The sequence below is a fragment of the Fomitopsis serialis genome (assembly GCF_022376445.1).
Source record: "Fomitopsis serialis strain Sig1Antser10 chromosome Unknown B0H18scaffold_33, whole genome shotgun sequence".
NCBI lineage: Eukaryota > Fungi > Basidiomycota > Agaricomycetes > Polyporales > Fomitopsidaceae > Fomitopsis > Fomitopsis serialis.
Window position 1 is genome coordinate 1 of NW_025954993.1, and position 255,132 is coordinate 255,132.

General features: G+C 56.2%; 79 protein-coding genes across 79 annotated transcripts; 44 read left to right on the forward strand and 35 right to left on the reverse strand.

Moving 5' to 3' along the window:
- On the reverse strand, nt 1-784 carry B0H18DRAFT_876731 (uncharacterized protein; the record flags this gene model as incomplete). The annotated part of the gene is made up of 1 exon (XM_048040506.1): nt 1-784. A coding segment is annotated over one exon (784 nt), but the record flags the coding sequence as incomplete, so codon positions are not given.
- A 3,730-nt stretch (nt 785-4,514) lies between these two features.
- B0H18DRAFT_820983 (uncharacterized protein) lies at nt 4,515-4,748 on the forward strand (the record flags this gene model as incomplete). The annotated part of the gene is made up of 1 exon (XM_048039300.1): nt 4,515-4,748. A coding segment is annotated over one exon (234 nt), but the record flags the coding sequence as incomplete, so codon positions are not given.
- A 327-nt stretch (nt 4,749-5,075) lies between these two features.
- B0H18DRAFT_817936 (uncharacterized protein) lies at nt 5,076-5,483 on the forward strand (the record flags this gene model as incomplete). Its single annotated transcript, XM_048039266.1, has 1 exon — nt 5,076-5,483. A coding segment is annotated over one exon (408 nt), but the record flags the coding sequence as incomplete, so codon positions are not given.
- A 432-nt stretch (nt 5,484-5,915) lies between these two features.
- On the forward strand, nt 5,916-6,846 carry B0H18DRAFT_1007118 (uncharacterized protein; the record flags this gene model as incomplete). The annotated part of the gene is made up of 2 exons (XM_048028712.1): nt 5,916-6,024; nt 6,078-6,846. The coding sequence occupies exon 2, from the start codon at nt 6,199-6,201 to the stop codon at nt 6,844-6,846; it is 648 nt and encodes a 215-aa protein (XP_047893335.1). The 5' UTR covers nt 5,916-6,024; nt 6,078-6,198.
- Nucleotides 6,847-12,089: 5,243 nt separating this feature from the next.
- On the forward strand, nt 12,090-13,398 carry B0H18DRAFT_1007126 (uncharacterized protein). Its single transcript, XM_048028713.1, has one exon. It carries the CDS (start codon nt 12,162-12,164, stop codon nt 13,110-13,112), a length of 951 nt encoding a protein of 316 aa, XP_047893336.1. The 5' UTR covers nt 12,090-12,161; the 3' UTR covers nt 13,113-13,398.
- A 1,508-nt stretch (nt 13,399-14,906) lies between these two features.
- B0H18DRAFT_358415 (ribosomal L38e protein family-domain-containing protein) lies at nt 14,907-15,527 on the forward strand. Its single transcript, XM_048037740.1, has 3 exons — nt 14,907-14,970; nt 15,034-15,094; nt 15,155-15,527. Exons 1-3 carry the CDS (start codon nt 14,968-14,970, stop codon nt 15,427-15,429), a joined length of 339 nt encoding a protein of 112 aa, XP_047893337.1. The 5' UTR covers nt 14,907-14,967; the 3' UTR covers nt 15,430-15,527.
- Nucleotides 15,528-17,181: 1,654 nt separating this feature from the next.
- Nucleotides 17,182-20,319, forward strand: B0H18DRAFT_358460 (uncharacterized protein). The gene is made up of 6 exons (XM_048037741.1): nt 17,182-17,409; nt 17,460-17,745; nt 17,802-18,193; nt 18,244-19,393; nt 19,466-20,034; nt 20,085-20,319. The coding sequence occupies exons 1-6, from the start codon at nt 17,251-17,253 to the stop codon at nt 20,169-20,171; spliced, it is 2,643 nt and encodes an 880-aa protein (XP_047893338.1). The 5' UTR covers nt 17,182-17,250; the 3' UTR covers nt 20,172-20,319.
- Nucleotides 20,260-22,657, reverse strand: B0H18DRAFT_358464 (uncharacterized protein). The gene is made up of 3 exons (XM_048037742.1): nt 22,580-22,657; nt 22,207-22,502; nt 20,260-21,615 (listed from the first exon to the last, which is right to left on the reverse strand). The coding sequence occupies exons 2-3, from the start codon at nt 22,355-22,357 to the stop codon at nt 20,468-20,470; spliced, it is 1,299 nt and encodes a 432-aa protein (XP_047893339.1). The 5' UTR covers nt 22,358-22,502; nt 22,580-22,657; the 3' UTR covers nt 20,260-20,467.
- Nucleotides 22,658-22,882: 225 nt separating this feature from the next.
- On the forward strand, nt 22,883-31,113 carry B0H18DRAFT_1119135 (nonmuscle myosin heavy chain b; the record flags this gene model as incomplete). The annotated part of the gene is made up of 17 exons (XM_048033905.1): nt 22,883-23,059; nt 23,113-23,214; nt 23,962-24,146; nt 24,201-24,688; nt 24,741-24,844; nt 24,894-26,426; nt 26,477-27,096; nt 27,149-27,836; nt 27,901-29,340; nt 29,392-29,542; nt 29,590-29,664; nt 29,718-29,825; nt 29,878-30,138; nt 30,200-30,223; nt 30,277-30,481; nt 30,526-30,787; nt 30,874-31,113. 17 exons carry the CDS (start codon nt 22,883-22,885, stop codon nt 31,111-31,113), a joined length of 6,663 nt encoding a protein of 2,220 aa, XP_047893340.1.
- A 1,623-nt stretch (nt 31,114-32,736) lies between these two features.
- On the forward strand, nt 32,737-35,163 carry B0H18DRAFT_954880 (uncharacterized protein; the record flags this gene model as incomplete). The annotated part of the gene is made up of 7 exons (XM_048042296.1): nt 32,737-32,942; nt 33,001-33,158; nt 33,182-33,352; nt 33,739-33,956; nt 34,088-34,235; nt 34,532-34,596; nt 34,681-35,163. The coding sequence occupies 7 exons, from the start codon at nt 32,737-32,739 to the stop codon at nt 35,161-35,163; spliced, it is 1,449 nt and encodes a 482-aa protein (XP_047893341.1).
- A 78-nt stretch (nt 35,164-35,241) lies between these two features.
- Nucleotides 35,242-36,262, forward strand: B0H18DRAFT_358633 (uncharacterized protein). Its single transcript, XM_048037745.1, has 2 exons — nt 35,242-36,116; nt 36,168-36,262. Exon 1 carries the CDS (start codon nt 35,316-35,318, stop codon nt 35,943-35,945), a length of 630 nt encoding a protein of 209 aa, XP_047893342.1. The 5' UTR covers nt 35,242-35,315; the 3' UTR covers nt 35,946-36,116; nt 36,168-36,262.
- On the forward strand, nt 35,750-37,574 carry B0H18DRAFT_358621 (uncharacterized protein). Its single transcript, XM_048037744.1, has 5 exons — nt 35,750-36,116; nt 36,168-36,290; nt 36,341-36,541; nt 36,593-36,658; nt 36,711-37,574. Exons 1-5 carry the CDS (start codon nt 35,945-35,947, stop codon nt 37,451-37,453), a joined length of 1,305 nt encoding a protein of 434 aa, XP_047893343.1. The 5' UTR covers nt 35,750-35,944; the 3' UTR covers nt 37,454-37,574.
- Nucleotides 37,575-38,604: 1,030 nt separating this feature from the next.
- B0H18DRAFT_1007178 (uncharacterized protein) lies at nt 38,605-39,815 on the forward strand. Its single transcript, XM_048028714.1, has 3 exons — nt 38,605-38,951; nt 39,020-39,199; nt 39,248-39,815. Exons 1-3 carry the CDS (start codon nt 38,823-38,825, stop codon nt 39,374-39,376), a joined length of 438 nt encoding a protein of 145 aa, XP_047893344.1. The 5' UTR covers nt 38,605-38,822; the 3' UTR covers nt 39,377-39,815.
- Nucleotides 39,816-39,833: 18 nt separating this feature from the next.
- On the reverse strand, nt 39,834-40,773 carry B0H18DRAFT_358530 (POZ domain-containing protein). Its single transcript, XM_048037743.1, has 6 exons — nt 40,724-40,773; nt 40,525-40,660; nt 40,420-40,465; nt 40,242-40,361; nt 40,163-40,188; nt 39,834-40,104 (listed from the first exon to the last, which is right to left on the reverse strand). The coding sequence occupies exons 1-6, from the start codon at nt 40,727-40,729 to the stop codon at nt 40,100-40,102; spliced, it is 339 nt and encodes a 112-aa protein (XP_047893345.1). The 5' UTR covers nt 40,730-40,773; the 3' UTR covers nt 39,834-40,099.
- Nucleotides 40,774-41,003: 230 nt separating this feature from the next.
- On the reverse strand, nt 41,004-43,004 carry B0H18DRAFT_1007186 (Alpha/Beta hydrolase protein). The gene is made up of 7 exons (XM_048028715.1): nt 42,847-43,004; nt 42,078-42,205; nt 41,989-42,023; nt 41,856-41,926; nt 41,729-41,794; nt 41,326-41,668; nt 41,004-41,261 (listed from the first exon to the last, which is right to left on the reverse strand). The coding sequence occupies exons 1-7, from the start codon at nt 42,952-42,954 to the stop codon at nt 41,197-41,199; spliced, it is 816 nt and encodes a 271-aa protein (XP_047893346.1). The 5' UTR covers nt 42,955-43,004; the 3' UTR covers nt 41,004-41,196.
- Nucleotides 43,005-44,429: 1,425 nt separating this feature from the next.
- B0H18DRAFT_1007191 (uncharacterized protein) lies at nt 44,430-46,138 on the forward strand (the record flags this gene model as incomplete). The annotated part of the gene is made up of 6 exons (XM_048028716.1): nt 44,430-44,442; nt 44,617-45,123; nt 45,183-45,376; nt 45,427-45,512; nt 45,566-45,726; nt 45,778-46,138. 5 exons carry the CDS (start codon nt 44,430-44,432, stop codon nt 45,723-45,725), a joined length of 960 nt encoding a protein of 319 aa, XP_047893347.1. The 3' UTR covers nt 45,726; nt 45,778-46,138.
- Nucleotides 46,139-48,487: 2,349 nt separating this feature from the next.
- B0H18DRAFT_1007199 (Metallo-dependent phosphatase) lies at nt 48,488-52,475 on the reverse strand. The gene is made up of 10 exons (XM_048028717.1): nt 52,337-52,475; nt 52,071-52,284; nt 50,774-50,799; nt 50,622-50,720; nt 50,311-50,568; nt 50,174-50,257; nt 50,035-50,123; nt 49,912-49,989; nt 49,418-49,855; nt 48,488-49,360 (listed from the first exon to the last, which is right to left on the reverse strand). The coding sequence occupies exons 1-10, from the start codon at nt 52,469-52,471 to the stop codon at nt 48,925-48,927; spliced, it is 1,857 nt and encodes a 618-aa protein (XP_047893348.1). The 5' UTR covers nt 52,472-52,475; the 3' UTR covers nt 48,488-48,924.
- A 620-nt stretch (nt 52,476-53,095) lies between these two features.
- Nucleotides 53,096-53,672, forward strand: B0H18DRAFT_1119140 (uncharacterized protein; the record flags this gene model as incomplete). Its single annotated transcript, XM_048033906.1, has 3 exons — nt 53,096-53,271; nt 53,318-53,376; nt 53,428-53,672. 3 exons carry the CDS (start codon nt 53,096-53,098, stop codon nt 53,670-53,672), a joined length of 480 nt encoding a protein of 159 aa, XP_047893349.1.
- Nucleotides 53,673-54,489: 817 nt separating this feature from the next.
- B0H18DRAFT_1104542 (uncharacterized protein) lies at nt 54,490-56,884 on the forward strand (the record flags this gene model as incomplete). Its single annotated transcript, XM_048032612.1, has 8 exons — nt 54,490-54,593; nt 54,648-54,710; nt 54,762-54,968; nt 55,028-55,114; nt 55,179-55,418; nt 55,470-55,673; nt 55,729-55,890; nt 55,954-56,884. 8 exons carry the CDS (start codon nt 54,490-54,492, stop codon nt 56,624-56,626), a joined length of 1,740 nt encoding a protein of 579 aa, XP_047893350.1. The 3' UTR covers nt 56,627-56,884.
- Nucleotides 56,885-57,344: 460 nt separating this feature from the next.
- B0H18DRAFT_1007208 (ubiquitin-conjugating enzyme) lies at nt 57,345-58,518 on the forward strand. The gene is made up of 5 exons (XM_048028719.1): nt 57,345-57,433; nt 57,584-57,698; nt 57,771-57,869; nt 57,933-57,968; nt 58,048-58,518. Exons 1-5 carry the CDS (start codon nt 57,419-57,421, stop codon nt 58,221-58,223), a joined length of 441 nt encoding a protein of 146 aa, XP_047893351.1. The 5' UTR covers nt 57,345-57,418; the 3' UTR covers nt 58,224-58,518.
- Nucleotides 58,519-58,873: 355 nt separating this feature from the next.
- Nucleotides 58,874-62,789, reverse strand: B0H18DRAFT_1007222 (uncharacterized protein). Its single transcript, XM_048028720.1, has 13 exons — nt 61,957-62,789; nt 61,874-61,915; nt 61,681-61,807; nt 61,574-61,645; nt 61,339-61,420; nt 60,613-61,115; nt 60,411-60,559; nt 60,169-60,362; nt 59,866-60,112; nt 59,608-59,815; nt 59,073-59,554; nt 58,936-58,953; nt 58,874-58,896 (listed from the first exon to the last, which is right to left on the reverse strand). Exons 1-12 carry the CDS (start codon nt 62,398-62,400, stop codon nt 58,936-58,938), a joined length of 2,568 nt encoding a protein of 855 aa, XP_047893352.1. The 5' UTR covers nt 62,401-62,789; the 3' UTR covers nt 58,874-58,896.
- A 3,728-nt stretch (nt 62,790-66,517) lies between these two features.
- B0H18DRAFT_1085153 (uncharacterized protein) lies at nt 66,518-69,580 on the forward strand (the record flags this gene model as incomplete). The annotated part of the gene is made up of 18 exons (XM_048031880.1): nt 66,518-66,721; nt 66,742-66,945; nt 66,993-67,172; nt 67,221-67,298; nt 67,325-67,375; nt 67,499-67,612; nt 67,662-67,786; nt 67,840-67,955; nt 68,007-68,136; nt 68,169-68,205; nt 68,269-68,360; nt 68,491-68,587; nt 68,670-68,885; nt 68,912-68,974; nt 69,004-69,024; nt 69,085-69,222; nt 69,254-69,328; nt 69,377-69,580. The coding sequence occupies 18 exons, from the start codon at nt 66,518-66,520 to the stop codon at nt 69,578-69,580; spliced, it is 2,145 nt and encodes a 714-aa protein (XP_047893353.1).
- A 538-nt stretch (nt 69,581-70,118) lies between these two features.
- B0H18DRAFT_1007236 (uncharacterized protein) lies at nt 70,119-71,276 on the reverse strand. The gene is made up of 6 exons (XM_048028721.1): nt 71,119-71,276; nt 70,970-71,043; nt 70,875-70,912; nt 70,728-70,812; nt 70,390-70,676; nt 70,119-70,328 (listed from the first exon to the last, which is right to left on the reverse strand). The coding sequence occupies exons 1-6, from the start codon at nt 71,186-71,188 to the stop codon at nt 70,286-70,288; spliced, it is 597 nt and encodes a 198-aa protein (XP_047893354.1). The 5' UTR covers nt 71,189-71,276; the 3' UTR covers nt 70,119-70,285.
- Nucleotides 71,277-71,464: 188 nt separating this feature from the next.
- B0H18DRAFT_1007240 (uncharacterized protein) lies at nt 71,465-74,648 on the forward strand. Its single transcript, XM_048028722.1, has 5 exons — nt 71,465-71,728; nt 72,316-72,995; nt 73,046-73,140; nt 73,193-74,536; nt 74,592-74,648. The coding sequence occupies exons 1-4, from the start codon at nt 71,606-71,608 to the stop codon at nt 74,149-74,151; spliced, it is 1,857 nt and encodes a 618-aa protein (XP_047893355.1). The 5' UTR covers nt 71,465-71,605; the 3' UTR covers nt 74,152-74,536; nt 74,592-74,648.
- A 301-nt stretch (nt 74,649-74,949) lies between these two features.
- B0H18DRAFT_908386 (P-loop containing nucleoside triphosphate hydrolase protein) lies at nt 74,950-77,901 on the forward strand. Its single transcript, XM_048041523.1, has 9 exons — nt 74,950-75,280; nt 75,331-75,444; nt 75,532-75,590; nt 75,646-75,767; nt 75,821-76,782; nt 76,835-77,060; nt 77,115-77,237; nt 77,294-77,654; nt 77,704-77,901. The coding sequence occupies exons 1-9, from the start codon at nt 75,152-75,154 to the stop codon at nt 77,870-77,872; spliced, it is 2,265 nt and encodes a 754-aa protein (XP_047893356.1). The 5' UTR covers nt 74,950-75,151; the 3' UTR covers nt 77,873-77,901.
- A 2,395-nt stretch (nt 77,902-80,296) lies between these two features.
- B0H18DRAFT_359011 (uncharacterized protein) lies at nt 80,297-82,353 on the reverse strand. Its single transcript, XM_048037746.1, has 5 exons — nt 81,824-82,353; nt 81,274-81,769; nt 81,056-81,220; nt 80,509-81,000; nt 80,297-80,443 (listed from the first exon to the last, which is right to left on the reverse strand). Exons 1-4 carry the CDS (start codon nt 82,302-82,304, stop codon nt 80,547-80,549), a joined length of 1,596 nt encoding a protein of 531 aa, XP_047893357.1. The 5' UTR covers nt 82,305-82,353; the 3' UTR covers nt 80,297-80,443; nt 80,509-80,546.
- Nucleotides 82,354-82,969: 616 nt separating this feature from the next.
- Nucleotides 82,970-83,971, reverse strand: B0H18DRAFT_876753 (uncharacterized protein; the record flags this gene model as incomplete). The annotated part of the gene is made up of 2 exons (XM_048040510.1): nt 82,970-83,746; nt 83,810-83,971. The coding sequence occupies 2 exons, from the start codon at nt 83,969-83,971 to the stop codon at nt 82,970-82,972; spliced, it is 939 nt and encodes a 312-aa protein (XP_047893358.1).
- A 5,812-nt stretch (nt 83,972-89,783) lies between these two features.
- Nucleotides 89,784-90,181, forward strand: B0H18DRAFT_876695 (uncharacterized protein; the record flags this gene model as incomplete). Its single annotated transcript, XM_048040501.1, has 2 exons — nt 89,784-89,892; nt 89,949-90,181. 2 exons carry the CDS (start codon nt 89,784-89,786, stop codon nt 90,179-90,181), a joined length of 342 nt encoding a protein of 113 aa, XP_047893359.1.
- Nucleotides 90,182-95,655: 5,474 nt separating this feature from the next.
- Nucleotides 95,656-96,443, forward strand: B0H18DRAFT_1007308 (uncharacterized protein). Its single transcript, XM_048028723.1, has 2 exons — nt 95,656-96,008; nt 96,062-96,443. The coding sequence occupies exon 1, from the start codon at nt 95,791-95,793 to the stop codon at nt 95,977-95,979; it is 189 nt and encodes a 62-aa protein (XP_047893360.1). The 5' UTR covers nt 95,656-95,790; the 3' UTR covers nt 95,980-96,008; nt 96,062-96,443.
- A 1,755-nt stretch (nt 96,444-98,198) lies between these two features.
- On the reverse strand, nt 98,199-99,011 carry B0H18DRAFT_876746 (uncharacterized protein; the record flags this gene model as incomplete). Its single annotated transcript, XM_048040509.1, has 2 exons — nt 98,199-98,816; nt 98,889-99,011. Coding segments are annotated over 2 exons (741 nt in total), but the record flags the coding sequence as incomplete, so codon positions are not given.
- On the forward strand, nt 98,784-99,705 carry B0H18DRAFT_1007311 (uncharacterized protein; the record flags this gene model as incomplete). The annotated part of the gene is made up of 4 exons (XM_048028724.1): nt 98,784-98,816; nt 98,889-99,211; nt 99,268-99,523; nt 99,584-99,705. Coding segments are annotated over exons 2-3 (296 nt in total), but the record flags the coding sequence as incomplete, so codon positions are not given.
- Nucleotides 99,706-102,945: 3,240 nt separating this feature from the next.
- Nucleotides 102,946-104,000, reverse strand: B0H18DRAFT_359323 (uncharacterized protein). Its single transcript, XM_048037747.1, has 2 exons — nt 103,932-104,000; nt 102,946-103,876 (listed from the first exon to the last, which is right to left on the reverse strand). The coding sequence occupies exon 2, from the start codon at nt 103,727-103,729 to the stop codon at nt 103,085-103,087; it is 645 nt and encodes a 214-aa protein (XP_047893363.1). The 5' UTR covers nt 103,730-103,876; nt 103,932-104,000; the 3' UTR covers nt 102,946-103,084.
- A 1,128-nt stretch (nt 104,001-105,128) lies between these two features.
- On the forward strand, nt 105,129-106,449 carry B0H18DRAFT_1119154 (uncharacterized protein; the record flags this gene model as incomplete). The annotated part of the gene is made up of 9 exons (XM_048033907.1): nt 105,129-105,321; nt 105,373-105,395; nt 105,436-105,579; nt 105,620-105,747; nt 105,788-105,908; nt 105,964-106,095; nt 106,141-106,217; nt 106,270-106,357; nt 106,411-106,449. The coding sequence occupies 9 exons, from the start codon at nt 105,129-105,131 to the stop codon at nt 106,447-106,449; spliced, it is 945 nt and encodes a 314-aa protein (XP_047893364.1).
- Nucleotides 106,450-110,258: 3,809 nt separating this feature from the next.
- On the forward strand, nt 110,259-111,229 carry B0H18DRAFT_954893 (uncharacterized protein; the record flags this gene model as incomplete). Its single annotated transcript, XM_048042297.1, has 3 exons — nt 110,259-110,320; nt 110,455-110,525; nt 110,694-111,229. The coding sequence occupies 3 exons, from the start codon at nt 110,259-110,261 to the stop codon at nt 111,227-111,229; spliced, it is 669 nt and encodes a 222-aa protein (XP_047893365.1).
- Nucleotides 111,230-117,566: 6,337 nt separating this feature from the next.
- On the forward strand, nt 117,567-118,538 carry B0H18DRAFT_1007328 (uncharacterized protein). Its single transcript, XM_048028725.1, is given in 5 exon segments — nt 117,567-117,710; nt 117,760-117,943; nt 117,996-118,123; nt 118,174-118,396; nt 118,407-118,538. 4 exon segments carry the CDS (start codon nt 117,678-117,680, stop codon nt 118,282-118,284), a joined length of 456 nt encoding a protein of 151 aa, XP_047893366.1. The 5' UTR covers nt 117,567-117,677; the 3' UTR covers nt 118,285-118,396; nt 118,407-118,538.
- A 1,247-nt stretch (nt 118,539-119,785) lies between these two features.
- Nucleotides 119,786-120,039, reverse strand: B0H18DRAFT_1119157 (uncharacterized protein; the record flags this gene model as incomplete). Its single annotated transcript, XM_048033908.1, has 2 exons — nt 119,786-119,835; nt 119,889-120,039. 2 exons carry the CDS (start codon nt 120,037-120,039, stop codon nt 119,786-119,788), a joined length of 201 nt encoding a protein of 66 aa, XP_047893367.1.
- A 1,931-nt stretch (nt 120,040-121,970) lies between these two features.
- B0H18DRAFT_1007340 (uncharacterized protein) lies at nt 121,971-123,266 on the reverse strand (the record flags this gene model as incomplete). The annotated part of the gene is made up of 4 exons (XM_048028726.1): nt 121,971-122,282; nt 122,339-122,832; nt 122,888-123,058; nt 123,106-123,266. 3 exons carry the CDS (start codon nt 123,264-123,266, stop codon nt 122,376-122,378), a joined length of 789 nt encoding a protein of 262 aa, XP_047893368.1. The 3' UTR covers nt 121,971-122,282; nt 122,339-122,375.
- A 54-nt stretch (nt 123,267-123,320) lies between these two features.
- Nucleotides 123,321-124,356, reverse strand: B0H18DRAFT_1007349 (uncharacterized protein). The gene is made up of 2 exons (XM_048028727.1): nt 123,653-124,356; nt 123,321-123,603 (listed from the first exon to the last, which is right to left on the reverse strand). Exons 1-2 carry the CDS (start codon nt 124,314-124,316, stop codon nt 123,599-123,601), a joined length of 669 nt encoding a protein of 222 aa, XP_047893369.1. The 5' UTR covers nt 124,317-124,356; the 3' UTR covers nt 123,321-123,598.
- A 158-nt stretch (nt 124,357-124,514) lies between these two features.
- B0H18DRAFT_818723 (uncharacterized protein) lies at nt 124,515-124,727 on the reverse strand (the record flags this gene model as incomplete). The annotated part of the gene is made up of 1 exon (XM_048039273.1): nt 124,515-124,727. A coding segment is annotated over one exon (213 nt), but the record flags the coding sequence as incomplete, so codon positions are not given.
- A 2,930-nt stretch (nt 124,728-127,657) lies between these two features.
- Nucleotides 127,658-128,288, forward strand: B0H18DRAFT_359520 (uncharacterized protein). The gene is made up of 3 exons (XM_048037748.1): nt 127,658-127,772; nt 127,843-127,970; nt 128,036-128,288. The coding sequence occupies exons 2-3, from the start codon at nt 127,844-127,846 to the stop codon at nt 128,203-128,205; spliced, it is 297 nt and encodes a 98-aa protein (XP_047893371.1). The 5' UTR covers nt 127,658-127,772; nt 127,843; the 3' UTR covers nt 128,206-128,288.
- A 2,255-nt stretch (nt 128,289-130,543) lies between these two features.
- On the reverse strand, nt 130,544-131,415 carry B0H18DRAFT_359560 (uncharacterized protein). The gene is made up of 3 exons (XM_048037749.1): nt 131,327-131,415; nt 131,155-131,269; nt 130,544-131,102 (listed from the first exon to the last, which is right to left on the reverse strand). Exons 2-3 carry the CDS (start codon nt 131,185-131,187, stop codon nt 130,641-130,643), a joined length of 495 nt encoding a protein of 164 aa, XP_047893372.1. The 5' UTR covers nt 131,188-131,269; nt 131,327-131,415; the 3' UTR covers nt 130,544-130,640.
- A 2,027-nt stretch (nt 131,416-133,442) lies between these two features.
- Nucleotides 133,443-134,810, reverse strand: B0H18DRAFT_954896 (uncharacterized protein; the record flags this gene model as incomplete). The annotated part of the gene is made up of 4 exons (XM_048042298.1): nt 133,443-133,926; nt 133,980-134,150; nt 134,210-134,691; nt 134,763-134,810. 4 exons carry the CDS (start codon nt 134,808-134,810, stop codon nt 133,443-133,445), a joined length of 1,185 nt encoding a protein of 394 aa, XP_047893373.1.
- A 1,006-nt stretch (nt 134,811-135,816) lies between these two features.
- On the reverse strand, nt 135,817-136,449 carry B0H18DRAFT_876759 (uncharacterized protein; the record flags this gene model as incomplete). The annotated part of the gene is made up of 2 exons (XM_048040511.1): nt 135,817-136,254; nt 136,327-136,449. Coding segments are annotated over 2 exons (561 nt in total), but the record flags the coding sequence as incomplete, so codon positions are not given.
- A 4,782-nt stretch (nt 136,450-141,231) lies between these two features.
- B0H18DRAFT_359831 (Metallo-dependent phosphatase-like protein) lies at nt 141,232-142,880 on the reverse strand. The gene is made up of 11 exons (XM_048037751.1): nt 142,717-142,880; nt 142,554-142,664; nt 142,423-142,491; nt 142,354-142,363; nt 142,230-142,299; nt 142,108-142,167; nt 141,979-142,047; nt 141,885-141,910; nt 141,662-141,822; nt 141,572-141,600; nt 141,232-141,507 (listed from the first exon to the last, which is right to left on the reverse strand). Exons 2-11 carry the CDS (start codon nt 142,636-142,638, stop codon nt 141,361-141,363), a joined length of 726 nt encoding a protein of 241 aa, XP_047893375.1. The 5' UTR covers nt 142,639-142,664; nt 142,717-142,880; the 3' UTR covers nt 141,232-141,360.
- Nucleotides 142,881-144,007: 1,127 nt separating this feature from the next.
- Nucleotides 144,008-144,311, reverse strand: B0H18DRAFT_1007387 (uncharacterized protein). The gene has a single exon (XM_048028728.1). The coding sequence runs from the start codon at nt 144,199-144,201 to the stop codon at nt 144,037-144,039; it is 165 nt and encodes a 54-aa protein (XP_047893376.1). The 5' UTR covers nt 144,202-144,311; the 3' UTR covers nt 144,008-144,036.
- A 1,943-nt stretch (nt 144,312-146,254) lies between these two features.
- B0H18DRAFT_1211254 (uncharacterized protein) lies at nt 146,255-146,692 on the forward strand (the record flags this gene model as incomplete). Its single annotated transcript, XM_048036410.1, has 2 exons — nt 146,255-146,518; nt 146,569-146,692. Exons 1-2 carry the CDS (start codon nt 146,328-146,330, stop codon nt 146,690-146,692), a joined length of 315 nt encoding a protein of 104 aa, XP_047893377.1. The 5' UTR covers nt 146,255-146,327.
- Nucleotides 146,658-147,288, forward strand: B0H18DRAFT_1007394 (uncharacterized protein). The gene is made up of 2 exons (XM_048028729.1): nt 146,658-147,063; nt 147,117-147,288. Exons 1-2 carry the CDS (start codon nt 146,770-146,772, stop codon nt 147,276-147,278), a joined length of 456 nt encoding a protein of 151 aa, XP_047893378.1. The 5' UTR covers nt 146,658-146,769; the 3' UTR covers nt 147,279-147,288.
- Nucleotides 147,289-148,514: 1,226 nt separating this feature from the next.
- On the reverse strand, nt 148,515-149,455 carry B0H18DRAFT_1119164 (uncharacterized protein; the record flags this gene model as incomplete). The annotated part of the gene is made up of 4 exons (XM_048033909.1): nt 148,515-148,696; nt 148,759-148,870; nt 149,317-149,322; nt 149,381-149,455. The coding sequence occupies 4 exons, from the start codon at nt 149,453-149,455 to the stop codon at nt 148,515-148,517; spliced, it is 375 nt and encodes a 124-aa protein (XP_047893379.1).
- A 4,950-nt stretch (nt 149,456-154,405) lies between these two features.
- B0H18DRAFT_876704 (uncharacterized protein) lies at nt 154,406-155,216 on the forward strand (the record flags this gene model as incomplete). Its single annotated transcript, XM_048040502.1, has 2 exons — nt 154,406-154,528; nt 154,605-155,216. Coding segments are annotated over 2 exons (735 nt in total), but the record flags the coding sequence as incomplete, so codon positions are not given.
- Nucleotides 155,217-156,791: 1,575 nt separating this feature from the next.
- B0H18DRAFT_1007426 (uncharacterized protein) lies at nt 156,792-157,773 on the forward strand. Its single transcript, XM_048028730.1, has 3 exons — nt 156,792-157,331; nt 157,388-157,395; nt 157,450-157,773. Exon 1 carries the CDS (start codon nt 156,895-156,897, stop codon nt 157,291-157,293), a length of 399 nt encoding a protein of 132 aa, XP_047893381.1. The 5' UTR covers nt 156,792-156,894; the 3' UTR covers nt 157,294-157,331; nt 157,388-157,395; nt 157,450-157,773.
- Nucleotides 157,774-157,802: 29 nt separating this feature from the next.
- Nucleotides 157,803-158,384, reverse strand: B0H18DRAFT_1007427 (uncharacterized protein; the record flags this gene model as incomplete). Its single annotated transcript, XM_048028731.1, has 2 exons — nt 157,803-158,211; nt 158,333-158,384. The coding sequence occupies 2 exons, from the start codon at nt 158,382-158,384 to the stop codon at nt 158,048-158,050; spliced, it is 216 nt and encodes a 71-aa protein (XP_047893382.1). The 3' UTR covers nt 157,803-158,047.
- A 290-nt stretch (nt 158,385-158,674) lies between these two features.
- On the reverse strand, nt 158,675-159,740 carry B0H18DRAFT_1007432 (uncharacterized protein; the record flags this gene model as incomplete). Its single annotated transcript, XM_048028732.1, has 5 exons — nt 158,675-158,915; nt 158,954-159,088; nt 159,165-159,274; nt 159,332-159,365; nt 159,735-159,740. The coding sequence occupies 5 exons, from the start codon at nt 159,738-159,740 to the stop codon at nt 158,811-158,813; spliced, it is 390 nt and encodes a 129-aa protein (XP_047893383.1). The 3' UTR covers nt 158,675-158,810.
- A 1,568-nt stretch (nt 159,741-161,308) lies between these two features.
- B0H18DRAFT_359947 (uncharacterized protein) lies at nt 161,309-163,103 on the reverse strand. The gene is made up of 4 exons (XM_048037752.1): nt 162,800-163,103; nt 161,880-162,747; nt 161,397-161,820; nt 161,309-161,339 (listed from the first exon to the last, which is right to left on the reverse strand). The coding sequence occupies exons 1-3, from the start codon at nt 162,817-162,819 to the stop codon at nt 161,632-161,634; spliced, it is 1,077 nt and encodes a 358-aa protein (XP_047893384.1). The 5' UTR covers nt 162,820-163,103; the 3' UTR covers nt 161,309-161,339; nt 161,397-161,631.
- Nucleotides 163,104-168,771: 5,668 nt separating this feature from the next.
- Nucleotides 168,772-169,965, reverse strand: B0H18DRAFT_876813 (uncharacterized protein; the record flags this gene model as incomplete). The annotated part of the gene is made up of 1 exon (XM_048040515.1): nt 168,772-169,965. One exon carries the CDS (start codon nt 169,963-169,965, stop codon nt 168,772-168,774), a length of 1,194 nt encoding a protein of 397 aa, XP_047893385.1.
- Nucleotides 169,966-172,618: 2,653 nt separating this feature from the next.
- B0H18DRAFT_819287 (Endonuclease/exonuclease/phosphatase) lies at nt 172,619-173,560 on the reverse strand (the record flags this gene model as incomplete). The annotated part of the gene is made up of 1 exon (XM_048039283.1): nt 172,619-173,560. A coding segment is annotated over one exon (942 nt), but the record flags the coding sequence as incomplete, so codon positions are not given.
- A 759-nt stretch (nt 173,561-174,319) lies between these two features.
- On the reverse strand, nt 174,320-177,101 carry B0H18DRAFT_1119168 (uncharacterized protein; the record flags this gene model as incomplete). The annotated part of the gene is made up of 4 exons (XM_048033910.1): nt 174,320-174,514; nt 174,615-175,831; nt 175,891-176,634; nt 176,687-177,101. The coding sequence occupies 4 exons, from the start codon at nt 177,099-177,101 to the stop codon at nt 174,320-174,322; spliced, it is 2,571 nt and encodes an 856-aa protein (XP_047893387.1).
- Nucleotides 177,102-178,211: 1,110 nt separating this feature from the next.
- Nucleotides 178,212-178,736, reverse strand: B0H18DRAFT_954902 (uncharacterized protein; the record flags this gene model as incomplete). The annotated part of the gene is made up of 1 exon (XM_048042299.1): nt 178,212-178,736. The coding sequence occupies one exon, from the start codon at nt 178,734-178,736 to the stop codon at nt 178,212-178,214; it is 525 nt and encodes a 174-aa protein (XP_047893388.1).
- Nucleotides 178,737-181,770: 3,034 nt separating this feature from the next.
- B0H18DRAFT_827358 (uncharacterized protein) lies at nt 181,771-182,453 on the forward strand (the record flags this gene model as incomplete). The annotated part of the gene is made up of 2 exons (XM_048039358.1): nt 181,771-181,869; nt 181,926-182,453. Coding segments are annotated over 2 exons (627 nt in total), but the record flags the coding sequence as incomplete, so codon positions are not given.
- Nucleotides 182,454-183,217: 764 nt separating this feature from the next.
- On the forward strand, nt 183,218-184,905 carry B0H18DRAFT_360089 (uncharacterized protein). Its single transcript, XM_048037753.1, has 6 exons — nt 183,218-183,385; nt 183,441-183,471; nt 183,532-184,027; nt 184,081-184,251; nt 184,309-184,800; nt 184,850-184,905. The coding sequence occupies exons 1-5, from the start codon at nt 183,383-183,385 to the stop codon at nt 184,754-184,756; spliced, it is 1,149 nt and encodes a 382-aa protein (XP_047893390.1). The 5' UTR covers nt 183,218-183,382; the 3' UTR covers nt 184,757-184,800; nt 184,850-184,905.
- Nucleotides 184,906-187,691: 2,786 nt separating this feature from the next.
- On the forward strand, nt 187,692-189,689 carry B0H18DRAFT_954904 (uncharacterized protein; the record flags this gene model as incomplete). The annotated part of the gene is made up of 11 exons (XM_048042300.1): nt 187,692-187,812; nt 187,932-188,049; nt 188,159-188,242; nt 188,343-188,549; nt 188,571-188,679; nt 188,756-188,874; nt 188,913-188,981; nt 189,040-189,099; nt 189,226-189,428; nt 189,559-189,615; nt 189,637-189,689. 11 exons carry the CDS (start codon nt 187,692-187,694, stop codon nt 189,687-189,689), a joined length of 1,200 nt encoding a protein of 399 aa, XP_047893391.1.
- Nucleotides 189,690-197,318: 7,629 nt separating this feature from the next.
- On the forward strand, nt 197,319-198,975 carry B0H18DRAFT_1168789 (uncharacterized protein; the record flags this gene model as incomplete). The annotated part of the gene is made up of 5 exons (XM_048035871.1): nt 197,319-197,666; nt 197,738-197,884; nt 197,941-198,021; nt 198,086-198,319; nt 198,386-198,975. Coding segments are annotated over exons 1-5 (1,067 nt in total), but the record flags the coding sequence as incomplete, so codon positions are not given.
- Nucleotides 198,976-200,219: 1,244 nt separating this feature from the next.
- B0H18DRAFT_1007520 (uncharacterized protein) lies at nt 200,220-201,543 on the forward strand. The gene is given in 7 exon segments (XM_048028733.1): nt 200,220-200,409; nt 200,463-200,633; nt 200,657-200,663; nt 200,684-200,685; nt 200,704-201,176; nt 201,233-201,356; nt 201,418-201,543. The coding sequence occupies 5 exon segments, from the start codon at nt 200,246-200,248 to the stop codon at nt 201,137-201,139; spliced, it is 780 nt and encodes a 259-aa protein (XP_047893393.1). The 5' UTR covers nt 200,220-200,245; the 3' UTR covers nt 201,140-201,176; nt 201,233-201,356; nt 201,418-201,543.
- Nucleotides 201,544-202,463: 920 nt separating this feature from the next.
- B0H18DRAFT_1007530 (uncharacterized protein) lies at nt 202,464-203,421 on the reverse strand (the record flags this gene model as incomplete). Its single annotated transcript, XM_048028734.1, has 7 exons — nt 202,464-202,617; nt 202,774-202,846; nt 202,878-202,897; nt 202,957-203,097; nt 203,134-203,184; nt 203,265-203,316; nt 203,379-203,421. Coding segments are annotated over 4 exons (285 nt in total), but the record flags the coding sequence as incomplete, so codon positions are not given.
- Nucleotides 203,422-207,173: 3,752 nt separating this feature from the next.
- Nucleotides 207,174-207,496, reverse strand: B0H18DRAFT_876737 (uncharacterized protein; the record flags this gene model as incomplete). Its single annotated transcript, XM_048040508.1, has 2 exons — nt 207,174-207,406; nt 207,463-207,496. 2 exons carry the CDS (start codon nt 207,494-207,496, stop codon nt 207,174-207,176), a joined length of 267 nt encoding a protein of 88 aa, XP_047893395.1.
- On the reverse strand, nt 207,460-209,312 carry B0H18DRAFT_360350 (uncharacterized protein). Its single transcript, XM_048037754.1, has 8 exons — nt 209,097-209,312; nt 208,823-209,038; nt 208,694-208,761; nt 208,431-208,625; nt 208,081-208,375; nt 207,968-208,022; nt 207,752-207,876; nt 207,460-207,627 (listed from the first exon to the last, which is right to left on the reverse strand). The coding sequence occupies exons 1-7, from the start codon at nt 209,211-209,213 to the stop codon at nt 207,803-207,805; spliced, it is 1,020 nt and encodes a 339-aa protein (XP_047893396.1). The 5' UTR covers nt 209,214-209,312; the 3' UTR covers nt 207,460-207,627; nt 207,752-207,802.
- Nucleotides 209,313-213,735: 4,423 nt separating this feature from the next.
- Nucleotides 213,736-214,593, forward strand: B0H18DRAFT_876773 (uncharacterized protein; the record flags this gene model as incomplete). The annotated part of the gene is made up of 2 exons (XM_048040513.1): nt 213,736-213,879; nt 213,931-214,593. Coding segments are annotated over 2 exons (807 nt in total), but the record flags the coding sequence as incomplete, so codon positions are not given.
- A 4,270-nt stretch (nt 214,594-218,863) lies between these two features.
- On the forward strand, nt 218,864-219,961 carry B0H18DRAFT_360408 (uncharacterized protein). The gene is made up of 2 exons (XM_048037755.1): nt 218,864-219,115; nt 219,165-219,961. Exons 1-2 carry the CDS (start codon nt 218,931-218,933, stop codon nt 219,856-219,858), a joined length of 879 nt encoding a protein of 292 aa, XP_047893398.1. The 5' UTR covers nt 218,864-218,930; the 3' UTR covers nt 219,859-219,961.
- A 6,189-nt stretch (nt 219,962-226,150) lies between these two features.
- Nucleotides 226,151-227,831, forward strand: B0H18DRAFT_908409 (uncharacterized protein; the record flags this gene model as incomplete). The annotated part of the gene is made up of 6 exons (XM_048041524.1): nt 226,151-226,208; nt 226,280-226,426; nt 226,480-226,548; nt 226,604-226,654; nt 226,710-226,964; nt 227,029-227,831. Coding segments are annotated over exons 1-6 (1,338 nt in total), but the record flags the coding sequence as incomplete, so codon positions are not given.
- On the forward strand, nt 227,832-228,848 carry B0H18DRAFT_1007584 (uncharacterized protein). Its single transcript, XM_048028735.1, has 3 exons — nt 227,832-228,516; nt 228,615-228,669; nt 228,739-228,848. The coding sequence occupies exons 1-2, from the start codon at nt 227,857-227,859 to the stop codon at nt 228,633-228,635; spliced, it is 681 nt and encodes a 226-aa protein (XP_047893400.1). The 5' UTR covers nt 227,832-227,856; the 3' UTR covers nt 228,636-228,669; nt 228,739-228,848.
- A 474-nt stretch (nt 228,849-229,322) lies between these two features.
- Nucleotides 229,323-230,123, forward strand: B0H18DRAFT_1007586 (uncharacterized protein). Its single transcript, XM_048028736.1, has 2 exons — nt 229,323-230,019; nt 230,079-230,123. Exon 1 carries the CDS (start codon nt 229,411-229,413, stop codon nt 229,804-229,806), a length of 396 nt encoding a protein of 131 aa, XP_047893401.1. The 5' UTR covers nt 229,323-229,410; the 3' UTR covers nt 229,807-230,019; nt 230,079-230,123.
- On the forward strand, nt 229,982-231,172 carry B0H18DRAFT_1007588 (uncharacterized protein). Its single transcript, XM_048028737.1, has 6 exons — nt 229,982-230,152; nt 230,225-230,256; nt 230,318-230,385; nt 230,438-230,462; nt 230,532-230,794; nt 230,849-231,172. Exons 1-5 carry the CDS (start codon nt 229,987-229,989, stop codon nt 230,673-230,675), a joined length of 435 nt encoding a protein of 144 aa, XP_047893402.1. The 5' UTR covers nt 229,982-229,986; the 3' UTR covers nt 230,676-230,794; nt 230,849-231,172.
- Nucleotides 231,173-231,286: 114 nt separating this feature from the next.
- On the reverse strand, nt 231,287-231,961 carry B0H18DRAFT_1007593 (uncharacterized protein). Its single transcript, XM_048028738.1, has 2 exons — nt 231,449-231,961; nt 231,287-231,359 (listed from the first exon to the last, which is right to left on the reverse strand). The coding sequence occupies exon 1, from the start codon at nt 231,936-231,938 to the stop codon at nt 231,699-231,701; it is 240 nt and encodes a 79-aa protein (XP_047893403.1). The 5' UTR covers nt 231,939-231,961; the 3' UTR covers nt 231,287-231,359; nt 231,449-231,698.
- Nucleotides 231,962-233,331: 1,370 nt separating this feature from the next.
- B0H18DRAFT_876710 (uncharacterized protein) lies at nt 233,332-234,126 on the forward strand (the record flags this gene model as incomplete). The annotated part of the gene is made up of 2 exons (XM_048040503.1): nt 233,332-233,454; nt 233,521-234,126. Coding segments are annotated over 2 exons (729 nt in total), but the record flags the coding sequence as incomplete, so codon positions are not given.
- A 6,854-nt stretch (nt 234,127-240,980) lies between these two features.
- Nucleotides 240,981-243,742, reverse strand: B0H18DRAFT_360518 (uncharacterized protein). Its single transcript, XM_048037756.1, has 21 exons — nt 243,506-243,742; nt 243,110-243,425; nt 242,966-243,047; nt 242,895-242,908; nt 242,803-242,839; nt 242,679-242,740; nt 242,616-242,625; nt 242,543-242,560; nt 242,449-242,474; nt 242,361-242,386; nt 242,249-242,307; nt 242,164-242,188; nt 242,090-242,101; nt 242,010-242,028; nt 241,919-241,961; nt 241,766-241,866; nt 241,652-241,711; nt 241,566-241,593; nt 241,446-241,509; nt 241,367-241,391; nt 240,981-241,302 (listed from the first exon to the last, which is right to left on the reverse strand). Exons 2-21 carry the CDS (start codon nt 243,418-243,420, stop codon nt 241,152-241,154), a joined length of 1,173 nt encoding a protein of 390 aa, XP_047893405.1. The 5' UTR covers nt 243,421-243,425; nt 243,506-243,742; the 3' UTR covers nt 240,981-241,151.
- A 2,217-nt stretch (nt 243,743-245,959) lies between these two features.
- B0H18DRAFT_954913 (uncharacterized protein) lies at nt 245,960-249,438 on the forward strand (the record flags this gene model as incomplete). Its single annotated transcript, XM_048042301.1, has 10 exons — nt 245,960-246,308; nt 246,482-246,624; nt 246,649-246,760; nt 246,892-247,336; nt 247,374-247,421; nt 247,636-248,064; nt 248,331-248,414; nt 248,488-248,824; nt 249,010-249,034; nt 249,260-249,438. 10 exons carry the CDS (start codon nt 245,960-245,962, stop codon nt 249,436-249,438), a joined length of 2,151 nt encoding a protein of 716 aa, XP_047893406.1.
- A 2,053-nt stretch (nt 249,439-251,491) lies between these two features.
- On the forward strand, nt 251,492-252,716 carry B0H18DRAFT_933426 (uncharacterized protein; the record flags this gene model as incomplete). Its single annotated transcript, XM_048041752.1, has 2 exons — nt 251,492-251,614; nt 251,681-252,716. Coding segments are annotated over 2 exons (1,158 nt in total), but the record flags the coding sequence as incomplete, so codon positions are not given.
- Nucleotides 252,717-252,931: 215 nt separating this feature from the next.
- On the reverse strand, nt 252,932-253,371 carry B0H18DRAFT_1007636 (uncharacterized protein). The gene is made up of 2 exons (XM_048028739.1): nt 253,206-253,371; nt 252,932-253,151 (listed from the first exon to the last, which is right to left on the reverse strand). Exons 1-2 carry the CDS (start codon nt 253,300-253,302, stop codon nt 252,952-252,954), a joined length of 297 nt encoding a protein of 98 aa, XP_047893408.1. The 5' UTR covers nt 253,303-253,371; the 3' UTR covers nt 252,932-252,951.
- On the forward strand, nt 253,253-253,687 carry B0H18DRAFT_1007637 (uncharacterized protein). The gene has a single exon (XM_048028740.1). The coding sequence runs from the start codon at nt 253,297-253,299 to the stop codon at nt 253,588-253,590; it is 294 nt and encodes a 97-aa protein (XP_047893409.1). The 5' UTR covers nt 253,253-253,296; the 3' UTR covers nt 253,591-253,687.
- A 217-nt stretch (nt 253,688-253,904) lies between these two features.
- Nucleotides 253,905-254,388, reverse strand: B0H18DRAFT_1007640 (uncharacterized protein). The gene has a single exon (XM_048028741.1). The coding sequence runs from the start codon at nt 254,196-254,198 to the stop codon at nt 253,977-253,979; it is 222 nt and encodes a 73-aa protein (XP_047893410.1). The 5' UTR covers nt 254,199-254,388; the 3' UTR covers nt 253,905-253,976.
- Between the last annotated feature and the right edge of the window lie 744 nt (nt 254,389-255,132).

The window sequence follows — 255,132 nt, forward strand, 5'->3', positions numbered from 1 at the left end:
AGTGCTGATACATGAAGGGAGTGCCGAGTATCAGATCGTAGTTGAGTACGTTCATAACATCAAAGTATCGTGTTTCACTGATGTTCTGGTATTCCAATTTAGCCACACAGCCGAGATTGACCTTCGCACGAGAGCCTTGTACAGCCATCTGCACAGGTAAGGGCTTCTCGAGCTCGTAGGTCTTAAGTCGTAGCTGATGAGCCAGTTTCGTAGATACGAAGTCGGACATTGATCCCGAGTCTATCAAAGCTCGGACCGGGTTTCCATCAATATTTACGACTACCACGGCCGGTTCGGGCATCAAGCGATTCATCGCTTTCGTCTCAGAGGCATTCCTCTGCAGGTATTCCGCTGAGTCATTCTTGCTTACTCCTACTGCGAAGCACTGAACTTCCGGGTGCGAGCGAAGCAACCAGCAAGTGTCGCATTGCCGAGACCTCGTCTCGAGCTTGAACAGCGCTGTGAGCTCGCCCTCCAATTCATCCAAATCAAAGGACGGCAAGCGCAACTCTCGCCTCAGGACTTGAGCGTACCAGTTCGAGAGATCCAGGTGAGGATTCTCCAACACATTGTTTGGCACGAGTAACTCAAAGGCGAGGTACAGATCATGTATTACGACATATCCGTACCTCTGCACTACCTCAAAGCGCGCCCGTTTGGGCCACTCCTCGTCATCGACAGCGGGCGTAGGAATGGCCCTCGCCAGCGCTATTTTGGTCTCACTCGCGAGAGCATGACCCAAAGTGCAGGTCGGGAAGTCCTCGTAATCAAGTTCATTTCCCATGTAACCATCTAGTCTAGAGAAGTACCACCCGGCTACGTCGAAGTTAGAGTTCTTCAACTCGCGCACAGGTAAGTAAAAGGCCGTCTCGAAATAATGAAATACATATTCATCATCCGAGACCCGTACGACGCCTATGTCCAGTTCGTCTTTATCCCTATTAGGATATAACACCGCCATCATACCATTGAGTATTCTGGCAGCGTTGCTAGCATACGCGTCGCCGAAGCGTCGGCTACAGTCCCCTCTACCCTGTATGACAGGTAAGAAAGTGGCCTCGAAAATGCTGTCGTATGGCACCATGTCCTCTTCGAACTGATCATGCTCTGCCTTCCCAGGACCCGTCATCTCCTCGTTTTCAACACAGGAGTAGTATGTGGAGTCCCCCGACTCAGAGACACTCAATTGTGAGTCATCTTCCGAGTCAGACAGGTATGATACTGACTGCAGGTCAGGCATAGTATCTGAATCTGAGTCAGATAGCACCATTGGCCGACTGGACTCGCAGTCCGAAGACTCGGAGTCAGACTGAGTCCGCAGGCTCGGCATCGAGTCGCTACTGGCGTCGGAGTAAGCATCGTCCACAAAGTCGATGTAATGCAAGTTCAGGGTCCCGGTGAGCCCGGTAGACGCCGCAAAATTGCGCAGTTCGGACGCCGAGCCCACAGCGGGCTGTACATTGTATGAAGGTACGCCCGGGGGCTTTCCTTTTCTCTGTGATTTGACCTGTCCTTTCTTAGGACAGTTACGAGTGAAGTGCCCAACCTCGTGGCACTCGAAGCAGCGTCCCTCGGCAATGTAGCGCTCTCGTTCCTCGTCTGAGAGCCGCTTTTTGTTGCTATGAGGTGAGTTCTTCTGTCCACTACCTCCCGACTGAGGAGTGTTCGATGCTTGGGCTCTCGGCGGTGCATTGCCGGAACCTGAGGCATGGGCGTTGCTCGACTGAGCACTGGCATTGCCCCTGTTCCCGCGGAAGTTGCCCTTCCGCCCTTTGTCATATTGTCCGCGTCGACCCGAGTTACCATAGGCTGACTCGTTAGCATTGCTAGGACTAGCGGCTTTGTCGGTGCCCCCGGAAGGGCCCTTCTTGACTCGGCCAAACGTCCCGGATCGAGCGCTGTGTGCAATCTCGATGAGAGTCGCCGCTTTGACGACATCCTTCCATGACGAGGTGAGAGGGCTAAGCTCTCGCATCCAGAGATCGCCCTGTACAGCCGGCTTGAAGCCGTTCCAAAGTCGACTGACTTTCTCTTGTTTAGAGAGTAGGCCCACCATCTGTACAGTTTCCTCGAAATCATGTACATAATCGCGTACCGAGCGATTACCTTGTTCAATAGAACTTAACTTCGCCTGCATGCTGAGTCGATAGTCGACAGGGAAGCAATAATTGAACAGCTCGATGAAGAGCTTGTCGAGAGACCATGACTTGGACTCATTAGACACATTGGTCACGAAGAAACGGTAAGCCTTGTGCTTCATGAAATTGGAAGCAGTCGAGGCATACATGTCCTCGTCGAGACTGTACCCCTGTACATACTCACGTACTTGTCGTACGAACTTATGAAATGCTTCCGCATCCGCCCGACCGTCATAAACTTCGGGATTAATGGGTTTTAAGACAGGCTTCTTAGCCTTCTTCGCCTTTTTCTTTCGCTTCTTACGAAGCTCGCTCAAGTTCTCGCTCTCGGAACTTGCATCCTCTGAGCCGGAGCTCGAGGAAGATGAGCTAGAGCTCGAAGACGAACTACTATCGTCAGACGGAGGGCCTTGCTTCGATAGCAATCTTCCAAGGTAACTGCCACGCTCTAGCTGTGCAGCAGGTTGCAGTTTCGAACTGACAGATTTTCCCTTCTTCTTAGGGTCCTTGCTGACTTTAGCAGACACCGACGGAGCCGTCACAATTTCGCCCTGAGAGGCATTGTCATTCTCGACTACTGGTACAGGTACTGTACTGGGCCTCTCGGCCTCTCGCGCAGTAACAAGCTGCGTTAGCATCGCGACCTGCTGGATGAGCTCATCCATACGAGGATCGCGTATAACCGACGACTCGGCCTCTGGAGGCGGAATGAACGCGTCCGTCTTCTCGGGCTCCTGGTCTATTGTCCAGTCCCAACGTTTGCCAGTTAGGCTCTCGTAATACTTGCCGTACCGCCGGTACTCCGAGTTGGGATAGTACCCGGAGTCTTCGGACCTAGCCACTTCCGGCTCAGCCGTTGCAGGCTCTTCCGCAACGGAAGCGGGAGGCTCGGCGGAGGCTGCGGAGCGGGAGCGAACTTCCTCCCGCCATCCGTCCTCGGCCATCCGACGCAGGACAACTTGGCGTTCGTCCTCGTCACGTTTGGAGAGCTCTTGCAGCTCGTGTTCGTACGCGTCCTTCTGCGATCGAGTCATCTCTCGTTCGGCCTTGTTCTGGGCTGAGGTCATTTCCTCCGAGAGAGGTATGCCTCCCCCAGGCACAGGTGATTTCACCGCCTTCGCGCTTCTGCGAGACGCGTTCGGGCTGTGCCTACCGTCACGTCCGACGGTAGTCCACTGTCCGCCTGAAGCCGGCTCGGTCTTCACAGGTCGGGACAGTTCAGGTTCAAGGTCGACCTTGCTACGCGACTGAGCGCGAGCCATGGTCTCCTTATCCTTGACACGCTGCGCTGTCAACGCAGGGTCCGCCTCTCTGGTGGCCGCCAGAGAGGGATTACGCGGACGTGCAGTGACGCGGTAAGGCGATCGCTGCAGAGGTCCGGGAGCCGAGCAGATGCTGGCTGAGTCGGAAACGACTTCTTCGTGGCGCGAAACATCGCCGCCTTTTCGAGTACCCCTGGTCCGTCGGAACGAGTGAGCTGGAAACCCACCCGGCACCTCAGGGCCAGAACGCAGGTAGTAGCGACGCTCTTGAGCCATCGCGTTTTTCGACGTAATGAGTATTACGTTATCTAGAGCAGAAAGTAATTAGCGAGAGAGATGAAAACTGGGTACGTCACCTGGTGCCGGAGTGTCGAGGAGATCAAGCTCGAGGTGTCCAGGCGTCGGCGACGATATAGAGATAGAAGCTAGTTCAAAGAGATAGAGTCGATGTTGGCTGTTAAAATGTGTAGCGCTCGCGATCCTGAATAGGAAGTCGGTGGCGCAACGAGAGGGAGAGAGCGCGCAACGGGCCGAACAGTTTATAAGACTGATATTGGTCTCCGCAGGTTCGCTGCAGAACTAGTCTAAGGTGCCCGTCTTTTATACTACTAGGTAGAGTAAGTTTTCTTCATTACAAACGAGTCACGATCGGGATCTGCATTCTAGTGGAGCGGATAGAATGTAAAATAGAACGGAGAAGTATTAGGCTGGACGAATAAGGAAAGTGTGAACTAAAACCGGTAACTCTGGAGCGGTCCACGAACCGGACCGCTACAGAAGCTCACGCCACGCAACGGGCAGGGCGGCAGCGCAGGAGATCCGAGATCGTATCCGATCTCAGATGCGCTGACCCCGATGTGCATCCAAATGGGTAGGCTCGCATCGCGCGCCAGTGGTACCGCCCCGCCGGGGCCGAAAACCGGGCTGCCCCGGGGTAGCTGCCATATCAGGTAATGACCGACGGCGCCTCGTTCATACATGACGGCGTCTCGCTCATACATGAGCTAGTGGCAGCTCATGTATGAGAATAGGCCTCGGTAAGTACAGGTGTTTATGTATGATACCTTTGTGCTAACTACAGGGATCTCATACAAGAATATGCCTATATGGCCTGGGCCTCGATGTCGTGATCTTCAGCGTCTTGAAGCGCTATTGGACCGAGGAACGGGACAACTTCGAGCGCCGCACAGGCCAGAAGGTGTCGAAGTCAAATTTTCTGTCGGTGTACGCAGGAGCCCATACACGTACACTGACATCTGAAAACATCATGTCAGCCTTCCGCAAGACGGGTATTGTGCCTGTAGATCGAAACATCATCACGGAAGCCAGTATGGCGCCGAGTCTGGAGACAACAGTCGCAGCTGCTCACCCTTGTGCACCGAGCACCCCAGTGAAAGCCCGTGCCGACCGTTTAATCCATCGCATTGAGGCTTCTCACGCCGATCACGGAGCTGAAGCAGGCCCTTCTTCATTTGTTGGATCCTACAGTGAACGCCGTAGCCCCAGTCCCGCATCGTCGGAGATCGCATTTCATGATCTCGCTACCTCTTCCCTGGGTTATTTGACCCACAACTCACCCTTGCGCTCAGCGCGTACACCTCCTGCCCACACCACCTTCGTAATATCGCCACCCCGAAAGCGGCCCTACTCGAGCCTCCTTGAGGACGAGCCACGGACGCAACAAGAGGCAGACCTGCAAGACGCACTCCGTGAGTCGAATGTACGGAACGAGTCACAGAAGGCTCGCATGTCGGGTATGCAAGCAACAGCTGTGCTGTCAGACATATACCTTCGTGCGTCTCGTTCACAGCTCCAGGCGCAGGAAGAGGCCAAGGGGAAGAAGAAGTCGACGAGGATCTTCTCCGATGGGCTCCCAAGATTGCTGACCGATGACCAGGTCTTCGATACTGTGGTCCAGCATGAGCATGCAGCAGCTAAGAAGAAAACAGACAAGGCGGTTCGCAAGGAGGCGAGGAGTGTCCATGGTGTCGCTATCGCGGGCTGGAAGAAGGCGGAGGAGGCGAGGAAAGCGCGGAACACGGCACGGCGCGAGGTTCACAGGACAGCTGTCAAAGCCTGGGAATTGGAGCGTGACAGGGCCAAGGCGGAGAAGCGGAAGTGTGCTGTGCTCAAGCCCAAGGTTGGTGGCATTGAGAGAGCCATTTCGAGGCCGAAGAAGGCAGTTCAGCAGAGCGATGAGGAGGAGGACACGTCGGGAGATGAGGACGGTGATCAAGGCTCAGCGATGGGGGATTAGATTAGATCATTCCATATCGGGTAAGCGCTGCGTGATGTGACCGCGTCTCAAGGACCGTTCAGAGCCTTGATAACAGGATTTCGCACCGATTTCTGTCGTTTCAGCACTGGACACAACCGATAACAACGATCTTTGCATAGGTGTATAGAGTACATGAGTAGCTATCATATGGTATCAATAGATCTACCTCTCGCAGACGAAAGATACTCGCCCGAAGCAGAATAAGATTTGGGTGTCTCAAGGAGCCGTCGATGACTGTAACGATGCACACGCCAACCACGAGCTCGGTGGGCGAATGCCCAGCGCGCAGGCATGGCCGACAAACGTGTGCACAAGCGAGTGGGCAGGTGGATGAGCACGGGCCCAGGTGAGCATGCTTGATGAGCGGACGAGTGGGAGCACTCACTGGTGGATGTTCAGGAAAACGGAAGATGGGTAGGCAAGCGCGTTGGAGGGCAGAAGGGCAGGCGAGCACACAAACGGGTGATGACGACCCGCGCGACAACCGCGAGCGCGCTGGGCGAATGCCCCGCACGCAGACATGACCAATGAACGTGCTGGTGAGCAGGCGGACGACAGGGCCGCTCGCTCGTGCCTCATACTTGAGCAAAACAGCACTCACCATATCCGGCCAGCCGGGGATATTGCCAGCGACGCCGAAAGGGCGTCACGGAGTCTTCTAGACCAGTACCAAGCAGTGCGAAACCATTGCCCGCTCAGTAGTCGCCTCGCAGTTGCCAGTCCAACCACCGAGGTCGAGAAACCGCAAACTGGCTCTTCGCGCGACGACAAGTCCGACGTTTCAACGTGCGCATTAAGGCCGCAACAGGAGGTCCCACCAACGCGCAGCGTGTCTGCAAGCCCAACAGACAGATCTCCCCGACATGTACCAAGGCAGGCGCAGACGACTCCCTGCAAGATGCGCAGACGGACAGCATATCTCGTGCCCGGCAAGCCACCCCGCCAGATGTGTCGACGCACACGTCATCGCTCGTTGCGCCCCGGTCCGCGCTCGATAAGTCTATGTCCCCGCCACACCTCCACTCGCCTGCGCCCCTCAGGCTGTCGCTGCGCCTCCGTTCCTCGACCACTCTCGGAACCACGTGCGGAGATGACCTCTTGTCCGCTCGCGCTGTCTCACCTCGTAGACCCATTCATCTGTTCGTCCACGTGTCTACCCGTTTACTGACCCGCGGACCCGCAGTACTTCCGTGAGACCCATTGCAGCAGATACAGGTACGGGTAAACCCCCGGGCACCCGGAGGTTTACCTGTGCAGTTCACTGCGACACGTACAGCGGCTGTGGCCATGTGAAACGGGCTGGTGTTTGAACAGGCAGGCAGACGAGCGGGAAAGCTGGCAGGCGGATAAGCGGGAGAGCTGGCAGGCGGGAGCCGCGTAGGTCAAATGTAGGTGCTCCAATATCGTATGGTTTCTCGTGCCCGTTGTACATCGCGCGCGCAAGCGTCGTCCGGAAATTGCATTATAATTGTTATTATTTGGCCGAGGACGAGACGGATACCCGAGCCTCCGGGCAGCAGCTATAGGGCTCGTGGCAGCCGACCTGGCAGTAGGCCTATGTATATGGTATGCTGTTTGATGACTCAGACTTGCCCTGCACGATGGTGAATGTGCAGGGCCAGGCACTCGGACGAGGCAGACATCATCAGAACCACTGGGCAATGACGCGTGCAAGTGCCTACCCAGCCACAGGAGATGACTGAATGGCGTCGGGGCACCTTATAGGTAATGCTAGATCAGCTTGGACGTCGTCAGATTATTGACTGGAGAAGTGTAACGGATATTCCCGTTACGGTATGTATTACAGTATATGTTTGTCTTTGTTTGCTCGAGGACTCGTATGGCGCGCCAGTGCACCTACGAGTCCTCAGCCTTTACCTCGTCACCGCTTTGTATGCACTCTGTAGACAGATCTCCTTGAATAGAGACTGGGTGCAGCGCATACGAGGCACGACGAGTGAGGCGCCCTTACACTTTTTTGCGCTCCAGACAAGCTTCTACTCTGGGGATCTATTCTAGGCAACAACCTCAAAAACTCGACTTCGATATCTACCTACTCGACGTCAACAACTCTATGCTACTCTGATCATCCTCTGGCCAACTCGACAACTCGACAAGATGTCCGAGTCGACCAACACCCCGTCTGCACCTTCCCGAGGCAGCCGCGGGTCCCACAGTGGAACCCGCAGCAAGCTGAAGGCGTTGCGCGCGGAAGTCCGAGCGAAGCTCGCCGCAAGTCAAGAGCGGATCAACAAGGCCCTCGAGGAGTCCAAGCAACTCGAGGCCGAACTGCTGGCAACGGTCGACGCCGCGTTGTCCGAGGCCAGCAGCCGCAGTCGGTCTTCTCGCACGAAGACCACCCGGACTGAGTCCTCTCACCGCGAGGACTCAGCCGGAGCCCTCACAGAGCAGGCGCCGTCCGACCGTGAGGTCGAACAGGCACTGCGCACTGAGCAGCTCGAGCCCAATGTCGAGCCCGCTCAGAGCCGCACGGAGACCGACCCTCCACCTGCTACCACCCTGCCGATGAAGCTCGGCACCACTCGGAGGAGTGGTGAGTGCACCGAGCTCGACGACGTAACCGTAGTCGAGCTCGCGCCCGGGTCGAACGAGCAGTGCAATGAGCTGACTCGTATCAGCACCCGGGAGGGCATAGGCACACAGTACTACAGTAGTACTGTGTGCAGTGGGACCAAGCCCACGCGTGTAGACACGCCCGTCGGGCGCTCAGAGATGAGCCGTGACGCAGAAAATATATATTTGTTGCCGAACGACGTGAGCGCCACGTCGAGCAGCTTGCTCGACGCGACGCACGACACGCTCGACCCTGCGGGCGTCGAGCGCCACGAGACCGTGCCAGTGGTGAGCGCCCCGAGCGTTAGCGCCCACCGCACTGCGCTCGACCGCCACCACCGACCCCTCGTCTTCGACCATTTCCACTCCCTGGGCAGCCAACTCGAGCGCCCGTCTGGCGAACCAGACGCGCGCGCGGCTCCAACGCGAGTGCGAACTCGCGTTCGCGAATGGCTGGCTGACTTACCACCAGTCCAGTCAGTGGCGACCGACGACCTGGTACCTCACGGTACCAGATCGCCAATTCCTCCCTCCCCGGCTCCTCACCTCATCCCTTTCGACTCGCGCCTTGACGCTGGCAACCAATACCGCGGCTCTGGCGACACGCAACCCAGCCGCGCGACCCAGGACTTGAACACCGCGCGTTCAAGCCCAGCGCCGAGCTGCAAGACCGAGCGGACCACGAGGAACGCGGATCGTGGAGGCGGCGAGGAAATCCCGAAGGAACGAGAAGGGTGCGAGGAAGGCACGAAGGGAGAGAGGGAGGAAGGGTGCGGGGCGAGCAGGGAAAGCGAGCAGGAAGGCTCGCAAATCGAAGGTACGCCCATGCTGGACGTACCCACCTCGCCTCCGCCTGTGCCAGTACCCCCGCCAGCGTGCGTATCGATGAACACGGAGTTCGTCGAGCGTACCGCTGGTCACGGAACCAGGTACGACTGCGAAGTCGTACCTTCCGCTCCGCAAGATGGCACGTCTGTGCTGCGGGACGACCTCCAGGTCGTACCCTCCATACCCTCTGTACCTGCGCCAGTAGGCGTACCGACGAACGTGAAGGTCGCCGAGCGCGCGGCTGGCCATGAGGACGGCAGATCCGCGCTGCAGGACGACCTGTTGGTCGTGTCCTCCGATCCGCAAGGCCGCACGCTTGCGTTAGGGGACGACCGCGAGGTCGTACCCTCCAGTTCGCAAGGCTGCGCGATGGAGACGCAGCACTTCTCGCTCGACGTGCTCTGCTCTGGTAACAACGACCACTTCATAGCGTACACACCGAATCTACTACTCGATGTGCACGCTATTGACCGGCACGAAGGGTCGAAAAGTGAAGATACGTCCCGGAGGAACGTACTCACGTCGACACATGCCAGGTCGGCGCCTGCCAGTGCGTCCACACCAGTGAGTGTGACGATGAACAGGGAGCCCGTCGAGAGCATCGCCTGCGACTCGTCGGGCCACCGTCTCTTCATCGCTGCTCCCATGATCACGAGTGACCATGAAGATGGCACGTTCGCATTACGAGACGACCCAAGGGTCGTACCGCCCGCACTGCAAAGTGATGCACATGTAATAGTGGACGACCGCGAGGTCGTACCTTCCATCTCGCAAGGCGGCACAACGGACCAGCAGCGATGCAGGTCCGAGGTGCCCCATTCAAACTCGGCTGTCTGTGACGGGGCGTTCACTGACCCATCGTCGGCCAGTCGCGTAGCGCACCCAACTGCACCTCGAGACAGCCTGCACGTCCTCACGGAAGTGCAGGCCCCCAGCTGCTCTGAGGTAACTGAACCTCCTGAGGTTCAGCTGGCCAGGTCGTGGGACGACCTCGACGACATCGCCAGCAGCGCCCAATCGCGCGTGGCCGACCTCCGAGAAGACGTGCACTTCCAACAGGAAGTGCAATTCCCCGGTCCATTCAAGATAGCTGAACCGTTCGCGGTTCAGTTGGGAAGCCTGCGATACGACCTCGACCTCGGGTTTTTCAGTAACCACCACTTTCTTCGTGACCTCGGTGACCTCGCGAACGCACAGCCCGACGCTTGCGTAGCCCCAGCAAACGCGCGAGCTCGAGATCGCGACCATACTGCTGCACTACCGACAGCGCAGCAGCCGGCGCTTACGGACTCCGACCGACCAGAACGGTCGCTCGACCGTCAAACCGGCGAGAACTTTACAGTTCTCGCCGATGGCTCACTCCTAGGGACCCCCAGCCAACATATTGTCGACCTCCCCGCGCGCCCCAACACCGTTGGAGACTACGACGGGCACAACGAGCCACAGGTCGACTACGCACTCGGGAGGTCGCGCGAAGGGTGGAAGGACGGGCAAGGCAGGGACGGAGAAGACGTGGACGAGGGTGTGAAAGCACGAGAGTCCGACGGGGATGGTCAGGCAGAAGGAGGAGAAGGGGAAGGGTGCGGTGTACGCGAAGGGGTCGAGCATTCAGGCTCGAAAAGCACAGGTACGTCCTTATTGGACGTACCCCTTTCATGGGTACCACCACTCCCTATCCCGAGGTCACCACCCGGGATGACTACGACAACCAGTGCGGTTGTCGTGGCAGTCACTGCGTACGGCAGTGGTACGGTCAGTCCACGAGGTGACCTACAGGTCGCACCTGACACCGCCAGGCACCGCGGTATGATCGACGAGCGAGGCTGCTCGTCCGACGTACCCAACATTGCCACAGCTCACACGCAGGCGACGAGCTATTCGCTCGACGTCTACGCTGAGGAGCCTGGTGGTGACTCGAACAGCGAGTACCTCACGGTACTCGCTCCGCTGTCACCACCCCCCATTCCAAGACCGCCACCACTGGTGACCACGACCACCACATCGGTTGTCGTGGCACTCGCCACAACGGACAGCGGTACCGTCGACTCACGAGGTGAACTGCAGGTCGCGTCCAGCACGCACGTACAGCGCACGCACGACGCACAGAGGTCGAGCCCGATGCTCGAGGAACACACTACTGAGCGCACCGACGACCCGAAGCGCGAGTACCATGCAGTATTCGCTTCACGTCCATCGACACCCGTTCCCGTACCACTGCCCGTGCCGATCGCGACCACCTCGAAGGTCGTCGCAATCGACAGTGGTCCATCCACACCACAGAGCGACATCGTAGTCGCGTCAGTGACCACGCACGGCGGCCTCCATGCCGGGGATCGCGTGCAATCAACCGAGACGCCTACAGCTGCAGACGTACGACAGGTTGCACCCGAGACCGGATGGCGACCATCGGGACGATACATGCCGCCTGCACGACGCGTCCACGGGCAACAAGACCGATGTGAGCCAGCTACGGTCGACGGCGATGTGAGCCAGGCCAAGTACCTCGCGGTACTTGACATCTCCAGCGAGCGAAGTCAGGACCCACCGCGGAGCACGTCCAAGATGGACGTGCTGCCGTATTCCCCGGACCCAGCGCAGTCAAACAAAGGGATGGGGACTGACGAGGTCACGTCGGTACTTCCAGGGCAAGGGAAACTTGGCGAGGACGAATCCTCGTCCTCGTGGATACAATTACCTGGACCGTATGGTGTGGCAGGCACATCCAGATTACCAAGTGATGCACCCGCATCGAATGACGCGACGACCAGGGCGTCGTCGTGTGCCCAAAAGAAGGAACATCCACTGCGAGGGCTGGATTCATCGGACTCAGGTGAACGGCGACGTTCAACGACTACCGATGGTATCGAGACCGAGCCGGCGCGAGCGCAAGGAGGAGGTACCTCCTCTACGAGGGGGGGTACTTTCTTGAGAGGGGAAGGGAGCGGGGTATCGAACGGCCGCCGCTTGTTCCACAACACAACCAGTACATCACACGAAGATGTACTGGCTTCGGACCCGGCAGTGACACGGACGCCAAGCCGTGAGCTTGACGTACGGGCCACCCACGGGAACTCGACGCGAATGCCAGCTACTCACACATTGAGTAGTCGGCGCGAAGTGCAGGATACGGCGCGAGTGGCCAGTACATCATGCAATGATGTATTGGGATTAGATGTAGTCTCGGGCCGTACGTCCAGCGTAGTGCTCGACGTACGAGCTTCACGTCGGACATCGAGACGCGTACCACCTGTACCACGCGCATCGAGTGATCGACTCGAAGCGCAGGATACGGGTGACCGTCGCAGCCACGACACCACGCGGAAAGCCAGTACCTCGCGCCGCGAAGTACTGGGACTGAACCAAGTGTTGATCGCACTGGATCGTCCAGTAACCGTCGACGTGAGTCGATGGCCGAGTGACAAGAGGTCGCGCGAGGAATGTTTCAGCCTCCTCGCGGACCAGCTCGACCACGATTTCGACGAGGCCGAATCCGCGGCAAGTGATGGCGAGTGGGCCATTTGGGCTCACTGCAAGAGATCTGCACTCAGCTGTGGACAGGCCATCGAGGAGATGTCCCCGCGACCGGGGACATATTCTCGTGCTGCTCGACGAGCATGGGACCACTTCCAGAGGGAATTGGAAGTGGTTCCTCTCGAGTTTGATCCTCTGCTCATTGCACCATTACCTATGGAGATGGTGCGATATTGGGCCTACAACAAGCTGGGATGGCTTGTTGTACCACATCGCAGTCAACCTCGGGATGACTCCGACTGGTACAACTCCTCTGATGAGGAGCCTCATACCACCACTCGTGAGGAGTACCCTGACCAGATTGAGTCGGAGTACTTCTCCGAGTCCGAGCACCATAGCTCGTGGTACTCACGAAGTTCAGGGTCTGAAGAGACAAACTTGGTAGTAGTCTCTGACTACTATGAGCAGTCTGAGATGGAGGATACCCAAGGTTCTTTTGCACTATCTGCCGAAGATGAGGGTAACTCGGAAGATGCAGACTACTACTCCGAGTCCGAGTAGTAGTCTACCTTCTGGCCTGCATAACTCTGTCGAGTTATGTATGACAATGATGAATGGTTGTGTCTGCTCACTGACTCGATCTAGCATGTCGTTGTCTACAGTTCAACATCATCTCTGTTTGCCAATCGCTACCACCGTTGGGTTGTTGCGTATGTTTCCTTTCTTTTTCTTTTTTCTTTTTTATCTGTTTCTCTGGTTATCGCTGGGACCCGTAGTCGTGTCCAGTGGGGGAGGGTGTAACGGATATTCCCGTTACGGTATGTATTACAGTATATGTTTGTCTTTGTTTGCTCGAGGACTCGTATGGCGCGCCAGTGCACCTACGAGTCCTCAGCCTTTACCTCGTCACCGCTTTGTATGCACTCTGTAGACAGATCTCCTTGAATAGAGACTGGGTGCAGCGCATACGAGGCACGACGAGTGAGGCGCCCTTACAAGAAGCCCATGTCATAAATGTATGGCATGAGCGTCGAAACCCAGCATGATACGGCTCTATCAAGCTAGATGCCCTATCTATATCCATATATAGCTCACGACTTTTCGCCGATGAGGAGGCGATCATTGCAAGCGCGCTGTAAGTATAAATCCCGTGACCTACCACGCCACACACGCGTTAGATTGAGAAAGCTCAGTGACATGAGACAATCATTAGTGAACTCATGAATACGATATGCACGTAACATCGATTGCATGACTAGTTGGCCTTGAATACTTGCCAAACAACGACACGTATTGGAATAGAGTCCTAGCACCTGATTGATTACACAAACTAGCATAGTACCGTAAGACTATAAGTAGTAAGTACCTCCTCTGAATCGAGAAGACCATCATGAATGTCTACAATATTAGCATAATTGGGAGCCGGCACCCCAATGCATTTCCTAGTAGAAGCTTCATACCAGGGCTCGGGTAATGGAGATCAGATGGTTCTGTACGATCATGACCTGTAAGTTCGAGCCTCGTCATCCTCCCAATACTCGATCTTTGAGTCCCCCAAGCGCGCTCTTTACAATATTAATATTAATGTGTTAGTTACATGGTAATCAGCATCCACCTTGAGGAACGGACATTGTCATCACTGTTACGCGAAGCTAGGCGAGTGGAACACTACAAGCCACAAGCTTGCAAGGCTATTAACTTCGAGGGAAAGTTCTGTGTCTTAGACCTAGGAAGGACGCAAGTCCCTTCGTCCTAGTCGAGTTCCGAAGTGGTAGCGGTATGAGGAAGCTAGCGTCGATTGCTAACCAGGTCGAACTGAAGAGTCCGACCCTTACTGTACAGGTATATATACAAGTAGATGAGTCTGAGTCAAGACGTATTGTAAGCATGAGTCAAAACGTGTCAGCGCTGACGAAGGAAGTGGTAATCATGACGAAGAAACGAGTCAGCAGGGTTCAGCTATCACATGATAGTCCGGGTGCGGTATAGTACATAACCGGTCCTCATGCACGTGAGGTGGTTAGAGATAACAAGTAAAAAGAAATGAAATGTACGTGACTTGGCGACTTGTAACAATCACTGGGTGTACTACCTTGGCAGTTTAGTCTTCAAGTAGTCCCGCCAGGCATAAAGTCACCCTCCAGTGGCAGCAGAATTGTATTAATACAGCTGAAAACAATTCAACAGTAAGCTATCGACAACTTATACGCAACGGTGCAGTAAGTCACGTAACGACACATGGGGTGGAACAGGCGGACGCTCATCCAGCGCCCACAGTTCGGTAGCGATGTGATCTCGGCACGTTCCGAAAGCTATACAGCTCAATGAGCAAGGTTCAGCCACCCGATCCCGCGCCTGCGAGGTACACTAATTCGAGAGGCACAAGCGCCGCCGCCCAGCAAGACATTCGCCCGCCATGGTACGTCCTCGCCGTCGTCGTGCTCGACGCTCTCGGAATCGCTGCTGACGGTGTGTCGGACAGCCCAAAGAAATCCGCGACATCAAGCAGTTCATCGACATCGCCCGGCGAAAGGACGCCTCAGGTGCGTTTGACCCTATAGTGCATTGGACCGGACAGTGCTGACCAGCGACGGGGTGTGCAGCGGCGCGCATCAAGAAGATCGCGCCCCGGGTAGCGGGTGGTAAGACCCGCACAAAGTTCAAGATTCGCTGCACGCGTTACCTGTACACCCTCGCCCTCGACGACCCCGAGAAGGCGGAGAAGCTCAAGGCGAGCTTGCCTCCAGGTGCGTATCTTCTCCCTTGTTCTTACCTTACTCCTTTCCGTTTACACTGCATGGATCTTCGACCTGGAACTGACTTTGCGTCTACAGGCCTGAACATTGTCGAGGTCGATGGCACACCAAAAAAGAAGTAGACGCGCCGTCTCTTCTCTCCACTAGGTGTCCGTCCGGAGGGTGGTGGCCTGAAGATTGGTGTTGGGAGCGGGGAGACAGGCCCTCTTGGACGGGGGCGTCCCTACGAGTCCGCAGCAGGTGCGCGGGCGAACGACTACGACTGCTACTGCTATTGCTATACTGCCAGGCATCATCATATGGATTGTGTATGCTCCTCTACGACGCTTTTACTATGCACATACGCAACCTCTCGTGCTCCTGCCTCCATGGCGCCGCCCTTGGTACTCGGCTGGTGGCGTCTTCCAACTTCCCGCTGACCCGAAGCCTCGAGATATCCGTCACGGCGACACTCTGACGAATTGCCAACCCGACCCTATGGAACTCGCTGCAGCCGCAGTCCATGCATTTTCCCCCTTTTGAGCAACGGGGCTGACATTCACACAACCCGTACAACTTCACAGAGCGGACAGCAGGTATGTCTCAAGGTCCCAAGTGGAGGAATCATCGGATCTACTTGCTATTGGCTCAATTGAGCATGGGCCCACTCTCTCGGCTAGCTCCGTTGAGAAGCCGCATAGAGACAGTTAACGGAGTCACCGCGGGTGAGGGTACCGGTTCGGCCACCACAAGCACGCAAATTATTCATATGTCGAGCGACGAGCTGGCGGTAGAGCAGACGTCACAACGGATTAGTGAACAGCCGCATCCTCCAGCCCATTCTCGTGCAAATAGTTCGCAGACGTCCCAAGGCAAGGGGTTCTCCTCGAGATCGTGGTGCCATACTATGAATCTCTCGCAAGCATTGACAAATCATTGGGAGCACGGGGTGATTGGGACGGCTTCGTGAACAGAGCATACCGCAATCTACTGCACGCAGGATCCTCGACTGTCTAGTGTACGTCTGAACTCCTGGACGCTCGTTGCTCTCAGACTTACTGATGCTTCGTGCCAACGTACAGGACGACAGATGGCACAGTATATGTTTCGAGAGACCTATCATATGATGAATACGACTGGGTAAACTCGGTACGGTTTCCGTTCGATGCAGGCCTTGCACCGTAATTATGCCAGTCAACTTCATATGTTACCGCAACTCAGACATCTCATATTTGACGCCAGGTCGACACACCTAGAATTGGTCCCGCCACGCCGTAGTGACGAGGTCCGAAACAGGGCGATGACACGCAAGTTGTGGTATGTACAACTCATACACTCATATCCTAAGTATGTGAATGATGATTCACAGTGCGACTCAACATGCTGACGGGCGGCTGTAGGCATGAAAATAACTGTAATCTCACCGTTCTAATGTAATTGACAGTTTCACCTCGAATCTTCCCAGTCTGTCATAGTCAGAAGCTGAATGCGAGCAGTGCCGGCTGAGGACAAAGCGCTGAGCCCACACTGGCTGGCAGGAATATTTGTCATTGTCAAAGTCATTCGGTGATTTACACTCAACTTATTAGGCAGTGCGGTTCGAGTAGTCTATTCGTTTCTCGAGAGATTGGGGTTTTCTCGCGCAGTGGTGTGTAGGCCAGCCTCAAGTTTCGACCGTAACCCTTCACCCATTCCTGTTGCACCTATCAAATCGGCATCGCTCTCTATATCTAAGTTCAGGGGTAGGGCTCCTCAGATGGTATAGAAGGAGCTATTGGCGTATCTCGAAAGAGCTCTATGAACTTCATCCGATGAGCAGAAATCGCCAGTCGGTGAAGTAAGCGCCCGGAGTCAGTGGCGAAACCTTGAAAAGGTTATGGGACTCGCCTGGGTCGCCTGACTCGCGAGGGCTCGCCTCTCTCCTCCCTCGACCTCAGCTACTTACACCTCTTCTGCCTATCATCATGTACGCGGTTGGCCGAGCTTCTAGAGCGGTGGTTAGATTTAGTGGGGCGCAGCGGGCAGTCTTCGTCGCAGGGCGACGTCAAGGTGCAGTACAGGCCGTGAAGCGCAAAGCACCCACCCTATCCAGGGCCATACACACTGGTGCTCAAACAGACAGGGTATGTGGCAGCGTAAGGGTGTTATATGATGCATGCTAACAGTTCAATAGGATACTATCACACGCCTTCTCTACTCCATTGGTACCAAGCGCGAAGTCGAGCGATACTTGAGGATTTTCTCTTCTTCGTCGGATACCTCGAACCCCGCGAAGTTCGCGGTCATCAAGATTGGTGGTGCAGTACTCGACCAGATTGACGAACTCGCCCTCAGCTTGAGCTTCCTCTACCGAGTGGGGCTGTACCCGGTAGTTCTGCATGGTGCGGGTCCCCAGCTCAACAGTATCATTGAGGCGGAAGGAGTAGTGCCGGACTACATCGACGGGATTCGGGTCACAGGTGCGTCTGCAGCTATGAGCCTTACGTCTCGCGACTCAAAGCATGGCTGCGTCCAGATGCTAAGACACTACAGATTGCACGGCGTGTCTTCCTGGAGGAGAACCTTAAGCTGGTTGGCGCGCTCGAGAAACTGGGCACTCGTGCACGTCCTATCACTTCCGGCGTGTTTTCGGCGGACTACCTCGACAAGGAGAAGTACGGCTTGGTGGGCAAAATCACCAAGGTCGACAAGCGCCCACTGGAGGCGGCCATTCGAGCTGGTGCACTTCCTATCCTAACAAGCTTGGCCGAGTCCGACGCGGGTCAAATCCTGAATGTCAACGCCGACATTGCTGCTGGTGAGCTCTCAAAGGAGCTCGAACCCTTGAAGATCGTCTTCTTGAATGAGAAGGGTGGTTTGTTCCACGGCGTAACTGGAGAGAAGCTGGACGTGATCAACCTAGACGAGGTGCGTCGTTTGTCTATGATCAGAAGTGTTTCTGACTCCATCACGCATAGGAATATGACGAGCTCATGAGACAGCCATGGGTCAAATACGGCACGAAGCTCAAGCTTCGCGAGTTCAAGGAGTTGCTGGACCACCTGCCGCGCTCGTCATCCGTGGCAGTCATCCGATCAGATATGCTGCAGAGGGAGCTTTTCACCGACAGCGGTGCCGGGACGCTCATCCGCCGTGGCTACAAACTGTTTAGGCACGGCTCCATCGAGTCTGTCGGCGCAGACCGTCTCCGTCAAGTTGTCCACGACCGTGACCCAGATATCCTCTCTGGCGACGACAGCGTCGCGGGTGTCCTGAACCGAATCAAAGAGACGCCATACACGATCTATGGCGACGAGCCGCTAGACGTCGTCGCGATCGTGTCGCACCCGTCCGGTGAGGTACCAGTGCTCACGAAGCTGCTCGCGTCTCGCAATGGCGTCATGAACGGCATCGTCGACAACGTCTTCAATGCGATCAAGAAGGACCACCGCAAGCTCTTCTGGACGGCCCGCGCCGACGACGAGAACCGCGCATGGCACTTCGAACGGGCGGATGGGAGTTTCACGCGCGCCGGAAAGAGTCTGTTCTGGTATGGCGTGCAGGACGTGAAGGAGATTGAGAGGATCGTGAAGGGATACGAGGAGAAGGGCAGGATCGGCCGTTCATACCTACCTGTTGGCCCTTCTGCTCCCCCGCACAGAGGTGTGCCTGGTGGCGCCCGGTCCTATTCCACCTTCGCTAGGAAGCCTGTTCCTGGCTCGTCGAGGGGGTACGCTACTGCTGCTGCCTCTGCCTCGACAGAGCCAAAGCGTCTGGCACTAATCGGCGCGCGGGGCTTTACTGGGCAAACACTGACCACCCTTCTGTCCTCTCATCCCCACCTCAACTTGACCCATGTCTCGTCCCGGCAACTCGCCGGATACTCTCTCGACGGCTACACGAAGGCACAGATCAAGTACTCCGACCTCTCTGCGGAGGACGTCGAACGGATGGAGAAGGACGGCGAAGTGGACGCGTGGGTCACGGCGCTCCCGAACGGCGTGTGCAAGCCCTTCGTGGACGCGATTGACCGCGGTTCGAAGGAGCGGAAAAGCGGGGAGCCCAGCGTGGTCGTGGATCTGAGCGCGGACTACCGGTTCGAGGATGGGTGGACGTACGGGCTTCCGGGTGAGAAGTCTCAGTCAACCTTGTAAGACATCGCTAGAATAATAATCTTCTTTCTCTGTCCTGTCTTGTCAGAGCTGTACGGGCGTGAGGCCATCCGCGGCTCGAAGCGTATCTCCAACCCTGGATGCTACGCAACGTCATCTCAGCTGCTTGTCGCGCCGCTGCTGAAGTACCTGAAGTACGATGCGTGGCCCACCGTCTTTGGTGTTTCGGGGTACAGCGGTGCCGGCACGGTCGCAGGCCCGCTTGCAGCGGACGGTCGGCCGACCACTGCACCGAAGGTCAGTCCGGAGAGCCTCGCGGGCGGCATCAAGCCGTACTCGCTCACAGACCACATCCACGAGCGCGAGGCGGGGCGCCACCTGTCGCGCCTGCTCGCATCCGGGACGAGCCCAATGAAGGTTGCGTTCGTCCCGAACGTCGCGCCGTGGTTCAGCGGCATCATGTCTGTGCTTTCGATGCCGCTGAAGGAAACGGTCACCGCGAAGGAGGTAAAGGAGCTGTACGAGGAGAAGTACAGTGGTGAGAAGCTGGTCACCATCAAAAGGGACGTGCCTGTCCTCCAGGATATCGAAAACAAGCATGGCTGGTCTGTCGGTGGGTTCCAGGTCCATAGCCAGGGTGATAGGGCTGTCGTTGTGGTGAGTACCGCGTATCATTTGCCCGTCTCACACGCTGACGGTGTTCGTAGGGCGGCCTGGATAACTTGCTCAAGGGGGCAGCGACGCAGTGTCTCCAGGTAAGTTGGGTTGTTGATCGCCGACAATCGCAGTGCTAACGGTCATGTAGAACCTCAACCTTGCTCTTGGATACGATGAATACGCAGGCATCCCCGTCTAAATACATCCCTAGACGTTGGATAGACTTAGAAAAGCTGCTCGGGGATGACTCTCCAAGAGATGAGTAGGAGCGCATGTGCGATTGAGCATAAGTACAAGACATACTATCAAATTATCCTATGCCCGGTCAATAACCAATATAGTGATCACTTATCTACAGTACAGCAGTTCAAGACATATGAGTGTGCTCCCAAGTAATAAGTGTGAATCCCATGAATGCATGCGAGTTTTGACTTCATAGCTGATCATACGGCTTCATCGCCTCTTCCAATGCGTCCGCATCGAAAGACTCGAACTCCGTGAAGCTCGAGTCCGCATCCCTCGCCTCGTCCATATCCTCATCCTCCGCAGAGTCCTTGGGACGCGGCGGTGTGTCATCGGGTGTGATGGGCGCCGCATCCCTAGGCAGGCTAGCTCGCGCGGTCATGACCATGGGGGCCTTTGTCACGGACCGCTGTATGGGAGGATGCTTGGACTGCACCGAGGGTGTCTTGAACCCCCTCTGCCGCGTGGGCAAGGTCGGCGAAGGCTGGTACTGCGAAGAGACCCCGCGCCTCATCGACGTCATCCCAAGAGGCGCCGCGAACCGCTGCATGGACTGGTTGGAGGGCTGAGCTGGCCGGGGCGGCCCCGGACGCGCAACGAAAGAAGGGGTGACTGTCGGTGGGGCTGCAGAGCTCTTGCGGTGCGTGGGCGGAGGGTCGTCTGCGGGAGGGGTGATGGGTGAGTGGCGGCGGTGCGAGGTGGATGGCTCTGCAGGAAGCGGCGTAGACGCGACGATCGCTAGGCCAGGAGGAGTGGCTTGAGACTGCCCAGCATCCTGCGTGCGGCGTGAATTCACAGGCTTGGTCGATGTGGTCGCGACCTGCGACGAGCTATTGCCACACTTGTTCGCGTAGAGGAACGAATCTGAGTCGATGTCCATCGCATCCGCACTGTCATCTCTCGTCCGAGATGCTGACTGCGCAGGGCGCGTGTTCCCGTCAAGTCTGCTGCCACGTGCGACCGTACCGTTCTGAGCAGGTAGAACGGTAGTCCGTCGTTTTCCTGTGCTCTTTCCAGAGTGGTGTGTCTTTTGCGGATGACCATCCGTTTGGCGTTTGGAGGCTGCACTCCGTCGTTCCGCTCTAGACAGCGCTTCGGTGGAAGCATTCGCCGCGAGGTCATTCAGTTCTTCAGTGGCTTGATCTAAAACAGGTGTCGACACGTTCTTTGGGCTCCCGGGTGGCGATCCACCATTGAGGCTCGGTGGGATCTTTCGTCGGTCACGGCGCGCACTCGAACGGGTCGCTCGCAAGCGCGGACGGGTGGGTGGTTTGAAGCCTGGGCATGGGTCGTAAAGTTCTAACTCCGAGTCTTGTATTGATTGCCGCGCACGTCTTCCTGCAATATAGGGTGAGTGAATTGCGAGACGGTCAAGTCAATGATACAAGGGTAAAATAAAATGCATTTCCGCAGATTTTCCAGGAGCTGATAAGGTTCGGGCAGACGCCTAACATCACCTAGGGTGCTGGAGTTCGACGAGACAGTAAGTACACGAGATGGGCCGGCAGGCCGGGGACATCTACACAGGAATTTAGGATAGATCGCGCCGCAAATCTCTGCGGGCAGGCATCCACTCGTACACTCGAGCAGGGTAGTCGAACGGCATTCGAGATCCGCAGTGTACGGTGTGTACCATTGATGGTCAAGGCGCACGCATTCCAGCGTTGTCCTGGGCCACGCAGGGGGCGTATGTGGAGCGGAGTTTTGGCTAGCAAGATGGCCGACAGCTGGCGAATTCGCGCACCCGCCATGGCGCACCACCGTTGGCAACAACTTGGCGTCGATATGATCGCACTCACGATGAGCATCGTCCAAAGCCCGGCTCTACATAATCTCCAGCGCAGGCCGGCCTCATGTTTCTACATTGGCATGACATGCACTCCTCGGTGCGATGGGCTGAGTGCACGGGACAAAGAGATATGACTGCACCTGCCACTGCTTCCTCCTCCATCAAGGCCTTCACAACCTGTGGTTGACTCTGTTGCCACCCGACGTGATCACAGATGAATGGTTTGCCCACAGTGTTGAAGGAATAGACACGGCGAGAGATTGGGTCAATCTCCATTGCGTCGTCGTCCATAGCGGGAAGGTCGTTACAGTGTCGCGAAAAGCAGATCAAAAGGAGTAATAGAAATATGGAGTCCGCGAGCAGGAAAAGACCAACATGCGGGAACGACGGTCCCGCAGATGTTGTGTCGCGTCGAGAGTCGAGCCAAAGATCGCTGCTGTGGCGTATCCTCAGTCGCGACGCGTCGAGGCGACGGTCACATGACCTCACATCGCATTTGATGATGGTACTTACATAGGTCATTTCACTTGTTGAGCAATGAGCGCGAAGTACGCGGTCTGATTCTGTATGCACGTAGAATGTCTGGTAGAGAGCGCAGAGCGACGAGGATGAGATCTCAGATCGCCACCAGTGGCCAGTGCCACACACGCGAGGAAGATGCACGTGATGAATGTCAGTGACTACCGGATTTGGATAACCAGGACGCGTCGCTCGTCGACGTTCGAGACGCGGTTGAACAGGGTTGAACTATTCCAGACCATCCCGGGCTTGCTGCTCGACTTCACGACCTCGCCGTGCACTAGCTCGCACGGCACTATGCCTGTTCCACGGCTCTCTCAGAGCGCAGAGGCTGCGCGAGCGGCTGCGCAACAAGCCGAATTCAACGAGAAGAAATGGGTGTGGGTCCCCGATGACAAGGACGGCTATCTTGCGGGATGGGTAGTGAAGGAGGAGGAGGACATGGGCGAGGTCGTAATTGCCTCTGGAGGAGAGGTGCGCGTACTAGTGTTGTTCTTAAGCAGCGATGTCTTGACGTTAGACCGAAGATACGAAGACTGCCATTATATGCCCTCTCGAAGATGAACCCGCCCAAGTTCGACCGCGTCGACGATATTGCGGACCTCACATTCCTCAACGAAGCGAGTGTGGTACATAATCTCCGCCTAAGGTATGGCTCTGGCGCAATTTATGTGAGTGTCTCTGTCACCTGCGTTCGAAGAGTGGTTGGGGCACTCGGTGAGGCTATTGAAGCACCCGCCGTTCTTGTTGAGGAGGGTGTGCTCCCCCGACATGGATGCGGACGGGTGACGAGGATTGGATGAAAGTGTCTGCACGCGGCGAAGCCTTGCCAGATTCACCGGTGGTGCCTCTCGTTCCTATGTTCTGGCTACGAAGGGCCCCTTTGTGGGGAGGCCTGATTCGCAACTGATAGACTTTGCGCGATTGTTCACATGACTCTACTGACCGGTTATACTATGTTCGTTGTCCTAGGGCGATTGGTGTATCCTGCGCGCGTTGAGTAGGATCATCTATCATTGCAGTCCCGGTTCATTGTTGTGAAATACTTTCCACGGGTTGATGATGCAAGCAAGCCGCTACGATTCGTCTGTGCCTATATGCTGCATGGATGGGGCATCCGCGCGGATCACAGCAGAGGTCTGTGAACCACGCACAAGGGCGGAATATATTGGTCAATGTGTGTGGCGCCCACGCTGAGTCTCATATTTGACCAAACGAGGCGCGTCACCCACTCGGAGTCGCACCGGAGACACCCTCTCTTCTGCAGTCCTTGCGGACTTCGGACTATCTGAATGAAAATTACCTGGCAATTCACATCGTTGGGTCCTCTGGTGAAGCGTCTGAGTGTACAAGGAAATGCTGACCTATGTGTATAGACATACTCTGGCTTATTCTTAGTGGCCATCAATCCCTACCAGCACCTTCCGCTCTACTCGGATGCTATCGTTCACCAATACCGCGGGAAGCGGCGAGACGAGAACCCGCCACACATCTTCGCCATTGCTGAGCGGGCATGGATCAACATGGGCGAAGAACGCGAGAATCAGAGTATCCTCATCACGTATGTAGCGTCATACCGAATATTCGGGCAGATGGTCACGTAACTTGCTTGTAGCGGCGAATCAGGCGCAGGTAAGACGGAGAGTACGAAGAAGGTCATCCAATACCTTGCTGCGATCGCGACCGACGCACATCCCCCGCCATCCCACTCACAGTCTCCGTCCCTCACACATTCCAACTCGTTCAACTCCATCATGCCGTCTTCCGGCCTGCCCCGTAGTAGCTCCTTCAAGAAGCACGGCAAGGGCCTCTCGTCGTCCGGATCGGGATTCACTTCGAAGGACCGCCTCGGCCTACTCGAGCGCCAGATTCTGCAAGCCAATCCCATTCTGGAGGCGTTTGGTAACGCACAGACGCAGAGAAATAACAACTCCAGTCGATTCGGCAAGTTCATCCGGATCAGCTTCTCACCAGATGGCAGCATTGCTGGTGCGAACATCGACTGGTACTTGCTCGAGAAGAGCAGAGTGGTAGTACGGAGTGAGGCAGAGCGGAGTTTCCACGTGTTCTACCAGCTGATGGAGGGCGGTGGTAGCCTGAAAGGTTCGCTCGCACGATACCTACTTGTACTGCGAATCTTACTTCTGGCTTCTAGATACGTTACTTCTGGATGGTGGCGTTGAGGACTACGAGTATCTCAACAAGAGCAGGCGAGAAGTCGACGGGATCGACGACAAGGAGGAGTGGGCGCTGCTTAAGGTACGAACAACCTGTCGGCACTGGACTGTGCTGACAGATTTTCCTCCAGAATGCGCTGGAAACCGTCGGTTTCACTGCTGCTGAGCAGCTGGATCTTTTCCGAATCGTCGCTGCTGTTCTCCACATCGGCAATATCACGCTCACCGAGACACGTTCGAACGACGCAGTCATGCCTGACCCATCGCAAGCGGAGCGTGTCTGCCATCTACTCGGGATCCCAGTTGCCGAATTCACGAGGGCCTTGCTCCGTCCCCGCGTCCTAGCAGGGCGTGAGTGGGTCACGCAAGCTCGGACGCAACAACAAGCACTGGACGAGCTCTCGGCCCTGTGCAAGACGCTTTACGAGAAATCGTTCGGCATGCTCGTTGACCGCATCAACCGTGCGCTTGACCGGCCGTCGTCTAAGTCGACGTTCATCGGCGTGCTCGATATCGCGGGTTTCGAGATCTTCGACGTGAACGGCTACGAGCAGCTGCTGATCAATTACACGAACGAGAAGCTGCAGCAGTTCTTCAACTACCACATGTTTACGCTCGAGCAAGAGGAGTACGCGCGTGAAGGCATCGAGTGGGACTACGTCAACTTCGGGCTCGACCTCCAGCCGACGATCGACCTGATCGAGACGAGCGGTACTGCCATCGGTATCTTGAGTCTCCTGGACGAGGAGTGTATCATGCCCAAGGCCACAGATCTGACGTTCACGAACAAGTTGCATGCGCTCTGGGCGAGTGAGCCGTTGCCTGGCGATGAGCCACATCCGGGAAGCTCGAAGTACGAGCCTGCGCGTTTCGAACAGGGCTTCATCGTCAATCACTACGCCGGCCGAGTGGAGTACAGGACAGATGGCTGGCTGGAGAAGAACAAGGACCCGCTCAACGACAACCTCACACGCGTACTTGCAGCGTCTTCGGAGCGCTACGTTGCGTCGCTCTTTGCCGAGTACAGCGAGGCGCCGTCCATCGTAGGCGCATTGACCATGGGCAAGAAGCGGGTCACGAAGAAGGGTGCCTTCAGGACTGTCGGCCAGAGACACAAAGAGCAACTTGCTGGCCTGATGGCTCAGTTGCAGGCCACGCAACCGCACTTCGTTCGTTGTATCGTCCCGAACACGCACAAGAAGCCTGGGCGAGTCGACGTGCCTCTCGTCCTCGACCAACTACGGTGTAATGGTGTCCTCGAAGGTATCCGCATCGCGCGTCTCGGGTATCCCAATCGTCTCCCTTTCGTCGAGTTCCGGCAACGCTACGAGGTGCTCACTCCTGGAGTAATTCCGCGTGGTTATATGGACGGTCGCAAGGCGTGCCTGCGTATGGTCGATGCGCTAGAGCTCGACAAAACCAACTTCCGTATCGGAACTTCGAAGATCTTCTTCAAAGCGGGAGTACTTGCCGAGCTCGAGGAGCGTCGCGATGCTCTATTGTTCGATATCTTCTCGAGGCTGCAAGCAGTAGCACGGAAGTGGACCGCTAGGCGGCAGATGAAGAAGATCCTGAATCGCGCCGTTGCTGTCCGAACCATTCAGCGGAATGCTCGGGTCTACGGGGAACTGCGCGACTGGCCGTGGTGGCAGCTTTACACCAAAGTCAGTTTTCTCACTCATTTGCTGAAGACGGTGTCTGACTTATTGCACAGGTCAGACCTCTTCTGGCTGCGACTCGTAATGACGATGAGTTGCGGAAGAAGGAGGCCGAGCTGGCTCTTGCTAAAGAGCGTGCTGAGCGCGACCAGCGCGAGAAGGAGGCCCTGGAGAGCCTCAAGATGCGCCTAGAGGCTGACAAGCGAAAGGTCGAGGATGACCTTGAAGCGGAGCGTGCTCTTGCGTTGGACAAAGATGCATTGTTGGATCGTAGCAAGAAACGAGAAGCCGAGCTCGAAGAGGAGGTGGCTGCGCTCCAAGCAGATCTTGACATCCTGGACTCCCAACTCGATCGAGCCCTGAAGCTCCAGAAGGAGAGTGAAGAGAAGCACGAAACACTCCGGCAAGCTTTCGACCAAGCAGCGGAGCACCTCGTTCGTCTAGAGAGCGAGCAACAAGACTGGGAGAGCCGAGAGGTTGAACTCAACGAGCAGTTGGATTTCGCTCAGGAAGAGATTGACGCTATCAAAGCTGAGCGTGAAAATCTGGAAAAGCTCAGTGACGAGCTGAAGAACCTTGTTGCGCAAAGAGAAGAGGACTTGGCTCGCACGAAGGAGAGAATGGAGTCGACTCTGTCTGACTTGGGAACCAAACTGACTACGGAGTCGAGGAACAAGTGCGTTCAGATTCCCTCAGCTCACTGAGCCTTACCTCACGAAGGTTCTCAGGGATGCTCTTCGCGAGAAAGCCGACAGCCTCGAGGAAGATTCAAGACATGCCAAGCAACAGCTTGCGGAGCTGGCCCGGACTGCAACCGATTACTCTACCATGATCAAAGCCAAGGAGGAAGAGGCAGACCGTCTGGCAGCTGAACTGGACAAGTCAAAGGTGGAGCGCGGGCGATTGATGAAACAGATCAGTGAACTGCAAGGCAAGGCGGATGCGCTGACCGCAGAACTCCTAGCACAGCGTAGTGATCGGGAACGCGACGCTGCTGTTCAAGCGAAACTCCAAGAGGAACTTGACGAACTACGGAGCGTGCTGGCAGCGAAGACTAGCGAGGAGACACGCCGCTCTGAAGTGGAGAAGAGCAAGGAACAGGAACTCGCTAACTTGCGCGCACAGACCAGCCAGCTGTCTCAAGACCTCGATGACGCGCGCAGATCCGCGGTGGAGGGGCAGACCAGGCTTAAGGTCGACCTGGACACGCTGACTCGGGAACACGCTTCGCTCGAGAAAAGTCATAGATCGTTGTCCGAGCGGGAGCAGTCAGTTCGGAGTGAACTCAAGGTGGCTGAGACGTCCCTCGGAGAGGCTGTCAAAGCTAGGCGTACACTCGAGTCCGACTTGCAAGCTATCCGGACCCGCCAAATTGACACTGACGGCCAGTTGGCTGAAGTGCTCAAGGAGAAGGAGGTACGTTACAATCTGCTTACTGTGTGCTGTGGTTCGGGGTTGACGGTGACGAACAACGTGGTAGCACCTCGAGCGCCAGCTCACCACGATGCAAAGCAAGTTCGAGGATTCTGAAGACGTCGTACTCCAGCTCGAGCGGGAGAAGGGTGCTCATGATCGACAGATGGAGACCGTCAAGAAACAGCTCAATGGCGAGTCGGCGAAACGCAGCCAGCTCGAGAAGTCAGCCTCTTCTCAGAAGCAAGAGATAGCGCGGCTGAAGGACATGAATATCAAACTCGATCGCGAGCTCAACAAGGCGCTGTCTGATCTGAAGGCCCGCGAGTGGGAAGTCAAGCAGCTAGAAGCACGCCAAGACAAGACCATTGTCGAGCATGTTCATGTCCTCGAAGAGGCGAAACGTGTCACCGATCGACAGTTGCAGGAAGCTCAGCAGGAGTTGCAGGCCAGGGAGGCTTATATTCGATCGCTCGAGAAAGCAAGAAGTAAGTTCATGATCGAAGCGGAGGATCTTGTTCGAGACAGGGAAAGCGAACAATTGCAACTTCGTGCCAAGGACAAGAAGATCAAGGCAGAAGAGGACAAGGCTATTCAGGCTCTCGCTGCGCTAGAGAAGGAGCGGCGCGCGAGGGAGGCAGCAGAACTCCACGTCAAGCGGTTACAGAACGATCTCGAGCTCTCGCAGAGTCAGGTCTCGGACGCCGCGCAGCAGCTGGCAAGCGTACAGAAGGCGAAAGACAATCTCGAGCTCGAGCTTACGAGACTTGCTGATGAAGGTGATACCCCCAACTCTACCGCGAAGCTGCAGCGCCAGTACGAGGCGCGCATTGCTCAGCTTGAAGACCAGCTGCAGGACTCGGAGATGTCAAAGACCACAGCGGCTAGGATCAAGGAACAGGTTGACCGTCAACATGCTGAAATACGTCGGCTGATCATGAGTAGTGGTCCGAAGGACGACTCGTTCCGATCCCGCTTGCTCAGAGAACTCGAGCTTGCAGACGAAGAGATGGAGCGAGAGATGTCCGTCCGACGTCATGCCACTGGGTCTGACGTCCGCTCACTCGCTAATTTGACGCCTTCCAAACGTTCTCTCGCCCAGACAAACGGTGTGCCCCGGTCTCGCAAAGACTCACATCCCGATGCGATCCGCGTGCAGGAGAACAGACAAGCTCAAGTCAACGCTCTCAAGCAGCAAGTCCAGATACTCGAAATTCAGATGGCTGCTTCTACACGAGTGAGGCAGTACCTTGAGCAATCGCTGCGGGAGATGACCGCTGAGTTCGAGAACTCGGATGGCTCGAAGCAGTCGCTGGAGCAATATCGCGCACGCCTTGCGAAAGAGAACGCTCGACTCGCCGAGTTGCTTGAGGACGAGGCTGAGGCAAGGCGGGCTGCCGAAGCTGCTCAGTTGAACGGTGTACAAGCAATGTGGGACAAATTCCAAGCTACTATCCAGAACGAAAGGGACAGCTACTCCCGTTTAGAGGAGTCGCGGAAAGCTTTGGTGCGCGAGACATCGCTGACAACTGTACTCTGTTTGACCGCACTCCAACAGGTCGTCCAACAACGTGCCGCTGCCGTCGAGCTTGAGGATCAGCGTCGACAAGTTCAAGAACTGCTGACGGCAAAGAAACAGATGCAGACTGAGATTGCAGACCTCAAAGATCGCTTGGAAGTGGAGATCGTCGCGAAGAACGGGGAGACCAGTGAGTGAGAATGTGCCGTTGGGAGGCACTTACTGACCGCTCCTTAGATGCCAGGCGGGAGCTGCAGTCACGTCTCCAAGAGCTGGAGATCACGTCTTCCACTTCCTCCACTGTCCACTCAGGTAAGCGTGTATTGGTTTGGATCTAGTCGTAGACTTGCTCATGTGCATGGCAGAGTTGCAAGAGGCCGTCGAGACTTACAAAGTCAAAGTCGAATCTTACATCAAGAAGCTCGAAGAAGCGGAGATTTCCAAGGCGAAGATTGCTCGTGCAGAATCGCACTGTACGTTTTGCGAGCTGCGCTGATTCATCCGATAGCTGATATCTGACTATAGCGCGTCGCGCATTGGCTGATGCGGAGAAGGCTCATGCAGATGCAATTGCTGAGAGGAACGCTGCTGAAGAGAGGCTCAAGACTGCAGGAGAGCGTATCCGGGAACTTGAGTCAAGGCTGGACGAAGAAGGCAGGGAATCCTCAGATCTGGAATTACTGCGGCAACGCCTCGCTGAGGAGATGGAGGATGAACGCAAGCATCATCAAGAAGAGCTTTCGGAGCGAGACTTCACGGCAGATCAGACGCGTAAGAAGTATCAGGGTGAGTGGTCTCGTCCACTCGCAATTGAACCAGTCCACTAATTCATCTAATTTATCTACAGCGGAGCTTGCGCAGCTGAGCGAGGGTACGTCTGCCTTCCCTAGACCTTGTCAATTTGCTGAATTTTTGCGGCACCAGAACTGCAATCGCAACGCGACACCATGAGCAGGCTGCGCGAGGAGAGCAGGAAGATCCGGTCACACTACGACGAACTTCAATTGCGTCATGACGAAGAAGTATACAACGGTGGATCCTGGAAGAAGGACAAAGAACGTCTGGAGACCAAGATTCAGGATCTCACCAAGGCATACGATTCTTCGACCGCTGCGCAAGCAGAACAACAGTCGCAAATTGTCTCGCTGCACTCAAGGTCCGCGAGCTTCGCAGTGTGCTCAACGACGCAGAGGCGGACCGTGCCCCTCCAGAAGGCGCGGCGTGCGTTACAGGCGGACTAGAAGCGATCAAATTCGACTCCGTGGACACGACGAAGATGTCCTCCGAGACCGAACTACAGAAGCTCCGGCTGGAGAAGCAAGACTTGGAACGCTCGCTTGAGGAGCAGAACGATAGAGTGGCGATGGCTTTTGAGAGGATGAAGAAGGCTGAGGGCTACGCTACGGAATGCCAGGTCGAGCTGGGCAAGACACGCGTGGAGAACTCGGAGCTCGACAAGTCAACGTAAGTATCGGTACAGCTATCTGTTTGTTCCTACTAACGAACTGGTGCGCTGCACAGGCGAATCTGGAGAAGCAGATCAAGGAGCTCAATCTCCGAATCGTCGACCTCGAGACGAAGTCGCTCAACGTACCAAGGCCATCGTCGACGTCGTCGCGCCGGCTCGAGAGCCGTATCGAGGAGCTGACGAATCAGCTCAACCAGACTTCCAAGGACAGCTCAGCCTCCACGCTCTGCGGACAAGACGCGCGCGACGCGCGCTTCCAGCTCGCGGAGGCGGAGCGACACGCAACGCCTTGAAGAGGAAGTGAGTCGTATGAGGGCAAGATTACGAGCATGAGGCAAGCAATGGACGAATTGGTGAGCGAGAGCTTTCTGACTTTCGTGTCGAAGTTGTGGTGTGCTAATGACTTACCGAGCAGCAAACCTCCGAGACAGCCTGCAGTTGGCGAGCGCCGCGCAGAACGCGAGAATGGAGACCTGCGTCAGCAATCACTGAAGTGAGACTGACTAATTGTATTACTTTCTATGCATGCTGACCATTCATGCTCGAACTCGCAGCCTTGAGAAGGAAGTCGAACGGCTAGGAGTCGTCTCGAGCGTCCGCATATCGGTGATGATGAGCTCACCGGTGAGCTCGCCCCGGAATGAACACACGGACCTTACTGTATAGGCCATTTCTTATTTTCTGTTCTGTTCTGTGTGCGGATGAACATGTATGTCTTGCTATTGCTCGCTCCATTATTTTTTCAACCCTCGATCCTGGTCCTGTATTATCATGGTGCTACTCATGTTGTGATACCTCCCTCGCTGCCCACCGCCCACTGCCGTTTGCGTTACCCTCCTACCACTGTATCCCTCTGATTCCCCAACTACTTACTCAAGGGCTTACGACCGCTCCATGTCACGCATTACGCATATTATTATCGGCTTTGGCAATGAAACCACGTTCTCGTCCGGAGGCAACGCATTGTTCAAATGTTCGGCCAAAAAGTTGAAGACCATGAGGGTAACATTGACTCACGATTAACTTATTACAATCTTCGGCGCGATCACTGACATGATCAATGCGTTATATGTTTTATGATTATTCAGGGTGTACTATGTGAGTAAGTAATGTAGAGTAAGTAGTAAGTAAGTAAGTAAGTAAGAAGTAATAGTAAGTAAGTAATAATAAGTAAGTCAATCAACGCGTTTTGTGAGTTGCCTATTACTGTAGCGGAGTGTATGCTGCCAACCGCCAGACCCAGCGTGACACTCGGACGGGTCCCGACACTAGCAACTGGCCCCCGTTATGCGTGACAGATGTGTGATTAGCAACCAGCTTTAGTGTAGCAACCGTGACATCGCTGTGGCCAGTTATACACGTGATCCTGTAGCCACAATTCAGCTAGTTCGGTTCAGGCTATGTTGACAAAATTCAAACGAGCTACTACTTGACTGCAACACAGAACGACGTAGAGATATGCCATCTACAAAACAACCTGCTCTGTCTAAAGAACTCATTGCTCGCATTAACCATCTTGCTTTGCTCCTTCGCCATCTCCCGACTTCACTGCATCAAACCCGCCCGAATCATCGTACCACTTTGCCCTCGATCCAGACTTTGTGAAAGAAGAGGGCACTTATGCCGCCTTTTCACGAGCCCTTGAGCATGCATTCCAGACCCATAAACCTAGCCATGGTGGACAGATCCTGTTCACGGAGCAAGGTCGCCGATGCGAAGACTTGGTACAGCTCTTCAAGACATCCATGCGCGATATGAGCGACCCCGACCGCGCAATGGTCAAGACTGCATGGCTCGAACGGTTGATAACTGGGGCGAAGGCTTCTGGAGCAAGGGTCCCTAGGAAAAGGTAAGTGTATATAACCCACGACACAGTCTTCGCCTCACTGTTTGATGTCTCTGTCAGGGGACCAATCATGTCGAGTTCCGACTCAGATGAGTCTGAGGCTGAAGGAGCTCAGGCTCGACTTCCCAGCTTCTTCCGGAAGCACCAACCAGTGCGCCGGCGGGAGCCTACAATCAACCTTGTCAGCAGTGAATCAGAGGACGAGAGTAGAGAGACGTCAGCCAATCGCAGGCCTACCTCCGACAAGCACAACCTGTTCCGCACGCAGTACAAAGCGTAAGCGAAGTGCTGATGCAGGATCCGGCAACGAGGCCACAAGCACGGCCCACCGCAGCCTAACAAACAGGCTCGGCTCGGCATGTTTGGTGGAAGCCAATGACGAGGAGGAAGCTCACGAGAAATGGCGGACAGAAGCTGCCGCAACCAAGGAACGGAGCATGAAGCTCGCTCAGCAGGAGGAGGAGCAGCGCGAGCAGAAGGCTGCCCACAGACGTGAGATTGACCGTGTGCGTCAGCAACGGCATCGAGCGAAGAAGGCAGCTTGAAGAAGACTCAACCCGGGCTAGCTAGTGCCAAGGAACGCATCAGGGTTAGAGCTAGCCCGAAGCGGGGTGAGCTGACGAACCTTGCGGAGATATCGCGGCCACATGGCTCGGTATGGAAGAAGAAGCGGAATGGGAAGAAGGGTGGGTCATTCAGCAGCGACACGAAAGGACCAATTGTTCATCCCTTCCTATGGGCTCACATTGATCGCATTGCACCCCAGGTTCACTGGTCGGCGACGTTCATTGCACGGACGTTACAACGCGAGCATCCTGCATGTCTCGCGCTTGACGAAGGGACTGTGCAACGCTGGCTATCAAAGCATGGGAAACGATGGTCCACACGCACCCTTGAAAGTGTCAACAATCGCCGTGTCTTGTCCGCATCGGGTCGTGCTGGGGTCCTTACAAAATATCCCGTTATCGTCGACGAAGCAAAGGCGCGACTGCTTGCCCTGCGCGCATCAGGCATTCCAGTAAATCGCATACTCGGACGATCAATCCTACTCGCCTTGATCAAACGACATCAGCCGGAGCTGCTGGAAACATTCAAATGCCTGAGCGTTTTGTTGGCGACTTCTTCAGCAGTATCTTGGCTGGTCGTGCGGAAAGGAACGCGTGCCGCAGCTCACATCCCGACAACGCGGACGAGCTATGCGAACGTACCTTCTTCCGGATCATACATGCTGTTGTCATGTACGACATCCCGCCATCGCTCATCATTGGCATGGACCAGACGGGAGTCATGGTCTGCCAAACAACAATACGACCTACGAGGAGACGGGCGTACGACAGGTCAATGTTGTGGCGAAGGACGAGAAGCGAGCATACACACTTTGTGTCGCTACGAGTGCCGATGGTGATATCCTTCCCTTCCAGCAAGTGTGGAGCGGGCAGACTGTAAAGTCGCTCCCTGACGTGGATGCGGACGGAATGGATAAAGCGCAGAATGCGCGGATTCGATTTCTCTTCGGCTGCAAGTGCCAAGAAAACAAGTCACTTCAGCACTTTGAAGACGATGAAGGAGGTGTGTTACTCACGGATCGCACATCCCTTCTACTATCTCTAACAGACGTGCTAGTGGATGATTAATATCCTGAAACCGTACATCACGCAGAAGATACTCGACCTGACCTTCCTGCAGACCAGCGGGCAATCCTCATCATTGATTGCTACCCTGTCCACACGAGTGAAGAGTTCCGTGTCTACATCTGGACCGAGTTCCCGAACGTCTTCCTCATCTTCATTCCAGCGAACTGCACGGGCATCTTTCAACCGGCTGACATAGGCCTAAATCGAGTCATCAAACATCGATTGCGTCAGGCCGCTCTGAGTTCCTCGTCAACAGCCATTCGCAGCAGATAGATCAGGGACTCACACCTGAACAGGTCAGATCACTACCTCCATCAAAACACTCCGAAACGCCAGTGTTGCACCGCTAGTCGACGTCTTCGACTTCCTCGACTCTGCAGGCGGAAGGACCGTCATCCGCCGGGCTTGGGAGAAAATGCGCTGTCAAGGAGTGGAATCTGTCAGCCGAATGCATCACCAGCCGACGAGCGAAGGCGGCATGGCGCGAATACTTACGAAAGGACGAGACACTCCGGAACGAGATTGAGGGGAAGATTGGTGAGCTAGGGGATTTGATTGCTGAGGAACCAGACGAAGAAGGCGAGACCAGCACCGAGGAGGCGTATGACGACACGGATGTTTCCTTGCGAGCCGTTGTTCAGCAAGCACTTGGGGTTGATGTACCCGAGGCAGATCAGCAGGGCGAGCCGTTCTGCACTGGCGCGTTTGCAGCGGAAGTTCGAGCTGTAGACCAGACTTTGCAGAGCAGTGGTGATCAGGAGGATGTTGGGCTTTTGACGACGCAGGAGAGCTTTGGGGAGAAGCAGGCGCGGTCGCCGCTGTGCAGGATCGATCGTGACACCCCTAATGTAACTAGCTCTTAGCAACCGATGTACCGTGACGCGTGACATTTCTACGTGTAGATAGCGACTCAGAAGGGCTCCGTGACGCGTGACGGTTGGCAGCATACACTCCGCTACAGTATTCCTCTTTCTCTAGTACTCCCACCACGACGCTGCCGTCGTCGACGACGGCGATGGGGGACAGGTGTCCAAGACTCGAGCTCACTATACCGACAGAAAGCACGTCTTTCAAACGTTCATTTGACGAGCTCGGACTCGACTTGGGCAGTCCCAACGGCGAGCGAGGCAACGGCGGCGAGGGCAGCGGCAGCGGTGGCGAGCGCAATAAACGGGCACGCAGCGAGAGCAATGCTCGCTCACCATCGTTGATACCGTCTTCATCGAACACCCTGGCGAGTGGTTCATCTTCATCCAATGCAGCCTCTTCACCGCGCGGAGCAAGCCATGAGGGCAGCGCGTCGTCCGTCGACCTCATGTCGGACGAGCCTGAAACCCTCGCCGAACCTATGGACGGCGTCGAGCCCTTGCCCCCCATTCGTGGCCTCATGCCGCGTACGTCGCCCCCCACGGAGCAGAACGACCACTTCAGGCTGTCCATGGAACGCTTCAATGCTTTTGACAGTAACATCTCCGTCCTGCGACACTCAGACTCGCCCATGCCAGGCCCTAGTCTCCCTCGCTCAGCCCGTACATCGCTAGGTTCATCGATGGAGACGTCGCCGTTTTGGAGGTACCACCCACGCCGAATCTCAACGTCATATCTCGCTCGAGGCCACCCAGTCCTGTCTCGCCTGGTACCGTGATGTCTCGCCTGAGCTCTGTACCACCTGCTCTACCGCCTGTGCCAACCGTGTCCGGATGGCTCGCCGATTTTAATGGCCAGCTGAGGCCGCTTCCGCATGACCGTGTCGATAATCTGCGGAACCAATGGGACAGCAGACCTGCTCAATCCTCCACTCGCTCACAGCCGTTCAGTGGGTGCTCACTCTACCACGCCTATGGTTCGTCTCTGACCCCCACAGTAGCCGAGCGCCGAAGAGAACATCCTATAGGCCCAGAAGAAGCCCTGCGAAGACTGCGAGAAATACAGCAGTCTCTCGAGGAGTACCTCCAGGGGACATCTACTTCACTTGACGCCCCGTCCGCGAGTGAGCTATCACTGGGCACTGCCATCACCCATTCACTGACATCTCAACAGCGAGCCCCTCGTCTCCGGATCTGACTGGATTGCCGCCACACGCTCACTCACGACATTATCACCGTGATCCAGACCACGGCGACGCCGAGGCAGACCCACTTACGGCAGAGTTGTCGCTCATCCGCGAGGCCGTCCGCCGCCTGCAAGCCAGAGCGCGCCAGATCGAAGCTGTGCAGCGCGCCCGAGGCGACGCTGGTACCGGTGCGCCTAGTGCAGTGCGATCTGCCTGGGTCACTCTGACGGGAAGGCCAGAGAACCATCCGCAGTCTGCCGCCGAGGATAGAGAAGCGCCCTCGTCGAGGCGTTCCTCCACTAACGGTACGTCCTCGTGAGATGCGCGTTCTGCACGGCTCATACTTCTTAGGGTTAGAGGACCTGCTCCCTGTAGATCGCGACGATGCCTTGTTTCCGCTGTCGCTCGTTGCTTCTAACCGGCGTCGTCGGTCCCTTTATGCCACGCGGCCAGGCGCGTCAAACTCACTCATGTCTGAGAACGCCGCAGAGTTCCGGAGCAGGAGGGCTCGCGAACAAATGGAATCGATCTCGGCCGAAGGACTCAGAGCGAGTGTCGGCAGCCACCTCCGCTTCTCGCCCGTTGACTGGAGCTTGCCAGGAGTCGACGACGACGCTCGATCCAACGTTGCAGATGAGCCTCATTTCACCCCTGCAGATTGGTCGCTTCCGAGTTTCCGCGGGTCGACGCGGGCGGACGATCAGGGCAGACCTGATACGCGCAGATCTCAGCCTCAGAGAGCAAGACCAACGCCCATGGAACCCCATCCGTACAATACTCACCAACCCTCAGCCCGTTCACGGACTGAACTGGAACCACCGCGTCTCGGTTCCGTCTCCCCACCTCTGCCGTCCATGAGCGCAAGCGCGGATCAAGGGACATCTCTCGACCACGAGATCGACTTTACTGGTTATTTCTTTGAACCATTCTCGCCCTCAACGCGCGCGCGACCTGCAGATACATCGGCGAGCAGGGGACCTGATCGTTCAACGTTGGACTTGGTAGCGCGGCCCAGTTCTACTTTCGAGTCTTACCGCGAAGCCTTAGACGTGTGGGTACGCGGAGATGGTCCTGACGAGATGCCTACCCTCCTGTGCTGACGGCTGATGATCGTCAGCCGAGACTAACGGAACCACGAGGAACGTGGGGGTCGTGGGCTCATAGACCCGCCCGCGTACCGGACCCCCGTAGACGTCGTCGTGAGCGAGAGGAAGCAGAACGCTTGAGAGCGTCAGATGGTGATCGAAGGTCGACCGTGGACTCATCGTCGACTGCCAATACAGATGACAGCCTTGAGGCAAACAGTCGACGGAGGCTGTCAAGACTCCTCGTCCTTCGAAGCATGCGCGGGGATTCGACGTCCGACGCCGACAACGTTGCACGACCCTCGCCGGCCAGAGCGTTGTCTCCAGAAACCCGCAGAGCGGAGCGTGATTACCGGCTGGACAGACTGCATCGAGATCTCAATGCAAGAGCTGACTTACGAGCATCCATGGTTCCGCCTAGAGTTTTTGACTCTCCGCTTCAGCCAACCTCTCGTGCGGTACACCCAACTGCAAATGCTTCGCGCAGGCCGTCGATCACCAGAGAAACATCAGCAAGGACGGCGCCAACCACGCGCTTCAATCTAGACTCATTCCGCGCGGGCCCCTTCCGCGCGTCGATCCAACGGTCATTGGAATTGCAGCACTCTACAGCTGCTACACACCGTCGAGATCCGCGCTCTCCGAGTCGTGACCTTGAGGCGCCTTCGTTACCGCCTCTACACTTCCAACGCTATCCTGTTCCACGCTTGGTAAGTTGTTATGCGCGTTTGCGCTGATGGAGAGCTGACTATCGCAATAAGCCCCCGTTACAGGGCCTATCTCGTCCTGCTCCCAGCGAGTACGAACTCACTCACCCCTCCAGGTACCACACCCCGAATTCCTTCTCAACAGCGGATATCTTGGATGGGCCTTCCAATCCTCATTGGGACTCATTGCTGCATTGCGCTGTATCGCACGACCAGTCACCCACTGACACCCAGAACCATCCCGAGACCACTACAGAGAACGGACCGGTCTGCCCGGTCCATGGCATTGTCCATGGCAGTGTGGATGACATGATTGATACCCCGGAAGATGATAGAGGAAGGGGGGATGATAGAGGAAGGGAAAGGGGCGACGGGTCAGGATCGCGTGCTGGTCCACGTTGGCGCGTGGCGCGTCCCACATCGTCGTTTGACATGTACGCCGACGTCCCGTCGGCGCTCTCCGCCCCGAACACCCGCCCTCCAATGGCCAGTCTATGGGATGAACCCTCCGTGAGTTGACAACAACTCACCCCATATATCGCATATTGAAGCCTTCGCAGACCTTGTTTCGGGGTGGGCGAAGTGAAGGACTACCAGCTCAGTCTCGCGGTGGAGTAGGCAACTCCCAGTCGTCCACAAGCGCAGCAGACGACCGGGATCCACACGTCCGCAGCCGAATGCCATCGCGCTTACGTGGCACGCGCAGGCGTGAATACGACTTCTTCGGTATGGACTCAGAGTATCCTGACCTGCACCGACGCCTGTCCCAATTCGGCCCCAGAACGAGGCCCTCGGGCGATTATGTGGTCTGTGAATCATCTTCTCCCTTGTATCATAGCTGATGGGCTGTCTCTACATGACGTATCGCAATCAGCAGAGGGATCAGAATCTGGACACCTCATACGAAGCACTCTTGGAACTCACTAGCCTGCTGGGTGAGGGGAGGCCGCGCGGTTTGTCGGAACAGGTTATAGCTTCTCTTCCTGGCGCCACGTACCGGGAATGGGCAACGCCTGGCGAGACGGAAGAGCGTTGCCCCATTTGTCTTGACGATGTATGGTCGAATCCCATTCTGCTTCTACGATGCTAACTGTAATGCTAGTACACCGCTGAAGACGCTGTGTTAAAGGTCCCCGCCTGTTCCCATTGGTTCCACAGAGGTTGCTTGGAGGTATGTGAATATTTAGCTAACATAAATTCTGCTGATGTGAGTGTCCGTAGCAATGGCTGAAGACTGCCCGTACATGTCCAGTATGTCGAGGACGCGTTAGCGGCTCGGAAGCATCACGTAGTGGCCCCCGTCTGTCCGGCTTATCTAACGCTCCTGGACCCACTGCAGGTCCGAGTGGAAGTGTTGGCGGCGCCTTTGCTCGCAGAAGACGCATTAATCCTTTACTACCGAGGGGCGCGCCTCCAGAAGACAGACGCGACGAGAATGGACATGATAGTGATAGTGACATGCCACCATATCCTCCGCCTCCGTGGCGGCTAGGCTGACTGCCGAGCCCTGGTTGGCTCGTGGTATCCTTGGTTTTTCTTGTACTACTTGCACACTCCTATGTACACTGACCGCCTTTCTATTGTTTCTTGGCTCATCGATATGTTGTATGTACTTGGTATATGTCCACTGTAGCACTGCACTGCCCGTTAATTTATCACTTTCCAGTACAGGTTGTAGCCGACCTAGAGCCTAGCTCCTTCGCACGTATTCATAATACAGGTAAGTATGGGTGATCCAGAGTTGCTCAACTTGGCGTCGAGGTCTTCATTGGCCAGGTTGGCCGCGGTACCGCGCGGTTACCAGCACTGACAGTATTGGCATTGCGAACAACAATGAGAGCACTACACATACATACGACTGTACAACCAAGTGTCACTCAAATTGTGTGGTCTCGTCTAATGTTCAACTACCTGCCAGACTGATCTGTGGTCATCGCACTGCAGTGCGATTGAGTCATGCTAGTGCAAATGTGGTCCAGGGTCAATTATAGCAACTACAGGTACTCATAGTACCCACCTTCGTAGTAATCTGCAGCCATCAGCCTAGAGACATGAGTAAGGCTGTGGATCTGAGCAACGTGGTTTGGTTGACTCACAAGTCGAGAGCAATCTCAGGCTGCAGGCGTTCCTGGAAGTCGGGGATCTCCTTCGGCGGAGAGTCCTGGTAGAGGGTCTTGTACGACAAGTATTCACACAGCTTCTCGACAATAATGCCACTGTCATATAAATTCTGTCTGATCAACGTCGATGTATCACTATTGAACGGTTCCCTACCGCTCTTCGATCATACAAGTGTTTGTGGCGGCCTCAGCGAAGTTACCTTCCGGTCGGAGTGAGATGTTCAGCAGCGCAGATACTTCCGTAAAACGGCGTACTCACTTTCTTCACTCAACATATTCTTCAATGTACCGCTATTCATAGCGACTTTCCGAGGAATCAGGAAGGTATAACCGTCTGTACTGACTAGCTTAACCCAGTCCTTGTCCGACGCCGATGCCGCAGCGGTGCCTTGGGCCTACAAGAAGATTGTGATCCTTGGCGTCTCGCACAAAAATACCATAGTGAAGTGATCTCCTACCGCCATGATGTTGTGAGTAAATCTGGTGAGAATACCGGAGAAGACTGAACGGAGCGTTTGAACAAAGGCGTTCTGCGCGCTTCCTAGTGATGAACACCATCAGCGTCTATGCGATACTCGTTTTGGACAGGCTCGGCGCCACAACGCCCTTGCAATCGCCACTCGCCTAGAGCGCAGGCCGAGCTTTACATCGCTCACCACAACATACCGACGGCGCTACCATCGTGTAGCATCTCAAACATGTACGCGTGACTTAGAACCTCTTCGTAACCAATGAACACCGTATCAATGACGACGTCGCAGAAACACCTGGCATACCCCACGACGAAGACCATGATGTTACAAGATGACGGACATCCAAATTACAAGAGAAAAAACAGTGAATGTAAGTGAACGTGGCGCGTGCGACGGGCGATAGTGATAAGGCAGGGGCAGATTCGGGGCGAAAAGCTATGGTATTATGCTCAAATGCATCAATGCAGACCCTCAATGAACTCGGCGATAGTCGACCAGTATCCTTGCTGGACGCACGTATCATCTAGAGAGCCACGCCGCCGCTCAGAACCCATGTCAACGAGTCGAAAGTGAACAGTCACACTCACTATGCGTCCCCCTCTCAAACTCCATAAACTTCGAGTAGCCCCCACGTCCCCACGCCTCGTGCACTCTCATCCCATCGTGCACCTCCTCGCCCCCGGCGCCCTTCCCCGCCAGCGTCCGCTTCTGCACGACCTCCCAGAGGTCCTTCATGTGCTCGTGCGGGACGACCTCGTCGCGCACGCCTGAGAGCATCAAGATAGGGATGTCGCGCGGAATTAGCGGCACCTTCGATGCGGAGTCCCACTTCTGGTGGCAGAGGAACGAGATGGGGCCGAGGACCGGAAACGCGCTCGGCACGAGGCGCGGGAGGGACAGGAAGGTGTTCTCGAGGACGAGTGCGCGGATCTGGTGGGCACATCGATGAGTGAGTCAGCTGGGCGGGGATCCGAGGATTAGGGTACGTACAGCGGCGGGATTGCGGCTTGCTAGATCGATGGCTACGGCGCCGCCTATTGATTGACCGTACAATATCTACAAACGGAATAGCAGATGAGGACGTTCTCGTCTGTAAGTTGACGGGCGCGTTACGTACGACGGGTGACTTCGAGAGGAAGGGGTGGGCGCGGATGAAGTCGAGCGCGCACTGAGCGTCCGTCTGCAATCCTTCACACCAACCGAGTCAGATACAGGTGACGCACTGCCGAATAGCGAAGAGGATCATGCACCTTTCTCCGACGGTGTACCTTCCGAATGGCCGTACCTACATGACCCCTCATCTACATCGATACAGCAGACAAGCACGTTGCAGACGCACCCTCGGTAAGACAGCATGAAGACGTTGCATCGCATTTTGGCGTAGAAGACCTTGGCAAGAGGTATCCGATGCCCGACATTGCCCCCATTCCCGTGGAACATCATCACTACAGGGCGTCTTGACGCGAACTGGGATATCGAGAGGCATAACGATCAGTTATTGCTCCCGCAACAGATGGATAGCGTGAAAAGGAGCGAGGAACGACAAGAATGTCTAATGATGACCATCCGGTATCGGAATAGGCAACACATGAATCGTGCACGCAATCTCAGATAAAATGATCACTGAACGAGGACGTGAAGGTATGAGATACATTTCAGTTCACCGAGGTACGCGAACATGAGGTCATGACTGGAACGAGATGAGACATCTAGTGATTCAGATATCCGGCTCTATGTGAAGGGGCCCAACGAGAGTCAAGTTACGTACTCACGGACCCGGAGATGTGGGCACAATCCACTTCTTGTATACGATACAGGCGAGTCAGAATTGCGCGAGCTCCAATCAGCTGCTCATGTCTTGTACTTAGTCCTCGTGCAGAGCCTGTGTATCAAGATCGACGCGCATATACCCACGCGTATCGATTGTGCAGGTTCCAACACCAGTGGTAAGCCCGATCTGTCGGGGACACCACGCAGACGTGGGTCGTGCAATGTGCAGACCGAACTGTGGACTCCACGCAAGAATTATTGCACAGCATGCGTGATAGCATGCAGAGTTTGAACTATGAAGAGGGTAGGGGATGGCGGACTAGTCGGAGGTCACATACCTCTTCATCCGACTGCTCAGGCATGTCCACCGCAGTCACGCCAAGGGAACTGAGATCCTTCTTCTGCCTCAGAAGGTAGCATCGCAGCTTGAAGCCATCCGGTGTCATCAGTACCGGCTCTTCATACTCGAGACCGTAGTCGATAGGTGTCGGAACCTCTTGGTATGTCTCATGTCAGACATGTTCCGCGACTTCGTGAGGACGAGAAGCCTCACGCACCTGTGCGCGAACCCGGAGGGAATGCAGAAGGATAGATGAGATAGTTTTGGCCAAAAAAGAGCAGCCCCACGCCTGCGAGCATCGCATTTCGTGACGATATCTAAAGACCTTGGGACTTGCACATACCGAAAGTTCCAAGCCCCGCGGCGGTTGCGGCGGTCGCCTACATGGTTCAGTTCAGTCTGCATTGTACAGCAAGCTGAGCTTCATGGCTTACTTTTGCAAAGTTCTCGATAGACGGCAGCAATCCAGACATGGTATGTAGCAGAGAGTCTGAGCTAGCAGGACTTAGAACGACATTGGATCCCCGCCACAGCTGGTGGCGCGGACGGTCGGAATATGCCGAGCTAGCGGGTGGTTGTTTGGACATGTTATGCTGCGGCCTCTACCGTTCCCTTGCGGGAGCGATACCTTTCTCGCCGCCAGCTGCCATCTCGTCGAGCTCTCTGACCTCAAGGTTTCCCCAGTCACCTCACCACGCTCCGCTTTAATGCCAGAGTGTTGTATCGAAAGTGGTAGCATCTCACTTATCCTCTGGCTATGCACGTCAGCCTTCGAAGCTGCTGTATGTATCTCAGAGTGGTCGTAGAGTTGTGCTATGACATATCAACGCGCGGTCTGATGTCGTCCACCATGCGCGAGTCGCCCTTGTTGTACGTCAGGTTTCCCTCCTGCCGCCCCCATCGTCATTGTAGCTAAGTTGTTCCTCTCTCAGGCACTGTAAGTAGTATAGTTTAACTCGGTAGTCCTCACGACCGTCGAGATACGCGCCAGTGGTATCGTTGGGACGCGCCACGGGCCACGGACGGCGAGGCAATTTTGCATTGGGCTCGGCGCTGTCATCACCCCAATCTGCCTTGATGCGGGCGTTTCACGAGAGCGGCGGAAGCCTACTGAAATTGTAATTATCCCGTAGCCGCTGGTGATCTTTAATACCGACTCCTCTCCGCCGCCAGAGCGCCCCGTTTCATGTCTAATGTTTACTTCTTACTGGCTGGCTATATCGGGCTTATAGCAAACCCTGCAACGAATTACTCTGCCGCTTCGAATTATATACGTCAACTTGTCCCTGAATTCGCGTAATGAGCAAAAAAGGTCCCCGCCGGTGCCGCAGCGTCGGTGAGCAATCTCCTTCGTGTGATGCAGTCATTGGCTTACGGCCGTCATGTCGGGGAGTTACCATGGCATCACCAGGTCTCCGAGTCTGCTGTTTAGGCAGCTCCACATAGAGACTTCGCGAAGCAGTGATGCAATCGCACCGGCGACGGTCGTCGGATTCTGTGGTACAAGTCCCGCAACTCTGGTGCGGCAGGGAATCGCTGAAGTTCGTCCTTCCTGCTGCCTCTGTGAAGCCGAGACATACCATGCCTTTGGAACGTGGCGGGAACAGCGCATTTCTGCTCTCGAACGAACGAGGCAGCAGCGAGGCGGGAAACGTTCCCGGTTTTGCTCACCGACCGACAGGTTTTACCGAGTCGATCATTTGGAAGCACCCTACGCGATGCCGCCTAACGCCTGGCCTGCTTCGCTGCGCGCCACGCACTAACCCAGATGATCACGGCCGAGGGTCTGCCATCAGCCACGGCAAGCATTCTCTTCCGGTTGGCCTCTGCAACCTGCGCACGGACGCAGCCGGGGGTACCCCACGGCATAAAAGGCAGCGCGAGAGGTGTCTAACAGCATTGACCCAGTCAAGTTTCCCTCGCCCCCGTACACTCACTCTCTTTTGCTCACGCACTCCCCACATTCTTTTCAAGATGATCTCCTTCGGCCGCCTCTCTGCTTTCGCTGCTCTTGCTTTCGCCACTGTTTCGTCTGCGGCACCCGCCGTCGACGCCAGTGCGATTAGCAGCACCGCTGCCGCCGCTGTCTCCAGTGTGACCGCTGCGGCTGCTGTCTCCAGCGTTTCCGCAATTCCCAGCGCTCCCGCAGTCCCCAGCGTCGCGTCGGTCCCTAGCGTCCCCTCTGCAGATGGCCTCGTGCCTCGCGACCAGAAGAACGTCGTTACGATCATTAACGAGACGACGGCCCAGGTGACCCAGTACACTCTGGAGTTCCGTGAGTAGTCATGTTGTCCTTCGTCATGGCAGACGTGTTCTGATACGTTTACTCTGCAGAATACCTCACGGCCGAGAACGCGACGGTCGAGGTCATTGAGCCTCTCGTCCAGAACATCAAGGGTGTCATCGGTGGTGCTCTGTCTGAGGTCAGCCAGCTCGTTGGCCAGTCGCAGGACATCATCCTCGGTGTTGAGGGCGGTGCTCTGCTCACGGTGACTGAGGTTGCGTCCGCGGTCGTCGGTCTCCTCTCTGTAAGTGCACTCAAGTTGGCGCTTCGAGCATGAGCTGACAATTCCTGTAGCTCGTCCTCGAGGGTGTCTCTGCCGTCCTGGCAGTTGTCTCTTCGGATGCGTCTGAGTGTGTCACCGTGCTCCTCGGCTCGCTTGTGTAAGTGTCTCCGTCAGTTTAACATGGATAGATACTGATCCATCCCCCTACAGCGAGGTGCTTGGCTGCTTGATCTGCGCGATCTTCACGCTCGTCAGCGGTCTCCTCGGTGGCCTGATCCCCGCTGTTGTCGGCCTCCTCGGCGACCTCACGGGTGTCCTCTCGACCCTCAAGGTCACTGTGCTCGTCAGCGTCCTCGGCATCACCCTCTAAGGTAATTCACATCTTGCTTCTCGGTTTCGGGGTGTCTGATCATTGTTGGCAGATGCTATGATTGACGTGTCTTCGCATACCTACTATGATCGTCTCTATACCTTATCAGGAGTGCCAGCATAATAAACATCTGAAATCGGATTGAACTGCGAGATGAGGCCTGATGTTGTTTCAGTGTCGGTTTTGGTGAGGCTGAGATGAGTGAGGTTATAGGTTTCGTTTGGCGGTGGATGGTTGATATGGCGCAACGTTGATGCTTAGTACGTGATCGTACAACGTATGGTGTTGCTCTTTCCCCATTGGATAGTTCTGGCGTCTCCGGACTTATGTCGTGCACGGCGTTGATTTGAACTTGTCGCTTTTAGTCAATTTGTGTAGGTTCTTCGAATGCCACCGCTCAATGTCAACATCAACCGCTTCCCTGCAGTTCCATGCGCGAAGGCGTCGTAGGATTAAGTTGGACCGCACGGTTGTTTTCACCGCTTCCCAGCCAACTCACGTTGCAATTGCCTCGTCGGGCAGAAACAGGTACCGTGCGCGCTTCGGTTTCCTCATTTCCTAGTTGGGAATCTCGGTAATTTCTGTTCTCTGTTCATATTGTCATGGATGCTGTATCTATGAACACATGTGCGTCCTCGCTGCCTGTAGTGTTGCTTCTGCCTTCCCGCCAGTACTCAGTTGGCATGTCCGGAATGTCTTTGTCATGTACTTACGGCCAGCGATGTTGAACATCAAATTCTCGCTCACACGTACATCCACATCCATTCTAGTCATGGAAATTGGAAGACAGAAGAATTGCAAGCCATTGCGCTGAATGTACGTGTCTCAGTTCGCGTGCGAACCATCACATCCACTCATATCTTTTCTTAGAGTCACGATTCCATCTTCTGTCATCTGTCGATGCGGCCGGACATGCGATCATTACGGGGAGACGCGCATCGTGACGCCTATACAACTGCTACTTTTTCGCACTAATGTCATGTCGATGCTCGGCGGCTGACCGTTGTCGGAGATGCGGCGAGAAGAGATCATGATGATGAGCATCCAATCTTACGACCTCGGACGATCCACCCTCAAAGACATCAACATCACAGCCACCCTAGTACGCCGGGGACTTCCCGACTGGGAACACTTCATAGTTGGCTTAGGTATGTGGTTGTAATCCGTGCGAGTGCCAGGATAACCGAATACTACAGGAAATTGCCGTGTACACCAATCATATCCTCTGCAGGGCTCATGCTCTTCGAGCTGCCATTCGTCCTTGGTGGCGCATCGTCTTCTCTGGTGATCCCGTCTCGTGCCAAGCGGCGGTGTATAGCTGAAGTGGCGTTCATCAGCGTTCTCGACTGGTGGCGAGAACACTTACCAGTGATGCTGATCCAAATCTCGATGTCGACCCTCTAAGTACTCGCCTGCCCGATTGCGCCTGTGTGCTGAAGCTCATATGTGAAATCTTTCAGAGAAATGCAGTGGACCTTGGGTTTTCCCGCTGCGAGATCATTGAACAACAAGTCCTTCGTTCGAGATTGCGACAGCGTCGAATGACGGCAGTCTCGAGCATCACACATCCGTATTAGGCTTTTCACGAGACAGCGTCGTTAGCAGTAATGGTAACCTCGTTACCATTCCTCCTAACCACGGCGCCGCGCGAAGACCTGCCCTGGCCAGAATAAACGAAATTCGCTCGGAGAACGTCCGCAGCGGGCCCGACCAGCAGCATCGTTAGCAGTAATGGTAACCTCGTTACCATTCCTCCTAACCATGTCGCCCGCCGGAACCCATCCAGAGCGTTCTGCATTACCTGGCAGACCACCGTCCGCAGAGCGGGCGTCGAGCGGCGGCATCGTTAGTAGTAATGGTAACCTCGTTACCATTCCTCCTAACCACGTCGCCGAACGGCGTCCACAGCCTATATCTCATCTCTGGCCGGTAGAAAGAGATATGGGGGCGTGGTGCGCGGCCGTACCACACCTCCATATCATCTCCGTGTGCGTCAAGGCCCATCCCGCGTTGGCTGGGATAGCCCTCGGTGGGAAGACTTGTTGCTGGTGCCCTCTCGCCGTTCTGAAGCCCTCCTTATATACTGCGTCTGCCCCGCCGCTTTGGGCCACAGCGGTGGCACAGATGTGGCTTTGACGACACGTGGACGCTTTGAGCTATGGCCACGCCTCAGGCCTCAGGGGTGGCCGCGCTTTGACCCGCTTTCTCTCGGTGGTCAAAGCGGCGTCCTGCGTGCATGTGTACAGGGACGCTGGCTTTGACTTTGGTTAGCTCGTGACTCGTGTACCATCGACGGACAAGCGGTGAAAGTGAAGTCGTTTGGCCTAGTTTCTGATCATCGCGATGACGCATGCTAGTTCATAGGATACATCGCTCCAATGTTGAACTCGAGGCGCATTGAAGGGGGCACAAGGACGACAGAAAGCGATCATTCAACAATAGCCACTCATAATAGTACTCGCCACACGGAGAGATGGTCCATGGACAAAGTGGCGTTTCCCGCTACCGACGAGACAAAGAGGCCTTGGTAAATGCGATTCATCATTGGTGCTGGCTTTGTGCTACAACTTCCCCTATCTCGAATCAACAACGACGGTGTGCGGCGAGTACTCTAGGCGTTTGCATCGTTAGTAGTAATGGTAACTTCGTTACCATTCCTCCTAACCATGCCGACGCACAAAGACAAGTCTACGCGAGGTCACCGCGGCGTCGGCGAAGTCCTCAACCATCGACTCCTAGCGATAGGGAACGTCTCACTGGGTGGTCGATGTCAAGCCGGGACGCCTCAGTTGACTTTTTATACACATTCGATGCTGGTGCTTTGTCCTTGCAGATACGCCACTCCGACCAGTACCATTGTGCATGCGCACACGCAAGTGTGGCTTCGCATCGACAATGCTTCCCCCTTTGGTGGCAACCACGAGATCGACCGTAATATTCAGAACGTCCTCGTAGATATATAGTACACATGGAACCGCGTTAGCGATGTATTTGGAAGGCGGGGCAACAATAATCATTATTCCAACAGACACGAGACCGAGAACGCCAGCTATCCGACATGAGGAGATACTTAAGTAACAGACCAATTACAACCAATCCAACGCACTGCTTCGCAAACACTACAGGGAGATACACACAGCAGAGGGTATCCAGTAAAGCACAACTGATACAACAGTTGAAGCAATAACGTTAACTTCCTTCACGGTGCGGTCTCGAAGCGCTTTAATCCCCTTGGCCTACCATTCGGCCTTCGTCCCCGCGCGATCCTTTCCGCAAGGCGTTCCACGACGCCTCCGTCGCTGACACCTTCCTCCTCCAGCGCCCGCCGAATCATCGCCTCCATACTGACCTGTTCCTCGTGACCCTCATCGTTGTGCGCCATCCCAGCTAGCCGCATGCTTGGAACAGGGACAAACGGATTCAAAGCGGGTGCATAGTGCGGTAGTCGTTCGTTCGCGATGTCGGATCGCCGTGCATCGTCGAAGGATCGGATGTACCGTCGCATCTGTGCGGTTTGCACGCCGAGCGCGTCCGGTGCGGGTGTAGGCTGTGCGAAGCCGCCCGGCCAGGCACCAGGAGCTTGCAGCGCACCTGGCATGGTAGGGTTGAGTTCCGTGGCACTTTCCGCTTCTTGTCTGTGACACATCATTGTGAGCCCTCCTGCAGGAGCCGTATACTATAGTTACTCATACCGTAGAAGCTGGAACACCCGCTGCATCTTGCCCACAGCCAAAATCTTATTCTTGATCTCCTGCCTCCTCTCGCTGGGATGCGAGCGATCCTCATCATCTTCCTCGATCTCCGCAAGCGCCCTCGCGCGATCCTCGTCCTCTTCCGACGATGTATGACTTGCCTCTTCGAGCTCATGATCAGAGCACACCGCCAGGATCGCAAGCAGCATCTCCGTGATCTTCGCGCCCACGAACGGGAGGGACCACGTGAACGCGTCCATGAAGTTCGGCAGCCAGTACGGGTGTGACGATGCATTATATTGGCGGATCGTCATGCTCCTATCCTTGTACCGGATGATCGCGCCTCGGTTGTGGTACGCGTCGAGGTAGTTCGGTGCGCTGAACACCGTAATCAGCGATGGGAACTTCTTCGTCGGCGTCTTGCGGTGCATCGTGTACCTAACAGCGGCGAGTTAGCCTATTGCAGGATTCACGACGGGTGAGACATGCAGTACCCCGCGTCCTGTGCCTCGTGCCCTCTGAAGATGCCCAGTAGGTGGTTCCGATCGAGGAATTGACACGCGGCCTCGTAACTGCGGCCTGTCAGCTATGCGGGCGCGCGACGACAAGGGAACCACGTGAAGTAGAAACTGCATCCCCTCGTGTGATTCGGCTCGAACGTTACGCCAGGCGGGAGGCCTTGTGGACGCTCGTATGTAGGTTTGTGCTTGCGCAATCCAATAAGCGACCCACGCAGGACATTGGGGAGTAACTCACCTCTTCGCCATAACCGGGCATGGGGTCAGACCAGAGCAAGTCGCACAGGAGGCCCACAGATGCGGGCTCAACAAACCGATCGATCTGTGGACACATGTCAGCCATCAGCATCGGTCGGTCGAGCTCCCTCCACACACCTTGTCAATATCCGACAGCTTCATCAGCTCCGGCGAGATGCCGCCGTGCACGCAGAAGAACTTCCCGTCCAGGAGCGCCGACACGGGCAGTGCCTGGAACGAGCGTATGCACGCTTCGTACACCGTGGCGGAGTACTTGTGGAGGCACTCACGCTTGAAGGTGAAGTACTCTGTCAGATGTCTGCATTCGTGGTTGCCCCGCAACAGGAAGAGACGATCGGGATACCAAAGCTTCAACGTATAAAGATACAGCAAACACTACGTGGTCGAAGTGAGCGAGGTGGGAGGTGGAATACAATTGGTATGCATACTTCAATTCCAAAATAGCCGCGATCCACATAGTCCCCGAGGAACAAGTAGCTCGTCTCTGCGAACGAGCCACCAACGTCAAATATCTTCATTAGGTCATACTATTCGAGTGGTGTCAGCGGCTGAATAAGCACATAACCCACTTGCAACTTACATATTGTCCGTGTATATCCCCGCAGACTGTACAGCACAAAAGAATCAGTACTTTGAGCGGACAGGGTGCAGCGGGTCGTGCATGCACTCAGTGCGTGGATCGCTGCACATACAGCAAGTCATTATAGGCGAGCGTATCACATGTGAAGAGGTCAGAGAAGCAAGGAACTGTGGATTCGAAACACAGAAGTGCTCCCAATAGTCGACCAACTACGGTCCGTTGGACAGCGATTTCAGGAACGAGGCTTGACACAACAGGGGGTATGCCAGCATGTCATGTTTCGTTATTGCGAACGTGTACTCACAAGGAGCCGAGCGTCCTGACCGGCGCTCGCGGGAATTCCACTTCGCCGAGCTTGCGGATCGTCAGTGGGCGTGCATCAGGACGTCCTCGCATCGGGCGGGCAGCACGCATCGTGCAATACTAATATACACCCCGATCACATATCACAAGCATCTGGCTATGTTGTTCTGCTAAGACCGACACTGCAAAGATATCATGGTTTCCTCGGGCAGAAAAGGCATCGGAAGTGAAAAGGATTCCTCATGGTGTCCCCGCGACATAGATGTGTTTCGCAAAGACGTCGATGGACGTCTTTCCCCGCGGACAAAAGACTTTGAAGCCTTTCCTAGGCCGAGAATGATGTCCTATGGTCCACTTTCCCTGCCCGCGAAGGTATGGGAAAGAGCTTGCATTTCATCGCAACTCTTGTGCGCGGAGGAAATCATGGTTTCTTTGCAGTGCGACCTGATGATTAGACAGGTACGCGCGCAGGCAACCCAGCCAGTGCCCAGGTTTCCCAGATTTAAACGCTCTGGTGCAAGTGGTGCTAATATGCATTGTACGGGGGCAGGGGCGCAACAGTCTCAGCCAGATAACAAACTCGTTCATCGATCTCCATGGGCGAGCGAGCGTAGGCAAGCGCACACACGAACGCAGAGATAACGCCAAGGGGCACAATTGGTGCGCCCATATGCGCTGTAGCCAGCATGGACCACATTATGGGACGCAGACCACAGCCGATGACAGGTGCGTCTGCGTGTCTGTGTGTGACCCCAGCAGACGAGTCGACAGCCTTTCCACGTTCCTGAAGCACTCCTGTCTCCTTGCCTGTCTTTGTTTGTACGACACAGCAGTACCCTGCTGAGGAAAACAGCCTTGGGATAGAGTCAAGCCCATCCGCTTCAGATATACTGGGCCCGCCCGGATGAGGACAGAGTCCTCTGTCCAGACATGGTCATACGGTGATCCACGCACAAGACACCCTCACGAGACGCTAATGGGTATTCCGACTCACCCGTTACTGGCCCGTCAATCTGCAGCATGTTGGGCTCCTGCGTCAGGAGCGTTGTGATTTGTTCGAGTATGAACAAGGCTTGCGGTTCCGTAAGGCGACCCTCGTCGAAGAAATGGTCTCGCAGAAGCCTGACGTTCGGCCTGTGGACGCCCGCTTGTACATCCGGGACGTAGAAGTCCTGATCGCTGGGAGGCTGGGCGGCTGGTGGTTTCACCTGGGTTGGGATGAGTGGTTGTCAAATCGGGCGCGAAGATCGCGACGCGCACATGTTCGACCAGCCGTCCCCGGAGGTTGGGACCATCGCGCGTAGGATCGTGGGCTGTACCGGATTGTTTCTCGCGGATCTTATGGAGAGCAGAAGAGTAGTATCCAGACGTATCGTCCAGGGATGAACGCGACATGGAGGTATGAGGCAAGGCAGTGTAAGTGTGCGGTTCTCCCTGTTCTCCCAGCTCACGTGACATGGATAGAGCGCTTTGGCGCCCATATCTGTACCATAGCTTAAGCGAGTATGGTCTTCAAGCTTCTGCATCTTGTGGTCGCAGGGTTCCTTCAGTCTTATTCGAAGGCCTCGCGTACTGCTCTTGAAGACAGTAGAATACGAGAGATGGTCCAGACATGTCATAGTGCGGTTCATATGGATCTAGCTCGCTGACTCGGATACCGCGCTGACAGAACCCTAATACGCCCTCGCTACTTCAGTGATTACGAACCGATTGCAGGGAGCTATCCATATCCATAGTATATGATGCACTCTGTCTGCAATGACGCACAGTGAACATATTCCGGTGAGTGCTATGAACACAATGACATTGATAACGTTTGGTTAGAACCACGCGTACTTGGCATTAGCGGTACTGCCAGCTGTCGCTGGCGATTGCGGGGAGCATCTTGCTAGCGATTCCACACATATACTGCATCCATCATAGGAAGCACCATTGCGCGGCTCGATGTTTCCACGCCAGTAACCTTCAAAACGCGACGCCTACCGAGATATCCACCATCCCTCCTCTTCCCTATTGAAGATGTGTAACGACAGCAAAGCATCGTCCACTTCTACCCATCCAGTGGAAATATTTTTCAAAGTCGAGAAAAGAGTTGTCTATGCCGATGGATATAAACCGGACGAGTCCTCCGAAATCAAGATATCCGTCGACGACGACTATTCTACATACGGGCCAGGCGCGTTCGCAGAAGCATGGTAAGTAGTTCTTTGCTCGAACGTACAGTCAGCTAACAGTCTGTAGGCCGGGATGCCCAGCAGACCACAGCGGAAAACGCCCTATCGTTGATGATGAAATGAAAGGTTTGTGATGCCTGTCATTGCAACGATGTCGCCTCATATTCGCTCTCGCAGTCGCGCTCCACGAGGGAGACAGCAGTTCTTTCCCAGCTGGCAGGCGTCCGAAGTTGCAACTAGACATCCTCACGCTGGCGCTGCCACAATTCGTCCACGAATGTCACACTGGCTGCAGTTCTGCGTCAACGAGCGAATCTCTCTTGTCGCCCGCTTCCTCTGCCAGTGCGAAGTCCGCCTTCTCCCGCATTTCTGTAGCCTCCAGGAAGCCGTTCGCATGGCTCCAGAGAACGTATCGGCATTGATCGACGTTGACCACTGTCTTGTTCCTTAATACCCTTCACCGAATACCGAAGACTTGTGCTGCATCTCATACGAACTGCTCATCATGGACCGTTCACCACTTCCATCCTTGATTGTATCTTTAGCTTACTGCGCAGTATACTACCACGCATGTTCATGTTCACCGTGATCTGTAGATTATCGCATCATTGCCTTAGTACCTTCCCGTTCATGCGATGCTTCTGCCTGCTAGCGATGAGTTTGTCCGCAAGAGATGTGGGGCAGTGAAGGCTCAGTACGTGGTCACCGTCGCTGTCTATATGCCTGCAGTCACCAATTTCTTTGCCAGGTCCAGCTCAGCGCCGCGGCTATGACTTCCACCACACATGCGGGGTACAGTGGATGGAGTTGATCCTAAAAAGTCAAAGCTACTCGTCTATTGTGACAAAAACGGTCCCTGGCAACGAGTGGCCAAGGGCCCGGGACGAGAAGGCCACAGCCACTGAACTCTCGTAAGCGCACGTTCATTGTCTACTGTGCAATTCTTTGTTTCCAAGGAGCTTAGTCCTGTCGCGTGACGCCATGCTGTGGCCTTTGTGTCTGCTTCTCCCACGAGGCGTACATAGGGACGCTTGTAAGTCCCGCTTTGCGCATGTGGCAGTGTGGCGTTTGGTACAAAGGCAGCCGCACCGCACTCTTTCCTTCTTTCTCGCGCAGCATCTTTACGCGTCCTTCCCCTCCCGCCCTTTTATTTAGATCTCTACCCAGGGTCCACAGCTCGCCGGTGGCCCTGTATCTCACTCGTTCAAACGACTCGACCTCTAGCTTCCCTCCCGCACGATGTCGGACCATCCTGAGCCCTTGTCCAAGCGCGTCCACAATTCGCTGAGCTATCGCACCCTCGTACCTCCAGAATTGCTGCCCGAACCGGGCCCTGAGGATTTGTGAGTGCTCTTTTGGACGAGCAGCCTCAGCTGTATGCTAACACCGTGTCTCAGCGCCCCATTTTTTGAGGTAGACCAGCAAGAATACTACGACAGCATCGTTGTGATGCCATCGCAGTGAGTTCAATGTACACTCGCCGTAGTCATTTTGTTGAACTTCCGATTCAGGCGCACGCTACGTTTGAAACGGTTTTTGAGACGCTACAGACTGCCAGACGAATACTACGAGTCTGGGTCTGCGTATTCCGCAGAGGACCAAGACCATGACGATGAGATCGAGTATGAAGATGACTCGGACTGCGAGGATGAACTTGACGAGGACGAGGACGAACTTGAAGGCGACTCTGAGGAGGACGACGGCCACGATGCAGATGAGTTAGTCGATATGCATCGACCAGAATCCTCTACAAGTCTCAATAATTGTACTCCTCTAGAGAACTGCAAGAAGATGGCAACTCCGATGAGGCCACAGACGGCGTGGACGTGGCGACAACGGCGGCAACAACGACGGAGGCCACCGCGTGAGTGACGCGATCATGTGACTCCCTCTGTATGGGTGATATTGATGTACCTTGGATACACCAGCGTAACTCGACGCGTCAAGCCGTCGGATAACACTGACATAGACTGGTCGACAGACAGTGGGTCTGAGTCAGAAGAGGACGACGAAGACGAGATCATTTGCACGGGCCACAAGCGTCCACATGCAGACGTCGAATGGGAGCGCGAGCCCGTTATCCCCGACTTTGATGACTTCGACGTAGAGAAGCCCTCCGTTGAATCACCAGTCGCGCCGGTTGCATTGACGTCGCGAACGTATCCACGGTATGTCAACTATGCTATTTTGTGAACCATGCTGCTTACATCGCACAAAAGTGACATACGCGACAAGGGCGCGGCGAGGCCACGTTCGAGTCCGCGACCCACAACAGGATCGCCTTCTACGTCTCGGCGATCCCCGCCCTCCCAAGATACTAGATTTGCCTCTCCGCCGCCCTCTTCGCTTGTCCGATTCCGATCCCCTTCAGCGAGCTACGGCAAGACCAAACCTAGTACTCATAGCGCTGCCCATGTACCAACGTCAGTTATATAGCTATCATCTGGTTGGTCTTACACACTGATTCTGTGCATGCAGCGACGTTGTGGCTTCGATGGTATCGGACCACAGAGAGAACTCGCCTGTTGACCATCCGGCTCAGACGGGGCCCCAAGCACCGAAGGTGGCAGATCGGGCCGCTGCAAAGGTTGTTGATCCCGCCGCACGTCTGAGTACTGGACTTGAGCACTCTGGGGAAAAGTACGTGGTCAGCATACCTTTCATCCAACATCTCAAATTGACGTGAGGGCACAAATTGCACAGCGCAATGCCGGCTTCCGTGCCCGTGAAGAAGCGGAAGGGGAAAACGTTAGAAGCACCGGCGCCGTCAAAGCGACCGCGGAGGGGAGCGGCCTCCAAGTTCGTGTCTCCGTCCGACAGCGAAGAAGAGGCCACCCAAGTGGAAATGAAGCTCGAAGCTGCGGACGAGGACTACGTCCCTAAGGCCAGCTCGACATCAGCTCGGCGTCCGCGCAAGCGTCGTTTGTCTCCGGATGTCGGCGACCAGAAGGAGGAGATTCCCCGGGCCTCAAAGCGTCGACGCGTGCAGGTGGCAGACGACACAGGCTCTCCAGCATTGTCGATGCACTGCAAGTGGGCTGGTTGCAATGAGTCCTTTGCTCGTCGGGACCTTCCGCAGCATGTGAAGTCTGCCCACGTCGTCGTGCCCCCGGACTACCAGGGTAAGCCAGGACGGTACGACGTCGTCTGCCTCTGGGAAGACTGTCCGGACAGAATGGACGGAGCCGCGACTCACACCGTGCGGATGGAGAACCTCAAGAAGCACATCCACAGCGCGATGGGCACCCGCTATCTCTGTCCCGCCGAGAACTGCGACAAGTCGTTCTCCCGTGTGTGGCGCCTCAACGACCACATCCGGAGCCATCATCCTGGCCGGGAACATGTCACGTCGGAACAAGCTCTGCAAACAGACTAGTTGTGGTATCACCCGATGTGGATTGTAGCGCACTGTAGCGCACAAGGTCTCAGGAACTGCTGTACTTGCGGGGAGACCTGCGTCGTACGACGCCCGTACTCTGATGGACTCCTTTGTTAGCCGATATGTACTTATTTTTACTGCGTACAGCCTATGCCTATGAATATTATGCAAGTGACAAAGGAAAGAAAGAAACACGAATGCTAGCAGTGTATCGTAAGCAACGGCAGGGACAGCCGCAAACGGGGCAGCCGCAAATAGGATAGCAGCGAGCAAAGAAGTAGCCTGTGCTTCAATTTCGTACGCTTGTCCTGAGCGGTAGTTATCCCGTGGCGCGTGCTTATGAGGCTGGAGGCGGTAGTTTCTCAAGTGATTTGGAAACCTTCATAGGGTGCAATATTGTAGTACACGAATACAAATGTACACAACAGACACTAGTGAGACAGATCGGGGACTCCGACTCGGATGCCTGCAGCGAAGTCGCCGTCATCCGTGTCTTGAGTTTCAGTTTTGTGGACAAGTTGTCCCGACGATTGCATTAATATTGGAGCGGCAGCTTGAGTTTATGGAGGCCTCAGCTGAGTACTGAGTACTGTACTTGAGTGTCAGGACGCGCGAAATTGAATGATTCTCGGAACCACGTCTGGCAGCGGCTCACTTACCATTTTGAAACAACCCTGTAAGTGCCCTTATCGGTACCTAAACCGTGTAATTGGCTCGTAATTGTCTCATTCCGTCGGGTCGCCACTGGCAGTGCTCGCCCGACGTCTCTCCCTCCATCATCCACGCACCATGTCACTGCCCAAGGTCTGTCTTTGCACAAAACAGCCTGACCTGCTGAGGTGGCATGCTCAACTGATCCTTTCGTAGCGCATCATCAAGGTACGCACGTCTCACTTGTGCACCCGGACCTACTGCGTCTCACCACGCTTCAAATCGCGGGTACGACGGAGATAGGAAACCGAGAGGCTTGTCGCAGATCCTGCACCGGGAATTACTGCGCTGCCGCACGACGATAACCTCCGATACTTCGACGTTACGATACAGGGACCCGATGGCAGCCCATTCGCGAGTATGTTGTCCCCACTTCTTGCTGGGTCCATCTATCTATGCCGACGCATTTCTGGCTCATCTCGTTGTATAGGTGGCGTGTTCAGACTGGAGCTTTTTCTGCCGGAGGAGTATCCCATGGCACCGCCGAAGGTGCGCTTCCTGACAAAGATTACCATCCCAATATCGGTGCGTGCGTTGCGCGTTTGCGAGACAAGGGCGCGTAGTGCTGAAACTGTCGGGCGATTGATGACAGACAAACTGGGCCGGATCTGTCTGGATATCCTGAAAGGTGCGGATCCTACCCCTTCTGTGCAGCACCCGGGCTCAGTTCGACCCTTGATTAAACCCTGTCTTTATGACGGATCCAGACAAGTGGTCCCCAGCTCTGCAGATACGAACGGTCCTTCTGTCGATCCAAGCCCTCCTCAGCTCCCCGAACCCCGACGATCCTCTAGCAACAGACGTGGCGAAGCACTATAAGGAGAACGAGAAGGATGCTCAGCGCGTGAGCCGGGAGTGGACGGAGAAGTATGCGTCTGCCTAGTCGTCCCCGGACGATCATGGAGGGCGCGCAGACTACGGAAGATACACGCGGGCGCGTGGGAGTGATAGAAGTGACGAGATGTATTGTTGTAGGATTAGGTGTGTTGAGTGTTCTCTGCGAAGCCACGGCTCGCCGTAGACGAGTTGGTGTAACGAACGTCATGACAAACAGCAGGTAAACATATATGGTGCCTGACGACCCGGTGCGACGCAATTTCAGAGTGGCGAGTCTAGCACCAAGGCCCCTCGTCAGGCAGACCGTGTGCACTACCGGGAAATTGTATGACTATCCGAGTTCCTCCTTCAAAGCTTCAAGCCTGAGCAAATACTTCCATCGTCGACCAACCGTCGACTGAAATCAACGTCCGTTGAGTGAATACCGACGGCCCTCTGTGAGCAGGCACCTCTCTTTGATGCGTCGGGAGGCCAGTGGTTTGGATTTCACGTTTCAGCGTTCGTCGACACAAGGACTTCCGTAGACCGTCGACTACTGACGGCGTCGCGTCGGTGCTTCCGGCGGAGATACTCTTGATTTGAACAACTGCAGGCCCGAACTACTCAGGTCAGACATGGTACCGCCGCATACATCAAATAGTCTCACTCGCTCGCTCTTGACAGAGACAATTTGAGACCGTATGATCACCATATGCTGGCGACACATTCGTCTTGTCAGGGTGAGTCGCAGCTAGTCGCTGTACATTCTCACCATGCTGCTAGCAGTCGTAGACTCGCTGGGATTCAATTAACAAGTGAAGTAACGCTGAGGTGAGATCTAATGATCTTGGGACGCGATGCATTGACACAGTCGTGCTGCGCGATTAGCGTTTGACAAAGTTACATTGCGAATTACCTCTCTACGTTCCCGTGCACCTAACTGGGCTCGCGAGAATACCTTCCTTAAGCCCGCCGGCTTCCTCTTGTCCTTCTCCTTACTATTATCCCCGGTTTGATCCTCTATGCGAGGGCTGGTGGTCTCGCTTCCTGCCACCGGCCGCATATGATCTCGCACGTCTGCACCGTCGGTAGCACTACTCGACCTCCCATGCGAATGGACGCCCACCTCCACTGCTGGTAGCAGTTCCAGACTGCGAACGAAAGGCACCGGTGGTTGTGCCCGCTGAGCGACCGAGTTCTTCCTATCCCTCCACATCGCCGAGCTCTTCTTCACTAGTCTTTGACGCCATTCGCTGGCACGCGTCTGCCAGCTATGTGCAGCCTTCCGACCCGCCTTAACTCCCTTACGGACGTCGTCCTCTGTAGGTAGGGAGACAGCGGAGCAGAACGTGTCACCCATGGCTGGCGATCTGACTCCCTCAGTAGAGGTATCACCATCTGACACGAGACAATCAGTACCACGACCGCTTGACCGATGAATGGAAACCAACTTTCGGTGCCAGTAAGAGACGTCTGGCTGGGCAATGGTACGTCCAGCAAAGCAAGGGCTTCCAGTGGGATGTCTGTCGGCACAGCAATAATATGTCCGAAGAGCGTCCCATTTGCCCTAGTGACTTGGACAACGCGCCAACCGGCTGTGAGCGTCAGCGCAGCCATTTCTCGGAGTGTACGCTCCTGAGAATTAAATGTCACGCGCATCTGTAAAGAACGATCAGCGCGATCCACGTCAAATGATGAACACGATGTACCGTCAAGTCCAACCAGTAAGCATTTGCATTTGCCTTCCCTAGATTCGGGAGCAATGGCGAACCCTCGGGTGCGAGCGTGCGCACAGTGCCTGGGAGAGGTGGAGCCTTCATCTTCTCTTTCATCTCCGCATCTGCCCGAGGTGAACCTGGATCGAGGTCTTCGTCGATACAAGCCAAGGGTAAGACCCAGTCCGCGAGAAGCAACTTTGTATCCGGGCCTGCTGCGCGTCGGAGGTGTAGAAGGATACTATGAGCGAGAACCTTGATCAGGGCACTTCAATTTTACACGAAATGCCAACGCACCGAGTGACATACGGATCCGGCCAGTCGTGGGTGATTACACGCAAGAGGAACACCGCAGGTATGTCCCCGCTAGCCGCCCCTCTGGACGTCTCTCGCAAGACAGAAGGCCACGGTGGCTGCGGCGCAAAGAAATCATGTCCTTGGAATGCGGCACGACCAGTCTCCAGGAACTCAGGACTCCTATCCTGCCAAGCCTTTATAGGGGTTCAATCATAGCTGCACAAGAGCTCGAGATTACTCACAGCCTCCCCCATGATTGCAACCTGCGGACGATCCTGCACCAAAAAACGCAAATGCGGGAACGCGTGCGCAAGCAAGAGCGAGGTAGATCCAATGCCACCACCTACGTCTACCACGACAGAATCTTGGGGTAGCGAATGCCACGGAAACCCTGTGTATTGTTTGGCATCAGGGGTTCCCAATCTATTACCATCGTTGACGCACCGCCAATAATCGCTCCTGGAACTTCCCATGCTCCGGTTCCTGTCATAGCTATACCAAATCGTTTGAGACGAGAGGCATTCTCCTTCGTCTCGAGCCATTCGAAGTATGGTGCGTTTGTACGGAATGCAAGATTGAACGGCGCGTGCATCAGATTCTTTGTAGCGGCTTTCTGTGGTTTCCTTGTCTTCGATACAATCTCCCGTCCACCTAAGGTAGTGGCTGGCGTCGACTGCGGGATAGCGGCTGGCTCTCCAGATTCACGGTTCAAAGACGCGAATTCGTGCTGATCTCCCAATGCAAGGTCAGCAAGGCTGGCGTGGCTAAGGTTGTCATGAGCAGCGTGCTGACGACCCAGACCGCGATCTCTCCCCACTGAGTCTTGCGAACCGCGAGTCGGACGTGCGTCCTGTTCGCTAACTTCCCCTCGATTGGTGGCAGTCGTTGCACTGATGGCTGTATATCGTCTAGAGGAGGTAGGTAGCAATCCGTCAGGTATGCAGCGACTTGAAAACTCGTCTGTGCTGTAGGCAACCGAGTCAAAAGTGAATTCGGAGTCGCGAGACTCGTCACGTACCAAAGTCCAACGAATGCTGCGATGCCATTCGTGCCCTCGTACTTCGCTTCTGACCTGTTTAATGAAAGGTACCAGATAACAATCACCGAACACACCCATACGAACATGCACGTCAGCGACTCAGTCCCCAAACCACAGGCAAGAACGCTCACGCGTGCATCAGTTCGGACAGGTCCCTCCCACTATCCATAGCGCTTGACACGCGATTGTTCGCGAATACGTCGGTCTCACTTCCTTGTGATATGGTGAGTCGCGAGCAAGCGCAGCGCATGACCTGTCGAAGATACATATATATTTTCAGCTCGGCCGTCAGGCTGAAATACCAGAAGAACAGACGACGCACTCAACAAAGCAGGATCCATGTCACTCGTCTCCTCCTGCTATCACCGCTCTCGTGTTCTCCAGGGTCGGTCTGCGTCTCTCCCGATGGTCCGCTCTCGATCTCTCCAGACGAACCCGCTTGCCAGCGATCGAATTCGCAGACTCCTTCCTACCAGCCCGGCGAATCTCGCCCACTCTATGCGCGATCTCCTTGACATGCATCCCCTTCGGTCCCGCCTCGCGCAATATCTCCGGTATATGTGCCGCCTCAAGCAAGCGCAGACACGCAGGGAGGTGATACTATAAGCGCGACGAAAGAAGAGCGCATCAGTACACGCGAAACACCGAGTACGGTGGACCGCTCACCCCCATCGCCGCATCGCACACGGTCAAGAACGGCCTCTGCACCTGGCGCACAACTGACCACACGCCGCCACGAGCCGGCTCACCGCCGCGAGCACCGCCGGGCTCTCAGACAGTCGTTCCGCCACCTCCCTTCTCGCGCGCGCAGCCGCTCCGTCATCCTTCGTGCTTGTGCTCGGAGTCGTCGGAGCGCGGGGTCCACCAGGCGTGTGCGGCGACCCTGAAGCCGCGTTCTTGCTCTCCGTAATACGCTGCCCGTCTTGTTGTGTGACATAATACGCCTCGTCCAGGTTCGGCCAATCGAGCTCTGGAAGGCCTGGTCTCACTGATCCCTGGGCCCTCCCGCTCGGAGGGGGGGTCGGCACCGCGTTCGGTGTCGTGTCCAACTTTCTAGTCGTCGCGTTATGTCCATGCGAGGCGGGCTCCTCCCAAGCCGCCCCGAGCGCAGGCGCACTCTGCTTTGTAGCCCCCGGCGCTACGCTCAGCGGCGTGCTGCCAACCGCAGACAACGACACCTCGCTCGTCGACATAAAACCCGAGCTGCGCCCTGGTGTATGCGCGCTCGTCAGCGTCGGTGACGACGCGGCAAAGAGCGACGCAGGCGTAGGGAGCTGCTGACCATCATCCCTCTCTGTCTGCTCGTCGTTCCCGCAATCCTTGCGGCCGACTAAGCTCTCGTGTGGCCGCGACCTCGTTGGCGTCAGAGCAGGCAGGAGGGCCAGCGGTGTCGGGCGCTTCCTCTCCTTTTCCCTGGGCGTCCTGGGCGAATCCGTCTCCCCGTACTCGGTTTGAGACGCTGGGCTCCGCACGCTCGTAGGTGTCTGAGGCGATACCAGTCCCGAGGGCACGTGCGGGTTGGGCGCAAACTGGATAGGCGAGGGCGTCTCCTTCTCCCCCGCAGCGCGCCCCGGCGACTCCTCACACCACGCCAGCCCAGCTCCGCCTCCTGGGGTGACAGGCGAATCTCGCAGCGACGCCGCCGAGGTACACGCACGCGTCAGCGCAGACACAGACGCGGTGATCGACCCCGTCCGCCTGCGCACCGGCGTCACGGCGCTGATGTACGGTGGGCTCGCCGGTGACGCAAACGCAATCGGAGATAGAGCGTGTTCGGCGGACGCAGAGTCCAGACTAGATCCTCCGCACGGCCTGGGGACACCTTGTGATGGTGTTGAAGTCGGCGTGACGGCGGTGTCGAGCGTAGGAGCGGTCGATACGTCGAGGGACGCGCCTGCGACAGCGATGTTGCCGGACGAACTGCCATGTCGACCAGTGACCCCAAGGAGGTTGGAGACGCGCCGGAAGGCGTTCGAAGCAGAGGTGACAGTGCCCGAGCGCTTGCGTGGTGCGCGCACGGGTGTAGATGCAAGGGCACCAGAAGAGCTGGACGGGACAGATACTGCCAAGTGAGATGAAGTCGACGCAACAGTGAGAATTACGGGGGATACGGGTGGCGTCTTGGTCGCGACAGTAGAATGGGAAGTCCCAACTTTGCCTACCTCCGGCGCGTCGATATCATTTCTGAGTTCGATTCGCGAGGATGCATGCGAAGAGTAGGTGCCAGTCCCTGAATACGACGATAACGAAGACGTTCCGAAGGACGGAGCAGGCGAAGGTGCTCTTGAATCTACGTGTGACTCTCCAGATGAAAGCAGAGTCGGAGTTGGGTACGGTCCTGCGTTTGTAGATGGAGTAGTCAGCAAATACATAGGATCAGTTTCGCGAGCAAAAGGACGAGGGCATCGTGGCAACCTTCAAACACAACATCGATGTCATGATGCTCTTCACCCTGAGGCGACCACGACATGCTATGTCCGGACAATCCAGCAACGGAGGCTTGCATGTCCACACATCTCATCTCGTGATGCCACTCGACCCGAAACATCACAATAAAATCGACTACTCACCTGGGGACTGTGAAACCGACGAAGAGGGCGAATACGGCGAGTAAGGCGAGTACGGCACCGCAGTGTTTGGTGAATACGGAGATAGTGGGGACGGCGAGGGCGAGATAGGCGAACGCAGAACATCGAGTGGGTCGGACGCAGCGGAAGCATCGCGGAAGACGTTCTCGATGTCGTCCAGCGCGTCGCCGATGATGGTGTGGAGGGCGCGGAGGGTCGCGAAGGCCATTGACCTCTGGGCCGGTAATCAAGCGGGTGTATGCGCCCTGGCGAAGGTGGGAGTTGGGGGGAAGAGGCGACCGGCGTGAAGTGAAGAGCAAGACGAGCACGGTACCCGAGCAAAACAGAGTTTGACGTTTACTCGCCGGACCATTTCGATTGAATTAGCGTATTTGCGGAAGGGACACGAACTATGGCGCGCGACAACGTTCAAGTTGACATACGCACAACAGATGCCAGGAGCATGTGGCAACTGCTCCGCACAATCCAGGTAGGCCTTCGTGGTGGTAGTAACCCATCACTGTGAAAACAACCCAAATATGCACCTACGTATCACCGAAGAACACAGGGAGTACCTTGAGGTAGGGATGCCCAACGAAAACAATATGCTGCGGCGGTACCGGTCTGCATCAAGTCGAAGAAGGCAAGTCAATGACAAGTTGATCTCGCGTCTAATCAATCGCACCCCTCACCAGATCCACGTCCCCGATCAACGCCACAAAGGCATCACTATATCCTTCTACGGCCAGCTCTTCGCCTGCTTCCAGATAGTTCATTGCCTCGGGCTTCTGAACGAGGCCATCTTGTCCGCAAATTTCGGCAAGGACTATTAACGCTTCAGCAGACGCCACAATCGAACATAGCGAGTACTGTGTCTCAACTCAGTGTACAGCCTGCCTGCTGTGTCTGCCAGTGAGACATTGCTGCTCGTTTCTTCCACGCAAAATCAGGGAGTCTGCCGGATTGACCCGGGATTACAGCCAGAGGAGCTTGGAACATGCACGATACGGATTGGCTCTAATGATCGCCTCCAGGGCCGTAGTAAGCCCTTCAGGCTGGTGGGTCCTTCAACCTTTTGTATCCTCCGGCATACCCTCAGGCTGAGACCGAGGTGAGACATACCTACCTGCCACGTCGAGGCGGTTCCAGATCTTCTGAGACACGTCGCAATTGCTGCGCTTCATATCCGGATGCCAACTATCGCCCGTGCAAAACCAGGCAAAACCTGCTCCTTCCAGTCCGAGTCCTGCAATGTAAGTATAGGGTCAGCCTACTCCCCGGGTCGGTCGCATGGAACTTGGTGCTTACACGCGGTGCGCCGTTATCCCCGGGATACATATTTAATATTGCTGTCGGGAGCATCCACGGTGTAGATGGTTTCGAATACTGCTGAGGAGTGAATTCATCGCCATCGCAGCGAGGAAATCACGTGGATACCTGTCGCCCTCAAGCGCTCATAGGCGCCTCCTTCCTCCTCAGCTCCTCGACTCTTCCGTGCTGTTAATTGTCATGTCCGCGACTCCCGAAGCCTCAGACCAGTATCTTCAACGTTTGTCCACTCTAGAACAGACATGCACTATCTCCCGCCTCCAATGCTGTGGTGCTGCGACATGACCGCAGGGTAGGATGAGCGCGCAGTGTCCCGCCGTGCCGCCGGGTTGCCTTGCTCTGAGGTGCTACAAGTTGCGTGTGAAGGTGCGTCAGTAGCGTTGCTGGATTCATATCACTATCGGATTACAGTGGCACGTAGAACCACGCACGGAGCTGCAGTTGGCGGGTGCGATGACGGTATGTGCCTCTTTCAGGCATTGGTGCCTTGAAGTGGGCACACTCACTCAGAGTTGCAGGGCGAAGGGCCATACATAGGTACGATCGGAATTGGATCGGAACCGCTGGATGTCTTGAGCTCGCGTATCAGCAAGGGTCAGTGGAGACACGTCCAACAGGCGTCGGTCCAGATGACAACCGGGTTCGACGCCGCCCGGAGCGAGACCCAGCACAGTAAAGGAATAGCCTTTAGAGTCGTTGGCGTATAGTTGCCGCCGTCAGAGGCAGAACATGTGCTGCCGCCGCAGCGACCAGCAGGCGCAATTGGAAGGACTCGAGATTGCGGCGTCGACTGGAGGATACAGTAGGAATGATCGGTCCACTGTGCGGCTCCCTGACTTGCGTCAGAGCAGCCAGTGAACGTGATACTACTGAGGCTGCGTCGCAGAGCACCAGTGGACCTCGCTATGTGGCGCTTGTTCGAGGAACGAGGAGCCACCGCGGTGCCCTAACCATGTTCGGTCCCGAAATTGGCCATGCCAGTGGTGCATATGTACCCTTATATACCGTCTAAGGCAACGCCGGTCAGCAATGGGGCTCGGTAAGTGCAGAGTGTCCGTGCAGATGGAGTCGTAAGGCCAAGTATGAGCAAATCGCAACCCGATCTGTTCATTGACGTTCATAGATCAGATCGCGCTGAGATGCATCGGGGACTTCCAGGAACGGTAGCGCGGCGCGACGCATCGCGCGCCTCTGCTGGGGCGGCGAGTGACATCACACAAGCTAGGGACGGCCTGGCGCACCTGGGCTCTGACGTCGGCGCATCCGCGTCATGGCAAGCGATCGTGCGTATATAAGGGCGGCGGGGGATGGTTCGACTTTCATCTTTCCCCCCTCATCTCACGACTGCTCACGACCACTCGAACTCAAACTTGACTACCGTTCACTTTTGTAACGACTGTAACGACTTTCTAATATGTCTCTCCCGCAAGCATCGAAGGACATCTCCGACCACCCCGCGTCCAACTCGGTCACGCAGCCACACAACAAGCGCGAGCAGGCCGCCGACGTCGACCGCAAGCTCCGCTTCTATGGCGTCATCCAGGCGCTGCGCGACTCGCGCATGCCATCGAACACCCAGATCGACGCGGCGCTCACCTATGCGCTCAGCAACTCGCCCGTCGACCTCAACGCGCTCAGCGCGACGGGCAGAAGCTCATCCAGGACTCGCGCGACATCATCGAGACCGCGCGCCTCATCGTCATGAAGAAGAACGCCGACGAGCTCTTCCAGAACTTCGTCTGGCATACGCGCGCCGTCGACGCCGCGCCCGCGAAGAACATCGCCAACTCCGACAACATCCCCGTCGACCAGCAGAAGGCCAAGCAGGACGGCCAGCAGGCCGTCACCCACCTCCGCACCTGCTCAGCCTCGTCATGACGAACGCCGAGGTCCGCAAGCTCATCGCGGACTTCAGCGTCATCGGCCGGGACCTCCTCGCCCGTGGTGCCGGCAAACTCGCAGAGACCGCCCGCCCCGACGAGGCACGACTTGCGCAAGTCGACGACACGGCCCCACACAACCAGTTTGTCACTGAGGGTGGTCGTGTTGCCGGCCCCGACGAAACTCCAGTGAGTTTACATTCACTCAACTGACCATCGAGCTCACACTGTTTGCAGATTGTCGAGGCACGCATCCCCGGCACGGATACGCGTGTTGCCCAGCACCCCAAGGCAGAGCTTGGCCAGGGTGCCACCGTCAAACAGCGAACGGTGATGTTAAGAGCGGCGATCAGGCTGCTCGCGAGGCCAATGCGAAGAAAGAAGAGCTGAAGGTATGTGTCGAGCACTTAAGTCTTCACCGCTGTTGGTGTCCCTGAGCGGCGCATATATTCATCGAATTCGTCGTCTACTTGCTATATGCGTGGAGTGCTAACATATTTGCATATAGGGCGAAGCCTACCGCAGAAGACGACACGCTCAACACTGTCGGCGGCGATCCCGTCCCCGATGACTCTACGGACGCGGAGGCCAAAAAGAACGGCCTGATGGGCAAAATTCGGGGTGTTCGCGTATGTTCCCGCTATTTGATCTAGGACGTTTCACTGATCTCATAATTAGGACCAACTGAACGAAAAGATCCCGCAGGAGCACAAGGATCGTGCTAACGACCACGTCGATCGCGCGAAGAACTTCCTCAGCGACGAGTACTTCCCGCCCGAGCGTCGGGATCAGTTCATCTACCGGTAAGTACAGCTAGTGTCCACGCGGAATCAGTTCATTAACGTCGCATATGTAGCCTCAAGAAGGTAGTGATCGAATGCCAGAACCACAAGGACTACCAGGAGAGCATCACCTGGCTCCTCGGTTGGCTAGAGGAGTACGCGGGCCACGGCAAGACTGCTGCTGCGAACGGTACGTCATCAAGACATGGCTTCAGAGAAGGAAACCTAACTGGTACCATAGCTAAGGACCACCACGAGAACCTGCAATCGCAGGGTCCGATGCAGCAGGCGCTCGGCGAACTTCGCACACTGCTGGAGCGCTTCGCGAACGGCATGAGCATGGCCGTCGTAGGCAATGCCATCCAGGATCTGTACCAAGATTCGAAGAACGACCCTGAATGAGGCAGTGGTTTACGGACTGCGACGCGTACGTGCGGAAGGTGAGTCGTCATTTTCTTGGTCACATAGCTCGTTGATGTGTTAACACGGGTTCGCGTGTATAGGTCCTACTCGAGGCTGGCTTTGTGTTGGAGCCGCAGTGCAACAGCCAAGGCAATGACTTGCTTGAGCGTGGCCGTGGCTTCTACGAGGGCAAGTACAAGGGCACTTCGACAACCTGCTCGGCACCTTGACGATGGTTACTGCCTTCGGCGATGACCTCTGAACCAACGGTACGTGTTACCTTCTTCGTGGGTGCTAGGTAGCTGACGCGGAATGGAACCTAGCTTCGGAACTGACTGGGCGCGTCTCACCAAGGACCTGCTATTCGATGGCGAGGGCAGCCTGAAGTTCAAGCCCGAGCTGTGGATGGACATCCGCAAGGTCATCTGCCTACTATCATCGATAGGGTACGCAGCGTCAACGGCTCATTAGGTTGATCATACTGACATAAGTTGTATGCTAGGTCGGTTACGTCCCGATTCCGCGCGTCGAGTACACCGACGACGCGCTTGACCTCGTCATCGAGAACCTCGCACTCAGCGGACGTAACCTCTTGCCGAACCTCGTCACCGTCGAGGCGCACAACTTCATGAAGTTCTCGCCGTACAATGCCATCCAAGACGAGGGCCGCCACGAGTTCACGCTCACGTTCGGCCAGATCCAGGCGGACATGCGCGACGTTTCATTCTACTTCCGCAAGAAAAGTGGTTCCCGAAGCTCAGCGACTCGGGCATCGCGGACGTGCTCCTTGGCGGGCATGGTCTTACTGTCACCGCACGGTTGCGAGCTCGGGCAAGGATCGTTCGTCTGTCTTCCACGTACGCCGCACCGTCTCCCATTAGTTCACAGAACCAATCTGACTTACTGGATTACAATAGGTCAAGGACGTGCAAGTCAAGGTTGACACGCTCAAGTTCAGCATTCGCGACAGCAAGCACGACCTTCTGTACAAGACGCTCCGGCCGCTCGCGACCGGTCTTGTGAAGCGGCAGGTGCAGAAGGCGATCGCGGACGCGGTGCGCACGGGCTGGAGTACGTCGAGGCCAGCTCGTGACAGTGCGCGACCGCATGGAGGAGGCGAAGGTGGACGAGAACCAGAGCCGGACACAGGCGCTGCAGGACGTGAGTTGCATCCGTCGTCGGAGGGCGCAGGGCTGACATGTTCCACAGCTGTTCCAGCGTAAGAAGGACGAGGCGTCGAGCGCGGCGTCGAAGGCGGACGCGAAGACGGGCACGTTCAAGTGTGTCGAACGCGACTCGGCGATCCTGCAGGACGTCGGCCGTCCCGAGGGCTGGGCGAACCGCGCGCAGGAGCGGTCGGACAAGGCGACGACGGGCGAGACGTGGCACTCGGAGGCGTTCAAGATCGTTTGAGCGCGGCCTACGCCCATGTCGTGTCCGGATATCTGACTCTGCGTCTTTTCGCTGCATACCCCGACGTCATCTTGAAACCTACTAGTACTAGTGATTCTCCTTCTACCCTATATCCTCTTAGCTTCTGTCTGTCCTGGACCATTGATCGAGACGCGTACCATACCGCACATTCTAGTCCTTCCTCTTTTGTCTTCAAGAACGAACTTTGGTCCTAATGCCTGTATACCTTCCGGCGCCCCCTGCCGGTGTACTGTACACTAGTATAGTTTGTGCATTGCGTAGCCGTTTGTAGCGATTGACCGTATGAATCCTTTCCTTTCGTCTTTCTGCGTGTCCGAGGGCGTGTGTGGTGGGATGGTTAGATTCTTTGTCAAAATGACTTGGAGTGGAAGATGTTCTCCGGCGGGCAGTGAAGCTCTGAGGTATCATTCGGTGGCGTGGCGGCCGACCAAGAGTTTCTCAGCTGCAGGATAGCATACCACGCAGATACAGCCGTTACCTATGTGCACCCATAACCCCCGGTCGGCGTAGTAGTCCGTTGGCGATGCGCGAGGATGATGGTGTTGTCTCATCCCTCATGCGTGGGCTCAAAATCGATTGCGGAACGTAACCAATACAATGCGTAAGTTAGACAATGACGAGCGGAGCTGTGAATACCGGCCACCAAAACCCTCTAGAAACCCTCCGACTGTAACCATGCGTGCGTCATGACGAGGAAGCCTCCTTCGCTTGCTGTGCAAGCAACCGCCTAGAGAGAACAATCGTCAGTCAGAACGTTGATACGACCACGGACAAAACGCGGTACGCACTGCCTGGCGGCAAGGATCATCTGCGCCTTCCTCTCGCGCAAGCTCGCCTCCCGCTTCTCAGCATTCTCCTCCCACACCGCTCGCCCTGCGGCCTCTTCCGGCGTCCGCGCCTCGACGCCGGACGAGAGCGCCACACGGTCTTCGAGGTTGTACCGCTCGATGAGGCTCGAGGACTTGGACTTGCTCGAGGACGACGAGGCGGCTGCTGGAGTGGGTCCCCGACGGGCGGGCGCGGTGTCTGTTGAGTTGAGTGCGCGGGGATAGAGCGTGTAGTACGCGGGTGGTGGCTGTGCAGGCTGTGAGTGCGCGGGAGTCGAGAAGAGCAGGGGCAGACGTACCGCGGGCAGGAAGCCACGCTCGAGGATGGTATTCGTGGTCGTCTGCACGCTTCCGGTGCGTAGGAGGTCGTATCGGATGTTGTCACTGTGCATTCGCACGTACGCCCTCAGCGGCGTGTTCGCGCCTCAGCATCATGGTTAACATACCTTGGGATGTCAGGGAACATAGTATGTACGGTGTCGACCTGCAGACACCCTCCGGGTCATGTTCGTCTCTCGCGCGCGCGACTGTATGCACATACCATGTCTACCGTAACATTCTTCGGTCGGAATCCGAGCACGGTTGATGGAGACGGTCCTGAGGATGTGTCCTTCCCTACGCGACGAGCGGTGGACCGAGGTTGAGCGCGACTCCGAGGCGAGCTACTAGCACGGGGACGACATGACGTACCAGACGTTGCCCACCGGACGATGAAGACAATAACCGCGACCGCAACAACAACGTTCAGAACTTCGCCCATATTGTTGAACTGACTGCTGGGTATGAAGGAAAGAAAGATACTATCTCAATGAAGGCGTGAAGGCGGAGCTGTTCGCGGGTAGAAAGTGGCGTTCAATGGACGATCGCCCGAGTTCCACGTATTTTGTGCCGACAAGAGTTTCTATTGTAGCTTATAGACCACAGCTGGATAGCATACTGTAGCACTTACATTTATAATCCTTATGAAAACTAGCGTGAAGCGCTCACGTGCAGCGCGGTCAAATAGAGCACTCTCGGAGCAGTGCGGCACTTGGCCGACACTCTTCCACAACTCTTCCACACCCCTCAGGCTCTGCTACTGCCTATATAACCTGCTTCACGACGGCCGACACTCGTTGACATTCATCCTAGGTTTTTGTTGAATGAACTTGTGCAAGTATAATCATCTGGTGATATAATGGACGTCGACGCGCTCTCCGCCACGCAGAAGGAAGCCCTGGCTCAGCTCCAGGCTATTATGGACGGCGGTGATGCCGACGTCGCAATTGGCGTGTTGGAAAGTGTCGACTGGGACGTACAGGTGAGTGGTACGTTCTCGTTTATTCTTCAGTCGTCCGCGTTCGAAGCCCGGGTTAGGCATGTACATCTGTCTGCTGAGACAAACCGTGGCCGCTTGCAATCCCTGTAGTCTGCGTTACTCATGCTTGCAGTGTGGATGTGGCCTATCAGGTCGAGTGACTCACGCTGGGGGCTCATGCAGATGCCCCCCGTCGCCGAACGGCTGTGCGCACGAGTTGAACCGCCATGCCTTGTGCGGTGTGTCCGCCCGACTCGCACGCACGCGGGCCTGCTGTCACCTACTGCAGATGATGCAGTCGTGGTGTGGATACAGTTGCCGTGCTGGTACTTCACAACCACGTACGTATGCCCTGCTGAATGTTTGGGCCTTCATGCGGGCCGCTCCAGCACTGTCTTATGCCAGTATGTGGCTGAAACTTGAACGTTGCTCATCCAGTCGTGGCGATAGATTTAATGCTTCTTATGACTTGTCTTCGTGCCGGAAAAAGGGAGTGACATACAATCACCTATCGTCTATTCCTCCTTTTCCTCATCATTTTCTGACCGCAGCGTTATGGATATATCTGATCATGTTCTCTGTCTGGACAGCGTGCCGCTAACCTAATATTCGAGAACGGAATCCCACCCACCAAGCCGCGCTCCCCGTCACCCGTCTCGCACATCGAAGAATTCGACATCGACGACTCTTCCCAAGGCCTCCTAGGCAACAATTCCCGCGGCGGACGCGAGTTCCGGCGCGTGCACCCGTCGTCATCCGGAGCACTGAGCGCACGACCTCTGCGCGCGATCCTCGCCGTCCTCACGCTCCCGCTGCGCCTTCTCACGTCCGTGCTCCGTTTCATCTTCCGCATCCTGCGTATTCCATTCCCGCAATTCGTGCCCTTTACGTGGTCAAGCCTACAATACCGCCCGCTTGGCCCTGGTTCGGGTGGTGATGGACGCGCGCTGGACCCGAGGGCGCAGGCGGAGCGGTGGGTGCGCGCACTCGAGGAGGAGACGGGTGCGGTCTGTGTAGGGCGCGCGGGAGCGAGGAGGGCGGAGGCGAAGGCCGGGAGCGTAGCGAGCGGTGCGGACGTAGCGGGCCCGTCAAGCTTGACATCGCGAGCGGGCGCGTATGAGGAGGATGGGGGCGAGGGCGTGACGAAGTTCCTGCCGGACTTCTTCCTGGGGAGCTATGAGGAGTTTGTGAGAACGTGCGAGCGGGGTGCGAAGATTGGGTGCGTGGTGCTCGTCAGCGAGGAGCATGATGATGTGCCAGAGTTCAAGAGGTTCGTGTTGAATCTGTGTCGTAGTTCTGACTGAGTCCAATTGTTTGCAGGGGCACCTTGACGGACCCGACACTGATCAAGCTCATCCAGGACAACGATATCTTAGTCTGGGGCGGTGATATCCGGGACAGAGAGGCATGGAGTGGTGCGCCGAATAACGATTCCATACGAGTACCGTCTAACAGACCCGATTACAGCCGCACAGAAGCTGCAGGCGACGACGTACCCCTCCGTCGCTTTCATCGCGCTCCAGCAGCGCCGGCTGGGAGGCTCCGGCTCGTCGTCAGCACCCGTCCTGACCGTCCTCTCGCGGCAGCAAGGACCGTCTGTCCCATCAACATCTGCCCCCACTGCTGCGCAGAGCCTCGTCACGCACCTCACCGAGCAGCTGCTCCCGCGCGTCACACCCTTCCTCGCCAAGATCCGTGCCCAAGCAGCGGAGCGCGAGCGCGAGCGGCAGCTGCGCGCAGAGCAAGATCGCGCATTCGAGGAGAGCAGGCAGAAGGACAAGGAGCGCATCGAGCAGCGCCAGAGCGAGGAGCGGCGCGCCCAGCAAGAGCAGCGACGCCAAATTGAGGCAGAGGCGCGTGCTCGAGACGAAGCTCGCGCGAAGGAGGAAGCACGGCACGCATGGGAGGCGCACCGCATGGAATGGCGCAAGTACCTCCGGCGCGGGCTCGTTATGCGCGAGCCAAGGCCGGGCGAAACTGGGCGGGGGAAGACGATGCGGATCGGGCTGCGGATGCCGGACGGGCGGCGGTCGGTGAGGTTCTTTGGCGAGGGCGACACATTGACGGCGCTCTATGCGTACGTGGACTCGATGTTCGTGCCCAAGGAGGTCCCTGACAAGGGGGACCCGCTGGGACCCCCGGAGAACGGTGAACCGGGCGAAGCGGGGCTGGTCAAGGAGATCGAGCGCTCCGGGCGCGCTCCGGAGAAGTGGTGGGCCTTCAAGCTGTGGCTGGCGTACCCGCGGAAGGAGGTCGTGTGGGAGCCCGCGAGGCGGCTCGGCGACGTCGAGGCCCTGCGAGGAGGTGGGCAGTTGGTTGTGGAGTTGGGTGCGGGTGCGGAGAGCGCGAAGGCGAAGGGAAAGCAACGTGCGTCGGACGTATTGGCTGGTGGTGAGGACGACGACGGGTACGAGACGGAGGAGTGAGCGGTGGGCTCGGGATATTTGAGACACGATGTGTCACCGCAGTAGACTTGATTTGGACGGACTTGTCGCTACACTCGCTATCGTACGTTTCTCTAGTCATAGACAGCTTCCTAGTATCCTTGATCAATCCTCTGAACATGCACTGGCTGCGAAACCATAGTCACAGTCAAGGGCCGGAGCTCGAGGCCCTTCTCGTCCATGTTGGCTTGATGCTTGGTAGTCCACCCGGCTCGTTGATTTCCAGGAACCTTTAGTTCGCACTATCATATATGAGTACCTTACTGCGAGAGCTCCTAGCTATAGCCGTTGTTGACTCATCGTACTCCATTCTTTACGCCGATACTTGCTATGTCCGGCCGGGACCTCCGCCGGGTTATGTTGCTCGGTAAGTCCAGTACTACGGACTCAAATCCTGGGCTAAATGGTAAGTGGATAAGCAGGTAGCTATAAACTATAGGGGTCAACCGATCAAGTGGTACCGCCTCGAAGGTGGCACCAATCCCCTCCTCCTCCTCCTCCTCCTCCTCCTCCTCCTTCGGCCAGGCGCCCAGGCATGAATTCCAGAGAAGACGGGAGGGCTCCGAATCGCACAGTGGGAGGCTCGTAAGAGCAGTGGGGGGGGGGGGGGGCGGTCGGCGAACACAATTGAATGGTAACGTACACACCCAGTAAGGCCATATGTATCCAAACTCCGAGATCATAGCTTACAAAAGCATCGCAAACACTGGCAGCTCCAACAAGAACAAGACTATCCTAGTCTCCCCAGGCAGACGTAGACAATTCCTTCAACCTTCGTGCCTCACTTGAGCAAGAGACAGTAAAGAGCGCCGACTCAGAGGCGCGGGCGCGGCAGCCAATCAGGAGCGCGAGAACGCGTCAGTGGCTGCGTGCGGCGCCACCCCGCACACCTTCCACACCTTCTCCCTCCTTCTCCCTCTCGTGGCCTCTCCCGGATCCCCTTTGCGATATTCTTCTGGTTTGTGGCATCTACGTGGCGAACATGGCGAACCCCTACACGAGAGCACCATCACTGGCAGGCCTCGGCTCGTCGAAATCTCTTCATGATAAAGATCCTTTCTATGGATGGCTACCTAGGCATGTTATCGCGAAGCAGGTGACAAAAGCAATGGTCAGTACCTAGTCTTCATCTGGGCTGATCTGCAACTGAGAGATGGCCAGCAAGGGGATGTCAATCCGTTTACGAAGCAGCCGCACTCCGCCCAATACAAGAAACTTCTCGAGACGCGCAAAAAGCTGCCAGTGTTCACGCAGATGCACGAGTTTCTGAACATGGTGGGTCAATGATGGTTTCCAATTATTGTGGAGGGAGGTCAGATTCTGCGGTGCAGAGGAATGTAACTGATGACCGTAGCCCCAAAGTTCAGCACAAACCAAATCATAGTTGTGGTGGGCGAGACCGGTTCGGGAAAGACGACACAGTAAGGACTCCATAGACTCGCGTCGGAACTGCCATTTACTGACTGACACGCTTAGGATTCCGCAGTTCGTTTGCTACTCCGACTTGCCTCACACCAAGGGCAAGCTCGTGGCGTGTACGCAGCCTCGTCGAGCCGCCGCTATGTTCGTAGAAAAGCGAGTGGCAGATGAGATGGACGGTGGGTTGCCTCACCATGATGTTAATGCTGCGAATCATCTGACAATACCCTAGTACCATTGGGGAAGCAGGTCGGATACGCGATTCAATTTGAAGACATGACAGAGCCAGGAACGACCTTCTTGAAGTACATGTCGGATGACCTGCTGCTCCGGGAGGCGATGAACGACCCAGAACTAACGCAATACTCCACCATCATCCTGGACGAGGCCCATGAACGCACCATTGCAACGGATATTCTCATGGGTTTGCTGAAGGCGCTGGCAAAACGCCGCACCGATCTGAAGATCATAGTCATGTCTGCGACCCTTGACGCCCTCAAGTTCCAGAAGTACTTCTCTGTGAACAAGGACGGCGAACCGGCACCCTTGTTCAAGATTCACGGCCGAACGCACCCTGTCGAGGTTCTCTATACGCAGGACCCGGAGCCAGACTACGTCGAGGCCGCGATACGTACCGTGCTCATGATCCACCGCGCAGAGGAGCCAGGCGACATCCTCCTGTTCCTGACAGGCGAGGAAGAGATCGAAGATTCGTGCAAGAAGATCAAGCTCGAGGCGGACGACCTGCTCAACCAGGACCCTGATAGCGTCGGCCCGCTCATCTGTATCCCCCTCTATTCCTCCCTCCCACCACAGCAGCAGAAACGCATCTTCGACCCGCCGCCTTCGCCGCGTACACCGGGCGGCCGTCCTGGACGGAAGGTCGTCGTGTCGACCAACATTGCAGAGACGTCGCTGAAGATCGACGGGATCGTCTATGTCGTCGACCCTGGGTTCTCCCGGCAGAATGTGTACAACCCGCGGATACGTGTCGACTCGTTGCTTGTGAGTCCGATCTCCAAGGCCTCGGCGCAGCAAAGGGCGGGTCGTGCGGGACGAACCCGGCCAGGCAAATGCTTCAGATTGTACACCGAGCGAGACTACATGGAGGAGCTGGAGGAACAATCACATCCAGAGATCCTGCGGAGCAACTTGGGCAACACGGTGCTGCAATTGATCAAGCTGGGTATCAGGGTACGTCCCGCATCATACCCATATGCTCATCGATTCATATGACGTTCTGTAGGATCTTGTCAGGTTCGACTATATCGACACCCCAGCACCGGAGGCTCTCATGCGTGCTCTGGAACTGCTCAACTACTTGGCTGCGCTCGATGACGAAGGCGGCCTGACGCCACTGGGCCACATGATGGCAGACTTCCCACTCGACCCGCAAATGGCTAAGATGCTTATTGTCAGCCCTGAATTCAGATGCAGCAATGAGATCCTCACCATTGTTGCGATGCTTTCAGGTACGGCTCAGTACTCTTTCATGTCATCACTCAGTACTAATCCGTATGCTACAGTGCCCAGTATCTGGGAGCAGCCGCCAAATCAACGCAGAGAGGCTGACGCTGCCAAGGCCTTGTTGACGGTCCCTGACGGAGACCATCTGACGCTGATGAACGTTTACAATAACTACCAGCAGAGTGAGCCCCGTTGCTTCGTTGCTTAGGATCTCTTTTCTCATCGCATCCTTCGTCAGACTCGCACGACAGAAACTGGGCGTGGAAGAACTACCTCTCCCAACGTGCACTTCAACAAGCGGATAATGTGCGGGCGCAGCTGCAGAGAAACATGGAGCGCTTCGACATCGATATCGTCACGACAACCGACCCCAAGCGGTTGCACATGAACGTGCGGCAGGCGCTCGTGTGCGGGTTTTTCATGCAGGTTGCACACAAGGAGGGAGAGAAGGGCGCGTACATAACGGTGAAAGACAACCAGGTCGTTAATCTACATCCATCGTGCGGGCTGGACAACCAGCCGGAGTGGGTAATCTTCAACGAATTTGTGCTCACGACCAAGCCATACATCCGAACGGTGACGGATCTTCGGCCTGAATGGTGAGCTCATTCCATCATCTTTCCTGTACGCGAGCTGACAAGTGTGCAGGTTGTTGAAGTACGCTCCCAACTACTACGACCTCTCCAGCTTCCCAGATGGCGAGGTGAAGCGCACATTGCAGCGAGTTGCCAACAAACGGTCCCGCAAAGCGATGGGCCCGGAGAGCGCTGCTTCGAACGGTAAGAGTGATCGCCCATTGAGGAGGATGAAGAAATAATTTTGCTGTAGCTCGCTGGTAGCGATCGTTTTGTATGTACGATGGCCTCTGTAGATTTTGGGTGAGGCGTTGTGTGCTAGTACTTGAGTGCCATGACTGTAATGGCAACACGAGGATGTCAAGGTCGTTCTTCGGTGCGCCTTAGTCTCATACCAAAGACACTCCGCACGGGTGAGGGGTTCAACTTCTCGCAGGCTCACCCAATGCGCCGCGGGCAGCATCGTCGAAGTCGAGTTCTTATCCGTGAGTACTCATACCTGTTTCTTGTACGATAATGTCGAGAAGCTACTGCGTTATCAAGCCTGCTCTTACTTATAGTAGAGGAGCAGACGTCACCACGTCTAGTGGCATGCTACCGGCGATCAACGCCTCTTCGAATACCGGCGCTCTCTTGACTTCGGTACGCATGGGTTGTTTCGAATTGCGGCTGAGCTCGTACTTACAAGGCATGCAGAGTAGGCGCGATCCTGAAGCTGTTTCGCTCATTGACGGTGGTTCGCCCACCTGATAATATACCCGTGATGCGCCAACAACTGACTTCAAGATATTCCAATGCTATCTTTGGATCCCGTACGACTTCATGCTGACTCTCCGCTGTTTTAAGTACTTGACTCAGACACTACAAGCAGGCGGCAATCTCGGCGAGACCCTTGAAGATGGCCTCATCAAGGTATGCTATAGTCATCTCTTGTCGTCCGGTGCCTGGACACCAATGCTTCGTGCTCATGTCCTATTACCGTCAGTCCGGAGGGTATCAGACGCTCAGGATATAAAATAGGGTGTGCATGCTCCCGACGCCTTAGCGGGTCCGCACTTTGAGTCTGTGACCGACTGCCAGTGTCAGGTTGATATTAGCAACGCTTCGCTACATACCCAAGACGAACCGGCCACGGCGTTGTCAGGTGCGCTGGTGCTGTCTCGTCTCTCCGTTTCCTCTCACGCTGACGTTCTATCAGTCCGAACAGGATGCGCTCCTGTCAGATGTCAAGGCATGCGCGATCCCGGCGGCTGGCAACTTAGAAACGCGCCCTTTCAATGTCGTGTATCGCTACGAAATTATGCGATCACTTACATCTCACAGTGACTGGCATGTGGCATCGACGTTGGTGGCACAGAGGTGGCGAGATGGGGATGGCGAGAGGGGTGAGCGATCCCAGAGCAATAGAGGGGCGTTGGGTGTGTTGATATGAAGTGGGAGACGGGGACGTAGCTGGCAAGCGATCAGACAGGGTCGTGCGTGAGTACTCGAGACCCAGTTATTCAATAGCCTAAACGGTGCCACGCGTGTCCTCACGAATCCCGTCCGTGCGCGTCCCAGCGTCCTCGACGAGCTCAATTGGCGCCGGGCAACATTTCTACTAATAACTTAGTTTCCACTCCCCGCGACCCTCAATCGACATCGCAACTTCAGCTGCACACGCATCGCTCTGGTCGCACGCAGGAACACGCCACTGCTACAAGAACGGGCGCATGACGCGCGGGACGCTAGGCTCAGCTGACGTCACACTTAACGCCGCGGGATCGTCCTGGACAACGCATGCCTCCCCGCCTTCGTGCGCATACACACCGGTGGAACCCCTAGTCTAGGTGGTCCAAGTCGAGGAGTCGGATGACGTCGCTTGAGCTCCCACCTCCAGTGACTCCGAGGCCTCCTGCAGGCGGTACGTTCTGTCTCGTTCGTCTACAGTTCGTGTTTCCCTGCCTCATTACAAATCCCTTTCGTTGTATGGATTCGCTTCTTTATCCTTCAATGTCAACTCATCCGCGAGCGCCGCCCAGCATCCGCCTCCTCGGCTGAACCGGCTGCACGCTCGACAGTTGCGTCAAGTGGTCCCGCGTCGAAGGCGGCGCCCTGAGTCCGCCAGGTGTCCAGGCACGGGTGCATGAGTTCCAGAGGAGACAGGAAGGCTGCGAGTCGCCGCATGCGAGGCTCGTGAGAGCGGGAGGTGGCAAGTGACCGAGGGACGAGACTACGGTATGCTTATATTATAGCTTCATGCCTGTCTACGCAGATGCTGGTGCAGCAGTGACCGACGCACGTCCGTCAGCCCGACGCGACGTACGATCATTGCTATCTCATGGGTAGCATACAAGACTGCGGATATTGTCTAGTGGACGCGGCGGCACAGATTGTAACGGCTCCGCGAAGTATGTTCGTCACTCACAATATGATTCCTGCTCATTTATATCCGCACTCGCTTGTCGCACACTGCTCGACGGAACACGGCGCGTTATATTGATATGCGAGAGTCCAACAGCAAATCCAAGGCAGACGTATGGGAGGTGAATCGTACCGAGCACGCAACACGATACAAACAATGGACAGCAACACCCCGCTCGTGGAAACCCCAGGCAATCCAGTCGGCGAACACAAGCGTACCGTAGAATATTCAGTAAGCCATATGAATCAAGACCTCCGAGTCCATAGCCGACACAAGCCTATCACGAACAGCCGTAACGAAAGAGGAACATACGAGACATCAGCCCGTCGCGATCCAAGAAGCTGTTCGTGCACCGAAAGATCCGTCTATCACCGTCACGGTTCGTCAAAAATCGACTCACACTGCCCGCCTGCGATGAACATCGACGTCAGCATTCGACGACGAACATTGTCTATCCAGCAGCACACGACGTACACGTCCGTTGTCGATACCACAATCATCCCTCCTCCTCATCAGCCGCTGTTTGCGTTCTGGCTGGCCGACTCGAAATGCGACTCGGACGGTTGCGTAGGTGTGTCGCCCGGTGCAGCTAGTCCCTCCTGACTCGGACCCGCGTCGCCGCCTTGATGTTCATCTGCGTGTTCGGTCGCGCCTACAAGTCCGCCCTGACAACCCTCGTCCGCGTCCGCGCCGTGCTCAGCTACTCCGCGTGCGGCACCCGAGTCGTCTGCGTGCGGGTCTTCGTAGTCTAGAGACTGCACTGACCCAGTCTGGGCCGCGTCCTGCCCTTGCGGCGGTTCGTCGACCGTTGTCGCGGTCACCGGCGGGGCCCCGCTGACGGCTGGCGGTGCGGCGTCCGTAGCACCGGGTGCATCTTGTGTTGCGTTCGTATCAGCCCCAGCGGCCCCCTTCTCAGCGTCCGGTTCCTGCGCTGCAGTCCCTCTGAGCTTCCGCCAGACGTCACGGCTAGAGAGATGATCAGCGACGATTGAACGAGTGGAGTGCAAAGTTCATCGCTTACATGATCTGCATTATAGGTCGCTTCGGACTGTTCATTCGCGACTCCGGTGGGTCCTGCTCGTCCCCAGCTTCCGATGTAGGCCCTAGGACTGCCGCCTGCAGGGAGTCGACACGTCGATCGTCTTCACTCTGGGGCTCATCTGGAGCGCATTCGAGCCATCCTTCCCTGTTGTAAGTGTCAGTGTGTCTTGGACATTCTGAGCGTCGAAGATGACTGACCAGTTTTTCCGGTCTAGCCCATGATCTTGTTCTAGGCGCCCTTGTGTCCTACCCACGTACACTCGCAAGAAAACGCAGAACCCTTGGACCGTCCATGGCGGCGTCCATACATCGCATCCCAGCAGCCACTGGAGTCGCCGCGCGATGTGATTGGTCGACATCATGGCATCCCGGCGAATCTCGGTCGTGCTCAAGGGTCCATAGATGTCGTCGTCGGTCATGCGATTCAACACCCAATCGAGTCTGTATACGGCCGCAGGAGGGAGGCGTTGCACAGCGTCCTTCAGCTCCTTGCGGCGGAGGGTAGCCAAGTGCTCGTCGAATTGGCGGAGCATGTCGGCCAGGTAAGCTCCCCTCGACTCCTCGGCTGGCAATGTGTGTATGTTTTGGACGGACAACCTGCATATGGCCAGAACAGTTGTCGTTATTTGAATGATGGATACAGGGTCGCGGTATGCGTATACCGCCGTGAGTGCAGTCTGCACGCATTCCCAGTCTATGCTGAACTTCAGCTTGTGCCCCTTGTGGATGAAGTGGATGGTTGACTTACTTTGAACGTCGCGCAGCCGATATAGCTCGGTGTGCCGCGCATAGTCATACGTTCTCGCCTGCCCAATCTCGGAATGCCAGAACTCGTGCCCACTGTCCTCCGCGAGGAAGTCGACCGGCATGTAAATGTTCTGTACAACATCCAATGTGGCCCTTCGTTGTTCCGGGGACAGTTGATTGCGTAAATGCTGAAACAGAGTCATGCAGGCCTTGGTTCCATCGGCGAGAAGCATAGCACGGATAAGTCCAGCTAAGCACTGACGGTTTGAGTCCCGGTCAAGAGGGCTGTTATCAAGTTCTTTAAACGTGCGAGTGAACGTGTTCAGCACCATGCGACCTATCGAGGTGATTGCGGTCCTGAGCGAGTCGTCATGTTGCATTGAATTACCGGATGCTGGAGATGAGGGCCCACTGGCAGACGCGCGTGGATCGAAGTACTGTCCATTTGACAAGATCGTGAACAGAACTTCGCCCATTGCCATCACACTTTGATCGCGCAGGCGCCGGAGAGAGGAGGCGGAGGGGGAGAAGAACTCCAAGAGGTCAATGTGCGACTCTGTGTCATCCCGGCTCAAAACCTGAAACAGCAACATGCACACCTCGATCCCGTCGGCGAAAGGTATGGCGGGGGTAATTGTAATGAAGGCGCAACAGATTGGGTCCAAGTTGGGAGGCTTGTTGCCAAGTTTTGTCAGTGCTCGAGTGAACGTGTCCGCCACCATGCGGCCTATCACGCCGGTAGCGGTGCTGTTCAAATCGTCAGATAGCAATTGATTACCAGGAACTGGACGAGAGGGCCCAGACGCTCGTGAATGTGAATCCTCTCGTTTCGACAAGGCGGTAGCAACAGTTTGACCTATATCCGTCACGTTCTTGACTGCTTGGGCGATAGGCATCGCTCGCACGCAGGTTGCCATCGCGCGAAGGACGTCTGTGTCCTGTGCAATGTGATAGATGTCCGAGAAAAGGGACTTTTCTTCCTTGGGGGTATCACCGGGCCTGGTACGCAGATATAACTGTTCATGCGCCAGCCAGTTGGATGTCGACATGAGACTTCGTACAAAAACAAGATCACTCTGGAGGATATCTAATGGCGTTATCAGTCACCACTGCAACCTCCGGATCTTCCGCAGTCACAGTGCAGGTCTCACTCACCGCGAAGATGCTCCCGGCTGGTCAACCCTTTCAGAGACAGGATGGTCTTGCTCGTGGCAATCTTCCACTGGCAAAGCACTCCCCAGGATCTGGACATGAAAGAGCCCGTGCATTGCCAAAACTCTGCAAAACAGCTAATAGGGGATAGGCACAGCTGGAGCAGCTGGCCAAGGAGCCACCGCGCCCGTCTGCAGGCCTCACATATCCACCATGCTTGGGGCGACTTGTAAGGACTGTAGTGAACCAATGCGGGAGCAACGGAAGTGAATACCAGAAAGACTAGCAAGATGCCGACGAGGACCGTGCTCAGGACGGCGATGTCGGGTCCGAGCACCCACAGATAGCCCACAATCCCAACGAGGAATAAGATGAGAGCCACCTGCAACAGGCAGGGGAGGAGGCTGACGATGCCCTCCACCCCCCACCGTGTGAGGGCATCCCGACGGAGTTGCCAGGTCCGAACCTTCTGTTGCGTAGTTCGCAATCCCGATTGCTCCGCGTGGAAGTTCAGCCATTGGTTGACAGCCAGAGCGACTGAGGCCGAACCGAGGCTGAGGACCAGAGAAGCGAACCACAGGGTAGCGATCCATCGAGGTGCAGGGGGTGCAGAAGGGAAGGTGCTCGCAGGTGCAACATCGGGGTTGCTAGACGTATTGCCGAGCTGCTCTGAAATGCGCTCGAGGATGACCGTGTTGAAGTCAGGCGGTGGCAGCAGAATGGCGTAGTATGCTCCAACAAAGGCAGTGAGGACGGCGGAGAACAGACCCGCCTACAGGTAGATCAGCATCGACTCGTCACATTGCACATTGATAAATACATGGACACGACTTACGAAGACGAGAAGTGTACTGATTTCGTTCCGCCATCGTTCTATACGCTCCTTTTCGTAGGACCAGACCTCTTTCGCTAGCACCGGCCACGCGTCTTCTTGCTTTTGCGGGTCCAGCGGCTTCAGGTACTTCTCGAATACTTTCTCCAAGGCAGTTTCATCCATCACGGCCGGCGGTGTTTGCGGCTCCCGTGCCGTCATGAACCTCTCGAATACGTTATTCATAATAGTCTCCATTTCCGACGCCGTTATCGGATCCTTCGCCGAGTGGTCTGCCGACTGAGACGAATGCTTCGTTCCACTGGCATCCGACCGCTCATTCAAACCGTTCTGACGATGTATGTCAGACCTTGACACGCAGTTGAATGGTCGCTTAATCACGCTCACCTCATTTGTACCTGCAGGCATGGTGTCGTGGGGCGACGAGGAGGCTCCCGCAGTGCCCGCGCCGACCGGGTTGGATGCCTGTGTAGACAGGTAAGGGATCCTGTTCGCCGTTCGATTGTGCTGATACTCACTGGAAACTCAGTGTCAGGGCCGCCGTTTTTGCCAGAGCTCGTTCGACGCATGTTGTTATTCGGTGACGACGTCGCATTGAGGTCGGGAATGTTAGCGTATCCTCCGGGAACTGAGTGCACCAACGAATCCTACGTTCCACGAACACAGCAGACTCAATCAGCTTTCATATTGTACCAGTGACTAAAGACGATGCGCACCTTGGTTGCGCTCATGACAGCGTCGGATGGTGATCAGTCCAGTGCAAAGAGATGGAAGTGGGCGGAGAGAGCGAGCGGACGAGGCAGAGCGCAAGAGGGCTAGCTACATATGGCGAAGGAGGACGCGCAACCTCATGTAGCTAAGGGTGGGGGACACGCATTGAACGACTCGGAGCTGTCCACAGAAGCGCACCGAGGACTGCACGTTGACGACGCGAGGACGCACGCCACCGAGTCCGAGCCAATGCACCGTTCAGTGTCGAGCCCGCAAGGATCCGGACGCTCACTGTGATATGAGAGGGAAGGGTACATGCCATTTACGCGATAACATGGTGACGCTGTTACGGATTATATGGTTCCGGCGGCGACCAATGTACCTACAGGGAAACAACGAGTGGACAATGGCCTATGCGTGGTCCTCATGAACGCGGAACAAACGGTGAGGGGCTGTATGCGTACCATGTGTCCGTGAAATTGACAATAAACATCAATGGGAGCTTGCTGGAGTCGTCTCATTTAGCGTCAGCAAGGGGTTCCCGTCGAGACGGAGGTATAGAAGCTGTCAGGTGTGGTCGTAAGCATGTTCGCCTCGCAAGTGTGCAAGAGACCATGTGTTCCCAATGAGGCACATTGGAACACTGGTAAGTATTCGGAGCCTACATAGCGCGACAGCACTGATTTCGCGCCGACTGGTCCACCACACATCGCTAGTCACTCACCAGTCATATTCGCAGCCAATATGATGTCGGGCAGCAGTAGGCTTGTGCGGCGGGGGATCACTGGCCCATCGGCCGGGAATGAGACAACCGCGCGCCTGTCGGGACATTTGTATCAGTGTTCCCTCATAGTGACAGTTATGCGCACGGCGCTGGAAGAAAGCTCGTAAGTAATCAATGCTGGTTCGACGCGGCATTAATGACAGTAGTGTTCGAAAGAGCGCACCGCCGCCGCTGCGGCCGTCGCTTCAATCTGTTCGGCGAGCGGATGGCATATTCTGGCATGAACCTTATCGTGGGGCTTCCATGGTGCGTGTCGCCTTGGACATTCGTCGCCATATAGCGAGTGTTCCCGAATACATCAGACTACGCGCCACTGGGGCCCTGACGTGTAGAAGGTACTAGTTAGATAGTTCCTTGAATAGAAGCTTTTACCGGGCTAACCTCGTACGTAGGTGTCCCGTGTAACTTATGAAGTGCGGCTGCTCAATTGCTTGCTGAGGATCGCAAACGTGAGCAGGAAGTCAGCAATGTGTCGGGGACCACTCACGCCGAACAAAGAAACCCGTGCCCCTGCTGCTGTTGCCAAAGCCTCGAGTGTGTGGCTCGGAAGTCGTGTCAAAGGTCCAAGGTGACATCCACCTATGGAGTCTGTAAGTAGTAATTGGTTGGTACTTGGGAGGGTGAAATGAGCGGCGACAAGCTCCGGGCGTTCGATGTCCCGCCCGCATGCCTACTTACGCGAGACTTCGGAGGAGGCTTGAAGCGGGGTGTGTACCCTGGTCCCTATGCGCGTGTTGTGCGTGTTCAGAGAAATTGTACGTACCGCGAGGCAAGCGGGGAGACCGCCCCCCTCTGTCGCGGTCAGAGAGGGGCCTGTCTCAGACGCAGTGGCGGCAGTCCGAGTCACGGTGGCTGTCATGATTGCTGTCATGTCCGATGAGTAATCAGCATCCGCGGGGCGCCTAAGATCACATCTTCACCAGTCGCTGCCAGTGCGCGTGTCTCTGCTGCTGCTGCTCCTCGACTGCTCATCGCTACTCCGCAGTAGAGAGTTTTGGAAACAACTGTTGAAGTTGAATTGAACGGTGGAGGTGGAGCTGAGGTCTGGTGGTGGTGGGGCTCCGTGGGGCTGGTCGAGAGTGTGACGCCGAGTGATGTCACAACTTTCTTTCCGGGTTTCTAATGCGCGGAAATTGAAATGGCAATGCTATCTTTCCACGTAAATTCCAATAGCATTTCAATGCAAAATGCATCCAAAAGCTGCCATGCAATGCTATCTAATCACCGCCGGCTGATCCGAATGGCATTCCAATGACATTACAATGCGTATTTCAATGAGTTTCGCGTTGATTACCACACATTAAAACGTGTCCAGGAAAATGTGGATTGTATTGCATTATAACCCCTGCAAGAAAGTTGCGACAGACGGGCCGTGACACTCCTACTATTCATGGCAATTCGCTCACGGATGACGCTCGGGAGGGCGGGCTGGCCGGTAACGCCCGTGTCACGCCCACCGCAGATCTGACAGAGATCGGTGGTGTCGGAGCTGTGGTCTGGTGGTGGCGTGAACTTTCACAGTTGCTGCCAAAACTCTCTAGTACACCCTCAAGCCACGGATGAGGAACGCAGGGATCATGGCGCGCCGCGCATCAGCGGTCGTGTTGGAATGACGACATGTGGGGGAGATGGCCGTTGAGTAGGCCGGGAAACGCAGGGGAATTCGGGACTCGGATTGGACGAGGAGGGCTGGACTTCGGTGAGTAGAGTAGCACGCGGTGATGCGAGTCACCTTTCTCACCCTCCTTGCGATGTGCTCATAGATCTATGCCAAAAGTGACTGGCGGCTCCTGGAGGCGCGGTCGCGAGCTTGACCGTGGCCATTGGACGGCCTGTCGCCGGCTTCCATAGGCGCATACATACGGCCGCCCAGTCTGGCGGACAGCGCCGTGCGTACGTGACGTGCGCTATGCATTTTGTTTTGTCAATTCTTGCTTTAGCAGGCCGATGGGAGCTCCCCCGCTGGAGACTTTGTATACACGAGGAAGGCGACGGTAACACAGTCAGCGTTCATCATACCTCGAAGGGTACCGCTGGCGTGGACGGGGTCATATTCGAGACTGTCGCGACGTAAATTAACGAGAATCTTTGCTGTAGCAGGAGAGTGCCGGTCGCGGCGCGTAGTGGACGCATCCTGGTACGCTACGCAACACACCATATCTCATTTCTCGTCCCGCTTATCTTTCCACCCTCACAGTAACAACACAACACCGACGTTCTTCAATATGCCTCTGCTCTCAGCCTCGCAGTCCACTGTCCTTCGGTCCTACAGTTACATTGGTTTCCACCGAGGAAAAACGTCTCGGCCCCGACTCTTCGACCAGCCAACGATCGTCGGCGACAAGGCGGGGTTCTTCTTCGACCATGTTCGCTTGAAACTCATCCAGGTTCGTCATATCGATCTCCTTTGTCCAACAGATTTCTGAGATCATGCGCAGCGGGGTTGAAAATACATTGACGGAACCTTGTTTATTCCCGTTATTATCACTGAGGGCTAGGTGCCGCCCTATGTAGACATTAAAGTGTCGTCCGCCAACTTCTGTTCCTCCCGTTTCGCCGTGTAGCATAACTTTCGACAGTAGCCTCGGGCAGTCGGCAGAACCTGTCAGTGGTTCTCTCATAGACGGTACGGCCTTTAATCGCTGCCTTCGCATACGGTTCCAGGTTCGTCCTTCGCGCTCACTGTCGGCGGCGCAAGCGATGATGAGCAGTCGACTTCTAGGCATTCCGGGACTCGTTTCCTTGCCATTTGAGCACTTCAGCGTGGCCCGGACTCGCCCTTGTCTCCTGGAGCAACGTCCGCGGATCTTTCAAGCAGACCCGTTGTTCGCAGTCGAACTCTCTCTTGATATGATGCTCCACGCGCAGTACGCGGTCACGCTCGCGTGCAGGCTGTTGGACGGCTTCCAAACTCACCGTCGGCTCGGCATCACCTGGGCATGTGGTGTAGCCTATACTAGAACCTCTGGTGCGTCCACCTTACCCTGCACTATGCACACTGACAGGTCGCTGAAGCATCTTCCGTAGGTATTTGTGACCTCGCCGCAGGGATCTCCGATCGGCGGGGCCGTCGAACGGACGGCGGTTGCTTGTCGAGCAACCTGTCTTCTGCCTGACCATCGCAAGGCTCGGTCGAACACAGGTACCTGCTCACGAATAGCCCGAAATCCTTCCAATCTTGGGAACTACACCTCAGACCCGCATCCGACACTGTCGCCTTCTCGTCGCCATCCAAGACAAGTGCGTCCGAGTCTACCGTGTCTCGTTTTCACCGCCAGACCACGCGTTCGCGCTCCTTCAGCGCGGTGACGGGGATGGGTGGGCCCACACCTTCCAGCGGAGCTCGCCATGGCTTCGAACGTCGACGAGGTATGTTCCATCCTGTTGTCGTGCACCTGAGACGTCCGACTCGACGCTTATGTCGTTTATCGCCCTAGGAAGTGTCCACGACGTCGGCGAGCCACGTCAAACGCCTCGTACGCCGCAACGCGGAAACCTGTCTCCCCGTGGCAACTACACGTTCGGCTCCGTGTGCATGAGGACGGAACCGGGGAGGCTATCGCCTTTTGCTCCTCCCGGGAGCTCCAGACGAATTGCGGGGACGCGTGGCTTTCGGAGAGTAGTCGCAGGTGCGTATTCACGGTGTGAGCTACGTAAGGTCCCACGCTGATGCGAGGGTTGCATCATCCCACCTTCGCCGACACTCGAAGTTCTTTCAGCCGACCACGCACGTACTGCAGGCGTCATCTCCGTGTCCTCGATTCGCAGACACAGCCCCCGGTCCCTGCTCCGCCCGCCACTCCTCATTTAGCAAGACCACGCCGTAGTGGTTTCGAACGTTTGATCCTCGAAGACCGCGTTACGCTTCCGTGTACAGGCGTCAGCGTCGGAGTCGAGCTCGTGGCTTAGGAGGGCAGCGCGGAGAAGCGTTGGGTGTGCCTGCGGGAAAACAAGACGCAGATGGACCTGGCTGAAAGGCGGTACGTGGCATCTCACCTCGTGTATTCCGTCTTTGCTGACAACGTATTCCTTTGCTAGCCCCATATTTGTATGACCAGCCAGTGGAAGGATGCCAGCTGTCGTGACACGGGAGGTGAGTATGATCGCTTCGCGGACGGGTCGTAGTCGGTGCTCACCTCTCCATCCGTCGCTCGTCGTCCTCTGATGCACACGGCGTACCCCAGATAAGGTTTCAAGCTCGGGCGTGGTACACCCGTTGTCGCTCACTTGCAGTGCTTCAGTCCAACAACTCTCGTGAATTGTATACGCGGCACCCATCAAGTCATGCGCGGTGGACCTGTTCTGATATGTTCGCACACTCCGTTCTCAACGCTGAACGACGTCCACTCTACCCAATTGCGCGAATAGGCAGTTGGGTCGTAAGCGCCATGCTCACCAGTATAGAAACGTGCGCTGATGAAGTTGCATCGCAGAATGATGCAGAGGCTACTGCCATCGTCGTGGTCGCGAGAAAATTTCATGATGAAGGGAAGACATACCGCATCATCACGACGCAATGTCCTGGAGCAAAAGCTTAAAAATGCAAAACTCGCTTGGGAGAACAAGTGCTTCAACGTCGACTCATTCCAAGGTGAGAAACAGGCTGTGCTTAGCGGACGCTCGGTTGACACGTCAACGTACGGTCAGGCAACGAGCAAGCATACATCCTCATCTCCATCCATCGTGCGGACAAACTTGGCTTCCTCGCCAACTTGCGACGATTAAATGTCATGCTCTCGCGCTGCAAACGCGGCATGGTCATCTGCACAAGCCGGGCATTCATGGAGGGCAAGGCCAGATCCTCGCTCGTGGGCCAACTCGCGAAGGAATGGGAGGACGGACGGGTTTCCTGGCGGGACACGTTGCGGGGCAGGTTCTAACGGGTGCTCTACTTGACCTTGTTGCCTTCAATTCTCACATTTTGCTTGCTCTCATTATACGATACCGTCTAAGTAGGAATGTGCTATCATTCTGCCGCTGTGCGCACGACGACAAGGCCCTTCCGTTCTGACGCATTGTCGGCCACGCACAACCACAAGACAGCTATGCTCGCCACTCATGTCACAACAACGCACCCTCTCCTGAGCAACGCCATTAACGATTTACATCGCGAGAGTGCATATCACGTCCCGGTATATCTGTGCCTTCCGCTCATATGCTTTCCTACGGCGTCATCCTATACCGTCCATAAGACACGGCCGAGTACCTCGCAACAGGCCCAGGCCTGTCAAATTGTACGGATTCTCTCGTCGTCCACTGACTCACATTGTCGTAGTACGTCCCAGGTGCCGCATCCTCAGTTCAACATCGGTAAGTTTATTGCATTCGGTCATTCACAATTCTTCTCAAGAAATATATAGGGCGGGGGACGTGCACGGTTACAGGAGGACTCGAGTATGTACTAGTACATGCAGTACTGTCGTTTGTAGTCAGTCGACAATGCGCCCACGCACGCTCGATACTCGAGTAATAAGCAGCGAGGTCGGATCAGCCTGATAGTCGTTCGCCGGGAAAATGCCATGGCAGGGTACATGTGGAGCTCGTCTCGATTGCGGACGCCGAGTCAAGGTATGATGGGAGCCTCGCACCTCAGCCGCCGCCTTTCCCCGGTAGACCGGCGCAATTCGTTGCACGAACCAGCACGGCACGCGCATGAGGAGACCCGGGAATCCGCGGATACATTCTGGGAGACCCGGGTCACCATGTAAATCGCTCGGTCGAGCGAGCCCAGAGAGCCGGTTCGATGCGAACGGCCAACCTGGACGCCGACGTCTGAGGACGTTGCGCGTCCTGCACCTCTATGCTGATGAGAGGCAGATGCCGTCTGGGTAGCACCGCGCCGTATGACCTGACGAACCTACCGACCGTTGCGCGCGACGGCGCGTGTCCCAGTACGCGGTGGGCCTCGCCGCGTGTGACAGCTCAGGACGCAGGCGAGATGGCTCGTCAGCCTCGGTGCACTCACGGGCAGAGACCACTCACCGTGCCACCTAGCGTGGATTGGTCCCCACCACGCGTCCCCACCACGCGTCGGAGAGTGTAGGTAACTGAGTGGTGGAAGCCGCCTCATCCACCGGCCAGCATCAACCACGAAACGGGCGTCCAACAGGACTCGGTCGTGGTGCGTGCGGATGTCTTCAAGACGTCCGTCGGTCCGTGTTTCTGTCGTTCGTGAGGCCGTGGACAAGGAGATAACCTGTGTTCGCACGTTTCTCTGCTCGTTATTTCCCTCCTCCGTCTTGCCTCCCATCCTCGTCTCCCGCGCAACGCGCACCCAGCTTTCCAACTCCGGCCACGTCCTTCCTCCGTCTGAGTCCGTCGTTGATAACCTTTCTCATCCCAGGTCGCCCGGCGTACGTCGCAGTACGGCGAGTGGATCCCGACGCGTCGGTGTGCGCGTCCACCCTTCAGCGAGGTGCGTCCGTGCGTGCGCTGATGCTCGTACTGTCTGACGCGTCCGCCAGCTCCCGTGTCCGTTCTCCACGTCTCGTCTAGTCCAACCCGTCCGCCCTGCTCGTGTCCCCGATACGTACGTCGCGTCCTCATCTTGACATCGTGCTTACTGACGTAGCTCGCCCGTCGTCAGTGAAGATCGCGGCACACGAGACACGGACACGTACCGCCACTCAACCCTCTCCAGCGCCGCCAGCTCAGGAGGCCATTCTGCGGGCTGCAGAGCAGTCAACCAAGTCGCGCATACCGAGCTGGAAAGCGTGAAACGCGTATCGTAGGCTATGCGTTCACGAACACTGGTCGTACAGCAGCCCACGGGTGCTAGACGCGACTGTGGTCCGCATCGACGTGGGCGGCGCGTAGAGGCGGCGAGATTGGGAGAGCGAGAGTGGTGAGCGACCGAGGACGACAGGGGGAACGTTGGATGCAATACGAAGTAGAAATCGCAACGGGGATGCAGCTGTCGTACGATGAGGCAGCGTCGTGCGTGAGCATTCGAGACACTTACCCAGGTAATACGGTACCACGCGTGTCCTCACGCCGCATCCGTCCGTGCGCGTCCGTCCTCGCGTTGCTCGTCCGCTGGTCGAGTCGATGCTGCTGTGTGAGAGGTCGAGGCAGCGTCCAGGGACTTGAACCAGTGTGAGTGGTCTGACGTCAGGAACTCGTCGAGCCGCGGAACTAAATTTAGCGTCCGTCCGTGGAGCGCGCAAGATCGCATCGCTACCGGTCGCCCGCGGCTGTGCCCGACCACTTATCGCTCCTCCACAGACCACTATAAGCGAGCCACGTCGACACAGGACCGATGCCCATTGCGTGTCGCGCATAGCTGGGGTCCATCGTTCAATTTCCCGGTGACGGCATCTATCCGTCCTACGAGCAACTGAATACATGGCGTAAAGTAATACCCAGGTGTGTATCGGCGACGTACGATGCATCAGTCAATGAGCAACCACTGACAGCGTCAGAGACTGTACGTAGGGAGTGGTATGGTCCTGTATCTACGAAATACGGAGTTTGTGCGCGCAAACATCGCAATGGCGGAGACACAAATGTCGCCGCGAAAAACGAGGATCGCACCTCAATCCGCGTCCGGACAGCCTTCGTCGCCGCCCTGCGAGCTGCTCCATACTTCCGGGACGGTACATCGTCTACCGGGACCTTCAAGTCGGATGCAGCCTTCCGTCTTGAGGACATGGGACCCGTCGCAAACGACGCGTCGGGTCCCTATGAGGTACGCAGAAAGATATGAACAGCCAGCGCGGCGCTGAATCAAGAGTTGAAACGTACCTCATTTTTTGGGCCTCCTCGATCGCCGGACCGCCTTGGGCTGGGCTATTATCTAATCTGCGGGTTCTGCGCAGCCTCGCGTTCGATTCGAGATGGCTGACCTCCAGTTATGGCAGTCTGGAAGGTACTGATGGGGTTGATCCGATGACAACACTTGTACGATAGACAACCAAGAATTGCGCGCACCAAACAATGATCAGACCTGATCGCATGAAGACTACACACGATACGGCAGCCTGCGCGAGTGGGATTATAGGGTTGCAGATGATTACATGCTACCGTTGCATGTATCCAACGACGAGGACATCGATTAGCGCAGCGTTGTGCGCTAGAGACAGATTGAACTCACCACACTAGATACTGTTCATCCCGGGCACCGACGCCGAGTACGTCCGCCGCAGGGACCGAATCGGCTGTATGCACTGGTCTTGGAGGCGCGGGTGTACATCGTGAGTCCACATGACGTACAGAGATGCAGTGGGGGTCGCCGCGACAGCGAGGAAGATTGGATGGATCATTCGAGTGAGCCGGCAGCGACCTCTGTGCGCATAAACTCATCTTCGAGGAAGATGATTCGCTAACAGAGCGCCTGCGCCGCACTGGGTGTGTGAATCGGTGGGCCGCCGTGGATGAAGAGCATGTAGTCGGGGGAAAAGGACGTGGTAGATCGCTCGCAGCTTGTGTTGTGGTGCCGGTGAAACGGCTGGATTGGAGTAATACTCGGGTAATACCACGTTCGATCGCGCGCGGGGCTCGGCGGAGTGAGGCAGGATCCACTCCGTCACAGTGTCTCTTGATCGACACTCTGCCTCGAGTGACGGACGTCCCTGTCGACCCGCCGCCGGTCAGCCGATGCTACTACGCACTTGAGTCGAGTGCATACTCTGTGAAGCGTAGTCTCGTAGGAATAGTGCCAGTCGACAAGGCAGCGGATGCTTATGGCGATACCGGGCGCGAGAAGAGCAGAGAGTGAGTCAGATCTGAAGGCGAGGCATGATTCCGGACAACCTACTTACCAGTGGCACATGTCCGGATTTGAACTAGCTTCGCTGGCACGTAGCCTTACCTGTCATCATGTCCCGGCTCACGTTATCGTCCGTTGCGCGTTACAGAGGCGCGGTACTCACCCGTAATCACTGCCCTGGCCGACCACTACCACTTGAAGGACAACGAGCGAAGACACGCATGCGGCTTCGCCCACGGTACTCGACAATCAACAGGAGGGTTACTCCAGCAAAGGACCTGACAGTGCTTACTTCAGGTAGTCGAGAGACTCGTAAGTGAGTATGCTCACAGCAAGCCGGATACCGATGGGTAGGAGCGCACCGAGATGCGGGTTTAACGCTGGTGGGACTGATGCCGTTCAGCGGTCGACATTGCTGGGAGGGCGGATGCGAGGACTGGCCAGGGACGAAAGATAATGTAGCGAGAGGTCTTCAAGTTGTATTCATGAGCGGGGCCAGAGGAAGCGTGCGCAGGTCACCTGCGTAGAGTATGGGTGAGTAGCGGGGGAGGAGTGCAGCAGAGGCGCCGGGGCTCTTGAGGTGGGTGCCATTTGATCCAGCGGCTACGTGAACGGCGACTGCCAGCGAAGTATGGCGAGGAGAAGAAAGTGCCCAAGAGTTCTTGCTGAGGCTCGCTGTCGTCAGTGGAGGGGAGCGAGGGTTTGCGACGCGCCCAAGACGCGCCTCGGACGATTGTCGGAGACGGCGGGCGGACGGGAAGTGCCCTCGACGAGCTCAGTTGGCGCTTGCTCCTCCGAGTCCTTCCCGACCCTCAGTCGATATCGCAACTTGAGCTGCACACGCATCACCTGGGTCGCATGAAGGAGCACGCCGCCGTCGCAAGAATACGGGCGCATGACGGGCGGGACGAGCTGACGTCACACTCAACGCCTCGGGGTCGTCCTGGACTCCAAGTCTCCCCGCCTTCGTGCGCATACACACCGGTGGAACCCCTAGTCTAGGTGGTCCGAGTCAAAGAGTCGGGATGACGTCGCTTGAGCTCCTACCGCCAGTGTCTCTGAGGCCTCTTGCCGGCGGTACGTCTTGTCTCGTTCGTCTACAGTTTTCGTCTTCCTGCTTCGTTACAGATCCCTTCGGTTGTATACATTCGCTTCTTTATCCCTCAATGTCTATCCCTCAACGTCAACTCATCCGCGAGTGCCGCCCAGCATCCGCCTCCTCGACTGAACCAGCTGCACGCTCGACAGTCGCGTCAAGTGGTACCGCGTCGAAGGTGGCGCCCTTCCGCCACGCGTCCAGGCATGAGTGCACGGGTTCCAGAGGAGAGTGGAAGGCTTCGAGTCGCCGGTACGAGGCTCGTGAGAGCGGGAGGTGGTGATGACGAGGGGACGAGACTGCGGTATGCTTAACTCATGACTTACCTGTCTACGCAGATGCCGGTGTAGCAGTGACCGAGGCAGGTCCGTCACTCCGGCGCGACGTACGGGCATTGCTATCTCAAGGGTAGCATACAGAACTGCGGCCATCGTCTAGTGGACGCGGCGTCACAGTATATGTAACGGTCGTGGCGAAGTATGTCCAGAACTCACAATATGACTCTTTTCACCCCTCCGCTCTCGCTTGTCGCAAACCGTTCAACGGAACATGGCACGTCATATTGGTATACAATAGTCCAACAACAATTCCAAGCAAACGTACGGGAGGCGATTCGTACCGAGCGAACTAATACACAGCAAACATAGATATCGGCAAGCAAGCCCCGTTCGCGGAAGCTCCAGGCAATGTGTTCGGCGAACACAAGCGTATCGTGGAATACATTCAGTAAGCCCATGTGTATCAAGACCTCCGAGTCCATAGCTGACACAAGCATCATGAACAGCTGTACGGAGAACCAGAGTAAACGCGAAATTAGCCCATCGCAGCCCAAGACATCGTTCTGCACCGAGATATTCGTCTATCGAAGGTCATGACTCGTCAAAACCCGGCGCACGCTGTCCGCCTGCGATGAACGTCAGCATTCGGCGTCGATCTATTCAGCAACGCACGACGTACTAGTACACGTCGATACTGCAATCGTGAGTCCTCCGAATCAGCCTTTGTTCTGATTCGCGCTGCCCGGCTCGCGGTGCAACTCGGGCGATCGTGTAGGTGCGTCGCCCGGTGCAACTGATCCCTCCTGACTCGAACGCGCGCCGCCGCCTTGATGTTGCTTCGCGTGCTCGATCGCGCCTGCGAGTTTGTCCTGACGACCTTCGTTCCCAGACATTCCTGCGTCTACTACTTCGCGCGGGGAATCCGAATCGTCTGCACGCGGTTCGGTATCCTCTCGTGGCTGTGAAAGCTCGGTCTGGGCCGCGTCCTGCGCTTCCTGCGATTCGCCGGGCGTCGTAGCGATCACCGGCGGGGCGCCGCTGACGGCTGGCGGTGCAGTGTCCGTCGCACCGGGTGCATCGGGTGCTGCATCCACGGCTCGCATCTCCACGTCGGGCTCCTGCGCTGCAGTCCCTCTGAATCTTCCCCAGACATCACGGCTAGAGGGATGATCAGCGACGATTGAACGAGTGGAATGCAAGGTTCACCACTTACATAAATCGCATTGTAGATCGCTTCGGACTGTCCATTCGCGACTCCGGCGGCTCCTGCTCGTCCACAGCTTCCGATGTAGGCTCTGAGTCAGTCGTCTGCGGGGAGTCGACGCGTCGATCGCCTTCGCTCTCGGGCTCATCTGGAGCGCATTCGAGCCATCCTTTGCTGTTGCAAGTGTCAGTGCGTCTTTGACACCCTGAGCGTCGAAGATGACTGACCAGTCTTTCCAGTCCATCCGATAAAATTGTTCTAGGCGCCGTTGTGTCCACTCCACGTAGAATTGCAAGCGAACGCGAAACCCTTGGACCGTCCCTGGCGGCGTCCAATCATCGCGTTCTAGCAGCCACTGGAGTCGCCGCGCGATGTGATTTGTCGACATCATGAGGTTCCGGTGAATCTTGGTCGTACTCAAGGATCCATAGATGTCCTCGAAGGCCATGCGACACAACACCCAATCGAGTCCGTATACGGCCGCGGGAGGGAGGAGTTGCACAGCGTCTCGCAGGTCCTTGCGGCGGAGGGTAGCCAAGTGCTCGTCGAATCGGTGGAGCATGTCGGCCAGGTAAGCTCCCCTTGACGGCTCGGCTGGCAATGTGTGCTCGTTTTTGACGGACAACATGCATATGGCCAGAACGGTTGTCGTGATTTGGATGGTGGATACGGGGTCATGGTGTGCGTATACTGCCGTGAGTGCAGCTTGCACGAGTTTCCAGTCTATGCCGAATTTCAGCTTACACCCTTTGTGATTGAAGCGGATGTTTGACTTACTTTGAATGTTGCGCAGACGATATAGCTCTGTCTGCGGCGCACACTCGTATTTTCTCGCCTCCTGCATCGTGTCATCGTACCCGTCCTCCGCGAGGAAGTCGACCGGCACATAAATGTTCTGTACAACATCCAATGTGGCTCTTCGTTGTTCCGTGGACAGTTGATCATCGTGTAAATGCTGAAACAAAGTCATGCAGGCCTTGGTCCCATCGGCGAGAGGCATAGCGCGGATAAGTCCAGCTAAGCAACGCCGGTTTGAGTCCTCCGAGTCAAGAGGACTGTCATAAAGTTCTATATGTGCGCGAGTGAACGTGTCCAGCACCATGCGACCTATCAAAGCCGTAGAGGTGCTGTCCAAAACATCAGATTGCAGGTGACTACCAGATTCCGACGCAGAGGGCCCGGACGCCCGTGAACGCGGATCCTGGCGTTTCGACAAGGCCTCGAAAACAGTTTGGCCGATCCCCGTCACATTTTCGATTGCTCGGGCGATAGGCATCGCTCGCACGCAGGTCGCCATTGCGCGAAGGACGTCTGTGTCGTCTGCAATGGAATAGATGTCCGTAAGTAGGGACTTTTCTTCGCTGCGGGTTGTCCAGTCATCCAGGCATAATTGCTCGTGTGCCTGCCAGTCAGATGCATCCGTTAGCGTGCGCACGTGTGCTTCCCGCTGAGCGAGGGGTTTCTCCGTCCGTCGGTATATATCATCCGCGCGCAAAGATGAGGATGTAGTTGGAGGTCCAATTCCGAGGTGGACAAGGACCCTGTGACATAATTGCAAGGCGGTCCAGTAGACTGCCCACCGCATCCATCTGCAAGCTTCGCATATCCACCATGCTTGGGGAGACTTGTAGGGACTGTAGTTGACCAATGCGGGCGACACGGAAGTGAATGCTAGAAAGAGAAGCAAGGCGCCGACGAAGACCGTGCTCGGGACGGCAATGTCAAAGCCAAGCTCCCAGAGATAGCCCACAATCCCGACGAGGAAGAGGACGAGGGCGACCTGCAAGAGAAACGGGAGGATGCTGGCAATGTTCTCCACTTGCCACTTGTTCAGCGCATGCCTACGGAGTTGCCAAGTCCAGACCTTCTGGGATGCGTCCTGCAGCCCGGCTTGCTCCGTGGCATGAAAGTTCAGCCATTGATTTACAGCTAGAGCACCCGACGCCGCGCTGAGACTGAAGATGAGGGCGACGAACCACAGCGCGGCGATCCAACGAGGTGCAGCGGGTGGCGAGGGGAACTTGAAGTTCGTAGATGAAGAGTTCGTAAGGATCATCGGCACCAGCGCCGCATTCGAGGCGTTGGCGGCCGCGACAACGGTGTTCGTAGCCGTGTTACCGAGTTGCGCGGATATGAGCTCGAGGATAGCAGTGTTGAAGTCGGGTGCTGGTAGCAGAACAGCATAGTACTGAATCACGAAAGCGGTGAGGACAGCGGAAAACAAGCCGGCCTACAAGTGAACCATCGTTATCTCATTTGCTCTTCCCCAGAACACTAGAATGAAGGCGTGAACGTGACTCACAAAGACCAGGAGTGTATTGATTTCATTCCGCCATCGTTCTGCACGGTCCTTTTCGTAGGTCCACGCTGTATCTGCTAACTTCAGCCACGCGTCTGGCGCTGTTTCCGGGTCTCGCGGCTTCATGTACTTCTCGAATACTCTGGACAAGGCGGCTTCATCCATCACGGCCGACGGTGCTTGCGCCTCCAGCGGCTTCATGAACTTCTCAAAACCTTGGACAGAGCCGCTTCCAAGTCCGGCTGCGCGATCGTATTCGTCGCTGAGTGGTCTGCTGGTGACGAATCCTTTACTCCATCGGCATCCGGCAACTCATTCGGACCCTTCTGATGTAGTATGTCAGACCTTGGCATGCAGTTAAATAATAACTGTTCACGCTCACCTCATCTGGAGCTGCAGGCGTGGTGTTATGGGGCGACGAGGAGGCTCCTGCAGTTCCCGCGCCGACCAGGTCGGATTCCTGTGTATACAGGTAAGTGTTCCTGTCGCTGTTTAATTCTGCTGATACTAATTAACTCAGCTCCAGAGCCGCCGGTTGCCCTAGAGCCCGTTCGACAGATGGCAATATTCGGTGACGACGTCGGATTGGGGTTGGGAGTCTTTGCTTTGTCTCCGGAAACCGAGGGCACCGGCGATCTCTACATTCCACGGATATAGTCAGCTTTCCTGTTGTACCAGTGAAGAACGATGGTGCGCACCTCGGGTGCGCTCATGACAGCGTCGGATGGTGTTCAGTCTAGCGTAGAGAGACGGACGTAGGCGGAGAGAGTGAGAGGACGTGGCAGGGTGAAATATAGCTACGTATGGCGGACTTGGTCGCACAGCCTCACGTAGCTCAGGAAGGGGGACACGCGACGACTCGGAGCTGGCCACAGAAGCACAACGAGGATGCGGCTGCACAGTGATGACACGAGGACGTATGCCACCGAATTTGAGTGTGGTGCTCTAATGCGACAGCTCTGACACCGCTCAGTGTCGAGTCGGCAAGAGCCCGGAAGCTCGTGGAGTGACAAGATGGGAGGGAAGGTACATGCCATTGATTGCCATACCATCGTGACACCGTCACGTAGTATATGATTCCGGCAGCAACATTGTGCCTACAGGGAGGCCACGATTGGACCGAGGCGTAAGGAACCCTATGCGCCGTCTTCGTCAGCGCGCGACAAACACTGAGGGGCTGTATGCGTACCGTTCCTCCGTGCGACACTCTTCCGTGCGACTGACGGTGGACATCAACGAGAGCCCGCTGGAGTCGTCTAATTTAGCAGTAGCCAACGGGTTCTCGTCGAGACAGATCTGGTATAGAAGCTGTCAGGCGTGTCATATGCATGTTGACCTCGCAAGCGTGCAAAGGACCGCGCGTCCACAAGGACGCACATGAGAACGTCAGTATTGGGGCCTAGAGCGACAGCACTGAGTTCGGGCTGACTGGCCCATCACGAGAGAACGCGCATAACTCACCAGTCATGTTCCCGGCCAATATGTCGGGCGGCGCGGTGGGGTATCACTGGTCCGTCGGCCAGGAAGAGACAGCCGCGCGCTTGTCAGGACAATTTCTTCACAGCGACATTCATGCCCGCGGCGCAGGAGTCTGAAGCAACGGATGCTGAGGCTGATTGGACACAAATGCAGTATGTAGCGCTTGAAAGAGCTCACAGCGGCGTCCGCTGCCAGCATCAGGAAAAATGACAATCCCTAGGTCAGCTGATATAGGGGACATAGTTGGTATAGGCTCATTGCAATCCCCCCTGTGTATAGCATGCTTGCAGAATCTGTAGTGATCTGTAGCAGGTCATAGTACCACCACGGTCAACATAGAACAGCATAGGACACAATAGAATGATAGTACTATAGGCCCATAAGCCAACATACTGAGACATATTCCATCATAGTAGACATCTCAAAGCATAGCACTGATAATATGGGATCATACTGATCACTCGGTCGTCGGCAGCTCATATAACAGAAAGAACATCATATAAATTGTAATAGATTGCGAGATGACACAGCATTACAACTACGAAAACAAGTATTGTATGCATAGACAGAGCACACACAGGCGCGTGGTCGACCAGGTGAGTAGGCAAGTACTAAGTGGGTGAGAATGTGGGCGAGGTGCAACACGGCCGTCCGTCTTGCTGCGACGGCGAGCATCCTACATACGCATGGTAGAGGCGCACGCACCTCGACATGCTCCTTGGCATATCAGTTAGTCGTAGAGGTGGGTGAATTCCTCGAAGTAGTCATCAAACTGGTGGACAGCGAGCTGGCGGATGATGCTGCCCATGAAGCCGTATTTGAAGCGGACGAGAGCGGGGCGAGACAGTCCGGTCGGGCCTGACAGTGAGGTCGCTGGGGCTGACAGAGTTTGCACCGCCGGTGTACTCGCCAAAGCTAGTACGAGGTCGAGCGAGCAAGTGGACAAGAGCAGGTGGGCAAGACGCGTGAACGAGCGGGCAGGACGCGTGCGCGAGCGGGCAAGAATTCACAGGTGGGCAAGAGGGGGCGGGAGAGGCGAAAGCGGGCGGGTCGGCTAGCAAAAGAACGAGGGCGGCGAGGGCGGGCGGGCGAGCGAGAGGACGGGCGAGCGAGAGGACGGGCGAGCGAGAGGACGGGCGAGCGAGAGAACAAGCGGGCGGGCGAGCGAGAGAACAAGCGGGCGGGCGAGCGAGAGGGCAAGCGGGCGAGCGAGAGGGCGGGCGAGAGGGCGAGAGGGCGGGCGAGAGGGCGAGAGGGCGAGAGGGCGGGCAAGCAAAGCGGGCGGATGGGCAAGCGAACGAGGGGGAGAGCGGGCAAGCGAGCGAGCGAGCGAGGGGACGAGGGCGCGAGCAAGCGGACGAGTCGAGCGCACGTGGAATGCATCCGGGTCTTCGTCAGGTGCAGGGGTGATTGATGTCGCACTTGATGGTGAGCTGGGAGAAGACGGGAGGCGGGGCGGAGATGACCTTGGGGGCGTTGCGACGAGGGAGAGCGCTTGCGGGGGCGGTGTGGAAGCGGGCGTGAGATGCGGAGAGGATGACCGAGGTCGAGTGGTAGGCGAGGTGGATTGACTGAATGACGGTCGACTGTTTGAGGCCGAGGGTTGTGCAGAGCCGTTGGAGAGATGGCGCGCGTCAGTGTAAGACGTCTTTGACGAGCGCGCCTGACTTGACGGGGGCCGCTCGGCGTAGGCAAGCTGGACGGAGCCGTTAGAGACGACGGACTGCCGTGCCTTTTCGACGACGCTCGCCTGCTTGAAGGTGTCCTGCTCGAAGTATGCGCTGTCCTCGACCGGCCTACTCCACCGTGGTGTCGTGCATCTGCGGTCGACACCCAAGACTGCGGCGTCGACTGCTGCGTGACTTGTACACAGCTGGCCCATCGAGTCGGGGCACTCACCTAGCGAGCCTCCACTGAGGCTCATTACGGCTGCGTGCCGTGCACCTCGCCTCTTGGGAGCGTGCCCGTCCGCGTGTCTTGAAGATATGCGGCGGGCAGGGAGCGGCCGCGAGGGAAGGGAGGTAAGTACTTCGAGTTGGAGGCTTGGAGCAGTGAGAGGCGTGTCGTGGCAGTTGTGGCTGCAGTCGGCATTCACCGAAGCGAGCGCTTCGCACTTGCAGACGACGGCGCGCCTCTGCCAGCTGCTCTCTCGCCCACTTCGCTCAGCCGCCTCTCGTCTGCTTCGTCATCTTCCAGCCTAACCCCCGAACGTACAGATGGGCCTCATCTTGCGGCCCTCTCGCACACTCTTGTGCTCTACCACTTGACTGTGGCAACCCCTGGTCGAACCCGCGGCCCTCGCGACACCCCCGCACGACAAACGATGCACCTGGAAATCCCGCGTCGAGCGAGAGAGCTGCGCGAACTGCGGGAGTACGGGGCACAAGGGATGGGAGGAGAGTACGAAGAGGAAGTCGGAAGGGGGTGTGTGCAATGTGAGTAGATAGAACGAGCGCGAAAGCTCAAATTTTGAAGGTACGCCCTTACTGGACACACCCCATACACGGCCGCCCTTGCGAATGCCCGCGCCAGCAGGCATTTGATGAACGAGAAGTGCGTCGCGCGCCTTGCTGGCCGCGAAGACAACCCCTCCGTCACTCGGGACGACTTCTACGTCGTACCCGCTGCTACACGCGGCGACGTCGGACGCGCATTGCTGGACGTCTAGCGTGCTCGGTTCATTCACGACTGATGGCTGTGTACCTTGTACGTTCATTGTTTCATTCGATATGCCTACCGACGAACATAATCACTTGTCTCGTGATGCGCGTACTCAGAAGCACCCGACGTGTCGATGGACTCCATACACACGCCTGACGGACCGTGGCCCGACGAGGACAAGCGCGAAGAGCGTGTGCGGGATGAACACGAGCAACACGCTTACGACGACATGCAGCAAGGACGGACCTGGAGCCCGCCGACAACGAGCACGACGCCGGTGGGTGCGACACAGGTGAGTGCGATGTAGACTGATATGTGAGTGTGACGGGAGCGAACACGATGGGGACAAATCCCAACAGGGCAAACACGACCAGAATGTGTACGTCGCATGCGACCACGATGAGCTTGACAAGCACGACCCCAGCAAGTGCCAGCCCGATAAGCGGGAGCTCGGCAAGCAGTCGAGCCCGCCGTCCAAGTGCCCGGGGATGCAGAACTCGACGAGCCCTGCGCGCAGGTACCGAGTTGGTCTTACGAGCTGGGTGGATCGGGAGTGTACGGGCCCACATTGGAGAACGAGCGTCGAGGACTATTGCCCTGATACCCGATACATCGTCTACTGTGTATAGCTGATGGCTTGGAGTGTCACCTCTGTCCGTAACCATATAAAATGAAGTCTGGACCAAGTCTCGTACCTTCGGCATTGTTACAGTGCGCGGATGAGTATCACCGCTATGTGAGATTAGTCGTACTATTATAGTAATGTGTTTGTATCCTCGTCAATGGTTTGATATATACGATGAGCTAAAGCTATTGATCCCTATGGCCTACCTACACCCGACTATGCTGTACTATGAACAACTATGGATTAGCAGATAGTCGGTACTGACGTCTACCAGCGTCTACCAGCCCTACGATGCCTATTATGGCAACATAGTTTCAGTGGGCGCTATGGCCCGAAAAGCTTTTTCCTGATGCAGTGCTGTCCCTTCAACGTGTTCGGTGAGCGGCTGGCATACCCTGGCACGAACCTTGCCATGAGGCTTTCATGGTGCGTGTCGTCCGCCTTGGACGTTCGTTCCCTCAAGTTAAAGAGCACTGCCGAGTTCATCGGACGACGCGCCATGGGGGCTCGGGCACGTAAAAAGCACCTGCATAACGCAATTCGTTAAATAGCACCTTGGTCTGGTAGCTGTCCCGCATATGAAGTCGGCTGCTCGATTGCTCGCTGAGGGATCGCGGGCGTGAGCGGCAAATCAACACTGTGTCGGGAACCACTCACGAACGAAGAACCTCATGCCATTGCTTCTGTGGCCAAGGCCTCGAGTGTGCGGCTCGTAGGTTGTGTGGAGGGTCCACACCAAGCAGCGCTTTCTCACCGATCCTCATCCTACAGCCGACGCGCAGTCTCGCGGAACACCATCATATGAGCCGACAGCGGCCGACGCGTCGGCTTGTACGATGAAGATCGTACAGCCGACATAGTAAGTGTATGATGTATTTACCTGGGCGGGATGTATACAGTACTTACTGCACTGGTGATTGTAATCAATAAATGAATGGTCGGCTGAGCTCTTCTTGCGTGCTCAAAGCGCCGTCGGATGGCACAGTCAAGGCGTCGTCTTGCTGGTGATTGCCCGGCCGTGACGCGTCCCATCAGCAAAACGGCGCACTGTCTGACGGCACCTGAGGCTAATGAAGGGCCTGATCCGGAGTCTGAGATCGCTGTCATGGCTGACGTGATTGGGCGCTTATGCTCCGCGCGGCCTCCGGTCGTTCTTGGCTCACTCAATCAGAGCCCGTCAGTCTCCTCAGTTGCGTCAGTCGTATCAGTCGCGACAGACCGTAGTTTCGAAGCTACTACTAGTACATACAACTTGAAGCTAGTATCACAGGCTCTGACGAAATAGACTGAACGAAGCTTTGACTACTAGTAAGTAAGTAGTCTACATTATTTCCTGATAAACCTTGGTACACGAATACTACATAACGCGAGCACTGTGGGAGCGCTAGTGCTCAGACGGGAGGGAAGGAGGACTCGGTGAGGAACGAAGTACCGCGGGCGCCTGCCCTAAACAGGCGCACCACGTCACCCACTCGTCCATGTCAACGGTTGCGACTCGCGACTTTCCTGCCAACCCCGTCGTTCCACCCATTCTCTTTTCAATTGGCTACAGACATGCGTCGGAGATCCTGCGCATACTGCAGCAGCCGATGCCTGGGACGCCCGAGCTGAAGGACCGCCGTCGCCGGAATGGCACGAAGGACAAGGACTCTCAGAGCTCGAACGGGAGCCGTGGCGGGCGAGGCTCTGGAGAAAGAGCATAAGCGATACACACCTGCGAAGCGCGTGAAGGAGGAACCAAGGAGGTAGGAGACATCGGAGCATGGCGCTGACTACAACATGCAGCTGAAGGGCAGCCCGTACCCTAGCTCGACAGGCTCGGGGAGCGCAAGTCGTTCGGTGCCGCCATCGCCGACAGGTAGCGCGCCACCACCGCCCGCAAGGCTCCTCGACAAGGACGACGGTGTCGCGGAGGCTCTCTCCCATTGGGTTCGGGCCCGCTGTATCGCTGACCACCTGACCTGCGCAGCTTCGGTCCTCTTCCTGGTGGGTGGATCGGTCCAGGCGGTTCACGTCCTGGGCCAGGTCACTCGCCGACGATGATGCACCGCAATCGCCAGCTGTCAATGCTGTCTCGCGCATCACCTCCGATTTCGGGTACGAAACGTCCGCTCAGCCCCGAACACGACGATCGCAGCATCAACATGAAGCGCAGCTGTGTTGAGAGCATCAACAGCATGCTTGAGAATGAAAATATCAGGTGCGTCTTTCCTCAGTCCGGCTCTGGCAGACGTCCGTCCCCAGTGCCCTCACAACTTGTTTGTTCCCTTCCGCCAGCAATCATTTATGACGCATTTGCCTGCGGCACATCAGCCTGAGGCACGGGGCCACCCGCTGTCAGACGCACCCGCGCTCCCGACGATGCTCCCGCCGCATCCGCGACTGATTGGCGCAGGGCACGCAGGAACGAGTCTCCCGCCGATCAAGCGAAGGAAGGACCCGATTGTGAGTACAAATGCACATAAACGGGCGAGCTGACTCTGCACACAGGGAATGGCAATGTACAGCACAACGCGCACGGCAGCCATGAGCATGCAAGTTGCCCGTCTGCTGCACGTTGTCCACGAGTGCGCAGGGCCAATGCCCTGCGCGCAGACACGGCCGACGAGCGAGTGACAGGCGTGGGGACGAGGAGGAGGAGGTGTGGGCGGGTGTGAGAGAGAGCGAGCGGGCGGACGAACGGGCGGGCGGGCGGAAGCGCGAGCGGGTGAGTGCTTGAGGAACCGCCAAGCAGGGTGAACTGACGAGAAAACGAGCGAGCCAGTGGGCAGGCGAGCGGGTTACCAGACTGGCGGTTGAGCGACGTGGCTGGCGGGCGACGACGCACGGCAACCGCGAGCGTGCAGGGCAAATGCCGAGCACGCAAACACGACCGACGAATGGACGGCACACATGGGGATAGGACGGGCGAGACAAGTGCAAGACGGCGGGCGAGTCAACGGGGACAAGTCTGCGGCTGGGGCACGGAAACACGACACACGCCGACTGCGAGCAAACATAGCATGTACATGTATGTAAGAGTACGCGTAGTGACCTAGAAATATATTGGGTTTGTGAGGTCCGACGAGTCTGACGGGTGGTCTGAACCGTGTCTGAAAGTGTCTGAAAGGTGAGCTGACATCAGACACTGCGTCTGAAGTCAGAAATGAATCTACCCTTTTCAGACCTGGGGTATGATCTGTCTGAGGTGTCTGATTCGACTGATGTCAGATGTTTCAGACGACTTCAGACGAAGTCGCTGTTTTGCTGATGCCGCGCTGTCCGATGCTGGTAGTGGCTGCCGCAGCTAAGACGGCGGCTTGCTGGTGAATGCCCGATTGTAATGCGACGCGCTGGCAGAATGGTCGGATGGGCTCTACTTCTATACTCAAAGCGTCGGCTGGCGCAGTTCAGGTATCGGTTCGCGTTGGTGAATGCCTGAACGTGACGCGCCGTGCTGCAGCGCGTCCGGCGATCAGGCGCGCGTTCGGACGCGTTCACTTACTGACTTGCTCGGAAACTTCAACGTTCAATGTGGGCGATCCTCTTGACGCACAGCCTGGCCATACGACCCTCAAGGCCTCAACAAACCCTCCTGTGGCAAGACCACTAGGCCTCAACTCGGAAACGAGCATCGGAACGTGAGTGTTGCAATGGAGAGGAAGAAAGGGTGTACCGAGGCGGAGCATCATAAAGCTCAGAACATGCAGGTACGCTCCCATTCAATGTATCTATGCTGATACCTGCCTCATAGGAGCCTGCGTGATGAATGCGAAGAACATTGCGTGTGCTGCTCGCCTTGCAGACAGCCCGGCTCCGCGTCGTCTGGTTATACGCCGCCGCCACCCGTCTACATACTCGCCTGCGTACGCGCCACCTTGCCCTCTCATTCACCAGGTCGCCTGTCCACCATGTCACACGCCGTCTTGTTGCATATCGTCTTGCCCGCATACCGTCTTGCCTGCATACCCTGTCTAGTCACACACCTGCTGTCCTGCTCGCACTGCACCGTCTTGCCCGTCTACCGTCTCACCTGCCGTTTTACACGCCCGCCGTCTACCGTCTCACCAGCCATCTTACACGCCCGACGTCTTACGAGCCTGCCGTCTTACGAGCCTGCCGTCTTACGAGCCTGCCGTCTTACGAGCCTGCCGTCTTACGAGCCTGCCGTCTTACACGCCCTTGCCCTCCATCTCGTCACGCTATCCCCATCACACGCCTCCGCCGTCTCGCAGGCCCCCCGCCGTCTCGCAGGCCCACCGTCTCGCAGGCCCACCTTCTCGCAGGCCCGCCGTCTTGCAGGCCCACCTTCTCGCAGGCCCACCTTCTCGCAGGCCCACCGTCTCGCAGGCCCACCGATTCATACGCTCGGCATCTCTCTGTCCCACCTCCGTCTCGCGCCCGCCGTCTTGCTTGCTCTTGATATTGTACTCCTGCTGCCTGCCGGCCGTCTTGCTCGCCTGCGTCTCGCCCGTCATTTTGCCCATCGTCTCACCCGCCTGTCGTCTCACCCGTGGTGCCGTTTTGCCCATGTGCTGTCTCGCCCACGCGCTCCTTGTTCCTCTCGCCCGTGCGCTCTTGCTCACGCCCTCTCGCTCACGCCCCGCCTACACCCTCTCGCCCACGCTCTCCACTGTCGCCCGCGCTCTCTTCTGCTCAGCCCACTGGCCACTCACTCATCAACCCGATCGTCCACATGATCGCTCGCTCGTCCGTGAGCCCGCGCCTCGTACGTGAGCCCGTGCCTCGTACGGCATGTCGATGCATGCTTCAAGGCACCCCAAGGAGGCCCCAACTAACACAAGGACGAGTCACCGCAAGGAGAGGAGCAGGAAGGTCGACAGAGAGGAGAAATGAGAAGGGCTGACTGCGGTAATTACCCCCGCCTGTCGCCCTCCACCCTTCTTCACACAATCGCGCGACGCACCCCGGCCTCGTCCTCTCTACATCCCCACTCCATGCATACGCCCTTGCTCGACATTCTCGCTACCCCAGGAGGCTCTCATCTGCCCGTTTCCGTCTGTCTGTCGCCGATTTCGTTGGCCTACTGTCTTACCTGTTCGCCGTCTCGCCTACCCACCTACTGTCACGGTTTTGTCTACCGTGTTGCCTATCTACTTGCCTATCTACCATATTACCCACCAACCAGTGTCCTGCTCATCTCTCCTATCCTACTGTCTTGCCTGCCATCTCCCACATGGCTCGACTTGCTGTTCCGCTCACCCACCGTCTTGTACATTGGCCGTTCGCGTTGCCTGCCGTCTTGTTTGCCCACCATCTCACACACTCGCCGACCTGTTTCTCGAGTTCGAACATGTAGCAAGCCAGTGTATGAGGAACTCAGTCTCTTGAAAATGAGTGTGAAGGCAAATGAGACTGAGATGCATTGTCTGTGAAGTTAGGTATATAATACTAGTAACGATAATCAATATCTTGGACGAGAGGGAGCATGGGTGAGACTACTACTACTTCGAAATACCATAATCATATGTTCAGTACAATCCTTGTTATGATTCAGTGGTATAGAAGTATGAAGGAGCGGACAACGAGTATGCAGCCAGAGAGTGCTCATTAAATATGTGAACTCTCTCCAGTGATTTGCCCTCGCACATTGCCTCGGTCATGTCCCCGAGTCGCCCGGGATGGTCTTGTTCTCATTATAACTTCCCCTCTGTGCTGCCATATGCTATGAGACTTTGTACCAAGCATAAATATATGTAGTACATGGCCAGTATACAATTCTGTGAGAATTGAACCGTGGGATGCATTTGTCTAAGACATGCTCTCCATGTATAACCTTCTTAGCTATCTCAAGCTATAACATTGCCAGATTGCTTCGTGGAATTGCCAGCAGCAACATATACCATAGGCACAGCATGAATACAACTCCTGTATGCATTTGATTGTGACAATTGTCTTGCAGAAGCTGAGAACTAATCCACATGCCTCTCAATATCTCCAAACAACACAGCATTTTTGAAACATATCCGAAGATCCTCTTCTCATATGAGCTGAGATTACACAAAGTCAAAGTGCTCTTTACATATACAACAATGAGGCTAATGGCCTACGTGAGTGGCTTGCCTAATCTACTACTATAGTTCCACAGCAAATTCAGTAGATCAGCGAAGTATCATCATTGTCAATTGCTCATGAATCACTCTAAGTCTCTGACAGAACAAGGGTTACCTCAATGTCTTGCCGTTGCATCTCTATTTGCTGATATACCCACCATAAAGACTGTCTATAGAGTCATATAGACCCAGTACAAACTTATAGGACATGTTCAATAATACATCCACACCATTGGCCCCAAACCAATGAGCAAACAGCATACAGTGTTGCACGTACATACCATTCAAGTTGAGTCGAGAATCAAGATGCATACTCTCCGCCTTGTCCGTCTTGTCAAGGTGGACATCCGATAATGTCAAGGAGGTTATCAAGACAGTGAGTGTCAAGGAGGCTTCTTGACCAGTCCGTCTTGACATGCCCGTCTTGACATGCCCGTCTTGACATGCCCGTCTTGACATGTCCGTCTTAACATGTCCGTCTTAACATGTCCGTCTTAACATGTCCGTCTTAACATGTCCGTCTTAACATGTCCGTCTTAACATGTCTGTCTTAAAATGTCCGTCTTGACATTGTCCGTCTTGACATTGTCCGTCTTGACATTGTCCGTCTTGACATTGTCCGTCTTGACATTGTCCGTCTTGACATTGTCCGTCTTGATACCTCCAAGAAGGCTTCTTCAATATGCTCGCCATCTTGACATCCTCCTTGACACTTTCCGCCTTGAAACATCATTGGCATTTGCCCGCCTAGATACCTCCTTAACACGTTGGTATTGACGAAGATGAGCCAACCATTAGTTACCTTGGGTCAAAAAGGTCTTAGTGAGTAAGAAGGTCAAGAAGGTCAAGAAGGTCCAAGAAGGTTGGCTGAGTCAAGACGGATATCGGCCAGGAAAGATACCTCAGCTGATGCTCGGCTCATGCATTGTCTTGGGTGAGACAAGACAGTCGGCTGAATCCAGACTGTGGTCGGCTACAGATTTTCTCCAGCCGAGAGTCGGATAGTGCATCGTCTTGGGCGAGACAAGAAGGTCGGCTGGATCAAGACGGTGGTCGGCTGCAAAAGCTTTGCAGCCGAGAGTCGGATAGTGCATCATCTTGGGCGAGACAAGAAGGTCGGCTGGATCAAGACGGTGGTCGGCTGCAAAAGCTTTGCAGCCGAGAGTCGGATAGTGCATCGTCTTGGGCGAGACAAGAAGGTCGGCTGGATCAAGACGGTGGTCGGCTGCAAAAGCTTTGCAGCCGAGAGTCGGATAGTGCATCGTCTTGGGCGAGACAAGAAGGTCGGCTGGATCAAGACGGTGGTCGGCTGCAAAAGCTTTGCAGCCGAGAGTCGGATAGTGCATCGTCTTGGGCGAGACAAGAAGGTCGGCTGGATCAAGACGGTGGTCGGCTGCAAAAGCTTTCCAGCCGAGAGTCGGATAGTGCATCGTCTTGGGCGAGACAAGAAGGTCGGCTGGATCAAGACGGTGGTCGGCTGCAAAAGCTTTCCAGCCGAGAGTCGGATAGTGCATCATCTTGGGTGAGACAGAATGGTCGGCTGGGCGAGAATGTCTGGGTCAGCCAATCATCCCACGCACCGCCTTGCCCGCCTTGTGCCGCCTTGCCCGCCTTGTGCTCGGCCGACTCAATCACCTTCCATGAGACGGTTGTGGTCGGCCGAGGTCGGCCCATCCCATCCCATTCCACGAGACTGCACGTCGGCTGTACCATGGTCATCCATGAGACAGCTGAATGGGCTCGAGGGTCTACGCCCGTCCACATATTGGGGCCGTAAGTGTGGTGATTGGGCAGATGAAATGAACAGGCTCAGCGACAGCGGGCGCTCAATGTCAAGCTCGCACGGACCTCAAGAGCCTCACATGAACCTGTGCGAAACTACGAACGAGGCGAGGACTCTACTTACGTGCGTGTTCGGATGGAACACTGACACGTACCGCGAAAAAAGGGGAGGTTCAAGGCGTCTGTCACGCAGAGGTGAGGCAAACTCGAGGGCTATGGAATGATGCAAGAACGATGTGCGAGTTTGCTGCGAAACGGATTACTGGAATCGTCAGGTCGGCTGCTCCGATCGTGAGGACGACGGTGTCGAGTCGATCGACTACCTAACTGAATAGCATCCATGCTCGAGGTGAGAGGGAGAATCGACGTCGCGCGCGCGGTGGACGGTCACCAGAGCCGGCGCCTGACCGCGAATTGGCGCTCGTGTCTCGCACGCGCTCCACAACTTGCTTCCGCCCACGACAGTCGACTTTGTGCCCTCGACAGAGATGACTTCTTGCTCCCCGTGTCTGGCATGTGCGGCGGTCCCTCTTAGTCAAAATGTGAAGCGACAGATGCTACCACTGGAGCCTGCCCATACCGCTGAATGCACTACACTGAGGCTGCCTTTCGACATCCCCTTTGCTTCGCCAGACCGATGCTTACCTCTTCCTTTCCTCGTCTCTCCTCCCTCAAACAGTGATCTCGTTCTCTAAGTGCAGCAGACACGGCGGTTATTGTAACACCGTGGGCCGCGCTCGGCGTAGATACGCACGGATGCGAGGAGCCTTCTTTTCGCGAGCATGCATCGCGGGTTCGTTCTTTCTGTGTACGTGCTTCCGAATGACTGAGTACGTGTAAGCTCACTTTCGCTAGCTAATATTGCCGTATCGCCGCGACGGATGTCAACCAAACAGCACAAAGCCCGAATTGGTCGTGCTAGGATTTCCGAACGCTACAAGGACCTTCGGACGGACGACGTGACGGAGAGCAGCCCTTGGTTGCGCCTCATATCATGCGGCTCTCACCTTGGCGCCATCTCTGTAGGCGGTAGTTGGGACGCGGTATTGCTGAGGAATCGTCGCTCCGGTCGCCGCGATTGTTTGGGTGTCCACTGCTCAGCATCCGGTATGCGACGCCTCCCTAAGGTCAGTAATACGTCCCCGCTTTTCACGACCTCTGTTGACGTTCGACTTGTGCTCAGGATCGTCTTCTTCTTCAGACTTCGCATAACTAAGTCAAGAACATATGCGTATCCGTCATGCACTAAGACACTCGGAGACGGCGACCAATGGGTCATCCACAGGTCGAAGCTATGCATCGCACACCGCCGCGGTCCGGTCTACAGCCATAACAACAGGTGTGCCATCCGCGAACGTACTCCACACCGTCTAAACATTCTGAATTGGCTCATCGTGGTAGCGTGTAAAATGATCTCACAGCGACGGGAGCGTACAGGTGCCCACTTGCACGATCGTCGAGCGAGACTCCTGCCGTGGAACCCTGCATCCTAATCTACTCGCGCTTGTCGCCCCTCACGTCTTACGCCATAGCTTGACCGACGACCTTATCCCCATCTCGTGGATTCGAGGCGAACAGCCTCGAGATGGCATACTCACGCATCGATGTTTCCTCTCTGGATAGGCATCGAGGAGGAGGTGATGCACTGCGTTACTGCACTAGACTCAGTATTGCTTGGCTTAGTGACTTGTGCAGGCCTCTTTCCGAGCCGTTCTCGTACCTCTGGTATCACGCATCCTAGACTACCGTCTCGCGTACTGAATGAAAAGCGTTGCCGCACCTATCACAACGAACTTTGTAGTGCCACGCTCACGGGGAATTGTGAATCCTTAGATACTTATGTATCAGCTTCGCAGTAGGGGTTGTCTCGAACATTGCTGTTATGTCCGTGCCGTGGTCCTGTTGGATAGTTGGGACTAAACCGTGGAGGGGTAATTAGTATCCGCGAAGCGCCCAAGATCACATCTTTACACTTGAGCCGGACCGAGAGGAGGCGAATTTAGCATCCGGGGAGCGCCCAAGATCACATCTTTACCGGTCGCCTCTGTGCGCGTCTGCGCTGTCTCAATGTCTGTCTTCGATCACTCATCGCTCCTCCGCAGTACACCCATGGGCCACGCACGGAGAGCGCTGGGACTAGTGCGCGCCGCACATCAACGCTCGTGAGATTGACGGAATGTGGGGGACTTGGTCGCTGAGTAGTAAGTACAGGAGAGTCCAAGTTCGCCGGGATCGGACGACTCAGAGGAGGGCTGAACCTCGGTGAGTGGAACAACACGCAATGATGCGAGTCGTCTTGCTCACCCTCCTTGTACGGGTTTCTTTACAGAGCTATGTCACAAGTGACTGGTACGCCTGGCAGGTGTCGTTGCGACCTTGACGTTGTCGCAGGTCGTCGTCTGCATAAGTATCCACTCTGGTAACCACAGAATCATTAGTTGAATAGGCGTTTATGACCTCACTGCAGGGTTTTCGACCGACGTGGCCGTGCAACGGGTGGCGGTCGCTTAGCGGGAAGTCAGTCTTCAGCCTTCCTCTCACAGGGATCGGTCCCACGCAGGTTCCACGCCCTCGTCGGCAACCTCACCCTCTTTACAATTCCGCGAACCATACCTCAGCTCTGCATTTTACACTGTCTTGTCTTGTCGCCTTCCAAGACAGGTGCGTCTACCGCGTCTCGTTATCACCGCTAGGACACACGCTCGCGCTCGTTCAGCGCGATGCCGGTGATTGGTGGGCCCACCCACACCTCCGAGCAGATGCTGCAGATCTCGCCATGGCTTTCAGGCGTCGATGAGGCATGTTTCATCTCGCTGTCGTGTACCTGGACGTCCGACCCGATGCGTATGTCGTTTATTACGCTAGGATGTGTCCACGACGTCGGCGAGCGACGTCGAACGCCTCATACGCCGCAGCAACGCGGAGATTTGTCTCCCTGTGGCAGCTACACGTTCAACTAGAGCCGCGTGTCTGAGGAATAATGAGGAGGCTATCACATTTTGCTCCTCCGGGGAATCCCAGATGAATTGCGGGGACACGTGGTCTTTCGCAGAGCGGTCGCAGGTGCGTATTTACGGTGCGATCTCTGTAAGGTGCCACACTGATGCGAGGATTACAGCGTCCCACCATCGTCGATACTCGAACTTCTTTGAGCGAACCACGCACGTACTACAGGCGTTGTCTCCGTGTCCTCCAGTCAGCAGACACGACCCTGTCCCCGCCCCACCCCTTCTCATCATCCGGCAAGACCCCGTAGTGGTCTCGAACGATCTTCGAATGCCGCATTGCGCGTCCGTGTGTAGGCGTCGATGTCGCAGTCGGGCTTGTGGCGTAGGAGGGCAGCGCGGAGAAGCGCTGTGTGAGTCTGCGGGGATCCAAGGCACAGATGGCCTGGCTGCGAGGTGGTACGTGGTAGCTACCCTCGTGCGTTCGATCCTTGCTGACGACTTATGCTTTCGCTGTGCTGCTGTTTGTATGATTAGAACGTCGAACGATGCTCGTCGTCGTGACACGGGAGGTGAGCAGGATCATTTCGTGAGCGGGTGGCGATCGGTGCTTACCTGTCCATCCATTGCTCGTCATCCTCTGATGCATACGGCGCACCCCAGATAAGGTTTAGCTTGGGCGTGGTACACCCGTCGTCGCCCTTCGAGACTGATTTGTCTCGGATGTGGTGAGTCCAACATCATTCACTCGCAGCGATTCAGTTACAACCTTCGAAGATGGTTTATGGCATGGTGCCTGCTAGTTACCGTGGGCGCTGGGATGCACAGAAGACGGACCGTACCGACGGATGCAATGGAAGACAGATCTCGTGGACACTACCCCTTCCACGACAACCTCTCAGGCTTAGCGATCGGGACACGAAGAGCAAGTACGTACTGGGGATCATTTTGCGTAGCGATGTCAAAGGTCATACAACACAGCACGCGAAACGGCTTGACCAAGCACAAAAGCATTCGACCAACCAAGGTTAAAGACTTCGCAGGTTCAGACAGCTTCGTCGCTCGCCCATTCGACCGCACCCAACGTGGGCGACGCGCTGTTAGACATCGAGATCGGCACGAAGGCGGGCCTGTAAAGCTTACCACCCTTGTCAAATGTTGCCGCCCCCGGCCTGCTGCAAACGCATTTATGCGCAGTGCGTCTCCCAGACCCGGTTCCGTCCGCTACAACCAGGTACATCCCCCTCGCTTGTGATGCGCGTCTCAACCACCGATGATCCCACCGTCCAGCCAATTCCCATTCCCGTTATGAGATGCTCGGCGTCTCGTCCGCCTTCTCCTCGTCGACCTGTTACAACACCCTGGAATATCTCTACGCGACCCAACTGACCAACTTCTTGGACAATGCGCGGAAGTGCAGCGTGTCCGCAAACATCATCGTCCCACCTGCGTCTTTGCTGGATGGACAATGATCCGACCTGGCCGCTCGGAAGAAATCGTCGCCTGATAGGCAGACGTGAGCGAGCTTCGCTCTGTACTCATTCATCCAACTGACTTTGTCTTTCAACAGGCCAGGATGCCCGATAGGCCCTGAGTACTGAGTCAAGACATGCTCATCGACCACAATCAAGGCAATGAGCCACATTCGTCAGCCGCGCGCCCGCTGGAGCGAAAGTTGAGCAAAAGACCTTCCAATGTTCCGACGCTCGTCTGGTTCCGGCTATCGTGTCGGATTAGGGCGCGAGTGCGCTATCATCGCAGAGATCGCGGTCGTGGGTCGGTTCGTACAGACGTCGACCGGTTCTGTATAATCCTTTCCAGCTCAAGTCCTGCGCTTCGACGAAACGAGGCTAATAACTGAAGATTATGGATGCTGACCATAGATGCGTCAGATCTATGTGTGAGTGAGCTACGTTCCGCAAATAGGTACACATCGTACCTCGTATTGTTGCTAGCCAATTGGGCCTCAACACACTCATTGACTCTGGCCGAGAAAGGGGAGCACAGGCCGAGGACAGCAAGTCTCGTTGGTCATTTACGGCGACTGTCTACCTCTCGCGAAACCTCTGCGGACTCGAGTGCGTGTGCACTGTGCTTGTGGGCGTTGCGGTGGTAACTAGGTAGATTGTTGTAGTAGTTGCACTGAGTTCGTATCATTGGCAGGACGAGTTGCACTTTATGTCAATAATGTATCCACATTCATTATGCATAGATAAGCACGAATACAAAACGGACTGGTGCTACTGCAAGACGCACACAACGCGAGCAGAGACATAAGCAAATCTGGTGGTGCAACGACAACCGACCGAGACGCGAGTCGCAGACACGATGAGGATAGTACGAGACCGTAACTACAGTCGGCGTGTTGAGAGGAGTCGCCGTCGTGGAACGTCGCCATCTCGTCTTATGCACATCAAGTGACGCGACCAACACAGCGATGTACGCGAAGGGCTCGTCCGGGTGAGGCTTCCGATGTCATGATCAAGACGAGAGAACGTCGTGGTACGTTCGCTGGGTCCGACGAGTCAACAGCCCCGGGCCCCGGTAATAGCTGAGCGGCCGGTCCGAGTCATACAACGGAAGCTACGGGTCTGCGTTTGCGACGTCGTCGCCGCCTCCACACTTACCAGCATGCGATCGGCCTCGCGTAGCTTCTCGAAGTGCAATGGACCGCTTGCGTACTTAGTTCATGGAGGGTCTAGCACGATGTACGGACGGGTCTATGACAAACAGGTGTGAGTACGACGAGATTGAGTGGGTGCGCAGCAGGCTAACTGTCTTCTCACCTGCTAGGCATGGCTATAGCGTCTAGACCGCCAACGAACAGATCCGATTTTGGACGAAACGGCAGTCGTGTTTGTTATTGATGGCCTAATCACGACCCCGCGACGCTGTAGACTTCGAATACATCGGCGACAACTACCCCATGAGCAGTCCTCACTGACAGAATCAACTGATGCTAAGGGACCACACCTTGGGAGTCTGCCGAGCTTCATAACCGCACATGTGCGTACGCATGTCAGGCATCGTCGCTCCTCAGCCACAAAAATGAGCCGAGGAATATCAGGAGACATATGCTCACCTTGCCTTGGGCTATGCTGCGACGCCATTCGTGTCTCACCGCATCCCGCGAAGATCTGACGGCGACCACGAAGAATCTACACCAGGTCAGAGTCTCGGAACGCCTCCAATACGGATCCCAGTATCCTGTGATTACTGTCTGTGTGACGGCTCGCGCGGGTCTGGAATGGTCTCCAAGACGTCTGTCGGTCCGCGTTTCTGCGGTTCGTGAGCGTGTGGACAAGGACGGAGACGACCTGCATTCGCACCTTTTTCTGCTCGCTACTAGCCTCCTCCATCTTCCCTCTCACATCCTCGTCTCCCGCGCAACGCGCACCCAGCCTTCCAACTCCGGCCACATTCTTCCTCCGTCTGAGTGCGTCGTTGCTGACTTCTCTTTCCAGGTTGCTCGGTGCACGCCGCAGTACAGCGAGTTGATCTCGACTCGTCGTTCTGCGCATTCAACCTTCAGTGAGGTGCGTCCGTGCGTGTTTGATGCGCGTACCGTCTGACGCGTCCACCAGCTCAGCCCGTGCTCGCCCTCCACGTCTCGTGTCATCCAGCCCGCCCGCCCTGCTGGTGTCTCCGGTACGTACGTCGTGTCCTCATCCTGACTTCGTGCGTGCTGATGTAGCTCGCCCGTCGTCAGTGAAGATCGCGGCACACGAGACACGGACACGTACCGCCACTCAACCCTCTCCAGCGCTGCTAGCTCAGGAGGCCATTCTGCGGGTTGCAGAGCAGTCAACCAAGTCGCATATACCGAGCTGGAAAGCGTGGAACGCGTATCGTAGGACACGCGTTCACGGACCCTGGCCGTACAGGAGCCCATGGGTGCTAGACGCGACTGTGGTCCGTATCGACGTGAGCGGCGCGTAGAGGCGGCGGTGAGACTGGGAGAGCGAGCTGAGACTCGGAGCGAGAGAGGTGAGCGGCCCATGGGCGATAGAGGGATTGTTAGGTGCAATATAAGTAGGAGTCGCGACGAGATGCAGCTGGTGTACGATCAGTCGGCGTTGAGCATTCCAGACGCTTACCCAGCTAATACGGTACAACACGTGGCCTCACGCCACCTGTCCGTGCGCGCCCGACGTCCTCGCGTTGCTGGCCTGCGGATACGTGGAGCACGTCCAGAGGGGTCGTCCGCTGGCCGAATGGATGCTGCTGTGTGGGAGGTCGAGGCAGCGGCCAGGAACTTGAACCAGTGTGAAGGAAGGAGGTCTGACGTCAGGAACTCGTCGAGCCGCGCAACTAAATTTAGCGTCCGTCTGTGAAGCGCGCAAGATCGCATCGCTACCGGTCGTCTGCGGTTGTACCCGACCAGTCGCGTATCAATGCTCCTCCATGATAGACCACCGACGATCCACGTCAAAGCAGGTACGATGTCATCGCGTGTCCTGCATAGCTGGGGTCCATCCTTCAATTCTCCTGTGCCGATATAAGTCGTCGACGGGTATGTATTCGTCCTACGAGCATACTAGAGTAATGAACGGGTAGGTATTGGCAACGTACGGTGCGTTAGTTGATACTGAGCAATCGTTGACACCGTCAGAAGCTGTCCGAAGGGAGTGGTAAGGTTCTGTATTTACAAAATACGGGGCGTGCGCGCAGACATCACAATGGCGGGGACACAAACGTCCCTGCGAGAAACGAGGATCGCATCTCAATCGGCGTCCGGACAGCCTTCGTTGCCTCCAAACTTCCGGGACGACACATCGTCTAATGGGACATGCGAGTCGGACATAGCTTCCCGTTGTGAGGACGTGGGATCGCAAACGACGCGTCGGGTCTCTATGAGGTACAGGGACATGAGCAGCCAGCACGGTGAATCCAGATTTAGAACGTACCACGCTTTTCGGGCCTCCTTGATCGAAGGCTCGCCTTGAGCTGGGATATCGAGTCTCCGGGTTCTGCGCAGCCTCGCGTTCGGTTCCAGATGGCTGACCTCCGGTTATCGCGGCGTGGAGGGTACTGATGGGGTTGATCTTTGATGATGCCACCTACACAGTAGACAACCGAGAACTGCGCATACTGAACAATGATCAGACGGAATCACATGCAGACTGAACACGATACGGCAGCCTGCGCGAGTAGCATCACGGGGTAGCAAATCAACTACGGCTGCGTGTGTCCAACGACGGGGACATCGGATATCGTAGCAAATTTGCGCTATCGACAAATCGAGCTCACCGTATGTAGCAGATCCTGTTCAATCCGGGGACCGACGCCGAGTACGACCGCCGTGGGGACCGGGTCAGCTGTATGCACCAGTCTTGGCGGGTGTACACCGTGAGTTTACATGACGTACAGAGACGCAGTGCGGTTCGCCGCGACTGCGATGAAGACTAAACGCATCATACGAGTGAGCCGGCAACGACCTCTGTACGCATATACTCACCTTCGGGGAGTATGATTTGCGAACAGAGCGCGTTCGTCACACTAGGTGTGTGAATCGGTGGGCCGCCGTAGGTGAAAAGCATGTAGTCGGGAGAAAGGGACGTGGTAGATTGTTCGCAGCCTGTGTTGTGGTACCGGTGGAATGATTGCATTGGAAATTGTTCGGGCAATACCAAGCTCAATCGCGCGCGGGGCTCGACAGACTATGTAAGGCGAGATCTACTCCATCACAGTGGCTCTTGACCGACACTCCGCCTCGAATGACGGACGTCCCTGTCGACCCGCCGCAGGTCAGCCGATGCTACTACGCACTTGAGTTGAGTGCTTACTCTGTGACGCGAGAGTCGACAAGGCAGCGGGTGCTTACGGCGATACCAGGCGCGAGAGGAGCAGAGCGTGAGTCAGATTTAAGGGCGAGATATGATTCCGGACAACCTACTTACCAGCAGCACACGTTCGGATTTGAACTAGCTTTGCTGGCACGTATACCTGTCGTCGTGTCCCGAATCACGCTATGGTCCGTTGAACGTTAGAGAGGCGCGGTACTCACCCGTAATCACTGCCCGGGCCGCGCACTACCAGTAGAGGGCCAACGAGCGAGAAGGCACACATGCGGCTTGGCCCACGGTACTCGACGGTCAACGGGATGGTTACTCCAGCAGCGCTGACCTGGCGATGGGTACTTCAGGTGGTCGAGAGACTCAAGTAGAGATGCTCCTAGCAAGCCGAACGGACAGGAGCACACAGAGATACGGGGTGGCACGCCGGCGAGACCGATGCCGTTCAGCGGTCGACATTCCTGGGAGGGCGGATGCGAGAACCAGCCAGGGACGAAGGGCAACGTAGCGAGGTGTCTTCAAGTCGTATTCATGAACGGGGCCAGAGGAAGCGTGAGCGGGTATGCGTAGAATATTGGTGAGTAGCCGGGGAGGAGTGCAGCAGAGGCGGGGCTCTTGAGGTGTGTGTCGTTGGATCCAGAGGCTACGTGAACGGCGACTGCCAGCGTGGTATACGGCGAGGAGAAGAAGGTGCCCAAGAGTTCTCGCTGAGGCTCGCTGTCGTCAATGGAGGGGAACGACAGCCTGCGACGCGCCCAAGACGCGCCTCGGACGATTGTCGGAGGACGGGTGTCTCCTCCTCGACGAGCTCAATTGGCGCCGGGCAACATTTCTACTAACTTACTTTCCACTCCCCGCGACCCTCAATCGACATCGCAACTTCAGCTGCACACGCATCGCTCTGGTCGTACGCAGGAACACGCCGCTGCTACAAGAACGGGCGCATGACGCGCGGGACGCGTGGCTCAGCTGACGTCAGACTGCCGCGGAATCGTCCTGGACAACACATGCCTCCCCGTCTTCGTGCGCATACACACCGGTGGAACCTCCAATTTAGGAGATCCGAGTCAAGGAGTTGGATGACGTCGCTTGAGCTCCCACCGCCAATGACTCTGAGGCCTCTTGCCGGCGGTACGTACGTCCTGTCTTGTTCGTCTACAGTTCTCGTCTTCCTGCTTCGTTACAAATCCCTTCGGTTGTATACATTCGCTTCTTTATCCCTCAATGTCAACTCATCCGCGAGCGCCGTCCAGCATCCGCCTTCTCGACCGAACCGGCTGCACGGTCGACAGTCGTGTCAAGTGATACCGCGTCGAAGGTGGCGCCCTTCCGCCAGGCGTCCAGACATGAGTGCATGAGTTCCAGACAAGACTGGAAGGATGCGAGTTGCCGCATGCGAGGCTTGTGAGAGCGGGAGGTGGTGATGACCGAGGGACGAGACTACGGTATGTACTAAAGCTTACCTAGTCTACACAGATGCTGGTGCACCAGTGAGTCAGTGACCGAGGCAGGTCCGTCAACCCGGCGCGACGTACGAGCAATGTTGCTGTCTCAGGGTAGCACAGAAGACTGCGCATATTGTCTAGTGGCCACGGCGGCACAAATTGTAATGGTCGTCGCGAAATATGTTCAGAACTCACAATATACTTTTTTCCCACTTATATCTGCCCTCGCTTGTCGCACACCGCTCGACGGGACGTGGCGCGTTATGTTGATACGCGATAGTCCAATAGCGGTTCCAAGCAGATGTACAGGAGGCGAGTTGTACCGAACGAATAGTACATCACATAATACAGACGTTGGACAGCAACGCCCGTTCGCGGAAGCTCCAGGCGATCCGGTCGGTGAACACAAGTGTATCGTACACACAGTCAGTGAACCCGTTCGTATCGAGACTCCGAGACCATAGCTTACACAAACTTATCACAAACAGCTATACCGAGAACCAGAGTACATACACGAGAAACTAGCCCATCGCAGCCCCAGAAATCGTTCGTGCACCGAGAGATTCATCCATCACCGTCACGGTTCGTCAAAAGTCGATGCATGCTGTCCGCCTGCGGTGAACGTCAGCATTCGGCGGTGGTGGTCTATCCAGCAACGTACGACGTACACCGTGACGTCGATGCCACCATCCTCCGTCCTCCGAATCAGCCATCGTTCTGACTCTGGCTGCATGGCTCGCAGTGCGACTTGGACAGTTGCGTAGGCGCGTCGTATGGTGCAGTTAATCCCTCCTGACTCGGACGCACGTCGCCGCCTTGACGTTGATCTGCGTGCTCCATCGCCGCACTTCCGGGTTCGTCCTGACGGCCTTCGTCCGCGACTGTTCCTGCCTCTGCAACTGCGCGTGTGGCACCCGAGTCGTCTGCGCGCGGTTCGGTGGCACCTGGTAGCTGCGAGTGCTCGGTCTGGGCCGCGTCCTGCCCTTGCGGCGATTCACCGAGCGTTGTAGTGGTCACCAGCGGGGCGTCGCTGACGCCTGGCGGTGTGGTGTCCGTCACACCGGGTGCATCTGGTGTTGCGTTCGTATCAGCCCCAGCGGCCCCCTTCTCAGCGTCGCGTTCCTGCGCGGCAGCCCGTCTGAATCTGCGTCGGATGGCATGGCTAGAGAAAGGATCAGCGACGATTGAACGAGTGGGGCGTGTGGCTCATCGCTCACATAAATTGCACTATAGACCGCTTCAGACTGTCCATTCGCGACTCCGGCGGTGCCTGCTCGTTCCCAGCTTCCGATGTAGCCCCTGGGCCAGCTGCCTGCGGGGAGTCGACGCGTCGATCGCCTTCGCTCTGGGGCTCATCTGGAGCGCATTCGAGCCATCCTTCCGAGTCCCTGTTGCAAGTGTCAGTGTGTCATCCTGAGCGGCGAAGATGACTGACCAGTCTTTCGGGTCTATCCCAGCCTCTTCTAGGCGCAATTGTGTCCACTCCACGTATAATTGCAAGTAAACGCAGAACCCTTGGACCGTCCCTGGCGGCGTCCATTCATCGCATTCCAGCAGCCACTGGAGTCGCCGCGCGATGTGATTTGTCCATATCATGGCATCCCGGCGAATCTCGGTTGTACCCAAGGAATCATAGATGTCGCTGTGGTACATGCGATTCAACACCCAATCGAGTCTGCATACGGCCGCGGGAGAGAGGTGTTGCACAGCGTCCTTCAGCTCCTTGCGGCGGAGGGTAGCCAAGTGCTCGTCGAATCGGTGGAGCATGTCGGCCAGGTAAGCTCCCCTGTACGGCTCGGCTGGCAATGTGTGCTCGTTTCTGACGGACAACATGCATATGGCCAGGACGGTTGTCATGATTTGGATGGTGGATACAGGGTCATCGTGTGCGTAGACCGTCGTGAGTACAGTCTGTATGCACTCCCAGTCTATGCTGAACTTCAGCTTACGCCCCTTGCGATTAAAGCGGATGTTTGACTTACCTTGAACGTCGCTCAGGCGATATAGCTCGGTTTGCGGCGCACAGTCGTATGTTCTCGCCTCCTGCATCCTGAAATTCTGCCGGTACATCCTGTCCTCCGCGAGGAAGTCGACTGGTACATATATATTTTGTACAACGTCCAGTGTGGCTCTTCGTTGGGCCATGGACAGTTGGTCATCACGTAGATGCTGAAACAAAGTCATGCAGGCTTTGCTTCCATGGGCGAGAGGCATAGCGCGGATGAGTCCGGCTAAGCAATGGTTTGAGTCCAAGTCAAGAGGGCTGTCATCAAGTTCCGTATGCGCGCGAGTGAACGTGTCCAGCACCATGCGACCTATCAAAACAGTAGCAGTGCTGTCCAGACTATCGTATTGCAATTGATTGCCAGGGGTGGAGGATGACTTCCCTGACAGTCGCGCAAGTGAATCCGCATACGCTTGACTTGACAATACACTCGTTCTTGCTTCGCCGATCGCCGCCACCTCTCCGACTCGGACTGCTGGGAACTGAGATTCCTTCTGAAAGCAGACTTTCATCGCATACAGGGTGTCCATGTCCGTAGTCATGTTGTAAACGTACGAGAACAGTGTTGTCTTGGCTTTCTGGCCGGCAGTCAGTAACCTTCGCAGGCAGAGTTGTTCGTGCCCGAGCCAGTTCGTCTTCATCAACGTACGCAGCTGAGCTTGACGCTGAGCGACACGTGCACGGAGCGGCTCCATCCAGTAATATATGTCATCTGCGCGCGGAGATGAAGTCTCGGTCGGAGGTCCAATCCCGAGGGAGCTGAGGATTGCGCGACGCAGCCAGAGGACGAACCAGCAAACCATATACTGCGTTGATCTGCAGGCTTGGCATATCCACCACGCTTGAAGTGACTTGTACGGGCTGTATTCAATGAGCGCTGGAAGAAAGGAGGTGGCGACGAGGAAGAGAAGCAGTATGCCGACAAAGACCGCGCTCGGAACAGCGATGTCGGTCCCGATCTCCAGGAGATATCCGATGATGCCCACGAGGAAGAGAACGAGTGCGATCTGCAAGAGGCAAGGGAGGAGGCTCACGATGGTTTCGACGTTCCACTTGTCGATCGCATCCCGTCGGAGCCGCCAGGTCCACAGTTTCTGAGGCGCACTTCGCAGCCCGGTTTGCTCGACGTGGAAGTTCAGCCACTGATTGATAGCTAACGCGATAGAGGCGGCGGAAAGGCTGAATACCAGGGCGATGAACCATACGGTGGCGATCCATCGCGGTGGATTGGGCGGCGGAGAAGGGCTGGACAGTGAAGGGTTCATGGCAGCCGCCAACGATGATGAGCTAGCCGTGACGGCAGCACCCGTCGCCGCGCCACCGAGTTGCGAGGATATCCGTTCGAGGACCAGTAAGGTACGCTCTGATATCTGGGTTTGCTGCTCCAAGATATCTGTGTTGAAGTCCGGAGCTGGCAGCAATCCGGCGTAGTACGGAGCAACAAAGGCAGTGACGACAGCAGAGAATAAGCCGGCCTATAAGACAGAGTTCAGACCCGCTGCGCCTTGCCGCTGATAAGAGACATAGAGGTGACTTACAAAGACCAGTAGTGCATTGATTTCATTCCGCCATCGTTCGACGCGCTCCTTTTCGGTCGACCATGCTTCCTTGGCCAGCGTCGACCAGGCTTCAGAGAGTTCGTCAACTGAGCCTTGGTACTGCTTCTGGTCCATGAATTTCCTCAGTACGTTTACCAAGGAGTCTTCGAATCGTCCCGTCGCGTCTTTCAAGGGAATGTCTCCTAACTTTGTATTTTCTGTCGTGGAGGCCTGACCACCTCCCTGTCCATTGGGTTTCACGTCGGTCTGCAGAAGCCCTAGTCAACACAGTGACTGCACGAACTACCATGCTCGTGCTCACCTCGCTTTGTGAAGGTGCACTTGCCCCTGGTGAAGTATTCGGCCCATGACACTGGTCGGCCTCTCTCGACGACTGTGTAAGTGTATGAGCGAGCATATTCATGGCTACTGTAGCCAAGGCAATACATACTTGAGGCTTGGACTCCATAACTGTATGGAATGAGAAGACGACTAACGAGAAAGACGATGGGTGAAAACAAACTGAGAGTAAGAGGACGACGGCTCCGAACGTCAGGTTCGTATGGATAGACTGGTTCACACGAGAGGACGCAGATGCGTTTTATAGCGGATATGGCAACGATGCCGCCAGTGACTCGAGGACGCAGCCTGCTCTAAGGAGTGAATGAGTGGTAGCATTGTCCAGGGCCCGACTCCATGCGGCTCTGACATCGCTGGAGAGCAAGGCACTCATGCCAAGCATCATGTTGATGCCATGCGGTCGGCCACAGACATGCACACGGTGTTTGGCTCTTGAGGGAATCGACGTGAAAACTTTCATTCCTTCGACCACGCGTCAATATCTCGACTAACCACTACCCAGGCAGATCAGAGTTACTTGACTGTCACAGACGGTCAGTTAAAGCCCTGATGTCGAGATCCACTCAACCTGGCGATAGAAGGCGGTGAATCATTGCATGCGCTGGTGTTGTGCCAGCCTCAGTCAATAACACGTATTGTCGCGGTGTACCAATGAAAAGCGCAGTGCCGGAACACGAGCATTCCTCGTCTAGGAACGAATCCGCCGTGCCAGCGGACGGTCCGCACATGGCTCGTTCTATCGGCGGCTACAATTCATCACTGCTGCACAAAACACAGAATCATAGTTTCTGCTTATGTCCAGCAGCAGTGTGATGAGAGCTTGCAGACACGTAAACCGCCGTCCCTGGGCCTGAACGTGAACGCTGAATACACGCACCACTGCTACCGCGCTCCTACCCCGCTGCGAACATGCACAATACGATGCATCGCGGTCACGGAGTCACTGGATCTGGCCGCCCGTTCTAAGAATAGCGAGTATACAGGGACCGCGTCTATTCCAGCGACTCATAACCGATATGCCCAAGACGTAGACCTTTCGCAGAGACGGTGGACTATGAGGAGGAACTTGCTAATAAAAAACGTCGCTGAGTCACTGGCTTCGTTCATTTGGACGATGTACGGTGCCCAGCGCTAGCAACTCTGTGACGAGTCTACCGACGTGAAACGAGGACGTGAGCGGAGATGGGTCATAGCGCCTCCAGCGTTGAACATACCGACATGGAACAGCAGCCGCGTGCTGACGTCTCGGTGGCCAACGCCTCGAGTGTGTGGGTCCAAAAGCGTGTTCAGAGCTTTCTGACTCCAAACAAGATCAGGTCGCAGGAGAAGATCAGGGCTGCTTACTATAGGAGTATGGTTACCACCCGCGGTTCACAGCACTCGAAGCCTGTGTACTTGAAAGAATCGAGCACGGGCGACCCGTGCAGAGGTTGTGCGTTCCAGGTGACAGGTTGCACTTTACGCATTCAGTAAAGTCCGTGAAACCAGAATACACGTAACTCGCTTTGACGCAAGGCCAGAGCAGATAAATCAGCGCCTCGCCATAAAATCATGGTGTCCGTGTGCAAGCTCCAAGTTGGATGTCGTGAATGTGGCGATACATAGGTAGTACTCGGGATTTCGTTGAGACATTCGTGGCCAGAGCCTCTTGTGCGAGTTATGTCATAGACAGCAGGCAGATAATCCGTGCCACGGACAGCCTGGAAGATGCAAGAGCCTGAGCATCGGTGGCCTCGACAGCCGATAGTAAGTCACTAGAGAGTCGTCCTCGATGTCCGCTGGGCGGAGGACACGGTGACGCGCGCGCGCTTGTCCCCGCACGGTCGCCAGTCATACATACTAGTAGTGCTTGCCTCGGAGTTCGCCCACAACCTATGTACATACCGCGAGACAGAGCATTTCTCACGAAAGCCATGCTACACACCGATCTCTGCTCATACATCACTGGCAAGCCGATAGCGAGCTGATAGCTACGAGAACCTGGCAACGCGCAGGCAGCCCGTGCGACCCTGCCATCCTCAAGCCTCGTAAGTGGCTGCGGCGAAACCACAGGTATGCGTTCTGTCCCGCGAATACTGACGCTGTTGATATGAGGGGCAGTAAGCCCCTCTACGTCGTTCTCCGCCATGTATCGCACGGTGGGTCACGCTCGACGTCGACATTGACACAGGAAGGATGATTCCGCCGTGACAGGCTGTCGTAAGTTGCATCCAGTCTCATGTTTCTACTGCGTCTCTGGCTAACGGAGGACTCGCTATGTCGTGACCAGCATGAGTGCGAACTGTCCGTATCAAACCCAACGTCGCGGAGTACGGGTCCATCTCACTTCAAACGTTCGTTGGGCGGCGATATGTCGAGGGCCCTGGGTTGTGTGTCGTGGAGAAGTTCGGGAGCCAGGTAAGCCATTCGACACTAGGCCTTGGGCGCATTCACATCGTCTCTATGGCTTGATTTTTACTTAGTTATCGCTATGTGTGTGCGGCGTTGCGAAATACAGGCTTGCAAGTGTCGCCCCGCCCTCGGTGTTGACCGAAAGTCAACGAATATCACGCATAAACCCCACCGGCAACCTCCCGCCCGTCCGCCATTCACCGCTCGCAAGTCAGGACGAATTCATCAACAGCTTCTTTAGATGTATGCGACCCACACGCGCCTGAAGGACGAATGTACTCAGTAGGCCGTCCGTCAGTCAAGGTTTCGCGTACGTCGTATGTTGTCCAGCACTCTTTTGCGCCAAAGCCTCTGACATCCTACAATAGGACTCGCAGATACAATGCACAAAAAAGCTCCAATGGGATCACATAAAAGCGACTACCGATACCATGCTCGTACGACCGGCCCCTGGCCCTTCCCACTCGCGGAACATCCTGCGCTTCCCGGATTCCAACTTTGATTGACCTCCGCATCTCACCCGCATCCATCCTCGCATCAGAACACAGGTCGCGTCGACCACGCACCAAGCATCCGCCCATCCGCCCGCCTCCCGACTTCTATACTCCGCCAAGTCAAGGCTAAGTGTCCTCGTTGAATGGTGGTTTCTCGAGCACAGCCTTGCACCTTTGCCGGTCGGCGACATTACTCGCGGGTTGCTTCGCTACACTGTAACCTGCGTCAGAACCGAGGGAGGTGAGTGTCAGAGACGAGTAGGACGCGACTGTACGGCGACAGTACCAATCTCTAACGTGCACTGCATTAGCCAGGACCTCTTCTAAATGACATGTGGTCGGACGTGACGCGCCCATCCTCGCTCGCTCGATGTGAACCGGGCTAACGACTTTGCGCGGGTAACATGGGTACGTGGATCTGCTATGCATATGAACCATGACATGTTGTATAGACGAGACGAACCAGGCGGAAGCTACTGGCAATGACGGAACCAGGAAGTCATCGGAGAGCGCCATCTCGTCATGGCTACGTAGATGTCACCTTTCGTAAAAAAGAAGCGAAGATTCAGTTGTTTTGCCCAACGATGTGCGTACCAGCAATGCACCTACAGATCTACTGTTGAACTTGTGGATGAGACGAGTCTATGCGGAGGAACTGGAGCGTGCAACTTATCAACCAAGTTTTTGTCGGCGCCGCGGTTTGAAACAGGGTAGCTATTCCGGTGACCTCCTGCGGACGGACAGCCTGTGAGCCACCGCCACACCTCTCAGTTGAGGTCTCCTGCCGGCGGTACGTTTTGTCTCTCCCGTTTCGAGTTAGCATGACCTTTCTCACTTGCAAAATTTCTCCGATGTATCTGTTCACTACGAACACCTTCCTTCAGTGCCAAGTTGCTGCACGGCATCGTAGCATACCTAATGATCGCCGTGAACTTGAGTATGTACAGCATTGGCAATATGATGTTCCCTCATCTTCGTGACTCGCTCAACTGAGCATCATGTCTCACATTGTTGCTAGGTTCGACATTGTTGCGTGATCACTGTTTCAACAGTCAAGTCCGAAACAGACGTGCGGGAGGCGCAGTCATACTGAACGGACCATACAGCACACAGACATTCGACAGCAACACTTCGTTCGTGGCAGAACCGGTCGGCGTGCACAAACATATCGTACATTGACAGTACAACCAGTAGGCCAGTATCAAGATGGCCTATAATAGCATTACAACCAGCTAGCTGTAACAAGAACACAACATCGTAATCCGAGACAGTTCCTCGTGTATCAAGAGCTACGTCGATGACCGGTTATCCATCCGTCGCTGCATCCCAAGGGTGACCGCTAGCCTCAGCATCAACGATGACCGATGCACGACGACGTACAGTACTCACCAAACCCCCATCCTCCCATTTCTTCCTCATCAGTTGCCGCTCTCGTTCTGGTTGGCCAACTCGGAACGCGACTCGCGTTGCGCAGGTACGTCTCCGCCGGTGTGAACTAAACCTTCCTGGCCCATATTTCCGCCTCGACGTCCGTGTAGACTCTCGGGCGTGCTTCCGGGTTCGTTAAGAGGGCCTTCGTCCGCGTCCTGCCTTTGTTGCTACTCGTGCGGCATTGAAGTCGCGTGCGTGCAGTTCGTCCATTGATTGCGACTGCTCCGTCTGAGGCTGGGCCGCGTCCTTCAGACACCCTCCGGGTCATGTTCGTCTTCTTCACGTGCGAATGGATGCACATACCGTGTATACCGTAACATTCTTCGGTCGAAAACCGAGCACGACTGATGGAGACGGTCCTGAAGATGTGTCCTTCCGTACGTGACGAGTCCCACGTCTCGCCCGTCGCCTCGTCCGACCGCTCCCGCGCGCGGTTCGCCCAGCCCTCGGGGCGGCCGACATCCTGCAGGATCGCCGAGTCGCGCTTCGACACGACATTGAACGTGCCCGTCTTCGCGTCCGCGCTCGACGCCTCGTCCTTCTTGCGTTGAAACAGCTGCGAAGACATGTCAGCCCCTGTGATCTCCAATGACGAAAGAGGCCGGATGCAACTCACGTCCTGCAGCGCCTGTGTCCGGCTCTGGTTCTCGTCCACCTTCGCCGCCTCCACGCGGTCGCGCACCGTTACGAGCTGGCCATCAACGTACTCCAGGCCCGTGCGCACCGCGTCCGCGATCGCTTTCTGCACCTGCTACTTCACAAGACCGGTCGCGAGCGGCCGGAGCGACTTGTACAAAGGGTCGTGCTTGTTGTCGCGAATGCTGAACTTCAGCGTGTCGACCTTGACGTGCACATCCTTGACCACAGACGAGTGGTCCTTGCCCGAGCTCGCAACACGCGCGGTAACAGTGAGACCATGCCCGCCAAGGAGCACGTCCGCGATGCCCGAGTCGCTGAGCTGCGAGAACCCGCTCTTCTTGCGGAAGCAGAATGAAACGTCACGCATGTCCGCATTGATCTGGCTGAACGTCAGGTTGAACTCGTGCCGGCCCTCGTCTTGGATGGCGTTATACGGCGAGAACTTCAGGAAGTTATGCGCCTCGATGGTGACGAGGTTCGGGAAGAGGTTGCGCCCGCTGAGCGCGAGGCTCTCGATGACGAGGTCAAGCGCGTGGTCGGTATACTCGACGCGTGGAATCCAGACATAGCCGACCTGGTATAATACGTCAGTGATATTACAGTGACAACGTATTGACGCCACGTACCCTGGTCGGCACGATGACCTTGCGGATGTCCATCCAAAGCTCGCGCTTGAACTTCAGACTGCTCTCGCCATCGAATAGCAGGTCCTCGGTGAGACGTGCCCAGTCAGTTCAGAAGCTACATTCCATTCCGTGTCAGCTACCATGGCACTGACGGAATGCCGGTGACACGTACCGTTGGTTCAGAGGGTCGTCGCCGAAGGCAGTGAACCAATCCGTCAAGGTGCCGAGGAGGTTGTCGAAGTGCCCTTTGTACTTGCCCTGGTAGAAGCCACGGCCACGCTCATGCAGGTCATTGCCTTGGTGGCTACGCTGCTGCTTCAGCACAAAGCCAGCATCGAGCAGGACCTATGCACTATGTTAACATCAACGAGCTATGAGTTGACCAGGACAAGGATGACTCACCTTCCGCACGTACGCGTCGCAGTCCGTGAACCACTGTCTCAGTTCAGGTCATTCTTCGAGTCTCGATACAGATAGTGAATGACATTGCCTACGAGCGAGCTGGACGACGGCATGTATCCGTGTCCTGTGTCCTGCGATTCCGACTGACGACGGTGGTAGGGCTGTCCTGGCATCGACGTGGACGGCGCGTAGAAGATGCGAGATTGGGAGAACGAGAGTGGTGGGACGTGCCGATACGTAGAGGCCATCCAAGTGGTTGTCCGAGGCGACTGTGCAGTGTGCCAGTGAAGGGAAGGAGATGGTCGGTCATACGGTCGACCTCCGCGAAGCGCCTAAGATCGCATCGCTACCGGTCGTCCGCGGTTGCACCCCACCAGCCATTGCTCCGCTACAGGCCATCGACAGGCATCTGACCGTCCTAAGTGCGCAGACATCACAATGGCGGGGACACAAACGTCTCAAGGGAGCGAGGACGAGCGACACGCCCAAGACGCGCATCGGACGATTGCCGGAGACTGCGGGCCGGAAGCAGCGCCCTAGACGAACTCTGTTGGCGCCGGGCGACAACCACTCCCCGCCGACTATATCGCAAGATACCTGAGCTAGCTGCACATGCATCTCCCGGGGAGCACGAAGGAGCACGCCGCCGCCGCAAGAACACGGGCGCATGATGGGCGGGACGCTGGGCTCAGCTGACGTCACACTCAACGCCTGGGGGTCGTCCTGGACATCGCATACCGCCTTGGACCCCAAGCTCAAGCCTCCCCGTCTTCATGCGCATACACACTGGTGGAATCCCCGATCTGGGCGGTCCGGAACGAAGACTTGTTTGACTTCGCCTGAGCTCCCAACGCCCGTGAGACTTCCTGCCGGCGGTATGTCCTGTTCTGTTCGTCTACGGTTTTCAGGCTCGTCTTCCTGCTTCATTACAAATGCCGTTGGATGTATATACTCGCTTCACGCTCCAACCTTTGATACCAACTCATCCGTGAACGCTGCTCATTGTCCGCCTCCTCGACCGAACCCGCTGCACGCTTGACAGTCGCGTCAAGTGGTACCGCATCGAAGACGGTAGCGCCATTCCGCCAGGTGTCCAACCATGAATTCTGGAACAGACAGGAGGGCTCCGAGTTGCTTGGGAGGCCCGTGAGAGCTGAAGCGGCGACGAGACGGTGAGTACGGTATGATTATATGCGGTCGAGTCCATACAGTGCTGACCTGCCAACACAGCTGCAGGTGCAGCAGTGATCGAGCCAGGTCTATCGGCCCGGCGTGAGGTAAGGGCATTACTATCTCAAAGTTGACATACAGGACTGGGGGATTGTCTAATGGACGCAGCGCCACAATGTTTGTAACAGTCGTCGCCATGTATGTTCAGACTTCATAATGTGATCTCTGTTAATTATATCCGCTCTCGCTTGTCGTAAACTACTCGACGGAACATGGCACGTTATGTTGATATACGATATTCCGACAACAATTCCAAGCAGACGTACCAGAAGCGATTTGTACCGAACGAACTAATACACAACACAATACAGACAATGGACAGCAACACCTCGCTCGCGGGAGCTCTAGACAATCCGGTCGGCGGACGCGAGTGTACCGTAGAATATTCAGTAAGCCATATGAATCAAGATCTCCGAGTCCATAGCCCGACACAAGCATCACGAACAGCCGTAACGAAAGAGGAACATACGAGACATCAGCCCGTCGCAGCCCCGAGATGTTCGTGCACCGAGAGATCCGTCTATCATCGTCACGGCTCGTCAAAAGTCGGCGCATGCTGTCCGCCTGCGGTGAACGTCAGCATTCGGCGGTGATGGTCTATCCGGAAACGTACAACGTACACCGTGACATCGATGCCACCATCCTCGTCCTCCGAATCAGCCGCTGTGTGCGTTCTGGCTGGCCGACTCGAAATGCGACTCGGGCGGTTGCGTAGGTGTGTCGTCCGGTGAAGCTAGTCCCTCCTGACTCGGCCGCGCATCGCCGCCTTGATGTTCATCCGCGTGCTCGGCCGCGCCTACGAGTCCGCCCTGACGACCTTCGTCCGCGTCCGCGCCCTGACGACCTTCGTCCGCGTCCGCGCCGTGCTCAGCTACTCCGCGTGAGGCATCCAGGTCGTCTACGCGCGGTTCAATGGCATTTAGTGGCTGCGGATGCTCGCTGGTCTGGGCCGCGTCCTGCTCTTGCGGGGACACGTCGAGCGTCCTAGCGGTCATCGGCGTGGCTCCGCTGATAGCTGGCGGCGCGGTGTCCGTCGCATGGGATGCATCTGGTGTTGTGTTCGAACCAGCTCCTCTGACTTGCATCTCGATGTCGGGCTCCTGCGCCGTGGATCCCTCGAGTCTATGCACGGCGTCAACGCTATAGCACGGTCGTCAGTGACGATCGAATGGGATGTGAGATTCCCTGCTTACAAGGGCTGGGTCATAGATCGCGTCGGACTGCCCGTTTGTGGCTCTGGTGGGTCCTGCTCGTCCACAGCTTCCGATGTAGACTCTGAGTCAGTCGTCTGCGGGGGGTCGACGTGTTGATTGCCTTCGCTCTCGGGCTCATCTGGAGCGCATCCGAGCCATCCTTTCGAGTCCCTGTTGCAAGTGTCAGCGCGTCTTTGACACCCTGCCAGTGAGCGTCGAAGATGACTGACCAGTCTTTCGGGTCTATCCCATGATCGTCTTCTAGGTGCTGCTGTGTCCGTCTCATGCACCATTGCAAGTAAACACGGAACCCTTGGACTGTCCCTGGCGGCGTCCATTCATCGCATCCCAGCAGCCACTGGAGTCGCCGCGCGATGTGATTTGTCGACATCATGGCATCCCGGCCAAGAGTCTCAGTCGTACCCAAGGAATCATAGATGTCGTACCAGGACATGCGAGACAACACCCAACCGAGTCTGTATACGGCCGCGGGAGAGAGGTATTGCACAGCGTCTCGCATCTCCTTGCGGCGGAGGGTAGCCAAGTGCTCGTCGAATCGGTGGAGCATGTCGGCCAGGTAAGCTCCCCTCGACGGCTCGGCTGGCAATGTGTGCCCGTTGTTGACGGACAAGATGCATATGGCCAGGACGGTTGTTGTGATTTGGATGGTGGATACGGGGTCATGGGTTTCGTATACCGTCGTGAGTGTAGTCTGCATACATTTCCAGTCTATGCTAAACTTTAGCTTGCACCCCTTGCGATTGAAGTGGACGTTTGACTTACCTTCAACGTCAGGCAGACGATATAGCTCGGTGTGTGGCGCACAGTCATATGTTCTCGCCTCCTGCATCTCAATGCACTGAAAGAAGTACATACGGTCCTCCGCAATGAAGTCGACCGGCATATAAATGTTCTGTACAACATCCAATGTAGCTCTTCGTTGTACTGTGGACTCGGACAGTCGATCATCGTGTAAATGTTTGAACAAAGTCATGCAGGCCTTGATTCCGTCGGCGAGAGGCATAGCGCGGATAAGTCCAGCTAAGCATCGGTTTGAGTCCACTGAGTCAAGAGGGCTGTCATCGAGTTCTGTATGCGCGCGAGTGAACGTGTCCAGCAACATGCAACCTATCAAAGCCGTAGAGGTGCTGTCCAAACCATCAGATTGCAGGTGACTACCAGATTCCGACGCAGAGGGCCCGGACGCCCGTGAACGCGGATCCTGTCGTTTTGACAAGGCGTTGAAAACAGTTTGGCCGATTCCCGTCACAGCTTTGGTTGCTCGGTCGATAGGCATCGCTCGCACGCAGGTTGCCATCGCACGAAGGACATCTGTGTCATCTGCAATGGAATAAATGTCCACGAGTAGCGTATTTTCTTCGCTGCGGGTGGTCCAGTCATCCACGCATAACTGTTCATGTGCGAGCCAGTCAGATGCCCCTGTCAACGTACGCAGGTATGATTTACGCAGGGCGAGGAAATCACGGATCTTCGACATTCGGAAGTGCATGCGCCATGTGCGATCCTGCGAAATCCAATTCAGAGATTGGATCCTGTTGAGGAGGAGGATACCAGTGGGGAGGATCATAGTATATAATTGCAGAACCGCCCAGTAAGCCGCCCACCGCATGCGTCTGCAGGCCTCGCAGATCCACCATGCTTGTGGTGACTTGTAAGGACTGTAACCAACCAATGCGGGAGTCACCGAAGTGACGACTAGAAACAGAAGCAAGGCGCCGACAAAGACCGTGCTCGGGACGGCAATGTCGAAGCCAAGCTCCCAGAGGTAGCCCACAATCCCAACGAGGAAGAGGACGAGGGCCACCTGAAGGAGAAACGGGAGGATGCCGACCATATACTCCACTTGCCACTTGTCCAGTGCATGCCTACGGAGCTGCCACGTCCAGACTTTCTGGGATGCGTCCTGCAGCCCGGCTTGCTCCGTCGCGTGGAAGTTCAGCCATTGGTTCACGGCTAAACCAACGGATGCCGCGCTGAGACTGAAGACCAGGGCGACGAACCACAGCGCAGCTATCCAACGGGGTGCAGCGGGTGGCGAGGGGAACTTGAAGCTCGTAGATGAAGTGTTCGTAAGGATCATCGGCACCGGCGCCGGGTTCGAGGCGTTGGCGGCCGCGACAACGGCGTTCGTAACCGCGTTACCGAGTTGCGCGGATATGAGCTCGAGGATAGCAGTGTTGAAGTCGGGTGCCGGCAGCAGAACGGCATAGTACTGGACCACGAAAGCGGTGAGGACTGCGGAGAACAAGCCGGCCTACAAGTGAACCATCATTATCTCATTTTCTCTTCCCCGGAACACTACGACGTAGGCGTGAACGTGACTCACAAAGACGAGGAATGTATTAATTTCATTCCGCCATCGTTCTACACGGTCCTTTTCGTAGGCCCACGCTGTATCCGCCAACTTCAACCACGCTTCTTCAGGCTTTTGTGGGTCCCGAGGCTTCATGTACTTCTCGAATACTTTCTCCAAGGCAGTTTCGTCCATCACAGCCGGCGGTGTTTGTGGCTCCCGTGGCGTCATAAACCTCTCGAATACGTTATTCATAATAGTCTCCATTTCTGACGCCGTTATCGGATCCTTCGCCGAGTGGTCTGCCGACTGAGACGAATGCTTCGTTCCACTGGCATCCGACCGCTCGTTCGAACTGTTCTGATGATGTCTGTCAGACCTCGACACGCAGTTGTATCGTCGCTTATCACGCTCACCTCATTTGCAACCGCAGGCATGGTGTTATGGGGCGACGAGGAGGCTCCCGCAGAGTTCGCGCCGACTGGGTTGGATGCCTGTGTAGACAGGTAAGGGATCCTGTTCGCCGTTCGTTCTGCTTATACTCACTGATAACCCAAATTCAGAGCCGCCGTGTTCGCTACAGCTCGGTCGACGGATAGAACTATTTGGTGACAATGTCGCATTCCGCTCGGGAGTGTTCGCGTTCCCTCCGGGAACTGAGTGCATTGACGAATCCTACATCCCATGAGTACAACAGATACAATCAGCTTTCATATTGTACCAGTGAAGAACGACGGTCCGCACCTCGGATGCGCTCATGACAGCGTTGGATGGTTATCAATCTAGAGCAAAGAGACGGAAGTGGGCGGAGAGAGCGAGAGGACGAGGCAGGGCGCAAGAGGGCTAACTACATATGGCGAACGAGGACGCGCAACCTCATGTAGCTCACGGTGGGGGACACGCATTGAACGACTCGGAGGTGTCCACAGAAACGCACCGAGGACTGCACGTTGACGACGCGAGGACGAAAGCCGCCGAGTCCGAGCCAATGCACAGCTCAGTGTCGAGTCCGTAAGGATCCGGACGCTCGCATTGATATGAGAGGGAATGTACATGCCATCTATTGCGCGATAACATGGTGACGCCGTTTCGGATTGTCTGGTTCCGGCGGTGAACATTGTACCTACAGGGAAACCACGAGTGGACAAAGGCGTACGGAAACCTATGCGCGGTCTTCATGAGCACGGAGCAAACACTGCAGTGAGGGGCTTTATGCGTACCATGCGTGCGTGAAATTGATAGTGAACATCATTGAGAGCTTTGCGGAGTGGAGTCATTGAGCGACAGCATCCCAGCCAATATGTCGTCGGGCAGCACTTGTCGACGGGGGATCACTGGCCCGTCGGCCGGGAGTGAGACAACCGCGCGCCTGTCGGGACATTTGTATCACAGCGTTCCTTCACACTCATAGCGACATTTATGCGCACGGCGCCGGAAGAAACGGTCGGAATCGATGCTGATTCGACGCAGTATTGATGATAGCGTTCGAAAGAGCCCACTGTGGCCGCTGCGGCGGTCGCTTCGATCCGTTCGGCGAGCGGCTGGCATACCCTGGCATAAACCTTATTACGAGGCTCCCATGGTGCGTGTCGCCTTGGACATTCGTCGCCACATAGCGAGCATTCCCGAGTTTATTGGATTACGCACTGGGGGGCGCTGACGCGGAGGTGCTGACGATACTCACATAATGCAGTTTGTCGGATAGCACCTGGCAGGGCTAACCTTGCAGGTGTCCCATGTATGAACTCGGGCTGCTCGTTTGCTCGCTGATAGATCGCGGACGTGAGCGGGAAATCTGCGCTGTGTCGGGGGCCACTTACGTTGAACGAAGAGACTCGTGGCCCTGCTTCTGTGGTCAAAGCCTCGAGTGTGTGGCTCGGAGGTCGTGTCAAAGGTCCACCTATTGAGTCCGCAAATAGTGGATGGGAGGGTGAAATGAACAGCGGGCGCTCGATGTCAAAAGAGGCAAGGCAGCAGGCCAGTAGCAGGCCATGTACCCTGCGTGCGTGTTGTGCGTGTTCAGAGTTGCACGTACCGTCAGGCAAGCTGGAAGACCGCCCTCGAGCCTCTCCGTCAGAGAGGTGGGCCTTGTCTCAAGGCAGTCACGGTGGAATCCGGGAACGGCCGGGCCCTAGGAGGTATAATTAGCATCCGCGAAGCGCCCAAGATCACATCTTCACCAGTCGCACGCTGGCGCGTCCGAGTCTCTGCTCTGAGTGCTCTCTGCTTGATCAGTGCTGTCCTCGACTGCTCCTCGCTACTCCGCAGTACATCCTCTAGCGAGCGCAGGGCTCGCCGCGCGCCGCGCATCAGTGCCGTGTGGGAATGACGACATGTGGGCCCGGGAGATGGCCGCTGAGTAGGCCGGGAAGCGCAGGGGAATTCGGGATTGGACGAGGAGGGCTGGACTTCGGTGAGTAGAGTAGAGTCACCTTTCTCACCCTCCTTGCGATGTGCTCATAGATCTATGCCACAAGTGACTGGCGGCTCCTGGAGGCGCGGTCGCGAGCTTGACCGTGGCCATTGGACGGCCTGTCGCCGGCTTCCATAGGCGCATACATACGGCCGCCCAGTCTGGCGGACAGCGTCGTACGTACGTGACGTGCGCTATGCATTTTGTTTCGTCAATTATCACTTTAGCAGGCCGATGGGAGCTCCTCCGCTGGAGCCTATGTATGTACGAGGAAGGCGACCGCCCGTAACACGGTCAGCGTTCAACATACCTCTAAGGGTACCGCTGGCGTGGACGGGTTCATATTCAGGGACTGTCGAGACGTAAATGGACGAGAACATTTGCTGTTGCAGGAGAGTGCCGGTCGCGGCGCGCAGTGGATGCACCCTGATACGCTAACGCAACACAACACATCTCATTTCTCGTCCCGCTCGTCTCTCCACCCTCACGGCAACAACACCACGCCGACGTTCTTCAGTATGCCTCTACTCGCAGCCTCGCAGTCTATGGTTTCCCGGTCCTACAATACGTTGGTTTCACCGAGGACAAACGTCTCGGCCCCGACTCTTCGACCAGCCAACGATCGTCGGTAACGAGGCAGGGTCCTTCGTCCACCATGTTCCCTTTAAACTCATCTAGGTTCGTGATAGTGATCTTCTTGTCCAACAAACTCCTGATTTCATGCCCAGCGTGGTGAGAATGCATTGACGGAATCGTGTTGATTCCCGTTATTGTCACTGAGGGCTAGGCCCTCTGTAGACATGAGCATCCTTCCCCAGCTTCTCAGGCTCCTCCTCCCGGGGGTTTTTCCCATAGCATAAGCCTCCGCCGCAGCTTCGGGCAGTCGTCGGAACCTGTCAGTGGTTCTCTCATACACAGTACGCCCTCTAACGTTGCTGACTTCGTATATGGCTCCAGTGTTATCCTTCGCACCCACTCTCGGCAGCGCAGGCCATAATGACCAGACAACTTCTAGGCATTCCGTGACCCGTTTCCTTGCCATTCGAGCACTTCGGCGCGGCCCGGAAGACCCTACACGGCCCAGCTGTCCATCATCGCAGAAAATGTGCGCAACTAGGTCGTCGTCGGGGTGCTTGCATATGTTCGATCTCGCTGATTGGACAGCAGTCCGCCGGATTCTGCGGCCCCCGGAGATACCTGTCTTCGTCTGGGTCTCGCCTCGTACTCGTCTTCTGGAGGCTGGAGCAACGTCCGCGGATCCTCGAGTTTCAAGCTGAGCCGTTGTCCGCAGTCGAGCTCTCTCCGGCCATGATGTTCAACACGTAGTACGTGGTCACGCTCGCCTGTCGGCTGTTGGACGGCTTCCAAACTCGCCGTCGGCTCGGCATCACCTGGGCATGTGGTGTAGCCTATACTTGAACCTCTGGTGCGTCCACCTTACCCTGCACTATGCACACTGACAGGTCGCTGAAGCATCTTCCGTAGGTATTTGTGACCTCGCCACAGGGACTCCTGACCAGCGGGGCCGTCGAACGGACGGCGATTGCTTATCGAGCAACCTGTCTTCAGCCTGACCGGTCCAAGGCTCGGTCGAACACAGATACGCGCTCACGATTGGTCCGCCATCCTTCCAATCTTGCGAACTACACCTCAGACCCGTATCCGACACTGTCGCCTTCCAAGACAAGTGCGTCCGAATCTACCGTGTCTCGTTATCACCGCCAGACCACGTGTTCGCGCTCGTTCAGCGCGGTGACGGGGATGGGTGGGCCCACACCTTCCAGCGGAGCTCGCCATGACCTCAAACGTCGACGAGGTATGTTCCATCCTGTTGTCGTGTACCTGAGACGTCCGACTCGATGCTTATGTCATTTATTGCGCTAGGTGTTCACGACGTCGGCGAGCCACGTCAAACGCCTCGTATGCCGCAACGCGGAAACCTATCTCCCCGTGGCAGCTACACGTTCGGTTACGTGTTCCTGAGGACGAGACTGGAGAGGCCATCACCTTCCGCTCCTCCGGGAGCTCCGGTTGAACTGCGGGGACGTGTGGTGGTCTTTCGGAGAGTAGTTGCAGGTGTGTATTCACGGTGCGATCCACGTCAGGTGCCACACTGATACAAGGGGTGCAGCGCCCCACCTTCGTCGATACTCGATGGTCTCTCACCTAGCCACGCACGTACTACAAGCGTCGTCGCCGCGTCCTCGACTCAGCAGATGCAGCTCCGGATCCCTGCCCTTCCTTCTTCTTCATCTGGCAAGGCCACGCTGTCATGGCTTCGAATGCTTGCCCCTTGAAGACCGCATTGCGCTGTCGTGCGCAGGCGTCGATGTCAGAGTCGGGCTCGTGGCGCAGGAGGGCAGCGCGAAGAAGCGGTGGGCCAGCCTGCGGGAGTGAAGGCGCAGATGGTCTTGGCTGCAAGGCGGTACATAGTATCTCCTCTCATGCGTTCGGTCTTTCCTGATGATGTGCGCCTTAGCTAGGCTGTCGTTTGTATAACCAAAGAGCAGAATAATGTATGTTATCGTGACACGGGGAGGTGACAATGCACCATTTGTTTCTTACACAACTTCGAAGTGAACATCAAATTCGCGCAAGCCAAGCCAAATCCCAGCACGCCGTCATCCATCCGTCAATTTCTGGCTGCCTTATATCTACTGGACAGAACCATGTCCAGAGGGGCAGTTCGCGGCGGCGATAGAGGCACTGCCGCTACGCATGTAGCAGATCTTCGCGGGTATGCACTCGCCGGTGCAGGCAGACGACCGGACCGAGCTCTTGCCTTGGTACGTATTGAAGAGCTATGAAAAGCGGCAATTCAGTCAGTTCAGAGCTACGTTGCGCAGTCCGACAGAGGATCCTTACCTCAACGAGCGTCGAGTTCGCTTCCATGGCTAATCAATTTCGGGTGATCCGTGGTAAGTACCCTTCTGACGGACTCGCGGAGTCACGCACCTTCGGTCACCAGATGCCACCACGTCGCGTTCAAGGGGTCGTTAGGCCCCCACTCTATGCTCGCCCCGTACGCCTCGCGCGCACTGTACTCGAGCTGATAGGTGGGCCCGAACTCCGTCTGCCCGTCCAGGGCGCCGAACAAGTTGACGTCAGCGTACCAGCTACATAGCATCGGGTGAGTTCAGTACGGCGCGATCACCCCTGATGTCGCGCAGGCGCTCACGTGTAGGAGTCCAAGACTTCGAACGTCTGGCGGAGTTCGCGGGTGGAGTCAGCTTGACGGATCATCAGTGCGACCATGCTGGAATGGGACGCACCCCGGAATCGACCTCGTACATGCGGAAGCCGGAGTTGAGGTTCGTCAGGGGGATCACCGACGGCATGATCTGGTCGATGGTAATTGTCAATCAAATTCTACAATGGGGCGCACAGCAGGCATGACCTACCCATGAGACTGTGAGCGCGTTGTCCGCACCGATATCGGTGGCGTTGTTTGCATAGTATATCTGATTGAAGTATCATCATGGATGCGGTGTACACCACGCGGGGAGCGGGAGACGGCACGAACACTGAGCTCATCTTCGTGATCATGACCAAAGAAAATGCCTGCGATAACATGGGGCGAGTAACGATCCACACTGTTCGTCAATGTTCAGAACAAGGTAGGACGATGGCGACTAAGACACTTTCACATTTGATAAACTGCGCGGGGATCCACAAGGTTAGGCGGCCCAGAAACGGTCCGTGGATCGATGACATACAGAGGTTACTCGGATTCTTCAGGGCGTTAGTACCACACCAGCCAGTAGGAACGTGGCCAAGAATCCACGCTGATGCGCCGACATGTCATGAGAACCTGGGTGCATCGATAGCGCATTTGTTTGGCACGTACCACGGTCACCGGCGTCCTCAGCGGCTTGGAGCTCGTCGGTCAAGAAGCGCAGCATGCCTGATTTATCGGACGACGACAGGTTCATGTAGGTGTAGTAATTTTCCGTGTACCCTGTAGTTCAGACTGTCAGCAGACGAAGTAGTTTCGGCGAAAGGCGGCGCACAGAAGTCAGTGTTGACAGTGATGATTCTCAGGCCATCTGTGCGCTGTACGGAGTAGGCAGAGTAGTGCGTCTTCGAGTCGCTGTTTGGGCCAACGATCAGCAAGCTTCAACCGGCGAATATGCGCTTGGGGAGAGTTCCGGTTCACGCTCGACTTCTCAGGGCTTGGTTTCGCGTTATCGATGAGTACGCAGTTCGTTCGTGAGGTCGATACATCGTACACGATCATGTTCACGGGTTGCACAAGTCGGTTGAGTGGGATATACAAGGCACAGTTCCTGCTCTGGGTCGTCACAAATGGAGTCAGCATCTGGTGGAAAGATCGAAACCGAGTGAACACGCACTGAGGTCATCTGTTTCAGACTGGAAGTAAGCCCCTTGAGGATCGCGTCGAAGCAAAGAGCGATATCACGTAGGTGGCAATGGCTAGTATACCACGATCATGCCATGGTATGAACAATCGCCGTAGCAAAGGAGCCATCGCCCTGGCGAGGTCGTCCGCTTGCTTCTTGCCACCACCATCGGGATCATACTCAACCTGGATCTCAATCTTGACGTCCTTCAATGCGTCGAAGTACGGCCCAACCAAGACACTGTGCAGGCTGCGAGAGCCGGCTTCGAGCTTCTTGCAAGACTCGCTGAAGCTCTCGTTCGGAGGGCCGTGGAGCAGGAACCTGAAGTGGAGCGTGATATGCTCGAGCTGGTAACTTCGGACCGTCGAAAAGACTCCACAAAGTTGGCTTGCTGCATGTGCGAAGTCCGAGTCCTCTATGGGCTGATAGGGGTCGAAATTCGACTCTAACGTCAATTGACGTAAGGCCGTGTTGTTCACGAGATTGCAAGACGGACGATCTGTGAGATGTTCAATAATCAACTCAGTACGAGGACCTGGGAGAGACTACTTACCACGGAGGTCCAAATAGCTCTGACAATGGAAAGAGGTCAGCGACTGCCCCGTAGTCTCGAGGAGCCGATTGACATGCTCAATGGCAAGGCCTGTCACGTCCGTGTCCGAGTACCCCGAGTCGTCGATGAAAACCGTCACCAGTTCGACCAGGGAGCTGCAGATCCCGGAGCTTGCAAGCCAATTGGCCATCGGTCCGAACGCCTGCATGTAATTGTCGAAGTTGTCCGCTTCGACTCGGAGTCGCTTGAGGGATCCCGGAAAGGGTTATCTTGGAGCCTAGCACCAGCAGAGCGCCGTAGCTGTGGCTGGATGAGTAGCACACGGTACAATTCGAGCTCTTCCAAGCACATAAACGCGCAGACAATCTGCCGCAACTGGACACTGTTGCTCAGTTGGACATCATACAGCCGTAACGTCACAATGTGCTGGAACTGACGCAGGGCACGATGGAAAGTCGGATGCATATTAGGACGCAGGATGCGAGTGACGTCGAGCACCTGCAGAGCAGGACATACATAGCCGAAGACCAGAGGAAATGCGTCCAGGAAGGGGATACCTGAGTCCGAGTCGGTCCAAACATCCCCGAGCGTTACTTCGTGTGTGGACTGTAGCCATCGCTGGACACGGGATGACGTGCGAAGCTGCATCACCAGCAGGTCGTAGCTCGCGCGTGATGCGATGACGACGGTGGAGTAGAGACTGGAAGTGGCGAGAGGATACCATGCCCGGGGAACCAATGCGGCAACGACCAGCGTGAACCGGTCCATGTGTTCAAAGACAGTCTCGTAAATTTCGGTGGGAATGCGATCGAATATGTCGGTGGCGGGTGGTCGTGCTTCATTGTGTGCAGCATCACCTCCCCTTTCACCTTCATGTCGCACAACATCGCCTTCGCCTCGCACGACGTCGTCTTCGCCTTGCGCGACAATGATGGTCAGTCTCCCGATCAACAAGCGCCATCCGTTCGACTCGGAGATGCCTACAGCGATGTCACGAAGAACTGCTGGGAAGATGCGTCAGCGGGCTGTAGTAGTAGAGGTACGGATGGACGCACGGGGTTCATGCCGCGAGACCACAAGCCGAGATGACGATGAGCCGCAGCTGGAGTGCGTCATGCAGTTCCTGCAGGCTCCAGAGTAGCCCTAGCGATACCCGCGATGGCCGGAGTGGAGGACGATGACCAGAAGGGAGAGCGAAAAAACGTTCGGCAGGGACGATGCCGCGATCTTGCAAACCCTTGAACAGCCGTGACCGCGTACCGCATGTCGTAGCAGGGGAGAAGTCGAAGTCGGACGACAATTCGCTTTGAGAAATCCAAGAGTGCTGGTCCAAGCAACGAGTCTAAGATAGGGAGACCCGAACGATTATGGTACCTCCGGGGCCGCAGAGTCGGCACCGTCGTCCAATCAAGGAGAGATAAACATAGGTGTCTTGAGAACGACCTCTGACAAGCCCCACTTTCGCTATTGTCTGCGAATCTGGACAGCTGGCTTGCGTAGGGGTCTTGCGGGTCGTGCCAATGCAGGGATTGAGTGGCAAAATCTCCAGGCTGACAGTGACCGACCTGGACAAGAGCTCGGCTGGACGGCCCTGAGATCACTATTGCCGACAGCGAGCGAAAAGAACGTACCTGTTATCGTACATGATGCATGCCATGTCAGCGTGTACCGCGCATCAAAGGTCGCCGGCAAGTTTCATCGATACATTTCCGATCTCGCTGCGCGCGCAATGAGGAAGATGTTGGGCGAAGCAGATAACACGAACCAGAGAGATTGGGGGGCATGGTCGAGGAAGGACCCCGCTTGGTCGTCGACGAGCAGGGAGGCGTTGTCGTCGGAGGCTAAGCGAGGAGCGAGACCCGAGATGCCTATCCTCGCTGACAAGACGTGAGGACAGCGGGTCCCCAATTAGGAATACGCTGGAGGATATTGGTGTGCGTTTGTTTCCGCGAGTGTTGAGACCAGCATTTTGACGGCTCCGAGACGGGCACTGGGAGTGAGATGTAGGGGAGCGGGAAGACCTACGCATGCGTCTAGGGGGAGGAGATCGTTGTGTGTCGTTCAGCGTTCGAAACGAAAGGAGTGCACACGACGTACCAGGACGTCCACCACGCACGACGCGACGGCGACGCTCTCCTAGTTGAGACAGCGAGGCTCATCCGTTTCCTGCACTGACGCTCCAGGCCTCGGCACCACTCCCGACCCCGCCAACCGCGCACTGTTGGTATGCTTGTCTCCTCGCAGGCTCAGACAAAGCAACTCCCTGCTAACCTCTCGGCGCCCAGAAGAACGTAGCACTTGACAACCGCGACGCGCATACCACGCCGGGCGATGGATCATCGCATGTATGCGTGGCACTCCACGACAGGCCATCCGGCCTCCAGGATCGCTGCAGCACTACAGGGTTAGATGAGAGAGGATGAGTAATGCAACTCACGCCATCGCGTTGCTCCACTCGGTCCTGCTTGTCCGACCGCCGACCGACTTTCTGCGTTTCCGGGTCGAATAGATCTCCATCGACGGCCTACATATGCCGTCACGCGATGACATCGGCCCCATCTTTGCGTGGCCAACTGGTGTTCTGCGGAGAAGCGATATCGATGAGTGGTCGGGGACAACCGCCGACTCGAACTTGACTCGAACGACCGGTAAAGATGCAATCTCGGGCGCTTCACGCTAATTTTAGTTCCGCAGCTCGACCGTAAGTATGACCGACTATCTCCTTCCCTTCACAATTCAAGACGCGGCCTCGACCTCCCACGCAGCAGCGTCGACTCAGCCAGCGAACGACCACTCGGACCGTACGGGCTCCACGTATCGGCAGGCCAGCAGCGCGAGGACGAACGGGTACCGTACGGACGCATGGCATGAGGACACGCGTGGCACCGCATTAGCTGGGTAAGCGTCTCGAATGCTCACACTCACTACGTTGTCTGATCATACGCCAGCTGCATCCCCTCCCACTTCAAATTGCACCCAACATCCCCTCTATCCTTGGGTCGCTCGCCGCCTCTCACCATCCCGATCTCGCCACCTCTACGCGCCGCCCACGTCGATGCGGGTCAGCTCTAGCACCTGTCGTCAGTGAGATACGCAGTACACGGGACACGCATACATACGGACACCCAACCCGCTCCAGAGTCCGTCGCATGCTGCCAGCGCGACGCTCTACTGCGAGAATCTCACAACAGGCCACCCCGCGGAGTGCAGAGGAACCAGCGACGTCGCGCGTACCGAACCGGAGAGCGCGGCGCGGGTACCGTAGGCCACGCGTTCACGAACGGTGGACGTACAGCAGCCCATGGACAAACCACGTCAACACGCGCCAAGTCAGGACTCAGGATGAGGACGCGACGTACGTACCGGGGACACAAGCAGGGCGGACGGGTTGGACGACACGAGGCGTGGAGGGCGAGAACGAGAGCTGGTGGACGCGTCAGGCAGTACGTTCATCCGCGCACGTACGGACGCACCTCACGGAACGGTTGACACGCAGACCGACGCATCGGGATCAACTTGCCGTGCTACGACGTGCACAGAGGGACCTGGGAAGAGAAGTCAGCGACAACAGGACCAGTGGGAGGAAGAATATGACCGAAGCCGGGAGGCTGGGGGCGCGGAAGACGAGGATGAGAGGCAAGAGCGAGGAGGGCAGTAGCGAGCAGAGGAAGGTGCGAACGCAGGTCGTCTCTGTCCTTGTCCACGCGCTCACGACGGCAGAAACGTGGACCGACGGACGCCTTGCAGACATCCGCACGCGACACGACCGAGTCCTACTGGACGCCCCTTTCGCAGCTCATTCTGGCCGGTGGATAAGACCTGCCTTCACTCAGTCACCGACACTCTGACGCATAGCGGGGACTGATCCACAGCACAGCGGGGACTGATCCACGCCAGGCCAGGCAGCATGATAAACGGTCGTTGCCCGTGAGTGCACCGAGGCTGACGACCTGTCGCATCTGCGTTCTGAGCTGTCGCACGTCGCGAGCCTGAGGCCCGCCGCGTACTGGGACACGCGCCATTCGTCGTGCAATGGCTGGTCGGTTCATGGTCAAGTGAAACAGCGCGGTGCTGCTGAAACGACATCCGCCTCCTTGACAAGCATCGAGGTGCAGGACGACGCGACGGCCAGGTCTATGTTGGTCGTTCGCAACGGACCGGCATCCTGGGCTTGCTCGACCGAGCGACCTGTACGCCGATCCGTGTCTCTGAGGCTGTATCCACGGGTTCTCCGATCTCCTCGTACCCATGCCGTGTTGATTCGTGCACTAGCAGGAGGTCGCCCTGCTCAGGTTGGGCGAGCTACCTGCTCGGCCTGTGGAAGCGTACAAGGCTGCTACACTCAGCTCCGCACCCTTCAGAACGAGATGGGCGGCGATGTCCGAGAGGGATTCTTCTGAGACGAGCGATTGAATTGTGCCGGTCTACTGGGGAAAGGCAGCGGCTGAGCGCTGAGGTGCGAAGCTCCCATACCCTGACTCGGCGCCCGCAACTGACACGAGCCCAGTGTGCACTTTGCCATGGTGTTTGCTCAGCGAGCGACGATCAGGCCAATCCGAATCGCTGCCTATTTGAGGAGTGACCCGGTCGTAGCCTGTGACGACGTGATGTACGAGGACGTGATGATGTAAATTGTTAGTGCTGTAGCTCAAGACAGGGTGCGTTATTGTGCCAAGAGTGACGAGCATAGCTGTCTTTTGGTCATGCGTGGCCGACAACATGTCAGAACGGAAGTGCCTTGTCGTTGTACGCACAACGGTAGAATAATAGATAGACGGTATCATATAATGGGAGCAAGCAAAATGACGAGCATTGAAGGCAACAAGGTCAAGCAGAGCCCCCGTTAGAACCTCCCCCGTAACGTGTCCCGTCAGGAAACCCATCCGTCCTCCCATTATTTTGCGAGTTGGCCCACGAGCGAGGATCTGGCCTTGCCCTCCATGAACGCCAGGCTTGTGCAGATGACCATGCTGCGTTTGCAGCGCGAGAGCATGGCATCGGTTCGCCGCAAGTTGGCGAGGAAGCCGAGCCTGTCCGAACGAACGATAGAGATGAGAATGTATTCCTCTTCGTTGCCTCAGGCTGACCGTACGTTCACGTGTCAACCGAGCGTCCGCTGAGCACAGCCTGTTTCTCACCTTGGAATGGGTCGACGTTGAAGTACTTGTTCTCCCAAGGGAGTCCCGCGTCTGTCAGCTTTCGCTCCAGGACGTTGCGTCGTGCGTCGTAAGGAGTGATGACGCGGTATGTCTTCCTTAATCATGAAACTTTCTCGCGGCCACGACGATGGCATTAGCCTCTGCATCATTCTGCAATGCAACTGCATCAGCGCACGTTCTATACTGGTGAGCATGGCGCTTACGACCCAACTGCCTATTCGCGCAATTGGGGAGAGTGGACGTCGTTCAGCGTTGAAAACGGAGTGTGCGAACATATCAGAACAGGACCACCGCGCATGACTTGATGGGTGCCGCGTATACAATTCACGAGAGTTGTTATACTGAAGCACTGCAGGTGAGCGACAACGGGTGTACCACGCCCGAGCTTGAAACCTTACTGGGGTACGCCGTATGCATCAGAGGACGATGAGCAACGGATGGAGAGGTAAGCATCGACCGCCACCCGTTCACCAAACCACCGTGCTCTCCTCCCGTTTCAAGACAACTGGCATCCTTCCACTTGTTGGTCGTACAAACATGGGGCTAGCAAAGGCATAAGTCGTCAGCAAAGACCGAGTACACGAGGTGAGATACCACGTACCGCCTCGCAGCCAGGACCATCTGCCAGTGTGCCTTGTACCCCCGCAGTGTCGCCCGCCGCGTCTCCACGCTGCATTGCTACACCACGAGCCGACTCCGACGTTGGCGCCTGTAAACCCGCAACGCGATCTCCGAAGATCAACGGTTCGAAAACACTCCTGCGTGGTATTGCGCGGGATGATGGGGAGGGGCTGACGGGGCAAGGAAAAGCTGCGTCTGCTGGATCGAGGACGCGAACATAATGCCTGTGGTACGTGCGTGGTTCGCTGGACGAATTTCGAGTATCGAAGGAGGGGCGCTGCAACCCTCGCATGAGCGTGGCAACTTACGTAGATCGCGCCGTGACTACGCAACTGCGATCACTCTCCGAACCCCACACGTCCTTGCATCTTGTCTGGAGCCCCCGGGAGGAGCGGAACGCGATAGCTTCCCCGGTTCCGTCCTCAGGCACACGGGGCTGGACGTGTAGCTGCCACAGATTGACAAGTCTCCGCGTCGCAGAGGTGTATGAGGCGTTTGACGTGGCTCGACGTCGTCGTGGACACGTCCTAGCGTAGTACTACAATGGCATAAGCATCGAGTCGACGTCTCAGGTATGGCACGAGAACGGGGTGAAACATGCCTCATCGATGTTCAAAGCCATGGCGAGATCCATTGGAAAGTGTGGGCCCACCCATCACCGTCATCGCGCTGAAATGAGCGCGAACGCGTGGTCTGGCGGTGATAACGAGACACGGTGGACGCACTTGTCTAGGAAGAGAAGGGACAGTGTCGGATGCGGGTCTAAAGTTTAGTTCGCAAGAAGGATGTCGGGCTATCCGTGAGCGCGTACCTGTATTCGACCGAGCCTTGCGACGGTCAGGCTGAAGACCGGTTGCTCGATAGGCAACCGCCGTCCGTTTGACGGCCCCGTCGGTTGGGAATCCCTGCGGCGAAGTCACGAATACCTATTCGGAAGATGTTTCAGCGACATGCCAGTGTGCATAGTGCAGGGTAAGATCAACGCACCCTAGAATCTAATATAGGCTATGCCACATGGCCAGGTGGTGCCGAGCCGATGGTGAGTTTAAGCCCTACGAAAGTCTACAATAGCCTGCACGCCAGCGTGACCACATACTACGTGTTGAGCATCATAGCACTGGCAGGAGAGCTCGACTGCGGACAACGGCTCAGCTCGAAAGATCCGCAGACGTTGCTCCAGGAGAGGTGAGACGTACTAGACGATGACAAATGCCTCCGGGGGCCGCGGAATCTGGACTGCTGTCTAATCGGCGAGATCGAACATATGCAGGGCCGCGTAGGGGTCTTCTGCGCCGCGCTGAAGTGCTCTACGGGAAACGAAACGAGTCACGGAATGCCTAGAAGTCGTCTGGTCGCCATCGCGTGTGCCTCCGACAGTGAGCGCGAAGGACGAACCAGGAGTCGTATACGAAGTCAGCAGCAGAGATCATACCGCCTATGAGAGAAACACCGACAGGCTCCGCCGCCGGCTGTCCTAAGCTGCGGCGGAGGGTTACGCTACGGGACAAACCGGAAGGAGCAGAAGCCGGTGAAGAACACTTGTAATGTCTACATAAGTGGGGCCCGGCCTAGACCTCAGTGACAATGACTGGAAGGTTCTGTCGATGTATTTTCAACCCCACTGTACATTATATCAGGAATCTATTGGATAAAAAAGATAGTTATCGCAAACCTGAATGAGTTGAAAGGGGACATGGTCGAAGAAGGAGCCCGCCTCGTTGCCGACGAGCGAGCGTTGGCCAGACAAGGAGTTGGAGTCGAGACCCTTGTCCTCGATGAAACAGACGTAGCTGTAGAACCGAGGGACGATGGACTGCGAAGTTCCGAGTAGAGGCGTACAGAAGAATGTCGGTGTGGTGTTGTTGCCGTGCGGGTGGAGAGACGAGCGGGTGGAGAGATGAGGTGTGGTGTTGCGTAACGTACCAGGATGCGTCCGTCCACTGCGTGCGGCGATTGGTGCTCTCCTACGGAAAAGGTGCTCGCTTAGTTTCCGTGTCGAGGATCCCCGCCTTCAGAGCGACCCCGTTCTTGCCGGCGGTACCCTCGGTGGTATGTCGAACGCTCACTGTGCTACCAGCGTGACGTCGTCTTCCTCGTAGGCTCTAACAAGGGAGCCCCCATCGGCCTGCTAATGTCATGATTGATAAGATGGAATGTATAGAGTATATCACATACGTACGACGCTGTCCGACAGACTTGCGACAGACTGGCTGACCGTATATATGGGTCTACGGAAGTCGATGACAGGCCGTTCAGAGGTCACGGTCAAGCTTGCGACGGCACTTGCAAAATGTACCAGTGACTTGTGATATAGCTATATGATCACAGCGCAAGAAGGGTGAGAAAGGCGACTCGCGCTATTGTGTGTTGCTCCACTCACCAAGGCCCAGCCCTCCTCGTCCGATCCCGAACTCCCCTGCGTTTCCTGCTGGCCTACTCAGCGACCACCTCCCCTACATTCCGTCATTCCAGCATGGCCGTTGGTGCGCGGCGCGCAATGATACCGGTGCTCTCCACGTGTGGCTCGAGGGCGTACTGCAGAATAGCGATGAGTAGTCGAGGACAGCGCAGACGCGCACAACGGACGACTGGTAAAGATGTGATCTTGAGCGTTTCGCGGATGCTAACTCCTCCTCCAGTAACGCCGACCTACTTAGTAGCATTTGTCGCTTCGTCGAGTTCCAGCCGTCGTGTTGACTAGGAGAGACTGTCGCATCTGTCAAACATGGTGTGCGCAGGAGGTGGTCAGCTCTGTCGAAAACGCAAGTCGTGGGCGGAAGCATTAAGCAAGGTTGAAGCGTGCGGGACGAGCGCCAATCCGCGGTCACGAGCGCTCCTGTCAGACCCCCTCTCACCGGGTCACCCTCTGGAGGCACACCTTCGCAATCGGACCAGCCTATCTGACGCATCTACAGTAACCAGTCTCGCGCTCGCAACAAATTCGCGCATCACTCGAGTAGGTCAAGGATCCCGAGCTCCCGGGCGGCCGCCCTCTCCACCGTGTCACAGAGGCTCGAATCTGACTTTGCCTTGCGGTATTGGAACACGCACATGAAGTGCAGATTCCGCTGTCTCGCCTTTTTCGAAGTCGAGCGCAGATTCGTGAGGTCAGAGGTCCGTGCGAGCGGGACGCGGCCGCGTTCGTTATTCATTCCATCCTCTCAAATTTCAATCCCTACTTACTTACGGATTCCATAAGTGGACGGGCCTAGACCCTTGACACAACCTCCGAGCCATGCTTTGGCAACCGAAGAGAGGATTGTTTGACGTGAGTAGCTCACGACACAGTACTTGCCGACTTCCCACTCACGTTCGCATCCCTCAGCGAGCATTTGAACAGCCAGACTTCGTATGTGGGATACTGGCGAGATTGGCGAAGGTGCTGTGGGCCAACGAATCACATTATTCAGGTACTTTCTACGCACCAGGGCTCCAGTACGTGGCGCATAGTCCGATGAGCCCGGAACTGCTCGCCAATTGGCAGCTTGAACGGACGTCCAACGACACGCCATGGAAGGACAGTACCGCATTGCGTCGAACCAGCGTTGATGCGGCTCTGCTCCGGATCTGCGCCGTGGGCATAACTGTAGCTGTAAAAGAACTCAGTGTCCCGAAGGCTCTCGGATGTCTTATTCCCGGTCGACTCCACTGCGCAAGCCTGCCTACTGCTGTTGGGGTGCCGCCCGACATATTGGCCGGGAAAATGACTGGTGAGTCGTGCGCATTCTCTCGTGATGGACCATCCAGCCCGAACTCAGTGCTGTCGCTTTCATCATTCCCAAAATCGGCATCCTCATTGTGGATACTTGTGCGTTTGCGAGGTCAACCCATATGACACACCTGACAGCTTCGATGTCTCTGTCCGTTGAGGACCTGTTGCTGCTGCTAAATTATACGACTCCAGCAAGCTCTCATCGATGTTCACACTTACTCGCGCAGAGAGATGGTACGCACACAGCCACTCAGGAATCCTATCGTGTTCATTGCGCATTGACGAAGACCACACGCAGGCTATCCTACGCCTCGGCCCAATCACGCTTTCCCTGTAGGTACAATATCGCTCCCGGAACGGGATAATACCGATGACATCGAGCAATCAAAATTACGAAGGCATGAACCTTCCTTCCCATGTTACTCCGCGGTGTTTCCGCCCATTTGAGGACCACAGACTCGGACGAGGTGGCATACGTCCTCGCGTCGTCGACGTGTGGTAGCCACTTTCGGTGCGCTTCCGTGGACAGCCCGAATCGTCGCGTCCCCTACCCAAGCTCGCGTGAGACTGTGTGTCTGAGCCCGCCACACGCAGCTGCCTTTCACTCTGCCACGTCGTCTCGCTCTCCCCGTTGCCTCTCTCTACACTGGTCACCATCCGACGCCGTCATGGACCCGTCCGAGGTGCGCACTCTCATTCTTCGCTGGCACAGCAGGAAGACTGACTGTATTTCATTGTATCCGTACATTGCGTAGCAGTCGTCGGACCACTCTTCTGTCCGATCCAACCAATGTATCGAAGGAGACCCGGAGACTCTCGGCCCTAAGCCAGCGTCTGCGCCTTCCATTGCCTTCCATCGTACGAGCACTAGCGAAAATGCTTGCTTTCCGTCTGGGTTGCCAGTGAGTATAAGCGAAGCTGAAGGGCGAACAGGATCACTTACCTGTATACACAGGCATCAAATCCAGTCGGCACGAGCACTGCGGGAGTCTCAGGCTCGTCGCCCCATGACACCATGCCTGTGGCTTCAAATGAGGTGAGCGTGAACAGTAATTATCCAACTGCGTGTCAATATCTGACAGACATCAGAAGGGTTTGAATGTGCGGTCGGATACCGGTGGAACGAAATACTCGCCTGAGTCGGCAGACCACTCGGCGAAGGATGCGACAACGCCGTCGGAAATGGAGAGCGCTCTATACAACGTACTCGAGAAGTTTATGAAGGCGCGGGAGCCGCAAACGCCGTCGGCCACGATGGATGAACCTGCTTTGTTCAAAGTATTCGAGAAGTTCATGAAGCCGCGAGACCCGCAAACAGCGCCAGACGCGTGGTTGAAGTTGGCAGATACAGCGTGGGCCTACGAAAAGGACCGTGCAGAACGATGGCGGAATGAAATCAATACCCTCCTCGTCTTTGTGAGTCACGCTCACGCCTACGTTCTACATGGTGATCCGGCAACGAGCAACCGAGATGGTAATGATTCCCTTGCAGGCCGGCTTGTTTTCCGCTGTCCTCACCGCTTTCGTGGTTCAGTACTATGCCGTTCTGTTGCCAACACCTGACCCCAACACGGCCATCCTGGAGCGCATATCCGCGCAACTCGGTAACACGGCTACGAACGCCGTTGTCATGGCCGCCAATGCCTCGAATTCGGTGCCGATGCTGACGGTTCTTACGAACTCCTCATCTACAAGCTTTCCCTCGCCACCCGCTGCGCCCCGCTGGATAGCTGCGCTGTGGTTCGTCGCCCTGATCTTCAGTCTCAGCGCTGCGTCCGTCGGTTTAGCCGTGAACCAATGGCTGAACTTCCACGCGACGGAGAAAGCTGGGCTGCAAGACGCATCCCAAAAGGCTTGGACGTGGCAGCTCCGTAGGCACGCAATGGACAAGTGGCAAGTGGAGCGCATGGTCAGCATCCTTCCGTTTCTCCTGCAGGTCGCCCTCGTCCTCTTCGTTGTCGGGATTGTCGGCTACCTCTGGGAGCTTGGCCTCGACATTGCCGTTCCGAGTACGATCTTTGTCGGTGCCTTGCTTATCTTTCTAGCTTTCACCTCCATGTCACCTGCATTAGTCGATTACAGTGCCTACAAGTCGCCCCAAGCGTGGTGGATCCGCAAGGCCTGCAAACCCATGTGGCTGGTGGTTCACTGGGTCCTCCTGCAGTTGTGTCGGACGGTCTTTCTCTTCATCGACCGAGTCGACGGCTGTATTATTTCTCTGACTAGGTCTCGGTCCGATCGCGTAAAGCGCATATACCATCGGATAAAAAAGATCCGCGATCATTCCCTCCCTCAGCGTCGATCGTACGTGCGTACATTGATGGACGCATCTGACTGGCTGGCACATGAACAGTCATGTTTGGGCGACTGGACCACCCGCAGCGAAGCAAAGTCCCTATTAAAGGACATCTATTCCATTGCAGACGACACAGACGTCCTTCGCGCGATGGCGACCTGCGTGCGGGCGATGCCTATTGCCCGAGCAATCGAAAATGTGACGGGGATCGGCCAAACTATTTTCGACGCCTTGTCAAAACGACAGAATCCGCGTTCACAGGCATCCGGACCCTCTGTGTCGGCATCTGGTAGTCAACTGCAATCCGATGGTTTGGACAGCACCTCTACGGCTTTGATAGGTCGCATGGCGCTGGACACGTTCACTCGCGCGCACACAGAACTTGATGACAGCCCTCTTGACTTGGACTCCAACCGTTGCTTAGCCGGACTCATTCGCGCTATGCCTCTCACCGATGGAAGCAAGGCCTGCATGACTTTGTTTCAGCATCTAGACAATGATCGACTGTCTCCGGAACAACGAAGGGCCACATTGGATGTTGTACAGAACATTTACATGCCGGTTGACTTCCTCGCGGAGGACAGGGACTACTTTGAACCTATGATGCAGGAGGCGAGAAAATACGAGTGTGCGCCGCATACCGAGCTCTATCGTCTGCGCGACCTTCACAGTAAGTCAAAGATCGCTTCAATCACAAGGGGCGTAAGCTGAAATTCGACATAGACTGGGTATGCATGCAGACTGCACTCACGACGGTATACGCACACCGCGACCCTGTATCCACCATTCAAATCATAACAACCGTTGTGGCCATATGCATGTTGTCCGTCAAAAACGGGCACACATTGCCAGCCGAGCCGTCGAGGGGAGCTTACCTGGCCAACATGCTCCGCCGATTTGACGAGTACTTGGCTACCCTCCGCCGCAAGGAGATGCGAGACGCTGTGCAACACCTCTCTCCCGCGGCCATATACAGACTTGATTGGGTATTGTGTCGCATGGCCTTCGGGGACATCTATGGATCCTTGAGTACGACTGAGATTCGCCGGAACGTCATGATGTCGACAAATCACATCGAGCGGCGACTCCAGTGGCTGCTGGGATGCGATGAGTGGACGCCACCAGGGACGGTCCAAGGGTTCAGCGTTGACTTGCAATGGTACGTGAAGTGGACACAACAGCGCCTAGAACGACATCATGGGGACTCGAAAGGATGGCTCGAATGCGCTCCAGATGAGCCCCAGAACGAAGGCGATCGATGCGTCGACTTCCCGCAGGCGGCTGACCCAGAGCCTACATCGGAAGCTGAGGAAGAGCAGGACCCACCGGAGCTGCGAACGGACAGTCCGACGCGATCTATCACTCAGCCCCTGTAAGCAGTGAATCTCATACTGCACTCGACCGCCGCTGACGACTCGGAGCTTGTTCTAGCGTTGACGCAGTACACAGACTCGAGGGATCCACGGCGCAGAAGCCGGACATCGAGATGCAGCCCGTAGGAGTTGGCTCGAACTCAGCACCCGATGCCCCCAATGCGACGTGCACCGCAGCAACAGCCGTCAGCGGAGTCACGCCGGAGACCGCTACGATGCTCAACGGATCGTCGCAAGGGTCGGATGCAGCCCAGACCGAGCACTCGCAGCCACTAGATGCTACCGAACCGCGTGCAAACGACTCCGATGTCGCACGCGGAGTCGCAGAGACAGGAACATCCGCGGACGAAGGTCGTCGGGGCGGACTCGCAGGCGCAATCGAGCAGGCGGATGAACGTCAAGGCGGCGACGCGCGTCCAAGTCAGGAGGTGTTAGCTGCACCGGACGACACACTCACGCAACCGTCCGAGTCGCACTGCGAGCTGGGCAGCGGGAATCAGAACAACTGCTGATTCGGAGGTCGTAGGATGCAGGTGTCGAGGTGTACGTCGTGCGTTGCTGGATAGGTCATCGTCGCCGAATGCTGACGTCGATGTCCATTGCAAGCGGGCAGTGTGGGTCGATTTTTTACGAACCGTGACCGATGATAGACAAATTTCTCGGTGCAGAACGATGTCTTCGACCGCGATGGGGTGTTTTCTCGTATGTATGCACTTGTTCTCGACTCGGATGCAGCTGTTCGTGACGTTTTGATAAGCTATGGTCTGGGCGTTTCGATACACACGGGCTTACTGAATGTCTACGATGCACCTGTATTCGCACACCAGATTTCCTGGACCTTCCATGAGTGAGGTGATGCTGTCCGTTGTTCGTATCGTGCTGCGTACTACATAGTTCGTTCCGTACTATTGCAAACCACCTCCCGTACGTCTGTTTGGAAATCTTGTTGAACTATCGCATGTCAATGTAACGCACCATGTTCCGTCGTCCCGTCGAGCAATTTGCGACAAGCAAGAGCGGGTTGAAGGGGAAAAGAATCATATTGTGAGTTCCGAACATACTTCGCGGGGCCGTTACAACATGTGCCGCCGCGTCCACTAGACAACACTATCTGCAGTCTTCTATGCTACCCTTGGGATAGCAACACTCGTACGTCGCGCCGGGCCGACGGACGTGCGTCGGTCACTGCTGCACCAGCATCTGCGTAGACAAGTGAGGTATAGGACATACCGTAGTCTCGTCCCTCAGTCATCACCACTCCCGCTCTCATGAGCCTCGCATGCAGCGAGTCGCAGCCTTCCCGTCTCCTCTGGAACTCTCTTCCTCCATGTACTCATGCCTGGAATCCTGGCGGAAGGGAATCACCTTCGACGCGGTACCACTTGACGCGACTGTCGAGCGTGAAGCCAGTTCAGTCGAGGAGGCGGATGCTGGGCAGCGCTCGCGGATGAGTTGACATTGTGGATAGAGCGTGAAGTGAGTATATACATCCAAAGGGATCTGTAACGGAGCAGGAAGCCGGGAACTGTAGACAACCGAGACAGGACGTACCGCCGGCAGGAGGCCTCAGAGTCACAGGCGGTGGGAGCTCAGACGACGTCATCCGACTCCTTGAATCGGACCGCCTAATGGGGATTCCATCAGTGTGTATGCGCACGAAGACGGGGCGGCTTGAAGTCCAAGGCGGTATGCGATGTCCAGGACGACCCCGAGGCAGACGTCAGCTGAGCCCAGCGTCCCGCCCGTCATGCGCCCGTGTTCTTGTGGCGGCGGCGTGCTTCGTGCGACTCGGGAGATGCGTGTGCAGCTCAACAAGTTGCGATGTCGATTGAGGGTCGGGGAGTGGTGGATGGCAATGTTGCCCGGCGCCAACTGCCAGAGCTCGTCGAGGGTCCGCCGTCTCCGACAATCGTCCGAGGCGCGTCTTGGGCGCGTCGCAGGCCGTCGTTCCCCTCCACTGATGACAGTACAGTACTTGACCCTCAGCGAGAACGTTCGAACTATCGCGCATCTTCTTCTCCTCGCCGTGCTACGCTGGCAGTCGCCGTCCACGTAGCCTCCCAATGGCACCCACCTCAAGAGCCCCGCCTCTGCTGCACTCCTCCCCGGCTACTCGCCAATACTCTACGCATACCTGCGTACGCTTCCTCTGGCCCCGCTCATGGATATAACTTGAAGACCTCCCGCTACGTTAGCCTTCATCCCTGGCCAGTCCTCGTACCCGCCCTCCCAGGAATGTCGACTGCTGAACGACATCAGTCCCACCGGCGTGCCACCTCGTATCTCTGTGCGCTCCTGCCCATTCGGCTTGCTGTGAGCATACTCACTTACGAGTCTCTCGACTACCTGAAGTAAGCATTGTCAGGTTCTTTGCTGGAGTAACCCTCCTGTTGATTGTCGAGTACCGTGGGCGAAGCCGCATGCGTGTCTTCGCTCGTTGTCCTTCAAGTGGTAGTGGTCGGCCAGGGCAGTGATTACGGGTGAGTACCGCGCCTCTGTAACGCGCAACGGACGATAACATGAGCCGGGACATGAGACAGGTAAGGCTACGTGCCAGCAAAGCTAGCTCAAAACCGGAGATGTGCTACTGGTAAGTAGGTTGTCCAGAATCAAGCCTCGCCTTCAGATCTGACTCACTCTCTACTCTTCTCGTGGCCGGTATCGCCATAAGCATCCGCTGCTTTGTCGACTCTCACGAGACTTCGTTTCACAGAGCATGCACTCAGCTCAAATGCGTATTAACATCGGCTGATCGGCGGCGGGTCGATAGGGACGTCCGTCATTCGAGGCAAAGTGTCGATCAAGAGACACTGTGACGAAGCGGATTCCGCCTCAGTCCGCCGAGCCCCGCGCGCGATCGAGCGTAGTATTGCCCGGCCATCACTCCGATACAACCGTTCCACTGGTACCACAACATAGGCTGCGAGTATTCAACCACGTTCCTCCCGACTGCCTGCATGCTCGTCATCCACGGCGGCCCACCGATTCACACGGAGTGCGACGAACGCGCTCTGTTCGTGAATCATACTAATCGAAGATGCCTTCATGCACACAGAGGTCGCTGCCAGCTCACTCGCATGACGCGTCTAATCTTCATCGCGATCGCCGACTCGCGGCGTGTCCCACTGCGTCTCTGTAGAATCACGGTATACACCCGCGCCTCCAAGACCGGTGCATACAGCTGACCCGGTCCCCACGGCGGGCGTACTCGGTGTCGGTCCCGGGGATGAACAGTATCTGGTACTTGTGGTGAGTCCAATTCGTTGATAGCGCACAATGCCGCGATGTTTGATGTCCCCATCGTTGGACACATGCAGTCGTAGCGCGTAAGTATTTGCTCCCTTGTAGTCCTACTCGCGCAGGCTGCCGTATCGTTCAGTATACATGCAATTTTGTCTGATCATCCTTTAGTGTGCGCAATTCCCGGTTGTCTACTGTGCAGGCGTCGTCATCAGAGATCAACCCCATCAGTACCCTCCTGGCCACGATGACTGGATGTCAGCCATCTCGAATCGAACGCGAGGCTGCGCAGAACCCGCAGATTACATATCCCGGCTCAAGGCGAGTCGTCGATCGAGGAGGTCCGAAAAGCGTGGTATGTTTCGCATCTTGATTCGTCATTCTGGCTGTTAATATCACTCTCCGTTATGAAGTACCTCATAGGGACCCGACGCGTCGTTTGCGACAGGCCCCTTGTACTCAAAACGGAAGGCGATGTCCGACTCGTAGGTCCGAGTAGACGACGTCTTGTCCCGGAGGTATGGAGCAGCTCACAACGAAGGCTGTCCAGACGCCAATTGAGGTGTGATCCCCGTTCCTCGCAGTGACGTTTGTGCCCCCGCCATTGTGATGTCTGCGCGCACGCCCCCGTATTTTGTAAACACAGGACCATACCACTCCCTTCGGCTTCGGGCAGCCTCTGACAGCGTCAGTGATTGCGCATTATTCACTGATGCACCGTCCGTTGCCAATACCCACCCATTTATTACTCAATGTCATGTATCAAGCTGCTCGTAGCGGTCATGAAGCGGGTCGACTATGGCGAGACATGAGTGTCCATTTGATACGCGCGGTGTCCGAATACAGTTGGCTGCATTCAGCATCAACGGAACCTCGTTACATAACGCTCGAATGTGTCTCGAGCACACAACATCAATACCGCCTCTCCGCTTCTACAGAACCGGAAAAGAAATGCTACATATGATCATGAGTGGATGTGAATGTGTTCCCCGACACAAGCAGCATCTCGACTCGCATTGCTGAGGTTAAGGAGGACATTCGGTACCTTGAGATCGTGCTACCAATTAGCAAAGCGACATTGAGAGTGATGGTTCTGTACTCACGGGTTCCACACGACGGTACGGGTGAGGATGCACGGTTGCAAGGATGTCAATCCGTGTCACCTCGGGCGCCCTCGTCATCTCGATCCTTGGGTTGCGCCTCTCCGGCATTTATCTGTGTAGCTGGCAGGCTAGTATGTATACCTCGCATGTACTGTCTCCACTTGCGTCGCACGTACTGCCTCCAACTGCGGAGTTTTTGGAAGTTGTGCACAGTGCTATAAAGAGTACTTCAGCCTTCTCCGCAATTTGACCAAGTCCCCGGTACTACGTACCTTAATATACCTCGTGCATGCGAGCGTGGCATCTTCTGCCAAACGAGATCATCCCACCGATTGCATAGATCTCGTAATGCCGAACTCGTTCCAATATGCTCATAGCCAGATTCCCAAGTATTGTTACCTTGGCGAATGCCTAGACAGATGCCGCGCGACGCAACGTTACTGGAGAAGTGTTTCTCCTGCAGGATACTGTCCAATCGCGCCAGTACATCATCTTGCTGCATCGTCGTCAGCATAACATCCAAGTCATCGACAATGTGGTCTGTCCGAAGCAGGAACATGACAGACATAGCCTGGAAGTGTTTCGAGGTGATGCGAGACAGGATATGTGGGATCCAGGGCCATGCGGCGAAGGGGTGGCACAGCCATATCTCCAACCTCCACAGATGGTCGTAGTGTGAAAGGTTGTAGTGTCGCTCTGTAGGAACACAACAATCAGCCAAGTGGCTCGAGAGATAACTGAGACGACTTTCCGACTGTGGCTTCCATTGTACCATCACGAACAGGAATACTGGGATAGAGATGGAGCGTAACCACTTCTGCAGATGTGGAACTCGTATCCAGCACAGTCTGGCTTCTGCTGGCTGCCGAGGGAGGATCCAACTCCGAGTCGCTGTCCACCCCAAGAACGAGATCGCGCACTCGGGAAGCCCGACTGATCTGCACGAAGAGGTCTTCGACTGCTGGTGCAACCCATCGCACATCGAGAGCCTCCATATTTGCGCAGTTCAGTGGGAGAGAGACCGGGGAGACTTGCTGTTTCTGCAAGCAACTGACATTGAAGCACCATAAGTCTCTAAGCCTCGGGAGTGCTGAAACGAGGCGGGACAGCTGGGTGACACTCGACAAGGTGAGATTGATGATGAATAGAGTGTTAATGCAGCTGAACGCAGCTAGGTAGCCGATGTCCTCCGTTCGGACCGAGCCGATGGTCCACTCCGCATCTTCAATGGTGATCCGCGACAACCTAGGGGCCTTGCCCGCGAGCATGGCGGCAAACGTCCCTAGGTGCCCGATCGGTCGACGTTCCCCGGGTGATGCACCCGATATAACAACCTGTTGAACGACCTCACGGAGACGCGGTCTTTCGCGAAGTGTCTTGGAGAGAGATAGGACGTCCTTCCGGTCTCGCAGATGAATGCGTTGACGCAGATGATACCACGTCAGGTAGTACCAGTCTTGACATACGAGTGCGCACGATATGAGAGTGGTCAGATGTGGATCACCCCTTGTGTAACCGATATTCCATCCCGTAGCTATGTGGTCGATGATCCGTTCACAGACCTCCACAGGAAGCCGCGAGATCGAAAGACCTTGAGAGGAGCCCTCAGACGTTGCGGCTGTGCTATATGCCACATGTGTAAACTATGGTACCGCATCCGGACAGCGACACTTACATCGACTCGACTCTGTCCATTCCGTTCAGATTGGATGTGCGCTACGGCGACGTGACCACGCAGTCTTAAAGCTTCGTGCACGTGTGCGGCGACAACCGCGACGATGGACACACGCTCCTGATAGCATCGTCTCAGACCGCGGCTCTCCAGAAGCAAGCATAATGTGATAGCGCACTACCTGATTTCCACTGTGTATACCAGCTATCAGGAAAGCCAAGATGCGTCGTCCAGGTCGTCGATTCGCGAGTTGTTTACCGTCTAGGCTCACGACACTGTGAACAAAGCACGGTGACTCAGATCAGTAAGGATATTCTCGTTGCCGAAAGCGAGATCGTACCTGACGAGGCCTTGAGATAGTTCTTGGTGCGCGCTGCGGAGAGTCGAAGGGGGGCAAAGGGAGAGCACAGGGGCAGTGAAGGCAATGACAGGAGATCTATATATTGGCATCGATACTACGTAGCGCTCACCGGCACGTATAGAAGCATCGAACACAAATACACGATGTCAGGAGCGGTCTTTTGCTTCGAGTAAACACCGTTGAAACCTTTGCAAAGTGCTACTCACATTACACACACTCAGTCAGCGGCGAGTGTAGAGAAATTCGGACAGAGGCCCGGCCTCCTGCGCCTGATTCCGGTGAGCGCGCGAGGCAGGCGTATCTGAACCTTGAGCCTGTCAAATGAACACTTATCGATAATCAAGGTGGACCACATAGACGTGGGATCGTGGCTGCGCAGGGTTCTGAACAGAGGAAGGGAACACGCGGGCCAGGGCCGCATTCAATTCGGTATGTAGTGCATCGCATCTCTACACGGCATGCGTCGCACCAGTTGGCTTGGACATCTACAAATCAAGGGGTGTGCTACAACTCGCACTGTGCGGTCGCGAAACCAACACAAGACTCCCGTGCATGACGAAGAACATGCGGACCCACATACCTGGCCAATGCCCATCTTCGTCATGTCCTATCTTATCTCCTCGAGCACCAGCATAGTCGTAGAACACGCGACCAACTCACTAGACATTGATGCTGTCGTGTCTTCCGCGTAATCGTTGCACACGCTCCACGCAGGACCAGCCAGCGCGAAAGAGAGGCAGGCTCGGAGACCGACATCTCCTGTCCAGGCCCGTCTCCGTGCGCGCCCAGCTGCGCATAAGACCAGGTCAAGCGCGATGCGAACGGCGATTAGGAATCCCAACGCGAATGTAGCGTGAAGGTCGGTGTTGGATGGGTGTACGTTCCAACAGTGGATGAGATGCAGTGAATGCGAACGATAGCCTCGTAGCGTAGCATCTACATCCAGGCGAAGACGACCTGAGCGAAACCGATATCTAAATCGAGCGCCACCGGCCGATATTTCAACAATGCGCTCACCCGGTACACTGGCTCACCTCAAAAGTCAGGTAGACGAGGCAGACGACGACTGTAGCTGTCATAGGCATGTATGTCAAACAGGTCCGCCAGTCGTGCGCGGACGTGACACCCCGATGGATATCGACCGCATCTGACGTAAAGCAAGCGCGACCGCACTCAGTCTTTGGTCATGATTGACCGCCTCCTTCTATATCAACGCCTGGCCGCAGTTTTCGAAAACGGACCGTCTGATGACACCCGGGCTTTGTCGTGTTGAATGTTGATGACGCGGACGGCGCATGAGCATGGCGAGCGGCGCTTGTCGAATCGAGGGCACGGGACTAGCACACATACTACTAGTAAGTGTACGATTGACTCGGAGTACCTTGTGGTTCGATGAAGGTGAGGTGCTGCGAGGGTCACGTCAACACGGCACCCCATCTAAATCATGTCGGAGCTGCTCACCTGCACCGGCTCTGTAACCATATATGGTCCTGCAGATCTTCCGGATGATCTCCACGGACACGGTGGAGGTCGTCGTCCTCGTTAATGACGACCCGAAGCACATGGAGCTGAGCATGGCGACAAACACGGTACTTCGCGAAAAGAGGCGCTTGACGTAGACCGTCATTGTCGTATGCACGGCTTAGCGCAGTCGCCTCTAAGCATCGAATTGGACACGTCAATGGGACGAGCAGGCGGGGCTACCGATGAGCGCGTAGTACCTGGATCGCAACCGAGCCTTCAAAAGGTCAGGTTGAAGGCCAGTCTCTTGATAAACAACCACCATCCGTCTGACAGCACTGTCGGATGGTCATCCCTTGAGCGAGGTCACGGATGGGCTACTTACTGAAAAGATGCATCAGTGAACTGAGGGTAGTATACGTCAGGACGGACGCACTAACGCACTAGACTATTGCAGGTACGCGTCACGAGGTGACTCACAGCTGTAGTGGGCTATGCAGTGTATGCAGGTTCCGGAGCAGCCGTGACGACGCGCCCGATGACCGAAATGGAGAAACCGACCACAGTTCGGTGGGTGCTACCGTGAAGTGGTCTTAGGAAAGCTTTCACCAGCCACACGCGCGAACGATCTACACTCGCTGCTTCAGAAACAAGTGTTAAGCGGGACCCAAATGATGATAGTATCTCGGAGGGCCGCAGTATTAGGTCCTTTGCCAATCGGCGGGATCGAACACGGGTGCCACGGCCTGCGAGGTATATCAGCTGGGCTGCGTAGAGGTCTTCTGGGCCATTGTAACAAGTGTTCGAGTGGGTCAGGAAAGAGTCGCGAGATGTCTAGGAGCGGACCTGGATGAGAGGCAGGCGGGACGGCCCTGAGATCATCATTGTCTGCATCCCGAGCGAGAAGAACGAACCTGGTGTGGCCCACGAAGCCGACCATGTTAAAGTCCGTACCGCGCATAAGAATATTGCCGACAATGTCCGTCGATATACATATCTCCGATCCCGCTGCGCATGCCATGATCCATCAGGACGTTGTTTAGCGGAGAAGATAGTTACCACGAACCTGAATAAGTAGGGGACACGGTCACAATCCGGGATGGACGCCCCCTTGTCGCCAACAAGCGGACAGGCAGTGTCGAGGCCGGAAGGAGCGTGCGAACCGAGACCATTGCCCTCGACAACAAAAGCGAAGCCATACGAGCGGGACGCAAGGAACACTGGGCCTCCAGATAGGAGCGCACTGAGGAAGATCGGCATGCGGTTGTTCAAGTTGCCGCGAGTACTGAGAGTCGAGCATGTCGAGGAACGACGAATCCGAAATGGGCACTAGGGGTGAGATGTGGAGATGTTGCGGAGCAGGGATGCCTACGCGTCTGTGTGGGAAGAGGGCGATCGTCCCCTGCAGCGGCGCTCCTTGCCCCGGTACCACTCCCGATCTCACGCTTGTCTTCCTCGCAGGCTCGGGCAGGGCGACTCCCAGCTGCCTCCCAGTGCCAGTGAATTCTGGAAAGGATGCGTCGCGCACACGACGCGAGGACGGTCACGTCCAGCAAACCAGGCCCATGTATGCGCGTTGTTGTCCACGGAAGTCGGCGACGGGCCGTCCAACGCTCAGGCTCGTAGCAACGCCTACAGGGTCTATCAATTTACTGGAGCTATAGATCTATGAGCACGGCGCGAGGAGAAGGCGAACAATGCAACTCACATCATCGCGTGTCACTCCAGTCACCGGGGTCCAGCCCTCGACCTTCCACTGCATTCCCCGTGGCGGGTCGCGGCCAGCGGCCATGTCCTTCGTATGCCCACGCCCACATACACGCTGTACGAAGATCCCAGCACACTAAACGGGTCCCCCGTTGGCGGTCTGCGAGGGGTGATGCGTGGTCGAGCACAACGCAGACGCGCCCTCTCACAAGGAGCGAGGAGGGGCGAAGCTGCAGACGACTGGTACAGACGTAATCTTAGAGGCGCTTCGCGGATGCTACCTCCGCGGCTCGGCCCCAACCAGCCGACAGTACCATTCGTCGACACAAGAGACAAGCACGGCTCGAAGCCAATACATTGGTGTTTGAACATTCACCATTACCCGTTGAGAATGACAGTACGGTACGTTAACACGTTCAAGACATTGCACGAGATGGTTGCATATGAGCACAGAAGTGTAGCCGGGTATGGGATTTGCGCGAGCGACTGAGAAAGGGGCCCGCACAAATCACCAAGCCGGTCTACTGCGGCGGGCAGCGCGTCACAGATCTGTCCCTCAGGACAATGCCAGTCCAGAGATGGAACGTCGGTGCGCGAGTACGCCGTCTCGAGGCTGTTCACCTCGAATGCAGGAATGGGAATAGGGTCGCCGGTAAAGCTATGGCGCAAGGCGTGAGGAGCGACGAGCTCGAATGCAGGAATGGGAATAGGGTCGCCGGTAAAGCTATGGCGCAAGGCGTGAGGAGCGACGAGCGCGAATGGATTGGGATGGAGAGGTGCACGGCAGGAGTCTCGCTCGATGATTGTGCAAGGGCCCTCGATTATCCTATCATAGAGGTAGTAAAAATACCTGTACGCTCCCGTCAATACGAGATGATCGCTTTGCATGCCACCGCGATGAGCCATCTCAGAATGTATACCCGGTGTAGAGTACGTTCGCGGAAATAGACGCACCTATTGTTATGGTTGTAAACCGCGGCGGTATGCGATGCACAGCTTCGACTTGTGGATGACCCGCTGGTCGCCGTCTCTGAGTTCCTTAGCGTATGAGGGATCCGCATATCTTCTAAACTTCGCTATGCGGAGCCTGAAGAAGACGATCCTGAGCGCAAGTTGAACGTCAGCAGTAGATCGACAAGAGTGTGGATGTGTCAGTGATCTTAGGGAGGCGTTGCATACCGGATGCTGAGCAGCGGACAGTCACGGCGACTGGAACGACGATTCTTCATTGACGCCGCGTACCAAATACCGCCTACAGAGAGGGTACCACGGTGAGCACTGAGAGCCGCATGATAAGAGGTGCAACCAAGGGCTGCTCTGCGTCAAAGTGTCCGTCCGACGGTCCTTATAGGTTTTCGAGTCCTGTCACGACAGATTCGGGCTCCGTGCTGTCTCATCGGCATCCGTTGGGGCGATTCAGCGACTTTGGCTAGAATTATACGTTCTCGGTCATTAGAAAGCACATGGAAGAAGCGAAACCGCGACTCACGCTCCCAGAAATGAGCTCTCCTCGTACCCGTCCGGGTTTGCGTCGAGCGCGGCCCGCTGTCTTAAGAAACATATCGCCACCGGGTCTGCGCCGCTTGAAGCGCGGAAACCGTTCGAGGGACAAGAGATGAGGGAAGCAAGAGGTCGGCGTCGACCTGGCAGACCAAGGGGAGGAGGAGGATGGGAGCCTCATCGTAGTGCATTCGGCAGTAAGGCCGGCTCCAGTAATAGCATCTGTCATCGAGTTCCAGCAATCGTGTTGACTAGGAGACACCGTCGCATATCCCAGACACGAAGAAATTAAGTGGTCAGCTCTGTCGAGGGCGAGAACAAAGGCTGGTCACTGCGTGAGGAGGACGGAGCCGCGGCGCGTGCGGGGTACGAGCGCCAATTCGCGGTCAGGCTCTTTGCAAGCTCTTTGTGACCGTCACGGTGTCAGAACCAGCACCGCGGTCCCGCGTCCGCGATATCGCCTCTCTCACCTCGAGCGTGGAGGCTGGGTGGTCGACGCCGTCGTCCTCGCGATCGGAGCAGCCTACCTGACGATTGCGGTGACCAGTTTCGCAGCAAACTCGCACATCATTCCAGTAGGTCAAGAATCTCGCCTGACCACTGTGTGACAGACGCCTCGAATCTATCCTTACCTCGCGGTACGTGTATTTCATCCGACCACGCACGTAAGTAGAGAGTCCGCTGCCTTTCCTCTTTCGAAATCTTGCACAGGTTCGTGCCAGACTCCAATGAGGCCCTTCAGGTCCGAGCGAGCGGGACATCGAGCGCCCGCTGTCGCTGTTTTTTTTTTTTTTTTTTTTTTTTTTTTTTGGAGGGCTTTTACAGACGCCGGCAACAGACAATTGGTCCGCCCCGGTCGCCCAGCTTGCGTACGGTGTTACCCGTAAGTGCAGTCCACGGAAAAAAATGCAATTTACGCACGGCTAAACAGCCAGTGTGGGACTCATCAACCCGGATCTATATCAACGCGTAGGATCGGGGAACTACCCACTAAAAAACCTTTGCACTTCGTCCAATCATCCGGGAGCGCTAGTTCATCATAAATGACGGCGTTCCATGTGGCTAGGACTAGGTCGTGAGACAGCGCCTGTTTGCCGTATCGCTTTCTTGTGGCCTCAACGTCTATAGCAAGGCGGCTGTTCAGTACATAGGCGAGTTTGCATCGCACGTGCAGGGGACTGTGTTCCCAGCTTTCTTCATTTTGGTGGCCAATTACTCTGTCACAGCGTAGTTTCCATATGAGGTGAGTCGCCTCCGAGATCATAATTCGCCATAATCGAGTTGCACCCGGTCTGACTCTATTTCTTTCATCTGTCCAGGTTTTCAGTCCTAGGGTGTGAACGTCTACAGTCGTCATGTCTGGCCATGGTAAGCCTTTTTTCAGCCATAGGCCGGTGATTATTTGCCATATTTCGCGTTGGCCTGTTGCTGTGCATTCGAACAGTATATGTGTTATTGATTCTGTCATTCCACAGAAGCTACATTGGGCGCGGTGCTCGAGGCCGGGGATTGCCAACCAGTAGCTTCCACATCGCAGCGCCCCGTGGATGCATTTCCACAAGAATGTTGCGAAAGATCTGCTGAAGTCTTTATGTCTCGTGCTGAGCCATATTGTTTTGTTTGCTATAGTGTCTTCAGGTGTCCTGTTGCGGATGGTGTCAAGGTTCGTAGATGTAACTCGTCTTGGGGGCGTGTTCCTCCATGCTATGATCCCTTTGTATGCTAGCGCTTGAGTGAGAGCGGGGAGTTTTGCTCCTGTGATGTCAAACCTCGGGTGCTCAGTGAGCGTTGGGGGAGGGATGAGGGGGAAGAGATCCAGCGATCGGTTTGAGGAGGCGGATTGTCTCGCTTTATCAAGTGTTTTTCGGTCCTCCGGTCTGACTATCTTTCCTAGGGACGTGACGGCGCATCGTTGGCGAAGTCTGTTGAGAAGGACGCGTGTGTGCCTTGCCTGCGATACGTCTATCCAACCGTGGTCTTCCCATTCCGGCGATTTGGTTATAATCATGGATGTGAGTATGTCATTTGTGCTCAGGATGCGAAGTGGTGCGTCGAGCGGGGTCTGTGCTACTGCATGCAACGCGGCAATGATTTCTCCTGGTGCCGAACTGTGGGAGACGGGGTCTTTGGACACAGGCATCGATGCATTTCTGTGATCGTTTTCTCCGAAGAAAGCGATATATTTGCCGGGAGTCGCAGCTTCTCTTTCTCCGGCGTTGTTCTCTGGCAGGGCTCTGAAGATGTAGACAAGCGTGGACTCGCTAACTACTTCAAGTCCTGGGCGTTTACGGTGTGAAGGGGGATCGCGCATTGTGCTAGATTCCACGAAGACGCGGAAAGTTTCAGATATACCGCCTCTGGCGGTGATTGAGGGGTTGAAGGTGAGGGTGTCTCCTTCATTCGTGTTTGCGTTATCGTTACGAAGAGACCGCCTCGTTGTTAAGGATAGGCCGTCTTTGTACTCTATGGAGAGCGGGTTCCACTTCGGTAAAATTTCGCTCAGTATGCGGAAAGCGGCTAGCCTACATTTCTCTGGGTGTCTGCATCCTGCTGCCCTTGAATTTGAGCATTCGGGGCAGTCACATAGGTCCTCCCCCAGTTCTGTTTTTGTTGCGGCGGGGTCGATCCGCATGTTGATCGCGTGGAGTGCAAGAGGTCGGCAACGGTTATGACACCATGATTATCGCGTAGGCAATCGCTGACTTTCGTGTTGTTTAGTCGTCGTAGGGCCGTCGTTGCTCCAATGTGGTACCACGTTGGGAGTTGCTTCTTGAGCGAAGTGTCTACTTTCAGAGCCTCTAGGTGGGTTCCGTATTTCTTTGCCGTCGATAACATGGTCTTAATATATTGGGGCATGGAAGACTGTCCTCCGTGTGAGGGGCGCCAGCTTTGAAGGAAAGTATTGATTTGCGCTTTCGGTCGGATCTCTCCTGCGTCTCTTGTGGCATATTTATTTATGATGGCGTCCATTGCAAAGGCCCAGGTAGGTCGATTCGGGCCCAGGTCTAGGTATCGTTTAAGCCACATTAGGTTTATCGCTTCGTTTCTTGATTCAATGTCCAGGAGACCGAGGCCGCCTTCTGTTATAGGTCTGTGCAAGGTTGCGAGGTTTATTTGTGGGACATTGTTGTTGCCCCACATGAAGGTACGGATTATTTTGGTCAGTTCTACCTCGATTGATTTAGGCATTCCTTGGACTACCGACAGGTATTGCGATATTCCTCCCGGTCCCATTTGGACTATATGACGTTTGCCGATCATGGACGGTCTGCATTTTCCCCATCTGTCGAGGAAGTTCTTTATTTTCGTGAGAGCCGGCGTCCATACGCTTACTTGGTCAACTTTGTTTCCTATCCATGCTCCTAGGACTCTAACCGGTTCGCCGTCAGCGGCGATCCGCACATGTTGAGGGATGTGGACGGCGGACGGATCTTCTGGGTTTAGGAGACGTGTTCTTACTACTGCTTCTTGGTAAGTTTCAGATCCTACTGGTACTACTTCCGTTTTGCCGTTATTGAATTTTGCACGGGAGGCGTTACACCATGTCTCAAGGATTTGCCAGAGGTCTTCCCAGCGGTCCTGTTTTGATAAGAAGGTGGAGGTGTCGTCGGCAAACAGTTTTGTTATTAATTTGTTGGTGGCTCCAGGTATGCGGAAGCCCATTAGCGATGAGCGACGTAGGGCCACTGCCAGCGGCTCGATCGCGATGTCAAATAGGAGGCAGGAGAGAGGGTCACCCTGTCGGACGCCCCTTATTACACTGAAGAAGGAGCTAATTTCACCGTTCACAATAGCTTTCGTGCGTGCATGTTTGTATAGTGCCTTTATTTTGTTGATGAAGCGTCGCGGTAGATGGAAAGCTTCCAGCGTGCGCCAAAGGTATGTATGGTCGATTTTATCATACGCCTTTTCCTGATCAAGGGCTATGATGACTCCATCTTCTTCTAGGTTCTCGGCGTAGTCTACAAGGACGCGACAGGTTTGCGTTTGATCTTCAATGTGTCTTCCTGGTACAAAGCCGGCTTGGTCGGGGTGGATCAGCTTCTCGGCGACTTGCCCGAGGCGAGATGTGAGTATTCTCGTGTATATTTTGTAATCCGTGTTTAGGAGGGTGATGGGTCTGTAGTTGCTGATATCTTGGCGATCACCTTTTTTATAGAGCGGACATAACCATCCGTCGGCGAAGCCGCCGGCAGGATTCACTCCGAAGGACTCTATATCACCGAAAACAATTTGGAGGTATTCAAGGCTGTTGAACGCTCCTTCTCCGGCGTTGCGCATGAAGGTTGACCAGAACTCGTAGGGGATCCCGTCCAACCCTGTTGCTCTCCCTGATTGGGCGAGACGGAGTGCGTTTTTTATTTCATCTGTGTCGACGTCTGATGAGAGGGTCTCTAGGTCCGTGTAGTCGAGACTAGAGTCCAGGGAGTTGAGCACAGTTGAGATCGCGTGTTCTTGATTCATTCTGGAGAACCCGGGGGGTCGAGATGTTGTATTTGCTCGTGGTAGGTCTTCGTTAGCTCCGCCATTTTGTCTGACCTAGTTTCATAGGAGGGAGGGTCCGATTGAGGCACTTGGAGGAGATACATAAGGTCCCTTGGTTTTCGTTCTCGGTTTATCGCGGACCAGTACTTGGTGACGCGTTCTGCATTGATTACGTACCGCGCTGTGGTAGTGAGTTTCGCCGTCTTGTGTCGCTTCCGTTCCAGTGCTAGTATTCGGTTATGTATGACTGCTGAGTCTGCTTGCATCGAGACGGATACAGCGTATTCCGGGTGAGCTTCTATTTCCTTTAGGTGCATAGATAGGCGGTTAATCTCAGACCTTATCTTAGGAGACCGTTCCTTTTGGACCCGTTTCGCTAGCTCCCTAAGGTCGTTTTTAAAACGCGAGTGCAGAATTTGGATTGGGCTGGGGAAGTCATTGCCATCTAGGTGCGTGGTGGATTTCATCAGTTTGATTGTTGCTGTGCCGAGTTCAGCAGCTGATTTCTTAAACTCATCGTCATCTAGGAGATGTGAGGGGAGGTTCCATCTGCCTCGTCCGATATAGGGCGCTGATCGGGTGCTTAGGTGTGCACAGATCAGCCTGTGATCAGTTTGTACTCCCGTCGTCTTAATGGACCATTCTTGTGAAGACATGATTAGTTCGTTTGTCGCATATATTCTGTCAAGTCTTGATCTCGATGCGCTACCCCTCTGTGGGAAGGTGAAGTCCTTTTTTGAGGGTTCGGATAGTCTCCATCCGTCAAATAGGTTGAGACAACGTAGTAAGGATCTTAGGTTTTGTACTGCCGTGGGTGAGTCTTCCTTCGCAGGGATTCTGTCAATTGCTTCTTCTACGATATTGAAATCTCCGACCAAGAGGTCGGGTTTGCAGAGCTTTCCATTTTCCACCATCTGCAGCAATTGTTGCCAGAAAGCGGCGTTGTCTTGCGGGGGGTTGGGCGCATAGACATTCATTATCGTGAGGTGTTTGTTTGCGTGCCAGTGAGTCCTGAGTAGCGTTGCTCTCCCGGGAATGATCTCCGTGAACTGAGTACCCGCGGTGTCTACTAGTTCGCGGTTTAGTATTGTTGCAACACCTTGGGAGGACGTTGCAGAGGTTGAACTTGAGTTATGTATCGTGATCCTCCTTCCGTAGATATTTTCTATGTTCTGGACGTCAGAGTCGTTTAGGTGTGTCTCTTGTAGGCACAGTATGCCAATTCTATCTTCTCTTAGGAGTTGATTGATTTCATTCCATTTCTGGTTCTGGGGGCCTGTCATGCCTCCACGCCCGTTTATGTTGAGCGAGCAAACGTGTATGCCTGCTTTTGTTTTCCGTCCTGATGTTTTAGCAGGAGTCTGCTTTGCCGGTGTTAAGGGGGTTTCCCTTGGATGTCGTCGGCCCCTAGGCCTTGGTCCTGCAACCGGTTGTGTCAGGGAGTGCAGAGGGGCAGCCCCGTCTCCAGGTTCCTCCATCTGATCATCGAGACCAGCGTGGGCGGGGGACGCGTTGAGCTCTCTCTGATGGAGGAGAGGTAAGCCAGTTGTTGTGAGATCGTCCGTATGGTTGGTTAGATTTATGTTGTTCACCGTTGCGCTACACATTCCGACTACAACGATCTGTCGGGTGCGGGGAACACTCCTGGTTCCCTCAGGGGACACGCTGCCTCGGCAGCTTCGGCTTCTCAGCCTGGGGCAAGTCTAAATAGTGCCCACTCGCTGTAAGAGGAACGGCACGGCGGTTTGGAAGCTTTCCTGTCCTGCGTTCGCAGTCAGTAAGTGTGGGCTTCGTTCCCGGGTGTCGTGTGGTTAGTGAGATGAGTTTATGAGAGTTTCCTATCCTGTGATTCGTATTTGGGTTGTATCTGAGTCATGAGAGGAGGGTTGTCGAGATGTTTTTAACATGTCGAGGATACGCGAAAGAGGACGTATATTTGTTGCGAGAGTACTTGTTATCAGATACAGGGTACATCTAGGGCGATCACATATGTATAGCGTCCGACTAGTTCATACCGTTACGACGACCGCGAGAGCCATTTCCCCGTGCTCTGCCGCCGCGACCGCCTCGTCCACCACGACCACCACGACCTCCTCTTCCGTTCTGTCCGTTGCCTTGTCCTCGGCGGTCTCTCGTGAGGGACTCGCGAGCTTCAGCGATGGAGGGGCCGTGCCATCCAGGCGTGGACGGCAGGGTGCAGGCGACTGTAGGGTGGTCGGATGAGTGACAATACATGCAGAAGAACGTATCTTCGATGAGCTCGGGAGGGCCTGCGTACGGTCCACCGTAGACATGCCCGCGTACGCGGTCCCGGAAGTTGATCCACTCCGCAGCGTCAGCAGTGGGGGATTCGACGTAGAGCAGCGCGATCGGTTCCTCGTCTTGTCCTTCACGTAGCCGGATTTGTCGGACGCGTATGGATTGGAGTACGAGGCGGCGTGCGTCGTCGACGGACAGGTGCCGCCATCTGCCGCCGGACCTGATGTCGGCGGTGATGAGCGCGGTGATGTATGGCCCGAGGTCCTCAGACTCGAAGCCGTCTTGGAAGCCTCTTGCGATGTCCTCGTTCGAAGACGTGCGCGCCAGTCGTCCCGGATAGCGGAATCCTCCCATGAACGTAGGAGGCTCATGGGGGGCTGCAATTATGCCGATGGTGCCGTCCGTTGTGGAGATCCACTGGTCTCGGAGTAGAGCGTCGCGCTGCGGAATTGTTATGTCACTGACGCGGTAGAAAGTTGGGTACGCATTCGGTGCAGGTTGGGGGTTCGCAGCGATGGGCTGCGTGATCGAGGCAGATCGGATGTCGTAGACTTTCCTAAGGATCGTATGCGCCATGGTGACGCGTCCGTGGTTCCCGGGGTCGTTCCCGCTGCGGCCCAGGAAGTGGAGGAGAACGCATGGCTCGGGATCAGTCGTCCATACAGCTAGTTGGCTCGGCTCCATGTTTCCGTAAGGCCAGAAGAAATCATCGCCTTGGAGCGGTAGCCATCCGCCAGGCGGGGGCCGCGTCATCGCGCCTGGGGCGGAGAAACCGTGCGCCTGTGGAAGCGGCGCGATAGGACCCGTCGGGAAGGCGGGTTCGGCGGGAATAGCGGGCTCAGCGGGCGGGATGGGAAGGAAGTGATGTATGGTAGGCTCAGTGGGGAAAATAGGCGTGACAGGCGCAGGTGGGAAGTTAGGGAAAGGGCCAGGGGCGTAGTGTACCGGGTGTGGGTGGGAAAAAGTGGGCGGGACGATAGGAGGAGGGCGCTGGTACGTAGCGGGATCAACGTCTCGGGATGCGTTCGACGGTCCGGCCGTCGCATTACGTTGCGGGGCCTTTCCTTTATCAAGAGAGGAGAAAGGCGCGTCGTGAACCTTGGGCGTGTAGAGCGCTGGGGAGAGCGGGTCTCCCTGTCTGCCGAGGAAGGGGTTCATGTCGGCGCTGAGGTTGAACGCAGCTGACGGTTCCCGAGAGGGAGGCGGTCCAACCGGTATTTTGGCGTAGGCGAGACGCGGGGATGTCGCCGGAGTGTATAAGTCTTGTTAGACGTCCGTATGTTAGTATTGGTCATAGGTGGTGCATCGTCGTGCGACGTACCCTCAATGTTTCCTCCTGCGAAGTCCTCGCGGACCAAGACGTACGGACTCGTCTCCTGCTGCGATTGCTCCTCCAGAAAGCGTTGGACCATATAGGTTGCGCCCGGAGCTTGACGCACGCGCGGTGGTTGTGCACCGGGGACGCCAGGTCCTGATAGACATCCCGGTGCAGCGAAGATGGGACGAGGACGGTACTCATCAGCGGTGTAGGTAGGGTGCAAGCCATAGAACATACGGATTTGCCCCGTGGAGAGCGGGATTTCGTCGCCTTCGAGCATGACGACGTCGTCTATCTCCATGTCGGACGTCGTAGCCGCTGGTGGGTCGTGGAGGTCATCAATGATCGGTGAAGACGAGATCGAGATCACCGCAGCGCCGGCGCGTTGGGTGGGTGTCACAGGGAGCGTTGGAGCGACGACTGGGTCCTGGATGCGAGGTATGGCGCTGGTCTGCGCTGTTGTCCCGTCTACGTCGGTAGAGACACGGCGGCGCTTGCGCGTGTCGCTGACCGCCCGTGTCGTGGTCGTCGGTGGGTCTGCGGCCTCGGGCGCTGGCACGATGGCGGCGGAGGTGGCGGCTGTAGAGGAGGTGGCAGCCGGGTGTCCTTCGCCCACCGACAGTTTTGCCTTGCCGGTTACCGCCGCGCTCTTTTTGGCCCTCTGCTTTTTGGCTTTCTGTTTAGAGGCCGTCAATTTCTTTCCGGACCTCGTGCGGGAGGTGTCTAGCATGGTCTCCGCTTCTTCGGCTTGCGGTAGGAGTCAGGGATGGGAGCGCTTTGTAAAGATGAGTCTGCTTACTTTTAACGACGACCTCTTCGTCGTTGCCTCCCTCAACTGCTGCTACTTCTACTGACGCGGGCCCATTGTCATCCTTTGCGGAATTCGCGTCGACTGCAGTGGCGGCGGTGGCGTTCTCGGTCTCGAGGTTGTCGCAGGCGGTAGCCGGCACTTGGTTCGGGGCCGGGAGCGAAGGTGACAGAGGCCTTGCCGCCATAGCAGCGTAAGAGAGCCCAGTGCGTTCCACGGGGGAGATCGCTCGGGGGGAGACCCAGGGGTTACCGGCAGGAGAGGCGGCGGAGCTGGCTCCGGTGAGGCGTGAGGGCGGGGAGCGGGCAGGGAGAGATGTCTGGCGTCTGCCGGGCGGCGAACTAGTCCTGACGAGACGAGGAGGCGAATCGGTCCCATCGTTGGAGGCGGATTTGTTCTGGTTCATGCTGGGCAGGAGACAGAGGATAGCAAGATATCTATTGGATGTGGATAGCGCAGCCTCAGGCCTCCTTTTATCCTCATGGCCAAGGATGAGGTAAGAGCTGTCGATGGGTCCACTGCACCGGGCTGTGCGTTGTCGTTTGCGTTCGTTCTGATGGACGTGAGCTTCCAGCTCACGTTGTAGCAGTCGTGGATTTCAATTTTGTGTGATTTTCTTCTCGCGCTTGTCATCGGGCGTACGACATGGCGGACAGGCGGGTGCGGCCAGATTTTGGTAGGTGGCTAGGTCTATGTTTCTCTGTTTAGGAAGAGTTGGCGTGGATTTCCGAGTTTATCGTTCTTTTCTCGGGGTGAGTGAGTTGGGAGTGTGTAAGGCATTGAAATCATTGGGATTGAGTGGTGGAGGGCGGCTTAGGTTTTCGTACGCACCCTGACCTCGAGGTATATTCTGCGGTGTTGGGAGTGTTTAGCGCCTGTTAATCGAAATTGGCAATGAATATTTGGCAGGTGTCCCAAAGTGGACGCGGCTTCTTGCCGGCGGGGATTGTGGGGCCTTTGTGCCACATTGGTCTCACGTTCGGGGCTACCATGTCCAGGGATGGCGCGCATGTCGGGTCGGCTAATCTGTTAGCATGGCGGTGCAGTTGTCCGATCTAGCGAGCAAGGGGTCGCGGATCTAAATTTTTCGCCGCGAGCTTCGGCCTTTCGACCGTTCGCGTCGCACTGGCTCGATCCGTGTTCGTTCCGGCGCTATTGGTAGCGAGATTGGGCTCGGAGAGTTATGTGCTCGAGAGGTATTGGTGCGTTCACGATTTCTTTCACCGTCCGTCTTATTGAGTGCAGCGTATTACCTTCTTTCTTTTTACCGTCCCCGGTGCGTGGGATGGCGCGCGTCGTGATATAGGATTCGAGGATACTGTTTCAGTGGCACTTGTAGGGATGTTTCCTAGTTACGCGCGTGTGCTGTGTTGAGAGTGGGCGAGGCGCCCTATATCGAATATGATCGACCGGATGTAGTAGCTTACTGCGGGCGGGACGTGTAGTTACAGTGATCGAGACTACGGTGATTGTTCCTCAGAATCTCGTATTCGGTGCCTGCCATGCCGCCTCTCGGTTAGGGTTCTGCCTCCTCTTCCTCGTCGGATTCAAATTCGTAAGGGCTTTCGTTGCTCTCGCGGATGAGCATGTTCGAGGTGAGAGAGAGGTGTGGGGGTGGTAGGGGCGGTAAGAGGTGGTATAGGGTTGTATGGATTGTTCTGTCGCGACCGGCGAGTCTCGACCATGACGTTGGAGCTCTGATCCCGTAGATCCCCGGTGATCCGGCGAGGGACCACGTGATCCAGTGTCTCCGGAGCTCAGATACTGCTTCGATGAGGCCGGTTCCAGAACGTGATCCTCCGGTAATGAGCACGACCGGTTGGCCGGCCTCGATTTGGGAGAGTGGGCGTTTCTTCACTGTCCACGTCCAGGTTGCACCATTTCGTTCAGGGATTCCATCCACTTCAATCGTCAAGGGATTCGACGCGTTGTGCGAAGGGTGGAGGATGGGGAGGCAATGTGCTGGTGGCGAGGGCGTTGGCGCATTGAGATCTAGGACTGTGGGGGTCCATGGATCGGGCGCTTTGGTATTCTTGGCCATCTCGAGGAGTGTTTGTATCGTCGATGCGGAGGTTTAGTTGGGGTGGTGGGTGTCATCGCTGCTATCTGGGATTCTTGTCCCCTGATGAGAGGCCAGTTTTTAACAGAGGGCTGAGCGTTTACTTATGACATTATAGCCGGTTGGGAAGATCCGCTGTTACGTTATCATGGAGACACTGATGTATGCATTTTTCTTTTTAGACGCTCATTAACATGATAGTGGGTAAAGGAGAGTTTTGCAACCAGGGTGGAGCACTTGGGAGGGCGGCATCGCAGAGAGGAGGACTCAGTTCCAATCCATTCTTTTCGGACGATATCAGTCGAGTTCTTTGTTTTAGGGGTGCAGCCACAGGTGGCACTTGTGTTTGAGGTTGTTTTGGTGGTGGCCGGAACTTTAATTTTGGCGCCGTGCCCGACGGGTCAGCGCTAGCTCAGTCTAGGGGCGCTCAGTGTAGGGTGGGCCATCGGACCAGTGAGCGTGGTCGTCAGGTACATTTTTCTTTCTGACTTCGTGTATTTTATGGCACGTTGAGTCTCGTAGTACCTAGAAGTACTCTAACACTCTGGGTGTTAGGAGGAAAGAGGGTGGATTGGCCTCGGTTTCCTCGGATGACGCTCTCAGGCGATATCCTGGTCTACGCGTTTAACAACGGCGACAGACCTTAAAGTGCATGTTCGTTTCGCCCTTGAGAGGGTTACTTACCCCCCGGACCACGAGAAGGTCTGCACAGGGCTCGTCAGCGACGAGCCCTCCCGGGGGGCTCGCTGATGTTGATTTCTGGGGTGCTTCGCTCATCATGGGCAACGTAACGTTCCAAGGTTGTATGCACGCTGTAATGTGCGTACTAATAGTGAGCTTGGAGTTTGCTGGTTCAACTGGAGTGCTCCTATCAATGGCAAATTGAGTGCAGAGGGCGATATCATCAGGTGGGCCTGTGTATGGAGGTGAAACTCCCGCTGTCGCTGTTCATTTCTATCCACCTAATCACTACTTACGGACTCAATAAGTGGACGGGCGCAGACACGACCTCCGGCCACACTCGGGGTTCAATTGGTGAACAAAAGAAAGACAACAGTTTCCTTGTTCGATGTGAGTGGCCCCTGACACAGTGTTGATTTCCCGCTCACGTCCGCAATCTCTCAGCGAGCGATTGAGCAGCCGTACTCCGTATGTGAGCCGCCTGCGAAATTTGCAAAGGTGCTGTCCAACGGATTGCATTATTAAGATACCTTCTGTTTTCCAGGACCCCAGCGGTGCGTCGTCCGAAGAACGTTTGAACTCGGAAGTGCTCACGATTTGGGAACAAACGTCCAAAGCGGACGACACGCACCACAGAAGCCTCATGGCAAGGTTCGTGCCAGGGTATGCCAGCTGCTCACTGTACGCACTGAAGCGACAGCACTGGACATCGCGGTGAGCTATTTCGAATGCTACACACTGCCTTCGTGTTCAATCAGCATACGTTGCTTCGAATATGCGCCGTGGGCATAACCGTCGCTGTGAAGGGGCTGTCCCGACAGGCACGCGGCTGTCTCATTCCTCGCCGACGGACCAGTGCTAGTGATACCCCGCCGCGCAGGCCTACTGCGCCGCCCGACGTATTGGACGGGAGACTGGCGAGTTCTGCGCGTTCTCTCGGGGTGGGCCAGTCAGCCCAGTGAACTAAGCGTTACCGCTCTAGTAGCCGGTGTTCAAATGCCCCATTGTGGATACATAGTGTCTTGTGCGCTTGCGAGGTCAACGTACATATGGCACGCCTGACAGCTTCTATACCAGACCCGTCTCGGCGGGAAAGGGGCCGCTAAATTAGGCAGTTTCAGCCAGACTCTAGCGGGCTCTCGTCGATGTTTACCGTTCATCTCGCGGAGGGATGGTGCGCATGCAGCGACTCAGTATTTGTTGCGCGTTGACGAGGACCACGCATAAGCTGTCGTACGCCTTGGTCTGCTCATGGTTTCCGTGTAGGTACAACGTTGCTGCCGGAACCGGATACCACGTAACGGGGTCATGATGTTATCGCAATCAATGGCATGTACCTTCCCTCCCATGTCACTGCGAACTTCCGGACCCTTGCCGACTCGACACTGAGTGGCGTTTCTGTCCATCAGCGTACCACAGACTCAAATTCGGTGGCATACGTTCCCGTGCCGTCAACGTGCAGACGCATCCTCAGTGCGCTTCTGTGGACAGCTCCGAGTCGTCGTGTGTCCCCACCCTGAGCTACGTGAGGTTGGTCTGCCATACGTGACTGTCTTCCGCCCTGCCACGCCCTCTCGCTCTCTCCGCCCACATCCATCTCTCTGCGCTAGACTGATTACCCTCGGACGCTGTCATGAGCGCACCCGAGGTGCGCACGTCGTTCCTCTCTGCTACAACATGAAAGCTGATTGTATTTGTTGTATTTGTGGAATGCAGGGGTCGCCGGTGCAGTCGGTTCCCGGAGAGAACACAAACACTCCCGACCCCAACGCGGCGTTGTCACCAAAACTTTCCATCCGCCGAACGAGCTCCAGCGAAAACGGCGGTTCTGAATCCGAGTCATCTGTGAGTTTAAGCAGAATTGAACGGCAAACAGGATCACTGACCTGTATACACAGGAATCCGACCCGGTCGGCACGGGCACTGCCAGAGCCTCCTCGTCGCCCCATGACATCACACATGCAGCTCCAAATGAGGTGAGCGTGGCCGGTGATCTCTTAGCTGCGTGCCAAGGTCTAACTTGAATGTACGTCAGAACGGCCTGGATGAGGTGCTAGATGCCAATGGAACGGCGCTTGAGTCGCCAGACTACTCGGCGAAGGATCCAATAACGGCGTCGGAAATGGAGACTGTTTTGACCAACGTACTCGGGAAGTTTATGATGCCGCGGGAGCCGCAAACATCGCCGGCCGTGATGGATGCAACTGTCTTGGAGAAAGTATTCGAGAAGTTCATGAAGCCGCTGGACTCGACGCAAATACCGCCGGCCGTGCTGGATGAAACTGTCTTGGTCAAAGTATTCGAGAAGTACCTGAAACCGCTGGACCCGCAAAAGCAAGAAGACGCGTGGCCGGTGCTAGCGAAAGAGGTTTGGTCGTACGAAAAGGAGCGTATAGAACGATGGCGGAACGAAATCAATACACTTCTCGTCTTCGTAAGTCGTGTCCATGCATTTGTCAATGTGGCGAGTGATTGTTGATCTACCTGTAGGCGGGCCTGTTCTCCGCCGTCCTCACTGCCTTCGTTGGAGCATATTATGCTGTTCTGCTGCCACCGCCTGACTTCAACACGGTCATCCTCGAGCGCATTTCGGAGCAGCTCGGTAATACGTCTAGCAACCCCGACATCGCACCCACGAGCTCTTCGTCGCCCTTCCCCTCTGCGCCTCCTGCACCTCGATGGATCGCTACCCTGTGGTTCGCGTCTCTGGTCTTCAGCCTCGGCGCTGCGTCAATCGCTCTGGCTGTCAACCAATGGCTGAACTTTCACGCGGAGCAATCGGGACTGCGAACCACACAGCAGAAGGTTCGGACGTGGCAGCTCCGTCGGGACGCCCTTAACAAGTGGAAGGTGGAGTTCATCGTTGGCCTCCTCCCATGTTTGTTGCAGGTGGCTCTCATCTTATTTCTCATCGGAATTATGGGCTACCTATGGGTGCTCGGACCCGACATTGCCGTCTTGAGCACGGTCCTCGTCGGTGTCCTGCTTCTTTTTCTGGCATCCACATCTGTGTTACCTGCGTTGGTTCACTACAGTCCCTACAAGTCACTCCAAGCATGGTGGATATGTGAGGCCTGCAGACGGGCACGGTGGCTCCTTTTCCAGCTGCTCCGGCTGTGCCTATCCCCTATTAGTTGTTCTGCAGAGTTCTGGCAATGCACAGGCTCTTTCATGTCCAGATCCTGGGGAGTAATCTGCCACTGGTGGAAGATTGCCACGAGCAAGATCATCCTGTCTCTGAAAGGGTTGACCAGCCGGGAGCATCTTCGCGGTGAGTGAGACCTGCACTGACTGCGGAAGATCCGGAGGTTGCAGTGGTGACTGATAACGCCGTTAGATCATGATATCCTCCAGAGTGATCTTGTTTATGTACGAAGTCTCATGTCAACATCGAACTGGCTGGCGCATGAACAGTTATATCTGCGTACCAGGCGCGGGGATACCCCCAAGGAAGAAAAGTCCCTATTCTCGGACATCTATCACATCGCACAGGACACAGACGTCCTTCGCGCGATGGCAACCTGCGTGCGAGCGATGCCCATTGCCCAAGCAATCAAAGCTGTCACGGAAATCGGCCAAACTGTTATTGAGGCCTTGTCAAAACGACCGGATCCGCGTTCACGGGCGTCCGGGACCTCTGCGTCGACTTCTGGTAGTCAACTGCAATCTGATGGTTTGGACAGCACCTCTACGGCTTTGATAGGTCGCATGGTACTGGACACGTTCACTCGCGCGCATACGGAACTTGATGACAGCCCTCTTGACTTGGACACAAACCGTTGCTTAGCTGGACTTATCCGCGCTATGCCTCTCGCCGATGGATCCGAGGCCTGCATGACTTTGTTCCAGCATTTACGCAATGATCAACTGTCCACGGAACAACGAAGAGCCACATCGGATGTTATACAAAGTGTCTACGTGACGATTGATTTCCTCGCGGAGGACCCATGGTACAGCGGTCGTGTCAATATGCAGATGATTAGACCATTTGATTGTGCTCCACAGACCGAGCTATATCGTTTGCGCGACATTCAAGGTAAGTCAAACTTCCACTTCAAGTTCAATCGCAAGAGGTATAAGCTAAAGTTCGACATAGACTGGGAACTCGTGCAGGATGCACTCACGACGGTCTACGCACATGATGACCCTGTATCCACCATCCAAATCATGACAACCGTCCTGGCCATATGCACGTTGTCCGTCAGAAACTGCCACACATTGCCAGCCGAGCCGTCGAGGGGAGCTTACCTGGCCGACATGCTCCACCGATTCGACGAGCACTTGGCTACCCTCCGCCGCGAGGAGATGCGAGACGCTGTGCAAGACCTCTCTCCCGCGGCCATATACAGACTCGATTGGGTGTTGTGTCGCATGTCCGCCTGGGACATCTATGGATTCTTGAGTATGACCGGTATTTACCGGGATGCCACGATATCGACAAATCACATCGCGCGGCGACTCCAGTGGCTGCTGGGATGCAATGATTGGACGCCGCCAGGGACGGTCCAAGGGTTTCGCGTTCGCTTGCAATTACACGTGGAGGGGACACAATGGTGCCTAGAACAAGATCAAGGGATAGACCAGAAAAACTGGTCAGTCATCTTCGACGCTCAGAATGTCCAAGACACACTGACACTTGCAACAGGGACTCAGAAGGATGGCTCGAATGCGCTCCAGATGAGCCCGAGAGCGAAGGCGATCGACGCGCTGACTCCTCGCAGGCGGCTGGCCCAGGGCCTACATCGGAAGCTGTGGACGAGCAGGACTCACCGGAGTCGCGCATGGACAGTCTGAAGCGATCTATAACGCGTGTCATGTAAGCGGTGAACCCTATACTCAACTCGTCCAGTCGTCGCTGATCCCCTCTCTATAGCCGTGGTGTCTGGCGAAAATTCAGAGGGACTGCAGCGCAGGAGCCCGACGTTGAGATGCGAGCCGTGGACACTAGCCCGAGCGCAGCACCTGCAACGGACGCCGCACTGCCAGACATCAGCGACGCCCCGCCGATGACCGCTACGACGCTCGACGAATCGCCGCAAGGGCAGAACGCGGATCTGATCGGGCAGACGCAGCCGCTAGAGGCCACCGAACCGCGCGCAGACGACTCGGGTGCCGCACGCGGAGTAGCTGAGCACGGCGCGGACGCGGACGCGGACGAAGGTCGTCAGGGCGGACTCGTAAGCGCGGCCGAGCACGCAGATGAAGATCAAGGCGGCGACGTGCGTCCGAGTCAGGAGGGATTAACTGCACCATACGACGCGCCTACGCAACTGTCCAAGTCGCACTGCGAGCCATGCAGCCAGAGTCAGAACGATGGCTGATTCGGAGGACGGAGGATGGTGGCATCGACGTCACGGTGTACGTCGTACGTTGCTGGATAGACCACCACCGCCGAATGCTGACGTTCACCGCAGGCGGACAGCATGCATCGACTTTTGACGAACCGTGACGGTGATGGATGAATCTCTCGGTGCACGAACGATTTCTGGGGCTGCGATGGGCTAGTTTCTCGTGTATGTACTCTGGTTCTCGGTATAGCTGTTTGTGATAAGTTTGTGTAAGCTATGGTCTCGGAGTCTCGATACGAACGGGTTCACTGACTGTGTGTACGATTACTCGTATACTAAAGCAGATCCGGTGAATTCGTTTGCACCTGTTTGGACCAGCGCTTCTGTCTACGGCTGTGGCTGAGTAAAACTCGATGTGGCCGATGCGCCGTTATGCCTCGTTATGCCTCGATGCGCCATTAGCCGTTACCAAGCTGCAGTAATCTATGTCTTTTTTCTGTGTTTTATGTAGACCATCGCTACTAATTGACTGTAAGTCTGCGGAAGCGCGACGCATCCCGACTGCCTTCCCGAATACAGCAACTGGCGCCGCTATTGCCTCATTGAGCTGCTTTGTAACACTACCGCCCTCCGACTCGGTTCCAATCAAGTCGTTGTCCCAGCCCGCTCAGCGCATGGCTATGGGCAGTGTTGCACGACGCGCGTTCCCTTCCCCCCTCTGCGTCTGTACCTCCTGTCTGTTGTGCGCATGACACTCTGTCATGCATTCTGTGCCTCTACCCCTGTCTTCGTTATTGTCTCGCAAAATGGTAAGGCTGCCTGTTGTCTTTGTGTTGATCAGATCTAACGTGTTAGTGTTATGCGTTCCACTGTATTTCTGCCCGCTGCCTGCCCGCCATTTTGAACGTGCTGTCCCGCAACTCCCGCGATGACCAACCTTCTTCTCTTCGGCTTTCTATCCCTCACCAACGGCCGTCGTTCATCAAGCGCTAACCGCCAACGCGGTACTTCGACGTTCCACAACTACTACGCCACCTTGATCGAATGCTCGAACGGCAGCGACATTCCGGCTGAGCTGCGCATGTACAACCCTCCAAACGACACTGTCTTACCTGACAATACTATTGCTTATGTCATCGCGCGTGCCTGTTGTCCTTCTGCCGGCATGGCTTTGCTTGATGCTATCCAGCTCACCTTTCTACGGCGATCCATCTCTCGGGGACGAATACGATCAGAGCGTTCTGTCCTTCCAGCCCACCATCATCGGCATCGGAACGGTTGCGTCCGCGTATGATGTGCTTGCAGACGGCCAATCAAAGTCATTCCCTGTTATCGCCCATGAGCGCGTGCGCGACGAAAGTAAAATGTCTACTATTCAGTAAGTGTAATTACAACACTGTCTTTGTGCTTTCATTAAATCTCCCACTTACTAGGTGCATATACGACGCTTCGCCGCGATGGGCTACCGTTCCTGCTCCTGCCCCCAATTCTACCATATCTTTCCTTGGCCGATGCTCGCGTATGCGTTCAGATGGCGTGTTGGGTGTCCACCTTGAGCTCATTTCTTTCAACGTCGGCCCTCTCCTGTCGCTGTCGGAGGTGGAACTCTACCCGGAGGCAGTCGATCATCGACTGCTAACACTCCTTGAGCTCGCCCACATGGTTGATGCTATCGGTGACGGTGAAGGTCCAGAAGTCTCTCTGCACCTCCTGCACCATGTATCCGACGACCAGCAGCTGATTGACTTCGTCTTCCCGACACATGTACTCGCCAATTCCATCGCCTGTCTAAACCGTTCGATGCTTGCTCCCACCAATAGGCAGATTGACCGGTACAACAGCATTGTTCTCGACCAGATTGATGAGACAAGCGGGACATACCTTGCGGCCGACTCTCTGAAGGAGGCAGACGACGGCGGCATCGACTCCCCCGACAGCATATTTGACTACGTCGCCCGCCAGAATCCCGCAGGTTTTCCTCCCCACTCGTTGACCGTGAAGGTTAACACCGTCTACCGCTTGCTGCGTAATTTCTCCCTCGACCGTGGCTTGGTCAAGAACATTCGCGTTGTTGTCATTGCGGTCGGCCCCCGTCTCGTCACAGTCCGCATTCTACGGGGTATTGCAGGTGTCAGTGTCATTGATGAAGAAGACGTCCTCATACCTCGGATCACATTCTCTACCACCCTTTCCTCGGGCCATACACTCCTCCGTCGTCAGTCTCCTCTTGCGCGGCCGCCGGCATATGCAATGACATTCAACAGCTACTTACCAAGGGCTAACTCTTGACGCAGTGGGAGTAGACTAGTACGAGACACGCGTTTTCACATGGACAGCTGTACACGCGCATATGTCACAGTGACCACGCAAGAATTTTGCTCAAACACGACAAACCCACTACTATCAATGGCACCTATGACGAACTTCTACTATATATGATGGTTTATGACTTTAATTACATTGATGTTCACTCAACCGCCGGAGCGTAGCGGTGGCGTCCCTTGTACACTTGTGTTCACCGACCGGATCGCCTGGAGCTTCCGCGAACGGGCGTTGCTGTCCAACGTCTGTATTATGTGATGTACTATTCGTTCGGTACAACTCGCCTCCTGTACATCTGCTTGGAACCGCTATTGGACTATCGCGTATCAACATAACGCGCCACGTCCCGTCGAGCGGTGTGCGACAAGCGAGGGCAGATATAAGTGGGAAAAAAGTATATTGTGAGTTCTGAACATATTTCGCGACGACCATTACAATTTGTGCCGCCGTGGCCACTAGACAATATGCGCAGTCTTCTGTGCTACCCTGAGACAGCAACATTGCTCGTACGTCGCGCCGGGTTGACGGACCTGCCTCGGTCACTGACTCACTGGTGCACCAGCATCTGTGTAGACTAGGTAAGCTTTAGTACATACCGTAGTCTCGTCCCTCGGTCATCACCACCTCCCGCTCTCACAAGCCTCGCATGCGGCAACTCGCATCCTTCCAGTCTTGTCTGGAACTCATGCACTCATGTCTGGACGCCTGGCGGAAGGGCGCCACCTTCGACGCGGTATCACTTGACACGACTGTCGACCGTGCAGCCGGTTCGGTCGAGAAGGCGGATGCTGGACGGCGCTCGCGGATGAGTTGACATTGAGGGATAAAGAAGCGAATGTATACAACCGAAGGGATTTGTAACGAAGCAGGAAGACGAGAACTGTAGACGAACAAGACAGGACGTACGTACCGCCGGCAAGAGGCCTCAGAGTCATTGGCGGTGGGAGCTCAAGCGACGTCATCCGACTCCTTGACTCGGATCTCCTAAATTGGAGGTTCCACCGGTGTGTATGCGCACGAAGACGGGGAGGCATGTGTTGTCCAGGACGATTCCGCGGCAGTCTGACGTCAGCTGAGCCACGCGTCCCGCGCGTCATGCGCCCGTTCTTGTAGCAGCGGCGTGTTCCTGCGTACGACCAGAGCGATGCGTGTGCAGCTGAAGTTGCGATGTCGATTGAGGGTCGCGGGGAGTGGAAAGTAAGTTAGTAGAAATGTTGCCTGGCGCCAATTGAGCTCGTCGAGGAGGAGACACCCGTCCTCCGACAATCGTCCGAGGCGCGTCTTGGGCGCGTCGCAGGCTGTCGTTCCCCTCCATTGACGACAGCGAGCCTCAGCGAGAACTCTTGGGCACCTTCTTCTCCTCGCCGTATACCACGCTGGCAGTCGCCGTTCACGTAGCCTCTGGATCCAACGACACACACCTCAAGAGCCCCGCCTCTGCTGCACTCCTCCCCGGCTACTCACCAATATTCTACGCATACCCGCTCACGCTTCCTCTGGCCCCGTTCATGAATACGACTTGAAGACACCTCGCTACGTTGCCCTTCGTCCCTGGCTGGTTCTCGCATCCGCCCTCCCAGGAATGTCGACCGCTGAACGGCATCGGTCTCGCCGGCGTGCCACCCCGTATCTCTGTGCGCTCCTGTCCGTTCGGCTTGCTAGGAGCATCTCTACTTGAGTCTCTCGACCACCTGAAGTACCCATCGCCAGGTCAGCGCTGCTGGAGTAACCATCCCGTTGACCGTCGAGTACCGTGGGCCAAGCCGCATGCGTGCCTTCTCGCTCGTTGGCCCTCTACTGGTAGTGCGCGGCCCGGGCAGTGATTACGGGTGAGTTCCGCGCCTCTCTAACGTTCAACGGACCATAGCGTGATTCGGGACACGACGACAGGTATACGTGCCAGCAAAGCTAGTTCAAATCCGAACGTGTGCTGCTGGTAAGTAGGTTGTCCGGAATCATATCTCGCCCTTAAATCTGACTCACGCTCTGCTCAGGCTTCTCGCGCCTGGTATCGCCGTAAGCACCCGCTGCCTTGTCGACTCTCGCGTCACAGAGTAAGCACTCAACTCAAGTGCGTAGTAGCATCGGCTGACCTGCGGCGGGTCGACAGGGACGTCCGTCATTCGAGGCAGAGTGTCGGTCAAGAGCCACTGTGATGGAGTAGATCCCGCCTTACATAGTCTGTCGAGCCCCGCGTGCGATCGAGTGAGGTATTGCCGGAGTGTTATTCCCATACACCCGTTCCACCGGTATCACAACACAGGCTGCGGGCGATCAATTACGTCACTTTCTCCCGACTACATGTTCTTCATCCACGGCGGCCCACCGATTCACACACCTAGTGCGACGAACGCGCTCTGTTCGCGGATCATACTCCCCAAAGGTGAGTTTATGCGCATAGTGGTCGCATGATTCGTCTGATCTTCATCGCGGTCGCAGCGAACCCCACTGCGTCTCTTTACGGCATATGGAATTACGGTGTACACCTGCGCCTCCAAGACCGGTGCATCCAGCTGACCCGGTCCCCATGGCGGGCTTACTCGGCGTCGGTCCCCGGGATGAACAGTATGGTGAGTTCGATTCGTCGATAGCGCACAATGCTGCGATATTCGATGTCCCCGTCGTTGGACACATGCAACCGTAGCGTGCAATTAATTGCTACCCCGTGATGCTACTCGCGCAGGCTGCCGTTTCGTGTTCAGTCTTCATGCGATTAGGTCTGATCATCGTTTCATGCGTGCAATGTTCGGTTGTTTACTGTCACGCAGGTGTCGTCGTCATCGGATCAACCCCGTCAGTCTCCAGGCCGTGATGACTGGAGGTCAGCCGTCTCGAATCGAACGCGAGGCTGCGCAGAACACGCAGAGTAGATAGCTTCAAGACGATCCGTTGATCAAGGAGGACAGAAAAGCGCGGTGCGTTCTAAATCTGGATTCACCGCGCTGGCTGTTCATATCCCTGTCCGTCATGAAGTGCCTCGTAGAGACCCGACGTGTCGTTTGCGACATGCCGTGTCCTCAAGACGGATTGCTATGTCCGACTCGAGAGTCCGAGTAGACGATGTGTCACCCCGGAAGTATGGAGCAGCTCGCGACGAAGGCTGTCCAGAGGCCCGTTTAGGTGCGATCCTCGTTTTTCGCAGTGACACCTGTGTCCCCGCCATTGTAATGTCTGCACGCACGCCCCCGTATTTTGTAGATATAGGAATTTACCACTCCCTTTGGACAGCATATGACGCTGTCAGCGGTTGCTCACTATCGACTGACGCACCATACGTGGCCATACCCACCCAGTTATTACCCGATGCCATATATCCAGCTGCTCGCACTAGAACGGGTAGATGCCCGTCGACGGCTTATGCCGTCACAGGGAAATTGAAGAATGGTCCCCGGCTATGCACGACACATTGGCATCGGTCCTCTTGTGACGTGGCTCGCCGGCGCGGTGGTCCGTGGATGAGCAATGGCTTGTCGGGTACAACCGCGGACGACCGGTAGCGATGCAATCTTAGGCGTCTAGCTCGCGGACGCTAAATTTAGTGTTTCCGCGGCTCAACTGCATGGCCGACCATGTCCTTCCTTTTACAATGCAAGTCCCTGGACGCTGCGTCGACCTCCCACACAGCAGCGTCGACTCCGCCAGCGGACGACCAGTCGAGACGGGCCTTACGTATTGGTCAGCGGCGCGAGGACGAATGCGCAGGTGGGGACATGCGTGGCACCTTATTACTAGCTGGGTGAGTGTCTCGAAGCCTCACGCGCACGAACGACGCTGTCTGATCGCACGCCAGCTGCGTCCCCGTCGCGACTCCCCCTTCGCATTGCCCCCAATGGACCTGCAATGACGTCTCGCCGCCGGAGCGCCCAAACGCGCTCCTGCGCTCCTGATTGGCTGCCGCGTCGCACCTCGACGCTCTTTCCGCCTCTTGTGCACTCCTCTGGCGACCTCTTGCTCACTCCTACTGGCAACTCGCTCACTCTTGTGCACCGCTGTCTGCGTGCTTTCCTGACCTCTGCTGCTGGCTGGTCTCTCCTCCCGACGTTTCTCTCCCCTCCTGATGTTCCTCTCCCCTCCCGACGTTTCCCTCCCCTCCCCGCGCCTTCCCTTCGCGTTTCCCGTGCCCGCCCGCCAGCCAGACGCATGCGCGTAACCGAGACGAACCCATCGACCCCCACAATGCCCGGTCTCCGCACGAGGGAAGCTCCAGCAGGTGCGTTTTATCATCTTGTCAATTCATCGCACGCATTCATCGAGGCAAAGCGTCTCTCTGAGTCTTGCGGCCGACTTCTCCCTTCCCCATACTCCGCCCGTTTCGTGGCCCCCAGACGCTACCATCTCGAACCTGGACCCTTCCTGCACCCAATCCAAGTCATCCGAAGTGATCCTGCTCACGGCACAGTGGCACGCGCGGCGGTATTCTCTGCGACATACCCCAAGCGCCCGAAATCGATCCCCGTACGCTCTCCTCGCGGTCTCTGGCCCTCTTGTATGCCCCGTTCGACGGCTCCTGAGTGTATATATCCGATTGTGAACGTACCCGGTTGTGCGTTGGGAGGTACGTTGCCCAACTCGCGTCGTACGCTGCTTGCCATGCCCGGCTAACGTCCCCGACGATCCTCGCCTTGTGTTGCGACACCAGGCACGGCGCGAGCGGTCACCAAAATGCGCAGTCGATTACGCCCGTGGCTGTTTCGCGTCCTGAGCCGATTCATGGGGCGCAGTGGACACAACCCGCCGTAATCGCACTACTGCGGCAGACACTCATTCCCCGAATTCCATACGCCCCAACGCTGACGGGGAACACAGCCAGCAACCACGCATCGGTACGTGGGTAAAACCCATTCATTTGTGAGATGTAAGTACTAATCTGCTGCGTCCTGCCCGTGCTCCCGCCGAACTGATGACTCCTGCGCTTCAGCTACTTACACGGACGGGCAATGAACTGTATGCGTTAGACGATGCCAACCGATTCACTTGGGCTATCACCACCGGTCGCCGCACAACCACTCCGCAAACGTCCACGAAACAGCCAGGCTCGCCCCTCGTCGCACGATGAGACATTGCCCTCCTGCCTGCTGAGCAAACGAGGGTCCCGCGAAAGCACTCGTCAAGACCGGAGGACGGTCTGCGCCGACCGCTCTCGCAGGCTTACCTACCGACCTCGGCTGTCCTCCTACACCGTGCGCCCGACCGCCTCCTCCGACCGGCGGCGAAAGCGTGGCGTCGTCTTCAAGATGGGCTGCTCGACGACGCTCTGGCCCGGTTTCTTTGGATGATAATGGACGTGACGAAGTAACAGCGGAGTGGGCCACGGGGACGATGTAGGACGCGACGTACGTACCGGGGACACGAGCAGGCGGGCGAGCTGGACGACAAGGGGCGTAGAGGTCGAGAACGGGAGCTGGTGAAAGTGTCAGGCAGTACGAGCGCCAGCACACGCACGGACGCACCTCACTAAAGGGTGGACGTGTAGACCGCCGCGTCGGATCCACTCGCCGTGCTGCGACGTGCAGTGAGAGACCTGGGAAGAGAAGTCAGCAACAACGGGATCAGTCGGAGGAAGGACATGACCAAGGCCATAAGCCTGGGTGCGCGTTGTGCGGAAGACGAGGACGGTAGGCAAGAGGGGGGGTAGTAGAGAGCAGATGAAGGTGCGAACCCAGATCGTCTCCTTGTCCACGCGCTCACGAACGACAGAAACGCGGACCGACGGACGTCTTGACGACCTCCGCATGCACCACGACCGAGTCCCGCTGGACGCCCGTCCCGTGGTTCATGCTGACTAGTAGATAAGGCGGCTGCCATCGCTCAGTGACCGACTCTCCGACGCGTAGGGGGGACTGTCCACTCTGGGCAGCAAGGTGAGCGGCTTTGCCTGTCAGTGCACCGAGGCTGACGAGCTATCGGACGCAGCGAGGCCCGCCACGTACCGGGACACGCGCCATTGCGCGATGGTCGGCAGATTCGTCGTCAAGTCATACAGCACGGCGTCGCCCAAAGGGCATCCGCATTCTGAATCAGCATCGAGGCGCTGGACGACGCGACGTCCATGTCTAGATTGGTCGCTCGCACCGACCTGGCGCCCCTGGGCTCGCTCGACCGCGCGATCTATACGCCAACCCGCGCCTCCCCGGCTGTATCCACGGGTTCCCCGGTCTCCTCGTGCCCGCGCCATGCTGGATCGTGCACCGGACGTCGCAGGAGGTTACCCTGCTTAAGTGGACGAGTCGGTCTCCTGAACCGAGCGATCGACTCTCATTCATCCTGACCCGGTGTCCTTGAGACGAGCCCAACGCAGACCCTGCATATACTCTGCCATAGGAACTAACCGGTGAGCGACAATCAGGCCGATCCAACTCGCTGCTTACTCAAGTAGCGAGGGCGTCGTCGATTGATTGCAGACTACAAACGACAGTACTATGTACGGATACGAGTACGTACTCGAGTCCTCCTGTAAGCAGGCTCGTACCCCGACCCATATATTTGTTGAGAAGAACTCTGGGTGACCGGATGGAATGAAGTCACCGACGTTGAATTGCGCGGCAACAAAGAGGTACTGCGACAATGAGAGTTACGCAGTCGGCGAATGAGAAGGAGAGTGCGAACCGAGACCCTTGTCCTCAACGACGAAAGCGAATCCACGAGCGAGACGCGAGGAACAGCAGGCTTCCAGATACTGTAGGAGCGCACTGAAGAAGATCGGCATGCGGTTGTTGCCGTGAGTGTTGAGAGAATGTCCAGAGATGACGGCTCCGAGACGGGTACTTCGGGTGAGATGTGGAGACGTTGCTGAGTGGGGATGTCTATGTCTCTGTTTGAGAAGAGGGCGTTGAGCGTCGTAGCATTGGGATGCGCGCGCGCAACCATGCCAGGACGTGTCGTGACTGCGCGCAGCACTACTTCCGCCCTTCCAATCCGGACAACTTGGCTCCTGCAGCGACTACCGTTACCCGCTAGTCCGTGGATGAAGGTCCCGCGCCACACGCCTCAGCCACCTCGCGTCTCGCGGCCGTCGCCTTCATGCAATGCCCAATACCTCGCTCGAAACTCATCGTATGGCCTTGGCGACCTCATTTTCGGAATCTACGCGTCAAACACTACTCAGGCATGATGTCAGAAAGGCCAAATTGAGAGGCAGCTGCGCGCAAGACCCCACAAGAGTCCGGACGAGTCGGCGAACACCCGCACGCAGCGTAAACGGCGCGTGAGTGCCATAGTATATACATCGTGGGCCAGGAGACTAGGGTAGGCTGTAGGGTGACTGAACTATAGTATCGCGTATACGACGCGATGGAACAGCGGCGAGTATCGACTCGACGCGCAGGTGCTTGAGGGTCGGGGCGCAGATCGGAGAGCTCGGGGGAAAAACTCTAAGGTTCGTATTTCTGTCTGTCTACTTATACATGTACATTGGTACTGATCAAATATGACGGTGTCGGATGGCGCATGTCGCACACGGTAGCCTTGAGGCTACCGTCCAAGGCGGGCGATGTTCAGCCGGCGATAAGCGACAGCGCAAGCATACGACGAGGACCGCATATCGGCCTCGAGTCCAAGGTGAGTTTTATTAGTACAATTCTATCTATACGGATCTAACATTCCGACATATAGTATGTCCCGGACACGGAGATCTCGAGCTCAGGAGTCAAGACCGTTCAAGTGGGTTCATCACTCGGGTGCACATACTGTACAGTGTGCAATTGTCAATGGTCGTGAATCTTGGCTCTAGGCCTTGGTATTGGTGCAATGGTAGACCCTTGATGCACTCATGAAATATTGCATACAGCGTAGAATACCATTTGATTGTTAGGTGTGAGATTATACCCAACAGTCATGAAGACCACTGTATCAGCTCGGCTGGACCTCCTACGAGCAGTAGTATTATATTGACAGTGATACATATATGAAGATTGGATATACTGTGCGACATAACTTATAATGTGGCGAACCAGTATCCCATAAGCCCGGGACTGCTCGCGCGAGTACAGAAGGACGAAAGGACAACAACACGAGCAGTGAAGACTCACTATACAAACAGCTTCAACCCTGGCTCAATCTACCACTCATAGCACCCTCCAGCCTCCCGACACGCGATATGTGACACGCACGCGCCGTTTACGCTGCGTGCGGGTGTTCGCCGACTCGTCCGGACTCTTGTGGGGTCTTGCGCGCAGCTGCCTCTCAATTTGGCCTTTCTGACATCATGCCTGAGTAGTGTTTGACGCGTAGATTCCGAAAATGAGGTCGCCAAGGCCATACGATGAGTTTCGAGCGAGGTATTGGGCATTGCATGAAGGCGACGGCCGCGAGACGCGAGGTGGCTGAGGCGTGTGGCGCGGGACCTTCATCCACGGACTAGCGGGTAACGGTAAGCGACGCTCCCTGCCTCGGTACCACTCCCGACCTCGCCGGCCGCGACCTGTTTTTATTGCTCGGTGCCTTGCACGTTCAGTCAAGGCGACTCCAGCTGCTGCCCAGCTCGAGACCACGAAGCAATGGGGACCGTCGTGTCGCGTACCATGAGCGAGCGGCGATCGCATGTATGCGCGTTGTTGTCCGCGGAAGTCGACGACAGGCCGTGGCGACACCTACAGGATCTATTGATTCATTAGAGCTTTATCATAGCTCTATGAGCACGGTGAGAGTGGACGGTGAGCAAAACAACTCCCGTCATTGCGCGCCGCTCCACTCACTAGGGTCCAGCCCCTCCTCGTCCGCCCTCGACCTTCCACTGCACTCCCTGTCATTGCGATGCGATGTCCTTCATGGGCCCACGCCCACTTTCACGGCGCGTCATAATCCAAGTACTTGTATATGACGCGCATCCCATCCGTCTTCTGCAGAGGAGCAATGGCTGGCCGAGCGCAACGCAGACGTGCCCTCTGACGAGGAGCGAGGGGCGAGGTCGGAGGATCGAAGCTAGTCTCCGTAGGCCTCCTCCAAACACGACCCCTTTGAGTGGGGGAGGACGGTCGCATAGGTGGATGTTGACTAGCAGAGACGGTCGAATATGTCAGATACGGGGAAGCAGGTCTGTCGAGAACACGAGGTCGTGGGCGGAAGCAACAACGACTGCGCGATACGAGCGCCAATTCGCGGACAGACTCTCTTGACCGTCACCGCGACGATATCGTCCTCTCGCTTCCAGCATGGATGCTATTAGGTGGTCGACGCCGTCGTCCTCTGACGATTCCAGCAACTGGTGAATACAGTAGGTAAAAGCTCCCGAGTCACTCCTGGGCTCAAATCTGTCCTTGCCTCGCGGTACGTGTATTTCATCCGAGCTCGCGCGTAAGTATAGCTGCTCATAACCTGAGGCACGAAGGTCGAAGGAATTGTCTGCGTCTGCGTGGGGGTACTAAGCTGCTTGCCTCTTTCGGAGTCTCGCGCAGGAGGCCCTTGAGCGGGACATCGCGCGCCCGCTGTCGCCGCTCATTCTACCCACCCAATCCCTGCTTACGGACTCAATAAGTGGACGACGCAGACCCTTGACACGAGCTCCGGGCCACACTCGGGGTTTTGGTTAACAAAACAAAACAAAGACACGGATGAGTCTGCTCGACATGAGTGGCTCCCGACATAGTGCAGATCTCCCACTCACGTCCGCGATCCCTAAGCGAGCGATTCAGCGGCCAGAGAACGTACACTTTGTGAGTATGTGGAGCACTTACCTCGAGGTCGGCGAAACTGCTAATATGAGTTAGGTACTTTCTATGCGTCAGGGCCCAGTGGCGCGTCGTCTGATGAACTCGGAGGCGCTCACTATCTGTCAATGGACGTCCAAGGCGGACGACACGCACCATGGAAGCCCCTACCAAGGTTCATATTGTGGTTGCCAGTCGCACACTGAATGCAATTGGGGCGACAGCCGCGGCCGCGGCGGATGTGAGTAGGTACTGCCTTTGCGTGCCAAGCCGATGCAACTTCGACACGGCTTTGCGCCTGCATGCAAGCGCAAAGGCCGGCTGCGCATGAACCTCAATATTGAGATGTAGTGCATATGCCATACGATCAGTGACACAATTGACAACTTCTACAACACCGTTTCGACAGGAATCTTTCGATGTTGTCATGCTCGACAACATCGCATGCAGCTGCAGCCCATTGCCACCTCGGACATTTGCATGCGAGTGTCCAAAGGCATGCGGCTCCGGTGCAGCGCCTCGGTGGCTGCTCATGGACACCACACGTACGCTTCTGAACGACCGGGGTACGTCTCGTCCAATCGTGGCTGCCTGTAGGTACAATGTGCTGCCGGAAGCGTGCAACACGTACCGGCGTCACGGTTACAACGTTATCGCACAGCCAATGGCACACACCTTCCCTCCCATGTCAATCTGTGAGCGTCCAAACCTTGCAGACTCGAGGCTCGGCGGGTTCCGTTCAGCACCACCTCGACGACATACATCCTCGCCTTTTCAACGTCCGATAGCCAGTACTATCTCGGCATCCTCCTCTGGGACCTCTGTCAATCGCCCTGACCTACGTGAGGTTGCGCGACCGAGTCAGCCATACGGTACCATCTTCACTGTCCGTCGTGCTTTCGCTCTCCAAGTCTACCCATTCGCACCTCTCGCCGCCAGACCAATCGCCATACAACGCCGTTATGAGCCTACCCGAGGTACGCATCGTCGTTTTCACTGGCGCGGCAGACAACTGTTCACATCTCTGTTGTATCTGTGGATTGTGTAGGAACCGTCGGCTAATGCCGCGATCTCACTGAACCAGGGCGTCGAAGAGAACACAACGACTCCCGGACCCGACGCGACGCCGTCGCCGACCACCGCCGTCGGTTCAGCGAGCTTAGGCTCTAGCGGAGGCGATGGGCCCGGACCGTCAGTGAGTATATGCGGAATTGAAGGGAGGATCATCGGATTGCTCACTTGTATGCACAGTCATCGAACCCGGCCGTTACGGGTACTAGTGCGGGAGAGTTCCCAGTGCCTCGCGACTCCGCATCCAGACCTCCGAATCAGGTGAGTACGAACATCGAACAGTCTCTTATGCGTGAAATAATCATAGTCTGATATGCGTCATCAGGACCCGCATGAGCGAACGGATGGGGCAGAGAATCCGCCATCAGGAGACCCTCCAGCGCAGGGAATAGCGCAGTCAGATCTTGAAAAGGCTTTCAGCGCACTCGAGAAGTTCATGAAGCCACGGAACCCAACAGATGCACCAGAAGCTTGGTTGAAACTGGCGGATACAGCGTGGGCCTACGAAAAGGACCGTGCAGATCGATGGCGCAATGAAATCAATACACTGCTCGTCTTTGTGAGTCATGTTCACACTGCTGACCGAGCGCGCGCGAAGAGCAACTGAGAGATGCTTCCCTTGTAGGCCGGCTTGTTTTCCGCCGTCCTCACCGCTTTCGTGGTTCAATTATATTCCGTTCTGCTGCCGGCACCTGACCCCAACACGGCCATCCTGGAGCGCATAGCAGCACAACTCGGTAACATGGCCACCGATGCGGTCGCGAGCGCCTCGGTTCCGGTGCCGACGGTTCTCACGAACACTTCATCTACAAGCATCTCCTCACCATCTGCTGCGCCCCGTTGGATCGCCGCGCTGTGGTTCGTCGCCCTGGTCTTCAGTCTCAGTGCGGCATCCGTCGGTTTAGCCGTGAACCAATGGCTGAACTTCCACGCGACGGAGAAAGCTGGGCTGCAAGACGCTGCCCAGAAGGCTTGGACGTGGCAGCTCCGTAGGCATGCGATGGACAAGTGGCAAGTGGAGCGCATGGTCAGCATCCTTCCGTTTCTCCTGCAGGTTGCCCTTGTCCTCTTCCTCGTCGGGGTTGTGGGCTACCTCTGGGAGCTTGGCTTCGACATCGCCGTCCCGAGCACGGTCTTCGTCGGCGCCTTGCTTCTCTTTCTAGCTTTCACCTCCGTGTCACCTGCATTGGTCGATTACAGTGCCTATAAGTCTCCCCAAGCGTGGTGGATCCGCAAGGCCTGCAAACCCATGTGGCTGGGGATTTACTGGGTCCTCCTGCAGTTGTGTCGGACTATCTTCCTCTTCGTCGACCGAGTCGACGACTGGATTATTTCTCTGACTCAGTCTCGGTCCGATTGCGTAGTTCGCATTTACAGGCGGATAAAGGGGATTCGTGATTCCCTCTCTCGGCGTCGATCGTACGTGCGTACATTGATGGACACATCTGACTGGCTGGCACATGAACAGTCATGTCTGGGTGACTGGACCACCCGCAGCGAAGCAAAGTCCCTATTAATGGACATTTATTCCATTGCAGACGACACAGATGTCCTTCGCGCGATGGCAACATGCGTGCGTGCGATGCCTATCGCCCGAGCAATCGAAAACGTGACGGGGATCGGCCAAACTATTTTCGACGCCTTGTCAAAACGACAGGATCCGCGTTCACAGGCATCCGGGCTCTCTGCATCGGCATCTGGTAGTCAACTGCAATCTGATGGCTTGGACAGCACCTCTACGGCTTTGATAGGTCGAATGGTGCTGGAGACATTCACTCGCGCGCATACAGAACTTGACGACAGCCCTCTTGACTTGGACTCAAACCGTTGCTTAGCTGGACTTATCCGCGCTATGCCTCTCGCCGATGGAACCAAGGCCTGCATGACTTTGTTTCAGCATTTACGCGGTGATCAACTGTCCACGGTAAAACGAAGAGCCACATTGCATATTGTACAAAATATTTATGTACCAGTCGACTTCCTCGCGGAGGACAGGATGTACTGGCAGTATTTCAGGATTCAGGAGGCGAGAACATACGACTGTGCACGGCGAACCGAGCTATATCGACTGCGCGATGTTGAAAGTAAGTCAAACATCTGCTTCAATCGCAAGGGGCATAAGCTGAAGTTCGACATAGACTGGGAATGCATACAGACTGCACTCACGGCGGTATACGAAACCCATGACCCTGTATCCACCATCCAAATCACGACAACCGTTCTGGCCATATGCATGTTATCCGTCGAAAACAGGCACGCATTGCCAGCCGAGCCGTCGAGGGGAGCTTACATGGCCGACATGCTCCGCCGATTCGACGAGCACTTGGCTACCCTCCGCCGCAAGGAGCTGCGAGACGCTGTGCAAGACCTCCCTCCCGCGGCCGTATACAGACTCGATTGGGTGTTGTCTCGCATGGTCTGGCGTGGCGACATCTATGCGTCCTGGAGTACGACCGACTCGGAGTCGGAGATTCGCCGGAGCACCATGATGTCCACCAATCACATCGCGCGGCGACTCCAGTGGCTGCTGGAATACAATGATTGGACGCCACCAGGGACGGTCCAAGGGTTCCGCGTTTACTTGCAATATTACGTGCGGTGGGCACAACGGCGCCTAGAACAAGAACAAGGGATAGACCCGAAAGATTGGTCAGTCATCTTCGCCGCTCAGGATGTCAAAGACACACTGACACTTGCAACAGGGACTCGGAAGGAAGGCTCGAATGCGCTCCAGATGAGCCCCAGAGCGAAGGCGATCAACGCGTCGACTCCCCGCAGGCGGCTGGCCCAGAGCCTACATCGGAAGCTGTGGACGAGCAGGAGCCGCCGGAGTCGCGCATGGACAGTATCAAGCGATCTATAACGCAGTTTATGTAAGTGGTGAATCTGGTACTCGTCCCACGTTCGCTGATCCCCTCTCTATAGCCGTGGTGTCTGGCGAAAATTCATAGGGACTGCAGCGCAGGAACCGGACGCTGAGAAGGGGGCCGCTGGGGCTGATACGAACGCAACACAAGATGCACCCGGTGCTACGGACGCCGCACCGCCAGCCGTCAGCGGGGCCCCGCCGGTGACCGCGACGACGGCCGACGAACCGCCGCAAGGGCAGGACGCGGCCCAGGCTGGGTCAGTGCAGTCTCTAGACTACGAAGACCCGCACGCAGACGACTCGGGTGCCGCACGCGGAGTAGCTGAGGACGGCGCGGACGCCGACGAAGGTCGTCAGGGCGGACTCGTAGGCGCGTCCGAGCACGCAGATGAAAGTCAAGGCGGCGACGCGCGTCCGAGTCAGGAGGGACTAGCTTCACCGGGCGACACACCTACGCAACTGTCCGCGTCGCACTGCGAGCCATGCAGCCAGAGTCCGAACGACGGCTGATTCGGAGGACGGAGGGTGGTGGCATTGACGTCACGGTGTACGTCGTACGTTGCTGGATAGACCATCACCGCCGAATGCTGACGCTCACTGCAGGCGGACAGCATGCGCCGACTTTTGACGAACCGTGACGGTGATGGATGAACCTCTCGGTGCACGAACGATTTCTGAGGCTGCGATGGGCTGATCTCTCGTGTATGTACTCTGGTTCTCGGTATAGCTGTTTGTGATGTTTGTGTAAGCTATGGTCTCGGAGTCTCGATACGAACGGGTTCACTGACTGTGTGTACGATACACTTGTGTTCACCGACCGGAACGCCTGGAGCTTCCGCGAACGGGGTGTTGCTGTCCAGCGTCTGTATCATGTCGTGTACTATTTGTTCGGTACAACTCGCCTCCTGTACGTCTGCTTGAAATTGCTGTTGGACTATCACGTATCACCATAACGCGCCACGTCCCGTCGAGCGGTGTGCGACAAGCGAGGGCGGATATAAGTGGGAAAAAAGTATGTTGTGAGTTCTGAACATATTTCGCGACGACCGTTACAATTTGTGCCACCGCGGCCACAAGATAATATGCGCAGTCTTCTGTGCTACCCTGCGACAGCAACATTGCTCGTACGTCGCGCCGGGTTGACGGACCTGCCTCGGTCACTGCTGCACCAGCATCTGTGTAGACTAGGTAAGCTTTAGTACATACCGTAGTCTCGTTCCTCGGTCATCACCACCTCCTGCTCTCACAAGCCTCGCATGCGGCGAGTCGCAGCCTTCCCGTCTTAACTGATACACTCATGCATGGACGCCTCGCGGAAGGGCTCCGCCTTCGACGCGGTACCACTTGACGCGACTGTCGAGCGTGCAGCCGGTTCAGCCGAGGAGGCGGATGCTGGGCGGCGCTCTCGGATGAATTGACATAGAAGAATAGAGCGTGAAGTGAGCATGTAAAAGGTAAGGGATCTGTAATGAAGCAGGACGACGCAAACCGTAGACGAACGAGACAGAACGTACCGCCGGCAAGAGGCCTCGAGCAGAGTCACTGGCGGTGGGAGCTCAAGCGACGTCATCCGACTCCTCGACTTGGACCACCTAGACTAGGGGTTCCACCGGTGTGTATGCGCACGAAGGCGGGGAGGCTTGGGGTCCAAGGCAGACTGCGCTGTACCCCGAGGCTGTGACGTCAGCTGAGCCCAGCGTCCCGCCCGTCATGCGCCCGTGTTGTACATTGTGGCGACGCCGTGCTCCTTCGTGCGACCCGGGAGATGCGTGTGTAGCCCAGGCTGTAATATCGATTGAAGGTCGGGAAGGAGTAGATGGCAATGTCGCCCGGCGCCAACTGAGCTCGTCGAGGGCGGTCCGCCCGCCGTCTCCGACAATCGTCCGAGGCGCGTCTTGGGCGCGTCGCACACCCTCGTTCCCCTCCACTGACGGCAGTGAGCCTCAGCGAGAACGTTCGAACTATCGCGCGTTTTCTGCTCCTCGCCGCCATGCTGCGCTGGTGGTCGCCGTTCGCGTAGCCTCTCCAATAGCACCTGGCACAAGAGCCCCGCCTCTGCTGCACTCCTCCGAGTCCCCGGCTACTCACCCCTACTCTACGCATACCTGCGCACGCTTCCTCTGGCCCCGGGTCATGGATACAATTCAAAGACCCCCCGCTACGTTATCCTTCGTCCCTGGCCAGTCCTCGTATCCGTCCTCCCCGGAGTATCGACCGCTGAACGGCATCAGTCCTGCCGGCGTGCGACCCCCGGGCATCCGTGCGCTCCTACCCATCCGACTTGTTATGAGCATCTCTACTTGAGTCTCTCGACTACCTGAAGTAACAATCCTCAGGTCCTTTGCTGGAGTAGCCCTCCTGTCGGCTGCCGAGCACCGTGGGCGAAGCCGCATGCGTGCCTTCGCTCGTTGCCCCTCTGCTAGTAGTGGGCGGCCCGGGCAGTGAAACCGGGTGAGTACCGCGCTGCTCTAGCGTGCAACTAACCATAGCGTGAGTCGAGACACGATGTCGGGTATACGTGCCAGCAAAGCTAGTTCAAATCCGGACAAATGCCACTGGTAGGTTGTCCGGAATCATGCCCTGCCATTAGATCTGACTCACTCTCTGCTCTTCTCGCGCCCGGTATCGCCATAAGCATCCGCTGCCCTGTCGACTATCACTATTCTCGCAAGACTTCGTGTCACAGAGTGAGTATTCAACGTCAACTCAAATGCGTAGTAGCATCGGCTGACCGGCGCCAGGTCGACAGGGACGTCCGTCATTCACGGCAGTGTCGATCAAGAGACACTGTGACGGAGTGGATCTCGCCTCGGTATCCCGAGCCCCGCGCGCGATCGAGCGTGGTATTGCTCGAGTGCTATTCTGATTCAGCCGTTCCACCGGTACCACAACACAAGCCGCGAGCCACGTCCCCTTCTCCCGACTACATGCCTTTCCATCCACGGCGGCCCACTGATTCACACACCGAGTGCGACGAACGTGCTCTGTTCGCGAATCATACTAACCGAAGGTGAGCTTATGCGCACGGAGGTCGCTGCCGGCTCACGCGCATGATCCATTCAGTAATCTTCACCGCGGTCGCGGCGAGCCCCACTGCGTCATGTAGAATGACGGTGTACACCCGCGCCTCCAAGACCGGTGCATACAGCTGACCCGGTCCCCGCGGCGGTCGTACTTGGTGTCGGTCCCCGATCTGATATGGTGAGTTCAAACTGTCGGCGATAGCGCATAATGCTGCGCGATTCGATGTCCCCGTTGGACACATGCAGTCGTAGCGCGTAAGTATTGGCTCCCTTGTAGTCCTACTCGCGCAGGCTGCCGTATCGTTCAGTATTTATGCAATCTCGTCTGATCATCCTTTAGTGTGCGCAACTCCCGGTTGTCTACTGTGCAGGTGTCGTCGTCATCAGAGACTCTCAACCCCATCAGTACCCTCCTGGCCGCGATGACTGGATGTCAGCCATCTCGAATCGAACGCGAGGCTGCGCAGACCTCGCAGATTACATATCCCGGCTCAAGACGAGTCGTCGATCGAGGAGGTCCGAAAAGCGTGGTATGTCTCACATCTTGATTCGTCATTCTGGTTGTTAATATCACTCTCCGTTATGAAGTACCTCATAGGGACCGGACGCGTCGTTTGCGACAGGTCCCATGCATGTACTGAACACGGAAGGCGATGTCCGACTCGTAGGTCCCAGTAGACGATGAGGCTTGTCCTGGAGGTATGGAGCAGCTCGCATGGCTGCGACGAAGTCTGTCCGGACGCCGATTGAGGTGCAACCCTCGTTTCCCGCAGAGACATTGTGTCCCTGCCATGGTGATGACTGCGCGCACATGGCACCGTGTGGTTCACCCCGTATTCTGTAGATACAGGTCCTTGCCATTGCCCTCGGACAGCCTCTAATGTCGCCAGTGTTCTCTATTAGGTATTGGCAGATGCACCGTACGTTGTCGATACCCACTGCCCGTCTATCACTCTAAGTCACTATGCCATGTAATTCGCTGCTCGTAGGACATACAGATGCCCGTCGACGGCTTATGCCGTCACAGGGAAATTGAACGATGGTGCCCAGCTATGCACGACACGCGATGACATCGGTCCTTTGTCGACGTGGCTCGCCAGCGGTCTGTGGAGTATACGCAATGACTGGTCGGGTACGACCGCAGGCGACCGGTAGCGATGCGATCTTGCGCGCTTCACGGACGGACGCTAAATTCAGTTCCGCGGGTCGACTGACGTCTGACCACCTTCCTTCACACTGGTTCAAGTCCCTGGCCGCTGCCTCGACCTCCCACACAGCAGCGACGACTCGACCAGCGGACGACCACTCGGGACGGGCTCTATGTATCGGCATGCCAGCAGCGCGAGGACGGGCGCGCACGGACGGATGGCGTGAGGACACGCGTGGCTCCGATGTATTAGCTGGGTAAGCATCTCGAACGCTCACGCACGACGCTGACTGATCATAAGCCAGCTGCAGCCCGTCGCGACTCCTACATACTTTGTATTGCACCTAACGATTCCTCTATCGCCCATGGGCCGCTCACCTCTCTCGCCCTCTCGCTCTCCCAATCTCGCCGCCTCTACGCGCCGCCCACGTCGATGCGGACCACAGTCGCGTCTAGCACCCGTGGGCTGCTGTACGACCAGTGTTCGTGAACGCGTGACCTACGATACGTGTTTCACGCTTTCCAGCTCGATATATGCGCGACTTGGTTGACTGCTCTGCAGCCCGCAGAATGGCCTCCTGAGCTTTCAGCGCTGGAGAGGGTTGAGTGGCGGTACGTGTCCGTGTCTCGTGTGCCGCGATCTTCACTGACGACGGGCGAGCCACGTCAGCACGCACGGAGTCAGAATGAGGACGCGACGTACTTACCGGGGACACGAGCAGGGCGGACGGGTTGGACGAGATGAGACGTGGAAGGCGAGAACGGGAGCTGGTGTGGATGCGTCAGGCGGTACGAGCATCAGCGCACGCACGGACGCACCTCGCTGAAGGGTGGACGCGCACACCGACGCGTCGGGATCCACTCGCCGTACTGCGACGTACGCCGGGCGACCTGGGATGAGAAAGGTTATCAACGACGGACTCAGACGGAGGAAGGACGTGACCGGAGTTGGAAAGCTGGGTGCGCGTTGCGCGGGAGACGAGGATGGGAGGCAAGACGGAGGAGGGAAATAACGAGCAGAGAAACGTGCGAACACAGGTTATCTCCTTGTCCACGGCCTCACGAACGACAGAAACACGGACCGACGGACGTCTTGAAGACATCCGCACGCACCACGACCGAGTCCTGTTGGACGCCCGTTTCGTGGTTGATGCTGGCCGGTGGATGAGGCGGCTTCCACCACTCAGTTACCTACACTCTCCGACGCGTGGTGGGGACGCGTGGTGGGGACCAATCCACGCTAGGTGGCACGGTGAGTGGTCTCTGCCCGTGAGTGCGCCGAGGCTGACGAGCCATCTCGCCTGCGTCCTGAGCTGTCACACGCGGCGAGGCCCACCGCGTACTGGGACACGCGCCATCGCGCGCAACGGTCGGTAGGTTCGTCAGGTCATACGGCGCGGTGCTACCCAGACGGCATCTGCCTCTCATCAGCATAGAGGTGCAGGACGCGCAACGTCCTCAGACGTCGGCGTCCAGGTTGGCCGTTCGCATCGAACCGGCTCTCTGGGCTCGCTCGACCGAGCGATTTACATGGTGACCCGGGCCTCCCAGAATGTATCCGCGGATTCCCGGGTCTCCTCATGCGCGTGCCGTGCTGGTTCGTGCAACGAATTGCGCCGGTCTATCGGGGAAAGGCGGCGGCTGAGGTGCGAGGCTCCCATCATACCTTGACTCGGCGTCCGCAATCGAGACGAGCTCCACATGTACCCTGCCATGGCATTTTCCCGGCGAACGACTATCAGGCTGATCCGACCTCGCTGCTTATTACTCGAGTATCGAGCGTGTCGTAGCATGCGTGGGCGCATTGTCGACTGACTACAAACGACAGTGTACTGCATGTACTAGTACATACTCGAGTCTTCCTGTAACCGTGCACGTCCCCCGCCCTATATATTTCTTGAGAAGAATTGTGAATGACCGAATGCAATGAACTTACCGATGTTGAACTGAGGACGCGGCACCTGGGACGTACTACGTCAATGTGAGTTACGCAGTCAGTGGACGACGAGAGAATCCGTACAATACCTGACAAGCCTTGGCCAGTTGCGAGGTACTCGGCCGTGTCTTGTGGAGGGTATAGGATAACGCCGTAGGCAAGCATATGAGCGGAAGGCACAGACATACCGGGACGTGATATGCACTCTCGCGATGTAAATCGTTAATGGCGTTGCTCAGGAGAGGGTGCGTTGTTGTGACATGAGTGGCGAGCATAGCTGTCTTGTGGTTGTGCGTGGCCGACAATGCGTCAGAACGGAAGGGCCTTGTCGTCGTGCGCACAACGGCAGAATGATAGCATTCCTACTTAGACGGTATCGTATAATGAGAGCAAGCAAAATGTGAGAATTGAAGGCAACAAGGTCAAGTAGAGCACCCGTTAGAACCTGCCCCGCAACGTGTCCCGCCAGGAAACCCGTCCGTCCTCCCATTCCTTCGCGAGTTGGCCCTCGAGCGAGGATCTGGCCTTGCCCTCCATGAATGCCCGGCTTGTGCAGATGACCATGCCGTGTTTGCAGCACGAGAGTATGACATTTAATCGTCGCAAGTTGGCGAGGAAGCCAAGTTTGTCCGCACGATGGATGGAGATGAGGATGTATGCTTGCTCGTTGCCTGACCGTACGTTGACGTGTCAACCGAGCGTCCGCTAAGCACAGCCTGTTTCTCACCTTGGAATGAGTCGACGTTGAATTCTTGAAGCATTGTTCTCCCAAGCGAGTTTCGCATTTTTAAGCTTTTGCTCCAGGACATTGCGTCGTGATGATGCGGTATGTCTTCCCTTCATCATGAAACTTTCTCGCGACCACGACGATGGCAGTAGCCTCTGCATCAATCTGCAATGCAATTTCATCAGCACACTTTTTTATACTGGTGAGCATGGCGCTGACGACCCAACTGCCTATTCGCGTAACTGGGGAGAGTGGACGTCGTTCAGCTTTGAAAACGGAGTGTACGAACATATCAGAACAGGTCCACCGCGCATGACTTGATGGGTGCCGCGTATACAATTCACGAGAGTTGTTGGACTGAAGCACTGCAAGTGAGCGACAACGGGTGTACCACGCCCGAGCTTGAAACCTTATCTGGGGTACGCCGTGTGTATCAGAGGACGACGAGCGACGGATGGAGAGGTAAGCGCCGACTACGACCCGTTCGCGAAGCGATCGTGCTCACCTCCCGTGTCACGACAGCTGGCATCCTTCCACTTGCTGGTCTTACAATTATTGGGCTAGCAAAGGCATACATTGTCAGCAAAGACGGGATACACGAGGTGAGATGCCACGTACCGCCTCACAGCCAGGACCATCTGTGCCTTGTACCCCCGCAGGCTCGCCCGCTGCTTCTCTACGCTGCACTCCTACACCACGAGCCGACTCCGACGTTGGCGCCTGTAAACCCGCAACGCGATCTCCGAAGATCAACGGTTCGAAAGCACACCTGCGTGGTATTGCGCTGGATAATGGGGAGGGGCTGACGGGGCAAGGACACGGCTGCGTCTGTTGGATCCAGGACGCGAAGATAACGCCTGGGGTACGTGCGTGGTTCGCTGGACGAATTTCGAGTATCGACGAAGGAGGGGCGCTGCAACCCTCGCATGAGCGTGGCAACTTACGTAGATCACACCATGAATACGTACCTGCAACTACTCTCCGAGAACCACACGTCCCCGCAATTCGTCTGGAGCTCCCGGGAGGAGGAAAAGGCGATAGCCTCCCCGGTTCCGTCCTCATGGACACAGAGCTGAACGTGTAGCTGCCACGGGGAGACAAGCTTCTGCGTTGTAGCGGTGTATGATCCTTGTGACGTGGCTCGCCGACGTCGTGGACACGTCCTAGCGCGATAAACGACATAAGCATCGAGTCGGACGTCTCAGGTACACGACAACAGGATGGAACATACCTCGTCGACATTCGAAGCCATGGCGAGCTCCGCTGGAAGGTGTGGGCCCACCCATCCCCGTCACCGCGCTGAACGAGCGCGAACACATGGTCTGGCGGTGATAACGAGACACGATAGACTCGGATGCACTTGTCTTGGAAGGCGACGAGAAGGCGACAGTGTCGGATACGGGTCTGAGGTGTAGTTCCCAAGATTGGAAGGATGGCGGACTATTCGTGAGCGCGTATCTGTGTTCGACCGAGCCTTGCGACGGTCACTGGGCTGAAGACAGGTTGCTCGATAAGCGATTGCCGTCCGTTCGACGGCCCCGTGGGTCAGGATTCCTTGCGACGAGGTCACGAATACCTATTCGGATGCATTAACTCCCTGCCGGTGTGCATAGTGTAGGGTAAGATGGACGCACCAGAGAATCTAATCTAGGCTGCGCCGCATGCCCAGGGGGTCGCCGAGCCGATGGCGAGTTTGAAAGCCGTCCAACAGCCCGCGCGAGCGTGACCACGTAGGGCGTGTTGAGCGTCATAGCAGGGGAGGATTCGACTGCAGACGACAGCTCAGCTTGAAAGATCTGCGGGGTTTGCTCTAGGAGGCAAGTGCGACGCAAGACCGATATGCAGGTGCCACGACCACGACCTCTGCCGAGTCCAAGTTGCGCACAGTTTCTGCGATTTTGAAGAGGTGGGCCGCGTAGCGGTCTTCCGGGCTGCGCTCGAGTGCTCGGATGGCAAGGAAACGAGTCACGGAATGCCTAGAAGTCGTCTGGTCATCATCGCCTGCGCAGCCGACAGTGAGCGCGAAGGACGGACCTGAAGCCGTATACGAAGTCAGCAACGTCAGAGGCCGTACCGCCTATGGGAGAACCACCGACAGGTTCCGACGACTGCCCGAAGCGGCGGCGGAGGGTTACGCTACGGGACAAAACGGGAGGTGCAGAAGCCGGTGAAGAACACTTATAATGTCTACATAGGGCCTAGACCTCAGTGACAATAAATGGAAGGTTATGTCGATGTATTCTCAACCTGCGCATGGAATCAGGAATTTATTGGACAAAGAAGATAGATTACGAACCTGGATGAGTTAAAAGGGAACATGGTCGACAAAGGACCCTGCCTCGTTGCCGCCGAGCGAGCGTTGGCCAGACAAGGAATCGGAGCCGAGACCCCTTGTCCTCGGTGAAGCAAATGTGGCTGTAGGACCGAAGGACAATGATTCGCGAGGCCCCGAGTAGAGGCGTACTGAAGAACGTCGGTGTGGTGTTACTGCCGTGAGGGTGGAGAGACGAGCGGGACGAGAGATGAGAAATGGTGTGTTGCTTAACGTACCAGGGTCCAAGATGTGTCCACTATGCGCCGCGACTGGAACCCTCCTTCAGCAAAAGCACTTGCTCATTTCCATCTCGGAGGTCCCTGCCTTCAAGTTGACTCCGTCCTCGCCAGGGGTATCCTTAGTGGTATATTGGACGCTACTAGCGTGACGTCGTCTTCCTCGTGCGCTCTAGCAAGGGAGCCCCCGTCGGCCTGCTGATTTGAAGATTGACGAGATAACGAAGAATGTATAGAGCACATTATGTACGTACGACGCTGTCCGACAGACTGGGCGGCCGTATATATACGTCTACGGAAGTCGATGACAGGCCGTTCAAAGGTCACCGTGTCAAGCTTGCAATGGCACCTGCAAGATGTACCAGTCACATGTGCGATATCTCTATGAGCACAGCGCAAGAAGGGTGAGAAAGGTGACTCGCGCTATTGCGTGGTGCTCTACTCACCGAGGTCCGACAGCCTTCCTCCTCCGATCCCAAACTCCCCTGCGTTTCCCGGCTTACTCGACGGCCATCTCCCCCATATGTCGTCATTCCCACATGACCACCGATGCGCGGCGGGTGGTGATCTCTGCGCTGTACGTGCGTGGCTCGAGGATGTACTGCGGAGTAGCGATGAGCAGTCGAAGACAGCACACACACGCACTAGCGGACCACCACACCGGTGAGGATGTGATCTTAGGCGCTTCGCGGATGCTATGATGCTAATTCCTCCCGGAGGAGGAGGGGCCCGGCAGTTCCCGGATTCCCTTCGCAGATCGGACCGGGACATGACAGGACCCCCGAAAATTGGCTGAAAGGCCAGATCCGGGACTCCCAGATTTTGGCAAAAACGTCTGGACGTCCGAACGCCAAAATGTCTGGATTGCCATCCGGCATGTCGGTCATGATACCTTAATTGTCTGGATTACGGAATCATGCCTCAGATTTTGCGATTTTGTCTGGATTGCTGGATCAGGCCTTCAAATTCGTTTTTTCTGTCTGGATTGACGGATCAGGCCTCTATAAAACCGATTTCTTTTGTCTGTATTGCTCTTCTAGGGCTCTGGAGAGCATTCTCGACGGTGACAGTCAAACTACATAGTCTACTAATCCTCTTCCTAGGTTAATATTTGTATGTATTTCTGTGTCACTGAGTGAAAGGCATAGACTGTATCGAATTCTCCGGGACCATACAATCAATTTTAACCAACTGCGTGGCTGGCATTACATCTGCATGGCTGGCATTACATGGTGCTTCTCTTGGATGATGTCACCTTGCATTGAGTCCGTACGTTTGCTGAACTTAACAGACAGCAAGTCGCCAGTCAGGCATTGCCATACGGAGTTTGCTCGTAAATCGAAACAAATATTACCAACATATTACACGTGAGGATGAATCATTTTAGGCACCGAATATTTACACATAAGACACCAGCGGTGCCACCGTGTATCTCTATGTACTTGTCTGGACAGGTATCCGACCAGATCTACTATCAGGGAAATGTCTGGACTAAGAGATCGGGCATGACCACCAAATGGAGCTTTTTGTCTGGATTCCGATCCGGCCAAGGCCTAAAATTATCCAAAATCTGTCTGGATTAGGCTCAGGCCTTTCAGCCAATTTTCGGGGGTCCTGACATGACAGCCTCCGCCAACCGCAGTACTGCACTTGAGACAGACCTACCTCTTTGACGGAGGGGGCGGTCTTCCCGCTTGCCTCGCGGTGCGTGAAATTTCTCTGAACACGTACAACACGCACATAGGGTACATGGCCGGCTGCCTTGCCTCCCGAAGTCTCGCGTAAGTAGGCCTTGAGGTGCTGTTGCTGTTCATAAGTTCACCCTCTCAATCGCTCCTTACGGACTCAATAGGTGGACATTGGAGTCATGACATAACCTCAGAGCCACACACTCGAGGCTTTGGCCACAGAAACACGGACACGAGTTTTTTTGTTCGACCGTGACGTGAGTGACCCCCGACACATCGCTGGCGGCCATTTCTCGCTCACGTCTGCGATTCCTCAGGCCTCAGCGGAGTCAGCGCTTCAGCAAGCAATTTGAACGGCCAGACGGAGACTTCGTATGTGGGACACTTGCAAAATCGGCGAACGTGCACCGTGCCACCAAATGAGTCATAGTTTACTATGTAGGTTCTTTCTACGCATCTGCATCAGGGCCCCGATGGTGCGTCGCCGCCCGATGAACACGAACGTTCTCGCCCTTTGCCAACAGACGTCCAAGCGGATGACACGCACCAAGGAAGCCTCATAACAGTGCTCGTGTCTTGAGATCTGCGCCGCGGGCATAAATGTCGCTGTGAAGGCACTGACAGGTGTTCCGACAGGCGTGTGGCTGTCTTATTCCTGGCCGACGGGCAAGTGGTACCCCGCCGCACAAGCCTACTGCTGTTGGGGTGCTGCCCGACATATTGGCGGGGAGCATGACTGGTGGGTTATGCGCATTTCTTTGTGATGGGCCAGTCAGGTCAAACTCAGTGCTATGGCGCTAGGCCCCAATGTGGGCCTTAATCCACCTCGCCTCCTTGTGGATACATGGCCCCTGCGAAGTCAACGTGTGCAACGGGGACACTTTACTGTCGCTGAATGAACCGACTCTAGCGGGCTCTCGTCGATGATGGTAGGCATGCTCCTCAGTGTTTGTTGCGCGTTGACGAAGACCACGCACAGGCTTCCGTATGCCTTGGTCCCATCATAGTTTCCCTGTAAGTAGGTACAACATTGCTCCCGGAACTGGATAATACGCAACGGCGTCGCGATATCATTACGCAATCTACGGCATGTACCTTCCTTCTCGTGTTACTCTGCGGGCCTGCCTGCATCCTTGCCGACCCAATGCTCAGCGGTGTTCATGTCCATTGAGCACCACAGTGTGGGACTCGGTGGCGTACGTGAGGCCTCGTGTTAGCAATGTTCAGCCATCCTCGGTGTGCCTCAAGTTCTACGGATGGCTTTGAATTGTCGCGTGTCCCCCGCCTTGAGCTACATAAGGTTGTGCGTCCTCGTCCACCATACGTAGCTAGCTATCTGCCTCCTCTCCTCGTCCACTCGCTCTCTTCGCTCTGTTGCATCTCTATACGATAGACTGAGCAGTGATCACCATCCGACGCTATGACCACGGGCCCACTCGAGGTACGCACCGTTGTTCTTCGCTGGCCCAACAGCCTGAGGAAAGCTGATTGTACCTATTGTATTCGTGGTAGGAACCTCCGGTGCACTCGATTCCCGAAGAGAACGCAAAGATTTCCGACCTCAATGCTACATCGTCGCCAAATAATGCCATCCGTCGAACGGGCTCTGGCGACAATAGCGGCTCTGGAGCCGAGTTGTCAGTAAGCATAAGCAGAATTGAACAGCAAACGGGATCACCTACCTGTATACACAGGCATCCAACGCGGTCGGCGCAAGCATTACGGGAGCCTCCTCGTCGCCCCATGGCACTACGCCTGCACCTCCGAATCCCGATTTGGTGGGCGTGATCAGTCATTATCTAACTGCGTGTCAAGGTCTGACATACGCCAAAAGGGTTCGAACGGGCGGTCGGATGCCAGTGGAACGAAGCATCCGTCTGAGTCGGCAGACCACTCGGCAAAGGATGTAATAACGGCGTCGGAAATGGAGACCGTTCTGACCAAAGTCTTCGAGAAGTTTATGACGCCGCGTGAGCCGCAAAGGCCGTCCGCCGTGATGGATGAAACTGCCTTGCTCAAAGTATTCGAGAAGTTCATGAAGCCGCGAGACCCGCAGACTGCGCCAGACGCGTGGTTGAAGCTGGCAGATACAGCGTGGGCCTACGAGAAGGACCGTGTCGAACGATGGCGGAATGAAATCAATACACTTCTCGTCTTTGTAAGTCACGTTCACGCCTTCGTTCTAGTGTTCTGGGGAAGAGCAACCGAGATGACAATGATCCCCCTGTAGGCTGGCTTGTTTTCCGCCGTCCTCACTGCGTTCGTGGTTCCGTACTATGCCGTTCTGCTGCCGGCACCCGACTTCAACACCGTCATCCTCGAGCTCATATCCGCGCAACTCGGTAACACGGCTACGAACGCCGTCGTCGCGGCCGCCAGCTCCTCGAATTCGGTGCTGATGCCGAAGGTTCTTGCAAATTCCTCATCCACAAGCTTCTCCTCGCCACCCGCTGCACCCCGTTGGATCGCCTCGTTGTGGTTCGTCGCCCTAATCTTCAGTCTCAGCGCGGCGTCGGTAGCTTTAGCCGTGAACCAATGGTTGAACTTCCACGCGACGGAGCAAGCTGGCCTGCAAGACGCATCCCAGAAGGTCTGGACGTGGCAACTCCGTAGGCATGCACTGGACAAGTGGCAAGTGGAATACATTGCCAGTATCCTTCCGTTTCTCCTTCAGGTGGCCCTCGTTCTCTTCTTCATTGGGATTGTGGGTTACCTCTGGGAGCTTGGCTTCGACATCGCTATTCCGAGCACGATCGGCGTCGGCGTCCTGCTTCTATTTCTAGTTGTCACTTCCGTGTCACCCGCATTGGTCGTTTACAGTCCCTACAAGTCACCCCAAGCATGGTGGATATGCGAGGCTTGCAGGCGGATGCGGTGGGCAGTCTACTGGACACCCTTGCAATTATGCCACATAACCCTCGTCCTTCTGGGGATTGGACGTCCGACTACGGATTCATCTTTTCGCGCGGATGGCATATACCAATGGATGGAGAGTAATCTCCTCAGACCCCTCGCTCAACGCGAAGCACACGTCCGCGTGTTGACGGAGGCATGTGACTGGCAGGCACATGAGCAATTATGCCTGGATAACTGGACAGCCCGCAGTGAAGAAAAGTCACTACTTACGGACATCTATTCTATTGCAGACGACACAGACGTCCTTCGCGCCATGGCCACTTGTGTGCGAGCGATGCCTACCGCCAGAGCAATCAAAGCTGTGACAGGAATCAGCCAAACTGTTTTCGATGCCTTGTCAAAACGACAACTTGAAGATCCGGGTTCAGGGGCATCCGGGCCCTTTACGTCATCTGGTAGCCGGCTGCAATCTGATGTTTTGGACAGCACCTCCACGGCTTTGATAGGTCGCATGGTGCTGGACACGTTCACTCGCGCGCATACCGAACTTGATGACAGTCCCCTTGACTTGGACTCAAACCGTTGCTTAGCTGGACTGATCCGCGCTATGCCTCTCGCCGATGGAACCAAGGCCTGCATGATTTTGTTGCAACATTTACATGATGGTCAACAGTCCACAAAACATCAAAGAGCCACTTCGGATGTTATACAAAACATCTATGTGACAATTGATCTCCTTGCAGAGGATCAGTCACGGTGGCACTATTCCCGCGATGACACAATGCAGAAGGCGAAACCATACGACTGTGCACCACGTACCGAGCTCTATTGTCTGCGCGACGTCCAAGGTAAGTCAAACATCCGTTTCAATCGCAAGGGGCCCGGGCATACTAAGCTGAAGTTTGGCATAGGCTGGGAATGTATGCAGACTGCACTCACGGCGGTATACGCACACCATGACCCTGTGTCCACCATCCAAATCACGACAACCGTTCTGGCGATATGCATGATGTCTGTCAAAAAGGAGCAGACATTGCCAGCCGAGCCGTCGAGGGGAACTTACCTGGCTGACATGCTCCACCGATTCGACGACCACTTGGCTACCGTCTGCCGAAAGGAGCTGCATGATGCTATAAAACAGCTTCCTTCCACGGCCATATACAGGCTCGATTGGGTGTTGGATTGCATGACCGACTGGGACATCTATTGGTCCTTGAGTGCGACCGATATTCACCGGCGCCGGAACGTCATGACGTCCACAAACCACATCGCGCGGCGACTCCAATGGTTGCTGCAATGCAATGTATGGACACCGCCAGGGACGGTCCAAGGATTCCGCTTTGGCTTGCAAAGCTGTGTGGATTGGACACAACGGCGTCTTGGGATAGACCCGGAAAGTGTGTCAGTCGTCTTCGCCACTCATAATCATAATATGAAGACACATTGACACTTACAACAGGAAAGGATGGCTCGAATGTGCTCCAGATCACCGGGCCCAGAGCGAAGGCGATCAACAGGTCGACACACCGCACGCGGCCGACCCAGGGCCTACATTGGAAACTGGGGACAAGCAGGAGCGGCTGGCGCCGCGAACGGACAGTCCGATACGACTCATAATGCAGTTCATGTAAGCGGTGAACCTTGCACTCCTGTTGTGTAATCGTCGCTGATTTTGTGCCCAGCCGTAGCATCCGACGCGGATTTAGGCGGGCTGCCGCTCAGGAACTTGGACACGACGCTGAGATGGGGGACATAGGAGCCGCTTCGAACGCAGCACCAGATGGACCCGGTGCGGCGGACATTGCACCGCCAGCCGTCAGCAGAGCCACGCCAGCGAACGCTACGATACTCGATGAGTCGCCGCAAGAGCAAGATGCTGCCCGGCGGACTGGGCCAGCGCAGCTACTAAATACTACCGAAACGGCGCATGTAGATGGCTCGGATACCGCATCTGCAGTAGTGGAGGAAGGCACGTCCACGAACACAGGTCGTCAGGACGGACGAGTCGTAGGCGCGATCGAGCACGCAGATGAACGTCAAGGTGGCGACGCGCGTCCGAGGCACTCAGGGCAGAAGGGATTGGCTGCACCGGGTGACGTACCTACACAACAGTCCGAGTCGCACCATGAGTCAGGCAGCCAGAATGCGAACAGCGGCTGATGACGAAGAGGGGAGATGGTAGTATCGACATGTACGTCGTGCGTTACTGGATAGACCATCGTCGCCGAATGCTGACGTCCACCGCAGGCGGACAGTTTGAGCCGATTCTTGACGATCAGTGACCGATAATAGACGAGTCTCTCGGTGCACGGACGATGTCTTTCATTGCAAGGACTGATATATTAAGCTCGTTACAGCTGTTCGTGATCGTCTGCAAAGCTATGGTCTCGGAGTTTCCATACGTACAGGCTTACTGGGTGTGCTCTACGATACATGTGTTCGCCGACCGGATTGCCTGGAGCCTCCGCAAACGGGGCTTGCTTCCCAATATCTGTATTTGATGTGTACTAGTTCGTTCGGTGCGATTGCCTCCCGTACGTCTATTTGCTATTTCTGCTGGACTGTCGCATATCAATATAACACGCCATGTTCCGTCGAAAAGTCTGCGACAGGCGAGGGCGGATATAAGTGGAAGGATTATTTGTGAGTTCCGAACATACTTCGCGATAAACGTTACAATCTGTGAGCTGGCAGCGTATGAGGTGCTTGTCGTCATCATGGCCACGTCCTGTCAGAATAAGTGCTAAGTCGGACATCTCGAGTGCATAGCAACGGAAGGAGACTTACCTCACCGACGATCGAGGCTGTCGAGGGAGGTTCACTCGAAGGAGTGAGGCGAATCTCCATGTTGAGGGCAGTCCCTAGACTACTCCGACCCGTACGCAGACGACCCGAATGCCGCACGCCGAGTAGCTGAGCACAGCGCAAACGCGGACAAAGGCCCTCAGGACGGACTTGGAGGCACGATCGAGGACTCGGACGAACATCGGGGTGGCGACACAGGTCAGGAGGATTGGTTGGCACCGGAGATGTACCTGCGCAGCCCGAGTCGCATTCCGAGTCGCCCAGCCAGAACGAGAGCAGCGGCTGAGGAAGAAAAGGTAGGATGGCGGTTTGACGCGTACGTCTTGCAATGCTTAAAGATCATCGTCGCTACGTGCTGACGCTGTTTCTTTGGATGCAGCGACGGGGGGGAGGGGGGGATCGACGACCCATAGTCCACGAACCTCTCACTGGCAATACACGAATGTCCTTTGTCTTGCGCTTCCTGATATGTCGTATGCTCTTGTTGTCGTGAGAGTTGGTTCAAGTTCATCGCGTTGCTCTACGAGTCGAGCCTCGTCCGACCGCCGATCTCGACCTTCTGCGTGTCCTGGACGGATAGATCCCTGTTGGCGGCGTAAAATGTCACATCCACACACCCGATATTCGCAGCACGCGATGTAATCGGTCCTATATGCTGACGTGGGCTGCTGGTGTTCTGCGGAGGAGCGATGAGTGGTCGGGTACAACCGCCGACTCGATCGACCGGTAAAGATGCAATCTCGGGCGCTTCGCGGACACTAATTTTAGTTCCGCGGTTCGACCGCATGACCGACCACATCCTTCCCTTCACAATGCAAGTCCCTGGACGCTGCGTCGACCTCCCGCACAGCAGCGTCGACTCGGCCAGCGGACGACAACTCGGCCGGGCTCCCCGTATTGGCAGGCCAGCAACGCGAGGACGGACGCGCACGGACAGATGGCGGGAAGATACGCGTGGCACCGTATTCCCTGGGTAAGCATTATATTGAATGCTCAAGCACAACGCTGATTGATCCGTAAGTTAGCTGCAGCCCGTCGCGACTCCCACTTTGTATTGCACCTAACGACCCCTGGATACGTATCGCCTTTGGGTCGCTCTCCCTTTTGCTCTCCCCTCTCGCTCTCCCTTTTGCTCTCCCCTCTCGCTCTCCCAATCTCGCCACCTCTACGCGCTGCCTACGTCGATGCGGGTCAGTTGTAGCACCCGTCGCCAGCGAAGACCGCAACCCATGGGACACGTATATATATTGCCGCCCCGTCCGCTCCAGAGCACGTCCCGTGTTCCTGTACCGGCGCAACACTCTACTGCAACGTTGTCTCGGGAGGACACTCCGCGGACTGCAGTTGCACGCACGAAGCGGAGCAGAACACGTACCGCAGTCCATGCAATTACCGGCGCTGCACGTACAGCAGTACATTAACGAGCTACATCAGCATGGTCAAGTTAGGCTCAGGAGGCGACGTGGACACGAGTAGGACGACGCGAGACGCGGAGGCAAGAACGGGACCCGGCCACGTCGGGCAGTACTTATGCACGTCAGCTCATGCACGGAAGCACCTCGCTGAAGGATGCATGCGCAGGGATCAGCTCGACAAGCACCGAGCGACCTCGGTCGAAAAGTCAGCACGCACCCGCAGAGGATCGAACGGAGGATGAACGTAGCCGGAGCCGGAAGGCTGGGACCGCTGGGTGCGCGCTGCGCGGAAGACGAGCATGGGATGCAAGAGGAAGAGGGCAGTACCGAGCAGAGGAGGTGCGAACGTAGATCGTCTCCTTGTCCACTGCGCGCTCACGAACGGCAGAAACGCGGACGACGGACGTCTTGAAGACTCATCCACACGCACCGCGATCGAGTCCTGCTGGCAGGCGGACGACGAGGCTGCTCTCACTTGGTTATCGACTCTTCGACGTGTGGCGGGGACCGACAGTACGGTCAGCACTGAGCGGTCTTTGCCCGTGAGTGCACCGAGGCTGACGAACTATAACGCCTGCGCTATGAGCTGTAGCCTGTCGCACGCAGCAAGGCCCGCCGCATGCTGGGACACGCCTAATGGTCTGCAGGTTCTTCGTCAAATTGTACGGCGCAATGCTGCCCAAACGGCGTCCGCCTCCTTGATAAACGTTAACATCGAGGTGCAGGACGACGTGATGTCCACGTCTAGTTTGATCGTTTGCACCGAACTGGCACCCCAAGCTCGCTCGATCGAGCGACCTACGCGGCGACCCGGGCCTCCCGCGTTGCATTCATGGGAACACATGTGTTCTTGTGGGCATGTCATGCTGGTACGTGTATGGGGTGTCGCAGAAGGTCTCCCTGCTCCGAGTGAACGAGCCGGTCTCCTGAGGCGAGCGATCGAACCGTGCGAGGCTCCCCTTCGTCCTGACAAGGCGTCCCCGAGACGAGCCCAACACAGACTTTGTGTATGGGAGCTGCCCAATGAGCGAGGATCAGGACAGTCCGCCTTGTTGCTTACTCGAGTAGCGAACCGGTCGTAACCCATGACCGTGTACATACATGCGTCATCGACTGACTACAAGCGACAGTACTACAGGTACTACTACGTAGTCGAGTCTTCCTGTAACTAGGCCTGTTCCTTGACCAATATATTTGTTATGAGCTGTCTGGGCAACCGGAATGGATTCACCGACGATCAAGTTGAGAGTACAGCAATGAAATCTAGAAGGTACTGCAACGGTGTGAATTACGCAGTCAGCGAACGACGAGAGTCCGTATACACCTGACAAGTCTGGGTCGGTTGAGAGGTAGTTGACCATGTCTTGTACTGTTGACCATCGAGATCGCATATATTGTACGCATCACGATTGATTACTCACGGTATCTGCTCAGAAGATGTCAGTATGTCACTGTAGGGTAAAATGCATACCTTCGCATACACGGAATCCAAGGGGCACGTTTGAAGTTGTCCGCCGCCGGGACCGCGCGTGCCCTGCTTGAAATCTGACAGGAGCGCATCCTGTTCGGACTGTCTTGGGTATGTAGCTAGGCGATGTACTACCGACCTGACAATCTGTCAGAGTGTGGAGCCGCTAGAGCGTCGGAATCGCGCATACTACCCTCCTTCAGATTCTCAGATCCTGCGCACCAGGACCCTCCGCCGGACCGACCATACTAGCACATAAGCACGAAGGATTAGTACTCCAGCACCATACAGCGAGAGAGGTGACAACATAAGTACCTTCGGGCGGTACTTATACGAAGCCGCAATCGAGGTTGGCCGCCGGAATCGCGCATACCCTGCCGACCAAGCTCGACGCTGACCGTGTTTGCATCATGGTATGTGCATTCCGACCATACATTTCGGCAGCCGGCCCTCTCCTTGCACCGCGTTCACCTAGAATACAGGAACAGCAAGAGCAGCGACAGTGGGTCGTCATTACATGCTCCTGCTCGACCCATACGTGGCGGCGCGGCGTACTGGGTCCTGGGTCCGGTGTTGACGCACGCATATAACCATCGGGTCGATGAAAACTACCCCGTCCACGCCGCGGACATGCACTTGCTTGAATTGTTGCACGCCCTAGCTCCTCCACTCTCTCATCAAGAAGTTCAAACATAATTTATTAGGTGTATTGCTGTTACGTACTACTTTGGGTGTGACAACTGAATCTTCGCTCCAAAGGTCTGGAGGCGGCAGTTATGTAGCCCTTACGACTTTACGAGATGGTGACCTCCGATGTCTTCCTGATCCCGTCATCGCCAGTAGCTTCCGCCCGGTTAGTCTCGACTATACAATACATCATTGGTCATATACATAGCAGATCCACGCACCCAGGCATGATACTCGCGAAGTCGTTAGCCCGGCTGACAACGATCGAGGGAGGGCGGGCGCGTCACGTCGACCATATGACAACCTAGAAGAAGCTAGTGCAGTGCATGTTAGACATTGGTACTGTCGCCGTACAGCCGCGTCCTGTCTGGCTCTGACACTCCCCTGTCACGGTGGTAGACAACCCCTCGCTTGTGACGCAGGCAGCGACGTAGCGACGCCATCCGCGGGCAATGTCGGTATGTGCGATTCGACCGACATAGGTGCGAAATTGTGCTCGAGAAACCACCATTCGGCGAGGGACCCTATCCTTGATTTGGCGGAGCATAACAGTCGTCAGGCGGGTGGAAGGAGGATGGATGCGTAGTGCATGGTCGGCGCAAGCTGCGTTCTGACGCGAGATAGAAGCGCGCAGGATCCGGAGATCAACATAGAAGTCTCCGAGACCTCACGTCTCCCTGCGTGGCGGTGGATACGGTGCCTCCACAGGTCAAATGGATCGAGGCGAGGCTGCTAGCGGTGCAACAGGCATTGGACGCGGCTCGCCATCGTCATGGGCTCGGCCTGACGCAGTATTCTACAGTTCGGCGTCCCGGGCACATGGCAACAGAAGGAAACTCACCTCTCGACAATCGAAGCTATGGTGAGAGGTCCTTTCAAGCGCATAGGGTAGGGCCCCGCTCACACGCCTGACGAGAGCGCGATGCGGTCTTCAAGACTACACCACTCGATTACGCTCGTACTTGGTCATACTTGCTGGATGACCAGTAAGTTGACGGATTGGCAGGGCGGTGTCTGTCGAGTCGAGGGCTGGCACGTAAAGTACGCGAGTGGTGGCCAAAGGGAGCGTAGCAATGAGCTCGGGCGCGGCGCTTCCACCGGCCGAGCAGCTGAACGCTGTGTAGATGTCACAGCGTAGGAGACACCTGGCGTAGCTCGTCGTTGTCGTGGGCACGTCCTGGTACAGTAGAGAAAGCATTGAGTCGGATGTCGCGGGTACACGACAATGGAAGATGACTCACCTCGTGATTCGAGGAGTATGTGTATCTCCATCACCGTCATCGCACTTACAATTGCAGTGCGTAGCCGAGCGAAGGATGGTAGAACGGGTGCAGTCCGGACCATCTTGGAATATAACCCGGAAGATAACCAGCAGAAGCGGAGTCACAGAGCACAGTGCACGGTACCGGAGTGTAGTCGCGCGCAATAGCGGGACTACTAGGGAGTGTGTCTGCGACCGATTCTTGGCAGACCGAGGAATAGATGTGGAGGAAGAACGTAAGATGAGTGTCTCGACAGGTATGCGCTGATGTGATTCCCGTCCGACGGGCTAGTAGTATCCTGCCCCACGATCCGAGCTTAGGCCACAACGCGGCGGGGAACAAGGCCGTATATGCCTTCCACGAACGTGAGGTTCTTGGACCAGGTCACTGAGAGTGGACGAGCGCACCATGCCCGAGCTGAAAGTTGAATCCGTATTACCCAGTATACGCCAGACGAAGACGAGCGACAGATGGAATAGTAAGCACCAATCGCCGCGCAACCTCGCCTCACGCAGCCACGGAAGATTCTCGCTTCTCGCGGCACGGCAACACGCGTCCCTTGTGCAGCCGACAAACTGGCGAAGGCATCGATCAGCAAAGACGAGCGACATAGGAGCGAATGAGACGCACTACCTCGTAGCCAGTGCTATCTTAGTCTCCGCTCCGTAGGCTCACGTACTGCCCCTCGGCACTATCTTGCGCCTTGTCTCCTCCGTCCGCGCCTGCACGCCCGTTCAGAGCGTGACGCAATTTTCGAAACGGACTGCTCGATGACGCTCGAGCTTGGTCTTGCTGGACGACGAGATGGACGGAGCGAGATCAGGGCTGGGTGGCGCGGTCTGTATGAGTCAAGGGCGTGAGGATATGGCAAATGAAGTACGCGCGTGTCGGTCGAAGAGAACAGAGTGTCGGGGAGGAGCAGACGGCAACGGCAGACGCATTGATATGTGTCCCGTCCATAGGAAGTCACTTCGAGTGCTGTGGCTATCAATTAGTTCACAAGCCTTTGGTGAAACTTGCGCATATTAACGTACTTTCTGATAGTGCAGTATACACGGTCTCGACGACATTCAGGCCCATCGCGGTCATGCCTGGCTGACAGAAGGACATGCCCCACACGGCGCTGACGTGCGGACGCACGGCGCGCCTCGACCCCTTGAGGCACCGCAAGTTCGTGACGTGTCGACCTAGAAGGGGTGATGGCACGGTAACGACAAAATAGAGTGATGTGGATGATTTCAGGTAGTTGCGGGAGTTGAAGTGGACCTCAGCGGTTCGGCCGTCGAGCCTCAGGCTCTAGTGATCGGGTTGCAAAGTAGAACACTACGAGACACACATTAGCACCAGGCGTTGCGAAGACGTAGATCGCGCTGGGGATACTCACCTGCGATTTCTCCGCTCCGAGCCCCTACCCCTGTTTGCATTTCCTTCTCCTGAGGGGTCTCCCATCCCTCTCGGACATCGTCACCCATATCTTTCCGAAGGCTGCGGAGCTGAGCGCAGCAGTGGACACTTCCACAGGCCGAGCGGCTGGACGTCTGGCATCTGGCGGCTCGGCGCAAGAGGCGCTTTTGGCGTAGATCGCCCTAGCATAATGACAGGCATCGAGTTTGAAATTTGATCTCTCGAGTACGTGACAAACAAAGGAAACTCACCTCTTCGACGTTCAGATCCATGGTAATAGATCCGCTGGAAGAAGCGGACCTGACCTAGTTCACCGTCATTTCGCTGATCGTACGCGCGTGCGTGACTGAGATTGGGAAGGCGAGGGTCGTCGGGGCTCACCGTTGGAAGACGGCGCGCAGGAATTCTGGGGTATGACGGACTTTGCAAGGATGAGAGGTCGAGGGTCGTCGGATAGGTAGTGGTCTCCCCAGGCGGCTGGACAGCCCATCGGTCGCCATTCCATCCAGCGGGTTCACAAGGAACTACCGCAGCATGCATCGGTCCATTGTATGCGACTCAGGTAAGGATAGACGCGGCACCGAAGCAATATAGGTTGCACCCCGCAAACCCCGTCTTCCGTCCCCGCAGAAAGATAGCGATTGTGCTGCACGTCATGCGCCTACGCTACTTACCGTTTGTCGGATTGGGTGAGAGTGTTAGTATATGCAGGCTGTTGTCAATGAAGCTCAATGGACACAGTGCAAGAAAGTAATCGGCATGCTAAGTCCTCTGATTGCGCGCCTTGCACTCACAGGAGTCACAGGAGTCAGGCAGCCTCCAGATCCATCTAAGTTAATACCCGTGGGCCGTCAGCCACGCTTTCCTACGGTTCCTCGACAATGGTTCCGTCGTTATGGGATCCACGCAGTCACTCTGCACAGGATGACGAAATTTCAGAGGTATCGAATGCCATGATGTACTTATGCTGTACAATCAGACAGAGTCAACCACGACAGGAGGAGGAGGAGGAGGAGGAGGAGGAGGAGGACAGAGGTCGCCGAATTCGAGTCGTTACGACTGGTGAAGATGTGATCTTGGGCGCTTCCACAGTCCGATCCATGTGGCCCAAATGTGGCCGCCCTGTCCGACCTTGCCTCGAGCTCGCGGTACGTGCGATTCATCCGAACACGCATGTAAGTATAGCTATGCCTCGCTTCTTTCGAAGTCTCGCGCAAGTTCGTGAGGCCCTTGAGGTTAGCGCGAGCGGCGCATCGAATGCCTGTTGTTCATCCTCCGAGTCCCAACCACTACTTACGGACTTTTGAAGGGGACCTTAGACGTCTCTGAGATGCTTGACTCAAGCCCTATGACACGACTTACCACACACTCGAGGCTTTGGCCACCGAGACAACGACAGTTCAACGTGAGTGGCTACACGGTGCTGATTTGCCACTCACGTCTGCGAGCGAATGATCAGCAGCCGGACTTCGTATGTGGGATACTTACTACGAGATCGGCGAAGGTACTTCCTACGCATCAGGGCCCCAGTTACACATCGTCCGATGAACTCGGCAGCGCTCACTACTTAAATGGCAGCGGACGTCCAAGGCGGACGACACGCACCATGGAGGCAGGCTCCGAATACGGTCCGTGTTTTGGTTGCCAGTCACGCACTGAACACGATTGGAGTGACAGCCGCGGCCGCTGCGGTGATAGTCTCCGTTGCAGACCATACAAGCCGGCAAGTGTCCTGCGATGAGCCCTTCTGAAAGCTAAGTACTGCCTTTGCTTCAGCCGAATAAGCCTCGACACGATCTTTCGCCTGCATGCAAGCGGAACTGCTTACTTAGCTGCGGATGAAGCTCGATGTCCCGACAGCCACGCGCCAATCCTATTCCTGGCCGACGGGTCAGCCTACCCCGCAAACCTGGTTTCCTGTCGCGGTGTTGCCCGACATATCGGTCCGAGTCGAGAACATGACTGGTAAGCTTATGCATGTGCGTTCTCTCCTGTCAGTCAGCTTGAACTCTGTGCAGTCACTCTAGATCCCAATGTGAGCACCCAACGCGCCTCGTCGCGGACTCATTGTCGCATATTATGACACGATTGACTTGCGATTGACAGCTTCTATGCCCGCATCTCGACAGGGACCACTGTCGCGATGCTCGACAGCATCGCATGGCTGTAGCCTATTGCCAGCATTTGCCTGAGAGCGTCCAAAGGCATGGGGCTCCGATGCAGCGCCTCGGCGGCTGCTCATGGACACCACTTGTACGCTTCTGTACAGCCCGGGTACATCTCGTCCAACCTTGGCATGCCCCTTCCCCCCATGTCAATATGCGAGCGCCCAAACCTTGCGGACTCGAGGCTTTCGCGGTGTTGCTCTCCGTTCAGCACCGCTTCGACGACATACATCCTCGCGCTCTCAACGTCCGACAGCCAGTCTCGGTGTCCTCCTCTGTGAGCTCTGTCACTCGCCCTGATCTACGTGAGGTTGCGCGACTGAGTTAGCTATACGGTACTTAGCTATCTTTCACTGTCAGTCCTTCCTTCGCTCTCCAAGTCTGCCCAGCCGCATCTCGCGACGCTAGACCAATCGCGATACATCACCGTCATGGGCCCACCCGAGGTATGCACCGCCGTTTTCACTGGCGCGGCAGACGGCTGATTACATCTCTGTTGTATCCGTGGACTGTGTAGGAACCGTCCGCTAATGCTTCAATACCACCAAACCAGGGTGTCGAAGACAACGCAACGACTCCCGGCCCCGACGCGACGCTGTCGCCGACCACTGCCGTCGGGTCGACAACCTTAGGCTCTGGCAGCTGCAATGGTTCGGGACCGTCAGTGAGTATGTACAGGATCGAAGGGTGGATGTTATTGCTCACCTATATGCACAGCCATCAAACCCAGCCGGTACGGGCACTACGAGAGTGTCCCCGTTGCCTGACGAAGCTGCCTCAACTCAGGTGAGCTTCCTCCGTTCTAATCACCGTTCAGCTGCGCATGGAGCGATCATCACAGTGTCATGAACCCGATACATCACAAGGGGCAAGTGCGCCTTCACAAAGCGAGGTGAGCATGAGCGGGATGGTCTGTGCAGTAATTTTGTTGACGAAGGCTTCTGCAGCCTCTCGCGGATCCCGGTGCTCAGGCCTCTACGACGGAGGATATGAAATTGGGAGACATTTCTTTGAACGATGCGACGAAACGATTCGAAGAATCCTTGGTGAACGTACTGAGAAAATTCGGGGACCAGAAGCAGTACCAAGGCTCAGTCGACGAACTCTCTGAAGCCTGGTCGACGTTGGCCAAGGAAGCATGGTCAACCGAAAAGGAGCGCGTCAAACGATGGAAGAATGAAATCAACGCACTGCTGGTTTTCGTAAGTCACGTCCATGTCTCTGATCAGCGCCAAGGCGCAGTGGTTTGAATTGAGTCATGTATAGGCTGGCTTATTCTCTGCTGTCGTCACCGCCTTCGTTGCCCCGTACTATGCCGGTCTGCTGCCAGCTCCCGACTTCAACACAGATATCTTGGAGCAGCAAACACAGATCTCGGCGCGTACATTACTGGTCCTCGAACGGATATCCTCGCAACTTGGTGGCGCGGCAATGGGTGCTGTCGTCACGACCGGCTCATCGTCGTTGGTGGCTGCCATGGACTCTTCACTATCCAGCCCTTCTCCGCCGCCCAACCCGCCGCGGTGGATTGCCACCGTGTGGTTCATCTCCCTGGTATTCAGCCTTTCCGCCGCCTCTATCGCGTTGGCCATCAATCAGTGGCTGAATTTTCACGTCGAGCAGACTGGGCTGCGAAGTGCACCTCAGAAACTGTGGACCTGGCGGCTCCGGCGGAGTGCGATCGACACGTGGAAGGTCGAGTCCATCGTGAGCCTCCTCCCCTGCCTCTTGCAGATCGCACTCGTGCTCTTCCTCGTGGGTATCATCGGATATCTCTTGGAGATCGGAACCAACATCGCCGTTCCGAGCGCGGTCTTTGTCGGCATACTGCTTCTATTCCTCGTCGCCACCTCCTTTCTTCCAGCGCTCATTGAATACAGTCCATACAAGTCGCCTCAAGCGTGGTGGATATGCCAAGCCTGCAGATCGACGCAGTGTATGGTTTGCTGGTTCGCCCTCGGACTGCGTCGTGCGATCCTCAGCTCCCTGGGGATTGGGCCTGACAATTCATCGTGGGTCGCGGATCTCATATACGATGGGATGGAGGCGCTCCGTGTCCCCATTGCTCAACATCGAGCGCACCTGCGTACATTGATGAAGACGAACTGGCTCGGGCATGAACAACTCTGCCTGCGAAGGCTGCTGTCTGCTGGCCAGAACACGAAGACAACGTTGTTCTCGTACGTTTACAACATGACTACGGACATGGACACCCTGTATGCGATGAAGATCTGCCTGCAGAAGGAATCCCAGTTCCCATCAGTCCGAGTCGGAGAGGTGGCAGCAATCGGCGAGGCAAGAACGAGCGTGTTGTCAAGTCAAGCATATGCAGATTCGCTCGCGCGAGAGTCAGGGGAGTCACCTTCCACTCCTGGCGATCAATTGCAATACGACAGTCTGGACAGCACTGCTACTGTTTTGATAGGTCAGATGATGCTGGATACGTTCACTCGAGTGCAGACAGAACCACTAGACGATAGACATCTCGATGTGAAATCTTTCAATCGCACCTTGGCTGGACTGATCCGCGCCATGCCTCTTGCCGATGGCTACAAGGCCTGCATGACTTTGTTTCAGCGTGTACATGATAGAGAACTGTCCACGGAACGACGAAGGGCCACCTTGGATGTTATCCAGAATGTCTATGTGACGATTGATTTCCTTGCGGAAGACTTCTGGTACAGAGGTTCCCACAATGGCACAATGGAGAAGGCGAGATCATACGATTGCGCACCGCATACCGAGCTATATCGTCTGCGCGACGTTAAAGGTAAGTCAAACATCGATTTCAATTGCAAGGGGCGTAAGCTGAGGTTCAGCATAGACTGGGAGTGCATACAGACTGTACTCACGATGGTATACGCACTCCATGACCCTGCATCCACCATCCTGATCACGACAACCGTTCTGGCCATATGCATGTTGTCCGTCAAAAACGGGCACACATTGCCAGCCGAGCCGTCGAGGGGAGCTTACCTGGCCGACATGCTCCAACGATTCGACAAGTACTTGGCTACCCTCCACCGCAAGGAGCTGCGAGATGCTGTGCAACACCTCCTTCCCGCGGCCGTATACAGACTCGATTGGGTGTTGGCTCGCATGTACCGCAGCGACATCTATGATTCCTTGGGTACGACCGAGATTCGCCGGAACACCATCATGTCAACGAATTGCATCGCGCGGCGACTCCAGTGGCTGCTGGGATGCGATGTATGGACGCCGCCAGGGACAGTCCAAGAGTTCAGTGTTCACTTGCAAATGTATGCGAAATGGACACAAGAGTGCCTAGAAGATCATGGGATAGACCCAAAAGGCTGGTCAGTCATCTTCGATGCTCAGAGTGTCAAAGATACACTGACACTTGCAACAGGACGGGATGGCTCGAATGCGCTCCATATGAGCCCCAGAGCGAAGGCGATCGACGCGTCGACTCCCCGCAGGCGGCTGGCCCAGGGCCTAGTACATCGGAAGCTGTGGACGAGCAGGACCCACCGGAGTCGCGAATGGACAGTCTGAAGCGATACATAACGCAAATTATGTGAGCGATGAGCCACACACCCCACTCGTTCAATCGTCGCTGATCCTTTCTCTAGCCATGCCATCCGACGCAGATCCAGATGGACTGCCACGCAGGAACCCGACGTCGAAATGCGAGCAGCGGATACTAGCCCGAGCACAGCACCAGATGTACCCGGTGTGACGGACACCGCACCGACAGCCGTCAGTGGGGCCCCGCCGGCGGCCGCTACAACGCTCGACGAATCGCCGCAAGCACAGGACACGGCCCAGACTGGGTCAGTGCAGTCCCTAGACTACACCGACCCGCACGCAGACGACTCGGATGCCTCACGCGGAGTAGCTGAGCGCGGCGCGGACGCGGACGAAGGTCGTCAGGGTGGACTAGTAGGCGCGATCGAGCACGCGGATCGACGTCAAGACGGCGTCGCGCGTCCGAGTCAGGAGGAAATAGCTGCACCTGGGGACGCACCCGCGCAATCCGAGTCGCGCTTGCAGTTGGACCGCCAGAACGCCGGCAGCGGATGATTTGGACTCGGAGGATGGAGGATGGTGACATCGACGTGTACGTCGTGCGTCGCGAGACAGACCATCGCCGCCGAATGCTGACGTCCACCGCAGACGGACAGTCTAGACCGATTGTTGACCAATCGCGACCGATGATAGATCTCTCGGTGCAAGAACAGTTTCTTTCATTGCGATGGGCTGATGTCTCGTAAATCCTTGCGCTCGTTACTACAGCTGTCCATGACGGCTGTTGTAAGTTATGGTCATGGAGATCTTGATGCATACGGGCTTACTGTGTCTACGATACGCTTGTGTTCACCGACCGGATTGCCTGGAGGTTTCGCGAACGGGGCCTGCTGTTTGATGTCTGTGTATTAGTTCGTTCGGTACGAATCGCCTCCTGTACGTCTGCTTGGAACTGTTGTTAGGATTATCGCACCTCAATATGCTACGCGACGTCCCGTCGAGCAACTTGCGACAAGTGAGCGGGGATGTGAGTGATAACAAATCATATTGCGAGCTCGGAACATACATCGCTATGACCGTAAGTTACAAGCACTGTGGCGCCACGCCCACTACTAGTAGACGATGGCCGCAGTCCTGTATGCTACCCTTGAGATGATAGCAATTATCTCACGCCAGGCTGACGGACCTGCCTGTCACTGCCGCACCTGCAACTGCGTAGACAAGTAGGTTGCCAGTCAGCACTGTATGGACGTGATCGCACATAATCATACTGTACTCACGGTCTAGTCCCTCAGTCGGCCATCAATGCCTCCTGCTCTCACGAGCCTCGCATGCGGCAACTCGAAACCCTCCTTTCTGCTCTGGAATTCATGCCTGGATGCCTGGCGGAAGGGCGTCACCGTCTTCGACGGAGTACCTCTTGACGCGACTGTCAACTTGGCGTGCAGCCGGTTCAGTCGAGGAGGCGGATGCTGGGCGGCGCTCGCGGGTGAATCGACATTGAAGAATAGAGTGTGAAGGGAATATGCACATCCAAGCGGATCTGTAATGAAGCAGGAAACCGAGAACCGCAATAGATGAACGAGACAGGACGTACCGGCAGGAGGCCTCACTGGCGGCAGGGGCTCAGGTGAAGTCAAACGACTGCTGGACTCGGACCGTGACCGCTTAAGTTGGGGATTCCACCAATGTGTTTGCGCACAAAGGCGGGGAGGCTTGGGGACCAAGGCAGACCGCGCTGTCCAGGACCAATCCAGGACGATATTGAGGCGTTGGAGGGTGACGTCAGCTGAGCCTAGCGTCCCGCGCCCGTCATGCGCCCGTGTTCTTGTGGCGGCGGTGTGCTCCTTCGTGCGACCCGGGAGATGCGTGTGCAGCCAGCTCAGGTTGCGATAAATCAGACAGAGTCAAGCACGACGAAGGAGGACAGAGGAGGAGGAATTCGAGTCGTTACGACCGGTGAAGATGTGATCTTGGGCGCTTCCACAGTCTCGGATCCATGTGGCCCTGTCCTTGCCTCGAGCTCGGCGATTCATCCGAATATGCATGTAAGTATAGCTATGCCTCGCTTCTTTCGAAGTCTCGCGCAAGTTCGTGAGGCCCTTGAGGTCAGTGCGAGCGGTGCGTCGAATGCCCGTTGTTCATCCTCCGAGTCCCAAACACTACTTACGGACTCAAGGGGACCTTGGACGTCTAGATGCTTGACTCGAGCCCTATGACATGACTTACCACACACTCGAGGCTTTGGCCACCGATACAACGACAGTTCAATGTGAGTGTATACACAGTGCTGATTTGCCACTCACGTCTGCGAGCGATTGAGCAGCCGGACTTCGTGACTATGTGGGGTACTTCCTACGCATTAGGGCCCCAGTGATGCGTCGTCCGATGAACTCGGCAGCGCTCGCTACTCATTTGGCGTCCAAGGCGGATGACACGCACCATCATCATGGAGGCCTCCGAATAAGGTTCGTATTTTGGTTGCCAGTCACGCATTGAACACAATTGGGGTGACAGCCGCGGTCGCTGCGGTGATAGTCATCGTGTAAAGTGCCGAAGCCGCAGTCTAGTACTTGATGATCTTCTTGTACCTCCCGCACAACTCGGCGAAACGTCTCACTTACCGGTGTCAACGGACTCATCAGAAGAAACGTGCCCCAGAGCGAGGAATCAGCAGATGAGCCCATAGCCGGACACCGCTTGCAACCTCCGTTGCAGACCATACAAGCCAGCAGGCGTCCTGCGGTGAGCCCTTCTGAACGCTAAGTACTGCCTTTGCGTCAGCCGAATAAGCCTCGACACGATCTTTCGCCTGCATGCAAGCGGAACTACTTCAGCCACGCGCCAATCTCATTCCTGGCCGACCGGTCAGCCTGCCCCGCAAACCCAATTACCTATCGCGGTGCTGCCCGACATATCGGTCGGGAACATGACTGGTACATAGGTTATGTGCGTTCTCTCCGAGTCGTGTCAGTCAGCTCGAAATCTGTGCGGCCGCTCTAGATCGGATCCCAATGTGAGCACCAACGCGCCTCATTGCAAACATCGTCGCATATTATGACACGATTGTCAGCTTCTATAACCGCATCTCGACAGGGACCACTGTCGCGATGCTCGACAGCATCGCATGGCTGTAGTTGCCAACATTTGCCTGAGAGCGGACAAAGGCATGCGGCTCCGATGCAGCGCCTCGGCTGCTGCTCATGGACACCACACGTACGCTTCTGTACAGCCCGGGTACATCTCGTCCAACCTTGGCATGCCCCTTCCCTCCTATGTCAATCTGCGAGCGCCCTTGTGGACTCGAGGCTCGGCGGTGTTGGTCTCTGTTCAGCACCACTTCGACGACATATATCCTCGCGCTCTCAACGTCCGACAGCCAGGCTCGGTGTCCTGCTCTGGCAGCTTCCTCACTCGCCCTGATCTACGCGAAGTTGCGCGACTGAGTCAGCTATACGAAACATTGTTTCACTCTCCGTCGTCCTTTCGCTCTCCGAGTCTGCCCAGTCGCATCTCTCGACGCTAGACCAATCACCATACAACGCCGTCATGGGCCCACCCGAGGTACGCACCGTCGTTTTCACTGGCACGGCATGCATACTGATATCGCTGTTGTATCCGTAGACTATACAGGAACTGTCGGCTGATTCTTCGATCCCACCAAAGCATGGCGTCGAAGAGACCGCAATGACTCCCGACCCCGGTGCGATGCCGTCGCCGACCACTGCCATCCGTTCAGCTGGCTTAGGCTCTAGCGAAGGCAATAGCTCTAGTCCGTCAGTGAGTATATATGGGATCAAAGGGCGGATGGGATTGCTCACCTGTATGCACAGCCGTCGAACCTGGCCGATACGGGTGCTACGAGAGCGTTCCCGTTGCCTGACGAAATTGACCCAACTCAAGTGAGCACGGACATCGAACATTCTCCTATGCGTGAAATGATCATAAGCTGATATGCGCCATCAGGACCCGCATGAGCGAACGAATGGGGCGGAAGATCCGCCATCAAAAACCCCTCCAGCGCAGGGAATAGCGCAGTCAGAACAGGAAAGGGCTTTCTTCAACGTACTCGAGAAGTTCATGAAACCACGGAACCCAACAGAGGCACCAGAAGCTTGGGAGAAACTGGCGGATACAGCGTGGGCCTATGAAAAGGACCGTGCAGATCGATGGCGGAATGAAATCAATACACTCCTCGTCTTTGTGAGTCATGTTCACACCGCTGACCGAGCGCCCGCGAAGAGCGACTGAGAGATGCTTCCCTTGTAGGCCGGCTTGTTTTCCGCTGTCCTCACCGCTTTCGTGGTTCAGTTATATGCTGTTCTGTTGCCAACACCTGACCCCAACACGGCCATCCTGGAGCGCATATCAGCACAACTCGGTAACATGGCCACCGATGCGGTCGTAGCAGCTGCGAGCGCCTCGGCTCTGGTGCCGACGGTCCCTACGAACACTTCATCTACAACCGCTTCCTCACCACCCGCTGCGCCCCGTTGGATCGCCGCGCTGTGGTTCGTCGCCCTGGTCTTCAGCCTCAGCGCCGCATCCGTCGGTTTAGCCGTGAACCAATGGCTAAACTTCCACGCGACGGAGAAAGCTGGGCTACAAGACGCGTCCCAGAAGGCTTGGACGTGGCAGCTCCGTAGGCATGCGATGGACAAGTGGAAAGTGGAGTTCATGGTCGGCATCCTTCCGTTTCTCCTTCAGGTGGCCCTCGTCCTCTTCCTCGTCGGGATCGTGGGCTACCTCTGGGAGCTAGGCTTCGACATCGCCATTCCGAGCACGGTCTTCGTTGGCGTCTTGTTTCTCTTTCTAGCTTTCACCTCCGTGTCACCCGCATTGGTGGATTACAGTGCCTACAAGTCGCCCCAAGCGTGGTGGATACGCAAGGCCTGCAAACCCATGTGGCCAGTGGTTTACTGGGTCCTCCTGCAGTTGTGTCGGACGATCCTCCCCTTCGTCAACCGAGTCGACAGCTGGATTTTTTCTCTCACTGGGTCGTGGTCCAGTGACTCTCGTGTAGCTCGCATATACACACAGATACAGAAGATCCGCGATTCCCTCTTTCAGCGTCAATTGTACATGCGTACATTGATGGAAGCGTCTGACTGGCTGGCACATGAACAAGTATGTCTGGGCGACTGGACCACCCGCAGCGAAGCAAAGTCCCTATTAAAGGACATCTACTCCATTGCAGACGACACAGACGTCCTTCGCGCAATGGCGACCTGCGTGCGAGCGATGCCTATCGCCCGAGCGATCGAAAACGTGACGGGGATTGGCCAAACCGTTGCCACCGCCTTGTCGAAACAACAGGATTCACGTTCACGAGCGTACGGGCCCTCTCGTTCGGTACCTGGTGATCGACTGCTATCCGATGGCTTGGACAGCACTGCTACCGCCTTGATAGGTCGCATGGTGGCGGACACGTTCATTCAAGCACAGACAAAACTGGAACTTGGCGACATTCGTCTCAGCTTGGACCCAATCTGTCATACCTTGATTGCCATTACCCCCACCATGCCTTTCGCCGACGGGATCGAGGTGTGTAAGTGGCTATTTCAGTGTTTGGGCCCGGACGACGCAGACATCGACGGCTCCCTCCGGCCCCGGCGCGATCAAGGGACTGCCGAAACAATATTAAAAGTGACGGCAATGGGCGAAGCCTTATTCGCCGCTTTGTCGAACCATCAGTATCCACCCTCAAGAGTGTCCGAGTCCTCTTCTCCGGAGTCTGGTAATTTGGCGCAGCATGACGACTCTGTCAGCACCACTATCGCCTCGATAGGTCGCATGGTGCTGGACACGTTCACTCTCGCGCATACAGAACCTGATGACAGCCCTCCGAGTCTTGACTTGGACTTTAACCGTTGCTTGGCTGGACTTATCCGCGCTATGCCTCTCGCCGATGGAATCGAGGCCTGCATGACTTTGTTCAGGTGTTTACACAGTGGTAAACTGTCCACAGAACGACACAGAGCCGCCTTGGATGTCATACAAAATGTCTACTTGACAATTGACTTCCTCGCGGAGGACATCGGGTACTGGCAGCGAGACAAGATGAAGAAGGTCAGAACGTTTGACTGTGCTCCACAGACCGAGCTATATCGTCGACGCGACGTTCAAGGTAAGTCAAACATCCACTTCATTTGCAAAGGACATAGGCTGAAGTTCAACATAGACTGGGGACTCGTGCAGACTGCACTCACGACGATATACGCACATCATGACCCTGTATCCACCATCCAGATCACGACAACCGTTCTGGCCATATGCATGTTGTCCGCCCAAAACGAGCACACATTGCCAGCCGAGCCGTCGAGGGGAGCTTACCTGGCCGACATGCTCCACCGATTCGACGAGCACTTGGCTACCCTCCGCCGCCAGGAGCTGCAAAATGCTATACGAGACCTTCATCCTGCGGCCATATACAGGCTCGATTGGGTGTTGTATCGCATGGGCTGGTACATCAATCGATCCTTGAGTACGACCGAGATTCGCCGGAATGTCATGATGTCCACCAATCACATCGCACGGCGACTCCAGTGGCTGCTGGAATGCGATGATTGGGCGCCACCAGGGACGGTCCAAGGGTTCAGTGTTGACTTGCAATTGTACGTGGAGCGGACACAATGGCGCCTAGGAGGAGATCATGGGATAGATCAGGACAGCTGGTCAGCAATCTTCGACACTCCGATTGTCCAAGATGCACTGACACTTTCAACAGGAGAGGATGGCTCAAATGCGCTCCAGATGAGCCTCAGAGTGAAGGCGATCGACGCGTCGACTCCCCGCAGGTGACTGACTCAGAGTCTACGTGGGAAGTTGGGGACGAGCAGGACCCACCGGAGCCGGGAACGGACAGTCCGAAGCGAGCTATATTGCAGATCATGTAAGCGATGAACTTTGCACTCCACTCGTTCAATCGTCGCTGATCATCTCTCTAGCCGTGACGTCTGGCGAAAATTCAGAGGGACTGCCGCGCACTGGCAGGAGCTCGACGTTGAGATGCAAGGCGTGGATACTCGCTCGAGCGCAGCATCCGATGCATCCAGCGTAATTTACATCGGACCGCCAGCCGTCAGCGGGGCCCCACAGGTGACCGCGACGACGCTCGACGAATCGATATCGCTGCAATGGCAGGACGAGTCCCAGACTGGGTCAGTGAAGTCCCTCGACCACTTCGCCTTTATAGGTTTAGGTGTAGCTCTGTAAATAAATCTCGAATACTTTCTTACATTTGAAAGTTACATGATGATCGAACGCGAGGCTGCGCAGAACCCGCAGAGTAGTTAGCACAGCTCAAGGTGAGTCGTCGATCTAGCAGGCCGAACAATGCGGTACGTTTCAGATCTTGATTCCCCGCGCTGGATGTTCAAATCCCCCTCCGTCATGAAGTTAGTACCTCAGAGGCCCAACGCGTCGTCTGCGACAGGTCCCGTGTCTTCGAGAGGGAAGGTTACGTCCGACTCGTAGCTCCGAGTAGACGATATATTGTCTCGAAATTATGGAGCAACTCGCGACGAAGGCTGTCCGGCGGCCGATTGAGGTAACTACGGTCCTCGGTTCTCACAGTGACACTTGTGTCACCGCCCATTGTGATCATTGATGTCTGTGCGCACGCCGTGTGGTTCCCCTCGTATTTTGTACATGAAGATCGTGCCAATCCCTTCAGACAGCCTCTTACGGCGTCAGTGGTTGCTCATTAGTCACTGATGCGCTGTATGTTGCCAATACCCACCTGTTTATTACGCTATGCCATGTATTCACTGGCTGCTCCTAGGACAGATAGATGCCCATCGACGTCACAGGGAAATTGAAGCGTTGTCCCCAGTTATGCGCAACACGCTATGACACCGGTCCTGTTTTGACGTGGCTCACCAGCCCCAGTGGTCTGTGGAGGAACAATGACGCGCCTGGTCGGGTACAAATCGCTGACGACCGGTAGAGATGCAATCTTGGGCGCTCAGTGCTAAATTTAGTTCCGCGGCTCGACGAGTTCCTGACGTCAGACCACCTCCTTCCGTCAAGCTGGTTCAAATTCCTGTACGTTGCCTCGACCTCCCACACAGCAGCGACGACTCGACCAGCGGACGACCACTCGAGACGGGCTCTATGTATCGGCACGCCAGCAGCGCGAGGACGGACGTGCACGGACGGATGGCGTGAGGAGACGCGTGGCACCGTATGAGCTGGGTAAGCGTCTCGAATGCTTACGCACGACGCTCAGCGGTCTGATCGTACGCCAGCTGTTACGTTCCTGTCGCGACACCCACTTCGTATGGTACCCAACGTTGCCCCTGTCGCCCTCGGTCGCTCACCACTCTCGCTCTCCTAAATACCGCCACCTCTACGCGCCGCCCACGTCGATGCGGACCAGAGTCGCGTCTAGCACCCGTGTGCTACTTTACGGCCAGGGTCCGTGAACGCGTGGCCTGAGATACGCGTTCCACGCTTTCCAGCTCGGTATGCACGAGTTGGTGGACTGCTCTGCAACCCGCAGAATGGCCTCCTGAGCTGGCAGCGCTGGAGAGGGTTGAGTGGCGGTACGTGTCCGTGTCTCGTATGCCGCGATCTTCACTGACGACGGGCGAGCCACGTCAGCACGCACGAAGTCAGGGTGAGGACGCGACGTACGTACCGGGGACACGAGGAGGGCGGACGGGTTGGACGAGACGAGACGTGGAGGGCAAGAACGGGACCGGTGGCCACTGTCAGGCGGTACGAGCATCACAGACGCACGTCACTGAAGGGTGGACGCGCAGACCGACACGTCGGGATCAACTCGCCGTACTACTAGTACGACGTTCACCGAGAGACCTGGGACGAATAATCAGCACAACATCACACAAGATCGAACAGAGGAAGGACGTAGCCGGAGCCGGAAGGCTGGGTGCGCGCTGCGCGGAAGACGAGGATGGGATACAAGAGGAAAGAGGGTAGTGCCGAGCAGAGGAAGGTGCGCATTGCGAACTTAGATCGTCTCCTTGTCCACTGCGCGCTCATGAACGGCAGAAACGTGGACCGACGGACATTTTGAGGACATCCTCACGCACCACGACCAACTTCTGCTGGACGCTCGTCCCATGGCTCATGCTGGCCGGTGGACGAGGTGGCTACCGTCACTGGGTTACCGACACTCCGACGCGTAGCGGGGACTGATCAACGCTACGCAGCAGGGTGAGCGGTCTTCGCCCATGAGTGCATCGACGCTGACGCGCTGACGACCTGTCGCATCTGCATTTCGAGCTGTCGCACGCAGCGAGGCGCGCCGCACACTAGTCTCCCGTAGGCAGACCCTAAACACGACCTTATTGAGTGGGGGAGGGCGGTCGTATATGGGCCGCACACCGGGACACGCGCCATCACGCGGCGGTCGGTTCATCGTCAAGTCATACGGTACGGTGCTACCCAAACTTGAACGGCATCCACCTTCTTACTAAGCACGACCGTAGCCTGTAAGCATATAGCGTCCCTGTACCGGCTTTCGCTTCCTGACCCGTCGTCTTCACAGCCACCGTTGCGGCATGTTTTGATCCTCGAGGTGCGGGACGACGCGACGTTCACGTCAAGGTCGGTCGTTCGTACCGAACCGATGCATCTATACGTCGACCGGGGCCTCTCAGGCTGTAAGTATGCATGGGTTCCCCGGCCTCGTGCGCGTGTGGTGTTGGTTCGTGCACGGGATGTCGCAGGAGGTCGTCCTGCTCACGATGGACGAGCTGGTCTCCTAAGACGAGCGATCAAAATTGCGCTGGTCTATTGAGAAAGGCGGCGGCTGAGGCGCGAGGCTCCTGGCGTCCGCAACTGAGACAAGCCCAGCGTGTACTCAACTAAAGTATTTGCCCAGCGAGCGATGTTAGGCCGATCCGACTCGCTGCTTACTCGAGCAGTGAGCAGGTCGTATTTGTGACGACGTGCACGCATGCGTCGCCGACTGGCTGCAGACTACATACAAAGGCAGTACTAGGGAGACTAGTACGTGCTCTACTTCTCCCATAATCGGGCACCCGACCTATATATTTGTTGAGGAGAACTCCGGATGACCGGATGAAATGAACTCACCGACATATGATTGAGGACGCGGGAACAAATAGTCAACGATTTTGAAAGCGCGACGTGGTCTTCAAAGAACAATCGTCCGAAACCACTCCTGCCGGAGTCCTGCGTGGTCTTACCCAATGATGAGGGGCGCGCGAGGTAGGGACGGGGCCGCGTCTGCTTAGTGCTAAGTCGAGGACGCGGAGATAACGCTTGTAGTACGTGCATGGATTGCCGAAGGCCTCGTGGATAGATGAAGATGAGGCTCTGCGAGCCTCGCGTCAGTACGGCAACCATCTGAATCGCACCGGGGATACATACCTGAGACTACTCTCCGCAAGACCACACGTTCCCGCAATTGTTCCGGAGAATCTCCTATGTACCAGTAATCCTCCTGGGAGTGGCGAAAAACGATGTCGTCGGGGTCTCGTCCTCAAGCACACGGAGCTAAATGTGCAGCTGCCACAGGCCGAGAAGTTGCCGTGTTGCTGCGGCGCATGAGGTACTTGATATGACTCGTCGTTGTCGCAGGCGCATCCTTGCGTGGTATCAGCATAAGCGTAGAGTCGGACCGTGACATCTCAGGTACACGACACCGAAAGGGAACTCACATCAACAATAATCGAGGCCAGCACGGGAAACCGTTCGAAGGAGCGGGAGCGCGTCTCTCTCAGCTCTTGCACTGGACGTGCGTGAGCGTGAGTGGAGGATGGAGAGCGGCATGGGCTCTTTGTCTTGGCAGACGGATGACGAGCCTAGCGCACTGGGGCGAGACGTAGAAGGCGACTCAGCGAGAGGGCTTCCGAACCTTCGCACTTTGGTGGTTATTGTATTAAGCGTCGTTTAAGTGCTCGTGTGCGCGACGTACGAGGCTGCATCCGATACCACCACGCGCCGCGCGGTCGACTCTCCTTATTGAAGCGACATGGATTCGAGTCGCTTTCCGCTGCACTGCTCCCCTTCTTTAATCCACTATGCCCTCGCCAGTCGCATCATTCCTCGGGTGTCCAACTGTTGTGCCCTGGCCCCTCGTCCGCTCTATAGGCTCGGTGCAGGCAAGTCCCATCGGCCCGCAAACGTCGGAAGCAGCGGGGGAGAGGGAATGGTGCGTACAACGCGCATGCAGTGCTGTCCGCTAGATCGGGAGACCGCATACATGCGCGCTGCTGTCAACGAACTGGTCGACGACAGGCCATTCATCGGTCGGGCTCGCGACGACATCTACAAGACCTGTCGCTAGTTTTATATCTTTATGCGAACAGCATAAAGACAGGGTGAGCAAGGCAGCTCTTGCTAATGTGTGCAAGTTGCTCGCGGCGACTCACCGAGGTCCAGCCCTCTCGGGCTCTCCCATATCATGCCGTGGCTTCCACACGACCGCTAATCCGCGGCGCGTGACAATTCTGGGACTCTCCATCTGTGGCTTGTGGGTGCTCTGCGGTGGAGCGACGAGTCGCCAAGTCGGACAGCGTAGATGCGCGACACCGCACAGGGCCCTTGAGGACGACCAGTTGCCGTTGAGTTGAGGACCAGTAAAGATGTGATCTTAGGCGCTTCGCGGATGCTTAATTTACCTCCGCACGCCGCATTTATGACCGAGTGCCATACGGCGACCATTCCTTCCAAACACGTTCTCCGCCGTCGTCGACACACCGACTGCTTCAGAACAGCGCCACTGCAAGCATCATCTTGTCAGTACTTCCGGAAAATAGAATAGCATAGCATTAGAGCCATAGTGGTTGTGGAAACAGCGTACACTGGCACTGAAGCACATACTCGGGCGTCCTCGACTGACAAGAGCGGCAACACCACGACACCACGAGTCAGGAAGTCTCGACTAAGGATAGCGAGACAGACTATCATCCGCAGTACGTATCCAAGCAAACAGTCTCCGGATCCGTGGCTGTAACCTTCCTAGCGCCAACCTTCAAGTTAGCCGTGCCTTCTGTGAAGCCGGATACGTAGGACACCTCGTCACTGCCGGAATTCAGGTGTTGGCGAGCATTCAGGCTGAAGGAAGTGTGTATAAGGTGCAAGTTAGCGCAGACGATGGAAGCCCATGATTGTTGCTTACACGGCCATCATCGAGTTAACATACACTGCGAGGGAAACGCGGTGAGTTTGAGCACCAGAGTAGAGATGCTGGGACGTACTCTTGACTCCCGCACAGTTGAAGATGAACCACGTCAACGTGCTGGGTGCGATGGAAGACAGAAACTATCGCGGCGCTTTTTAGCTCGGGGCGCTGACGAGTGTCAAACACAATGACGAACCATTCCTAGATTAACGATCTGTATTACGCTTGAAGGCGATCATTCTGGAGTCAGCGAGATGGTCCAGTGGGATCGGCAAAACGCACGTCGTGAGGATCCCGCGGTTGACGATGTAGACTGTAAGTGTCCGGATGACATTGTCGGTGCTTCAGGCGCACATGTCAGCCCGGTACGGATCGAAATGCAGAGAAATTACACACTTTTTGAAGCCCGTCATCCTGCTGCGCAACATCCAACAGAGGGCAATGCATATACATACGTCCGCCCCTGCAGCGGCACAATTATTGATTGCGCTCGGTACCTGCGTGTCTGTCGCCTCAAATCAGTTCATCGTACTTGGCCTAGAGGCTTACCACGTCTGGGCGAAGAGTATTCGTGATAATCCAGCCGTGCGTACTGGAACAAGTCAATGTGCGGCCATTCGTGACCCACAGCTCTGCTTACGCAGTATCGTAGACTCCCACTGTCAATGGCGAAGGAGTCGTCAGCGCCGCGGCGATCTGCTATGGATTATGCCATCTCACCGAGGCCGGATACTAGCATCGTGCGTGGTCACCGTACAGTCAAGCGATCATGATCTTCCCGACATATAACTCACTGAAAGCCAGTAGAGACAGTACCATCTATCTCAGGCATGTCCATGTCAGCATGCAGCGTTCCGATGAATGGAGAAGTGCGCTCACGGGGGGGATAGTCACTGTCAGTCGCATTAAGTTATACGTTGATCTGGACTGCCCAAATACTGACAAACGTAGAGGGTTCAGCATTAGCCACCAGATGCAGGATTAGACCCACGTCGCCAAATTCCGTGGATATAGAAGCTACATATCGTGATATGAGTCAGAATTCACGTAGCAGTGCTAGAGCCGGTGGATTTGGATACATTTGAACAACGCATATAGTCGCGCGCTGGTCGGATTCAAGTTATCAGTCGTGTATTATGTTTGCTCAATTGTTCGAGAGAAGGATATCCGCACCAACATCGCATATTGCACCTATGTCATTGATATTCGACGGCTGAGCCTCCAACGAGAAGTCTACAAAACTCACTGCAAAAATTCTAGAGAACTCTGCGTTAGAAGAAAGCAGGCGATGCGAGCAGATCAAAAGTACTTCGGCACGACGGTAAGGGCAAGTAGCTGCGCGTGGCCCTGGACAACGTAGGACCATACAATCTGCCATATGATCAACCTCGCTCAGCATAAGGAGGAAATTAAGATATCTGGAGGCCACATACGCCGACGTCCGAGATGGTTATGACCGTGTCGAGCGTCCTTGTCGACCTAGTAGTCAGTCCCATACTACCGAGCGTCAAACCCTCGCACCAACAATGTGCAGAACACCTGAATGATCCGCCAAAAATCAGAGCTATACTGCGTCGTGACAAACACAGAACGCACGAGTGTCTTCACGAGTAGTCTGTCGCGGCGCAGATAGTGCCAAGAGTAATACGCGACTTGAGCCAATGTCGAGCCGTAGAACCTGCCGGTGCAACGAATCAGTTCGGGTCCCTCAGGGCGAGGCAGTACCAGGGAAAAACTCACAATGCGGAGAAAAGTGCGCCAATTAACACACTGCCCATCGTAGGGTTCAAATTGAGTTGTAGGGTAGACATAGTACTCGGCAGAATGGTTGAGGTTGCAGCAAACTGAACAGTCCAAGGGCGCAGCTTCGCCGTATCTGACTTGGACATCGCATACACAGAGACACGATGTCCAAGCTTTATGATACGTGGACTTTGTTTACCGCTATCACCAATCACAACTAACGACCCGCCACCCGGACTGGCCCAGTTGTAACTTACCACGACTCGGGCAAAGTAGGTACCAATGAGGCACCTCGACGGAGAACCCATCTCTTCTGCGGTGTCGTATCAATGGTGCAATTGAGAAGCTCAGATTGATATCTGAGTATCAGGTGGTAGAGCTTCATGTACTTACCAATGATGATTCATCGTGGAGGAGGGGATCATAGGACTCCAGACAAGGCGCCCATATGTCCGATCCTGGTGCAGCGATACACGCCCAAATAGGACACCTATGTCAAATCCTGGTGCGGCGATCTTCCTGCGAAATGAAGCGCGCGAGGTCTGATCCATATGCGGCCATACAGGCTCCGCACTGGCATGTCCTACCACCATACAGACAGTGATTGCACCTTGTATAAAGTGCATGCTGTAAATGCAACTACTTTTGGGGCATCGATTCCTCTGTAGAAAACACGGAACTTGGCGAGTCCGTCGAGATCAAAGCACCTTCAAGTTGAACAGTGGAAGATGATCAAGTGTGGACGAAGACTCATCGTGCAGCTGCGGAGAAAAGCAAGGTTTACTTCACTTTCCAACTAGTTTGCTCCATAACTGACGATGGTATCAGCGGATCTTGGTGAGTAGCAATGGCCATAGTGCGGGCGCCGGGGGTTATGTACAACGAAGGGCGGGAGGCCATCTCCCCTGCATTCCCACATTCCCACATGACCGATGGTGCGCGGCGTGCGATAACCTCGGCGCTCTACGTGCGTGGCTTGAGGATGTACTGCAGAACAGCTTGCATGAGTAGTCGAGGATAGCGCAGACTTGATCGCGCACAGCATCGGACGACTGGTAAAGATGTGATCTTCAAGTTAGGCGCTTCGCAGATGCTAGTACTTCCTCCAGTAAGTACTAACCTATGATGGTAGTGTCTGTCGCTTCGTCTAGGTCCAGCGGTCGTCTTGACTAGGAGAAACACGCCGTCGCATACGTCAAACATGGCGCAGTAGGTCGTCAGCTCTGTCGAGAACACAAGTCGTGGCCGTCGGAAGAAAGGTCGAGGCGCGTGCGGGACGAGCGCCCATCTGCGGTCAGGCTCAGCCTGAGATCCAGCCGCAAGATCACTTTCTCAGTAGAGTCAGTACTCAGTACTCAGCGGCAACTCAGCGGTGTATCTGTCCATTAGAGCACGTGCACAGGCCGCAGCTCAGACTCGGTGGTATACGTCCTCGATCGCGTCGGAAATATGCGATGCGGCGCTTTACGGTGGAGGGCTTCTGTGTACAGCCCCGGGCCCTGCACGTCGTTGCGTGTCCTACACCCGAGCTAAGTTACGTGAAGCCATGCGTCTGAGTCCCCTACACGTAGTCGCTTTTCACCCCGCCCTGCCATAGTCCTCTCACTTTCTCGGCCCCGTTGCATCTCTCTATGCTAGATTGATTGGCAACATCCGACGCCGTCATGGACCCGTCCGAGGTGCGCACTGTCATTTTCGCTGGCAGAGCAGGAAGACTAACTATATCTCTGTTGCATCCGTGTATTGTATAGCAGTCGATCCCGTCAAGGCGCGTCCCTCGTCAAGCTCGAGATCAGTCAAGGGTACAGTACCACGAGCAGTTCCTCACTGGCATGCGCCGACGAGGCACTCAGAGGATAGCGACTAAGTTGTATCACGGACGACCACGCGACCGTCATCGCGTGCCTCGTGTGGGTGCTGAGCAACAACGTCGGCAGGTCGAGCGGTGATTGAGCAGAGGGTGCCAGACCGGGGTGGGATCGCTTCTGTTGAGGTTGGGGCGAGAGGGCGGGCTGGGGCCGACGATCTCCAACGCGATCTTGGCTCGCTGGCTTGGTGTCGGTGGCCGACGTCGAGACAGGTTGTTGAGACCGACGACCGCAACACGAAGATCGACCGGCAGGAGGTTCCGCGAGACGGGAACTTGTAATATGCCACTCTCCAAGCATCGACTGTGCTCACACCGTGCTGCGAATGAAATCATTTTGGATCAAAACGTCTCGCGAAATGGACATGGAGCTCGAAGACGAAGGCGGTACCGTGATCGGGGGTTCTCGCCGGATTTTCTGTAGCATGGCGGTGACACTCGTGCGGCGTGCATCTGTTCGTTCGATGCAGACTGACACGATACAGCCAAATCTGAAACGAGCTCACCATCGCACCTGTGTTAAGAGAAGCCACGAACTAGCTCAACGCGTGCTTTGTCGTAGACTCGTACATCGCGCGGACCCGCCATGAGCTCGCAACTTCACGAAGCTCGAGTGCTCCACAGCATTCATGACTACCCAGCAAAAGAGAATCGGTCTTGCAATATAGATAGATCACGTATATGATCACATACGATCTGAGGAACGTTATCCGTCCACTGACAAGCAGTGCCACACCGTCTTGCCTGCAATGCTCGCACGAATGGATCATCGTCGATGCACCCCGATGTTTGCCTGCCCGGAAATGAGGCGTTCACCCATCTATCTGGGCCACTCGAGGGTCAGCTTCCGAGGTTCCAAAGGACAGCAGATGACCAGAAGTCCACAGGACTCACCTTCGAATCCACCGCAGCTTATGTAGGTCGGGAGCTATAGCGTACCGCTGTCCAGAACCTTTTCACTGGCATCTGCTGTACCCGCGATGCTTGCCTTGCACAGCGTCGTCGCCGTTCATCCTTGCACAGCGAAGGACCGCAGTCTCTCCCACGGCTCACCATCGCAGATACATGAAAAGAAGAACCGGATGTCAGACATTGCACCCGCAATACACATCTTCAAACTCAACTTCATCATTCCACGAAGCCTCGAAGCTGTTCAGATACAGATGTCAGTTACCGCATTGCTCCTATTGGCGAGAGGCTCCTCCCCATCCGCCTTCGGATGTAGACGCATCTGTCTACGTCTTCACATCCATATCTCTGCTGCATCGCCCGCACGAGGCATCTACGATGACCACATGCATTCAAAGGCGGCCGGATATCTGCTTCGAGGTGAGAGCTGTGCGGATCACAGACGGGTTCTTCATTTAACGTGAGTTGAGTAGAAGCACTCACACAGCATAACTTGAATGCGTGTCGAGTAACTGTTGGCCACGCGCAATGACCTGTAATCGGGACACCTCACCAGGCGTGACTTGGGTGTGACGATCCTTAACGCCGCCCAGACGCAGGCGTAAAGCTGAGACAGCTCACCTCAATCCCTCCGTCGAGAGGGATCGCTGGGTCGCCTCATGTTTGGCGGCCCATTGCACGCGCACCCCCATTGGACTCTACTACTTGCCAACCGAACATCCCATTGCTAGTGCATGTATGCAGACCGCCATCGTTGCAGAGTACGACAGCCCACCCATCAGTCAATACAGAAAAGGCAGCATATAAAAGGCAGCCAGACGAGGAAGTAGTAACGACCGTCATGACGGTATTGGCAGCGCGGAAGCGGAGAGGTCTGAAAAGACAGTACCGACGATGCCAGTGCCATCGCAGCACTGGCGCCGGAGCCAACACCGCCAGCGGCGGAGGTGGCTATCTGCAGGGAAGAGAAAGACATCATGATGGGCAGGATGACGTGTTGCAGATATATCGCGACGGACCGTATCCTCGAGTTTGCCATCTCTTCTCCTGTCCGGCGCCCTGCTGCAGCGCATCCAAGTTGACCGGATGCGCCACATGCTGGTCGTTGCCCGCGTACAACGCACCGAATGGACGGTTGACAGGCTTCGCCGCGGGGCGCGGGTGCACCGCATACGGCTGCGACGAGGCGACTCGGAGGCGTACACGGGCTGGTACGCGGGCGAGGCAATGGACATGTGTGGGGAGACACGGGCGAGGCGAAGCCGTCGAGCTTCGCGACACTCTTGGAAGAAAGAAACCCCAGCAGCCGCAACATCGGCCAGTCCACCAATCAGCCTTCATTTCGTCGATAAATGTCGGAGAACGAGTAATGGAGATGTGGATATGCGCTACGAGAACGTCGACGTTCGCGCGAGGATAAGCGCAGGACTCTCAGTCCGCGGGCATTGGTAGTGGCTGATGCAGTGAGGGACGTATGCATTGCAGTGAAGAAGGCGTACAACGAGACGATGGCCAAGAAGTAGGCAAGGATGAGTGAGGACCAAGTACAGCTCAAGGTCGAGGCGGACTACTTACCTGCGCGGAGCTTGTGCCCGGGAAATCTGCGTAATCACCATAGACTCCGAGAGAGTACTTGTGAGACGCAACTCACGTCATTGAGAGTCGCTCCGCTCGCCGCCGACCGGGGTCCAGCCTCCCGTCCGACCTCCACCCTCCACTGGTGACTGGCATGTCCTCCATATACTAGTACTTACCAACGTCCGCATGCATGGCGTGTCACAATCCCCGCATTCTCCGCGGTGCGTCTACCGTTGGTGTTCTGCGGAGGAATGATGACCGGTCGAGCATGGCGCAGACGCACAATCCGACGAGGAGGCCAAAAGGAGGGTCCAAAGCTGCAAACGTCCGGTAAAGATGCAATCTGCGGCGCTCAGCGGACGCTAAATTTACTTCCGAGTTACTTCCGAGGCTCACGCTCAACCGCACGTCCTTCTCTTTCCTTCACAGTTCAAATGTTCAATTTCCTGGACGCTGCCTCGGCCTCCCACACAGAAGCGTCGACTCGGCCAGCGGACGACCACTCGGCACGGGCTCTACGTATCGGCAGGCCAGCAACGCGAGGACGGACGCGCACGGACGGATGGCGTGAAGACACGCGTGGTACCGTACTAGCTGGGTAAGCATCTCGAATGCTCACGCGCACGCACGACGCTGTCTGATCGTACGCCAGCTACGTCCCCGTCGCGACTCCCACTTCGTAGTTGCACCCAACGTTCCCTCTGTCGCACTTGGGTGGCCAGCCGCCTCTCTCGATCCCAATCTCGCCATCTCTACGCGCCGCGCACGTCGATGCGGATCACAGTCGCGTCTAGCACCCGTGTGCTACTGTACGGCCAGGGTCCGTGAACGGGTGGCCTGAGACACGCGTTTGACGCTTTCCAGCTCGGTATGTGCGACTTGGTTGACTGCTCTGCAGCCCGCAGAATGGCCTCCTGAGCTGGCGGCGCTGGAGAGGGTTGAGTGGCGGTACGTGTCCGTGTGTCGTGTGCCGCGATCTTCACTGACGACGGGCGAGCTACGTCAGCACGCACTAAGTCAGGATGAAGATGCGACGTACGTATGGGGGACACGAGCAAGGCGGGTGGGTTGGACAAGACGAGACGTGGAAGGCGAGAACGGGAGCTGGTGTGGACGCGTCAGGCGGTACGAGCATCAGCCCACGCACAGACGCACGTCACTTAAGGGTGGAGGCGCAGCCCGACGCGTCGGGATCAACTCGCCGTACTACGACGTTCACCGAGAGACCTGGGACGAATAATCAGCACAAATCACACAAGATCGAACAGAGGATGGACGTAGCAGGAGCCGGAAGGCTGGATGCGCGCAAGACGAGGATGGAAGGCGAGAGGGAGGAGGGCAGTAGCGAGCAGAGGAAGGTGCGAGCGCAGGTCGTCTCCCTGTCCACGCGCTCACGAACAGTAGAAACACGAACCGACGGACTTCTTGAAGACATCCGCGAGCACCACGACCGAGTCCTGCCGGACGGCCGTCTCGTGGTTCAAGCTCACCGGTGGACGATGCGCTGTCGCCGCTGGGTTACCGATGCTCCGACGGGTGGCAGGGACTGATCCACGCTAGGCAGCAAGGTGAGTCGTCTGTTACCCTTGAATGCATCGAGGCTGACGACGACCTGTCGCGTCTGCGTTCTGAGCTGTCACACGCCGCGAGCCTGAGGCCCACCGCATACCGGGACACCCAGCATCCATCGCGCAACGGCCAGTAGGCTCGTCGTCAAGTCTACGGCGCGGCGCTGCTCAAATGGCATCCGCCTCCTTGACGAGCATCAAAGCGCTGGATGATACGACATTCAGGTCTAATTTGGTCGTTCGCACTGAACCGGCATTCTGGGCTCGCTCGACCGGGCAATCTATACGGCGACCCGGGCCTCTCCAGGGATTCGCATGCCGTGCTGGTTCGTGCACTGGGTGTCGCTGGGTGTCGCCCTGCTCAAGATAGACACACGAGCCGGTCTCCAGAGACGAGCGATTGAACCGCGCCGCTGAGGCGTGCGCGAGAGGCTTCCGTTCACCCTGTCCCGGCGTCCGCAACTGAGACGAGCCCGACGCAGACCCTGCATGTATGTACCTGACTCAGACACTTCCTGTCGCCCATTTCGTAGCAGACCTCCACTTGTTCGCATATCATCGCAGCAATTCAACGCTCCCTCGGAGTTCCTGGAGTCGGTCGACGGCCTGTGAACGACGCCCGTCGGAGCGCTCAAACGCGTTCTTGCACTCCTGATTGGCTGCCGCGTCCCGCGTCAGTGCTCTTCCCGTCTCTCAGGCTTGCGGCTCAAGCTCAAGTCCCCCACTGGCCCCTCTCGCTCACTCACGAGCACCGCTCTCTGCGTGCTCTCCTCTGCTTCTGGCTGCAGCTCTCTCCTCCCGACGTTTCTCTCCCGCCCCCGCGCCTTCCCTTTGCGTTTCCCGTGCCCGCCGGCCAGCCTCAGTGGCGTGTCGTCCGATGAACTTGGCAGTGCTCGATATCTGGGAGCGGACGTCTAATGCAGACGACACGCACCATGGAAGCCTCGTATGAAGGTTCATATTGTGGTCGCCAGTCGCACACTGAACACAACTGAGGCGGCTGCCGCGAATGCCGGTACTGCTCTTGCGTGAGCCGAATCAGCTTCGACACGGCTTTGCGCCTGTATGTAAGCGCAAAGGCCTGCTGCGAATGTCACCTTATGAGACGCGTGTCCCGACAGGCACGCGCCAATCTCATTCCCGGCCGACGGGTGAGTGGCTCCCTGCCCCGCAAACCCAGTTAGCTGTCGGGGTGCTGCCCGACATATCGGTCGGGAACATGACTGGTACGTTACACGCGTTCTCTCGTCTCGGTAAGTTCGGATCTGTGCGGTCGCTCTAGATCCCAATGTGAGCACTCCAACGCGTCTCGTTACAAACATTGTCTCTTCCCTCTTGCGAGGCTATGACACGATTAACAACTCTTTTGATCGCGTCTCTCGACAGAAATCTTTCGCTATTCTGGACAGCTTCGCAAGGCTATGCCCCCGGGAAATTGAAGGCATCCGGGCGGCCCCGATGCAGTGCCTCGGCGGCTGCTCATGGACACCACAGAGACCACACGCTTCTGTACGACCCGGGTACGTCTCGTCCAATCATGGTTGCCCTGTTGGTACAATGTGGCCGCCGGAACCGTGCACCACGTAACAGCGTTACATTGTTATCGCACAGCCCATTGCATGTACATACCTTCCCTTCCATATCAATACGTGAGCGTCCAAACCCTGCGGACTTGAAGCTTGGCGGTGTGGCTCTCCATTCAGCACCACTTCGACGACATACATCCTCGGCTTCCAACATCCGATGGCTAGTCTCGGCGTCCTCCCCTGTGGGAGCTCTGTCATTTGCCGTGACCTACGTGAGGTTTCACAATTGAGACAGCTGTTTGAGACGATCCTCCGTCGTCCTCTCGCTTTCCCTACCCGTCCCCATCGCTGTAAGATACACTGACCGCCATACAACATCATCATGGACCCACCCGAGGTACGCACCGTCGTTCTTCACTGGCACGACACGTAAACTGATATCGCCGTTGTATCCGTGGACTGTATAGGAACCGTCGGCCGATTCTTTGACCCCACTAAACCAGGGTGTCGAAGAGGACGCGATGGCTCCCGACCCCAGCGGGGTGCCTTTTCCGATCACCACCGTCGTTTAACGAGCTCAGGCTCTGGCGGAGGCAACGGCTCCGGGCCGTCAGTGAGTATTTGCGATTTTGAAGGGCAGACGGGATTGCTCACCTATATGCATGGCAGTCATCAAACCTGGATGGTGGAGAGACTACGGGGGCCTCCCCATTGTCTCGTAAATCTGCATCTACACCTCCGAATCAGGTGAGCCTGAGCACGAACATCGATAATTCTCTTATGCATCAATTGATCATAGTCCAATATGCACCATCAGAACCCGCGTGAGCAAACGGATAGGGCGGAAGATCCGCTATCAAAAGACCCTCCAGCGCAGGGAACAGCGCGGTCAGAACAGGAAAAGGCTCTCTTCAACGTACTCGAGAAGTTCATGAAGCCACGGGACCCAACAGAGGCACCAGACGCTTGGTTGAAACTGGCGGATACAGCGTGGGCCTACGAAAAGGACCGTGTAGAACGATGGCGGAATGAAATTAACGCACTACTCGTCTTTGTGAGTTGCGTCCACACCGTTGATCGAGCGCACGCGAAGCACGACTAAGAGGTGATTCCCTTGTAGGCCGGCTTGTTTTCTGCCGTCCTCACCGCTTTCGTGGTTCAGTACTATGCCGTTCTGCTGCCAGCACCTGACCCCAACACGGCCATTCTTGAGCGCATATCCGCGCAACTCGGTAACACGGCTACGAACACCGTTGTCGCCGCCGCCAGCTCCGAGTCCTCGGTTTCGGCGCGGATACTGACGGGTCGTACGAATTCCTCGTCTATAAGCTCCCCCTCGCCACCCACTGCACCCCGTTGGATTGCCTCGCTGTGGTTCGTCGCCCTGGTCTTCAGTCTCAGCGCGGCATCCATCGCTTTAGCCGTGAATCAATGGCTGAACTTCCACGCGACCGAGCAAGCCGGCCTGCAAGACGCATCCCAGAAGGCTTGGACGTGGCAGCTCCGTAGACGTGCACTGGAAGAGTGGAAAGTGGAGTACATGGTCAGCATCCTTCCGCTTCTACTTCAGGTGGCCCTCGTCCTCTTCCTCGTCGGGTTTGCGGGGTACCTCTCAGAGCTTGGCTTCGACATTGCTGTCCCAAGCACGTTCTGCGTCGGCGCCCTGCTCCTCTTTCTCGCTTTCACATCCGTGTCGCCGGCATTGGTGGGTTACAGTCCCTACAAATCACCTCAGGCGTGGTGGATATGCCAGGCCTGCAGATCGATACGATGGGTAGCTTACTGGCCCTCCTTGCGTCTCCATCGCATGATCACTGCTTGCCTCGGGATTCGGCCTCCGGTATGGCATTCTTCTCTACGCGCGCGTCAGATATACCGTTGGATGGAGGGGATTCGTCAATTCCTTGCTCAGCGTGAAGCACGCGCACGTACATTGATGACGACGACTGACTGGCTGGCACATGAACAATTGTACCTGGACAACTTGATAACCCGCAGAGAAGAGAAGTCCCTGTTTACGGACATATACTCCATCGCAGACGACACAGACGTCCTTCGCGCAATGGGAACCTGCATGCGAGCGATGCCTATCGCCCGAGCAATCACCAATGTTACGGAAATAGGTCAGACGGCTTTCGTCGCCTTATCAAAACGACAGGATCCGCGTTCACGGGTGTCCAGACCCTCTGCTCGGGAATCTGGTAGTCAACTGCAGTCTGATGTTCTGAACAGCACCTCCACCACTGTGATAGGTCGCATGGTGCTGGACACGTTCATTCGCCCACAGACAGACACTCAGGCTCTCGGTTGGGACTCAAACTATTGCATGTTGGCTGGATTGATCCGCGCTATGCCTCTCGCCGATGGAATCCAGGCCTGCATGTTTTTGTTTCAGCGTTTGTGCAATAGTCGGCTGTCCACGAAACAACAAAAGGCCACCTTGGATGTTATACAAAACGTGTACGTGACGATTGATTTCCTTGCGGAGGACACCACGTACGCCAATGCCATCCACAATGGTGCGATGCAGAAGGCGAGATCATATGACTGTGCGCCGCGAACCAAGTTATATCGTCTGCACGACGTCCAAGGTATGTCAACTGTCCGCTCCAGTTGTATAGAGTGTAAGCTCAAATTTGGCATAGACTGGCAATGCATACAGGCTGCAGTCGCGACGGTATGCGCACGCCATGACCCTGTATCCACCATCCAAATCACGACAATCATCCTAGTCATATGCATGTTGTCTGTCCAGAACGACCATACATTACCAGCCGAACCATTGAGGGGAGCTTACCTGGCCGACATGCTCCGACAGTTCGACATGTACTTGGCAACGCTGTGCCGCAAGGAACTGCAAGACACGATGCGACACCTTCCTCCCGCGGCTATATACAGACTCGACTGGCTGTTGGCCCGCATGCCCCGAACCGACATCTATGGTTCCTTGAGTACGACCGAGATTCGCCGGAACGTGATGATGTCCACAAACCGCATCGCGCGGCGACTCCAATGGCTCCTCAAAAGTGATGTATGGACACCGCCAGGGACGGTCCAAGGGTTCTGCATTCACTTGCCAGGGTACGTGACAAGAACACGATGGCGCCTGGAGGATTATGGGACAGAGCTAGAACACTGGTCAGTCATCTTCGATGCTCAGAATGTCCAAGACACACTGACACTTGCAACAGGACAGGATGGCTCAAATGTGCTCCGGATGAGCCCCAGAGCGAAGGCGAGCGACGTGTCGACTTCCCGCAGTCGATTGACCCAGAACCTAAGTCGGAAGCCGGGGATGAGCAGGAGCTGCTGAGGCCACGATTGAGCCGTCCGGTACGATCTATAACGCAAATCACGTAAGCGATGGACCACACAGCATACTCGTTCATTCGTTGCTGATCACATCCTCTCTCTAGCTACAGCATTGGACGCGGATTCAGACCGACAGCCGTGCAGGAACCCGACGTTGAAATGCGAGGCGTGGACGCTGGCCCGAGCGCAGCACTAGATATACCCAGTGCGGACACCGCATCGCCAGCCGTCAGCGGGGCCCTGCCGGTGACCGCTGTGACGCTCGACGAATGGCAGCAAGGGCAAGACGCGGCCCAGACCGAGCCTTTGCAGCCGCTAGATAGCATTGAAACGCGTGCGGACGACCCGAATGTCACACGCGGAGTAGTTGACGACGGCGCGGGCGCGGACAAAGGCCCTCATGACGAGGTCGAAAGCGCGAGCGAGGACGCGGATGGACACCGAGACGACGACGCGCGATGGGAGGAAACACCTGACACCGAAGACGCACCTGCGCAATCCGAGTTGCAGAGTCTGAGTTGGGCAACCAGCACGAGAGCAGCGGCTGATCGGGGATTCGGAGGATGACACGGACGGGTATGACGTGTACGTCACACATTGCTAGACATATCATCGTCGCTGACTGCTGACGTTCAACATTCAGTACTCAGTAGTGACGGACGGACGATCGAAACCCCATACACGAAGATCTGTCTTGGATTGCGCTTGGCTGCTATCCCTACGCTCTTGTATTTCTTATACCTGTCTGTGATGCTTTCGTAAGTTATGGTCTCGGAGTCTTGATGCGTACGGGCTTACTGACTGTTCTACGATACACATGCGTTCGCCGACCCGATTGCCTGGAACTTCCACGAACGGGGTGTTGCTGTTCAATGTCTGTATTGTATGTACTATTCGTTCAGTGCGAATCGCCTCCCGTTTATCTGCTTGAAATCGTTGTTGGATTATCGCGTACCAAGGTATTCCGTCGAGCCGCGACAAGCAAGAGCAGATACAAGATAAGAGATTATATTGTGAGTTCTGAACATGCTTCACGATGACCGCCACAATCTGTGCCGTAGCATCCATTAAAGAATACCCGCAGTATTCTATGCTACCCTTGAGATAAGTAGCGACACTCGTACCTCGCGCCGGGGTGACGGACCTGACTCTGTCACTGCTGCATCACTAGCAGCAGCTGCGTAGACAAATAAGCTACCAGTCAGCACTGCACGGACTTCAATATAAACATGCAGTACTCACAGCTTCGTCTCTCTGTCA

What these genes read in the sequence shown, in the direction of transcription:
- B0H18DRAFT_1007126 (XM_048028713.1), top strand. Translation starts at nt 12,162, where the DNA reads ATGCCAGCTACTCACACATTGAGTAGTCGGCGCGAAGTGCAGGATACG.
- B0H18DRAFT_358415 (XM_048037740.1), top strand. An exon ending in CCGGCGAAAGGACGCCTCAG is followed by an intron (nt 15,095 to 15,154) that starts GTGCGTTTGACC and finishes CGGGGTGTGCAG; the next exon opens with CGGCGCGCATCAAGAAGATC.
- B0H18DRAFT_358460 (XM_048037741.1), top strand. Translation starts at nt 17,251, where the DNA reads ATGTACGCGGTTGGCCGAGCTTCTAGAGCGGTGGTTAGATTTAGTGGG. An exon ending in CGACGGGATTCGGGTCACAG is followed by an intron (nt 17,746 to 17,801) that starts GTGCGTCTGCAG and finishes GGCTGCGTCCAG; the next exon opens with ATGCTAAGACACTACAGATT. An exon ending in ACGTGATCAACCTAGACGAG is followed by an intron (nt 18,194 to 18,243) that starts GTGCGTCGTTTG and finishes CATCACGCATAG; the next exon opens with GAATATGACGAGCTCATGAG.
- B0H18DRAFT_358464 (XM_048037742.1), bottom strand. Translation starts at nt 22,357, where the DNA reads ATGGACGACGACGCAATGGAGATTGACCCAATCTCTCGCCGTGTCTAT. An exon ending in GGAGGAGGAAGCAGTGGCAG is followed by an intron (nt 21,616 to 22,206) that starts GTGCAGTCATAT and finishes CCTATATTGCAG; the next exon opens with GAAGACGTGCGCGGCAATCA.
- B0H18DRAFT_358633 (XM_048037745.1), top strand. Translation starts at nt 35,316, where the DNA reads ATGGGGGACAGGTGTCCAAGACTCGAGCTCACTATACCGACAGAAAGC.
- B0H18DRAFT_358621 (XM_048037744.1), top strand. Translation starts at nt 35,945, where the DNA reads ATGTCTCGCCTGAGCTCTGTACCACCTGCTCTACCGCCTGTGCCAACC. An exon ending in CCGAGGCGACGCTGGTACCG is followed by an intron (nt 36,542 to 36,592) that starts GTGCGCCTAGTG and finishes CGGGAAGGCCAG; the next exon opens with AGAACCATCCGCAGTCTGCC. An exon ending in GAGGCGTTCCTCCACTAACG is followed by an intron (nt 36,659 to 36,710) that starts GTACGTCCTCGT and finishes TCTTAGGGTTAG; the next exon opens with AGGACCTGCTCCCTGTAGAT.
- B0H18DRAFT_1007178 (XM_048028714.1), top strand. Translation starts at nt 38,823, where the DNA reads ATGCCATCGCGCTTACGTGGCACGCGCAGGCGTGAATACGACTTCTTC. An exon ending in GGCCCTCGGGCGATTATGTG is followed by an intron (nt 38,952 to 39,019) that starts GTCTGTGAATCA and finishes TATCGCAATCAG; the next exon opens with CAGAGGGATCAGAATCTGGA. An exon ending in GCCCCATTTGTCTTGACGAT is followed by an intron (nt 39,200 to 39,247) that starts GTATGGTCGAAT and finishes CTGTAATGCTAG; the next exon opens with TACACCGCTGAAGACGCTGT.
- B0H18DRAFT_358530 (XM_048037743.1), bottom strand. An exon ending in GAATATGTTGAGTGAAGAAA is followed by an intron (nt 40,466 to 40,524) that starts GTGAGTACGCCG and finishes TCCGACCGGAAG; the next exon opens with GTAACTTCGCTGAGGCCGCC. An exon ending in CCTGAGATTGCTCTCGACTT is followed by an intron (nt 40,189 to 40,241) that starts GTGAGTCAACCA and finishes TCATGTCTCTAG; the next exon opens with GCTGATGGCTGCAGATTACT.
- B0H18DRAFT_1007186 (XM_048028715.1), bottom strand. Translation starts at nt 42,954, where the DNA reads ATGACACCGGATGGCTTCAAGCTGCGATGCTACCTTCTGAGGCAGAAG. An exon ending in CTGAGCAGTCGGATGAAGAG is followed by an intron (nt 42,206 to 42,846) that starts GTATGTGACCTC and finishes TCGATATCCCAG; the next exon opens with TTCGCGTCAAGACGCCCTGT. An exon ending in TTCATGCTGTCTTACCGAGG is followed by an intron (nt 42,024 to 42,077) that starts GTGCGTCTGCAA and finishes GGGGTCATGTAG; the next exon opens with GTACGGCCATTCGGAAGGTA.
- B0H18DRAFT_1007199 (XM_048028717.1), bottom strand. Translation starts at nt 52,471, where the DNA reads ATGTCGCGTTCATCCCTGGACGATACGTCTGGATACTACTCTTCTGCT. An exon ending in GGATGCAGTTTCTACTTCAC is followed by an intron (nt 49,990 to 50,034) that starts GTGGTTCCCTTG and finishes GACAGGCCGCAG; the next exon opens with TTACGAGGCCGCGTGTCAAT. An exon ending in CGGGTGTTCCAGCTTCTACG is followed by an intron (nt 49,361 to 49,417) that starts GTATGAGTAACT and finishes GATGTGTCACAG; the next exon opens with ACAAGAAGCGGAAAGTGCCA.
- B0H18DRAFT_1007208 (XM_048028719.1), top strand. An exon ending in CGATGGCAGCCCATTCGCGA is followed by an intron (nt 57,699 to 57,770) that starts GTATGTTGTCCC and finishes CTCGTTGTATAG; the next exon opens with GTGGCGTGTTCAGACTGGAG. An exon ending in TACCATCCCAATATCGGTGC is followed by an intron (nt 57,870 to 57,932) that starts GTGCGTTGCGCG and finishes GATTGATGACAG; the next exon opens with ACAAACTGGGCCGGATCTGT.
- B0H18DRAFT_1007222 (XM_048028720.1), bottom strand. Translation starts at nt 62,400, where the DNA reads ATGTCGACGAGCGAGGTGTCGTTGTCTGCGGTTGGCAGCACGCCGCTG. An exon ending in TGTGCGATGCGGCGATGGGG is followed by an intron (nt 61,808 to 61,873) that starts GTGAGCGGTCCA and finishes TCGCGCTTATAG; the next exon opens with TATCACCTCCCTGCGTGTCT. An exon ending in TTGCAATCATGGGGGAGGCT is followed by an intron (nt 60,363 to 60,410) that starts GTGAGTAATCTC and finishes ACCCCTATAAAG; the next exon opens with GCTTGGCAGGATAGGAGTCC.
- B0H18DRAFT_1007236 (XM_048028721.1), bottom strand. Translation starts at nt 71,188, where the DNA reads ATGGGCGAAGTTCTGAACGTTGTTGTTGCGGTCGCGGTTATTGTCTTC. An exon ending in AGAATGTTACGGTAGACATG is followed by an intron (nt 70,913 to 70,969) that starts GTATGTGCATAC and finishes GGGTGTCTGCAG; the next exon opens with GTCGACACCGTACATACTAT. An exon ending in AGCGTGGCTTCCTGCCCGCG is followed by an intron (nt 70,677 to 70,727) that starts GTACGTCTGCCC and finishes CAGCCTGCACAG; the next exon opens with CCACCACCCGCGTACTACAC.
- B0H18DRAFT_1007240 (XM_048028722.1), top strand. Translation starts at nt 71,606, where the DNA reads ATGGACGTCGACGCGCTCTCCGCCACGCAGAAGGAAGCCCTGGCTCAG. An exon ending in GATGTGCCAGAGTTCAAGAG is followed by an intron (nt 72,996 to 73,045) that starts GTTCGTGTTGAA and finishes AATTGTTTGCAG; the next exon opens with GGGCACCTTGACGGACCCGA. An exon ending in GGACAGAGAGGCATGGAGTG is followed by an intron (nt 73,141 to 73,192) that starts GTGCGCCGAATA and finishes ACCCGATTACAG; the next exon opens with CCGCACAGAAGCTGCAGGCG.
- B0H18DRAFT_908386 (XM_048041523.1), top strand. Translation starts at nt 75,152, where the DNA reads ATGGCGAACCCCTACACGAGAGCACCATCACTGGCAGGCCTCGGCTCG. An exon ending in GGTTCGGGAAAGACGACACA is followed by an intron (nt 75,591 to 75,645) that starts GTAAGGACTCCA and finishes TGACACGCTTAG; the next exon opens with GATTCCGCAGTTCGTTTGCT. An exon ending in ACGGATCTTCGGCCTGAATG is followed by an intron (nt 77,655 to 77,703) that starts GTGAGCTCATTC and finishes ACAAGTGTGCAG; the next exon opens with GTTGTTGAAGTACGCTCCCA.
- B0H18DRAFT_359011 (XM_048037746.1), bottom strand. Translation starts at nt 82,304, where the DNA reads ATGGCAATGGGCGAAGTTCTGTTCACGATCTTGTCAAATGGACAGTAC. An exon ending in TCGGCTGCGCGACGTTCAAA is followed by an intron (nt 81,770 to 81,823) that starts GTAAGTCAACCA and finishes AGTTCAGCATAG; the next exon opens with ACTGGGAATGCGTGCAGACT. An exon ending in GGGCTAGACCGGAAAAACTG is followed by an intron (nt 81,221 to 81,273) that starts GTCAGTCATCTT and finishes CACTTACAACAG; the next exon opens with GGAAGGATGGCTCGAATGCG.
- B0H18DRAFT_1007308 (XM_048028723.1), top strand. Translation starts at nt 95,791, where the DNA reads ATGTGTTCGGCGAACACAAGCGTATCGTGGAATACATTCAGTAAGCCC.
- B0H18DRAFT_359323 (XM_048037747.1), bottom strand. Translation starts at nt 103,729, where the DNA reads ATGCCGAAGGTACGAGACTTGGTCCAGACTTCATTTTATATGGTTACG.
- B0H18DRAFT_1007328 (XM_048028725.1), top strand. Translation starts at nt 117,678, where the DNA reads ATGGTCTCCAAGACGTCTGTCGGTCCGCGTTTC. An exon ending in GTTGATCTCGACTCGTCGTT is followed by an intron (nt 117,944 to 117,995) that starts CTGCGCATTCAA and finishes TGATGCGCGTAC; the next exon opens with CGTCTGACGCGTCCACCAGC. An exon ending in ACTTCGTGCGTGCTGATGTA is followed by an intron (nt 118,124 to 118,173) that starts GCTCGCCCGTCG and finishes ACGGACACGTAC; the next exon opens with CGCCACTCAACCCTCTCCAG.
- B0H18DRAFT_1007349 (XM_048028727.1), bottom strand. Translation starts at nt 124,316, where the DNA reads ATGAAGACGAACTGGCTCGGGCACGAACAACTCTGCCTGCGAAGGTTA.
- B0H18DRAFT_359520 (XM_048037748.1), top strand. Translation starts at nt 127,844, where the DNA reads ATGAGTGCGAACTGTCCGTATCAAACCCAACGTCGCGGAGTACGGGTC. An exon ending in TGGAGAAGTTCGGGAGCCAG is followed by an intron (nt 127,971 to 128,035) that starts GTAAGCCATTCG and finishes ATTTTTACTTAG; the next exon opens with TTATCGCTATGTGTGTGCGG.
- B0H18DRAFT_359560 (XM_048037749.1), bottom strand. Translation starts at nt 131,187, where the DNA reads ATGGACATCCGCAAGGTCATCGTGCCGACCAGG. An exon ending in AGGTCATCGTGCCGACCAGG is followed by an intron (nt 131,103 to 131,154) that starts GTACGTGGCGTC and finishes GTATTATACCAG; the next exon opens with GTCGGCTATGTCTGGATTCC.
- B0H18DRAFT_359831 (XM_048037751.1), bottom strand. Translation starts at nt 142,638, where the DNA reads ATGAACCTGTCGTCGTCCGATAAATCAGGCATGCTGCGCTTCTTGACC. An exon ending in ACGCGCTCACAGTCTCATGG is followed by an intron (nt 142,048 to 142,107) that starts GTAGGTCATGCC and finishes ACCATCGACCAG; the next exon opens with ATCATGCCGTCGGTGATCCC. An exon ending in TGTACGAGGTCGATTCCGGG is followed by an intron (nt 141,911 to 141,978) that starts GTGCGTCCCATT and finishes GAACTCCGCCAG; the next exon opens with ACGTTCGAAGTCTTGGACTC.
- B0H18DRAFT_1007387 (XM_048028728.1), bottom strand. Translation starts at nt 144,201, where the DNA reads ATGTTTGGACCGACTCGGACTCAGGTATCCCCTTCCTGGACGCATTTC.
- B0H18DRAFT_1007394 (XM_048028729.1), top strand. Translation starts at nt 146,770, where the DNA reads ATGCTGCCAGCGCGACGCTCTACTGCGAGAATCTCACAACAGGCCACC. An exon ending in GCTGGTGGACGCGTCAGGCA is followed by an intron (nt 147,064 to 147,116) that starts GTACGTTCATCC and finishes GTTGACACGCAG; the next exon opens with ACCGACGCATCGGGATCAAC.
- B0H18DRAFT_1007426 (XM_048028730.1), top strand. Translation starts at nt 156,895, where the DNA reads ATGCAGCCCGTAGGAGTTGGCTCGAACTCAGCACCCGATGCCCCCAAT.
- B0H18DRAFT_359947 (XM_048037752.1), bottom strand. Translation starts at nt 162,819, where the DNA reads ATGGACAGAGTCGAGTCGAT. An exon ending in ATGGACAGAGTCGAGTCGAT is followed by an intron (nt 162,748 to 162,799) that starts GTAAGTGTCGCT and finishes TGTGGCATATAG; the next exon opens with CACAGCCGCAACGTCTGAGG. An exon ending in ATGGTACAATGGAAGCCACA is followed by an intron (nt 161,821 to 161,879) that starts GTCGGAAAGTCG and finishes GTGTTCCTACAG; the next exon opens with AGCGACACTACAACCTTTCA.
- B0H18DRAFT_360089 (XM_048037753.1), top strand. An exon ending in GGGATAGACCAGAAAAACTG is followed by an intron (nt 184,028 to 184,080) that starts GTCAGTCATCTT and finishes CACTTGCAACAG; the next exon opens with GGACTCAGAAGGATGGCTCG. An exon ending in CGATCTATAACGCGTGTCAT is followed by an intron (nt 184,252 to 184,308) that starts GTAAGCGGTGAA and finishes CCCTCTCTATAG; the next exon opens with CCGTGGTGTCTGGCGAAAAT.
- B0H18DRAFT_1007520 (XM_048028733.1), top strand. Translation starts at nt 200,246, where the DNA reads ATGATGTCCACCAATCACATCGCGCGGCGACTCCAGTGGCTGCTGGAA. An exon ending in GGGATAGACCCGAAAGATTG is followed by an intron (nt 200,410 to 200,462) that starts GTCAGTCATCTT and finishes CACTTGCAACAG; the next exon opens with GGACTCGGAAGGAAGGCTCG.
- B0H18DRAFT_360350 (XM_048037754.1), bottom strand. Translation starts at nt 209,213, where the DNA reads ATGACGCTCAACACGCCCTACGTGGTCACGCTCGCGCGGGCTGTTGGA. An exon ending in AGCCTAGATTAGATTCTCTG is followed by an intron (nt 209,039 to 209,096) that starts GTGCGTCCATCT and finishes GCATCCGAATAG; the next exon opens with GTATTCGTGACCTCGTCGCA. An exon ending in ATGGTCCTGGCTGTGAGGCG is followed by an intron (nt 208,023 to 208,080) that starts GTACGTGGCATC and finishes TGCCTTTGCTAG; the next exon opens with CCCAATAATTGTAAGACCAG.
- B0H18DRAFT_360408 (XM_048037755.1), top strand. Translation starts at nt 218,931, where the DNA reads ATGCATGCGCAGGGATCAGCTCGACAAGCACCGAGCGACCTCGGTCGA. An exon ending in GGCAGTACCGAGCAGAGGAG is followed by an intron (nt 219,116 to 219,164) that starts GTGCGAACGTAG and finishes CACGAACGGCAG; the next exon opens with AAACGCGGACGACGGACGTC.
- B0H18DRAFT_1007584 (XM_048028735.1), top strand. Translation starts at nt 227,857, where the DNA reads ATGAAGACGAACTGGCTCGGGCATGAACAACTCTGCCTGCGAAGGCTG. An exon ending in CGCATACCGAGCTATATCGT is followed by an intron (nt 228,517 to 228,614) that starts CTGCGCGACGTT and finishes GACTGTACTCAC; the next exon opens with GATGGTATACGCACTCCATG.
- B0H18DRAFT_1007586 (XM_048028736.1), top strand. Translation starts at nt 229,411, where the DNA reads ATGCGAGCAGCGGATACTAGCCCGAGCACAGCACCAGATGTACCCGGT.
- B0H18DRAFT_1007588 (XM_048028737.1), top strand. Translation starts at nt 229,987, where the DNA reads ATGTCTCGTAAATCCTTGCGCTCGTTACTACAGCTGTCCATGACGGCT. An exon ending in CGGGGCCTGCTGTTTGATGT is followed by an intron (nt 230,153 to 230,224) that starts CTGTGTATTAGT and finishes GGATTATCGCAC; the next exon opens with CTCAATATGCTACGCGACGT. An exon ending in AGTAGACGATGGCCGCAGTC is followed by an intron (nt 230,386 to 230,437) that starts CTGTATGCTACC and finishes AGGCTGACGGAC; the next exon opens with CTGCCTGTCACTGCCGCACC.
- B0H18DRAFT_1007593 (XM_048028738.1), bottom strand. Translation starts at nt 231,938, where the DNA reads ATGGGCTCATCTGCTGATTCCTCGCTCTGGGGCACGTTTCTTCTGATG.
- B0H18DRAFT_360518 (XM_048037756.1), bottom strand. Translation starts at nt 243,420, where the DNA reads ATGGGTTCTCCGTCGAGGTGCCTCATTGGTACCTACTTTGCCCGAGTC. An exon ending in TATCCACGGAATTTGGCGAC is followed by an intron (nt 242,308 to 242,360) that starts GTGGGTCTAATC and finishes TACGTTTGTCAG; the next exon opens with TATTTGGGCAGTCCAGATCA. An exon ending in TGACAGTGACTATCCCCCCC is followed by an intron (nt 242,189 to 242,248) that starts GTGAGCGCACTT and finishes TGCCTGAGATAG; the next exon opens with ATGGTACTGTCTCTACTGGC.
- B0H18DRAFT_1007637 (XM_048028740.1), top strand. Translation starts at nt 253,297, where the DNA reads ATGCATGTTGTCTGTCCAGAACGACCATACATTACCAGCCGAACCATT.
- B0H18DRAFT_1007636 (XM_048028739.1), bottom strand. Translation starts at nt 253,302, where the DNA reads ATGCATATGACTAGGATGATTGTCGTGATTTGGATGGTGGATACAGGG. An exon ending in AGCCTGTATGCATTGCCAGT is followed by an intron (nt 253,152 to 253,205) that starts CTATGCCAAATT and finishes CAGTTGACATAC; the next exon opens with CTTGGACGTCGTGCAGACGA.
- B0H18DRAFT_1007640 (XM_048028741.1), bottom strand. Translation starts at nt 254,198, where the DNA reads ATGCTATCTAGCGGCTGCAAAGGCTCGGTCTGGGCCGCGTCTTGCCCT.